General features: G+C 37.7%; 10 protein-coding genes across 23 annotated transcripts; 3 read left to right on the forward strand and 7 right to left on the reverse strand.

The window, feature by feature from the left end:
* Nucleotides 1–1,585: 1,585 nt before the first annotated feature.
* Nucleotides 1,586–19,319, reverse strand: LOC127622498 (cell division cycle-associated protein 4-like). 2 transcript variants are annotated; one of them, XM_052096598.1, is made up of 3 exons: nucleotides 18,853–18,978; nucleotides 8,154–8,290; nucleotides 1,586–6,125 (listed from the first exon to the last, which is right to left on the reverse strand). In XM_052096598.1, exons 2-3 carry the CDS (start codon nucleotides 8,201–8,203, stop codon nucleotides 5,429–5,431), a joined length of 747 nt encoding a protein of 248 aa, XP_051952558.1. In that variant the 5' UTR covers nucleotides 8,204–8,290; nucleotides 18,853–18,978; the 3' UTR covers nucleotides 1,586–5,428. The 2 variants fall into 2 exon arrangements, with proteins under 2 accessions (XP_051952558.1, XP_051952557.1); XM_052096597.1 differs by lacking the exon at nucleotides 8,154–8,290 and having other exon boundaries at nucleotides 18,853–19,319.
* Nucleotides 19,320–20,958: 1,639 nt separating this feature from the next.
* Nucleotides 20,959–38,225, reverse strand: LOC127622053 (cell division cycle-associated protein 4-like). Of its 4 annotated transcripts, none has more exons than XM_052095959.1 (3): nucleotides 38,084–38,205; nucleotides 37,511–37,597; nucleotides 20,959–23,159 (listed from the first exon to the last, which is right to left on the reverse strand). In XM_052095959.1, the coding sequence occupies exons 2-3, from the start codon at nucleotides 37,528–37,530 to the stop codon at nucleotides 22,286–22,288; spliced, it is 894 nt and encodes a 297-aa protein (XP_051951919.1). In that variant the 5' UTR covers nucleotides 37,531–37,597; nucleotides 38,084–38,205; the 3' UTR covers nucleotides 20,959–22,285. The 4 variants fall into 4 exon arrangements, with proteins under 4 accessions (XP_051951919.1, XP_051951922.1, XP_051951921.1 ...); XM_052095962.1 differs by lacking the exon at nucleotides 37,511–37,597 and adding an exon at nucleotides 27,137–27,161 and having other exon boundaries at nucleotides 38,084–38,161; XM_052095961.1 differs by lacking the exon at nucleotides 38,084–38,205 and adding an exon at nucleotides 27,137–27,161 and having other exon boundaries at nucleotides 37,511–37,595.
* Nucleotides 38,226–52,309: 14,084 nt separating this feature from the next.
* On the forward strand, nucleotides 52,310–64,266 carry LOC127622447 (E3 ubiquitin/ISG15 ligase TRIM25-like). Of its 5 annotated transcripts, none has more exons than XM_052096554.1 (12): nucleotides 52,310–52,771; nucleotides 52,925–53,578; nucleotides 55,170–55,265; nucleotides 56,186–56,419; nucleotides 57,439–57,598; nucleotides 57,701–57,835; nucleotides 57,937–58,038; nucleotides 59,404–59,499; nucleotides 60,434–60,550; nucleotides 60,725–60,820; nucleotides 61,048–61,152; nucleotides 61,761–64,266. In XM_052096554.1, exons 2-12 carry the CDS (start codon nucleotides 53,000–53,002, stop codon nucleotides 61,883–61,885), a joined length of 1,845 nt encoding a protein of 614 aa, XP_051952514.1. In that variant the 5' UTR covers nucleotides 52,310–52,771; nucleotides 52,925–52,999; the 3' UTR covers nucleotides 61,886–64,266. The 5 variants fall into 5 exon arrangements, with proteins under 5 accessions (XP_051952514.1, XP_051952513.1, XP_051952512.1 ...); XM_052096553.1 differs by having other exon boundaries at nucleotides 52,928–53,578; XM_052096552.1 differs by lacking the exon at nucleotides 52,310–52,771 and having other exon boundaries at nucleotides 52,894–53,578.
* Nucleotides 64,267–67,437: 3,171 nt separating this feature from the next.
* On the reverse strand, nucleotides 67,438–73,149 carry LOC127622151 (leukocyte elastase inhibitor-like). 2 transcript variants are annotated; one of them, XM_052096118.1, is made up of 7 exons: nucleotides 72,993–73,149; nucleotides 72,508–72,689; nucleotides 70,589–70,726; nucleotides 70,146–70,263; nucleotides 68,733–68,875; nucleotides 68,291–68,458; nucleotides 67,438–68,196 (listed from the first exon to the last, which is right to left on the reverse strand). In XM_052096118.1, the coding sequence occupies exons 2-7, from the start codon at nucleotides 72,673–72,675 to the stop codon at nucleotides 67,789–67,791; spliced, it is 1,143 nt and encodes a 380-aa protein (XP_051952078.1). In that variant the 5' UTR covers nucleotides 72,676–72,689; nucleotides 72,993–73,149; the 3' UTR covers nucleotides 67,438–67,788. The 2 variants fall into 2 exon arrangements, with proteins under 2 accessions (XP_051952078.1, XP_051952079.1); XM_052096119.1 differs by having other exon boundaries at nucleotides 72,508–72,692; nucleotides 72,993–73,119.
* A 19,013-nt stretch (nucleotides 73,150–92,162) lies between these two features.
* Nucleotides 92,163–123,478, forward strand: LOC127622150 (myosin light chain kinase family member 4-like). Of its 3 annotated transcripts, none has more exons than XM_052096117.1 (14): nucleotides 92,163–92,437; nucleotides 111,146–111,233; nucleotides 111,536–111,872; nucleotides 112,111–112,343; nucleotides 112,556–112,661; nucleotides 114,208–114,301; nucleotides 114,459–114,568; nucleotides 115,399–115,540; nucleotides 115,715–115,785; nucleotides 116,559–116,687; nucleotides 116,798–116,950; nucleotides 118,436–118,514; nucleotides 119,561–119,609; nucleotides 120,166–123,478. In XM_052096117.1, exons 1-13 carry the CDS (start codon nucleotides 92,291–92,293, stop codon nucleotides 119,603–119,605), a joined length of 1,734 nt encoding a protein of 577 aa, XP_051952077.1. In that variant the 5' UTR covers nucleotides 92,163–92,290; the 3' UTR covers nucleotides 119,606–119,609; nucleotides 120,166–123,478. The 3 variants fall into 3 exon arrangements, 2 of the variants coding, with proteins under 2 accessions (XP_051952077.1, XP_051952076.1); XR_007967950.1 differs by lacking the exon at nucleotides 92,163–92,437 and adding an exon at nucleotides 109,046–109,697 and having other exon boundaries at nucleotides 119,538–119,609; XM_052096116.1 differs by lacking the exon at nucleotides 92,163–92,437 and adding an exon at nucleotides 109,046–109,697.
* Nucleotides 123,479–131,719: 8,241 nt separating this feature from the next.
* Nucleotides 131,720–222,521, forward strand: LOC127622228 (GDP-mannose 4,6 dehydratase). Of its 2 annotated transcripts, XM_052096253.1 has the most exons (12): nucleotides 131,720–131,914; nucleotides 146,052–146,096; nucleotides 149,891–149,978; nucleotides 150,073–150,093; nucleotides 150,646–150,755; nucleotides 162,660–162,852; nucleotides 165,055–165,159; nucleotides 172,471–172,598; nucleotides 207,861–207,979; nucleotides 208,208–208,304; nucleotides 219,069–219,137; nucleotides 219,227–222,521. In XM_052096253.1, exons 1-12 carry the CDS (start codon nucleotides 131,819–131,821, stop codon nucleotides 219,287–219,289), a joined length of 1,134 nt encoding a protein of 377 aa, XP_051952213.1. In that variant the 5' UTR covers nucleotides 131,720–131,818; the 3' UTR covers nucleotides 219,290–222,521. The 2 variants fall into 2 exon arrangements, with proteins under 2 accessions (XP_051952213.1, XP_051952214.1); XM_052096254.1 differs by lacking the exon at nucleotides 150,073–150,093 and having other exon boundaries at nucleotides 219,227–222,519.
* Nucleotides 136,857–140,341, reverse strand: LOC127622229 (uncharacterized). The gene is made up of 9 exons (XM_052096255.1): nucleotides 139,746–140,341; nucleotides 139,069–139,211; nucleotides 138,667–138,883; nucleotides 138,427–138,553; nucleotides 137,808–138,106; nucleotides 137,551–137,641; nucleotides 137,211–137,326; nucleotides 137,004–137,079; nucleotides 136,857–136,928 (listed from the first exon to the last, which is right to left on the reverse strand). The coding sequence occupies exons 3-7, from the start codon at nucleotides 138,855–138,857 to the stop codon at nucleotides 137,240–137,242; spliced, it is 795 nt and encodes a 264-aa protein (XP_051952215.1). The 5' UTR covers nucleotides 138,858–138,883; nucleotides 139,069–139,211; nucleotides 139,746–140,341; the 3' UTR covers nucleotides 136,857–136,928; nucleotides 137,004–137,079; nucleotides 137,211–137,239.
* A 3,402-nt stretch (nucleotides 222,522–225,923) lies between the features above and the next one.
* On the reverse strand, nucleotides 225,924–227,892 carry LOC127622173 (forkhead box C1-B). Its single transcript, XM_052096152.1, has one exon. The coding sequence runs from the start codon at nucleotides 227,619–227,621 to the stop codon at nucleotides 226,326–226,328; it is 1,296 nt and encodes a 431-aa protein (XP_051952112.1). The 5' UTR covers nucleotides 227,622–227,892; the 3' UTR covers nucleotides 225,924–226,325.
* A 14,774-nt stretch (nucleotides 227,893–242,666) lies between these two features.
* Nucleotides 242,667–248,006, reverse strand: LOC127622177 (forkhead box protein F2-like). 2 transcript variants are annotated; one of them, XM_052096159.1, is made up of 3 exons: nucleotides 247,859–248,006; nucleotides 244,206–245,212; nucleotides 242,667–243,165 (listed from the first exon to the last, which is right to left on the reverse strand). In XM_052096159.1, the coding sequence occupies exons 1-3, from the start codon at nucleotides 247,879–247,881 to the stop codon at nucleotides 242,987–242,989; spliced, it is 1,209 nt and encodes a 402-aa protein (XP_051952119.1). In that variant the 5' UTR covers nucleotides 247,882–248,006; the 3' UTR covers nucleotides 242,667–242,986. The 2 variants fall into 2 exon arrangements, with proteins under 2 accessions (XP_051952119.1, XP_051952120.1); XM_052096160.1 differs by lacking the exon at nucleotides 247,859–248,006 and adding an exon at nucleotides 245,343–245,586.
* Nucleotides 248,007–252,596: 4,590 nt separating this feature from the next.
* On the reverse strand, nucleotides 252,597–255,080 carry LOC127622258 (forkhead box protein Q1-like). Its single transcript, XM_052096293.1, has one exon. The coding sequence runs from the start codon at nucleotides 254,779–254,781 to the stop codon at nucleotides 253,864–253,866; it is 918 nt and encodes a 305-aa protein (XP_051952253.1). The 5' UTR covers nucleotides 254,782–255,080; the 3' UTR covers nucleotides 252,597–253,863.
* Between the last annotated feature and the right edge of the window lie 33,278 nt (nucleotides 255,081–288,358).

Raw genomic sequence — 288,358 nt, forward strand, 5'->3', positions numbered from 1 at the left:
TACACGTTTATCAAATCAGCTTTAATGTAAAACTTTACAATAAAGTTGTATTCGTTTATATTAGATAGCTACATTAGTTAACATGAACTAACAATTAACAATACTTTTACAGCATTTATTAATCTTTGTTAATGTTGATTTCTTAGAATACTAATATACATTTTTCAAATTAAAAGTTGTATATGTTAACATTAGATAATGCATTATGAACTAACATGAACTGACAATGAAGAATTGCATTTTCATAAATTAACCTAGATGAATAAATACCGTACTAATGTGAACAAATACAACATTACTGTAAAGTATTACCACTTCATCTATCAGTTAAGGAAAGATACTAGTTCATGGTCAGTACTTTAAAGACAATAAGATTCCTGTAACCCTCAAGTGACTGTGTGAGGTGTAGAAAGTGTGAATGTAGAAAAGTGGCAAACGTTTTGTATATGTAGCATTAAAAATCTCAATGCCATAAATTCCAGCAAAATAGTTTTAATGTGAATAAGTGACAGGTGAGCATCACGCACTCGACCAGTCCAGCTGAATGGGAAGAAAGTGTGTAGTTCTGCTTCATAAATACTTGGGATTGTGCTGGTATGGGTAATAAGCTCATATTGTGTCTTGGCATATTGTTTAAATATCAATTATTTTGTTTTCAATAACTAAAACTAATATAGTGATTCAAACATTACAATTTCACACCTTTTTCGCAAATCAAATCAGACAAAAATTATTCTTATTTTAATTAATAATACTTTCTTTTGTGGAGCTAAATGCGTAAAAGAATCAATCCTGGATAAGCACCTTGCAATCCAGTAAAAAAATGACCATATGTACATGTTTCACTACGTTCTTGTGCCAGAAGTGCAGCTATACCTATCCAAACCAGACAGAGGGCAGTGTTGTGTATATGAGGGAGAAACTGCCTGGCATTTAAAATGCATAGCAACTTAATATTAGCCTGCTGAAAATCGGTTTGAGAGAGAGAAATTAATACATAGAATAGAAGATGAGTGAAACTCTCTATAGAGTTGACAGTAGCAGATTTATTCTTACCCACGGTTGCATTATTAATGCATGAGTTCGTTGTAAACAATTCGATCTGGGTTGCATCACCTTAGTGTGTTTGATTGTTTAGCAACCAGATACATGTAGTGCAAACATAATTCTGGAATTTATTCAATTTACCAGATAAATCCTGATATAAAGTACTTGTATGCTGCTTATCGTATGAGGTTATAGTGGTTGCATTTAGTATTTAACATCCTATTTATTTCTAAGGTTTTTCTGAATCTCATATTATAGGCAGAGCAGGAACATAATGTGAAAATGATTAAAACTCACATCCACTATCACACTGGCTCTTTATACAGCACTGAAAAATGACATGCTAAAGACGAAAGAAAATAAAGCAACACCATTTTACGTGCATTAATGGCTTTTGCCTATAGGAGGCAGTGCATATACATCTCTGTATTTTTAACTACCTTGTTTACATGTTCTCTGTATGTTTTACAGTTATTGCTGCGAAAGGTGTTTCTTGACTTTTGTAGTGTAGGATCCCGAATGAATACACACATTTCCATTTCCATTATTTTATTTGACATACTGACCTGCTACAATGTTTTGCATAGAATATGACTGCAAAAGAAAATGCTTTATTTACAGACAGACCTCACAAAAACTGTGGTCATAATAAATTAAGCAACAGATTAAGGACAGTTTCAAAAGGAAGAAAATGTAAGTCATCTGTTATCATTAGGAAAGCATCTAGCCATGTATTCATTCAAAGTTACATGGGCTAAACTAAATTTTGTTATTTGCAATTAGGTAAGACAGTGCTTTATGCTCATGTTTTCATATTGCACTTGGGACAGAGTTTTTAAAATCTTACAATTTCATTAGGATATTTAAAAAAAAAAAGTAATGGCCAAATCAACAAGATGAGGTGATATTTAAAGTGTGCTAAATTTGTGCCTAACAACCAAGCTATGTTAATACAAACTCTTGCTTTTGTATTCACTGTGCAACTGGTACATCAAATGTACCATTATGTTATTTAAGAGAGCAGTCGACAAAAAAATTTACAACAAAATGCATATTACTTTTCACAGCAGCTCTGTGCATTTCTGCAATATATGCTCAGACTAAACCATAATTAAAGGGATAGTTTCAATTTGCTCATCATTTACTCACCATCCCAGATGTGTATGACTTTCTTCCACCGAACACATATAAAGATTTTTAGAAGAATATTTCAGCTCTGTAGGTCCATATAAAATAAGTGAACGGGGGCCAGTACTTTGAAAGTCCAAAAAGCACATTAAAGCAGCATAAAAGTAATCCACAAGACTCCAGTGGTTAAATCCATATCTTGAGAAACAATATGAAAGGTGTGGTTGAGAAACAGATCAATATTTCAGTCCTTTTTTTTTTTTTTTAACAATAAAATATCATCAGTGCCCAGTAGCTGGCGATATGCACAAATAATGTGAATCAGCAAAAACAAAAGAATGTAAAAGCGGAGATTTATAGTGGAAAAAGGACTGAAATGTTGATGTTTCTCACCTACATCAATTATATTGCTTTTGATTTAACCACTGGAGTCGTTTGGATTATTTTTATGCTGCCTTTGTGCATTTTGGATCTTCAAAGTTCTAGCCACAATTCACTTCATTTATATGGACCTACAGAGCAGAGATATTTTTCTTAAAATCTTTTTTTGGTCAGCAGAAGAAAGTCATACACATCTTAGATAGCATGAGGGAGAGTAAATTATGAGAACATTTTCATTTTGCGGTGAAATATTCCTTTAACATGAACCTTGTTATTATAGTGAAATAACTCTTCTGATAATCATAGTGTCCTTTAAGAGTTTGAATTTGAAGCAGGACAAGACTGAAATGAGACCATTCATTTAATTTAAATGGCCATATAAATAAAGGCCAACAACTGAAAGTTCTCTTAAATGACGTTAACCACATAAGCATAAAAAAATAAATAAAAAGAAACATGATAAAAGCTGCCAAATTAACTACCTGGTCCAAGGGAAATGAACACACTGTAAAGAGGATCACATTGTCATTTAGTTACATTGTCAGCACAAATTGAATCCTTTACAAATGATTTCAATGATAAAAGTCTCTTGATTATTCTGCATCATCTATTTACACCTTTTTGTTAATTATTACTAAGAGAAGTACAAATCACACTTCAAAACAAATAAACCAAAGTCTACTGATCATATTTCACTCTTAAATAAAAGCAATATATTATCACCATCTCCAGTCAAGAATAAACATTAAAACACAAGAAAATGTATAAATACAAATACACACGCACACACAAAAGAAAAACAAACTGATCAAGCTTACAAAGCTACACACTCTAAACACAGATCACTGCTGATGCCGACAATGTCACCAAAGAGTCCCTCTGGTTTACTTTTCTTTGACTGCCATCTTTCTCATGCACAAGCATGTTTTCTAAAATCGGACCGTAAACTTTGTGAGTGTCTTGTTTTATCTGTGGCTATGCATGTCTTGTGAGGGAAAGGCAGGGTGGAACATTTGTTCTCTAGTTTAAAGAGTAAAGGAAAGTCAGTTTATACCGACAACTTCAGAAAGTGCAGGAAGCACAACATTTAAAATGTAACGATGCACAGCTTTACAATATATAATTAAATTTATTTGGAATGTCTAAATTTAACTCAAATTCAGACCATGATTTAATGGTTAATTTTGACCTTAAGTATAAGATCGCAGGGAAGACATTCCGCCTTGAGTGAAAAGACAAATTTGAGCTGCTTCATTTTATTATTCTATTCCACACAAACCAGACATGGAACAAAGCTCCTCCCTTAACTAAAAGTGATTGGTTAAGAGGAGAATGGGGCCTCTTGGGGCCTCACTGGAGGTGCAGCCTGCTCCCAGCACACCCATACACATACCAGCTGTTGTCAAACTCTCAATCGTAGCCTTTACCACTAGCAAGGATCTACACGTGACAGGAGCACTTCGCTTTAACTCCCCCTCCTTTTATCTCTCTCTCGTTCTTCCCTTCCCCCTGTCCCTGCCTGGTCTTAATGCAGACTGCAGCTTGTGGCTCAGAACTCTCTCTGCACTTATTTGATTTTCTGCAGCCACTTAGTCTCAGTCTTGATGTTCAATGAATGTTTAAAAATATATATTAGACATACAGCTCATATGGTCTACAAATTCCATTTTGCATATAACTAATAACTTAAGGGAAAGTAGATGAGACATCAATTTGGCTTAAATACCAATGCTAAGGGTTTACGATTGGACATTCAGAAATGGGTCTTTAAGACCACAGAACAAGAGGCAGTCACAGACATCCATGATCAACTTTTTGCAGTGTAGATCCCAATTATAAATGGACATTAGGGAGGAGATGTGGACCCACATTTGGGTAATGGCTTCTTTAGAGGACAGAGGATCATGCCAAACACTCAAAAAGTTGCAAACAATCTACACAGAAAGTATGCGGGTCCACATTGTGCAGTTTATCGTGGACAGTCTTCATTCTCCTTTGTAGGCACTAAGTTCATCTGAGGAATTTGATGGTGGCTGTCTGACAATCATGTACATTAAAAGTAGAAAGTGATTACAAAATATAGCTATATCACTTTTGTTGCAAGCCATATAGCTCATTCTTTCTGAAAGAAAAATATTCAGAAACATTTGAAAAGAAAAATGCCAGAAAAGTTCTAAATAGAAAGATAGACATTTTTGCCATTCACATCTTCTACAGCTATAGCATTGGACTGAATCCCACCATTCGAGAAGATGCTCTCCAATGAACAGAGTCATTGTATATAAACCAATTACCAGTTTTTGAAAGTCACTGGAGAGAAACCATTAAATTAAAACAACTGTAATAACGACCATCTTTGTATAGAGAAAAAAGCTATTGGTATCTTGAGAGGTAGTGCGATTGCTGCATGTGCATGACATAATCAGATAATCATAATTACTGACAATAAATGTAATTCTTCAGAATACAGTGGAGATCAGTTCACAAAAAATGTATGTCCTTTATCTGATCAAAAGATACAAAGCGCCAATCACGATTCAATCTCCTTTTTAATACAATTTTGGAGTCTCTTTCCAATATAAATAAGTCTCAATAGTAATACTTTGTTTCTGAAGTCCCTGCATATTCATATCTTAGTTTGCTTAAATATGAATGACGGCAGCATAAGCTTGACCATCTGAAAAGTCTTAAAAATTTGCATTTATCCTACAGTGAGCGTGTGTCAGGCAGTTTCCTTTTTATATAAATATATCAGTCCTTTGTATAAAAATAGATAAAACGATTGTTTAAAAAGAAAACACATTGTATAATTAATTCCTCACAGAAAACATTGGGATGGCTGCCTGAAAGATGACCCTGTTGGGCAAGAATTTCAGGAGCGCACCAGAATCTCCATAATGTGGTCCAGGTCATTGAGGTCTGAGAGACAGAGCTGTAGGCTGCTGTTGGAGGTGCAGCTGAAAAGGCTCTTGAGGCCATCATCCACTCCACCACTTCTTTGTGCAGGAAACGCCAGAACAGAAACATCAGAGTCGTACATTGATGTATCGATGTCTTCAAAGATGTCGTCTAGTGGCAAGTCGGTCAAGTAGCTGGTTGAATTTGTCATCTCAAACGAGCCAAAAAGCGAATCTGTCGACCTTGTGTTCTCCTCACCTGCGAGGGATGGAAAAAGGGAATAATTACCATTACCATCCAACTGGACCTCCTCATCCTCTGTTTTGAAGGTAAATAAAGGGGACAGTGCTCCAGTTAGAGATTGAGGACAGTCTAAGGGTACGGGCGGAAGGTTGGGAAAGTGGCGTGGGGTGGAGGCATGAAGCGAAGGGGCGGGTGGGACTGGTGGCAAACAGGTTTCCCCTTCCTGTCTCATCTCTTCCTGAATCTGGCGGAGGGTGTTGGCCAGCAGGACCGAACGGTGCAGGCTGGGTTCAGCCCGGCACTGGCAGCTTTGTAGCTTGTCCAGACACAAGTCCAGCACCAGCTGCCTCTGTTGAGGATATGGCAAGTCCTGGGCAGTGTCCTCACACGCACTTAGCTTTCGTTTCACCCCTCGGCCCAACACGTACCTATAAATGAGAATGTAAAGGTGAGTATAGAAAAGCAGTACAGAAATATTTTTTTGTTGACCTGCCTAATAAATGGTAGTGAATTTAAAGAATACATATATGTGCATGACAACAGCTACAGTGCAATTATCAGAGCTGTACAGCAGATCTCAAGCTTGCAAGAATACATCAGAGTGATGTTATGAAGAAACACTTCTTCCAAATCGCGCCAGCAGAAACACACTGATGCCTCCTACGGTTTCAGTTCAAACAATGCTAGCAAGTGCTAAGATGTTGCGTCTCTTGTGTCTGAGGTGAGTTCTACATTTACTTTAACAAGTGGTTAAAGAAAGACAAAGTGCTATTTTTTTCAATTATAATTTTTCAGGAAAATCTGCCACAGCGATTACTACGTTCTCCTCCCTGGTGTTTTTGACTATGTAAAAGCTACATGCCATTTAATTGATAGTGAAAAAAAAACCCTCATTTGGTCAATGGCAAGCGGCAGCCACGATAAGATACAATATTTTTATCTTGCACGGTGTGCACCGCAAGCAGTCGTGAGCGAGCTTGGAAAGTGGCGCCGCTTCGACTGCAGAGTCCATTTTGACGACTCTTATTAAAAATTCATAGGGAGCACATGGTGGCCGTGAAAAACGGTGTACGCAGTCGGAGATACATTGCACAAGTCTCTTTAGACTACAGACCACTGAGGTGACAACTGTACAAGTATGATGGATTGTACAAAAATATGTAAAATACTAAATCAGAGTTGTCAGAACTGGTGTTTTATTAGACTCTGAAAAATAAGCATTTAATTAGCCTAAAAATTCTCAAAATCCATTAGAACAAGGTATATTTAATAGAAGAGCTACACTGCATAATATATAAAAAAATATTTTAGAGAATGTTGAAAATAATCTTAAATACAAGTGTATTTTGTCTAAACATTTGTGAAAAACAAGTGAAAAAAATCTGTCACTGCAGTAAAACTAAATACACATCTTTTTAAGAGGCATTCTGTGAAAACAAATTTAAATATTCTTATGCAATGTTGCTTCACTGGTAAAATGTAGGCCTATCTTGTTTTAAGGATTTTTCAATATTTTAAAATGGAAAAGAGACAAAAATACCTAATAAGAATATTATATTTTGAATAAATGTAATAAAAACCCTAAACCTGTAATTCAATGACCTGTGATTCATTTAGAGGTATTTTTAAAAGATGCCCTCCTCCAATTTTCTTTACTGTTAGTATTATTAATCTTGTTTAATGCAACCTCTAAACAAATCACAAGCTAAATTGTTGGTTAAGGGCTGTTGATAATAATCATCCGAATAGTCGACTGGGCTAATTCTAAAAATAGTTAGGATAGTTGATAATCCAAATATTCGTTAGTTGCAGCATTTTTATACATTCATTTTTGCTATTGGATAAATTGAGCAGAATCCAATAAAATACTATTATTGTCAGCCGTAATTTCTTCTTGACAGGCACTGTCTTTGTATGCTTTTGACTGTTATCTGATACATTCCTGATAATGTGAAACTTTAACCTGACACAGCTTTTTCTTCTCCCCCTTGACCGAGGCATCTTGAGAGGTGGATGCATTAGCTGAAGCTCCTCCTGTCTGCAACTGCAGTATGCGTCTTACATCGGAGGAGAATATGCAGCTTAGGAGTGAAACGGATATTGCTATAGCTAATCAAATCAATCTTATCATGTGTTGCCACAAGCCCTGGAGCAGTGCTTACTTGCGTTGAACACTCCACGAGGTCTGATTCTGGGACCCCCCCAGTGAAACCTTAACAGTAGAAGGGGGCTGAATGGCAAAAGACTATTTAAGGCAAATATGCAATACCACATTTAACACCACCGTTCCAAACCATTTAGTTTATTTCATACCTCAATGCAAAAACAGAACTGGTGTGGCTTGTGGATACACAATATTAATCACGACATAACTGCTCTGTCAGCTAGCTGCATTACATGTAGATAGCTGGAGTTTGAGTGAAAAGGGCTGTAAATATGAGAGACTGCCTATCCACCTCCTCTGTGCTCTCCGTGGTGTAGGCGGCTCCCCTTCCCTTCCCTCCATCCATCCATCACTCTGCTGAACACAGGCAGATGTCCCCCGCAGGTCTGGTCAGTGACTGCTCTTCTTTACTGCAGGGTGCAGAGGAAGCTGCAGGTGCCAAGAAGAGCCTCGTGTTCAGAAGTGAGGTGGATGCATTAGATGGCGTGATCTCAATCATACCATGTAAAAAAATTTACAGTCTGAATCTCTGGATTCAGTAACCAGTTACGAACAAAGACTTGAATCTAAGTCAAAGCAAGCAGAAATGTTAGGGTTGCACAATTACACCTGCCACAATTAACTAAATGTGAAAAGAGTAAATTGCAGTATTCAATTTAGGTCTACTTAGTTATATAAAATGTCATTTTTTGCAGTGGTTGAGCATGGTAACATGAACTGTTTCTTAATTTCAGTGTACAATTTAACCATTTAAAAAAATATCAATAGGTTTCCATAGGTTGCTTTTTTATGATGCTAGGGTGTCAAAGTTGGAGTTGATCCTTTAGGCACGGTCATGATTAACTGGCGTTTAAAAAGCAGTTAAGTAATACAGACACATAGTTCTCAGCATGTTTTTGATATGTAGCCTAAAAATAATATGGCATTAAGATGCCCTAACCCAAATCAGAGACTATTTATCAGAGACTGGCCACTTCTATTAAAATGAATGGGAGAAATGTAAATGCCAGTCAGTCAACGGATTTAGATAGGAAGTCCTGCCTTACAGGTAAAAGAGCCAATCACCTTTTAGATACAGACATCACCAGTCAATCAACTTGAAAACGCGCATGTGTGTTAGTTATTCAAGCTGGGAAAATTGTGGGGGTTTTTTGTACAATCTGAGGCAAAGGAGCACAATTTATAATTCCAGTGTTGTCAGATTTTACGGCTGATTTGAAATATGTTCTTTGATCATAATCTTGACCAACGGTTTTTGGAGAATTCACTCTTTCAAGTAGATAGGAGCTGCTCTTGTATGCTGTTTGTTTACATGGAAAAATAGCTGCCTGAGAGTGTTCCAAAAGATGGCCACCAGTGGACTAACTTGCTAGAAATACTTTGCCCAAAATCGTTATTTTAATGTCAATTCCATTGATCGAAATTAATTGCATTTATACACCGATTAGCAACAACATTAAAACTACCTGCCTAATATTGCGTAGGTCTCCCTCGTTCAGTCAAAACAGCGCCAACCCACATCTCTGAATAGCATTCTGAGATTATATACTTCTCTCCACAATTGTACAGAGCGATATCTGAGTTACCGTACACTTTGTCAGTTCAAACAAGTCTGGCTATTCTCTGTTGACCTCTCACATCAACAAGGCGTTTCTGTCTACAGAACTGCTGCTCACTAGATGTTTTTTGCTTTTGGCACCATTCGGAGTAAATTCTAGAGACTGTTGTCCGTGAAATAACAATTATGATTTATTAAACTATTTAGAATACCTAACAATTTAGAATTATACACACCATTTGATGGCATTTAATGTCATCACACCTGTGATGTTCCATTAAACACTTTCAATGACAGAAGCCTTAACGCACCATTAAAGAGCATGAATACAACATTTACTGTCAATAGTAAAATCATTTAAATATCTCCAAAAAAATGACACGAAATTGAGCCTGTCACAATTTGCGCATATGTAGCTGTAACTGGCACTGTCCAGTGCTTTCACAACATGTTTGTATGTATGGATAATAAGGAGACAAACTGCGAGCACTTGTTGACGTTTTTTAAAATAATAGTCCCATGTTTAATGAACCAATTAAATTGAAATTAATACAAATATACATATTTTACAACAGATTATTTTAGGATATCCCAAAATATGGTGAAATTAACTTTACATTTATATGCTTTTTACAAAAAAAACACTTTGAAGTTCAGATGAATTTTAATATCTGCTACATAGCTAATGACTAAACTGTACATATTAAATGCAGTCTATATGCAATTTGGAACAAAAGAACAAAATGTTTATGATATATGGAAAATGCTCCCTTTTTCCCCCAATATACTTTATTTTATTTGGAAGGTGGGAGTTCTGATGTTCTGTGCGGTCTGATGATGTCATCAAAAGACTATCTTATCACATTTTTCCTTCACATCGTGCAGCCTAGTCTTAACATTAGCTTGTGTGCAAGCATGCACGCACGGTCTGCAACTCTCGTGTGTCACGCTGGGGCTAGTAGTTATATAACCATCCACACCAGCGGAGCACTCTGGGCTCATTCCTGCTCAGCCCTATAGGTGCCTTTCTCACAAAGCAGTCATAAGGCTTCAAAAGGGACATTTTGTATTCCTACAGATTTCACAGCTGTATTCCAGCAAGAGCACATGGAACACTTGGAAGAGGGTCTGCAGCTTGTCTCTGTCAGCAAGAGTAAGCTATAAATGGAATGTGAGCAAGCAAAGGACCAAGATTATGGAAAAAATTATATAATCAAGAAGAAAAAGAGCAGAGCACCAATCAAATTACAAATGGCTTATAACATCAAACAAGTGTGAAAAATAATTTAGGTCACAATGATTAAGACTCACACAAACTTTATGAACCATTAATAGAGAACGCACAAGCTGAACAACTTGGAATTTGAATTGGTCTCTATAAAGTCTCACAGCTTTAAAGCAGGGACTGTGAAACAGCAAGGCATGATTTGAATTGGGCCCCTCTTGTTATACTGGCCTCTTGCTTGCCATGGCAACAGTGTTGGATGAGAGGCTGGGGCTGAAGTGGTACACAGAGTCTGCAGCTAAAAGACAATAACCACAACTCCGGAGATGGTCATCAAAGTGGGAGAATACAAAGGGATGTGCAGAAAAGATTGCATTGCAGTAGAGTATGCCAAGTTGCATCAGTTTAGGTCTACATACATGACAGTGACTCATTGAGGAGACCTTTATAAAGACACTTCAGTGAAGTCCCACCATATCAATACACCACCATGAAAAATATACTCTGACAATTTTTATCTGGTCTTGCTGGCCATACTTGGTCCTCACAATCAATATAAATATCATGTAAAATGGGCTTTCATAAATGTTTTAAATAAAATGTTTTCATCAGCCAAACCTTAACTAATGTACTCACAGTAACACTTTGTTATACTTGTACATTGATAATGTCCAGTGTCCTAGTGTGATTATTAAAGCACAAAAGTCTGCAAATTAAAGACTACATCTAGACTATTTATTTATATACTGTAATTAAAACACAGATGTTTGCAATTTAATAAGTAGGTTACATTAAGCGAACTGCTATATATGTAGGTGAACTACCATGAAATACAGACATAAAACTATCAGTTTTCCACCCAAAAAAAAGAGAAAAAAAGAAAGAGCATGGTTTAAATGGAGGCATGATATTGAAGATATTAGTGTTGCACAATTAATCAAAATAATATTGAATCCACAATATACGACTTCAAGCGATTATAAAAACTCAAAGGGCTGAAATTTAATTAGATTAATAAATAGTCCTCTCACGCTGCTCTGTCCTGTCAGTATTGTGTTTAAGGCTGCACCTAACGTTTATTATTTTTATCGATTAATCTAACGATTATTATTTTTTTCGATTTGTTGATTAATCTAACGACTAATTTGTCGATTTTTCTAAAGATTTTTGATTATGATTTCTTGATTAATATAACAATTAATTAACCCCAAAAAAATATTTAAAAACTCATTAATATTTCAATATTTTAATAAATTATCTTTTCTTAAACAAATGTACAACAAACAAAGTGTGCACTGCAGGGCATTATTCTGCAACAAAAATAGCCCTGTTTTAACTGGTAAGCTCCATTTTACAGTCCAACATTTTGATTAATTTTATTTTGGAGAGATTTTATGTTGGACTGCTAAACTCGAGGTTGCACAATGTTTTGATATTCCTCCTCAAAGTGACTTGAATTTTACATTTATTTTGCTGTTGGATTGCAAAATGTAGATTACTTTAATTTTATTTTGGAGTGATTTTAAGAACTTGTTCATTTCGAGTAAAAGGAAAGTGCATTCTACATTTAGCAATCCAACAACAAAATAAATGAAACTAAATATAAAATTAAAGTCACTTTCAGGAGGAATATAAACACATTGTGCAACCTCGAGTTTAGCAGTCCAACATAAAATTATTTTACAGTAAAATTAGTGCAATTTGAGTAACACTTAAATGTTTTTCTAACAGGAATAACTAAAACTTGTGCATTCTTAATCAACTCTCAGTAAAATTTATATTTGTAATAAAACATTTCACAAGGTAGGAACCTAAGAATGAAAATTTGGGGTCACGATTGTGAAATTTGGCTGACAATTAATTTTCAAACAAATAATTGTGATTATGACTATGATTACTGTTTTAGGTCTATGATGATTAATTGTCTGTTTTAAGTGTTTCACAAATATGATGATTAATCACCATACAAACTCACTATGTGTGCTTCATGCACACAACAAATTAATTTATTCAAATTTAACTTGTGTCATATAATAAAGTAAGGGTATATGATTTCCTTTTCAGGATTCAAAAATGTATGAATGACAGTCAAATAGAATTTGTAAATAATTACAATAATATTTTAATTATCCAAATATGTCTAAATAACAAAAATATATCTCTCGTATTTGTCCAAATTACTTTTGATCCATTGGACTTTCAATGTTTTTTTTCTTTTGCATCTTTTGTAACCCAGCTTACCTGTATAGCGATTATATTATATTATGAAATAGTAAAATGTTTCTGCCAGAATTTCTTCAATTTCACACATTATTTTAAGGCTCTCTGGATAACTCACAAGCCCTTATTTCTCATGACTTTGAGTTTCTGTTTCTTGCATTTTATCATCTCCACAGAAATAGAGCATCTCCTCTGTCTCACTGCGTGTTAACACTGCTTGAATAAACCCACAATGACCACGGATATTTGACATTACATGGCCGTAAAGTGAAACTGGATCACTTTGAATCAGTTTATATTTTCGCGGGAGTTTTGCGCACGCCGTCTCAGAGCACTTGAAAAGTGATTCATCTTCACACACTCTCAAGAGAGCTGCTCGTGACGTCCGTGGTGTGGTTCCCTGAGATGTTTGGAGTTCAAGTGAATGAGACACAAGTGCGTTTACCTCCGCGCTCACTGGCGAGTTAAATGTTCAAATTTACTTGCCAGTGGCTAATAACAGACGTTTTTGGTTGCATAGTGCGAGATTTACTCGCAATGTAGAGGGCTGCTTGGCAGTTAAAGTAAACAGAAAATATAAAACGGCCAAATAACAAAATTAGACGACGCATGGTGTAAAGTTACGTTAGCAGTGGTGCAGAAATTACTTTTAACATGGGGGCGATGAGGAAACATTTAGAAAATATATTTGAAGTGACTACTACTAACAGAAACACGTGTAGGACTTACGGTGCTGCCGTCTTGACAAGCACTCCGGGATGCTTTCGTTGCAAGTGTTCGTTCATGAACACTTGCAGTTTTATGGCGGTGATAAGCCATTTCCAATTTGCATATCTTACACAGCACAACATCGTTTGTTCTCTGGCTAAAATACTCCCACGCTTTAGATCACCGTGGGCAATCTAAGCTGTAGCTGCAGTTTGTTCTTCGGGGAATCCATACTAAAACTGGGCGCTGCCATTTTAATTATTCCATTGCGACGCACTGACGAATGTTATGCAAATCGACGTATTTCTGTAATCGATGACGTCGATTACGTCAATGAATCGTCCCACCCTTAACTGTTTATTACAGTGTTTTCAGAGCGGTTCTGTTCTCCACAACTGTTTTGTGCTGAGCGCATTATTTTTAGAGCACTCTAGATTCACTTTAATTCCACTTTTGCTTAATTCCAAATATGTCTGGCCGCTACAAATTCTACACATAATACATGCCATGGCACCACGCATTTGTGGACAGAGAAGGATATATTAAAATGAGGAGCATGTTATACAGCTGTTGTGAATTCAGCTACAAACAGAAAGTCTTCATGCAGATGTCACCAAAATAAAAGCTTGACAGTTTAAAACTCCTTGGTTTAACTGAACTGCACAGCAATGTCATTGTAAAAATGTATATTACCTTTTTAGAAGATTTTATTACAATTGTATAATAATATAAATAATAAATATAGTATTATACACTCACTAAGCACTTTATTAGGAACACTGTGGCCCCAATAAAGTTCCCGACGTGGTCCTCAACTGTTGTAGCCCATCTGGCTCAATTTTCAATGTGTTGTACATTCTGAGATGCTATTCTGTTTACAACAATTATTCAGAGGTGTTATTGGAGTTACCATATACTTTCTGTCAGCTTGAACCAGTCTGGCCATTCTCTGTTGACCTCTCTAATCAACAAGGTGTTTCCATCAGCAGAACTGTCACTCACTGGATGTTTTTTTGGTTTTGGCACCATTCAGAGTAAACTCTAGAGACAGTTGTGCCTGAAAATTCTAGGAGGTCAGCAGATACAGAAATATTCAAACCAGCCTGTCTGGCACCAACAATCATACCATGGTCGAAATCACTGAGATCACATTTTTTCCTCATTCAGATGGTTGATGTGAACACTAACTGAAGCTCCTGACCCGTATCTGCGTGATTCTATGCATCGCAATGCTGCCACATGATTGGCTGATTAGATAATCGCATGAATAAATAGGTGCACAGGTGTTCCTTATAAAGTTCTCAGTGAGTGTACTATTACAGTAATATTATATTAAAGTTGACTGGTTTACAAAAATAATGATGATGAATAGTGTACAGAGATCACAATGTGGACAAAAACATGTTTTTTTTTCTTCTAGTTTCAATGTTTTGCTTATTTATATGTAGCTAAAGATAAAAAAATTAAAAAAAAATGTCCAAGCTTAGTTCTTTTGAAGAGGGCTTGAGTGGGAACCCTTAAAGAGTTGACCTTTTATTGGCAGTAGAACACTGGCAAAACATTACCATATTTTGGTCAACAGAAATCACTTACCAGTACTAGTTTTTGTTTGTCACAATAGCAATTCAAATCTCAATTTAAATAAATCTTTAAAAATAAACCGCAATTTTTTATTTTTTTTTCCAAATCGTGCAGTCCTAGAACAAATTATGACGATAAAATATATTGCTATATAGTAAATAGAAATATTCTACATATATACTCCATTAAAACTATTAATAATAATAACAAGAAAAACATATCAATAATAATAATACATTTAAGTAATCTCACAAGCAAGATTGCATACTGAAAATGTTCATAAATGTTTTAATTTACACTGATGCAGCAATTTATTTAAAAAAAAATAACTTCAATGTTGTGTTTTTAAATTATGTTGCAAGGACTTCATTTGATAAAATAATGCAATTTTAAGTTGAAAATTAATAATTTCATATCAATTAAAGTTTTTTAATAAATTAATTTGATTATACATCCTTTTTATGATAAAGCTGAATTAAACTTTAAAATATGGAATTCAGAATTGTAAAATTTTAACTGAATTAAAACTGATTTCATAGGTCCTAGTGTTACTGTACTTTATACTGTTGCTCTTATTTCTAACAGCCCAGTGACACAGAGTGAGTTTCACAAACAAAGAGATAAGGACTTACATTTCCATCACTGTGTACCTAGTACTTAAAATTAAAATATTAAACAAGACAACCTGAAAGTGACACACACAGCACTAAAATGGTATTTAAGCCACACAAACTCTCAGGTTGAGATAAGAGCTCATACGCTGGCCTAAGTTCCGATATTTCCTGCTTAAAAGCAAACCTAACTGCCGAGGTGGAGCCATCTTCCCATCTCTTTCTCCCTCTCTTCCGGTTTCCCTCCCTTACCCCTCCCCACTGCCCCAAAGGGCACAGTCTGTTCTCATCCTGAGACAAGAGAGAGGACAGGAGAAGAGAGTGGTTTTAAAAAAACAAAAACAAATAGCAAATAAGAAAGAGATCATACATAAGCCAGAGCGAGCATGAGTTGAAGGAAAGTTTAGAACATGTGAGAAAGTGGGAGGAGAAAGAGAGATTGAGTTGAGGTGTGCAGGGGATTGACAAGTAGGAGGGAGGGAGTAGGTGGCAAATGCCACTGACAAGCCGACTAAGTCCTGAAAAATGAACCACTGGGTAGAAAGGCCGGATGTCTTAGTTTGGGCAGCTTTGTAACTGGGCGGCTTCAATAGACTGACGAAGTGACTCATGGTGTTAGTCACACTGACAAACGTGAATGCATGCTCATACGCAGCTTGTCTTATCAATAGTGTACATCTTTGAGTCACAGATAAAATATCACTCTAGTAAGAGATTGAGATCAACTTTAAATTAATCAGAATGCTTGACTATTAATAACATGCATATTATTAAAGGAATATTTTGGGTTTAATACACAGCATGTGTAGTATAATGTTGATTACCACAAAGAAATCAATAATTAACAGAAGTCCATTATTGTGCGAGTTCAAAACAATAATCAAGTGTTCAAAACCCTGTCCTTGTCTTGGCCCGATTCACTACAGTATGCCTACAACAATAATTTATATTTTGAGCGGTAAGGTCGGATTTGCCGCAAAATAACAGGGCTACATTTTCCGGTGAATTTAATGTAACATGTTTACTAATATTCATGATTTTATAACAATGGTTTCTTTTCGAAGTTCCCTAAGTGTGCGTATTGCCATTTTCTCCTCTTACCTCAGTTGCAGAAATGCTGAAGCTTTTGTCACTTTACATTGCTCTTTTAGCAGATAGTCTAGTCTATCACCATTATAGGTAGGCTACATGGTACTAGAAAGTAGTCTCTCGTGATTGGTATACTAATCTTAAATTATTTATAATGAACGGATATCATAGCACAGTAATTTACATATTAATTTGCTTAGCGTCTTATAACAATCTCTCTATTATGACTTTACTGCCAGAGAAATTATTAATGAAAAGGATTATTTATGTAATAGACCTTTTTCACACTCTGGCCTTTGAAACGTGGAAGTAAACGTTTGCTGGGTAAACTTCGACAGTGGTGAATGGGAGATCAGAGCAAATATTATTTTCACACCTATTTACTTCAAAAGAAAAAAATCCACTATTACATTTGAATTACTTTCTAGAAGAGGGGGAAAAAAGAGAGCAGTGGATTAAGACAGTAAAATGGGAGAAGATGCCAAATTTATTGTCACTCTCTCAGCTGCTGAAAATCGAAACCCCCTCGCAGCTGTGAGAATTCACTTTTTAAAACTAATTCCAATGCTAAAGTTACACTGCTAAACACGGCGGAAACGCGTCACTGCAGTCTGTGAAAAAGGTATAGCCTATTGTTTCATTGCATATTTTTGCAAATGATTTTGAATAGGAGTATATTTCATTAACATCATTATTGAATATTCATTTTGTATTTTTAGCTTAGTTTTATTGTGTGCAGTATAATACTTACTATAATATTGTTACGGTTTACTTGCTTTGTCCACTGAGGTTGTAGTATATTGTGATATACCGGTAATGTAATATTGCATGTAGTACAATACAAACATTGGAATATGTGTAGTACAACACAAACATTAATGTGTGATTGATAAAACACTTGAATAATCATATTCAAATATTTAAATAAGAAATGTTGTTCATCTTCCTCAAAGCAAGTCGGTTAAAATGTTTAAACGAATAACATAATATCAATGTGAAAATACCAAATAAGGACTCCGACTCTGCATATGAATGTATCCGAGGGATGATCACAGACAGTGTCCAGGTTACATCAAACCATGAGATTCATCCGCGCAGTGAGTGGGGCAGAAACATAACTCGCGCAAAAAATGTTCCTCCGCAGTCCGCAAGTTACTTGCAATTTTAGGTTTCAGCCACAGATATCACTAGAGAGCCCAAAGATCCTTAACGCAACTTTATTAAAATAAAAACAAAAAAAATTGAAATTACAATAAGGCACTTACAACTGAAAAGAATGGGGGCAATTTTAGGAGGGTTTAAAGGCAGAATTGTGAAGCTTGGGAGATTTAATCATGCCAGTTTACATTCTCGTCGCTTTCAATGCAAACTATGGAATTCACTTCCGAGGGGTCGCTATAAAAATAAACTGAAGTTTAGGATTAGATCACTCCACTATTTCAGAATGCCACACAATCATTTCGATTCGTGTATCAGGACACATTTTATACGAAATTTAAAACTTTGGAAAAGCTCGTAAGCAGGGCTCTTGATCTCTCTACACTTTCGTTTCCTTTAAATTTCTTGGCTTAGAGAGCAAATGGGCACGGGAGATGGCAAGTATATATTTTTTAGGTTATTTAACAAGACTGGATGAAAAGTGTTGGTCACGTTTCGAGTGAACGTTAGTCGGGTCCAAACATCACAGTGTGGCTAAATCGAGTCCGTTACGCAACCTCGCACGACCTAAAGAGAGAATCACGGTATATCAAAGTTTGTGTTCTCGGCGCATAACGACCCAGAAATAAAAGAAGAATCAAATTAATTTCTACATAGGAGTCCTCCTGTTATAATTACACGAGAAACATCCACAGAAGCTCAAGTATCATCAACATGAAATCGGGAGTTCCGTAGAGCAGAACTAAACTGTTGAGCGCTGCAAATTTATAATAACAAATTCACGAGCAGCCTCTTGAAGTGTCAACTTCATCCAGAAATGTATGACTAAAAGTAACGTTACCTTGGCGAGGAAAAGGCATCGTCTCCTCCGCCAGCCTCAACTTCCTTCTTCACATCCAATCGACACATAGAGATAGAGGGAATCCCGTCTTTTCTTTTCATGGACGTCTCGAACGATGTGATATCCCTTTGACCCATAACATTATGTTTGGCTCAAACAACTATATTACAACCAGCAACTCGAAAGACATGAACGAGCGCGGCTAACCTCCGTGGCTACACTCTCACGGTTATGCGCAATGAATTAGCCAGTTAGCTTGTTCCTACTTGGCGAAGTCTGTATGAAACTAAGAAATGAATTTGCCCGCGATCTTAGAATGGTCGCTACATTCTCTGGACTGATACAAATCAGACATACGCGTGTTAAAAACGGTCGCCAAACTCCGTGTTGAGCTTCTGGTCCAAAGTCGTAACATTATTTTGCGCAAAACTACGCGACCGACCGAAGCTCTCACACAGGCACGAGAACAGAACTCTCGCTACAATGTAGAAACAACGGGAAAGAAGCTCAGTTGATTGACGTCGTCAGTTGGGATGGCTATGATTGGTCAAATGCGATCTCAGGCCCGCCTAGTAACGGCACCCGATTGGTGGAGCCAGTGTTCTGTCTACACCCCTTTAGTCTATAACGTTCATCCCTTGACATGCCCACAGACCGAAAACGTGACCGTTTAGAGCACTGGCCATTAGCGCTGCATAATCGCACTGGAATGGCATGTTTTTAAATTTGCCGTCTTTCAGTTGCTTTCTGTTTGGGCAATAAACTCATGTCTGTTTTAAGAAAACTAAAATGCTTACTGAAAACTATCATAGATGAACCATAATTTAAGGTAATTTTTTTTGTAAGGTTGCTTAGTAAAGCTGCCTTTTTAGTCGAGTCTGTTAGGTTAAGGAAATAAAATCTCCTCACAACTACGTGGGTTGATTGGAAAACACTTTCTGACACGCAACCTAATAATATCTGGTAGTTGGAGCAGAGGGATTTAAACGTTGACGCTCATTGAGCCACTTCTGCTGACGTCACTGCGAGATTTTGCTGTGCAAAATTGAATCATTGACGTAGTAGTTTACGCTCTGGCAGCGTTTTTTGGCTGTTTTATAATATATGTTTTGTCTTTTCTCGGCGTTATTAATACAAAATGTATTGTCTCACTGATTTGTAGACAAGCCGAATTATATCTTCATTACACGTAACTATTAGAATATGTTGACAGGGTTTGAAGGATAAATTGCACTTTAAAGAAATAATTCACCCATAAATGAAATCTCATCCTTTACTCACCCTCATGCCATCCCAGATGTTTATGACTTTTCCTCTTCTGCTGAACACAAACGAAGATTTTTAGAAGAATATTTCAGCACTGTATGTCCATGGTGGTCAGAAATTTGAAGCTCCAAAAAGCACATAAAGGCATCTTAAAAGTAATCCATAAAACTCCAGTGGTTTAATCAATGTCTACTGAAGCTAGAACAGATCAAAATATAACTCCTTTTTCAGCCCCATGGCACAATCATTATTTCAAGTTCAATTACACTTCCTAGTGCTTGACACTAGATAGTGCTAGGAAGTGAAATCAAGCTTAAAATCATGATAGCCAAGGGGACTGTTGAAGTCAAGATTTAAGGTGAAAAAGGGGTTATATTTTGGTCTGTTTTCACCCAAAATCGATTTGATTGCTTCAGAACACAGATTAAACAACCAGACTACAGCTTTATGGAATACTTTTATGCTGCCTTTATGATTTTTAAAGCTTCCAAGTTTTTATCACCATTCAGGTGCATTGAACGGACCTACAAAGCTGAGATATTCTTCTAAAAATCTTCGCTTGTGTTCTGCCGAAGAAAGAATGTCAAACACATCTGGGGTGGCATGAGGGTGAGTAAATTAGAGAATTTTCATTTTTGGGTGAACTATCCCTTTAAGCTCTTGTCCAAAACCATCTCTTTACTCTGAACTCTGTTATTAGGTAATCTTGCCACTGCATCCACACAGACCTTGATGAATATGTTTCATATAGTAATGCCATGGTTATTAGCTTGATACATACAAAAAAACATCACAATAAACAATTTAAATAAATGTACCTTTTATTAAAAAACATTAAAAAAAAAGCTACAATGCTCATATAAAATGTTTATACTCTATACTAGTTTAAGATCAAACAATAAAAACATTTCTTCTCTTGGAATTTAAGTGTGAGACAATGAAAATGAAAACATAATTATCCATGTGTAATAAGCAACGATTTGCACAAACATAGTTTATGCAAAATATACTTTTAGAAAAAAATAATAATTATGTAACATGGGGGAAACTGTGAGGTAAAATACAATCTCTTGTTGACTCATTCTGAAGTAATATATAAAAAATGAATAATGTACTAAATGCATCTTGAAACACCATGCATAGAAAGTGTTACAACACCCAATGCATAGAACTTGACAAATGCTTTCTCATTATGAGGGGTCCAAAGGACTAAGAGACAGATATACGCAAACTGTTTGCCTATATTAAAACAATTAACTCTTTCAAAACCAATAATTGGTGCAAATGAACTGACCAAACACTAATTCTGTGACGGCTTCCCATACAACCCAGGTTTTGTTTGAGCAAAAGGTTTTGGTGAATCAGGCCCATTAAGTCCTCAAAAGTTAAAAACCCACCCGCAGATTGACCACAGCCAACACTCACCATTTGCTGTAAATAAATTAAATAAATTAAGTCACAATATAGAATGGGCTGGCCCCATTATTCTTCATTTGTTGATAAGACAAACATTGACGTCAAACAACAAACAAAACCTATGGCCGAGCGGATTGACAACCAACTGCAATCAAACCATTAGCAAAAAAAACAAAAACACAAAAAAATACTTTGTGCAAATGAGCATGTTAATTTAAAACATGCATCATTATTTAAATACTTGATGCCTTTTTTAAATTCGACCATTGAATGAAGTTCCTTCAGTTTGTGGATTGTTAAAAATGGAAGACTGCTTAAGAATCTAAACTTTCCGGTTAAAATCAATTTGTAGAACATGTACAGAATGTACAGTAACATATTACAAGCAAAATCTATTGTAAAAATATATATTTATGTACATAATTTAGACAATCGTTTGTCTCCATATGAAAATATCCCACACTTTACAACTTTTGTATACATCTTGTTCTGCTCTCTGTAGTGTCATAAGTAAAACAAATAAATTAAACAAAACAGCATGTCTGGACAGACAAATATAGAGGAAAAACATTAAAACATACAAAGAGTATGCAAATAAGATGCCTATGGTCAGCTCATAAAATCAAGGCCATCCTTCACAAGACATCAATTCTTTTCTGTGAAAGGACTCCAGATATAACTTGCTTTCCATAGAGGGCAGACAAGCCTGTAAAATTAAGACAAGCGTGTAAGTCTCTGAAAAAGTTCTAACCTAAGAACCCACAATGATTTCCATGATGTGATCCAGTTCATTGAGATCAGAACGACAGTTTGGGGTGGACACTATGGATGGGGAACTGTGTGAAGGTGCCAAGCTGTCAAGGAGGTCATAAGGGCCCATCTTGGGTGCACCCTGGATGCCAGTAAGCATGGTGTCCAGGTCATAGTAGGAGGTATCAACATCGGAGAACAACTCCTCAAGAGCAGACTCTGGACCCGGGGAACCGTTTTTTATTTCAAATGTCCCAAAAACTTGTCCCCTGGTCTTTGGATCCTGCCTGGAAGTGTCTTCCACTTCTTCGATCTCCTCATCTTCTTCTGAACCTAGCCTAGAGTCTTCAAGGGCCTCTTCATCGCTCTCTACAACACTGAGCTCACCTTTCTCCCAGCACTGGTCCATACTTCCTGCCAGACACACGTTAGAGACAGTGTCGCTAACTGAAATGGAGCAAAGTGTCTCGTCAGCTACCACCTCCTCTTCACGGCAACCTTCGTAGGTGATGACAGAAAAGAGCTTTGGCTCTGCGTCTGGCTCCCGTGTCCTGCAAAGGACCTCGGTGGCCACTAAGCGTTCAGAGGGGCTTTGGCCTGCACCGCAGAAAGCTTCGGTGACCAATTGCCAGCTGCCATCGTGGGTCATCTCCTCCTGAATCTGCCTCACTGTGTTGGCAATTAGAACAGAGCGGCAGAGGTTGGGCTCCACCAGCATGTGGCACAACTGCAGCTTGATGAGGGACATGTCCAGTAGTGACTGCCGCTGCAAACTATATGAGGACGCCACCTTGGCTCCTACTAGGCTTTTTTCTGATATCACTTCACCACCATCCGAAAATTTACGCTTGGTGCCCTTGGAGAACATGTTCACCCTACAGAAAAGAAAAGGTAAATGGATCAGTTCACATTTATTCATTCCCATATAGGGAAACAAAATCAATCCTGTATCTGTTTCTCAGTTCAGCAAGTTTGTGTTGCATATAATCATTTTGTTAAAATATCAGAAATATAATCAAACAAAAAAATTATGCCATAGTATAAAATCAAGCCAGTTTTTCAACCTATAAGAGCACACAAACAACAAAAACAAATTGAAATCTTCTCTTGAAACGCTTAAATAGCATAAAAATGTCTGATGAGATTATATTATATATACAATTTATATAATTATAATGAAAAAGTTGATAACTAAATAATGTGTGATTAATAACATGCACATTAGAATTATATTAAATGGTGTACAATAGATTAGGGCTGGGCAATTTGTTCAATTCGATTTACTTTTTTTTTTTAATAGACGAATCAAGGTTTTGCATAAAAGTATTTGCAAACACTCCAGTAAAATACATTAGGTGCATCCAAAACCCCACACTTCTGCACTATTCTACGGCATTTTATAGTGCGTTGGTAATATTTCCAGAACGATTGTATCTCAACTTCATCCATCACGTATGTATACACACACTTAAAGACCATAACAGGCCATGGCATTGTGCGCATGTTGATGAACGGTATCCTTTCTTTTCTTTAAATGCGCATAATAAAGCGTTAGACAGTTACGGCCGCTTCATATCAAATCATATGTGAGAATAATTAGAGTATCAAACATCTACCACTCCTTTTACCATGATGATTCAGAGAGATTGCTAATTATTGCTTTGTTCTGTGATGCATTTCAAAAGTACTGCATTTATCGGCAACATTTGGCAAGCTATTATTTTGACAAAGTTTGCGAGTTGAACTGTAATGATAACGCTTATAAAAAAAAATCTAGAGTTCTGGTAAACTAGCCACAAACTTGCCACCAATTTGCCATTCATTTTCAAATGCAAATTGCTTTTGATTTGCTGCAAATATTTGCCGCTCTTCACCGGTAGTGAAGAAGCTGCAGCAAACCTTTGGCAAAAATTGACAATTTGCTGCATGTATGCTGCAAAGTTAATTTGCATGTGGAACTAATCAGTAGTAGATTTGCAGCATTTTTGCGGCAAATTTGCCATGGAATCATACATTTTTGTAAGGGAAATCATTTGATATTGGTGTGCTGCTCAGGGAGTACCGCTAGAGGTTACCGCATGCCCTGGAATCTATATACCATTTCAAGAATTTAAACAAAAACAAAAGGAATTAGAATGGTCCAAATGTATTTCAACACAATTTCAGAAAAACTACTATTAAGTCAGTCCACTTGGCAGCTATCTTTGAAATGCTCTTAGGCAGTTTGGTCAGCTATTTTTCTATGCAAACAAGCATCATGAAAGTGCAGCTCCTATATACTTGAATGGGAAGACACATACATATCCAAAATGGTTGGTCAAGATTACGATAAAAGAACCTGTTTCAAATAGGAAGTAAAATCTGACATCACTGTATGGCGGGGTGAGTAAGAGACAGACACAGTGGGTGTGGCATCAGGCCTCAGAAAAAAAAAATGCCTTTAAATGGCATTTATTTAAAATGTCCAAAACAATGGAAAATTTGCAGACCACCTTCGTGGTGGAAAGGGCTATGTGAAGGAAGAGTAGTGAAGACAAAGGAAGGTCCAGATGATAGTTCGCAGGATCCCAGTGACGCACTCCCCCTCCTTGGTCCGAGGTGCGGCTTCACTAGTGCTGCCCAGCTTCTCTGGGCCTCGACTTGTGGGAAAAAGTGGTCCTGCAACCAATGTGCTCCAATCCCTGGCGTCGCATCTAACTTGCGCTGGGGTTTCAGGGTGCGGGTCCGGCTATGCATCTAACTCGCACTGGACACTCCCCGCTCCATTCCTGGACCTGTGAAGACGGCAGCAGGTAAAGACCGGACTCTCAAGAAGAGGCGTGCTCGGTGTTTAAAGGCAACGGTGATGAGGCTCTTCACTGGATTCAGGTGAGCCCAGTCACGTGCCGCTAAACAGGAAAAAGTCACCGCGGTTGATGATGATCCACGGGAGTGGCGTTCCGTCACAACCGGTCTTATCAATTCTCCGTCTTAAACTCAATTATGCAAAAAAAAAAATCTTGTATAGCTAATGTGCATGCGTGTTCTCGCATTGATTGTCAGGTGACTATTTTACCTGTAAGGCGGAACTAGTTTTCTACATCGTTGGGCATTCTAATTTGTCCCATTCTTTTTAATAGAAGTGGCCCGTCTCTGCCAAATAGTCTATTTTGACACGCAGGAAACGTTCATGGAACAATGACATTACTTCACATCACCAACAGTCCTTGAAATGGGCTATAGGCAGTGGATTATGTTTACAAATTTTCATTCAAACTGTTTTATATACAATGAGTACTTTCAAGATAAACTTGATAATTTCTAGATATTGATTTCTGGATAACTTTCTAAATAGACTTATATTTAAATAGATAAAAATGAACTTGCATTGTTTAATAAGTATTTTGCAGATTTCTTATTTTATACTATTATTTCACAACATCTAGGTTTATTAGATTTTAATTTATTTTACATTTACACTGTTGACAATGTCTTGTGTGGTGCAGTTTTGCAGTCTAATAAAGAACATGTTATATGAATCATGATGCAGTTACTTTAGTTGAGTACATTTAAAAGTAGAAAAATCGAAACTGGAAACATCCTTAGGTTTGAAAAAAAATTATAAATTAAAATAGAGATTTAATTTTTTTTTTGTCAAATCACCCAGCCCTACAAAAATCTTGCAATTTCTTAAGGGACCTTGGTGATTAGATTCTACTATTATTATGAATAAAAATGCTCTAGTCTAACTGAATAACAATTTCTTTGTACATAATGGGGTTTTAAGGGTTTGTAAACCATCAATATCCATATTTCAGACACTACATCAAATGGTTTAGCTAACAATTTTTTTTTAATTGTGCTTTTAGCCTTTGAATATGAATACAAATTTTGTTGAAAGTTGATACCGCAAAAAGTCTAAAATGGAGAGCCACAGTACTGAAATGAGGACTCCCTGTCTCCGTGGCTGACCAACCAGGGTTACGGAAGCCTAAAAGTAACAAAATATATCCAGTATGGGGGACACATCAACAACAACCAGCATGACAAAGCACATCATCTATCATCACACCAGCTCTTGACCATGCGTGTGTATGAGTGAGTGTGTTGGGAGGATTGGGGAAGGGGCTCTGATCAGCTACTTTGGTAAATATACTGGTGGGTAGGTGAGAGGTGGCAAAGACATAGGACGATAGCTAAACAATGGTATTGAGTTACATTTTGCACACCAAACTCTATGCAAAACAACAAATCCATTGAGTGCAAGAACACAAAAACCACCACAAGTCATTTCATGTTAAGAAGGATCACTTAACATAATGGAGATGATTTGCTTGACAGTTACCAAGAACACACACAAAAAATAACATTGTTTTTTTTATTTATTATTAACTTTTATTTTTTTATCCCCCTTTCACTCAATTTGGAATGCCCAATTCCCACTAATTAGTAGTTCCTCGTGGTGGCACGGTTGCTCACCTCAAACTGGGTAGCAGAGTCTCAGTTGCCTCCTTTTCCGAGACGTCAATCCACGCATCTGATTTTGTGGCTCGTTGTGCATGACACCGCGGAGACTCCCAGCATGTGGAGGCTCATGCTACTCTCTGCGATCCATGCACATCTTACCACGCACCCCATTGAGAGCATGAACCACTAATTGCGACCACGAGGAAGTTACCCCATGTGACTCAACCCTCCCTAGCAACCAGGCCAATTTGGTTGCTTAGGAGACCAGGCTAGAGTCACTCAGCACACACTGGATTCAAACTCATGACTCCAGGAGTGGTAGTCAGCATCAGTACTCGCTGAGCTACCCAGGCCCCCCATAATCACATTGTTAACCAGATTATTAAGGGCATGGTGGTTTGCCTACCTGAAGGATGGGTGACATCCCAGCACTGTTGAAAAAGAGACCAGAGTGCAAGCTGACAAACATAAGCTGCAACTAAAACTACAACCAACATTTTGCATAACAGCACTGCATTCACTGATTTATTAAAAGGAATAGTTCACACAAAAATGATAATAAAATGAAAGTTCAACACAACCCACATAATTTAAACTTTCATAAAACAGTCTGATTACTCCGCTTAATCGGTGCTTAAACATCATAGTCGTTAAAAAGAACTTAACATTTTCAAAAAAGCATGTCGAGACACCTGCACTCAGCTTCATTCTTTGCGCTGCATTTAGATTGTACAGGTGAAAATCGAAAAATTAGAATATCGTGCAAAAGATAATTAATTTCAGTAATTCAACTTAAAAGGTGAAACTAATATATTATATAGACTCATTACAAGCAAAGTAAGATATTTCAAGCCTTTATTTGATATAATTTTGATGATTATGGCTTACAGCTTATGAAAACCCCAAATTCAGAATCTCAGAAAATTAGAATATTACATGAAATCAATTAAAAAAAAAGGATTTTAAATACAGAAATGTCGGCCCTCTGAAAAGTATAATCATGCATATGTACTCAGTACTTGGTTTGGGCCCCTTTTGCATTAATTACTGCCTCAATGCGGCGTGGCATGGATGCTATCAGCCTGTGGCACTGCTGAGGTGTTATGGAAGACCAAGATGCTTCAATAGCGGCCTTCAGCTCTTCTGCATTGTTTGGTCTCATGTCTCTCATCTTTCTCTTGGCAATGCCCCATAGATTCTCTATGGGGTTCAGGTCAGGCGAGTTTGCTGGCCAATCAAGCACAGTAATACCATGGTCATTGAACCAGGTTTTGGTACTTTTGGCAGTGTGGGCAGGTGCCAAGTCCTGCTGGAAAATGAAGTCAGCATCTCCATAAAGCTTGGCTGCTGAAGGAAGCATGAAGTGCTCTAAAATGTCCCGGTAGACGGCTGCGTTGACTCTGGACTTAATAAAGCACAGTGGACCAACACCAGCCGATGACATGGCTCCCCAAACAAACACAGACTGTGGAAACTTCACACTGGACTTCAAGCATCTTGGATTGTGTGTCTCTCCATTCTTCCTCCAGACTCTGGGACCTTGGTTTCCAAATGAGATGCAAAATTTGCTCTCATCAGAAAAGAGGACTTTGGACCACTGAGCAACAGACCAGTTCTTTTTTTCTTTAGCCCAGGTAAGACGTTTGACATTTGAAGCCCATGTCCAGGACCCGTCTGTGTGTGGTGGCTCTTGATGCAGTAACTCCAGCCTCAGTCCACTCCTTGTGAAGCTCCCCACACATTTGAATGGCCTTTTCCTGACAATCCTCTGCAGGCTACGGTCATCCCTGCTGCTTGTGCACCTTTTTCTTCCACACTTTTCCCTTCCACTTAACTTTCTATTAATGTGCTTTGATACAGCACTTTGAGAACATCCAACTTCTTTTGCAATTACCTTTTGAGGCTTTCCCTCCTTGTGGAGGGTGTCAATGATGGTTTTCTGCACAACTGTCAGGTCAGCAGTCTTCCCCATGATTGTGAATTCAACTGAACCAGACTGAGAGACCATTTAAAGGCTCAGGAACCCTTTGCAGGTGTTTAGCTGATTAGAGTGTGACACTTTGAGCCTACAATACTGAACCTTTTCACAATATTCTAATTTTCTGAGATTCTGAATTTGGGGTTTTCATAAGCTGTAAGCCATAATCATCAAAATTATATCAAATAAAGGCTTGAAATATCTTACTTTGCTTGTAATGAGTCTATATAATAAATTAGTTTCACCTTTTAAGTTGAATTACTGAAATTAATGAACTTTTGCACGATATTCAAATTTTTCGAGCTTCACCTGTATTTAGCACAGGTGTCACAAACAATTCAACGTTCTGAGCAAGGACAGGCTGTAAAGAGGAGATTGTTGCATTGTTTCATATTATTCCAGATTGTTCTGCCCCAAGCAAAGTTTCAGCGCATAAACGGGTCAGGTGCTATATTTTAATGCTATATTTCCGTTCTGCTCTAGTGTACTGAGGGGCTGCCGTGCCATGTTAAAACTGTATGTTTACCCTTTCAATACGGTTACGAACATTGCCTATATGCTTACATGGGCTATATTTTATTGCAACAGTACTTGCTAGTAGAAATTAGCGATAGATTGTGAGCTATTTCGGGTCGTGTTCGGGCTTATAACCTGATGGTATCGTTTGAGTAGAGTCGGGTTCAGGTTTCATTTTAAGGGCCGGGCAGACTTCTAATATATATAATTAATTACATGGTGTCCCGATTAATCGCATATACAAATATTTGCTGAGAAAGCCTCTCAAATATCAATAATTCAATATATAATGATGAAATAATTATACATAGTTATCTTTAAAATATATATATATATATATATATATATAAGATAACTAATATATATATAAAAAAAAACAATATTCAGATAATTAAAATGCATTACATTCTTGTGGCAGAAGAGTTAATCATTGATAAGACAATACAAAAAGCGGCATATTATTGATCATAAGTCAATCATTGGCATACAGTTCACAGCAATCCATTTCACAAGTGAATTTGTCAATCAGTTCTAGATTTATTATGAGGGCTTGTTTAAGGACCCGTCAATGTACACCTATGTCAGACATTTTTTTAATTTATTTTTTTAGAAACAAGCCACAAAACTACAGATATATTTTACAATAATGCCAAGACATTATATTCATTACATAGTGCAATGGTTCTCAATGCTGTAGTTGTTGGAGGTACAAACCGTATTTAAATAATATTTCAAGTCTTTACAAAAAAAGTGCAAATAGGGGCTTTATAGACATAAATTGACACTCATGTATAAAAAAAACTTTGCAAAAAAAATAAACAGATTAATCAGAAAATATTAACTTAAGTTATCAAAACTGTGAAAACCAAATAAAACGTCTTTATAAAGCAAAGAAAAACTAGTTAAAATAGAGGTACGTTCAAACAGGGAGCATGTTTCTTAAATAAAGATTGACTGGGTAAAAATGGTGTAACAGTTTAAAGGACACCTCCTTAACCTTGTTGGTAATTAAATATTTGTGAGGTAAAGACTATACGACCTGCGTAAGACATGCTTGTGTTGTGTCTCGGGTGTGTTGCATCATAAAAACATCACTGTGTCAAGTTAAATATAGTTTAATACACATCTTGAGATCCCTTGGTTCGCATTTACGCTCCAAGTGTATTCAACGCAAGAACGTAACGCAAGTTTGTGTTGCGTGTCCGCTGAAGGGTTGTTAATGTTTTGTTCACTTTATAAACTGTGCATTGCTCACACAGCTGAAATTTCACTTACTGCCCTCTGGAGTAAACTGGTGGTACTACAAGCTTGCATTCCTCAGGAAAGCATTGCGATTAAATGTGTAAAATTTTTAACGCGTTATTTTTTGTCAAATTAATCGCACGTTATTAATGCATTAAATCGACAGCCCTAATATACACATACATTATATATATATACACACTCACCTAAAGGATTATTAGGAACACCTGTTCAATTTCTCATTAATGCAATTATCTAATCAACCAATCACATGGCAGTTGCTTCAATGCATTTAGGGGTGTGGTCCTGGTCAAGACAATCTCCTGAACTCCAAACTGTATGTCAGAATGGGAAAGAAAGGTGATTTAAGCAATTTTGAGCATGGCATGGTTGTTGGTGCCAGACGGGCCGGTCTGAGTATTTCACAATCTGCTCAGTTACTGGGATTTTCACGCACAACCATTTCTAGGGTTTACAAAGTATGGTGTGAAAAGGGAAAAACATCCAGTATTCGGCAGTCCTGTGGGCGAAAATGCCTTGCTGATGCTAGAGGCCAGAGGAAAATGGGCCGACTGATTCAAGCTGATAGAAGAGCAACTTTGCCTGAAATATCCACTTGTTACAACCGAGGTATGCAGCAAAGCATTTGTGAAGCCACAACACGCACAACCTTGAGGCGGATGGGCTACAACAGAAGACCCCACCGGCTACCACTCATCTCCACTACAAATAGGAAAAAGAGGCTACAATTTGCAAGAGCTCACCAAAATTGGACAGTTGAAGACTGGAAAAATGTTGCCTGGTCTGATGAGTCTCGATTTCTGTTGAGACATTCACATGGTAGAGTCAGAATTTGGCGTAAACAGAATGAGAACATGGATCCATCATGCCTTGTTACCACTGTGCAGGCTGGTGGTGGTGGTGTAATGGTGTGGGGGATGTTTTCTTGGCACACTTTAGGCCCCTTAGTGCCAATTGGGCATCGTTTAAATGCCACGGCCTACCTGAGCATTGTTTCTGACCATGTCCATCCCTTTATGGCCACCATGTACCCATCCTCTGATGGCTACTTCCAGCAGGATAATGCACCATGTCACAAAGCTCGAATCATTTCAAATTGGTTTCTTGAACATGACAATGAGTTCACTGTACTAAAATGGCCCCCACAGTCACCAGATCTCAACCCAATAGAGCATCTTTGGGATGTGGTGGAACGGGAGCTTCGTGCCCTGGATGTGCATCCCACAAATCTCTATCAACTGCAAGATGTTATCCTATCAATATGGGCCAACATTTCTAAAGAATGCTTTCAGCACCTTCTTGAATCAATGCCACGTAGAATTAAGGCAGTTCTGAAGGCGAAAGGGGGTCAAACACAGTATTAGTATGGTGTTCCTAATAATCCTTTAGGTGAGTGTGTGTGTGTATATATATATATCTCTCTCACACACACACACTACCATTCAAAAGTTTGGGGTCACTTGCCTGATTTGTTTCTCATGATTTTAAAACCCTTTGATCTGTGAAGGCATATGCTTAAATGTTTTAAATTAGTTTTGTACACAAAAATATAATTGTGCCAAAAAATTAATTTATTTAATAACAAAAAAATAAATATTTACAAATAAATAAAAAGTTTTTTGAAATGGATGACTTGGACCAAATAATTAAGAAAAGCAGCCACTAAGTGCACAGCATATAGATGGGAACTCCTTCAATATGGTTTAAAAAGCATCCCAGGGTGATTCCTCAAGAAGTTGGTTCAGAAAATGTAAATTTTACATGTCTGCAAAATCTGGGCAAAGTGTGTACACATTGAAGATGCTAAAATATAACAGTTTTAATTGATTTTGGATTTTTTTTGTCAACATAATTCTCCATTTCTATTATTCCATAGTTTGATGACTTTACAATTATTCTAAAATGTGAAGAAAATATAAATAAATTAAAGAATGAGTAACTGACCCTAAACGTGTGTGTGTGTGTGTGTGTGTGTGTGTGAATAAATATGTGTGTGCGCGCGCGCATCTGTGAACCTGTATAGTTGCATTTACATTGCCTGTTAAGTGCAAACTGCTCTGTGGAAATAAAGCTAAATAAACTTAAGAGCGCCTCCTGAGATGGTCTGAGGTCATAGCATTCTCATAGACAACACCATTCTTGCAAACAGTTTTCAGACGACTGAAACAAAAAAGAAGAAAAGTGACACAAATCTCGTAATCAGCAGAGTGATTGAACACCAAACATGTACAGCCAAATTTTATAAATGAACGCACATGGGCCAGAAGTTATTTGCACTAATTACAAGGTGGCAACACTCACATTTGAGCAGTTGCTGTCAAAGAAGCGCTAGAAGACGATGTAATCACCGGTAAACAATAGGAGATGAATGTGGAAACAACAGCAGTGGATGTGCAAGTCAAGAGCACGTGTGTGAGGAGTTCTGGAGATACCTGCATTTGTATATATCATAATCCAGTGTCTCATAGCAGTCATAGTGTGCATGCACCAACCGCCTGTGTATGCGCTCACTATTTTTGGTGTTAGAAAGGCCGTATAGGATCACGCTCTTCTGCGTTAAATTCACAGCATGTCTTCTTCCAAAAATGATGATGAGCTCAAACGGGAAAGACTGTACCCCTTGTTGATTTCATACAGATTACACAATCAGAGAATATTTGTTTTCAATTTAAATTTGTTCATTAGACAATTCAAGCTTTCTATAGACATATTTCTCATGTCTGCGAGGCAAGTATACGCTGAGTTTCGGTTCATTTTCGTGACGTGCTCCAGACAGAAGTTCACGGAGACCGAGACGGCAGAAAGCACATCTTGTAGGATTTCTTTATTTTACAAGATTTTGCTGTTATTGTGTGTACACAAATAAAAGTAAACCCTTTATTCAAATGATTCTTATTCTTAATACTGTATGAGTATTGCTTTCTGCTGTTATCAGGGGAAAAGTCAGGAGATCGTGTCGGCGCCTCCGGTGACCACAGAGGATTGACTAAATAAAAAAACTCAAACAGGAGAAATTTAAATATAGAATTTTAGGGGCATTTTCGACCCTGCACAATGCTATTTTGAGCCAAAGCCTAATTAGCTTGCTTGTTGTTAAGCTTAATGAAATTCTGCTGGCTCTGTGGAGATATTTCTATAGTGGTTTAATTTCACAGCAATGGTAAATAATGTTGAAATTTAGGGCAAACATTATACTTGTGTGGAAGTGTTTCTTAAACTAAAATATAAGAAATGACTTGCAAAAGGGGCACTTATCTAGTGAAAGAGGGCGAGTGCTTGAGGGTACTTGGGGTCTATCTGTGCACGTGACTGCCTGCCTGAGTTTCGTGGACAGTCGGAGGCAGCATGAAATTTGACGGAGGTGGCTGCCTCATAATTCTCTATGCAGGAAAAACCCTGCATTAAAGTAATCCATATTAGTGGTCAACTGATATCAACTGATATCCAGAGAACAGGGTGGCCAATATATCACACAATATAATATAGTAGATAACAAATATAAAATTGCTAAAAAAAAAAAAATTTAAAAAAAAAATTCTAGTGCTTATTTAGCACTAGATTTACTTAATTTCACACAAAATAATATTGCATTTTAAATAGTTGCCAGTTTCTTCTTATTTCTGTTTTACACATGAAGAAATTGTTAATAAATTAGAAAGAAGGAAATAACAGTACACACAGAAGTCCAGCAAACATGGATGGCATGTCCACGTTAGCGATCGCATTTACACAAAAAAGTACCAAATCAAACTAATTGTACATACAGTACAAATAGCGAGTAACACATTTACTTATAGCACATGTGAAGCGCTTTTATCCCGAAGTTGCACCTGAGAATATTTTGCAGAGGCGGGCCACTTCTATTAAAATTAATGGAAGAAATTGGAATGCTCAATCAAGAAGCTCTAATGCTCAATTGTCGGGATTTAGAAAGGAAGTCCCACCTTACAGGTAAAAGAGCCAATCACCTTTTAGATACAGACATCACCTGTCAATCAACTTTAGAATGAGTATGCGCATGAGCTATAAAAGTTTGTGAATTACATATGTTTAAACAAGATATCTGCATATTTGCAAATGGTATATAATAGAAGTTTTATTGATATTTGACTTATCATTAGAAAAGAAAGTTACGTTACAGAGAAGTGTTGAGGAGAGAGAGGGAGAATGAAACAGGCGAGCACTTTAACATTATTAGCTCAAATGCTTCTGCCGCAGCTCTGATATGCGGTTTAAATGAGACTGTGCTGCACACCGGTCTATTATTGTAGTAACACGATGGCACGTAACAACAAAACGAACCGTGACTGGTCATTTACATGTCTCATTCGCTTCACTTGCAAGCCGGCAATTTTTGGCACCCTCAAAAAAATAAAAATATCGGCCAAACAGGAGAATTTATCAGCCGATGCCAATAATAAATAAAAAAAAAAGGTCAGAATATCAGACGATTTATTGGTCGACCACTAATCTTTATGACTACAGTGGTTTAATTCATGTCTTATGAAGAGATACAGTCAGTTTTGGGTGAGAACAGATCAAAATGAAACTCCTTTTTCACTATAAATCTTGACATCAGTCTCCTTGGCAATCATGATTTCAAGATTGGTGCTAGGAATGGTAATTGAGCTTGCGTCTTTAAGTCTGCTTTTATGTCCTTTTTGGGGCTTGAAACTTTGGTCACCATTCACTTACATTGTATGAACAAACAGACATATCTCCATTAAAATATCTTTATGTACTGCAGAAGAAAGTAATTTAAGTTTGAGACGGCACTAAGCACTGGGTATCCAGCTCATTTTTCAGCAGAACTAGGGCCCCGCCATTGTCAATCTTGAATGTGGACTACTTCCGGTATAAGCCACTTCCAGCTATTTTAGCGATACAAAAATACTACATTATGCTGCTTTATATTACAGGCTGGTAATATACGTAGTCATATTATAATCATAAATAATGATTTTCATAAACTCATTGGTTTTGAATGCATATCATTTTACTGTATATCGCATTTTGCCATCATTTTATCACAGGTGTTGACAGGACAGTCCTCTGCACGACCTGGCACACCTCCCAAACTATACACAACCAGCCGAGAGCAGAAAGCCACTGGGAAAATGCTGCTTTAACATTCTTTGCACCAAAACTGCATCTTGTTTCATCTTGGCCAATCAATAAAATGCATTTTACGCTCCGTTAGTTTTAGAGAGCATTCTCTCTTTGCACAGTAAACTGACACACAGATCTCACATTCATCATGGCTTCTGAAACATTGCCTTTGTAAATAAATAAAGGCATCATCGGAGGTAATGCAGGTACATACGAATGGAAGTTTACATAGAGACAAGAAAGACTGCATCATCACGATCTCTGTAAAGTAAGAAGCCGATTTTATTATAGTCTCTTCAATACAAAATCACAGCAACAAGTGAATTTACTTACACTTTTACTATAAATGCTGACGTTAGAAAATTATCCAACACTAGGCCATCATTCTGCTGTACATCCTGTGGTGTTGTGATAGTTTATAAACGTATAAAATAAATATTTTATAAACTATCACTAAATTCTGGTATTATTATCCTTCTATTTATTTACATTGCGGTCAATAACAGCAGAAATATTACACCTTCACTGGAAATGCAGCGATAGCGATTAATAAATGACTGTACTTGGGGTTTAAAACACACAAACAAAACACTGTAATGAACTTCAATAAGTCAATCGTTTTCATGATGCTGCTTACTTCCGTGATACAAACTAATGTGGATACTTCCATTTTGACACGAACACTCAGCATCTACGTAGAGTCGAACACAAGCCTGTCAAAATATACCCTATATTAGCGCACATTCAGAGGACACCAGACTTTTTTCTTCAACCGATTAGACCAATAAAGATGTCTTCAGACTCCAGTTTTTTGACCTCCTCACACATGCACTCTTGACTTGCACATCCACTGTTGTTGCCTTTACCTTCATCTCCTGATGTTTAGCAGCGATTACATCTTAATTCTTCTTTGTGACAGCAATGGCTCAAATATGCAGTTTAGCAGCGATTACATCTTAATTCTTCTTCGTGACAGCAATGGCTCAATTAGTGCAAATAACTCCAGTTGCATGCACATTCAAAGACACACGGTTAGAAATAACAAGCTGTGTGTGTTTAGCATCACACACTCTGCTGATGACAAAATTTGCATCACGCATCCTGTACGCGGATGCTCAAAGTTTGATTCTGACCGAAGCATACTTAGGGCTTAAGGGTGAGTAAATGATGAGAAATAGAATTTTTGGGTAAACTATTCCTTAAATATTCCCTTTTTTTTATTGATACCTCCATATGACCATTGGTATAACAGTTATACAATAATTTGAGAAAAGTCTATATGGTGATTCTCACAAAAACATCCTGGCCATATTGAAGCCCAAATCAATGAAGAATTTATGAAATTATATTTTGCATAAAGAACACAAAGACAAACATTTTTTTTGCATTGTTACATTATTTTCAGGACAAATGAGCACATTACCGTAACACGTCAGTGTTTTAGGTTTTAATATTTCTATTGTTTTCATGATGATTCTCATTATTACCGTAACAGTTCAAAACTCTTAAATATTTGTATTTATTAAAATCACCAGACATGAAAGTTAGTACCAAGAGAGTACTACTATGATATATAAATACTTTACCACAACTTGAAAACAATATTTAAATGGTAATAAGAAAATTATAAATGTACTTTTTCATGTTGCATTGGGAACATATTTATGACCATTGTTATGCTGCATTAATGAGAATTGGGGGGCAACTGTTATAAAAATTTTTAAAAATGAATAGGATTAATTTTCTATATGCAAAATATAATTTCTTGTTTATTTTGGAGTAAAATAGGACCAGGACATATTCTTAACGGGATTTGTGAGAATCACTCACATGGCAAGTGTGACACAAAACTATATAAGAAAAAAAAACCATACAATTATTCCAGTAGCTGGAGTCTAAACTAGTCAAACTTACAGCAAAGGCCAGTTACTCATACAAGCTCCACCCAGACAGATTCACTTCCCCTCCCCCACCGCACTGACGTGGTCAAAAAGTGCACTCCTGGGTAAGAAACAAAATAAATTTAAAAAACAGTCGAATAAACACCCCAATTCTTAATACGAGTGTTCGTTGGACAATAATCCACTGCATCAAGATAAAAGGGAAGTAACAATCTCCCTGACATGTAAGACGGAGAAACAAAAATGTATAAACCTCTCTGCTGAGGCGACAAAGATGGAAACCATTTTGAATTTTTTCAAACGGGTCCGCTGGCTAGCCAATTTCCCTTCAAACAGCCTCTTCCACTTTACCACACGTTAACCGTGTCTTCAAAATGTACGTGAAAGTGAAATATGCAACAAATGAAATATAAAAGGTAAATAACAGGGTCGGCTAAACATGGACCACGCGGTCACTTCCGCAAACATGCCGCTTTTCGAAATCGACCGCGCATTTAACCATCGCGGATCAAGATTGTCTTAAGCAGTGAAACTACATAATACCCAAGTGTATTGAAATTGCATATGCCAGTGCGCCCAAACTTACCTCGTGTTCTTTCTGTTATTTGGTGGCGATATTCATACGCGTTTCGAAGGCTGGGGTTAATACTGAAGGTGTCGCTCCTCCGGCCTCCAGCACAGATTGCAGTGAGCAGCGCGAGGCGGCCAGCTGCAGCAGTGAAAGGGCCGATGTGGGCGGACGCTTACATCTTGATCGACAGCAAGCCATCGCAGCAACGGGGAGACACGAACAAAAGTCTCTGTGATTCCACTCGGGGCCCCAACTTCAACAATGCACGTCTTGTTTTTGAAGAATTTGAAAAACCATAAGGATACACACGAAATTATGATTTCATAGTGCACAATAAGTTATTTATGGGTCCCAATCTTTCCAAAAGCCTAAAGAAGATTTTACTATATACGTTACATGAACCATGGATGGGATTTACCCTAACAAATAAAGTGTTGAATGTATAGAATTATTATGAATGGATTCGGCTGAATGTTAATGGAAAAATACCCCAATTCTAACATGAACGAACAGAAAGGACCTCGTGAGCAATGGTAGCTTCCCCATTTTCTAAGAAATGTTATTGGGGAATAATTAAATATCCCATTAGCTTCCATCTATTCTGTCTACTACTGTCTTTGGAAACCGTTAAAGGTTTCATCCAAAAAATTATCAGAATTGACTCACCCACATGCCATACCAGATATGTATGACTTTCTTCTGCAGAACACAAACTCTATTTCTCAGGTCTCAAGGTCCTTTCAATGCAAGTGAGTGGTAGCCAATCCTTTGAAGCATAAAATAATACAAGGTTAAATCCATATCTTCTGAAGCTTTAGTGTAGGTGTGGGTGAGAAACATCAATATTTAAGTCCATTTTTTCTTGTACTATAAATTCTCCTTTCTGCCCAGTAGGTGGCGATATGCATGAAGAATGCAAATAGCTAAAACAAGAGGAGAAGAAAGTGAAAGTGGAGATTTATTGTAAAAAAGGATTTAAATGCTGATCTGTGTCCCACCCACAACTATCATATCGCTTCAGATGATATGGATTAAACCAATAGAGTTGTATGGATTACTTTTATGTCCATAAAAAGCTGCCTTGTGCTTTTTAGCTTAAACATTTTGGTACCCATTTACGTCCATTGTGATGACCTACAGAGCTGAAATATTCTTCTAAAAATCTTTGTTTGTGTTCTGCAGAAGAAATAAAGTCATAGACATCTGGGATGGCATGAGGGTGAGTAAATGATGAGTGAATTTTGTTGGGTGAACAATTCCTTTAAAATCTAAGAATAAACATGCTTATTCTGCTGTTTCTCATAAACTCTGGAATAATCTTCCACTATAAATCCTCTTCTACAGATCAAACTTTAAACATTGCCGTATGACACACTGATGAGTCAGAGCAATGAAAATGTTGAAAATGCATATGTCTAATTGAATGTATGCGGTGTGTTAGAATGCTTTGTGTGCTGTAAACGATTTCAGCCATTTTTCTAATTTCAGCTACACTCCACTCACTCTTTACAAAAGTCCCTCCCTATCAGTAATGTGGAAAATTATTCACTGAAGATATGATTGTTTTTTTCCTTGACAATTTTTACCCCTTATTTTTTTCATAAAATATTTTATAGATTGGATCAGCATATTATAACTTATACATACCTCAGTACCTTTATATGATACAGTTTAAAGATGACTACAATTAATTTACTACTAAAGCTAATTATTAGAGGTCTAAAAAGACTAGTCTTTTTTAATAGGTTAAAGCTGCACCACTTTACACTGTGAAAACTGAAATAATGCTTCTTTTCACATAAAACATTAATACAGAATCCAGATTCTTTATAATCTATTAAGAGTCTCCATCTAGTGGTGTTACTGAAAAATGGTAATCGACACATCACTGTCTCTGCAAAACTTCCCTGCTTTCAAGTCACACATGCAATTAATAACTAGAGCAACATAACAAAAAGGTCAAGATTACTAATAAATAAGTGGGAAATTACGTTAAATGCTGAAAAATCTCGACCATTGTAGAACTGATTATTTATGTGTCCACCACCGATACAGATTTGTTAATGATGAAACGGTATCTATATATTAGGGTAGCTGATTGCTGATATAATGTATAATATAATATTATATAGATATAATCTATATATACCGATCAGCCACAACATTAAAGCCACCTGCCTAATATCATGTAGGACCCCCTCGTGCTGCCAACACAGCTCTGACCCGTCGAGGCATGGACTCCACAAGACCTCTGATGATGTCCTGTGGTTTCTGGCACCAAGAGGTTAGCAGCAAATCCTTTAAGTCCTGTAAGTTGCGACGTGGGGCCTCCATGGATCGGACTTGTTTGTCCAGCACATCCCATAGATGCTCAATCTGATTGAGATCTGGGGAATTTGGAAGTCAGGGCAACACCTTAAACATTTTGGCATGTTTCTCAAACCATTCCTGAAACATTTTTGCGGTGTGGCAGGGTGCGTTAACCTGCTGAAAGATGCCACTGCCATCAGGGAATACTGTTGCCATGAAGGGGTGTATGTGGTCTCCAACAATCTTTAGGTACGTGTCAAAGTAACATCCACATGAATGCCAGGACCCAATGTTTCCCAGCAGAACATTGCCCAGAGCATCACACTGCCTCTGCCATCCTGCCTTCTTCGCATAGCGCATCCTGCTGCCATCTCTTCCCCAGGTATACTATGTACACGCACCTGTCTGTCCACATGAACATTACTGAGCTGAAGAAGAGGGAAGATGTCCTAGAGACACTTCTACAGACCGATGACAACATCTAGCCTACTTTCTTCAGGTATAATGTCTGTGCTGCAGGCAAAATGACTACAAATTAAAGGAATATTCCGGTTTCAATACAAGTTAAGCTCAATCAACAGCATTTGTGGCATAACATTGATTACTAAAATTATTTTGTCCATTCTTTTCTTTAAAAAAACAAAACGCACAAATCTGTGTTTTTAGTAAGGCAATTACAATGGAAGTAAATGTGGCCAATCCGAAAACATTCAAGTACTCAATATTTCCAAAGTATAGCCACTAGTCATGAACAATATGCGTGTTAATATGATTTTAGTGTGATAAAATCCCTTTACCTTTTCAGTGTAAAGTTAGTAAATTTTTCAACTTCGTTGCCATGAGGTTGTAATGCCAACAAACACTCAAACCCTAAAATGGCTGTAAAAATGATTTAAACATCTTTACAGCTGAAATAATAAATGAGTTTTAACAGAAGTAATGTACGTGCTTTTATAAAATTATAAGCTTCACATTTCTGCCTTTAAACCCTCCAAAAATGGACCCTGTTCACTTTCATTGTAAGTGCCTCACTGTAACTTCTATTTATGCTCATTTTTTTAAAGAATTTGTGGTGATCAACATAATGCCACAAATGCTGTCAATTGAGCTTAACTTGTTTTGAACCCGGAATTTTCCTTTTATAAAAACATTAAAGGTGCGTACACACTGCCAGCGACATCGCGCGCGACAGCGACTCAATACGACGGGAGAGCTCACGTGATCTCTCTCTCTCTCTCTCTCTCTCTCTCTCTCTCTCTCTCTCTCTCTCTCTCTCTCTCTCTCTCTCTCTCTCTCTCTCTCTCAGCTCCTGCAGTAACGGAAAGGTGGATGAAAGGCTAATTCTTGCTGTTAGCAATTTTCCAGTGCTCTATATGTCTCTTCCCACGTACAAGGACATTTTTAAGAAAAATACTGCGTGGAAAGGTGTAGGCCTATCTGAGATCGCGGGGATTTTATGGACCCAGACAGACCGGCGTTTGCATTTTCGCCGCAGATAAAACAGATATGGCAAACAGCACGCCTTGTTTCTCATTCATCTTTAATATAAAGCATTTTATGTACTGATTCCATTTATATTTAGTCTTTTCCCCCCAAAATGTTTGTTTTTAGTGGCAAGTAAAGAGATTCGCTGTCAACAGCAATGGAGTGGCATCCGTGAATGTCATTTATAAACGTTACTAGGCGACCAGTAGTGGGAACACCCACTAGCGACTTCACCGCCAGCCACTGGCGACCTGCAGCGATAAAGTCGCTGGCAGTGTGTACGCACCTTTATGAGTCTGTGTCCATCCACTTCATCTGGCTCTGATGATTTCCCCAGTATCTCTTTAAGGCCATGCTGCTCTTTTGAGCATATGAGCAAACTTGTGTGTGAACTTACAGAGAGACTGAAGACTGTTTGCATGCGTGAAATGAACAAAACAGTTAGCAAAGGTACATTTCCAAACTGGTTGCATTGGATTGTATTTATGAGTGATGAATTGTTTCCTTGGATCTTTTACGTCTTTCAGATTTGTTGACAAAGAGCGCTCCAGTCTGCACCAAGGTTGGCGTCCTTCCAATGGAACCTTCCATTACTACCCCAAAATATAACTGGGGTGTAAAGGTCACTCACAAGAGTGCGGGTGTTGTAAAAGAAAATTTATTCTACTTCGATAAACCAATGAAGCTTGAAATGTTTGAAAAAAACACATTTTATATAATATATGAGAGCCTACCAATATATACAACTCTCCTCTCAGCTTTCCATGTGACACTAATTCTGTTTCAGGATCTTCAAGCCTGAATTGCAACATCAAGATAGGAGACAAAGTCTGTGTGAAACCATCTGTTGTTACTCCAAAACACAAATGGGGATCAGTCACTCACAAAAGCATTGGTGTTGTTAAAAGTAAGAACACTGACTGACATTTAATGTATTATTCCCATTTAAATCCATGGTATTGACCTTTTTTTTGTATTTATTTATGGTGATGGAATAAGGTATTGTAGGCTGCCTGAATTATATTAATGATTTGTTTTATTTCTGCAGAAATTCAGGGTGAGTCTTTGACTGTAGATTTCCCTGGGCAGAAAAATTGGACAGGTGTAGTTTCAGAAATGGAGATTGCAGCCAGTGCTGTTTCAGGTAAATTACTGGATATAAGGATATTATCACATAGTACATATCAAGAGATTCTGCTTATACAAGCCAGTTGTACAGTATGTGTAGAATCAAGCACAACGTGTTTCAAGCAGCCACATTTGATGTAAAAATAATAAAAAGAGTCTTTCATAAAACATTTTACCATAGTCCCCTCAGACCGTTATGATACACTCATTGTATTTCAGGATCTACAAGTCTGAATTGCAACATTAAAATAGGAGACAAAGTCTGTGTGAAACCATCTGTTGTTACTCCAAGAAACAAATGGGGATCAGTCACTCACAAAAGCATTGTTGTTAAAAGTAAGAACACTGAAATTGATTTAATCATTTATACTAGCATGCAAATTCCTTGCATTACCCATTTTTTGGATAACCAAAATAAATGAAATGATGATGACACAATTATAGTTGTTTATTAATTATTGTAGGTATTAATAATTGGTTGAATACCTAGAACCACCAGGGTGAGAAACAGGGGAAAAGTTTATATTAATGATCTGTTTTATTTGTCTTCTGCAGAAATTCAGTGTGAGTCTTTGACTGTAGATTTCCCTGAGCAGAAACATTGGTCTGGTGTAGTTTCAGAAATGGAGCTTGTGACCAGTGCTGGATCAGGTAATCTTTGCACTTTTATGCCTCGGATTGTTCTTATAAGTGAAAATGCTTCCTATTTGTTTTAGATTTGTCAACAAAGTGTTCCTTTCTGCATCAAAGTTGGAGACAAAGTTCGAGTGAAATCTTCAGTTACTACCCCAAAATATAACTGGGGCAAAGATGTTACACACACACACGAGTGTGGGTGTGGTACAAGGCAAGATCTTTGTATTTTTCTTGTAGACATAAGAAATTAAAAGTAAAATAACCATATTTCACAAATTACATTTTTAACATAACATTTAACATATGAGTCAGATATGAAAAAGATTTGAACAGGTTTGTCATCTCATCTGGCTATCTATTATATCTGAGGTTGTGATCGTGGATTTCCCAACACATAAAGGCTGGAAAGGCATTATTTCTGAGATGGAATTGAGAAATAACTCAGGTTAGCAACTTAAGAAATAGATTTTTTTTTCTTCTGCATTTTTCTTCTGCATTAGTCCTCCCAACACTTTAACATGCAGCCAAACTTTTAAGCCTGACTATTATACTTATTATTGTCTAAGAGGCTGACCAAGCGTATGTTTCAGGATCCTGCTAGATTGTGACGACGTGACTGTTGACTTTCCTGCTCATTCTGGTTGGAAGGGCGTCTACTCTTGGAGCTAGTAGTGACCTTTTGCCTTTGTGACTAAACTTTGACTTAAACGTGCCTTTTGTCTATTGTATGTTTGTAGTCTTGTTGGAACAAATTAACTGACTGAAAGATACACGTCAGTGTCACTGGGTTCATTCTGGTGTCTTTCAGAGCACAGGAGAGAAACCTGCCTTAAATCTGTCTCTAATTCAGGTGTTTGAAATTTAGAAAACACTTGTGGCAAATACTGTATGTTTTTGATTGTTACTTTGATGTGTGATTGCATATGGTTTATTTTTTTAATTACTTTAATTTGAATGCGTCTATTGTTTTATTTGTGATGAGAGATCAGCCACACTTTCTCATTTATACTGTAGGCCTATACTTTAACACCAAAATGTAATTGTTTTTTTTTTCCAACATAAAAATGACAAACAAATGTAAATTTGCAGATGACACTGCTTTATTTAATAAAATAGGGAGATGGTTCCAATAGTTATTGACAAAATATCTATATTTTCAAAGGCTTCACGGGAGAGGGTCTGTGTCCTTTCAGCGCTGTTTTGCAGCCCTCTCCAGCCTGCCATGGCCCATTCGGCAAAAAGCTGCGTTCACGAAGCAACAAAACATCTCATTAATTTACGACCTCATCTCATTCATTTTCAACGAGCAATGGCGACCATTGGCGACCGGATGTGGGCGTGTCCAGCGACACAAAGTTGAGAAATTTTTAACTTTATGCAAATGAAGAGCTATAGTGAATAAACGTACAATATGAATAACCTTACTAATATTTTAATAATAAAATTAATTGTAAAGAAACTGCTGTTTAGACCCTCCATACACACCACTACCGCCAGCCACTGGTGACATGCTGTGACAAAATAGCTGGCAGTGTGAGCGCTTAACGCGGAGACCCGTTTCAGCTTATCGCGGCCCGTTCGGCCCGCTGCCGTCCCACCGAGAAAAGTCCATGTTCTCCCCATGGCCTGTCCGCTCCTGAAGGTATAGAACGAGTCCACGAGAATGTAAGAACACAAAATAACGCACATTGAGAAACAGACAATATGTATTTATTTAACTGCTTTTTGTGGTTTAATAATCACTCTGGGCCATGTAGCAAAATGCTCATCTAGAGGTGAGAAATTAGTCATTATGTTAAATGTAATTAAAAAAACAATAATAATAAAAGCAATATCTCACATTGTAAAGTTCTATTGTGCAGCATTTAAAAATATCTCCAGTGTTGTTTTAGATTGTGCTGTGAGGACTTTTTTTTAAAAAGTACTTAATTGGATAAAAAAAAACAATGCAATGTTATGTAGAAAATGTTATTAGGCCTATATTTACATTTTATTACAGTTTTAAATAATTAAATTAATGAAACACCATTTTTATAATAAAATAAAAGTCAAATACGGAATTCAGAAAAAATAATCACAATATACATGACCTCTTGTGTGTTTTGCTTTACTCTGCTCCAAAGAACCCTTTATACCAAAAAGGTTCTATTTACAAAGATTTACAGAAAAAGGAACCCTTTTTGCACAAACGGGTTCTTTGGGTTGACAATTGCTTTGTGTGTGTGTGTGTGTGTGTGTGTGTGTGTGTGTGTGTGTGTGTGTGTGCGTGCGTGCGTATGCGTGTGCTTTGAGGTCATTTAACCAAATTTTTTAAAAACTCCACAGATTTAATATTAGCAAACTACAGTTTTGGCAAGTCTTTTGGGACTAAACTCTAGGACTGCCTCTTTTCTTTACATCATGAGAAAATCAAAAGTAATCAGCCAAGACCTCAGAAAACAAATGGTGGTCTGGTTCATTCTTGGGAGCAATTTTCATACGCCTGTAGGTTCACCTGTACAAACAACGCAGTCATAATAATGCTCAGGAAGGAAACACTTTGTCTCCTAGAGATGAACGTAATGTGGTACGAAAAGTGTAAATCAATTCAGAACAACAGTTCTGGAGGAATGGGCCAAAATTCCAGCTTGTGGAAGGCTAGCCAAAATGTTTGACCCAAGTTAAACAATTTATAGGCAATGCTACCAAATACTGACAAAGTAACTTCTGACCCACTAGGAATGTGATGAAAGAAATAAAAGCTAAAATAAATAATTCTCTACAATTATTCTGCCAATTAACATTCTTAAAATATTGATCCTAACAGACCTAAGACAGGGAATATTTTCTATTATTAAATGTCAGGAATTGTGAAAATGTTTAAATGTATGGCTAAGGTATATATATAAACTTCTGACTTCAACTGTATTGTTGAAGTCAGAAGTCTTGGCTGATTTCTTTTGATTTTCATGATGTCAAGCAAAGAAGCACTGAGTTTAAATGCTGCCTTCATGTGCTATCGGAATGATCACCAACAGGGTTTGAGGGTTACTTTTGTACTGTATTCCACCACAGATTATACAATTCATGCTGTAAAATGTAATTTGTAACGTATTCCATTAGATTACTCAGGGTCAGAATTGATGTTGTTTTTAGGATTTTTAGATATTTTCACAGGAAAACAATACAACAATTATTATCGAGAATATGATTTGTGCCCTAATATCAAAGATCTTACTAGAAAAAATGAATTATGATCTAACTTGAATTTTCTTGATAAAAAATTATGATCGTGTAATAGCATTTTAGCTTAGCGTAAAACTGATAAAGGTTTATTTCTATTTCTTCTGCTCCAAACTTACTTTAAATGTACTTCTTTGTCTGCTCGTATGAATGTAACGCATCATAAGAAAGTGTTTCACCACTGTTCAAATGCACTTTGGATCGCATATTATATGTAGGCCTATAAATGTTTTCCATCTGAAAGGACTAAATATTAAATGAAAAATAAAATGCAAAGTAATACAGTTTTTCTGTATTTTCGATATGTAATCCCGGTACATATTCCATTACTCCCCAACCCTGATCGTAGTTTCCCACTCGGAAGTTGCACATGAACGACAAATCACGCTGTAATTATGACTGGGGAAACTCTGAGATAATTTTGATACCTGAGTTTCCGAAATGGGAGGAGTCATAAACTTTCAACATAGCGGTAGAGAGAACAGTTTCTGTAGTGAATGACATGTTTTATAAATTGTTCGAAATACAGCTAATTGTAAGTGCTTACTGTTTTGGTCATATATATGCATGTATATCAGCAACTAATTGATTCATGTTTTAAATGTTTACACTGAAAAATGGCTTGTATTTGACCAAAAATCCATTATCCTCAGCAAGCAGAGTCATATTTCTTATGGTTTCAAAATAAAAGTTCAAATAAAAGCTCATGAAATATATATGAATTAACCCCCCCAACAAATCACTTGTAGGTGATGTACTTGTAGTTACCACTTCAGAAGTGGGAAGGATAATTCTGATAGCACATTAAGTCAGCTTTAAAATGCATCCACCTACATCTCCAATTTAGTGCACCTCCTATCAGAAGCTACTTGGCTAAAGGCTGGACATCATTTATTGGAATTTTTTAAGCTGCTCAAAGGCACAGTTAACTAAGTGTATGTAAACTTTGTAAAACATGTGATATTATACTGTGAGGCAAACGAAAGTGAAAGATCACAAAGCTTATTGGAAATAGGGAATGTGTCACTTAAAACTATAAACGAATAATGCTGCAAAACAAGTTGAAGTTTATAATGAACTGATAAAGTATTTAAAAATAACTGGTCTGATTAATATGATTTCGTTTTTTCCCCCTCCACAATGCTCCACACTCCAATCCAGTAGGTGGCGGAAATGGACTTTTAAGCTGGTTACCAACCGCCAATAAATGTAAAAGAAGAAAGTGAATGTAAACTTCTGAGGAACGTTTTCACTCGATCATCATGCGCTGCACGGACAGGTTTGGTAGTTGCGAACTTTCTATGTTTACATCAGCGTCTCCCTCAGAACGCGATTACATACGCCTTCTGAGAACATGGCTGTCTGTGATATAATCTTTTCTTGACTCAAAATTCAACAGAAGATGGAAGAAATGGTGCTAACAATTTAAGCGTGTAGCATTGTTCTCCCCTGCTATCTACATCAAGTTTCCAGAAGCACATCACAACATTGAACTGATATAAAGAGATGGATCGAGCTCTGTTAAAGAGTGTGAATGTCCAAAGTGTAAGAGAGGAAGTGATGCAAATGTTTCAATGTCTCAACTTGTGAGTGTTTGTAGTTTAATTTTAATAATTTAACATTGGTTTTAGGAAAGACCTTCACCTAACTCAAAGCACTTCTGAAGTTCTGTCCACCTATATAGTCAGAGCCATCTCTAAGGGAAACTATGTCATAAAAGTTACATATTTTTCTATTATTTCTCATGATTTTACATTGCATCAAGGTTTGTATCAAATAATGGTTGATTTCTGTTTGCAGTGTCTCAGGAGTGCAGCATTACTGGTTTGACCATCTTCATGTTTCAGTGCTGCTAATACAGTTCTACTCAGCTGTCATTGAGTCTGTCCTCTGCACTTCAGTAATTGTCTGGTTTGGTGCAGCTATGAAATCAGACAGCAGAAGACTACAAAGGACAGTTCGGTCTGCTGAGAGAATTATTGGTTGCCTCCTGCCCCCCCTTCAAGAACTATACACTTCCAGAGTGAGGAAAAAGGCTGGTTAAATCACTCTGGACCCCACTCACTCATCTGCATCAAACTGATGACATGGAGATGACTGAAGTTTTGATTAATTTGTTGTATCCAAAACCTCACTCAGTGTGTCAGTCCAGTGGCAACAAAATGATTCTGTATCTGCCCCAGTGCTAACTTCAACAACTTTTTTTATTGGTCATTTGTTTTAATTTATTTAACGTATGTTTTTTTACTTGTTTATTAATCTTACTTACGGTTATAATGTTAACATACAGTAAATGTTAAATGATTTAACGTTTATGATTTTTAGATAAATAATGACTACTTATTACAAGCCTGTGGATTTATAAGTTAATTCTCATAACTATTGCATTAAGAATAGTTAACTATTGCTTGTGTTACTGCAAATACAAATGATTAAATGTTTTACTAAACAATACTTTAATGTATTTTATATGGTTATCTCACTTTCAAAGTGATATAGTATATGAACTATTCAATTCGCTTACCCATTAAATCTGCTTATGGTGATAATAATAATATATTTTTTAAGTAAACAAAAACAACAACAACAAAAAAAATGCTATGGTTGCGTTTTGGGAACCCTAAAAAGTTCTAGGTTCTATAGGGGGGGCCTGGGTAGCTCAGCGTGTATAGAGGCTGACTACCACCCCTGGAATCATGAGTTCGAATCCAGGGTGTGTGACTCCAGCCAGGTTGCTAGGGAGGATGGGGTAACCTCGAGGTTGCGATTAGTGGTTCTTGCTCTCAATAGGGTGCGTGGATCATTGAGAGTAGCATGAGCATGGTTCGAATTACGTGGGAGCCAGTGGGAGCTGAGCTCCCATAGAGAGAGGATGAGCTCCCATGAAAGCAGTAAAATCATACACCTGTGGGGGTTTTTCCTTCAATATATTCCTTCAATGTTTATGTTAACCCTTTTGCACGTATGATCGATCAACACCGGTGTGATTAGAACGGTAAGTGCATCACGTGATCAACTGCTAAATTCAAACGCGCTTTCCCGCTTTGGCTGGCGCTGAGCCAGAGACAGACGCGCTCAGTGCTGCTGTCAAGTATCACAACCATAGACAGATGAACTGTTCTGTGTTTTGAACCACATAATGTTTATTTTAGGTTTCAGACATTTAAATACACATAAGTACTAGCAAAAAAATATTTTGAGTTTGTAAAATACACACTGATGTCTAGGGAAGCGGCAATAATAATCCTTTCCATTAACGTTACGTTACAATAAGACACGTTTTCATATCAGATACACATTGTGTAAGTAGCTTTACATTTTACTCTATTCTTCTCCCAGTTCACCGGCCACTTACTTTCATGTATTTCGTGAGAAGTTGAGGAATTGACGTGTTGTAAAATAACATGGCGCCGCCCATCGCACATACAGCTCAACTAACTTAACGCGATCGTTATAAAGGCGTTTAAACAACAAAACACATCCACTTGCACATATTTGACAATCGGAATATCAGTGTTTCATGTTATAGCTAATACATTTGTGAATATTTTGTATAAAAAAGGAAAAATGACATAAAAGCAGATCATCATTCATTCAGCGCTGTGTTGTGGTTGCTCTGTGTAACGTGACAAGCAATGATGCGTCACCATGGAAACATTAAAGTGACAGGTTCTAAATAACGGTCACCTAGAATAACTCACGCTGGGGGATCAGTTAGAATATTTTAGAAATAGTGTAAAGTTCAGAACCAGCAACCATGCCACCAAAAATAAAAAGACTGCTACCAACATCAGATACAACTTTGGCAAAATTCGGGTTTATTTAAAAAAAACAAAAAACATCATCAGAGGACAGTCTACTCGTTTCTCTACTCCTGTATTAATAAACATTGAAATCAAAAGAATCAAGTACAGTGTTAAGCAATTATTTATCACACACACCACGCCTGCTTATAGGCTACTTTTTTTTTTTTTTAAGAGACCCCCACAAAGATGAAATCATAATTCGAACCCTGATTGCATGAGCATGCACAGCGAGCCACATAACTGTCTCAGAAGCGGAGGCAACTGACAGACTTGTCCTCCGCCACCCAGATTGAATTAATTCCTTCTCTGAAACACTTAATTCCTTCTCTGAAACACCTTTTCATTGTGATTCTACTTTTACATTTTGGGTAGATATACATAACTGGCTGTCAGTAAAAATTTATAGAATTGCTTCTATTGTCCTACTAGATACACTTTTTATCAGAATAACTTGAATTCCCAAATTTCTGACATTGTAAACATGATACTTGTGTTGGGTAAATATCATATTCACGCATCTAAATGGAAAAAATGTCAGCCATCCTTTAATTTAATTCTCTGTTATTTTTGTGGAAATATTTCCGTTTCAAATAGTTTAAAACTAAATAGAAAGACTGCAATATGTTCTTCTCAAAATATGTATTATTCTAGTGGTCTTGTTTTGTGCCTTGTTCCTTGTCCTGGCTTCTTGTTGTTTTTGGTTATGTATATCATCTGTGTTCATTTTGTTATCTGTGTATTACGCGGTTAAATGTTTCCTCTCTTGTGATGTTTAATTGCAAAAGAAAAGAAAAAAAAGTGTTTTCTGGTGGAACTTATGGTAACTGAGTGCAGAGTGAATAAATTTTCACCCCACAATAATAATAAGATAGAATTATTTGATATATGATTGTTAGTATTACTAAAATTAAATGAACTAAACCGTCACTAAATGTGAATTAATATGTAATATTAATTAATGTAAAACTACATATTAACTCATTATCAAACCGTTGTAAAGTTAATAAATTGGTGCTATAGGGAAAATATCTTTGTCAATTTATTATGCTACTTGCCCTTATTATGCTCAAACCTGATGAACGATAGTAACATCTATATACTGAGCTACTTATTTATACATCTACTCTACCACTATGCATCTATAATTGATCACAACATCTTACCCTTGTCTTAAAACCAATTCAAATATAAAAATGACAACTTTAAACTGTTTCAAGCTCAGCTGAATCAGGTAAACAATGTTTGTGGGTCAGGTAAACATGTGGTGCCCTGTTGTTTGGTTAGATAACCCCAAGAGAAAGGAGAATGTGATAAAGATGCTGACAATCAGTTATGAAAGTGTGGCTTAATAATTTAAGGTGGAAATTCGAAAGTAATGGCATGTTAAGATCTAGTTCAACATTTTTGACAAGTTTCCAGTGCTGGACATTTGGATTAACCTGACGGTAGTACAGGAGTCAGACTCAGAACAACAGCACGATTCACCTTTTGTCATCCTTAAGTAGTAACTTCTTTACAATAGTTTACTGGAATCCAGCAGTGTATGTTTAAGAAATATACATTGCAGCATGTTTTACCGCAATTCAAAGGAGTGCAATTATAATCTTAGGGGCTGTTCACACCGTACCCGTACTTGCGTCAATGCTAGACCCAGCGCCACCAATTTGTCAGAACGCGTGTCCCAATCCTAATGCCCTGCTCACTCCAAAGGGGCAGAGCCCAGAATTTAGGATGAATTTACCCTTCGCTAACAGTCATGCTGAAGAATCCTTTGGGAAAAGATTAATTTTCGTACTTTCGTTTGACAGACTCTTCGAGTGGCGGGCCTTTCAAGGGAGCAAAAATGCCGTTTGGAAATCGCCATTTTACGTGACATGGCTTCTAAAAATGCGGCGCTCCTGAACGAGATGCTTTAAAAAGCGAGAGGCAACGGTCAAACACGCAAGTCTAGCGAATGTTTACAAAGGAAAACAACTGAAAAACAGCGCAGAAGGACTCGAAAACACCTTTGGTGTGAACGGCCCCTTAGACTGTACTCGGTGTGTCTGAAAAAGGGGAAATGTAAAGGTCCCTTCCACCTCACCATAAATATAAACGTATGTCGTGTTGTTTTCAGGTAAATACAAAGTGTTGTGTTTTTTAACCCCTTCTTAACCGTTTTGTTTTAGAATGTTAAATTTGATATTGACTATGACAAAGCAGTTTCCTGCTTTCACTTTCACTCTCGTGCAGCTTTCATAACTACACTTGTTCTCTTTTCTAACACAAGCAGGCCTTTTGATGAAGACATCGTCCGTGAAACAACACCTAGATAAACTTTTATTCTTCATTTTCGACTCGTGAAATGGCAGAGGCTGTTCTCGGAGATCACGAACGATACAGCTGTTCAATATGTTTGGATCTACTGAAGGATCCCGTGACAATTCCGTGCGGACACAGTTACTGTATGAGCTGTATCAGTGAGTACTGGAATATAGAAGACCAGAGAGGGCCCTACAGCTGTCCACAGTGCAGGCATGCTTTTTATTCAAGGCCTTCTCTCAACAGAAGTACAGTACTTGCTGAAATAATGGAGAAATTGAGGGACACAGCACTGCAAGGGTCAGAGTCTGCTCAAAATCTTGCTGGACCTGGAGATATTGGATGTGATTTTTGCACTGGAAGACAGTTAAAAGCTGTCAATTCTTGTCTGGAGTGTCTGGCATCTTACTGTGAAACACATGTACATCCGCATTATAATGTTCCTGCCCTGAAGAAACACAAGCTGGTAAAAGCTGCTATCATGCCAACATGCTCCAAACACGACAAGCTCTTGGAGGTTTACTGTCGTACAGATCATAAATGTGTCTGCATGCATTGTTTAATGGATGACCACAAAGGCCATGACACAGTGCCATGTATGATTGAACGGAATGAGAAACAGGTAAACATTTCTGTTTTTCTTTAATGACTACAACTTAACTAATGTTTGAGTCAGAAGTTTACATACACTTAGGTTGAAGTCATTAAAACTAATTTATAACCTCTCCACAGATTTCATATTAGCAAACTATAGTTTTGTCAAGTAATTTAGGATGTCTTCTTTGTGTATGACACAAGTCATTTTTCCAACAGTTGTTTACAGACAGGTTGTTTCCCTTTTTAATTGACTATATCACAATTCCAGTGGGTCAGAAGTTTACATACACTAAGTTAACTGTGCCTTTAAGCAGCTTGGAAAATCCATGAAAATTATGTCAAAGAGGTGTACCTGTGGATGTATTTTAAGGCCTACCTTCAAACTCTGTGCCACTTTGCTTGACATCATGGGACAATCAAAATAAATCAGCCAAGACCACAGAAAAAAAATTGTGGACCTCCACAAGTCTGGTTTATCCTTGGGAGCAAATTTCCAAACGTCTGAAGGTACCACGTTTATCTATACAACCAATAGTATGCAAGTATAAACACCATCATACCGCTCAGGAAGGAGACACATTCTGTTTCCTAGAGATGAACGTAATTTGGTGCGAAAAGTGTAAATCAATCCCAGAACAACAGCAAAGGACCTTGTGAAGATGCTGGAGGAAACAGGTAGACAAGTATCTATATCCACAGTGAAAATCTGCTCAGGAATGAAGAAGCCACTGCTCCAAATCCTCCATAAAAAAGCCATACTACAGTCTGCATGTGCACATGGGACAAAGATAATACTTTTTGTAGATATGTCCACTGGTCTAATGATACAAGAATTTAACTGTTTGGCCATAATGACCATCATTATGTTTGGAGGAAAAAGGGTGAGGCTTGCAAGCCGAAGAACACCATCCCAAAGCATGGGGGTGGCAGCATCATGTTGTGGAGGTGCTTTGCTGCAGGAGGGACTGGTGCATTTCACAAAATAGATGGCATCATGAGGAAGGAATATTATGTGGATATATTGAAACAACATCTCAAGACATCAGCCAGGAAGTTAAAGCTTGGTCGCAAATGTGTCTTCCAAATGGACAATGGCCACAATTATACCTCCAAATTTGTGGCAAAATGGCTTACAACAAAGTCAAGGTATTGAAGTGGCCATCACAAAGCCCTCACCTTAATCCGATAGAAAATGTGTGGGCAGAACTGAAAAAGCTTGTGCAAGCAAGAAGGCCTACAAACCTGACACAGTTACAACAGTTCTGTCTGGAGGAATGGGCCAAAATACAGCAACTTATTGTGGGAGGCTTGTGAAACGCTACCCAAAATGTTTGACCCAAGTAAAACAAATTAAAGGCAATGCTTCAAAATACTAACAAAGTGTATGTAAACTTCTGACCCACTGGGAATGTGATGACATAATTCTATTTACTATTATCCTGACATTTCACATTCTTAAAATCACTAGAACCTAACTGACCTAAGACAGGGAATGTTTTCTACAATTAAATGTCAAGAATTGTAAAAAATATTTGCAATAAAGAATTTCACATATTTTTTAAGTAAGAATAAAGATTCAATTTAAGTAAAGACGACTGTGACTGTTTTGTCCTTAGATTAAACTTGCAGACAAAAAGAAAAAACTCAAGCAAACAATCCAGAGAAAAGAGGAAGAGCTACTAAGGATGAAAACTGACATAAATACCCATTCAGTAAGTTATTGTTTTAAACAAACATAACTTGCATTTGTATTGTGTTAATTGGTGCTAACACATTTTGTGTTCCTGGTCCAAAAAAATGACCGGCTCACTAAGATTGATACTACATCTATCATATTGCATATATTTCCCCAAGATATTGCATTAGATCTTTTTAGTAATTATGACAGTTTAAAAAAAAAAAAAAAAAATATATATATATATATATATATATATATATATATATATATATATATATATATATATATATATATACATCGATCAGCCAAAACATTAAAACCACTTGCCTAATATTGTGTAGGTCCCCCTTGTGCTGCAAAAACAGCACCAACACACATCTCAGAATAACATTCTGAGATACTATTCTTCTCACCACAATTGTATAGAGCGATTATCTGAGTTACCGTAGGGTTGGTGCTGTTTTGACGGCATGAGGGGGACCTACACAATATTAGGCAGGAGGTGTTAATGTTGTGGCTGAATGGTGTGTGTGTGTGTGTGTGTGTGTGTGTGTGTGTGTGTGTGCAAACACGCATCCACATATGTGCTCTTGGGATACTCATGAACACTTAATTTTTCTGTATTTTGTAGTCTAATTAGATTCCAATGACCATCATTTTAGACCGGAAACACCACAGGTGTAACAAAGTGAAATAAAACCAATTACATTTTATGAAAATGATCTAAAGAAAATTGTGTTCAGATGCTGTGTGAACAAAGTCATGGAATTTTATTCTAACTGGATAAAATAAACTAGTTTTCAGAAGAAAAATAAAGTTAATTGGTCAGTTTTGACCAGAACACAAAATATGGGTTAAACAGAGATTAAGCAATTTGATCAGATCTCACAGATGTAAACATAATTCAAAAGCAAACTGTTTGTTTTGTTTCAATTCATCTTTGGTTGTCCTCAGTGTTCTGCAAAGAAGGCAGTTCAGAACAGTAAGAGAGCCTTCACTGAATTAGTCCGTTTAATTGATATGAGAAGCACGGAGATGATTGAGAAGATAAAAGCTCAAGAAAAGGCTGATCTGGATCAAGGTGCAAAACTACAAAAGAATCTGGAAGTGAACATTACTGAGCTGAAGAAGAGGGAAGATGTCCTAGAGACACTTCTACAGACCGATGACAACATCTACTTTCTTCAGGTATAATGACCGTGCAATATTACTACATATTTATATCATGGGTTATCTAATAAAAAAAGTACTGCTTGTATGTATGACATGATAGTTGATGTACACACACTTTATTATGAACACCTTTACACCTACTTAGTCATGCGATTATCTAATCAGCCAATCATGTGGCTGCAGTTGTATGCTTAAAATCAAGCAGATGTGGGTCAGGAGCTTCAGTTAATGATTACATCAACCAAATGTGATCTCAGTGATTTTGACCGTGGCATGATTATTGGTGCCAGATGGGCTGCTTTGAGTATTTCTGTAACTGCTGATCTCCTGTGATTTTCACATACAGCAGTCTCTAAAGTTTACTAAGAATGGTGCCAAAAAAAAAAAAAAAAGAAAGAACTGTGAGTGGCAGTTCTGTTGATGAGAGAGGTCAACAGAGAATGGCCAGACTGGTTTGAGCTGACTGAAAGGCTACGATAACTCAGATAACCACTCTGTACAAGAGACTACGTCGGCCAAGAATATTAAGCTGAGGCTGCAGTGGCCACAGGCTTACCAAAACTGGACAGTTGAAGTCAGGAAGAATGTAGCCTAGTCTGATGTATCTCAATTTCTGCTGAGGCACACAGATGATAGGGTTACATCCCTTCATGTCCTCAATTGAACCTTTTTTAATGGCTACTTCCAGCATGATTATGCACCATGTCTCAAAGCAAAAGTAATCTCAAACAGCTTTCATGAACATGACATTGTGTTCAGTGTTCTTCAGTAGCCTTTCCAGTCACCAGATCTTAATCCAATTGAACACCTTTGGGATGTGGTAGAATGGGAGATTCATAGCATGAATATGCAGCTGACAAATCTGCAGAAATTGCGTGATGCAATCATGTCAACATGGACCAGAATTGTTGGATCCATGCAATGAAGAATTTAAACTGTTTTGAGAGCAAAGGGAGGCCCTACCCAGTATTAGTATAGTGTTCCTAATAAAGTGTTCAGTGAGTGCATGTTGATTTATCTATTAATTTCCACAGAATTATGAGCCTCTGTCTTCTTCATCTGGCTCTGATGATTTCCCCAGTACCTCTTTTAAGCCATGCTGCTCTTATGTGGATATAAGCAAACTTGTTTATGAACTTAAAGAGCGACTGCAGATAGTTTTCAACCAGGAAATAAGTGAAACATCTAAAAAAGGTAAAATAACTCTTTAATTTAATTTAATTTAATTTACTCTTCATTTAAGCAACGGTTTGCATCTGATTGTGCAGTTGACTGATAAAATGTATCTTTTACCAGTTTCAGATCTGGTCCCAAAGAACACACAAGTCTGCATCAAGGTTGGAGAGAGAGTCCGAGTGAAACCTTCTGTTCACACCCCAAAATATGAGTGGGGCAGAAATGTCACACATGAGTCTGTGGGTTTGGTAAAAGGCAAGATCTGCATATTTCTCCTCAAAGATACAAATGGTATTTTATGGTGCAAGCCATCACAAATGTGAATAAGCATTTACATGTAAACGTTTTCTCTTTAGATATTAAAGGTGATGATGGCTTGGTCGTTGAGTTCCCTGGACATACAAACTGGAGAGGAATGCTGTCTGAAATGGAGCTAGTCACTGATGTTGATTATTGTGGTAAATATACAAGCAAGATTACAGATTGTCTTTTGTATCTGAGTAGGCCCGGTTTGTATAAATAGTTTTGCAATGTTTCAAGGATGCTGCTTGTCTTAACTACATGCAACTTTTAATTTCTCACATCTGAAGGAGAAATTAAAAGTTTGAAAATGTCACTTTTGGTAGCCCATCACAAGAGTGGAGTAACAATTAAATAGTCCCATGCTATGTGTAACCAGGACACACACACATAAGACGAGACAGTCACAATGGAAGTCAAAATACTGCTTTTTATTAGTTAAAAAGCAGGCGAAGGTACAGTAGGGAAAATCCAGAGGGAGAATGGTCGAGGAATGCGTAGGGTCTAAGCCGGGGAATACAGGATGTATACAAGAGGGGACTAGAGGGAGCAAAAGACAGGGGAACAAGAGGAATAGGGGGCTGGCAAGCTAAGAGGGAATCAAAGAGGAGTACAAAACTAGGCGAGACTAGCGAGGGGCAAAACACGGGAATCTAAATACAATAACCAACCCCCAACAAACGAAAGGATAGTGAGTTATATAGGGGCGAGTGCAGGTGTGAACAATGACAGGTGATGAGACGAGTGCAGGTGAAACTAATGTGTGGGGATTGGAAGTGCGTGAGTGCAGGTGGTCATAATGTTCAGGCTGATTGAGGCGAGTGCGCCAGAGGGAGGAGATAGTTTACGAGCTAGAGAGCTAGGGGAAGCATAGTGGGCGTGAGGGCTCGAGCGAGCAATGCGAGCGTCAGAACTCGAAGGGGGCGGAACGAGCGAGTAAGCACGAGGGAGTGCGCGTGTGTGAGAAGGGAGATAGTGTGCGTGTGTGAGGAAGCTCGAAGGGGCAGAGCGAGGGAGCGGGGTTCGTGACACTGAGATTTTTCAGTCAAATGTAACAACACTCATCCCAGACCTCAATGTGACACTCATTGTATTTCAGGATTCCTCAACTGCTATATTAAATCTGTTACACATTTATTCATCAAAGCATAGATTTATTAACTTAATGAAAGTATTTTGTTTTAACACAATTTAGTATGCTTGGCAAAAATATTTGTTACATGATTAAACTGTATTTATTTGTGATTTAGATCCCACAAACATTACAATTGGATCAAGAGTATGTGTGAAAGCCTCAACTGACACTCCACAATGTGACTGGGGAAATGTCACCAAGAATAGCGTTGGAATTTTTAAAGGCAAATGTTTAGATATTTCTGTAATTTTGCCATGCAATCAACATTTAACAGCGCTTAGTTTTAATGGAAATACAATTGATAATTTGGCCATAATAAATAAATAGTTGAACGAAAGTATTCTCTAGGTATGTAACATCTGCTGTCTCCACGTTTGCCCTTACACAGCTGTAGATGGTAATACAGTGATTGTAGATTTCCCAGAGAATTCTGACTGGACTGGTATGCTTTCAGAGTTGGAAGCTTCTCATAAAGATGAAACGGGTATTTCATAAACATTTATGTAAACACACAACACAGCAAATAATGAAATGACATTCAGGCATGAGATATCTTCATAGTTCCCTCCAGTTTTACCTTCTGGTAGGGCTGGATGTTATGGTAAATTATTATTATTTTATTTTTTTTACAAACTTATGGACATCTATTTTCAACTTTTTTAATATACTCCAACATGATTCAAATAACATGTTCTTTATTAGAATGCAAGGCCTGGTTAGAGAAATCAAAATGCTACATTATAGGAAATGTAGGTGTGAAGGAACATAAAATGTATCATTACAATTCAACTAGCAGAGTTTGTCAAAATATTAGCTTCCCAAACGTTGGCTATAGAATGCAGTACACATGAAACATGTGACAGAACAAAGCAATACATAGCGATTTATCTGAATAATCAAGGTAAAATGAGCGGTTGATGTTTGATTCTCCCATATATAGCCCATCCATATGATTTGATATGAAGTGCCCGTAACTGTCATGAAACTAAAACTTTATTATGGGTAAAAAAAAAAGAAAAGAAAGGAGACCGTTCATCAGCATGCACAGAACGCTGAGGCTAGTCATGACAATCATTCTATACAATCATTCTGGAAATACAACTGGTGTCTTTTATACCGGTCTCCATGTTATTAACCTGTTACATTCATTTGGAGCTCACACACATTTGCAGCTGATCAGCCAAGTGCTGTGAATTTATTCTCTCTTCCTTTTTCACCCTTTGGTGGATTGACTGCATATCTAACTATAGAGTTTGCCAATATTGTTTTTCAAAACCTTGATTCTTCAATTAAAAAAATATTTAAATCATGTCAAAACTTAAATTCGAATTAATTGAAAATAATAATAAAAAAATCCAGCCCTACCTTTGGAGAATACTAGCCTAAATCTAACTCAAACCCTTAACACTTTCTCATAGGGTCCCCCACTCTTGAGAGCCTCGATATCGGAAACAGAGTCTGTGTGAGATCTTCAGTGACAAATCCAAAACATGGATGGGGCGAGGTCACTCACAGCAGCATTGGTGTCATTAAAAGTAAATACACTAACTGACACAGTCTGTCACTGATTTTACAAAATGTAAATGTTTTATTCAAGACATCAGTCTGAAATGACACAATCTGTTATATATCAAATGCATAAAACATGCAAATCTGTTTGGTTGTCACATTATGTTTATCATATAAAAGACTTGTTCTACTTTCTGCAGAAATTCAGGGTGAGTATTTGACTGTAGATTTTCCGGAGCAGATAGATTGGATTGGCATAATTTCAGAAATGGAGCTTGTGACCAGTGCTTGTTCAGGTAATATACTGAATGTTAGAGATTACCAAATAAAAAACTAATAATGTAGCATCAACCTCTCTTTTTATCACATCATATGATATGTGGCATTTGAACAGATTTGTTGCAGACATAATACGTTGGCTGCAAGTGAAATATATATTATTTGTATAGTATAGGCACAATCTTAGGGTGAACATTTTAAGACTGTTGGACATTGACAAAGCAAATATTTCTCTTTAATTCAGAACTCCGTTTAAGCACTGGAGAAAGGGTCCGTGTTAAACCCTCCATCAGCACTCCAGCACATGGCTGGGGAAGTGTCACCAAGGACAGCATTGGAGTGGTTTTAGGCAAGTGTCATTAGTCTTAGTTCAAAATGTGTGAAAGGACTACAGAATTTAAAGGAATATACAGTGTTCAATGCAAGTTAAGCTCAACAGACAGCATTTGTGGCATAATATTGATAACCACAAAAAATAATTCCCTGCTTTAAAAAAATATCTATTTAATAGAAGTATCAGTATTGATATCGGTATCAACGATATTGGACTTGAAATGATTGGTATCAGATTGAAAAGAAGATAAGTGGTATCACCCATCCCTACTGCACCGAGGAATGATGGAGGGCCCTATCAAACATATTGTTTACACCTTGTGGCTATACTTTTGAAATGGTGATTAATCTAACTTTTACAGATTGGCTCCATTTACTTTCATTGTAAGTGCCTCGCTGTAACCCAGATTTATGCTTTTTTAAAAGAATGGACAAGTCAAAATACATTTTTGTGGTAAGCAACATTATTCCACAAATACTGCAGACTGAGTTTAACTTGTATTGAAAAGTCATAGATAGTGATTTTAAAAAAATCATAACTTCCTATGGCCCTTTCTTAAAATATTGATTATAATGACAACTGGAAAAACAAACATTTTGAAGGATAACAATGTCTTTCCACAGCTATAGATGGCACCAAAGTGACTGTTAACTTTCCTGAGCAGTCTAATTGGACAGGCATTGTCTCAGAGATGGAGGCTGCTCCTAATGATGACACACAGGACCAAGGAGCATGTCCTTTTAATTAAATACATTAAAGGGGTCATGACATATTTATACATACATATATATATATATATATATATATATATATATATATATATATATATATATATATATATATATATATATACATATATATATAATCTTCCTGGTGGTCCACTTAAAATGTTAGTAACGTTTTTTGCACCAAACATTCATAATTTATTCATATATAATAATTTTCCATCCTGTCTCTGGCCCTCTGTCTGAAATGCATGGTTTTAAGATGCCTAGCGCTTTAAGACTTCAATGTAAATGCCCACTGTTGTGATTGGCTAATATTGTGCAGCCCTTCCAATACAAGCATATTTGAAACGCAATCTGAAGAAAATAAATGAACTACACACAACAATATAAAGCTACATTTCAGGGTTAAACATAATGTACACCCAACACATTTCATCTGAATGTATCTAACTGTTCACTCAAGCAGAGACGCTAGTCTTCACATCTCACATTTTCCCAGTTTGTTTACACCCAGGACTGCATGTGTTTTTCCCAGTCAGTAGCAGCAGCAGGATGAGACGCCTTTTTGAAAGTTGTGCTCTTAAAGCGTGGCGAACATCGCCGGAAGCACTTCAAAATGATCAAAGATGTTTACAAAAGACCAACAATTAAAAAGAACACAGATGGGTGCAAAAACGGTCCAGGACACCTTCAAAACATCATAACAGCAAGACATCGCATCTTAATGAAACACAATGGGGGATCCTTTTTAGAGTTATAACTTGACATTGCATCTTTTAAAAGAGCTGCAATATGCATGATAAAGATCAAAGCTGTTCAAGTTGATGTAGAATTTTTTTAAATCCAGATAGGCATATGAATGTTCCCTGTATAAATCCACTTTGGATGAAGCTCCCATGACAGGCCCATCTCTCTCCTTTTCTCCTGTGTGACTGACTAAATTCCAGTGGGCGGGGCCAAGGGTGCAATGATGAAAAATTGCCGTTGCATATATAGATGTATTTTGTCCTTGTGACATCACAAGTTCCACGAATTCCAAACAAGCTGTTTTTGCAGCTTGATTTAAGTAAATGCTCTCTTCTATTAAGAAGGAATTTTCAGTTCTGAAAATTACAGTATGATTTTATAGTACAATTACCTCTTATATGTCAAAAGATCTAGGAAAATTGTATTTCTCATGTCATGACCCCTTTAACACATTGGTAAAAATACCAAATATGGATGATATATATATATATATATATATATATATATACACACACACACAGTACTGGGCAAAAGTCTTTACATTTAAAACATTAAATGTTTTTCAAAATATTTGTCTTAAGTTTGAGATTTCCAAACATTCCTTTTGCAAATAGAATAGAATAGAATTAGAACAAGGAATGCTGCAACAGATATCATGGCCCCCACAGAGACGAGGTCTCAACATCATTCTGTCTGGGATGAAGAGACAGAACCAGTTGTGAGAGCATAAATACACATACTGTGGCAAGTTCTCCAAGATGCTTGGAACAACCTATCTGCCAACAACCTTGAAAAACACTGTGCAAGGGCACAAAGGAGAATTTGTGCTGTTTTTAAGGCGTAGGGACTAGGGTGATAATACCAAATATTGAGTTTTTACTGCACTTTGTATGAAGTTAATTAATAAATAAAATTAATTCATGGCATCATTTTTGGAAGCATACTCACTATTCAACATTTTTCACAACTTATATATTGTATATATGTGTGTCTTCATTTGGTTTTGTCTGGCTGCTCAGGAGTTGAAATTTTGTTTAACTTTGAGGCATGGTTTCTTTTTGCCTGTTTTCATGAGTTGTTCATTGCCCCAGTATTGTTAATTATTTTATTTATTTTGGCATGTTTTTAAAGGGAGACTTTTTTTTTTTTTTGTGTCCTATGTCTGTCACATGGCCATCTCAATTACACAGATATTCACAATTTGCATATAAAAAGGCGAAAGCATTGTGAAAGACAAGAGGCATTTGTGAGGCATTTTGAAAACAGCTAACAGATCAGTCTACTCAGTAGCACTACCTGATCATCCTCTTGCCTCTGTCGTATTGAACATCTTGTGAGGTTACTTTTAGAGCTGTATTAAAGAAGTAATATAATACATTTTTATTAAAAGTTTCCCTGAGGTCCACTTAAATTTTCTGCCCTCTTTCTAACACCAATATTCTAAATATAGGCCTACACAGTGCAATGCAATGAGTTCAAGGACAGCAGGTGGCTGACCAAATGATTTATAAAAACAATAAGATAAATGTTGTCTAGGTTGGTCATAGATAATTTAAGCCAAATTTGGTAAGAACATTAAAAAAATGTTTTTTTAAAGGAGTGCTGAAAAATCACTTTACTAGGTGGTGCTTTCCTAGGACTGCTCTGGTAACTTGAGGACAAGGTGAGTTGAATTAGTATTCAATGGATTCTGTTGGACGGTTGGTTGACCTGTAGACTGTGGCTAGTGAGTTTTTGCCTTTGTCACAGTGTGCCAAACCAAATATTGTTGACTCTCTCGGTCTCAAAGAGTTCCTTTCACAAACAGAGATGCCCATCTGTTTCAGTGTGGCTGTGTTGAGTTGTAATACTGAATTCTAATTGGCTTGTTCTCACAACCATGATGTGAAAAGGTGTTGCTATTATTAGAAAGACTGCACACTTATGTTATCACAGTTATCAAAGAAAGTGTTTTATCTTAAAAATCTTAAAGGTGCACTTAGTTTCCTCATTTAAAAAGTTTTACTTCTAAATAAATAATTTTGAAACCTGTATAAAATCATGACCACTCATGTGAGATTAAGAGTTGTCACATCAGCAAAACTTAAAAAGCTCTTTTATTCTACATGGAGCAGGGGTGACGGGACAGCCATGCTATTGGACAATTTCATTCATGGATTTAGTTAATTCTGGCATAGGCCTACTGTGCAGTGTGTATAGTGAATTTCTACAACGGCATTGAATAATGCAGCATCCAGGCCGCTAGGTGCCAGTTTAAGCCATACTTCGACATACTTTAAAACATAGACTGTAAAAAAAGATGGACGACGCCCCTTCGCTCTTTTCCATTGGTGAGAACTGAAGCCGCCAGTGTCCCGATATGGTGCTGACATCTTGGGACTTGAGTCTGCGCAGTTGCGATTTCGGGACCAGACCTGCGCAGTAGTGAGCAGGAAGTAAAGCCGCGAAATCAAGGCCCCGCCCTCACTCTCGCTGAATCAATCGCAAGCACACGCCCCTGCACTTTTGACTTATGATGGTGTGAAATAATTAATTATAGAAATTTAGATGTTCAATTTAAAGGGCTTTAAAACATTACTGAGGGAACCTTTAAAATGTCTACTCTCAAACGTATTTATCATGGGGGTATAATGTATTGCTTTATTGAGAAAACACACATTTAATTTCATATCCACATGAGATATTGTATTTGTACCATTCAAAATGGATAATAAGATTCACTCAGTAATTTTTTTCCTCATTTAAAAAGTTTTACTTCAAAAGAAATTAATAGCAATTTTGAAACATATGTATACAACCATGACAACTCGTGAGATGAAGAGTCCAGTCATATCAGTAAACTTATAAAAGCCTCATGGGGGCAGCCATTTTAACATAGGCCGCTCTCGCCAGTATTGCCATGCCAATACTAGTTTTATTTTAAGTATTGCCCAGTGTTGAGTCTAATTCACACAGGCAATACTACTTTTTTCCGTTTGTACTGCTTTACTAACCTACATTTTTAACTCTGGTAAAACGGCGCCCTCTCTCTCATTTTTTTAAATTCAATTTAAAGTACTTTATTGGCATGATTGTGTTTACATAAATATTGCCAAAGGATTAATACACAAAAAAGATAATGACAAGACAAATAATAATAAATTAGTAACAAATAAAAATAGAATTAATATAAAGTTTCTCACATGAAAAGAATCTCACATGAGTGGTCATGCCAGGTAATGAATAAAATAAAAACTATATGTACAATATCAAATTAAATAATTTCTGAGGCCTTTTTCTATGGCCAGACTGTGATCACTGAGTCTGTATTTGGTGAGGATGAATCTCTTACAGTGTGCAGATATACTGCCAGATTATATGTTCTGATGGGGCCTGATAACATTCCAGTTTGCTTTGGTTTTTACTTTCATTTTCCCTATGGTCCAAATATGTATTTTTGCTTTCTTTTATGATTTGGTTTATTCTGATTTGGTTTAGTTCAGCAGTGCTGGTCTGAAACTGGTGTTTGTTAGTTGTTAGTGGGTTTGTGAGTTTCAGAGCAGCTGACAAATGGGACTGGTTTGAGGCTTCAGCTCTTGGGTTTTAAGGGCTTCATGTTGCAGTGTGTTAGGGGAACTTGAATTTAGGTGTGTCCAAAATTTTACGGATTGTTTTTCAATATGTATAATAAGGGGGTATCTGCCTTGTTCGGCCCAGTATGCATTAGGTGTTCTTCTCTGAACTCTTAGAATGTTTCTACAGAATTCTGCATGCAGGGATTCTATGGGGTGTTTGTCCCATCTAGAGTAATCTGCCAGACAGAGTGGACCCCAAACCTCAAATCCATACAGAGCAATAGGCATTATAATACTATCAAAGATCTTACACCAGATTGTTACAGGAATGTCAACTTGGGTAAATTTGCCCTTAATCTTAGCTTTCTCTTTTATTGCATTCACTGACAGACTGTCACAATCCCGTTGTCTGCCCCATGTCTCACTTGTCAATTGTCATGCACTACACTTCCCATGATTCCCGGCCCTCATCACTGCCAGCCCTGTGTCATTGTGCTCACCTGATTGTCGTTTGTCATCATCATGTCTCCTGTGTATTTAAACCCTGCTGTTTCTCCATTCCCCTGTCGATTGTTGATGTTTGAATGTGTATGTTGATATTATCCGTGCTCTCTGTAAATGTTAATCCTGCCTGTGTACCCATTGGATGTCTTTGGTGTTTTTGTTTTATTTTCCCATCGTGGATATTTCCTTTGTTCCTGTTTTGTCTGTTTTCACTTTGTTTAATAAAACCACCGCATTTAGATCCTCACCCCTCGTCTGCCTTCACCTACATTCGTAACACAGACCAAACCCCCCTGAAGCACTGATTTTTAGACTGAGGTAGTCGTAGTGTAGGGTGTGTTCTATTGCACGGTTTCCCAGAGTGAATATGTATCTGGTATCTTTTTCTGGAAGATCATAATTTTTGTTTTTTTCAAATCGATCGGTCATCACTTCACATTTTCACACTTGCAAACCTGTATGACTTAAATTTTTCTGTGGAACTCAAAGGAGATGTTAGGCAGAAAGATTGTATTTACATAATTGTGTGTGTATGTATGTGTGTGTATATATATATATATATATATATGCAGTGAATGGCGTCTTAGACTGACATTTTGCCTAACATCTTTTGTGCTACATGCAGTCAAACAGTTTCTGACATTTCCACTGGTCCCCATCCACTTATGTTGTTTGGAAAAGAGCAGCTAGGTTGCCAGACTTTACACTACTCTCCTTCTTACTCTCATTACTGTAGAATCTTCTCCTTTTGTGGTTTACAGAACTAAATCCAAGATGTTATTTATATGATTTAATGTAAATTTACATTTACATTTATGCATTTGGCAGATTTTGAAAAAAGCATTCAATGTATACATTTTATCAGTTTGTTATTAAGTTTTAATCATTATTGTTCTTCTGTACATTTGCTCACTCACACAGCAGGAGGCTGTAAAATTGCAATAATTCTATTTATGATAATATTGTACTCTTTACTCTCATTAATGTACATTATTCTCCTTTGCGTTTTACAGAATTTAATTAAACTAAATCCAAATCAAATTCATTACCATAGGCATTTTTTGAAAAACACATAATAAAATTCTTCATTTTGGTATAAGAGAGAAGACACAGCATCTTTAAGATGGGCCTCTGAATCTGCCGAGGAAGAGAATGCTGTTGGTGGGGTTGTGCCTGATAAAGAACAGGAAGGGGTGATCGGCCATGAAGTGCTCCTCACGTATCATACAGCAAGACACAAGGCATGCCGTAGCAGCTGCTGCCTCTGTGCCTTCTTCATTTACTTCCACAAAAGCCTTGTGGGCCACTGACGAAAGAAACAGACCACCCCGACTGCTCATTCCTGTCAGATCAGCCATTAGCTCCTGGAACACAGAGGTCATACCCATCCCCACCAATATTTCTGCTAAGGAGCTCTCAGCTTCCAGTTTGAACTTGGGCAAATGCACTACAATATCTGTCTGGGTGTCCATATTGTTTCTGGTGGTCCATTCGAGCAGCTTATCATTGGTCAGCTCACGCTCAAGCTGTCAAACAAACACACAATTACTTCAGGTTTCTGATCATGGAAAATACTAACATAGTCTAGGAAATCATCATACAGTAACAGGTTTTACTCACCTTCTGAAGAGGGTCAGAGCCATCCTGAGTTTCCTCAGGCAGAAGGACCAACATGCTGAGCTCCTCCTTTACGTATGGTAACTCCAGGACTTGCAAGCGGTGCTCATGGATGTAGTTGAAGGGGAACTTTTTCATCTGGTACATCATTTGCACTGGCCGGCTTTCCGTCTGATATCAGACAAATGCACAAAACTTACCAATGAGAAAGCGACAACACATAGAGTATGGCTTCTCATATTCATTATATGCACTTTTTTAAACAGGTACAGTATGTTTGAATGTAAGTGTACATCTCTCATCTATGTTAACTTGAGCATTTTTATCTGTGTTTAATGGGGAGAGGTGTGTAAGGATGTACCTCTGAAATGTGACAATAATCTGAAAACGGACTTATTTATTCGTTTCAGCACTGAAATGGCTTTGTGTGAAAAGTGGATCATACCTGGTTTATTTTGAATGGCATTTCTTTAGTGTCTTGAGCATTAAATCTCTGCAGCCAGTTCCCTTTGAAGTAGATGGCATTAACCAGAGCTAGTCGGGTCATTCCAGTGACCATACCAGTCTTGAGAAGATCTTTGATTTTATCTGAGAAACACAAATTTATGTCATATTTAATATAAAAGATAAAATGTTTAGAGTAGCAACAAGTCCAACTAGCACAGTTAAAATTTATTTTAATGTATTTATATATATATACACTGGGTGCCAAAAGTTTGGAATAATGTACAGATTTGGCTGTTTCGGAAAAGAAATGGGTACTTTAGTTCACCAAAGTGGCATTCAACTGATCACAAAGTATAGTCAGGACATTACTGATGTAAAAAACAGCACCAATGCTATATGAAAAAAGTTCAATCTAGACAGGTCCCATTTGCAGCACCCATCACTCCTTGAGTAATCGTGCTAAATTGCTAATTTGGTACTAGAAAATCACTTGCCATTATATCAAACACAGCTATTTGGTTAATTAAATTAAGCTTAACATTGTCTTTGTTTTGGTTTTTGAGTTGCCACAGTTTGCAATAGATAAGGTCAATATTAGGTCAAAATGGCAAAAAGAAACAGCTTTCTCAAGAAACTCGTCAGTCAATCATAGTTTTTCATACAAAGGTGTACACTACAGTCTTCAAAGGCAAAAGACAACTGGTTCTAACAAGGACAGAAAGAGATGGAGTCACAACTATAGAGGATAATTACATCAGAGTCTCTAGTTTGAGAAATAGATGCCTCATATGACCTCAGCTGACAGCTTCACTGAATTCTACCCGCTCAACACCAATTTAATGTACAACAGTAAAGAGAAGACTCAGGGGCGCAGGCCTTATGGGAAGAATTGCAAAGAAAAAGCCACTTTTGAAACAGAAAATCAAAAAGAAAATGTTTCATTGGGCAAAGCAACACAGACATTGGACAACAGATAACTGGAAAAGAGTGTTATGGATCTTAACCTCATTGAGCTTTTGTGGGATCAGCTAGACTGTAAGGTGCTTGAGAAGTACCCAAAAGACAGCCACATCTATAGCAAGTGCTACAGGAAGCGTGGGGTGAAATGTCACCTGAGTATGTGGACAAACAGACCGCTAGAATGCCAATGTAAGCAGAAGCTGTCATTGCTGCACGTGGAGGATTTTTTGATGAGAACTCTTTGAAGTAGTTAAGTTCTGAACATTTGTTTAAAATTGTAATAGTGTCATGTTATTAATGTCCTGACTATACATTGTGATCAGTTCAATGCCAATTTGGTGAATAAAAATACCAATTCTTTCTATAAGAGCGAAATCTGTACAGTATTCTAAACTTTTGGCCCCCAATGTATACATATATCTGAAATGAAACTATATGTAACTATTCTCACTCTCTGTCTGCTCTTCCACCCATTTGTTGATGAGCTGTCGTGACTCTTCAGATGCTCCAATGAAGTCCACTGTCTGAAGGTCAGCATGGTACAGCTTCTGAGTGGAGTCCAAATACTCCTGCAGCACAAAATAAACGAAAATCTCCTGTGGCCTCATGCATTTATTTATTTTAAATACATTTATTTTACTGGTGTAACTTCTACACAGATTTTGTTCTCTCAGATAAGTGCAATGTCACTTTGGGAACAATGCACAAATTATGAAAACAAATAAATATAGAATGATATTGAGCTATTATTTATTCACAGTTAAGATATGCAACTCAGCCTATCCATTTCTTTGACTTTCTCAAAAAGGGTATAAGAGGGACAAGTAAAATTCCTGGATTTGGCAAGGCACTTTGCAAAATGTCTTATTAACAATAAAGGCAGAATGGACTCACAGCTAAGAAGCTGAAGGTTTTCTCTCCATAGAGGCGGTTGGCTAATTTAAGGATGAAGGAGGCTGATGGACTATTGATAGCTGAGGTGAGGGTTGCAAAATGAGAGTGAACGTCAGAGACAGAACTGAAGGACAAAACCTGCAAAGAGATAGAAGAGTATTAAACAATTTTCCTTTTTCAGTAAACATTAAATGTATACTTAATGTACATTTTCATTTATGCATTTCGCAGATGCTTTTATTCAAAGTGACTTACAGTGCATTCAAGGTATACATTTTATCAGTTTGGTATTAAGTTTTAATCATTGCTCTTTTTCTGTACATTTGGTCACACTGCAGAAGGCTGCCATAATGTTTAACCATAATGTTATAATATTTTTAAAGATTCACAGAAAAAGTGAGCCATAAACCATCACACACTGTTTGGCAACTGAAATGTTTGGGTCTTCTGTGTCTAGAATATTAATAAAAATGCATTTCATTCTGTAATTTCATTCTAGGCATGCGCAATAAATATAATTTCAGCAGCACCTTAAAAATTAGATTGTGTGTTAAACAGATCTTTATTAATAAACACAAAATAAATGTAATATACCAAAAGCTTAAAGGGATAGTTCACGCCAAAATGAAAATTCTCTTATCATTTACTCACCCCCATGCCATTCCAGATGTGCATGATTTCATTTTTCTGCTGACCACAAACCAAGACTTCTAAAATAATATTTCAGCTCATGGATCCATATAATGGAAGTGAATGGTAGCGAGAACTTTGAAGGTCCCGAAAGCAGATAAAGGCATCATAAAAATAATCAACACTACATTTTGATCTATAAATTATCCTCTTCCCAGTAGGTGGCAATATGCACAAAGAATGCGAACTGCCAAACACAGCAGAAGAAGAATGTGAAAGTGGTGATTTTTAGTAAAGAAAAGGACTTAAATATCAATCTGTTTCTCACTCACACCTATCCTATATCTTCTGAAGACATGGATTAAACCACTGGAGTTTTATGGATTACTTTTGGTAAATGGTCTGCACTTTATACTATTTTTAACCTTAGAGGTTACCATAGCACTTTACACTGTGTCCCAATCACTCATTCACACACACATTCACACACCAATGATGGCAGAGCTGCCATACAAGGTGCTAGCCTGCCATTGGGAGCAACTTGGGGTATGTGGAGTCATGTGGGTCGGGAATCGAACGAACCCTGCGATTACCAGCCGACCCGCACTACCACCTGAGCCACAGCCTGTTTTGGACCTTCAAAGTTCTTGCCACCATTCACTTGCAAGGACCTACAAAAGGCCATATACATCTTGGATGGCATGAGGGTGAGTAAATGATGAGAGAATTTTCATTTTTGTGTGACATATCCCTTTAAAAGAATGTATAGTTCTAGTTTACATTTGGACACTGCTGTGCAATTAATATGTAACCCGCAATGTATTTACCAACACTGTAATTTATAGTTTTACTATTCTATTTTGTTACTGACTACACAAAGTATTATTTTTAGTATTGTCATATTGTGCATTTTGTAGCTAATATTGTAGTTGGGCCAGAGATCTCACTTAAACTGAATGACAAAATATTACCCTGAAATTGCTTTTTTGTTTATCACTAAATTTAACTGAATTGTCGACACTGACTAACTTAACAAACAATACAAAAAACCAGAGGCTTTATTCTCTGTGCTAAGCTCATACTATGAGCAAATATTTACTTTATGACAGATACAGGCCACACCCCATTCTTCCTTCACAGAGGGTAACATTTTCTCTTATTTCTGCATCGTGGCTTACTTTAAAGTATAACGTCTAAATCACACATTATAAGGCTAGTGAGTAAAATGTACATGTAGTCTCAGAAATAAAACAAATAAATACAAGTATGCCGAACAGCAAGGCGCTTACCTTTGCCATTTCTTTGGAAGTGTTTCCTCGGGCTCCCAAGTAGACCATGCTAAGCGCTGTGCTGATGCTCAGCGGGGAGAAGAACATGTTTCCCTCGGTGTTGGTCGCACTCAGAGCCCGATAGAGGTCCAGGGCGAATAAACTATTAGCACGAGCGAGGCTATCCATGATGAATGATATCACTGCTTAGAAACACAAGTTGTGAGTACCATAGTTTATGCAACCTTTTAAACAATAAATATTGGCAACGGTGCAACAATCAAATTCAAACATTTCCACCACAAGGTCACTGCAATGGGTCTTTAGAGAGATGCTTATAACTTGGGAATAACTGTAGTCCTTCTGTTATGCATTCTAATGATATAATCGTCTTTTGTTTTCTTATTCGCTATTAAAAATACGTATTGGTAACTGACAAAGGAACGCGGAAGTCGCAAACATCACTGTTATTCGGATATACTATTTTTGCGAAATGCCTTACTTACATTTTATGGAAGATGCTTGTTCCAGACGTAAACCTGTGTGATAGAGAAGTCTGCTCTAGGGGCATGCGTTATAAATGATCGAGAAACGCCCACAACAAGCCAGACAAGCAAACTGTAGAAGTGAAAAATCACAGGCGAGTCATTCTCACACACTCACTCGCCCTTTTTATTACCTTTTCTTTCATACGCTTGTCTTATTGTACTGCATGTGCGACTTCTCTATTTCCAACCAGCCAAGTCATAATTTCGTGAGATGAACATTAGGTAAACATTTCAGTGTGCTTTTTCAGTGTGTTTTAGCTAATGCTAAAGAGTGATGGACAATAGCAAATTCACTTTATGTTTTGTCAGCAACACAAGCCTTATGCAGTCAATGACTATGAATGTTCTGGACTAATCAGTTGGACTTTGTGCATAAAGGGTGAGTCACACTGTTGTATGGATCAGAGGTCCTATGCAATACATTTTTTTCAAAGGCCTTTCACAACAAGGGCTGTGTTTGTAGAGGAAGTGTGCTATCTTAGTTCTTCACAGCCCAGCTATTTTCTAGTTATTTGTCCTCACTGATATTTTGATCAACGGCCACATAATATCAATTTCTACAGGCTACCTGAGGCTGCTTAAAGGGGTAGTTCACCCTTAAATGAAAATTCTCTCATTATTTACTCACCCTCATGCCATACCATATGTGTATGACGTTCTTTCTTTAGCAGAACACGAACAAAGATTTGTTCTGTAGGTTCTGTAGGTCATCACAATGCAAGTGAACGGTGGCCAGAACGTTGAAGGTGTTTGAATAACCCTGCACACCACAGATACCAAATTAGCTTTATTGAGACCGACATCGTGCAGAAACGGTTGTTAAAAACAACAGGAGCAAAATAGTACCCTCAACTGACAACTGTTATGAATAACATGGCTTAAAAATGGCATTAAGTCTCAATAATTCGCTGCAACTACAACACTATGAGTACGTGCTAAATGATTGACAAAATCCAAAACGTGTATGACTTTCTTCTGCAGAGCAACAATGAAGATTTTTAGAGGAATATTTCAGCTCTGTAGATCCAATCTATGCAAGTGAATGGTGGCCAGAATTTAGAATCTCTAAAAATCACTTAAAGGCAGCATAAAAGTAATCCAAAAGACTCCAGTGTTTAAATCCTTGTCTTCAGGAGCAATATGATAGGTGTGGGTGAGAAACACATCAAATTTAAGTCCTATTTTTCTTTTAATCTCCTCATTTGACCAGCCTCAACCAGTAGGTGGTGATATGCATGAAGAATGTGAATTGCTAAAAAACAAAAGAAGAAGAATGTGAAAGTGGGCATTTATGGCAAAAAAAAAATCTTAAATATTTATCCGTTTCTTACGCGCACCTGAGATATCACTTCTGAATATATCGATTTTATCACTGTATTCTTATGGATTACTTTTATGCTGATTTATGTAATTTTTGGAGATTCAAAATTCTGGTCACCATTCACTTGCATAGGATGGATCTACAGCACAAAGCTGAAACATTCTTCTAATGGTGAGTAAATGATGAGCTAATTTATATTACAACTATTCCTTAAACAGCCTCATCTGTCAATAGCAGTATTTAAGTAAATAATAATGTGCCAGACTGAAGATGTGTTTTGTTGGGTGAGATCTGTGTGTTATTGCTTGCACTCTTGGAGCGCTTACATTTCGTTATGTTTAATTAGTAACATGCATGTTTTTTTAGCAAATATAACACAAGTACATGTAGATGGCAATAATATACAGTCAAACATTTGTTGTAAACTTTTGTTTTAACACTCATTATGAGTGTGCATTACACTGTGATTTTAAACAAATGCACTTAACACAAGTGTATACAGTATGCGTGACAGTTGCATATAATCAGTGTTGTTTCAATTAATGTTTTAATAAAGCAATATCACACGAGCAAGAGTGCGATATGGCCCTACATCAGTAAATCAGTGCTGATTTAGGGACATAACGTGATTGCGAGTGTGATATGCTTATATACAACAGTTCAATGAACAAGTAAATAAAAAAAAATTAAGAAAAACTGAATATGGTCATAAAAAACGCATTTGTGTTTGGAACTAATTTATTTCACGGTGGATCAGAATCTGCCGTTGCTGGTTCAAACCAAATGATGCGTTCAAGCCTTGGTTAGTAATTCAAACATGTCACTTCAGAAATAGTATCATATCTTGTGCTGTTTCTACCAAGTTATTGGATAAACAAGGATGAGTGTGTGTGTGTGTGTGAAAGAGTGAGTGAATGAGTGAGAGAGAGAGAGAGAGAGAGAGAGAGAGAGAGAGAGAGAGAGAGAGTGAGACACAGAGACAGAGATAGAGACACGGAGCGTGTGCGATCACCTGTTGCTACCTCCAAGCAGAGATGCTGTCAACTTTCTGATCTTCAGAAAGCTGACAGCATCTCAGCTTGGAGGTAGCAGCTTTCTCAGTGTAAAAATAGACATCCAAGCGGGGGTAATTCTCCCTAATTCGCGGTAGCAGTGCGCAAGGGTCTTTCACTATAGAAACCACAATGTCCTCCGCCATTTTGAACAGTACGTTTTCTCCAATGTGGAAACTCCAGTAAGAGGTAAGCACCTTGAGTTGTGTAATTATTCTGTCTGTTGTGTCTCTCAGCTGTGATGAGCCGTAATGCTGAAGTTGTTCATTTAAAGCCGTTTAAAGTTATTTTGTAGTTGTAGTCTTGTAGTAGTAATACCAGTGATCACAGAGCGCTGTTGTATGTAAACACTAACTGACGGATTCACTTCAAGTCACCAACTGCTCATATTACACACAAAAATTATCTTTTGCCACCACCTGCTGGCTAACATATGTAATGTCAAAACATTAAATAAAAAATACATGTAAGAGACACTTATACAGTAACTAATAACACATATGCACTACTGTTACACTTTAGTTTAGAACAGCACGAACACAAGTGGAGTGATACACACAGTGAAGCGTCGGAGTGCTGATAGTGTCAGACCATCAGTGCTCATGGAACGTCTCTCGTCCAATCAGACCAGGGCGGACCAGCTCAAAGGTGCATAAAGTAAAACAACATAAATGTTATCATATTGTAAAATTTATATTTTAAACCTTTTTATGTACATAATGTATAGAATACAATAATTTATGTTTTTTAATAAATATATTTTAATTAATAAAATACAGGAAATAAAATTAGGCTTTTTTTATCCGATTAATCAAAGTAATAATCAATATCAAAATAATCGTTAAATAACCTAGAATTTTCATTTATGGGTGAACTGTCCCTTTAATATTGTGACTTTATTTTTTAAGCAACATCAAGGAACAAAATGTGCCCATGAATTGGGGAACACCAATTCTAGTTTTCCTATTTGCTGCACTTAATGTAGATACACCATATGGCCAAAGGTTTACACCTGAACACCATCACTAATATGTGCTTGTTGAACATACAAACACAAAACTAAAGGGATTAATTGTTGTTTTAATTAATGAATTTTGTGTTTTGTACACATTGGCAGACAATCACACTCACCCACACGTTATTGTTGCTGTTGAATTACACTCAGACAGCAAAACTAACAGCTTAGATTGAGGTTGAAATAAAACTCATGTCAGCACCATGGTTTACTGTTTCCATATCTCACACTGCATGCTTACTTCCCCCAGTGTATGTATGTGTGTCTGTATGTGTGTTGGAGAGAGAGAAGGAAGAGAAATAGTCAGAAGAGATTGAAGAAAGGGAGTATGCCATACAAGGCATGCCCTTGTATGCCCCCCCCACATCACACCACCACACAGACAGACAGATAAAGATACTGACACATGCACTTTTCTTGACCTCATTCCAAAAGCAACCAAAGAGATGATGTTGCAAGTAGGCAAGAATGTGTGATGAAAATGAAAAATAATTAAACTAACATTTCAAAAGCATTTACAAAATCATATGAACAAAATAGGACCTTTTTAAATGTACATGTATTACATGCTCATATAGGTTTATGAAAAGACAACAACAGGTGCAGTTTGGCTTTGATCCTGCTATTTTCAATGAGCACTCTATCCATCATATACAACCGCAAACAGCATAGCTAACCTATATTCAAACACAATAAAGGAGCCTTTATAGATTTAACTACAGGGACAGTGAGTTACGGGGGGACAGCAAGTGACCCATTTTATCCCGTTTTAATCAATGTCATTCATCTAGAATGTGTATTCTCAAAGACATAAGTACAAAAATTGTTGCTTATATTCAGATGTGGATTTGCCTTTTAAACTCATTTTGATCTCAGGTTTAGTTGCATTATTGCAAAAATAATGCATACCTAAGATTATATAGAGTCTAAAGACTTTTCTCACTGCCACTTCAATCACAACTGAAGGCTATAAATAAAATGAGTGACCAGACAAAGGCATATTAGGCTTCAAAAGCCAGGGAGCAGGTCCTTCATGCTGCATTATCTCCTTATGGAAAAACCTTTTTCCTTTTTTTATGTAATTTTTATAGGTGTATATTTACTCAATAAATGTCTACAGTGCCTGTTTCTGGTGAGTAAATGTCTCCCCACTCATTTTAATACTGTGTGGTAAACAGGGTTGGTAGTGTTCCACTACAGATTATGCAATTCATGCTGTAAAATGTAATTTGTAATGTATTCCGTTAGATTACTCAAGGTCAGTAGCGTATTCTAAATTCTTTGGATTACGTCTTCAGCACTGGTAGATTTTCTTCACTTGTTTTGACTATAAAGAGTACCAGTACAGTAAGACAAAATACACATGTTAAAAATACATTCTCTGACAACCTAAATATCTTATTTATATCGTTTCTAAAACAAGATCAATCAAATTGATGTTGTTTTAATGATTTTTAGATATTTTTACAGGAAAACAATACAAAAATGATTATCAAGAATATGATTTTTGCCCTAATATCAAAGGTCTTACTAGAAAAAAAGAAATTACGATCCAATGTGAATTTTCTTGATAAAAAAATATGATCATGCGTGGTAACGTGCATGTGAAATGGCTTGAAATAGCATTTTAGCTTAGCATAAAACTGACAAATCTGACAAAAGGTTTATTTCTATTTCTTCTGCTACAAACTTTAAATGTACTTCTCTGTCTGCTCGTATGAATGTAACACATGTACACACAATGCACTTTGGATCGCATCATTTATATGTATAAATGTTTTCCATCTGAAAGGACTAAATATAAAATGAAACAAATGAAAATAAAATGCAAAGTGATCTCTTCAGTAATCAAAATACTTTTTGAATGTAACTATTCTAATTACCGATGATTTAAATGGTAACTGTCGTGGAATGAAGTTACTTATATTTTGTATTTTAAATATGTAATCCTTTTACATGTATTTCATCACTCCCCAACCCTGGTGGTAAATTAATATTAGAAAACATTGTTTTTTAATTAAGAGCTAAAAATGTATTCTACAATTGAGGTGTTTCTAAATTCAGCCCCCCAACCCAACCCACCCCAACATACACACAGAGCACTGGCACTGAAATTCCACACCTTCCACAATAACATGTTTAACCCACCCCCCTGTTGCCACTTGTCTTATCCCCCCCATCTCACACACACATTTACACTTGACTCGCCTCTAGCTGTGCTGACCTCTTTCTACAGGGACATCCAACTGACTTTCTCTCATTACTTATTTTACTGTGTGCCACCAATACAGTGTGTATTGCGAAGACAACATACGTCTGAGATTGATCAGAGAATTACGACACAACATTGTTGAGGCAAACATTGTTTTTTATCAAAGCCAAAAGGGAGAATCTCAACCAGAAGAAGAGAAGAAGACTTACCCAATCAAGTGTAAGTGGAAACCTTATGACTCTCTGTGTATCTTGTCCATGTTTGCATTGTCACATCTTTTGCAAATCACAGTATGGCATTAAGAATACATACTGCAATATACTGTAACCAATTACGCCAACAGCTGCTGTAATGTTGCATAAACAAGCCCTTACATGCAAACACACATATAACATGCCTAATAGATGGTCCTACTTTATATTAGGTGTCTTTAACTACTATGTACTAACATTACAATGCATGCAATACAATGTACTTATAGTGTAACTACATGTTGTTTGCAAAATTCTCACAAGATTCACATTTGCTGCTACTGAAGTTGAGATACGGGTAGGGTTGGGGTTAAGGGTTAGGATTGGGTTAGGTTTAGGGGTAAGGTTAACAGTTTAACTACATAAGTAATTAAATGCAGGTACTTTAAATGTAAGTACAATGCAACACATATGTACATAATAAGTAAATTTTATCAAATGCTTAAGTACATAGTAGTTAAAGACACCTAATATAAAATGGGTTCTAATAGATAAAACACTTGAAACTAAATCTGAATGTGAGTGTCTGTTTGGTTGTGGGTTAATGCTTGTGTTGAATATATTGGTGTAATTGGAATGTACTTTGAAGTGTGTGTAATTTTACACTGCACTGCTATTGAATTAGGCAGCTGCAAGAGTGATGGTGTTGAAATAAGTTCAGAGATTAAACGTTCCCTGGTGCTTGTGTGTATGTGTACAAAACAGCGGCACATGCTTTACAGTCATCATATTTATTTTAATTTGACAAGAGATTAGTCTTTATTCATTACAACATTCCCTCTGAATTTACCAACAGTTTTAATGTTTCCTGGCAACACAAATTTAAATAATATGTGCTATAGTACAACTTGCGTTAACTTCTGTTCATGGCTTCTGTAGATATGGTGTCTAGGAGCTATAGATAGTCAACATGATAAAATGGGAGTTAGCGTGTTTGTTTTGAATTTCTTTCCTCTGAAATTCAGACCCAATATGCCGAATTCTGGACAAGCACCACCATGCGGAGATTATTCGTGCCCCAAAAATTGCCCGCGCTGTGACAAAGAAGCAAGTGAAAGAATGCTGTTTTGGTCTCAGTACTGTTAGGGTTAGGAGTTTTTAATGTTGAGCAATTACCACTCAAATGTTTCTGAAAACAATATATGCATTGCCTTTCACGACACATTCATACAATGCAATTGTGAAGGTACGCAAGTGCAAAACTTTGGCTCCAGCTTTGGCCATTGGGTGGTGGTTCGGACATTCAGAAAGCATCAGATAAGCCTTGATGAAGTACACATTGAGTTTTCACAAGCGTTTTAAAATTACATGAGGAATCGGCGATAGGGGTGAACACATTACAAAACATTTCACTATTGACGAATCCCCGACGGCCTTGCCTGGACTCCAAATTATGTTTCACAACAGAGTACACGTGAGAAGTGATACGAGATAGGAAAACAAATGCATGATCATATGTTATGCATTTCAGAATATGATGTGTATGTTTTTAATAATATATTTTATTGGTTACAATATGAAAAAATACCTCCTACTGAAAAATCTACCTATTTGCTTACCTGACTGTCCAAGAGAATGGCCAATTTTTCTCCAACTCTTCTCTTTCTCCACCTTACATTTTCTGCACTGGTGCTCCTGCCAATGTTCCGCAAATTTTTCCTCAATTTCTTCGGTCCAATGAGACTTTCTTGATACCGCAGCCGTGCTAGTTGATGTTCTATTGCAGGTACATCAGGACTCCTCCCACTGAAACTTCCTGTGTCCCGTTTCTTGCTCTCTCATTGGCTGTAGGTCAATGCTGCAGTTGTATTCAGTCAAAACACATTTCACATTGTGCAATTTGGAGTCACAGACAGGTCCAGATATTTAACATCCTAGATATCTCGCTGACATCGGCTACGAAGAAAATAGTTGCTTGAGCTACAGTTATTACAAAATATTGGGTGATTAACGTGATAATATACTGTATTCTCTGGGCCTCCTACAAAGATTTAATTTGATTTGACAAAGAATTAACTTCCACTTAGATTTTTGGTTGATTCCACAAATACTAAATGTACATTATGTAAATATACATAGATTTGGTTGTCTCATATTACAAATTATTAGCTTGTTACAAACCCTCAATCTAAAATGGGCAGACACACGTTCATGAAAAAAACACAAAAAACACTTAATATACAATATTTTTTTAACTGTCATTGTGCGCATAAGTGTTACCATGTACATAACAATATAAATATTAGCACGGAGAACTCTATATTGATGGTTATTTTAGGTCAATGAGAGTATCTCGGAGTGTGCTGAAAGCGAGTCAGAGAGTTTGTCTTTCAATACTGTATATAAGCCTTTGAAAGCCCTTTAATTGAGACTCTGTAACACTGCATTGAAGAATATGAAAGCAAGGCCAAGATCACGACACACAGTCATGCACACATTGCACCATATAAGACAAAACACTAACTGCATGGGCCATAATGAACACACATTAGTTTATGTTAAATATCAAAAACAATAAAATAAAAATAAAAAATTGAAAAATCTAATTTTAGAAGTCTTCGGTAATGATTATGAATTGACATTGTTCTTAATTTATTTCAGAAAAACTTCTTCAAATCCTTTTATTAGTTTTCATAAAGTTTTCTTTGCCTCTATATCACAGTATATGTATCTGATATTATGTATAGAGACCTCAAAAGAAACTAAAAGTGAATCTAAAAATAAATGTTAGATAAGGGTCTCACAAATTAATAGAGAGAATGCAATCATTACTGACATTCTTATTTAATTCCAGGGAATTCCCCCACAGGCGCCAGATGAGATACAGAGTTGTGTCTGGTTTGAAAATAGAGCGTTGTTCTTGTTGTTGGGGTCTCCCAGCCCCACAAGGACCACTCCAGGCAAGGACACTCTGTTAGGTATGCAGATGGATCAACATGCTATGCAGAGAATGGCATCTAAACTGATCCCTTGGAAACAAAACAACATACCTGGTTCTTATCAAAGTACAGCAAGGTAGAGTTGACGACTAAATAGCCTGGATCATTGCTGACAGCGGAGGTGGGTAGAGTAGCCAAAAACTTTACGCAAGTAAAAGTATTAATGTTTTAATAATTACTTGAGGAAGACAGAATCCAATTAAAAGCATACTTAAGTAGTGAGTTGCTAGTTACTTCAGATCGGATTGTTATTATAAACATCTTGCGTGCATGGATCATGTGACTATGTCATCCTTTATGCCCTATGTTACAGAGATAGTTTTAAGATTAAAATTCTGTTATCATTTATTTACTCTCATGTCCTAAAACAATGTGACTTTCATTCATGGAACACAAATAGGGAGATGGACAGAATGTTAGCCTCAGTCACCATTCACTTTAATTGCATCTTTTTTCTCATATTTTAAAAGTTAAAGGTGATTGAGGCTATCAGTCCCAAATATTTTGCTTTTTTTGGGTTCTAGCGAAGGCAGAAAGTTACACGTGTTTGGAACAACGAGAGCAAGTATAAATCATGGCTGGATGCTTATTTATGGGTGAACTATTATTTTAAGGATGCTTGACAGATTTGGTCAAGTTTGTAAACATTTCTAGAAATTATTATAGTATAAAATGTAAACAAAGTCTCACTGGCCCAATTATATTATTATGTATTTTATTTTATGTTCTGAATTATAAACCGAAGCAAGATCATGCATTAACGCCTACTGTTGCAATTTCACAACTTTTTAAATAAAATCAAAATTAAAGTTTTGCTGCTTTTAGTCCATATCTATTAGCTTTAAGGTCATCTATATGCTAGTATACTTCTAAACATTGACACAATTTGTTTTCAAAAGATATAACCATTTAAAATCTGCAGTCTCTTTCATCCATGAAATCACATAGAGGTTAAGAAACCTTGTACAATCAAATGCTTTCTAAAACGCAAATGTACCCTCCCCCTACCTCTGTTCAGTGCATCTGGCTGTGTTCTAACTGGCACTGATCATGCCTCCACAGGGCATTTCGAAAGAGAGCACAATCAAAACTGTAGAGTCATTCTAAACAGTGAGTTCTGACTAACCGTTATCACATTTCAGCCATCTGAATCTCTAACAGTGGAGGGTAATTGTCTTTGATGTGAATAGGACATAGGGATGATCACTTCTGAATAGGATGTGCCAACATGGGAGTGTGGATGCAAGGAATTTGCTGGAATTTGTCATTTTTGTGCAGCCGGGGGTTTCTTGTGATGTTCAACTCAAATAGTATTCTTTATTCTTTATGCTTAGTGTATTGTGATTCAAAACATAGATATAGGAGTGATGGTGGTGTAGTCGGCTGAAGCACTGAACTGGTAAACAGAAGGTTGTTGGTTCAATCCCCACAGCCACTACCATTGTGTCCTTGAGCAAGGCACTTAACTCCAGGTTGCTCCGGGGAGATTGTCCCTGTAATAAGTGCAGTGTAAGTCGCTTTGTATAAAAGCGTCTGCCAAATGTGTAAATGTAGATATATTATCTTTTACTCGCTTGTTTCTCATTCATCTGCATTGGACTTGCATATCAGCTCCAGCCTTGCCATAAGCAAAGACCATGTGGTGGCGTAGTGTGTCTTTTTGTTTAAGTTCTTATTCAAATATTAGTTTGACTTTTCAGGTTACTGCCTCCTCCTTTCCCAATGTAACAAGGTAATTTATTTCTTAATAATGGAAGTATAACAAGAATAAGGTTGTCAGGGCCCATTTCAATCTTATGATTATATACAATGTTTATCTGTTTATTTATTTCAACAACATTGTTTAATATGGGAAATTAGTGTAAAATATAGGTATGATGGACCTTATGACCCCCCATCCCAAGTTCCCACCAATGACATCTCCCAGCCCAACCTAGGTCTTTATCCATAATATCTGGCAGGAGCCAGGCCTGAGTATACAGTATATAGTGAAAAAATTATTTAAATCATAAGTTTTGTACACAGAAAAGTTCAAATGCACCTTATATCTGTGTTTAGAAATGTGTTTAGGCTTATTTCAGTTCAGAGATTGTTCTCTTAGAGTCGATGCTCGCATTAATCAAACATGCGATCTGCAAAGCAAAGGAATTTGCACATAATGCAGAAGTTAATATGGATTTATATACACTGATCTATTGTAGTACTGATATAAGAAAATGCATATTTAAATCAGTAGAGCCTGTATTTACTCTCAGAGAGCGAGAGTGAGTCAAAGAGACCAAGAGCAGAGGAACAGTTCCAAATATTTATTTACAATAAATATCAGCTTCCACTGTGCTGGCGAAGACTGAGGATCCTGGCACCAGCTGCTGTTGCGGAGAGGACTTTGAGGATGCATGCGCACCATGGCCGTGCAATGGGAAAACGAGTATGTACTTTGTGGAAGTCAGGAGCAGATTCTTAGGAATCCTCCGTTGAAGCGTAGTGAGGTGCAGAGAACAAAGCCCAGCAGACTGGAAGGCAACCACTCTTCAGTTGTTCCTGTATACTCTTGTCTACCCAAATTTCCACTATACACTGCACTTATGCCATAGGCCAAACCGATACCTTTGCCCAGTCACATCATTGACGTCATGTTTCAAGTTTTTAGAGCCTGGGCGATACGAAAGAACAAAATTAAAACTAGTGACTTTTGTTGGTCCCCGCGGGCTGAGGCCACGATTTCTAAATTAAAGGAGCAGTATTCTACAGCACCCATCCTTTAGTCAGTATGTGGTGGAGTTGGAGCGGTCCTATCGCAGCGCTCTTCCTCAGATGGAAAGATGCATTTAAGGGTAAAGCTGTTAACAGCTGCTGAGCCCAACCATTTACCCACACAAAGACCTCAGCATAGCCCTGCACCTGCTCACTGACCCAATGCAAATAATCATGAGCTCAGACCCACACATTCAATCAACCTGTTCTTTTTGTATAATGAAGCCCAGCAATACCAACAGACATTTTACCTTTATATCTAGAGAAAGGGACTTGGTAAACGCAGACACACAGGAAAACACAGAGTCCTATATCAACATAACCTGAAAGGCTGCTCAGCAAGGAAGAAGCCAATGCTCCAAAACTGCCATAAAAAAAGCCAGACAACATTTTGTAGAAATTTCCACTGGTCTGATGAAATGAAAATTAAACTTTGTGGCCATAATGACCATCGTTATATTTGGAGGAAAATGGGTAAGGCTTGCAAGCCGAAGAACACCATTACAACTGTGAAGCATGGGGTGGGAACATCATGTTGTGGGGGTGCTTTGTTGCAGGTGGGACTGGTGCACTTCACAAAATAGATGGTATCATGAGGAAGGAAATGATGTGGATTTATTGATGCAACTTAAAGCTTAGTTGCAAATGGGTCTTCCAAATGGACAATGGCCACAAGCATACCTCCAAAGTTGTGGCAAAATGGCTTGAGGACAACAAAGTCAAGGTATTGGAGTGGCCATCACAAAGCCCTGACTTCAGTCTGATAGAAAATTTGTGGGCAGAACTGAAAAAGCGTGTGTTAGCAAGAAGGCCTACAAACCTGACACAGTTACAACAGTTCTGTCTGGAGAAATGGGCCAAAATTCCAGCAACTTATTGTGAGAAGCTTATGGAAGGCTACCCAAAATGTTTGACCCAAGTTAAACAAGTAAAAGGCAATGCTACCAAATACTAACAAAGTGTATGTAAACTTCTGACCCACTGGGAATGTGATGAAAGAAATAAAAGATGAAATAAATCTCTACGATTATTCTGACATTTCACATTCTTAAAATGGTGATCCTAACTGACCTAAGACAGAGAATGTTTTCTACGATTAAATATCAGGACTTGTGAAAAACTGAGTTTGAAAGTATTTGGCTAAGGTGTATGTAATCTTCTGACTTCACCTGAATGTATAAGGGTTGGATGTCTTCTTTGGCCAGTTGCACATGATTTGTCTGAAGGAAGTTCAGACATATTAATGGCAGTCAAATAAGTAATGTCTTTATTTGACTATCTAAAACTATTCAATTTGGTCTGTTACTGTTTTTTTTTTTTTACCTGAGTGACAAATAATTTAATCAAAGCAATTAGGGATATTTTTAGAAACTTTTGTTTACTCCAGGTTTATGGAATATCAAAAAATGCTTCAATCTTCTCTCTTTTCTCTCTTTTCTGCAAACAGCCCTGCAGACAGGAAGAGGGGGTGTGTCAAGTCCAATAAAGCAAACACTGCCCTTCCATGTCCTGCACTTCTTAACAACAGAACAATGGAGGGGCAGGAATCACAAGTCAAAGAGCTTGGCATGAGTCAACTGACATTTTATCACCACATTGAAAGAGTAGAGACAATGCGTTGCTACTGGGAGCTTAAACATGTCCAACTGAAGAGTCTGGAACAGGTAACACTCCAATAAAGTAAACACACACACACACACACACACACACACACACTCATTCACAGACCTTTGCACTTTAGAGGTAAATTAACATGTTACAAATGATTTGTACTCCATATGCCACACCAGTGCTGTGTGATGAGTATACGCACAAGGCTGTTACTCGACTATAATTTCAGCAATCTTTGTTGTACTGTTTAAAATATGCCAATAGAGGGGGTTGCAACACCATTATGGTTCACTCTTATTTACTCCAAGTGTTTTATTGTAAAGAGGAAGTTTGTAAAGTGAAGCTACCTGTTAATTTTACGTTTACAAATTGAGGACGATTCAATATTTTTGTCTGTGTTTTATCCATAGATCTTATGTTGAAAAGCTCCACTTTCAGTTGATTATTTTAGCATAAACTGTTAAGACTGTTCATCTAATACTTTCTTCACTTTCAAGCTACACACCAGCCTGGCAAACTTCTGGTTATTTTTAAGGACATTAATATGTGCACATAACACACAGTTGAACATGGAAACACACACACATGCCTGCACACCCAAATACATTTATCAACTTTCTAAATAGAAACAAAGTCATGCATACCAAGTGTGCTAAGGCCCCCTGATTGAGATCCACTGATGTACAGTATACCATAGCCATGCTGTTTGTCACTATGTAAGCTCACAGGCCATACAGGAGGGGGCACCAGTTCATGTAATAGTCATATTCTGCTGCATTGTTTGCTTGACCAATCAGGACATACAAATCTAACAATATGTAGTAATCACACCAATGACATTTCCCATGAAATATCAATGATAACATTTTAACTGAGACAAAAATGCTTAGAATTTGTCCTTTGGAGCAGGAATAGCTCTTTTAAATACATTTGATTTCTCTGCCAGCTGGTTATTTGAGATGTTTTGCTAGAATATAGCTACTACAATTTTATTAGTTTTGGTTGCTGTCAGTTATGTGGAGTCGGAGATTTCTGCTGCATGTTTAAGTTAGATTTTCATTATTAATTTCTTTATTTTCACACTATGGCCTCTAAACATTATATTGGCATAGCTGGCATACTGTTGTAAATGTGCTGGCTTTGATATTTTGTGCATTTAAGGCTCATTCATACTGCTCCAACAAACACGTTCCAACATTCTAAATCCAACAGTCAACTTAAGAATGTTTGAAATGTTGGTGTTTGTTGGGGCAGTGTGAAAATTAAAGTTATGTTTCCCAACTGTCACTTTTAGATAAAGAGAGATGAGGACCCAAAAGCAGATACCAATAACAGAGTCTTTATTAATCCACCAGTAGAGGAAGATAGGCAGATAGTTTGTACGCAGATCACTGCTATTTAGGTGAGATGAGGAAATACACACACAATGGACAGTGGAAATGTGAACCACTGGAGGACTGATGGAGATGAGATGTTCAGTGCAGGGAAAAGAGTAATGAGTGACATTCTGCCCAAAGAAATGAAGGAGAGGGAGAACGTCTGCCGATCTATGGGGTGTGAGGGAATACAGAGGAGGCACAAACTGGGCTAGCAACACAGGGAGGGAAAACAGTTAGCACTGGAAGGATCTGAGAGCTAGAGCAGATAAATGTCTAACAAGGAATCTGAGATCGGCGACAAGGAAACTGCAACAGCAATATTAGATATAATGGCCAAAACTAAAAGAGCTGTTTTCAAGTGAAAATGCAGCAACAGACTGAGCAAACAAAGCGTATAAATAGGCAGGAGAAAATGAGCCACAGTTATGACACGATAAGCGCAGACACAGGTGAACTGTCAAACACAAAAACAAATACACGCTGTGAGGGAAACTTATCCACATGCATCTCAGTGCATGGGGAGCTTAAAGCGAATGGACACCAGACTAAACCCCTTCTTGACTGAAAAAGGGGCCCATGAAGTATGCAGACGTGACTTTGAACGGGATGTCTTAAGCTGAGAGCCAGACTTTCTGGCTGACTGAGAACCTGGGAGGCCAATCCAGGGCTCCAGACTAAAACCAGAGATCCAGGCTGTTTTAGTTGCCACATCGCAGAATTGCTTGGTTTAGATTGTTGTTCAAAAAAATATAGAAAGCCAAAGAAAAGACAGCTGATAGCTCATTAATCAGGTGTTTAATATACAGTATATACTATATAGTTGTGCACAAATATGGATTCCCCTTTTGTCTCATAAGTTTTTGCACCCCTTTCAGAATTTATACAAATATAAGTGATAAAATATATATATTTTTTATTTAGAAGTGCCTTTCAAAATCTACATAACAGGTATTTACATAAAGAATAATATGCATATTGTTGTGTTTTGCCTTCTTGAGCATCAGTGAATGTTTGCACCTTGTGTAATAGATGTGTATGTGCCCCTCAATGGTCCTGTAATATATATATATATATATATATATATATATATATATATATATATATATATATATATATATATAAAATAAAAAACTTAGTGTTTCTTTACTGTGACTAGCTGGCCCAGACACAAAGACTACAAGAGTGCAAATGTAATGAAATCTCAGATGCAGTTTATTGTACTACTCCAATCCCAATCAGCCAGCAAGCTCATATCATCAACAGAAAGGGTGAAAAGTGGCATGAGGCACACTGGCGCTCTAAAGATGTATTCAATAACTCACAAGATGATATCTGATGAAACCGCATGTGGAAGGATATACTCCAAAGGACATACTCTTGCCAAAGGTGACTAGATTTTAAATTATTGTCGCAATCATTTATTTTGGTCGCATTTGTGACCAATTTAGTTGCAGTCTGGAGCCCTGCGAACCAGTCAGTCTTGTCTGTCTCCACGTACGATGGCAGCGTGAAATAAAGCCGTGGGCTGAGGGTACCGCATCATCGGGTTCAAGAATGGGGAACAATGGTGGTTGATACCCAAAGTAGCACTGAAATAGGGAGAGACCGGTAGACTACACTGGTTGAGAGTTAAACACATACTCCACCCATGTAAGTAGCCTGGTCCAGGAGGATGGATTCTGTAGGACCATGCAAACATGCATCCCCTCTAAACTTTGGTTGGCCCGCTCTGTCTGTCCATTGGTCTAAGGATGGAAACTAGAAGCCATGCTAACTGTAGCCCTCAGTAGCCTGCAAAACCCACTCTAGAAGTTAGAAACAAACTGGTGAGCCCTATCGGAGACCACATCCAATGGAACACCATAGATCCAAAAGACATGGTCCATGACAGTGACCGCCATATCACGGGCCAAAGGGAGCTTTGGGAGTGGGATAAAGTGGGCCACCTTCAAGAACTGATGTGCGACCAGTGTCTCAAAGGCACAGACAAGATCTGAGAAGTCTGGCCAGTGGACAGTTAGATGTCTTACATCGAGCACAGACAGAACAAGCCAAAACAAACCTTGATGTCTTCTAAATTCTTGTTAACAGTCCACACAAACAAAAGTACCTCTGCCCCTTCCAGCCCAAAGAATCTGTAATGGGAAGGGGAAAACCCCAGGGGTGTAACTTGTCATCCTAAGGTGAGCGCTGGAAGAGGACCGCACCCACCCACATCTAACCGGATCAGGAGTAATAAGGAATGGCATGGAGGAAAAACAGCTTTTGAGTGCCTCAAATGCACACTTGGCCTGGTCTGAGCAGGAACATTTTATCTAGGTGGAGGTCAGACTCATGAGAGGGGTGGATACTTGGCTATAATTGTAGATAAACCGCTGGCAGATATTGGCAAACCCCAGAAAACTTTGCAGGGTCTTGCCGGAAACTGGGGTTGGCCAATTGGTGATGGTCCTTACTTTGGAAAGGATCCACGCACACTCCCTCGGAGGACACGATGCACCACAGAAACAGAATCGACTGTGCATGGAATGCACATTTCTCCGCCTTGAACAACAGGTTGTTCTCAAGAAGCCACTGCAATACTCACTGGTCATGCTCTATTTGCACCTGGAGTGACTGGGAGAAGATCAGAATATCACAAACCTGTTAACCATGTCACGGAGCATGGAAGATGGCTGGTGCATTCATGTGCCCATAGGGCATCACCAAGTATTCAAAGTGCCCAGTGGGAGTAGTAAAAGCCATCTTCCACTCATCTTCCTCCCTAATCCTCATAAGATGGTATGCATTGTGGAGGTCCAACTTTGTGAAGACGATTGTTCCCTGCAGCAACTTGAAGGCTGAAGGCATCAAAGGCAAAGGATACTTGTTCTTAACAACGATTTCATTCAGCCCATGATAATAGATACAGGGGCAAAGAGAACTGTCCTTCCTCCCCACAAAGAAGAACCCCACACTGGCTGAGGAAGAGAAAGGGCAGATGAGGGACTTACGGATTTACTGGTCCATAGCCTCCTGCTCCAGAGCTGACAGGGAGTAAAGTCGCCCTCAAGTGCCAGGGAGGAGATAAATAGCACAGACGTACGGGCAGTGCAGAGGAAGAGACGTGGCTTAGGACCTACTAAAGTTTGAACTCAGGTCATGGTACATCACCGGGACACCAAACAAATCAACTGGATCCACCTGAAACATAGAAACAGAGGAATACACAGGATACAGAGCCAATCCCAGACAGTAGGAGGAGCAAAAGGAACTCCAGAATTGCCAGCCCATTTTATGTGCGTATTGTGTTTCATCACCTACAGATGTCCCAAATCCACAAGGTTGTAGGGAGTCCTAAGCAGATAAAACACAATCATCTCCTGATGGTTTCCAGAAATTATCAGATTCACTGGGACCACAGCATTGGAGATCTTGCCAAGAGGAGAGCTGCTGAGAGTGCAATTGGGAGGAACTACTAGTACACTCCATCTGGTTGCCAAATTCACATCCATGAAATTTACCCTGGCTTTGGAATAAATGAGGGGTGACACTTGGTAGGCAGCCGCATCCCGCTGGAAGAACGGTTTTACACATGCAATGGGACAAGCTTCATCATTCAGAATTCAGTTAATGTGAGTTAATAATGTGCTTTTGTTTCAGTGTTTTGTTTATATAAAAAAGACCAGTTACTCCGAAACATGAAAAACAGGAAGAAACAAAGAGAATAAAGTTGTTATTATAATATATATTATATTATTATATTATATAAGTTATTTCAAAGTTGTGTAATTAATTATCAGTGATTTGAAACAAGGTAGCATAAAAAAGGAACCACCAAACTATTAGTTCTAAATCCGATAACAGTATGGGCACACACATTTTGGATAGGTGCATCCCTACACAGTAGATTACTTCTTTTTCATTTGACTTTTAAAGTTAACTGTAATTCACTTCAATGGTAATGTGCAGAGTGAATCAATACAAATTCTTGTTGTTACTCTCTATTGTGACTGCGGGCCAGATGACCTATCCAGTGCAAAGCAATGCCAGAGAGGAGTAACCCAATAACTTCAGTCTATTTAAATCAGACTGCTACTTCTGCTATCTAACCCACCAAACACCCCCCCCCCCCCACCCCTCACTGTCACTTTATGATATGTGAGTGCACGTGCACATATATCCACTCTGATTAATGCGGATGCACACGTGAAGAATCTGTGATAAGTTGCCATTTCTCTTTCAGATATTCTGACCCTCTGATGCCTGATAATCTGCGCACTATAGATTTGCTGAGTATGGTGCTTGTTAGCACTGTGTATATGTACAGACCATGTGTCTTTTGCCCATTGTGTGTATATGCAAATGTGTGTTGTGAGTGAGTGAGCACTTTAAATGCTGTGTCTAACGTTAAAGGGTACACTGAGTTCTGCTATCTACTCTCGTTGCCGTGGAGCCAGAGTTCCACCTGTCCATCTCTCGTCTCGCTGACTGACAGATGTTTTGCTCCTTATATGGATGGGGGTGGGGGGTCTCTCACATCAGCCATGTCTCTCGCTCACTCTATCTGCCTACATTTCGTAATCTGTAACTCGCCTGCAGAGCTGATGTCAACAACCTGACTAGAGTTAAAGTCATAGATTGAGTTAGAAAGAGTGCCAAAAAGAGGTCCTGAGATTAAAAAGAAAAGGTGGATGTTGCACAGAGGTTTGAACAGGCCTGCTGGGTGTAAATGTAGTTGCCATGGAGAAGTTCTTCCAGGATAAGGACCTCTGGATTGTGGGCAGTGTTTGTTTAGTTGCATCCATCCTATGGAAACGATTTTGGAATTTATTTACATATAAGAGGAAAAGAGACATTTCACCAGAAAGTGCATCTATTGACATACAGGTAAACACATTTAAATGTAAATTTGTTCTTGCAACTCTGACTATATTAAAAACAATTGTAATTATCATTAGATCATAATTGACTACTCTACACTAAATTAAAATGAATGAAAATATGATTTGCATGGCAAAGCACTGTCTTTCAGTAATTTGTAAAGGTCTTTGAATAATCCATTACTGATGAAAATGTTAATCAGGATGCATATGTTTCATTTGCCAAAGCTTATGCCCTGGAAGACTGAAACTAGGTGATGCACAGCAGAAATAGATCTCACAGCTGAATCACATGATGTATCTGATTGATTAGCTAACATTGGATGCCGAGTATAGTGGTGTGATAACCTTATTTAAAATAAATTATTATAATCTGAAATGATTGACAGGTTAATTTGCAGAGAATTGTTTGGGCTATATAGAAGAAAATGTAAATCTATCAACTTCGTACTGTTTAAAAAGAAAAGTTTTTCTTTGATTAGATGTCACAGGTGACAAAAACTAGGCAATATATTGAATCCAAGAGCAGAACTTGTATTTAAAGTATATATAATTTAATTATTGTAATTTAAATATATATATATATATTTATTTATTTATTATTTGTTTTTATTTTATTTTTTTAACGACATGATGAGCAAATAATCCAAATCTTGAAGAACAAGTGACATGAAATAACCTGATTATCACATATTCTGAACATAAGACCAAAAGACTAAGAACACCTGAATATACCATTTAGTAGCACTTAATAAATCTTTAAATAATACTGGTAAATCACAAGTATGATAACAGTAAAGAAGCTCATATGAATTGACCAAACCATAAAATGCTTTCATGAATCCATGAAACTGTTTTGGCACTCTGTTAACACTGGTAATTTATCTTATTGACAAGTGAAGTTTAGTACTTGTACAGTGTAATATTATTAAATGCAATAGATGCATTTTCATGTAAATCTTCAGCAAGGATGTAGCCAAATGTTAAATATTGAGATGGACCAAATGTAAAAGTTTAAGAAATGGTCACTGATAAACCTACATTGATCGGCCACTATTCTGACATGTCTATGGTTGTTACGGCCTTGCAGCCAGTTGCAAAACATCCTTTAAGTTAAGTAAACTCTTAGTAAATGTTCCCTTATAATTATTTCAACCAAAAGTTTTGTTGGAACTGGGCATAGGTTTTCAGTAAGAGAGCGAATACAAAGAGCATAAATTAAATCAATCTCAAATTCTCAATTTAAATTAAAGTGAGAATTCACAAATTACAAGAAATTTGAATCGCTAACTTATTACATTTTTTCAGACTTTACAAAATCATGTTTGTTTTGGTAATGCCACTACTCTTTTGTGTTTCAGTATGACAGTTTCAGGATTAGGAAGGTATTACAGTACTCACAAATGACTTGGACCACTTTACAAGGTTTATATCAGATGTATTCTGTGCTGATTTGATTTTTTTTCAAATTTTAAAATAATAGTAAAGTCATCTAAACTATGTAATAACAGATCTGGAACTGGGAATTATGTTGTGACTATAAAAATGCAAACTAAATGTTATAAAAAACTATGTTATATTTTAGCATCTTCAATGTAGTCACACTTTGCCTAGAATTTGTAGAAATGTACTCTTGACATTTTCTCAACCAACATCTTGAGGAATCACCCTGGGATGCCTTTAAACAGTATTGAAGGAATTCTCATCTATGCCTGGCACTTATTGGCTGCTTTTCTTTATTATTCGGTCAAAGTCATCCATTTCAAAAAACATTTTTTATTTTATTTTTTTAATACAATTTTAGTTTTGTAATGAAATCAGTTAATATGTTGGCACAATTATATTTGTGTCTACAAAACTCACTTGAAACATTTAAGAATATGCCCCCGGAAACAAATTTTTTACATTTTAAAGTTAAATGCATCAATCTGGTGCAGTTTGAGAGCAAAATTAAGAGGCTAGATCTAGGCAGAACTTTGTGCTCTTGTAAACAAGTTTATACTCTAGTAGTAATTTAATCATAAACTCTGGTTGTACAGATATGTATGGTGATGACATGGCAAAAAAGTCACACCCACAAAGCATGGTAAACGAGATGGAGTTAAAACAATAGCGTTACTTCAATTTGATTAGTTAACATTACAAATAGCCTAACATTACATAATGACTTGCTCCGATGCAGAAAATAGTTACGTTTTCAGAGCCGCTGACAATAATGTTAACGTAAGATAATTAGCTAGCATTAGCGTTATACATTAGATACGTTATACATTGTTTTTCACAACAAGCAGCCAGATATGCCAGTCGACATAAGCGAGGAGACTGACCACTAATGTCGTTAGCTAACTTAGCTAACGTTATATTAACGTTAATTATCAATGATAACTTCTGCAGTAATGTTATCATACACTCAAAAACATATTTTAGCCTATTTTTAAGATGTACCCATTTCAGTTGAATAACAAATTGTCATCTAATTGAATTGAATAGTCTTGAAGAAAATGTAATTAATAAAACTTGCATTTTGTAAGATTTGCTCATTTTATTTTGTAAAAAATTAGGCAATTCAATTAGATGGAAATATGTTATTCAATTGAAATGGATACATCTGGAAAATAGGCTAAAATATTTTTTGAGTGTACATTGATAATTATAAAATTTATAAAATAGTGAATAACTGCAGTGGATACTGTAACTAGGGTTGCCACTTTTGAAGTTTTAAAATAAGGGACACTTAAATGAGGGTGGGGGGAGGATCACGGCCCCTAACCACATCCTTCACAGTTTTAGCAATAAATGCATTATGAGTTAATATGTGTTATTTATAAATATTGTATACCCTTTGTTATATGCTGAAATTAGAACTTTCCTGACCCCTGACTTATAAAAAAAATACATCGTCCTTCCATTCATCTTCAACCCCTTATCCGAAATCGGGTTGCGGGGGCAGCAGCTCCAGCAGAGGGCCCCAAACTTCCCTATCCCAAGCCACATTAACCAGCTCTGACTGGGGGACCCCAAGACGTTCCCAGGCCAGTGTGGAGATGTAATCTCTCCACCTAGTCCTGGAACTTCTCCGAGGCCTCCTCCCAGCTGGATGTGCCTGAAACACCTCCCTAGGGAGGCGTCCAGGGGGCATCCTTACCAGATGCCCAAACCACCTCAACTGGCTCCTTTCGACGCAAAGGAGCAGCGGCTGTACTCTGAGCTCCTCACGGATGACTGAGCTCCTCACCCTATCTCTAAGGGAGAAGCTCGCCACCCTTCTGAGAAAACCCATTTCGGCCGCTTGTAAACGCAACCTAGTTCTTTCGGTCATGATTCAGCTTTCATGACCATAGGTGAGGGTAGGAACGAAAATCGTAATCTACCGGTCAAATACATAGTTTATATGTTAAAAATATATTTATTTTTATCTTTTTGATTATTTGTCTCCTTTATCTTATTTATGTATACATGTTGGTTGGTTTATACCTATTTGTTTTCTTCCTTCACCTGTATTGTCTTTATGACTCTGTGATTGTATTCATACATCTTTGATCTTATTGAACATTTATAAAGAAAAAAATATGCATGGAAAACACAGGCAAAAATATATTTTTATCGCTTTATAGTTTTTATAGTAACAATATAGTTTTATTGCCCTTGTAGCAGTTGTGGGAGATACCTTTCTTATTGAGCTTTCTTAGATGATTATTCAATTCCACCATAAAGAGTGCAAGTGACACCCTCTAGACCACCCATAATTCACACCATGCCCTTAGTTTAGCACTGCGTGCTCTAATGTGAAAATGCCAGCTTAAATCAAGTCTTCTTGTTTCTCAGTCAGACAGATTTAGAGATGCCTGAAGAGGCGAGAAGCGAGAGAAAGAAATACAAATAGGAAAAGTTTCATTTTGACAGCTCTGCAGACTTGTTTGTTAAGTGTCAGGTTTAACCATGTGACCAGGTACGCATAGAGACAAGTATGGCATCTTGCTTTCTTTGTCTTGTGCTCTGTGATGTCAGCACAGCAGCATGAACTCTATTCATTGCCATCATGGATTTATTCTATACTGTATGTCAAACATCATTTATGTCCACTGCAAAACCCCTACTTTTTTTAACACACTATTTGAACTATCATAACCCATGTCATAATAATAATAATAATAATAACTTTTATTTATAGGGGCCTTTCAAGACGCTTAAGGACACCTTACAGACATAATCAATTTTACAATAAGAAAAGATAAAAACCTAAAATCACATATAAAAATGTGCATTATCATAGGAATATATACAGTCATAAATAAGAGTTATTTGTAGTAACCTAATTTAAAAAGGTGGGTTTTGAGGAGGGACTTGAACGTGGAAAGACGATCACAATTACGGATATCTGGCGGTAAAGATTTCCAGAGTTGTGGAGCAGCACTGCTAAAGGATCTGGACCCCATAGAAGTCAGACGAACAGAAGGTATCACAAGACAGAGAGAGGAACAGGATCTAAGAGTATGGGTAGGAGAATATATATGAATAAGATCTAGAAGATAGGAAGGTGCTAGGCTATGAAGAGCCTTGAATGTCAATAACAGAATCTTGTAATCAATACGAAGTTTAACAGGGAGCCAGTGAAGTTGTTGAAGAATAGGAGTTATATGGGCAGAGTTAGTAGTTTGTGAAATAATCTGTGCAGCCGAGTTTTGTACCAGCTGTAATTCATACTGAAGTTTTTGTGGTAGACCAAATAAAAGGGAATTACAATAATCCAAGCGGGACGTCCAGTCCAGATAATAATCCAGAGCATGTACGAGAGTGCTAGTGCTGTGAATTGAGAGGGAGGGGTGAAGACGATTTATGTTGCGCAAGTGGAAATAAGCAGACCGGGTAATATTATTTACATGTGCATCAAAAGAAAGAGAGCTATCCAGAATGACACCCAGACTCTTAACTTTCAGACAGGGAAGTACAGTGGAATTGTCAATGGTCAGAGCAAAACCTTTTGATTTGGCAAGATTCGACTTAGTACCAACAAGTAGAACCTCAGTTTTATTACTGTTGAGTTTGAGAGAGTTACAAGAAAACCATGATTGTATTTCAAGTAAACAGTTATGAAGGGAAGACAGTGGGAGAGAAGAATTTGGTTTGGTGGAAATATAGAGCTGGGTGTCATCAGCATAACAGTGAAAGTGAATTCCAAATTTCCTAAAAATATTGCCAAGATGTAGAAGATATATTATAAATAATAAAAGTCCCAAGACAGATCCCTGTGGAACACCAACTTTTTCAATTTAACGAACTGAGTGCGACCAGAGAGATAAGATTTAAACGAAGCAAGAGACGTGCCTCTAATACCAATGGATGCTAATCTCTCTAAAATTATGTTGTTTGAGATAGTGTCAAAGGCTGCGCTTAAATCAAGAAGAATGAGTATTGACAGAAGTCCAGCATCAGCTGAGATTAACAGATCATTAGTGATTTTGACCATAGCAGTTTCAGTGCTGTGATGTGAGCGGAAACCTGACTGGAACTGTTCATAAAGGTTATTAGTAAGAAGATGTGTGTGGACCTGAGAAGCAACTATCCTTTCTAAAATTTTTGAAAGAAATGGTAAATTGGAGATAGGTCGGTAATTTTCAAGTATTTTTGGGATCTCATGCACTGCAATATGAGACATCTGAGGAGTTAGTGTAATCGTGAAAGTATTTGTGGTTCTGTTGAAAGTGATTTGATAATGCATATTTTTATGCAACACATCATTTTAATAAAAAGTTTACCATAAAAGTGCATGTATTCTCTTGTTAAAGGTTCACTCAGCGATTCCTGAGAAACTGTTGATATTCAAACTCAATTGCCAAAACAAACACACCCCTCCCTTCCATGCTCCTTTGGAAGTCTTCAAGCCTTTTACCTCTCGGAGGTCTCTCCACCACGGAAAAGCCTCGCCTATGTTGACACGGCTCCTAGCCCTCGACTTATCATAATCCTTCTTTTTTTGTTTACATTTCTCAGCCATTTTTCCTTGGATTTTAAAAAGTTTGCATCAGCCAGATTTGCCGTTGCACTTTTAATTAATTTCCTTCTTTCTCTGCCCCCACCACCAATCCTGTGCACGTACAAGAACCACCCCCTGTTGCTGATTTGCTGGAGTAGTGTTGTGTGGATTGGTCTGATCAATTTAGTTTTTGTCCCATTTGTCCCTATTTGCCAAATAAATAAATAAATACACATTAAACATTGATTTGAGTTGAAATTATTTTATTAGCTTACTTGTAGAGATCGCACAGTGATCCGAGAAGCAGTACAGACAGCTCACACATGCAGTACTCAAATGAGCGGTCTAAAACAGAATGTGCGGTTGTTAAAGAGCAATAACAGTCAGCTATATGGTGCCATTGACCAATCAGAATCGAGCATTCCAGAAAGCTGCATAATAACTTAAGGTAACTACCCATTAACCAATTAATGTTTTTTACTGTAGCATTTTTACATTGTTTTACCGTTAAAATTCTGGATATTTTTAGAGTGTATTCATATTGTTTAGATAATAATACTGACTTAATCATCATGTTGATGTAAAACAGTACTTGGGAAACCCATGGGCAGTGCTGGGCGGATTACTTGTGAATTGTAATCAGGTACTTATTACAAATTACATGACAAAAATGCAATCAGTAATGTAATCTCATAGATAACATTTCGGATGAATCAAATCTGATTGCTTTTGGATTACTTTGAACCTCAATTTTTTATGTCACATGCATTTGAGTTGGATAATCATTTTAACATAAAAGTACAAAGAGGAAGAAAATGTATTCCATACTTTATTACTAACAAAAAGAGCTCATTATGACATTTTTAAAAAGCGCATTAAACATTACATGAATGAAATAAACATTATATCTAGCAGCAAGGACAATGCATGGCCAAAGATTATAATTCAAAACACTGAGACATCAAGTTAATTTGAAGTGCATTACAAAAATGAATGACCATAAAATCGACAGCAAAAACGTTGCTGCAACAGTAACAGTAAAATGAAGGGATTTGTTCCATATTGTCGAACATTTTGCAGTTGAACTATTGTACCCTGCGGGCAGGACCCTTAGAGATGGCATCCATTAGACACTGTGAAGCAAATAAGTTCAATGTGTGAGCTGCACACCATTGGTGAGGTAGTAAGAACTAATATATATATCCATCCATCCATCCATCGTCAACCGCTTATCCTGCGTACAGGGTCGCGGGGGGCTGGAGCCTATCCCAGCTAACATTGGGCAAAAGGCGGGGGACACCCTGGACAGGTCGCCAGTCCATCGCAGGGCCACACATAGACAGACATACACTCACACTCACACATCCACACCTAGGGCAATTTTTGGAGACACCAATTAACCTAGCCTGCATGTCTTTTGGATGGTGGGAGGAAGCCGGAGTACCCAGAGAGAACCCACGCAGACACGGGGAGAACATGCAAACTCCACACAGAAAGGCCGGGGCAACCAGGGTTTGAACCCACGACCTTCTTGCTGTGAGGCGACAGTGCTAACCGCTGCACCACTGTGCCGCCCCTAATATATATATATTTTTTAAAAACATATCTAGTTCATAATGTGCATAAAGCATTACATGAACAAACAGTAATGAATGTGAAATCAATAGCAATGACATTTGTAGGTCAAAGTTAACACCTCAAAACTCTGACACACTTACTTTTAGCCCTTATTATTTGTTCATCACCTATTCGTTAACTTAGGTGTATATCTGACTTTTGTAACATAAAATAAGCACATGCTCAAAATGTTCATTTGTGAGACTATTGCACTTCGGAGGAAGAATATGATGATATTGTTATGAAAATGATCAATAAATTATTAACAATTTACTGCCAATGCTTTGTTAATATGTAAGCATGTAATCTATAAAAAAGTAACTGTATTCCGATTATGAGTATTTTAAAATGTAATTTAATCCAACTATATGTACTTGATTTTACATTACATTTACATTTGCATTTATTCATTTGGCAGATGCTTTTATCCAAAGCAACTTACAAAAGAGGAAAACATAAGCGAATCATCTTAAGGAGACAGTGGTGCGAAAAGTGCCATATTACAAAGTTTCACTAGCATCAGAATAGTATTCAAAATAGATTAAAGTGCTACAAGAAATTATTATTTTTATAAAAAATTGTAGTGACTGATTAAGTGCTCAGGGAAAAAAAAATGTCTTAGTCGCTTTTTGAAGACAGAAAGTGAGTCAGCTTCATGGATGGAGTTCAGAAGGTCCTTCCACCAACAAGGTATGATGAAACTGAAAGTCCGGGAAAGTGTTTTGGTGCCTCTTTGTGTTTGTACAACAAGGCGACATTCATTAGCTGACTGCAGGCTTCTGGTGGGTGCGTAGTTCTGCAGAAATAATTTTAGGTATGCTGGAGCAGACCCAGTGACTGTTCTGTATGCCAGCATCAGAGCTTTGAATTTGATACATTCATCAACCAGCAGCCTGTGGAGAGAGACAAAGAGTGGTGTAACATGTACTCTCTTTGGTTCATTAAAGACCAGACGTGCTGCTGCATTCTGGATCATTTTCAGAGGTCTAAATGCGCATGCAGGAAGGCCTGCAAGGATAGCGTTACAGTAGTCCAGTCTAGTTATGACAAGTGACTGAACAAGTTTTGAGGCATGTTCAGAGAGAAAGGGTCTTATCTTCCTGATATTGTAGAGTGTAATCTACATGATCTTGTTGTCTTTGAGATATTGTTTGTGAAATTTAGTTTGGTATTGTTGGTTACCCCTAGATTTCTGACCATTTTGGAAGGCGTTACTGTAGTTGCACCCAGCTGCATGGCGATGTTGTGTTAAACAGCAGGGTTGGCTGGAAAGACAAGCAGTTCGGTCTTGGCTGGGTTAAGTTGCAGGTGATATTCCTTCATCCATGCCGAGATGTCTGCCAGGCAGGCAGAGATTCGAGCAGTCACTGTGGTGTCGTTGGGCTGGAAAGACAAGTAGAGTTGTGTGTCATTAGCGTAGCAGTGGTAAGAGAAACCATGTGCCTGAATGATGGGTCCCAGTGATGTTGTGTACATAGAGAAGAGAAATGGCCCAAGTACTGAACCCTGAGGTACCCCAGTAAGTATCTTATGTGGCTTGGATACCTCACCTCTCCAGGCTACCTATTTTTTGTAATCTTTTGTAATCTGATTACGTAATCCATATTACATGTAATCTGTTATTACACAGCACTCCCTATGGGGTCCTAGCAGCTTAATAAAGTTTTAAATTTAAACTATGTTGGTCTGGAAAGAGTTGTTTGGAATATTCTTGGAATATTATACAAACCTACATAAATTTTATTAAGTGTGTAAACAAGAGAAAGTGTTCTGGAGCAAAAGTGAGAAGTGTTAACAATAATTAAATTAGCCCCACTTTACCCCACATTTTAACCAGTAAATATATTTGATTATTTATGTGCCCCCAAATACATAAAAGCTTGAGTTTGCTGTTTTCAGGACTGAATGCTTGTATTTGACTGGTACTTTCTGGTAAGGACTGAAGCCTGCTAAATGTTTTTAACATGTGTTTAAGGCCCAGTTGCAGCAAATCCCTTCTGTAATTATGTTTCTACAATTATTACTAAGGTTTTTTATCTTAAGGGGCTTTTTGCATTATTATATTAAAGTAATCATTCACCCAAAAATGAAAATTCTTTCATCATTTAATCACCCTCATGCCATCCAAGATGTGTATGACATTCTTTCTTCTGCTGAACAGATTTGTTTTATTTTTTTTATGGTCTTTAGGCATTTTAATGGGATAGGGAAAGTAGAGAGTTGACAGGAAATTAGAGGGAGAAGAGTGAGAATGGGATCGGGAAAGGACATCACGAGCCGGGACTCGAATTCGTGCCATCTGCGATGCATCAGCACCACGTCATGAGCGCAGCTACGGCTCTGACCACAAACAAATTTTTTTCGAAGGATATCTCAGCTCTGTAGATCCTTTAATGAAAGTAAATTGGTACCTCCAAAAAATATGTAAAGGCAGCATAAATGTAATCCACAAGCCTCTATTGGTTAAATCCATATCATGAGAAGTGACATTGTGAGGGCCTACAGAGCTAAAATGTTCTTCTAAAAATATTTGTTTGTGTTCAGCAGATGAAAGAAAGTCTTACACTTCTGGGAAGGCATGAGGGTGAGTAAATGATGAGAGAATTTCCATTTTTGGGTGCTCTTTCCATTTAAGGTTCGTTGTGCACCTTGATGTCTGTTGTTATATCTGTGCATTTAATTTACCACTTTTGCGTGTTGATGCTTGCAGCTATATTATGTTATGTTAAAAAGTAGGTGATTCACATGATGTTTTAGTCTCAAGTTTTTCTGCACTTATTAGCACGCATACAATTGCATTCATAACATAAGAACTGTAAACAAAGTTTTACTTTAAAATAAAACACAGTCCAAGGGATATTTTTCAGCTGTTCATGTGCTGTTAATTCAGGCCATTGGTTCATTTGTGTAAAGTTAGCTTTGCAATCTCAATATTACAACCCTATTTTGTGGCAGAAATTATAAAAAACAGTAAAGAAATTATACATGACAGTGTTGTGTGCTTTGTTGATGCTTGTAGGCCAGCTGTTGTCGTCACCTGTAGTGTGAGTTCTTTAGTATTTCCCTGGGTCTCCCCCAAGTCAACATGTGTGCAGTCAGACACATGTCGCACACTCAGGCAGGGCCAACCGCACTCTCATCCAGATAGACAGAGAGAAGAGGGGGAGGAGGGACTGCTCAGCGATCTTCCATGGACAGCGAGTTCGAAGGAAAAGGGAGGAGAAAGAGGATAAGAGTCCATCAGAGGTCGGGAGGCATTTTGTTACCTCCCTCCCTGAAATAGCCTCCTGCGCATGCTCTTTCTATATATGAACACACTGACACAGAGACATTCACAGTCCACAAGTCGTAAGTCCACATTAGAAAATTTGGGTTTTAAATCTAATTTAAACCTGGAAATAAACAAAGCTTTAGGATTGAGAAAATAAACAAAGAAAAACAATATTTAAGATTTTGCAGTATTTCTAGATGATTAATTAAATGAGCAGATTTTCTTGCTTTCATTGAAGCACACAGTATGTTTTTTGTAACATTCTCAAATCATGTTGGGATTACATGGATCATAAGGTTTTTGATCACAAACTTTTGATGTCTGTTCCAGCTTCAGTGCATGATTTCGTTAAAGCAAAATGGGGACAATCTATTACTAAACACTATAATAAGTAAGTCATGGAATTAATGTTAGATTGTCAATTAATCTTTTCACTCAAAATTGTATTCAATTGTAATGAAAAACTGTATTAAATTATAAAAATGCAAAGTAGAAAAAAAAAATATTTTTACAAATAGACAGATTTTGAATCCCACTGTATATGCACATATGCTTGTGGCTATCCTTAAGAGGATTCTCCATAGAAATAATTATTTTTATACTGTTCGAACTATAAATTCTTTCCCCTAACCCTAACTCTACCCTTAAACCAAACCCTCACAAAAAAAAAAAAAATCTGCATTTTTACATAAAAAAACAAAAACATAATTTAGTATGCTTTTTTAAGCGAAATGATTAATGGGGACACTAGAAATGTTCTCATAAACCACATTTATAGCATTATTCCCTTGTAATTACTAGTTTGTAACCTAACCTGTCCTTGTAAACTAACCCAACCCGCCCACACTCACACTCATACACATGACTTATAAACTTCTCTGCTTACATAGTCTAGTTTAGTAAGGATTGCATTGTTGCTCTGGTGTTCAGTTACTGTTGGACCTGTATATTAGGTATCTCACACAAACATGCACTTTCGCTGGACATCTCAACACAAACACAAATTTTTTTTCCCATGCTTGTGCCAACAGAACACATTTATAAAGGGATTACTTTTGAGGTATTAAAGAGGATATTGACAGTCTGTCTGTACATGAATTTAAAGCGGTATTTAGCACTAGTCTGACTTTATGGGCTGTCAACACCTACAGAAAGGTTCGTTTGGGGGGCAGGGGTAGGCAATGGTAGAAAAACACTGTGTGCTTGCATGTGTGCCCATATTCAGTTAATTAAAAAACAAAACATGAATTAAATTTAGAATCAAATAATTTTTATTATTATTTATTTTTATGTGTGTCCCGTGAAAGCTTTTGCATTTGCAGAAGTAGATGTCTAGCACACAGTTTGTCATGTACCTGTATGTCTCTGCCCTCTTGTGGTGAAGCAGATCAGTCTTGTGGGTGTTACCTAACTGTCAAACTTTAGGAAATTTATTTTCATAGTTTACAATACATTTTTTCATATCTTTTTTATATTTATTTTCTTTTTATTTAACAAAAAACATAACAAACGGCAGCTGTAGTTGCCATTGAGACTTCATTGCAATAAACAAACCTGACAATAAATGTTAGTTGTTGGCTTTGAGATTTAGTACACACTGGTATTTTGTGCATTTTCAACTTTAACTTAAACCAGAGTCAGAATCAAATTAATGTAAATGTACTGTATATCATATATATATTTTTAAATATAATAATGAATATGATGCGCTTATAAGTCATATGATAATAAATAAACATGCAAGGATAGATTTTCAAAATTGCATAATATAAATAATAATTTTTTGTCTTTGTTTGCACTTTGTAGAGCTGAACATCAGTATGTACTTGGACTGACGTTTTAATTCACAAAAATGTCATGCCTTTACATAAAATTATATGCTACATTTTAATTATCTAATTTTGCATCTGACAGTTTTACGTAATAGCCTGCTGATATATACATAGTCTGTAAAGAGTAACTGAACCACAACTGATTGAAAGGAGGCTATAAACGTATTCATAAAACCTAAATTTATAGGTATTTGGAGGAAACAAAATGACTGTAATGTTGTAGTGTATATCATATGATAATATGTTTTTGAGAACTGGTTGTGTGTTTCTCTGATGTTATAACTCTTATAATATTTCTTGCTGAGATGTGTCATCTTCTGTCAGACAGTTTATTCAGTCTGCAGCTGCTGGAGTACAAATTATGTCTCTGAGTATCTCCTCTGTTTGGCATTCTACACATATTTGGCATACTATATAATCCCCAGCTCAATGTTCATCTGTGATCATCTCTTCAGGGCAGTCATATAATATTTCCCCATTATGTAATATAAGTAATGCCATTTCCTTGTATCCAGTCTAAATATTACTTAACGTCTTCTTCCTATGTTTCTTAATCACCCTCTTTCCAAAACATTGTTAATGGAACATGAGCAGTGTTGCCAGATCTAACTAGAAATACAAGAAACCTGGCCTGTAAAAACAAGCCCAAAATAAGTGACTTGTCTATCCAAAACAAGGCAAAATATAGTGCAATAATACCGCCCACTTATTGCTGTCTTGGTTCCCATTCATTTTTTTGATAGGAATTAAAGAGTTCAAAGCCTTGAACCAAACCAACCAGATCCAAGGTGAATCACAACATTACAAACTTTGATTTGAAGCAAAAAAGGATTTGAAGGATACGACTATAAAGAAAAAAGACTATGTACTTAAAGTCTTTCATGAGGGAATGGACTACAATTCTATGAATGATTGTGAATTAAGTAATTGAATTAAAAAGTTGATGTAAAATTGATGATTATAAGTATAGAATATACTAATTGACTGTGTAATTTGGTGTGCATCATGAAAGCCACTACTGAGCTGTTTTGCTGCAATTCTCTAATTGGTGGATTTCCCCCCTCAGAATCATGGGTAGTGTAGTTCTTCACCAAGAATTACGCAATTAAACATAATATTTTTTAATAAAGCTTAAATAACAGACTGATGGCATCAACAGATGCATATACCATCGATTAACAACTCAGAGCTTACTATAGGTCTGTCTTTAAAGGTTTATAACTTATTGTTAACAATCAGTTCCACTCTGGAAAAACAATGAATGGGGATTTATTTCTTAGATTTGTGGTATGCCACTGTCTATAACCAGACTGATGCGCTCTGTAAGCATAACCGTTTTTGTGTAGATTTGAGTGCTATTAGTGGTCTGTCATTCTTTGTTGTGCTATGGGAGCCAAGCACTAGCAAGCCCAAATACGCAACAGTATTCTGGAAATAAGTTCCCAAAACACAACATATAACTGCACAAATTTAGAAGCGACTTTTAAAAACAAGCCCAAATGGCTTATTATAAGTGAACATGGCAACATTGACTATTTGTTATGAATCAGTGGTGGTCCCTGTATCCTCACTAATTGAACCTTCCTATCAAACGCTGCTATTTATGGCAAGAAATATATATCTCTATTATGCAAATACCCATCGCAAACACATTCCGACATGAACATATGTTCACAAATGACTTATTATTCCATACAAATTACATTTCCATGTGAGGCTAGACAGTTTTGTAATCTGCAATTAAATCGCAAATGCACACACTAAGGCATTTACGTCCACAAACACACACAAAGGAATGTGAGCACTTAGTCCCTTTTTATAAGCTCTTGTTGTCAGTACGGGGGAGCTCTCTAAACATGATCAAGTTCCCATTCCAAAGGCACCACTAGTTCCCTAGAGATGACTAAATGTTCAGAGGCTGGCTATTAATACATCAGCCAATCAGAAAACAAATTATTACACCTCCAAGCAATCCAATGTAATGAGGCGGTCTGTTACATACAGTGTCCACACAGAAGATTATTGTGTGCTTATGTTATCGGGCCCCTCTGTTTTGTTAATAATTACAGGCTGTTAAGTTACAATGTTGCGTGAGAAAAGGGTGTTTAGGAGGACAAAATCTATAAGGACAACTCATCTCCCAGTTTGCAAAGTCTAAAAGAAAGGGTTGACAGTTACGCACTTGCAATGGAAGTTGATTGGACAAAGGTACAATGATTACCACATAGACTCCCATTGTACACTCAAAAAATATTTTAGCCTATTTTCAAGATGTATCCATTTCAATTGAATAACATATTTCCATCTAATTGAATTGCCTAATCTTTAACAAAATAAAACGAACAAATCTTACAAAATGTAAGTTTTATTAATTACATTTTCTGCAAGACTATTCAATTCAATTAGATGGAAATTTGTTATTCAGTTGAAATGGATACATCTTGAAAATAGGCTAAAATATATATTTTTGAGTATAAGTGCATTTCTGTCAGCACATCTTTAAATGTTTGTGGTTCTCAAATTGTTTGTTGCTACCAAAATATGGATAAAGTCTGTTCAAATAGGGTCAAGGACAGCAGTGAAAACAATGCTAAATGCAAATAATAAAATGCAACTAATTATATAACCATGCATACCATAGGTATCAAAATTCAGATTTTTATTAGAGAGTATTTAGCAGAGACGGGCCACTTCTATTAGAATGAATGAGAACAATTTAAATACCCAACAGTCAATGGATTTAGAAAGGAAGTCCTGCCTTTCAGGTAATAGAGACAATCACCTTTTAGATACAGACATCGGCAGTCAATCAACTCAAGAAAGGGCATGCGCATTAGCTATACAAGCTGGGAAAGTTAAATTTTTTTTAATCATTATCTGAGGTAAAGAACCACGATTTATGCTACCAGTGTTGTCAGAGCTTACAGCTGATTTGAATTTTTTCTTTGATCGTAATCATCCAAACGTTTTGGAGATTTCAGTCTTTCCCCGTTCAAGTAGAAAGGAGCTGTGCTTGTATGCCGCTTGTTTACATAGAAAAATAGCTGCCCGGTAGCGTTTTAAGGATGGCTGCCAGTGGACAAAATTGTGACTTTTTCTATTCAGATTATGCCAGTTTAATAATTTTGCATATTATGCATTGAGCCTGTGCATGGTAAAATCAATTAAATTTATGTTTGATATTAAAGACATTATAAAGCCTTTTATGTACAAAACAATGTATCTACTGTTTTGGGTCACTACTTGATGTCCAATGTAAAACTCCTTGATGCAAAACCAGCTCAGAACTAATGCTGTAAAAACATCGGTATTGTGCAATAAGGTGTGTGTTTAATCTTATCCTTGTTTGTGATGGTATTAGCATAGCATGGCATAGCCATTCATGGATAGTAGGTCAAATGCAAGCTCAAATGTAGCTTCTTAGCAAGAACAATTTATTGTACTGAAAAGCTCTGGGCCATTGACTGTTTCTCTCTACGGCTATTATTTTCCAGTTTTCTTTTCAATAGACTCTGCTGCACACACCTGCTCTCGTTCAATCACACTTGTCATGGCCCATGGTGTTCTCTAGCCGTGAACGAAGGAAAAAAGTTACAGTACACATGTATACAATAACATAAAGAAAAAAAAATCTACTTCAACTGTCAGTTCATACAGGTTGTAAAGGCAAAACAACATAAATTTGAAATAGAAATTTTCTGTCGATCTACAAATGCGTCACTCTTGCTCATTTTCCCGCACCAACTCTGGTTACAAAAGCTTTACACCTGGCTCTAAGATTCACACTCTAATCATACAGTATTATCGCCCCTCCTCTTGATGAAAACCATGACATTACAATAACCAATCACACACTGGCCAGTGGGAGGAACCCTATATAAAACATTGCTCTTTAAGCCAGAGATACCAGCGAGAGGAAGACTGAATAAGGAGAACAAATGAACTGTAGGTTGGGAAACAAGAAGCCATTTTTAAGTGGATGAAAAGAAAGCAAGCTAATCTTCTTCTTTTTCTCATAACCTGTTGTGTTAAAAAGTTTCTCATCATGAGCTCAGATCTTGTGAAATCTCTTGCTCGGGTGTATGACCCCAAACCACTACACACTTCAAAACGTACAAATGGTGGAAGAGCCAGGGCCAGAAGATCTCCCCTTTCTCCACCAAACAAACATCCATCTTCTTCCCTCTCTTCCCAGCTGTCTGCTTCTGATGAACCCTCCTCGAAATCTTCATCTTATGCTTTTGTACATATTGAAGGACGGGTCAATGCATTGAGTGGTAAGATGGACAAACTGCTTGCCCTCCAAGAGGCAGCTCTAAGACGACTGGATGCCATTGGTCAAGAGCAAGGCACATCCACAGGTGGACGGAGTGTGGAGCAGATGTTGTGTGATATGCATGTTGTCATAGTAGAAACTGTTAGAGAGAAAGCAGAACAACAAAATCAAAGACTTGATGCTTTGGAGCGACTGATCAACGGAATTCAACAGGCTGTCAGTTTCATTACGGAAGTGCAAAAACACTCGAAATTAGCAGATCTCTTGAAAAGCAAACACTCAAAATCCAACATCAGGGTGAGTTTAAATGCATGTTTTAAAGGACACATTCAATTTTATGAAGTACAGAATAAATAACTACACTGTAAAAGCCTTAACCCAAAAATGTATTTTATGTTGTTACATTTCAAATAACTGGTTTAATTCAAGCTAAAGATATTATTTAACACAACTATCAACCTGGCTATACATTTATAATGTAAGTTACTCCATTAAAAGTAATTTTAAGGGTTAGATAAAATAGAAATAGATCAGTAAAGTGACATTTTCAGTGTTTACTGTAACTGTTGTTATTCAAGTCAATAATGTTATAAGGTATGTAATTAAATCAAACTGATAGGTTACATCGACAAAAGTCATTTTTATGGGTTAGATAAAGTAGAAATAGATCCTTGAGGTGTATATTTCAGTTACTATTTTTTTGAACACCCATACACACACTCAGGTTAAAGAGTGAGCCAAAAGCATTAACACACTTATCTAAATAAAAGTTGTGAGTTTTTGTAGCCCTAGAAAAATCTGTGAAGCAGCTGACAGTGTGAGTGAATTCATAGTTACATCCACAATAGTTGACTTCTAACAGAAGAAATATTTGCATATCTTTTTTGTTTGTTAGTTAAAATTTGTTCCACATTTGCTTTTTATCTTGTATGACATTTGTTTGTCATAGGATCCCAACATAGGAGCATATTATTTTAATCATGACATTTACTTTGCATATGAGTTGAGCATTCTTGTGAAGATGCATTTCAAACAGGAGCTTTTTTGTAGAATTTAGAAGGGATTGCAAGGTTATTTATTACTGACCTTATCATTAGCTTGAGCCATTTATAAAACAGATTGAGTGATAACATGATGAGCATTTCTCAGTACCAGTCCAAGGACACAACTGTGCATTCAGCTCCATACCAAATTTGGCACATGATTGTGTGTGTGTGTGTGTGTGTGTGTGTGTGTGTGTGTGTGTGTGTGTGTGTGTGTGTGTGTGTGTGTGAGATCAGTGATATCATATTCATTACATGTTAGCATTTAGAACATATAGAACATTTGTGTGAATATACATGCCATTGACTGGAATGAAAGCAGGTGCTTTAATTTAAAGTGGTGTTAATAAATGATAATCTTGTTATATTAAATATTTGGGCTTTGTATTATAACCAAGTGAGGAATGCATAATTGAGTCAATTTGACTGACATTGTTATTGTTTGTGGTTCAAATAATGTAATTCCATAATACTACGAGCTTAAAATAATACTAAACTTTCACATGCTGAAATTTTCATATATAGAGATATCTTTGATCAAACTGACTAAAGATATGAAATTAAACATTATATCTAGTCTGTAAAAAAGTAAAGTTTGGAATACTTCACAATTTAAGCACATTTTTCTAATAAACTTTATAATTTTTTATTGTTTTTTTAGAAAACAAATTTCCCTCTCAACTTTTTTTCTTCTCTTTTTAGCTGAGAGATAAGGATGGAAAGGAGAAACCTAAACTGTACCCAAAAGGGTCAAAAACCCAGAAGAAAAAGAAAAAACTAGATGCAACAGGTGAGAAAAAATATTTGAACATTTACCAGTATATATAGTACTGTGAAATGTTTTAGGCACTTAAGATGTTTCACAAAAACATCTGTCTGAAGTGCCTAAAACTTTTGCACAGTACTGTGTATTGAAAAAAAAATCTGTACTAAGCTTGCCATTTTTTACTATTCAAGTAGAACATTTGTCATTATTGTTCATAGTTTTTAATTGTAATTTTTTAAATGGTTGTGACATGTTTAAATGGCTCTACTTTGTGTCTTAAGAAAAACATTTTTAACTTGCAAAAAAACAACAACTTCTTCCTGCAGAAATGGTCACGGCTGGTTTAGAAGAAGTGCAAAAGCTAAATGAACAGAACACTCAGCTTTCCCAATGCACAGCGGAGACAGCAGCTAGCACAGATGTTCCCCTGGATCTTATTGATGACGTGCAAGGAGGAGAGAGTTATAGAGAAAGGAAGGAAGTGGTGGAGGAAGAAGCAAGAAACGAAGAAACTGCAGCGGAATTGGTGCAGACAACAGAAGATAAAGAGGAAAAAGAGAGGACAGAGAAAGAGGTGGAATTATTATTATCAGAAAATATCCAACTAGATGCTCCAAATTCATCTGGCCAGACCGATGAAAGTATCGCAGTCATACAAGAAAGGTAGATCATGGATATTTTATATAGAAAATAAACCTATAAGCTTATAATCTATAATAAGGCCTTTATAAATCAATACTTTTTAGTGTAGTGCTGCAGAGATTGGTGAGCAAATTAGCACAAAAGTGAGCAATTAGGCTAATTAGCATATCATGTTGGTGGGTGTGGCAAAGATCAGATCTATTAAAGGGAAAAAAAACTTCAATACACTCTCCTTTTAATTTTATATATATGCATGTAGCCACGAGGACCATCTGGACGTAACTTGCAGCACAAAGCGGCATGCTACTGATGAGAATTTGGAGACAGATGACCATAAAATAAGTAGAGTGCAAGAGGCTTCAGAGGAGGAGGGATTAAAAGAGGAAGATAAGGCAAGACTTGAAGTGGCAGAGGCGGGACCAGAGACAAAAGAGGAGGGGACAGAAGAGGAGAGGAAAGATGGGGAGCCAGTACTTGAAGAATATGTCATTGGTAAGAGAAAGGAGATGCAATATTTGCACTGCAGAAAACTAATTTTCTTATTCAGTTTTACTGTTTTTTTTGTTTTGTCTTGTTTTTCAGTAGCACATCTTAACATTCACAAGACAAAAATGCAGACTAAGAAAATAGCTTTTTGCAGTGTGAGAATGATTGTAGTTAGACTTTTAATTTCCATCATCCTGCCCTCTTCCTCTTTTTATCAGATTCCTCCCCTCCTCCACCTGCACCATTTGAACATCGTTTAGTTACAACCAAAACCCACCAGATTGCTAGCTACTACACTATCAATAAAGAGGAAGTTCTTGGAGGGTGAGTTACAGAAAGAAGAAGACTATGGATGAATCGTGTATTTGACACATTACATCAGATTTGTTAAAGGAATAGTTCATCCAAAAATGACAATTCTCTCATCATTTACTCACCCTCTTGCCATCCCAGATATATATGAGTTTCTTTCTTCTACAGAACACAAATGAAGATTTTTCTCTGTAGTCCATACAATGCAAGTGATAGGTGGCTATATCTTTGAAGCTCCAAAAAACACAAAGGCAGCATAAAAGTAACCCATCAGGCTCCAGTGATTTAATCCATGTCTTCTGAAGCAATCCAATCGGTTTTGGGTGAGAACAGACTCAAATGTAATTCATATTTTACTGTGAATTTTGGCATTGCAGTCTCAAGGCACGGTCATGGTTTTCAAGCTCGGTTACACTTTCTAGCGCTTGACGCATCTCAGAGGGCTAGGTGGCGCTAGGAGGTGTAATCAAGTTTTAAATCATGATCGACAAGGAGACTGCTGATGTCAAAATTTATTGTGAAAAAGGAGTCATATTTTGGTCTGTTCTCACCAAAAACCAAATGGATCGCTTCAGAATACATAGATTTAGCCATTGAAGTCTTATGGATTATTTTTATGCTGCCTTTATGTGCTTTTTGTAGCTTTAAAGTTCTGGTCACCATTCACTTGCATTGAATGGAACTACAGAGCTGAGATATTCTTCTAAAATAATATTTTGCGTGTGTGTGTTTGTGTATGTTGTGTGTGTGTGTGTGTGTGTGTGTGTGTGTGTGTGGGCATGCTTATGTGGTTTACGAGTACAATTTCTTAGTTTACAAACTGGTAATTACAAGGGTATTATGCTATAAATGTGGTTTATGAGGACATTTCTAGTGTCCCCATAATTTAAATATCTTAAAAAACATATTAAACAATGTTTTATTGAAATTATTATTGAGTACAAATGCAGAACATTTTCTGTGAGGGTTAGGTTTAGGGGTTGTGTTAGGTTTAGGGGACAAAATCTATAGTTTGTACAGTATAAAAATCATTATGTCTGTGGAAAGTCCTCATAATGATAGGTATACCAACATGTGTGTGTGTTCTACATGAGAAAGAATGTCATACACACCTGGGATGGCATTAAGCTGAGTAAATTATGAGAGATTTTTTATTTGTGGGTGAACTATCCCTTTAAAATTAATGGAATTTTTAAAGTTAGTGTAACTGGGATGCCTGTGATATTAAACCCATAGTATTAGATTCCTAAGAATGTTGGATACAGGATACACAAGGGCATGAATTTGACAGACGTGTGTGTGTGTGTGTGTGTGTGTGTGTGTGTGTGTGTGTGTGTGTGTGTGTGTGTGTGTGTGTAGTGAGAGAGAGAGAGAGAGAGAGAGAGAGAGAGAGAGACATACAGAATATTTTTAGCCCTTAGCGAAAGTGAATACCTAGAGACTGCAGGAGATGTGAATTTCATGTGGTCATACATGTGGTGTGGGAATTTAGATTTTCAAAATGAGATGGGTTTGTGATTTGAATTGGGTTTTTATTGTGTTATTTTTATTTTAATAGCGGACGCTTTGGAATGGTGCACAAATGTGTGGAGAAATCTTCTGGGCTCATATTAGCAGTCAAGATAATTAAAGCCAAGAGTCAGAAAGAAAAGGTAAATGCCATTGAGTCCATTTTAAAATATCATAACCATGACTTTAAATGGATAGTTTTTAGTTGAACTATTCCTTCAATAGCATAACTTCAAAAACCCTCTGATAAATGTATACTAGTGGTTCAATGTTTCAACACATATATGTTTGTGTTGTCAGGAGGTAGTGAAGAGTGAGATTGAGGTAATGAACCAGTTGAACCACTCCAATTTGATCCAGCTCTATTCCGCCTTCGAATCTCGCCATGAAATCATTCTAGTGATGGAGTAGTGAGTTATATTTACAAACACATGAAAGTCTCACACACTCAGTTCCTTCCATGCACATACACACTTAAGCACTCACTAACTAATTCACATCAGTATTTTTTTTTATTAAGGGGCAATATTTGCCCCCTGGTGTTGATATTGCACAAAAATATTTACCTAATTTTTGTTACCTATTTTGTATCTCCTTTATCTCTACCACAAGTTTGTCATCCATTTATGCCAAACATTAAATTAATCAAATCAACATTAAAAATGAAATATCATAACACATTTTAAAAACTGGCCAGCCCCTATGTAAGATTATGAAGCTCTATACTGTCCAGTCACACAAAGTTACATGATTTGAATGTGACTGATTCAAGTTGTTGGTCATTTCATATTGGCTACAGATTCAGCAACATTTGTCTCAGAGTCAGTGAAAACAGATACCTGATGACTGGTTGCTGTTTTGCCCCAAGGCCTGGTTAATTATTTAACCTGATACATATACACATACAAACACACCCAGTCTACTATATTGTGTTGAATTTAATACTTAATAATAAAAGATCACTGTAAAGTGATCAATGGAAAGGAGGAGGCGAGAAACGGCTTTTCAATATAAATAATAGTTTAATGATAAACTTAAGACAACATAAACACACACATGACGGACATGTCCGTAAACGATCTTTATCCCGGAGGCATAATTAGCCTAACACGGGACCGGGTGTGTAGGATCACGACCCGGCCTCGCCCTCCGCCCTGCCACAAACATCTAACGTATCATAAGCTTGAATGCTGTCTCGTGCTATATATTGTGTATATTATGTACCTTGTGTATCCCCCAGTGTTGACGGAGGAGAGCTGTTTGACAGGATCATAGATGAGAACTACAAATTGACAGAGCTGGACACAGTGCTGTTCATCAGACAGATCAGTGAAGGGCTTCAGTATATGCACAAGATGTACATATTGCACCTTGACCTAAAGGTACAACACATTATTGTAAATGACATATATTTACAGTAGGAGTAGGTCTATACTGGCATATACAGTAGATGGCTTTTAAGCTAAAAGACATGAACTAAAAGCTAAAAAAAAAAAAAGAAGAAGCTGCATATGAAGAGCAAGAAGTATGAAATACCTTTTTTACTGTGTCTACAGCCTGAAAACATTCTGTGTGTCAGTCGACAGACGAACAAGGTCAAGATAATTGACTTTGGGCTTGCGAGGAGGTTAGTATCCGTACATGTTGTATGTATTGACTTGTTTCACGTGACGGCACTGTATGACTGCACCGCCATGTATTTTACCAAAATTCCATATTTCGTCAAAGCTGTGCTGTGGGATGCGGCAAAAGCCAGCTACATTTTTGTTTCTATTTATAAATCATGAAAAGGTGATACTGTTGCTTACTTACCATAGCCATAAATTTAATAACGTTTTATCTTCTAAGTGGCACGGCTTCATTTTACCAAAGTCAAGCAGCGATGAAGGTGGAGAGCATGGATAAAAACACTTTATTCAGACATATCAATTATCTCTACATGTGTCAATTATATTCATAACATCATAGAATCAGATACAATTAAGCTGGAAATGCACATAGGACATCATTATAAATAACACCCAGTATGTCATAATTGTAATAAATAAAAACGGTCCACACACAAACATTTGTAACTTCTGAATGAGAGATGTTTATGGTGATTTACCGGTAGGCGTGTGTACTGGCCAGTCACATAACAGACTCACTGGGGTATGGAGGTAAATCATGGATGAAGTATATTTCAATGTCAGCGAAAGTCAAATTTGGCAATATTTTTGCTTACTTCAGACCTGTATACATCTTTGCCTGAGACTTTTCCTGATGTTAAGGTCCAAAATAAATCACAAAAAATGTGACAAAAAAAAATAACATGAAATATTATATCAAATACCTGCATTTCTTTTTGCCTTTTTTAATGAATCTCACTGATTTGTGTTATCGTTGTGATTTTCCTTTCAGATACAAGCCCAGGGAAAAGCTAAGGGTGAACTTTGGTACACCTGAGTTCCTGGCTCCTGAAGTTATCAACTATGAGTTTGTCTCATTCCCAACTGATATGTGGAGTTTAGGTGTCATAACTTACATGCTGTGAGTCTGTACCATAGACATTAATGAACAATTAATTTGAGCAAACCTAAATCTCCTAAAAGAATACCTAAAATGACACACCTAGTTTTGTAACACTGACTTGTATGTAGGCTTAGTGGCCTGTCTCCGTTCCTGGGTGAGGATGATAATGAGACACTAAATAACATCCTGGCCTGTCAGTGGAGTTTTGAAGAGGCTGAGTTTGTCGACATCTCTGAGGAGGCCAAAGACTTCATATCACTCCTCCTTGTGAAAAGCAAGAGGTTTGTGTGTGTATGTTTCTAGCCATACTTTGTGGATACATTTGCTGGAACATATTCCAATAAATTAGCTAAATCTGAATTGAAAACAGCTGAAGTCCAGGTTAACTCAAGTTAAGTACCCTCAAAATCTGAACACATGGAGATGCATTTCAGACACGTTACTACAAGGTAGTGTTAGGTACAGTAGGTTACTCAAAAAATACAATTCAATATTCTGTCTCAATCATTGACTCATTAGGGGGCTTGTGCACTTCAGCTTTTCACTGAAATGCAAACAGATGTAAATATTTAAGTGGTCATGAAATGCTCTTTTTTTATTATCATCCCAGTAGATCAATACCTCAAATTATAATCAATGATGCTTTCTACCATGAAAGCATCCATTGGGTCGTGTCAACAGTAAACAGATGTCCGTTCCATATTGCACTGCATGTACTGGCACTTAAACCTTTTAGACAGTTCGTGTTGATGTGCATGGTGTAGAGAGCCTCAAACAGTCATGACATGAAACTGTTTACTCACGGTTTTTGTGATCGGGTCCAAGTGTTTTTAACTGCCCACTCCTTCAATAACAGTTCCTTTGTAAAGCTTGAATCTTATTATGACTAGTATGAAATTAACCGAACATACATTCCACGCTAAAATACGCTGAAGACACACCCACATTCAGTTTCCAGTATCATTCCATCATGTTTTACACCAACAACTAAAAATAGCACTGATGGGCGAAAGAACGGCAAGAGGCAGCAGCTGAATAACAGAGAGCTTCTACTCTTCAGAGTTGTAACTTGACACTGCGTCTTTTAAAATCGGCTTGAGATATCGTCTGTCTGTGCATGTTTAAATACAAAAATTATTTAAAATGGTCCAAATGGGTGAGTCCCTTTGGTGTTAAGGAATAGTTAAGCCACAATAGGCCTTGTTTGTCCTGATCTCACTCTAAACTAATGGAGCACAAGTGGGCGGGGCCAAGGGTGTGATGATGTTAAGTAGGCATTGATGTTTTTGATCTGTTGAGGCGGAAATTAATTAATGTACCCCTAGTGATGTAGGGTAACCACGGAAGTAGATAACGAGACGCTTTTGGAGCTTGGCTTCAATGTTTTTATGGCATTGGGGATTAAGTTTTGAGTTCTGAAATTTACAGTATGTTTTTATTGTTGAAAACCTCTAATATGTCAAAATATCAAGGAAAAATGTATTCCTCATGACATAACCCCTTTAACGTAATTCATTTTTAATGTATTTTACATCCGTAATATAATTTCAGAAACGTGACCCAAGTAAATTAATTCAAAGTAATTTACTTATTAGAAAGTCAGTAACTATAATCTGATTACAAGAATTGCAATGTTATTAGATTACATTAATCAAATAGTTTGTAATTACATTACATCCAACACTGCTACCAGGTGTAAATGTGGGTGGGGGTGGGGGTTTTTCGTATGCTTGTGTTTTAATGCACATTTCTGTTTTTTTGTGCAGTTGGAGAATGAGTGCGTCCCAGTCACTGAAACACCCATGGCTTTCCGACAGAGGGCTTCATTATCGTCTGCACCAGAAGGTTAGTAAAAGCTTCAAATTTGCAGCTAAATTACTGCACACCTTGTTGAAAAGGCTTATGTTGTGTTTTGCATGCTGGTCCCCAGCATATCATATACTTTTTTTGGTGCTGTTGGTGGGGTACTGGGGCTAAAACCCCGAAAGTTTTAGTGAAGGCCCAAATGTTTTTATCATCTTGTAGGGATGTCAAAGTACCAGTACTACAATATGTCGATACTAAAAGTATAAATATATTTTACTGTAATATGAAGTGTTATACTGTAGGAAAGTACTGATACAAGTCATTCTACAGTATTAGCAGTATGAAATACCATCTCAGTTCAGCACCCATATCCAGCACAATGCATGTTTGTGCACTTGTAAGAAGTACGTTCATGTGATAAGTATTTAGCAGCAGCATTTTCTCTGAGGAGTCAAGGGAGGCAGTGCCTCCTCAAACATTTTGAGTGAGAAAAATAATCGACTGTACATAAAAAAAAAAAAAAAATTATTATGAAAATTGAGCTCATATTTCCAAAGTAATTCTCTGTAACAGCGACACTAGCAGATACATTTTCAGATAGAGGCAGCATCTCACACGACTCCCTTGAGAGTATTGTGATCTCACTGAGCTCCTAAAGCGTATGTGAACTGAAAACCGTAGAATACAAGCGAAAAATCACGTGGGTGGATACATTGGCACAACTTTGCACTGATTTGTTCAATGCGCTGTCAATCAATCCTTTTTTGATTGGGGTGGAGAGATATTTACATAGTAAGCAACTAATCAACTTGGACAACTCCACTTTTAATCATGTCCAAATCAAATAAACTTGAAATTACTTAAAACATTGTCAGTGAGGTGGTTTTTAGTGAGCTCCGTGCCATCATGCCATCATTACAGAGAAGTAGATGACTAATCCAAAAATAAGGTGACTATATAAAATAAGAGAACAGATAAAAGATACCTGAAAATGCCTGTTGCTGTATTATTGTAGGTGTTATTTTTTATGGAGGACGAAAGATTTTTATTAAGATAATAAAGAAATAAATATTTTTGTCTCATAGAAAAACAAGTGTCACTCCTCACATGCCCCTCCTCCAGAGGGATAAACAGGTGAGACGCACACACGCATGCAGGCACCCACACACACACACAGGTGCACGTGCGGGTGTTTCCTCGGTTGTCTAAAATAATTGGGACACACAATAGACTTCTTACCGACACCCTAACTTCACCCTAACAGAAAACATTTTGCATTACTAGAATTTAAAAAAATCGTTATTTTATTTATGCATGGATTGTTTTTCCAAATGAGGACATCACAATTTTTTTTTAGATAGGGTTCACTTCTGGGAACAAATTTGTCCCCAAACTTACTACTACTAGTAAGTACACATAGAGGTGACACACACACACACACACACACATGGAACATGTCCTGCCATTATCATGTGAAGTCTTAGCCAACTATTTACAGGAAGTCAAGTACAGGATGTTGTCCACAGATGGTCATGGGTTGGGGGGTTACCACCCTTGTTCTTGTACTTCTGTAAAATATTGACATTTACAGTTATGATGAAACTCAACTGATTGCACTTTTATTGCCGGTCTCAATTGATAATCTTTCACTTTTCATTTGTGTATGCCTTTAATTTCATGTTTTCTGCAGAAGCGACCATTGGCTCTCCTGGTGCCGTGACAATCTGGACCAATACTGTGTGAACAGTTACATCTATTTAATATTACAGTTACATGCTGTACTTTACAAAGTCTGTTTTTTAAATACCTCAATACAACAGCTCAGAAGCTCTCCAACCTTGTATGCTGAAACAGTACTGCCCTCCACTTATGGTACAAGAATATTTCACTATTTTGTAATTCTAATCCATGGTAACCATTTATGGCTGTATGACAAACTATCCCTGTGGTTTAGTCCTTGTTTAATTTGGCTGTTTGGCAATTTGGACTGTTTGAGCTGTCTTACCATACTTTCATGATAATACTACAGTGATTTGGTCTTGTGCACTTTATTATTGGCCAGGATTGAAAGGAGGTAAACAATTGCAGCAGAGTAATCGTAATTCAAACTCTGTACAAGTTAGTTGTCAGTCAACCTTTGAGTCTTATCATGGTAATATTCTGTACTTTTTAATTTCAGGTAAAATTGTATTCACTTGATATTTATGAAGACATTAACATTTGAAGGTTTCCACAGAAATTCAAACAGGAATCTGTACTGTAATTTACACTTGAAATTCTAGCACACTTAATGTCAAAATCCTGCAAATAATGTATTTTTCTGCCAGTTGTTAAAAGGTCTAAGACCTAAGGACAAAAGATTTTGGAATTTGTCTTTGGCATGTACATCCTCATGTTATTTGTTTTTTAAAATTGTATTTATTCTGTAGATCAGGAGAATAAGGAGATGCTTAGCAGAATGTCTGTGCTGCTCTCTTTTATACATTGTAAGTGGATGAGAAGCAGCTGCTGTCATTTGAAGCCATATGATAGCTTTCTGCGAGGAACAGACTGAAATATTAGTTGTAATTCATTGAAAATATTAGCTTGAAAACTTTGACAGCCATGGTCCCCTTTCACTCTCATTGTATGGAAAAGAGCAGTTTGGACATAAAAATCTGCTAAAAATAACTTATTTTGTGTTCCACGGGAGAAAGAATGTCATATAAGTATTGAAAGACGAGGGTGAGTTTTTGTGTGAACTATCGCTTTTAAGTGCATTACTCAGTAAAGAAAGGCCCCAAATACAGCTCTTATGTCCCACTTTTTATCCTTTAGTATGCCATTATAGTTTCCTCTACACTGAATGTTTTTATAGTTTTTTTTTTTTTTACAAAATGTACTTAATTCAGTTGTGGACATTGTCACATATTCCCTGTTGTCTTTTGTTTTTGTGCTTTTATGTTGAAGTTCTTGTTTAGTTCATGTTTCCCGGTTTTTGTAGTTCTTTGTAGTTTAATTTTATGATTGGTTTTCCCCTGATTGTTTATCATTCCCTGATTGTTTCCCCAGGTGTCCCTTGTTTCCCCCAGTTAATTTGTCAGTTCTTGCATATTTTGTTATGCTCTGTGCTAGATTCCCTGTGTTTTTCTTTATTCTGAGTTTTCTTGTTTATTTTAATAAAGCTGCACTTAGATCCTCATTATTTGCCTGCTTCGTCACAGAAAACAATCAGGGGAAAACCAATCATAAAATGAAACTACAAAGAACTACAAAAACCTTACAGGAAACATGAACTAAACAAGAACTTCAACATAAAAACAAAAGACAACAGGGAATATGTGACAGACATGGGTTCAACACACTGAAAATGAGTCTCTTTGAAATTAAAATATAATACTTTGTGTAGCGAAAACATTTGAGTTAACCTAATATAAATTTTGCTGTTCAAATAACTTTGTTGAACCTTGCAGCTTGTTGATAGCTATAGCAACAAATACATTAGCATATTATATATACTGGATATTATTATGTGTGCGTGTGTGTGTGTATATATATATATATATATACACACACATACATGCATACATACATAAACACCATATACAGTACTGTGCAAAGGTTTTAGGCACTTAAGAGGTTTCACAAATGCATTTGTCTTAAGATGGTTATTTATATCTTCAGTTTTAGTGTCAATAGGAAATATAACTGTTAGACTCACAAACATTACTTTTGCAAATAGAAAAGATTAGAATAGAAGAACAGAGTGCTCTGCAAGAGATGTCATGGCCCCCACAAACCCCCCCACTGAATATTGAGTCAGTCTGGGATTACATGAAGAGACAGAAGCAATTGAGACAGCCGAAATAGTTATAAGAACTGTGGTGAATTCTCAAAGAAGCTTGAAAGATCCTATCTGCCAACAACCAAGTAAAAGTGTATCCAGGTGTACCTATGAGAATTGGTGTTGTTTTAAAGGTAAGGTGGTCACATCAAATATTGAGCTTTGTTTAAGTTTACTAGACTTTGTATGATTTGTATGTTAATTGATCAATTAAAACTATTTATCGCATTTGAAGACATCCTCACTATGCAACATTTTTCACAAGTGCCTAAAACTTTTACACAGTACTGTATATTTATATATATATATATATAACAAGTGTGGTGCTGCTGAGAGCTTACGTTGATTTTTCAGGAGTAATTTACTCAACCTTGACCTTCTCCACAATGCTAAACTCACAAAGAAATTCAGCATGACAGAAGCTCCTCTAAATCCCAACATAACAGAACATTAAACACTACTAATTGTTTCATTTTGCGTAAAAATACATTAAAATAACACTTAATTTGAAAATTTACTCTCCCAATCATGCAGGAACTGGAAATGCCCTGCCGTATTTCATTTTCAGTACATTATTGATGCAACAAATATTATTCACATACTCCAATCACAATTGGATTAAGTGAACATAGAAGGATTGTACACAATGAAATTAAGTTGAGACCAAATGCTAAATTATTGTGTTGCATTAGCTCATTTTAAATAAGTAAATTGAGCAAGAAGTGAAAATCACGTTGTGTGAACACCATCCGTTAGAAGTCTGAATCCATTTGAACATTTCATAATAATGTGATCATATCACTTTTTGATGACTGTTGAATATCACTTGGACTTCACGCAATATAATTATGTTCTCATCTCAAACCTAAATGTATTAAGTTGATTTCAAATGTACTGGCTTAGTATTTTCAATAGAGCTGCTTTCTCTTTTTTCAGTGTATGGTAAATGTGCAATCTGTGCCTTTAAAAAAAAAAAACATGGAACAATGACTCTAGCTGCTGATCAGATAATTCATTCAATTTTATTTTTAAGCTTGAAATTTGAGACTGGGAGACTGACACTAAGACCTCATTGACTCGAAGGATCTTTCAGGCAACAATATAGTCTTGCTCACTCCCTCTCTTTTTAGATCTCACCTTCCATGAAGGCAATCGAAAAAAAAAAAAACAAGAAACAGAACACTACCTACAATTTTATTGTTTGATTTTGTGTGGTTCTATTCTAAATATGAAGATAATGTTTTGCATTGATTACTTTAAGGTTTACTTGAAAAGCTTTCACGATAAAGTATAGGTGAATTTACAAACAATTGTTGACAAAAAAATTAGTGTTTTCAGATTACACAAGGGATTCTAAGTGAAAGAGAAAAACAAAGAGTATCACATTTTTTAGGTGTTTGCAACATTTTAAATAAATAAGACTTTATTTTATATGTGTTTGATTTTAATATCTCAAAGGATATTACTAAATATGTAAGGACTGATCTTTTATTCTGTAACTATATACTGTATGTGAGGACTGAATATAGAAATGATGAAACATAATGACTCATTACCAACTACTTTCATACTTCACTACTTGTACATCCAGTATGTGGTGTAAGTGCCTTGGAACTTTTAATAATATCAAATAAATGTGATCTTAATAAAAAGTTGTGATTTTTGATCATATTAATCATACTTTATTGTCTTGTTCATTGAATCCATGATCACATTGTGTCACACCCTGTTTCACAAGCTAGAAAGTGTCAATATGATGTAATTGATACAAAACCTTGATCTAGGGCTGTGACACACTCGATCAGAACAACTCATGTTAATTGATGCATTCATTGTGACATAAAAAGCACAAATCTGAAAGAGACTGAGTCAATTGGTTTAAAGGATGAATGGACAGATGATAAAATAGATGATAAAAATGGAGAGAAAGACATAAAAATAGATGATAAAAATAGATGGACAGACAGATAGATGATAAAAATAAGAACAGACAGACATGATACAAAAGATGGAGAGACAGATAGATACAAAATAGACAGACATATAGACAAACAGACAAAGATATAGATGATAAAAATAGATGAACTGACAGACAAAGATCTAGATGATAAAATCGACAGAAAGATAGACAGACAGAGATAGATGATAAAATAGACAGAAAGATAGACAGACAGAAAGATAGACGATAAAATCGACAGAAAGATAGACAGACAGAAAGATAGACGATAAAATAGACAGAAAGATAGACAGACAGACATAGATGATAAAATAGACAGAAAGATAGACAGACAGAGATATATTATAAAATAGACAGACAGGCAGACAGAGAGATAAATGATAAAATAGACAGACAGACAGAAAGATAGACAGACAGAGAGATAAATAGATAGCGCAGTTTGTCTAATAATTCATTAGCCTGGCCTGGTTTGGGAATAAGGGTTAGGCCTATAACGTATCGGTTACCTAACGTAACCTCGGTTCTCTCTAGATGAGGGAACGAGTATTGCGTAAGCTAGCTTACGCTACGGGAAAGATTCATCTTTTCTGAGATATTGAAGCCAAAAAATTATCCTTAATTTTTGTATCCATTGTCAACGCAGTGCGGCAGCTGCAGACCTTGAGCGGGCTAGCTAGCGAGCTCATAGGTTGCTCTGCGGCAACTGCTGCAGCCTATAGAGCGAGCTTGGGCGAACTCGCATCCAATGAGAGGCGTCTCGCGCTCACTGCAACAAAGCCCGCCAAAATGGGCGTGACTAGAGTGCATATAAGCGTAGTTCGTAGGCTGGAACCCTGGTTTTCATTGACTGAAGCGAAAAGTCAGCTAGTAGGCGCGAGCACGGCCGGCTACGCAATACTCGTTCCCTCATCTAGAGAGAACCGAGGTTACGTTAGGTAACCGATACGTTCTCTTACGAGAGGTTCTCTCGTATTGCGTAAGCTAACTACGCTCACGGGAACCCATTGTCAGCGCCGTGCGTGCCAAGCATCCACTGTATGAGCCCCAGGGATTTAAGGGGGACCCGTGGGAGCCCTTATGAGTGGGGAAATAATATTTGGCCGGCAAGAATGCGGGTCATTGATTGTGTAATACATAAGCACATAGTGGGAAGGGAACGACAGAGTGGCGGTGCCGGTCTGTGTGGAATGTGTCCCATCAGTGCAGCTCACCAGGGGAGCTGTAGCGTATTAAACCGCTAGTAGTTTTGCCTGCAGAGCGGGCACTTCCATATTGTAAAATCTGACAAAGGTGGAGGGAAGTCCATCCGCTGCCACACATATGTCGTGAATGGAAATCCCGCTGGACCATGCCCACGAGGATGCCATGCCTCTAGTGGAGTGAGCCCTAATGCCCAACGGGCATGGCAGATCTTTGTGCGCGTATGTAGCAGCAATAGCGTCCACTATCCATCTAGATAGTGTCTGTTTCGAGCGGCGAGACCTTTGGTGCGCCCTCGAGCGAAGCGAAAAGCTGCTCAGAGCGTCTGAAAGCGGCGAGCGCGCAGTATACAATCTCAGTGCTCTGACCGGGCAAAGGAGATTGGCGTCGCGTTCAGCTAACGGGTGCTGGCAGCGCCGATAGGAAATGACCTGTGCTCTGAAAGGAGTACCGATCACCTTGGGAACATAGCCGTGTCTAGGCTTTAAAATGACCTTGGAGTCACTTGGTCCAAACTCAAGACACGCAGCGCTGACAGACAGCGCGTGAAGGTCTCCACACGTTTGACTGATGACAGGGCAGTCAGAAAAGCGGTTTTGAGTGAAAGGTATTTCAAATCCACGGATTGAAGTGGTTCGAAAGGGGGCTTTCATAGTTTGAGAACTATAGAAAGATCCCAGATAGGAACCGATGGGAGCGCGGGGGTTCATCCTTCTAGCTCCCCTGAGGAAGCGGATGACCAGCTCGTTTTTACCCCATGACTGGCCGTGCAGGGGTTCAGCGAGCGCCACAGCGGCCGCCACATACACTTTGGCGTGGATGGGGATCTGCCCTTATCCAGCAGCTCTTGCAGAAATCACGAGCAGCGGCGACACCCCACATGTCCAGCGGGTCCAAGTCTCGGTCGGTGCACCATTTTGAGAACACAGACCATTTTGGCGCATAGAGTCTTCTCGTGGAAGGGGCTCTAGCGTGTATGATGGTGTTTATTACTCCTTCTGGCAGAGCGGCGGGTAGTCGTTGATCACCACGCATGCAGCCCAGCGCTCTGGGTGGGGATGCCAAATTGTGCCGTGAGCTTGAGAGGAAATCTGCTCTCACTGGGATGGGCCCGCGGCTGTCAGTGACAGCTGCGTAAGCTCCGGGAACCATGTCTGATTCTCCCAAGCGGGGCTATGAGGAGCACCGGTGGCGCGTTTCCTGATCCTCTGCATTACCTGTGGCAATAGCGAGGCGGGAGGGAAGGCGTAAAGCGGGCGTCTGGGCCAGTCCTGGGCCAGCGCGTCCTCGCTTTCGAGAAAAATATTGGGCAGTGAGAGTTCTCTTTGGGCGCTAAAGAGGTCTATCTCCGCTCTGCCGAATAGGTGCCATAGCGTCTGGACTGTTTGGCGTGCAGGGACCATTCCCTGGGGAATATTGTCTCTGGACAGTCTGTCGGGCCGTCGTTCAGGTGGCCTGGCGCGTCGCGTCGCCCTCAGCGGCGCAGGTGGCACTGGGACCAACTCAGTATGCGTTTAGATCAGATGGAAGAGGTTCCTGGATCTGACACCGCCCTGGCGGTTTAGGTAGGATACCACAGATCTGTTGTCGAGCGGACCAGGGCGTGGTGACCCTGAATGACCGGGAGAAAGCGCCGCGGCGTACTCGACCGCTATCATTTCCAGACAATTTATGTGAAGGAGCTTTTCCTGAACTGACCATAGGCGAAACCGGAGAGCCCTGCGCAGACCGCGCCCCAACCCGTGTTGGACGCGTCTGTCGAGATGACTTTCGGCGAGATACAGCTCCCATTGTCACTCCCGCTGATACCATTCGGCCACTGTCCAGGGCTGCAGAGCTGAAATACAGGTCTGAGTCACCTTGATGGGCTGGCGGCCTGTGGCCCAAGCCCGGCGAGGCGCGGTGTTTAGCCAATGCTGAAGCGGCGCATGTGCAGTAAACCCAGCTGAAGTACTGCTGCGGCTGAGGCCATGTAGCCTAGCACTCTCTGAAATTTCTTCAGAGGTGTGAGGCTGTTCATCTGAAATGACGCTGGCTAGTCGCTGCACACGGCGCAGCTGTGTAGATAAGCGAGCCGTCATTGCCACTGAGTCTAGTTCTATTCCAAGGAAGGAAATTGCCTGACTGGGCTGTAGTGAGCTCTTGGTCCAATTGACTGCAAGGCCCAAACTGTTCAGATGACTGAGGAGAACTGTCCTGTGAGACAGAAGCTCCGTATGTGATTGTGCCAAAATCAGCCAATCGTCCAAATAGTTCAGAATTCACAAACCCTGACTCTGCAGGGGTGCGGCGCCAGCGTCCATGCACTCGTGAAAGTACGAGGTGCTAAGGACAGGCCGAGCGGAAGGACGGTGTATTGATAAACCTGGCCGTCGAAGGCGAATCTCAAGAATGGCCTATGACGGGGATTTATCTGAATCTGAAAGTATGCATTTTTCAGATCGAGAGAAATAAACCAGTCCCCTGGCGCACATGCGCGAGGAGTTTGCTGGTTGTAAGCATTTTGAACGGTCTTTTGCAAGCGCTTTGTTCAAAACCCTGAGATCTAATATTGGTCTGAGGCCGCCGTCTTTCTTGGGGACAAGAAAATAACGGCTGTAAAACCCCGACTCGCTCAGGGAGGCGGCACTCTCTCTATGGCCCTTTTGCACAGAAGGTTTGCTATTTCTGAACGAAGCATGCACGCTGCTTCCGTGTTCAAAGTAGTTTCGAGCCGCGCTCTGAAGCAAGGAGGACGGCGATCGAACTGTAGCAAATAGCCCTGTTTTATTGCGCTTAACACCCATTCGGATATCCCTGGAATATCTTCCCACGCTTCGAAGCGTAATGTTAGAGGGTGAATGGCCAAATCGCTCTGATTGCCGCACACAGCGCGCTGAACAGAATGTGTGAGCGCGCTTACTGTGCTTATGCTGGACTGCTCGCAGACAGCATGGACGAGGCTGTTCTGTGAGTGACTTCCCGATTGAGGTGAATGGGGAAAGAGTCACGTCTGTTAAGTGATGCGCAAGCATAGCCACGGGCACGGGACTTACATACAGAGAAGTGTTTGCTGGCCGTGTGACAGAGCGGGCAGAGAATGGGCGCGCGCACGTATTCGTGAGCGCATTTATTGACTCTAACACTCGAGTGGTTCGTAACCGCTTTTGAGTGTGCTCTGATGGGGACACGGAAAGTGTAATGCTTGTGTGTAGAAGTGAACACTAGATCGTGGGCACATTTTCTACACATAAGGCTGGTCGTGTGACAGAGCGGCCAGAGAATGGGCGCGCGCACGGATTCGTGGGTGCGTTTATTAACCCTAACACTCGAGCGGGTCGTAACCGCTTTATGTGAGTGTGCTCTGATAGGGACACGGGACGTGTAATGCTTGTGTGTAGGGGTGAACACTGAATCGTGGGCACATTTTCTACACATAAGGCTTTATTTTGGGCCGCCGTGGAAACGGCGTTTGAGTGCAGGCAAGCGGGTAATATCACCGGCTTGTTGGCTGCTGAATCCACCACTGCAGTAGCCTGAGAGAAGGGGACTGACAAGGGGCGTACGGGACTTACATACAGCTGGCCGTGTGACAGAGCGGGCAGAGGAGGGCGCGCGCACGGGCTCGTGGGCGCGTTTATTAACTCTAACACTCGAGCGGGTCGTAACCGCTTATGTGAGTGTGCTCTGATAGGGACACGGGATGTGTAATGCTTGTGTGTAGGGGTGAGCACTGGATTGTGGGCACATTTTCTACACATAAGGCATGTTTACTCTTTACAAGATTTCTTTGGGTCGCCGTGAAAGCGGCGTTTGAGTCTGAGCAAGCGGGTAGTATCACCGGCTTGTTGGCTGCTGAATCCACCACTGCAGTAGCCTGAGAGAAGGGGACTGACAGGGGCGAAGCTTTGACGGTGGTCGGCCGTGGCGGGACTGAGCCGTCGTTTTCTCAACAACGCTAGGAGGACTTCGGTTGCTCAGGTTTCAGTACAATCTTAGGCCGAGGCCCGCAGGAGGCGGCTGTCTGAGCTTGATCGAGGCGGCCGCCCTGTCGGCGCTGAGAAGTCTGGCTTGTTGAGCTGGGCTGTGAAGAGGCTCGTGCAGGAGGCTGGTCACGTGGGTGGCCTGCAGAGGAGCTAAGCGCGACGAGGCAGAAAGAGATTCAGATCTGAAACAGCCTCTGTCTGTAAGACGGCCATGGAATGCAGAGCAGATGCGGCTTGGCCGGCGGCGGTATAGAGCGGCCAACACAGGCGGAAGTAGTTCTGCAGGCCTTAGGCGGGAGCACCAGCTTAGACCGCCATCTTGCGGAGGGTGGGCAAAGGTGCGGCGTGGAGTCTGTTGGGAGCCTGTTCAGGGGCGGTGACCACTCGAGCCCGAGGCGGTCGACGGCCTGTGTGAGGAGGCGTTAGTTCCCCTTCGACTCGGCGCGGGTCCTGCTGGATTCCTGGGCGAGGAGGAGCGTGTGAGCCTGACCACTCCTGGCTGTCCGAAGCCATGATGGAACAGCCCTTATCCTCCGCTTCGTCGTCCGAGATGGCAGCAGAGCAGCCGCTCGGCGGCAACTGCTGGCGTCCGAGTGGGCGGGGAGGGTGAAGGCGATGCTCGAGGAGGGGCTCCGGCGAGGCAATCGCTTCTACCACTGGTTCCGGCAGCCTTTGAGAGCGGCGCTTTTTACTGCGCGGCTGAATGGAAGGCGCGCTGCGGCTTCGGTCCTGGCGCTCGAGTCGAGCCCGCAGGGTCGACATCGAAGCTCCTCGCAGAGATCGCATCCGCCTTCAGCGAGGCGAGCTCTGCATGCCCCAGTCCCAGGCAGAGAGCGCCAGATGGCGTGGCGGTCTCCGGTGCTGAGAGGGCGCAGCATGAGGCGCAAGTGGAGCGAGACATCTTTAAAAAGACGCTTCGTACTCTTTTGTGAAGTTCATAAGAACTAGCTTGCTTTAAAAGGATACGTCGCCAGATGGCGTAGCTCACAGGGCGGCTGAAGGTGGCGAAGACGGCCGGCTTCTTCGGCGCTATCCACGCTTGCTTGATGCCCCTCAAGCGGCGACGCGGCTTCCAGTTCAGAGATGCGAAGAGCTTCGCTGAAGAGATGAAAATCAGGGTTCCAGCCTACTGAACTACGCTTATATGCACTCTAGTCACGCCCATTTTGGCGGGCTTTGTTGCAGTGAGTGCGCGGACGCCTCTCATTGGATCGCGAGTTCAGCCCAAGCTCGTCTATAGGCTGCAGCAGTTGCCGCAGAGCAACCTATGAGCTCGCTAGCTAGCCCGCTCAAGGTCTGCAGCTGCCGCACTGCGTTGACAATGGATACAAAAATTAAGGATAATTTTTTGGCTTCATTATCTCAGAAAAGATGAATCTTTCCCGTAGCGTAAGCTAGCTTACGCAATACGAGAGAACCTCTCGTAAGAGAACACCTTGTTTTATAGTGTGTAAGAGTGAAACATTTTCTGTTATTTCTGTCAAAGCATTAAAGAAAGGACTTCTTATGAAATCTCGCTCAAAATCTGTAGAAATTAGTTGTTAGTCCACCAGAACCGGGCGATTTGTCTAGGGATAAACACTTCACAGCCTGATCCAGTTCCTGCTGAATTATAAAGTTTACTATAGAAATTGAACATGTGCTTGGCAATGCCCAGTGGGATAGAATACTGTGTCATTAATGATTGAAGATCTTGTACTGTTTTTCTCCTGTCTGTTTCTTTCTAATCGACAAAAATAAGACGAATTAGATTTGCGACCAATCTAACATAATACCTCTTTGCCTTTCTCTTAGACGTTATCAACATGTGTTTGCAAATAAGAGCTTCTCTTTATCACTTTCTTTGCATGGATATTTAACACATCATGCATTAATCTCTTTAATCAGGCAGAGTTCCTTTAAATGCAAAGTCTGACTTTGCTGCTTCCCATAAGAGATGGCGAATTTACAAACTGTAAATTACAAATATTCCCATTTACTGACGTATGATTAAATCGAATTATCCTCAATAACATGTTTAAAATATACCTAATTCTTTGACAATAATCCTTAGAATTATAGTATAATATTCCTTAATACGTGGTTGAACATCACATTTAAAGAACATGAAAATGGTTAAACTTATCCTCTTTAGTTTAATTCAAGTTCTCCTGAGCGGCCTGTCCTTTAAGTGGCGCTGTGACCTATCTGCACTCCAAAAGCAACATGCTCGATTTACACCGTGGGCTGCGCGTCACAGGCGCTCTGCTCGCTGATTGGCTGCTGAACGCAGGTTCGTGACGTGTCGCTGATGCAGCTGGAGTTTCGGATACGTTTCTGTATCATCCGCTGACAAAATATCACACACGTCGGAACCAGAGCGCCTGAACTCATCTTAACTCAAAAACAGCTCCAGACAATGGCTCAGTGTACAGCAGCTTGTGGCAGTGGTGATGTGAACGGAGGCAACAAGACGAAGAGGAAAGTGGCCATCGTTACAGGCATAACCGGGCAGGTAACATGAAGTATCGCTTTCACATATGAGAGACAGCGATGTGCAGGTGTTCTGAAAGATTCGGTTTCTGACATTTTTATGAATACACACATGCATTAATAAATACATGAATAAGGCGACACTGAAAATATTAGTGCATTCACAATCTATAAATTGTTGTGGACAGTTCATCTTAACTTCGTTTGACGCGGAAACGTAATTTCCTTTCCGAAAACATCGTTTAGTATATTGCAATCCAAGCTGGTACTCATATTTTCCTGTTTACACGCTCATGGGTCATGTGGGTCTTGTCATTGGTTTATTTGGCATCCAGTTCAGCACACAACTGAATAAAACAGGCTGCATGACACTGATAAATGATTACTGCCAGAGCTTAGCAGCATCCCCGTAGATGCCCTGTATCGCAGGAATAGGTTAGATAAAAACTAGTATCAAGATTAGTATTTTGTTGGCGATTCACCGTCGTACATCTTTTAAAAAGTTAAATAACTTTTGGTTAATTAGAAATGTCCCTCTTGATGAGAGTAGACTTGATGAGAGGTTTATGTCCAGAGGCATTTATGTTAAATAAGACATTAATTACAAGGTCAACAAGTAACCTCTGCATTGAGTTTTGTTTTTCATGGGCCATAATGAGACACCTTTATCTTAAATAGTTATAAGCAGACCAACTTCAAGAAAATACCTTCATAATTTACATCCTTGTGCTATAACCTTTTAAAAATCACCATAGAATATACTTGGGTTAGTTTCCAAAATACTATTGTTGACCAACTGGAGGGCCATTTAATGTACACAATTACAACAGGTGTGTATGAGAGGGAGAGTAAGGGCCTTTTATTGCTGGGTTATTCTTTTCTCACACAACCCATGCTCTTTTTTTTTTTTTTTTTTTAAGTATCAGACTACATGAAGTAAATGGACTATGTACAGTAATCGGAGAACTGGGTCATAATGTATTTGATTAAAACAGTCACCAATGATAAAAGGTGGTGTGTTACACTGTGCGTTGACGTTCCTTGACTAGATAGCAGATGTAAAAAAAATTGCAAGTCATTCACAACAGGAAATAGATGTAGGAGTGTTTGCAGATCATTATAGTACGTTACATGAGTATTGGCCTGAGGTGTCTCTGAAAAATTGCTTGAGCTCATTTCAAACACACTTTAGTAAAATGAGAGTGAGTCTAGTCAGGGTACGGAGAGAGGTCAGCTTGCAAAACTATTAAAACTATACATGTGTATAAGGTGTCCATTTCATATAATGTGCGAACATTCTCTTCTTTAGTCTAATGGTCTGTGGAATTTGGGCATTTATATTATTGGTCATTATTACCGGTATGTATCAAAACCACATTTAATTGAGGAAACTTGAATCTTGGCAAACCTTGTCTTCATTCATTAGGTGAAAGGCTGACTGGGTTTGAAACACAAATGCACTTTAAATAGTCTCACAAAAGATTAAGTGTATTGCTGAGTGGTTTTGGGACAACTGCTGCTTTTACAATGGAAGTGAATGGGGCCAATTTTTGGAGGATTTAAAGGCAGAAATGTGAAGCTTATAATTTTATAAAAGCACTTACATTTATTTTTCTGTTTGAACTAATGTATTATTTGAGCTGTAAAGTTGTTTAAATCATAATTTTTTACAGTCGTTTTAGGGTTTGTTGACGTTACATCGTCATGGCAATGAAGTTGTAAAATTGGCTTTAACTTAAAGCCCATGGTGCAGGTTAAACACCACTGTCGATTAATGGGTAGATAAAGCAGTCAAGATATGTATATAAAGTTAGAAATGTCTCCAAAATGGTGTTAAAGTCCAGTTTTTGTAGTTTTTGGTTAGAAACGGTTATTTTTTACGCGATTCGGCGATGACGTCACATGAGGTAGACGCGGTGGAATGTAGCCTCAGCCGTTCTCAGCTACTTGAACTAATTCTAGCAGACTAGCACTGACTACTATGGCGTCTAACTGGGATGAGGAAGAGGTGGCAAGACCCACAGTTAACATTTATGATGGCCCACAGCCATACAATTTCGAACCGTTTAGACGTGAGAGGGCGAATGAGGAAATACCGAGAGCAGATGGCCATCAAAGACAAATAAATGCATGGTCAGAGGAGAATGAATGGAGAGTTGGTGTAGTGTCCTGGTGAGTTGCTATCATTTAGAATCACGGCAATGACCGCTGGAGCTAGTAGTCTATGAACAGCAGTGCATACAATAACTTTTATGCTTTATTTCTAAGCTTTTACCTCTTTCTCCGGTGAAAATGTTGTTTCGCCGTAGCCGACGCCGAGTAGGCGTCGTCAGTGTGATTATTGTTGATAGTGCCAACTAGTTTTCCTCGTGATTGATTGTCATTGACACCGTCAGGCTTACCGGGAGAGGGAGTGAGTGAGTAGTAAGCGTCTGTGTCGCTGTGTTTGGCAGGTGTCTGTGTGGGCGGTGTCGTCCCATGGAAACTGTGGTGGAGAGCTTGTGTTGTAGGGAGGTGAGCGTGTTTTAGTCGCTGGTCGAGGATCTCACCCCGGGGCCAGCAGATGTAACGTGCCTAACGCAGCATCCTGGATTTGAGGCATGCTGCCTGAATCCGTTTGTGCTACAAATAGCATATTCACACTTCAGACAGGATCATGGTCCCCTTCAAGCCAGCACGCACGAGTATGTTCATGGTTTATGTTTACTTTACCAATGTTTTTACACTGAGTCCTTTGAACAACAGCAATAGGTGACAGGAGATGTGTTGCATGCACAAACATGCATAAGAGACAGGCTTCAAATGACGTTTCCAACCTACTTACAGAGTTTAAAACTTAAGATTCTTTCCTACTTATTCCTAGGCAATACCGGTACACTGCGTACAGGCAGGCTATACGCTGGGCTTATGGAGTTCTAGGGAGGAGTATAAGGAAGCCTCTACCCTCTTGTGTGGTTTAAACCATCAGACAAAACTTCCAAAGTGGTGACCAAACCTATCAGGGCTTTCAATGGCCTCGTTTGGATGAGAATGAATAAAAATAATTGTTTATTCTGTTGTGATCGCCCAATTGCCCTTAAAATGTTATAAAGTACACAGAACACATGAATTTTAATAAGAAAAAACAGTTTATTGGCATTGCTTGTAAGGGTTACTAAACATTTACTGAACAAGGACAAGGATTACTGAACAAAGACACAGGTTGCAAGTAAACAAATCTATATAAAAAAAAGCCCACTGATGAAGGGCTAGACCTGAAACCTTTGCACATTGTTTCTTTTGCCTGCAAAAGTGTGGTCTTACCTGAGGGTCAACTGATGGTTCTCGCACTCACTCACACTCACTTACTCACACACAGTCACTCACACTCACACTCTTTCATGAATGCATATGCAGTGATACATGCAAAAGCATATCAAGCTGACACACAGTGAACCCAGACAACACCGCACACAGAGGTTGACAAGACACAGGTAAAATGATTGGTAAATTATTTTGAATTACATAAAACAAATTTCATGCAAATAAAAGACAGAGGAGCAGACATGCAGCATGCAGGACCCCTTGAATGGGGTACAGCGACAATTAATGCCACTTACAAAGACGAAAAAAGTAATGATTTAGTGCAAAGTAAAACCAAAGCAACAACACACAAAACATGCAGAATACAGGAAACCACCACCAAATGAGATGACAGGGACAGAAGGAAAGAAGATAAATAACAACTAAAATAAATACTTACAACTAAATCATTGGACTTGTCTGTGGAAAAAATAATAATAATAATAATGTGAATTTAGGTTCTCTTGTAGCGTGACTGCCGGGCTAGGAAGAGGCTGACGGCCTCCTCCTTAGGAACCTGTTCGAAGGATTTAGCGATGGGGGCGGGTGCATCGGAGGACAAATTAGCGCTAACCTCTCGAAGAGCTGCAGGTGAATGGGTGTAGCTTTCCTGAAGGGCCTTCATCAATGATGTTGCATAACCTGCAGATATAATAATAATAATACTGAATAAAGATCATTGCCACTGATCACAGATGTCTCGTGAGCCATCTCAAAATATGATAGAACTGCATGACACTGCTTACCGTATGAGGCTGCCTCTTTGATGGGACGCACCACATGGGCACCTTTTCTGAAGCGCGGATACCGCGACGCAGTACTTCTCCGTCCCATCACTTTTCCGTGCTGTCTCGCGGTTGGCATTGTGATTGTAATGCAGCGCCGCTAAGAGAAGCCTACAAAATAACACATTTCAGATTTTTTTTACTACAATAGGCATGATAATAGGTACTATTATTACTATAAAAGGCATAATAATTGGCTGTATTATTCCTTGGATAGCACTGACCTGCTATACATCCCAACGTATGAAAACCCTGTGTGCTTGGGTGCGAAGTGCAAGATGAGGGAGTGGTAAGCCTCAAGGGAGAATGTCTGATGCTGTGGAGACAGCTGTCGAACATCTTTCAGTAAGGCAGTCCTCGTGATTATGTTCTCCAACTTTACTGCTGCCAATGAGCCTGCAAAGACCAAGACAGGGAGGCAGACAGACACACAGATGGAAAACGTATAAATAGACAAGTTAGATTCAGACAAAAATTCTTTTTTTAATGGAAACACATATGAATTATAGCAAACATAAACAGTAAACAGAATGTTATGAGATTGCCAGGGAATGAAAAAATAATTTAATCATCATAGGTCACATGTCAAAGCACTCAGACAGCAAATACAACAAAACTGTAGAGCGTACATAATACCACATGCTGTGTGTACTGTACCTGGGTCCAGCCACTCTTTGTTGCGCTGATCCCCGTCTAGAGGGCCATGGGCACAACTGGAGAAAGCAGGGGTGTCATGGTCATGGATGTCCTGGATGTGGTTGACTAAACTTTTCCATTTAGCCTCCATGACTGCTGGGTTGCCGTCTGGGGTTGAGGCTGCAGTCCAATAGAGGTGATTCACTATAGCAGGCCTCCACAGCTGTAGTTGGTCACACTCTTTTGAAGCTGCATCCAATGCCTTCCCCAGACCTGTTTTAGAACAAATGGTATTAATTGATATGCACTAACAAAAACTGCTTCAAGGTTCCAACAATGGATACATACTTTTGGCAATGTGCCACACATCAAAATAATGCCGTGTCCCTTCAGGGCTCAGCTCCTCTCTCACCCATTTGGCAACCTAAAGAGAAATAAACAAACTTTTGTGGATGATTGACCTGTGTGGCCCTCCGTGTATCAGCAAACCACAAACATCCAGCTTCAGTGCAATTCAGATGTTTACATTCTATACTGCATTTTTATTGTAAATACCTGGCGATGACGGTCCGTGATCAGCGTTGCTAAATGCAGGTCCTTTCCCTCAGCAGGCCAACACTGCGCTTGAGCCCTTCAAGCTCACACCATGAGCTGTTGGGGACCTCTGAGCTCTGCAACATGACATAACAGTGTAAGTGTAAAATGCTGGTGTTGTTGAAGGAGGCGTGAATGAACCGACGCGTTGCTGGTCCAAGCATTACGATACGCTGTACTCTAGTTAGGCAATACACAAAGCTCTAAGCATCGTTGTACTAGTGGAAAGATGTTATATTAATATACAATCAGTTTACTAAATTGCAGAGTTCATTTCTTTGTCTAATAACATCAGGTTTACCTGAACAAGCTGAACATCCACCACCTTGTTCACTCTGTCCTCGATCAGAGAGTAGGATCCATACTTCGCGCAGTGCCCAGGAGAATCTGACCTGGAATTAATTACGAATTTGAATTAGGTTTCAAGTTTTTAATAACCAAGGTCTGTAAAGACAATCCACCATGTCATCTGCAAATGCCAACTAAAGCCACCCTACATGATAACAAATAAAAAAATCAAAATGTGCAACTAGTCTATGAGCTCTCACACTGGTTTACCTGCAGTCACCAGCAAGAACTAGCCCGCCATCCATTGCCCGTAGGTCACTAAAATTCTTCGCTTGATCGTTTTGCCAGGCCTGAACGATTACAGGGATGGTGTAGAGGCGATGATGGCGAAAGTAACTGCTTGCACTGATGCACTGCAGGCCAAACAGAGTCAACATTCTTAATGTCTGGGTGGCCAAACATCCAGTGAAATGAATGGCCCCGCTTAACAGGAGGTTGCAGGTCGGCATGTTCCTGTGGAGCATTGGCTGGTTTTGCCAGAAACGGTGGTAGCCACATGGTGCACAGACCTAGATATGTAAAAAAAAAAAAAAGAAAAAAAAAAAAAAAAAAGTGTAATCAACAGTATATCAGGATTCAGTATAGATTAGATAGATTATAGATTAGGTACTGTACATTACTGGTCAAAGGTTTCATGTTTTCAATGAAACACACATGACCAATACAGTATAACACTCAAATATGATGCCATCACAAACCAATAGACTAAAGCCAGCCTGGTACATACAGTGTAAATTAAATTAACTAGCAAGACAGTCAGAGCTATCAGATTGTAATTAGATATTCTGATTTTCTAATCAGATGGCCTGCTGCGTAAACAAAACCGTACCTGCTTGATCTTAAGAAAAGTTCCTTCCTGCTGCACGATGCTACTATCTGACCTCTCACAACAGGCCGAACAGATGACAAAAAGGCCCATCAGCTCCTCTTGGCAAACAATGAATTTGTCAATGCCACTACAAGAACAAAAAAATTGTTGTTGGGGGGGGGGGGGCATTCAAACTACCAAAGCTACAGTACACAAAAATGAGCATTCAAAATGGTCTATGTTGGTTTTAAACTATCTCACTTGTGATGGGGGTCACATGTGTAAGGTGGCTCCTCATCAAACAAGTCCTCCTCATGCATCGGCTCTTCGGGCACCCACGATAAGTCACTGATGACAGAGGCATTATCATCATCTTCATCTGTCTGTTCAGGACTAGCAAGGGGAGTGGAGGTTTGTGTGCCGAATGATGTCTGTGTGCCCGCGCTGACCATCTTGGGCTTCAGGTTAACCTGCACAGCTGTGGAGAGGCAGTAAACATACCCAAACATGAGACAATCATGGCAAATCTAAACTGGTATGTTTTTTGGTGTAGGCTATGTATTAATTTAATCAATGTGTATGGAAATGTTCTGATTGCATAGATACTGGCAATGTTTTAGAGACTATATCTAATAACGACCCCTTAAAATACTCAAGTTTTACCGTGAGACCATCGGGGGGGGCTTCAAAGAACACTGTGTCCCAGCGTCAGAAGTGGAGGAGGGCAAGGGCTGATCCCCAGTATCGACACTCTCCACAGTGTCTACACTGTCCACAGTCTCCTGCTGTGAGGCGTCTGTCAACATCTTGCGAAAACAAATATGAAAAAGGGTCGGCAAAATGCAAATGGGTGTAGTGGTGAAATAAGAGGTGGGTATACTATGAATACTTAGAACAGTGATTCGCAAGCACATTGGGTGTACAAGCACATTGCAGGAGTACATGGAAACATTTAATCATTTATTTTCAACTTGGAAGTACTGAGAATGATTTACTTTTCATCTTTGAAATTCCAAGAAGATAAGTAAATATTCCCAGTCATTTCATAAGTCCATCAATAAAATGGGACGTGTGTGCTACAACTAACGTTAGTTTCCCAGTGGAAACAATAACCTATGGCACAGCCATAAAGCTTTCATGATGATATGGACTTTTACTTCAGGGCAATTTTGTTATTATTCTAATTTTTATTCGTGAATCACGAAATATGCTCTTCTGATGTCAGAGTGATCGTGCTTGTAAGTTAGTGGAGGCTGTGTCAAAGGGAACACGGTATACAAAATACACACAGAGCTAGCTAACACGCAGCTTGTAAACATTAACGTTAGCATGATGCTTACCGTGGCAATTTCTCGCTTGCGGCAGACGGTGTCTCTCGACCTCGTGACGGGGCAAGCAGAGAGGTTTGCGTTCACAGATGGCACGGCGGTAGGAAGTAATTTAGCACTCCTCTCACTCTTTAAGCCAAGTGAGACCATTTTAGCATCCCCTGAGTGGTAATCCTCCTCTTTGAAATGTGCGCTGCATATTCTCGAGTAGGCGGTGACAGAGCTAGCTGAAAAATCTGCCCGCCTAATCTTCACAAACTGCCCCCAGCTTCGGAATATCCCTTTGTCCTTGGGGAAGGAATGGACCCTATGTCCAGTTTTGCTGGAGTTATTGCACCCGCCACAAACACAGTAATAAACCATTTTGACTAACGTTATTTATGATCTACTCTTTATCTATCTCTAAGCTATCTGTTATGCTATTCTATCTATCTATCTATCTATCTATCTATCTATCTATCTATCTATCTATCTATCTATCTATCTATCTACTTATAAATCTGTCACTGTCACTCTTTCACTAGTTAGCTACTCCTCGTCTCACTCTCCCTCAATTGTAAGGCGGGCCGCGGGCTTTCTTCTGTCGTCGAACAGTCAGCGAGTACCTCATGTGACGTCATGGAATGCATTGTGGGAGAAATAAGAATAATCGCTAAGCTGTAGCTAAAAGCTAACATATCACCTACTTTTCCGTATTATATTTCTTTTTTGTAGTACCCTACAACATCAAATACAATGGATAACTGTTTAAATGTTTATTACCAACTAGAAAATTGCCAAAAAAAAAAAAACCTGCACCATGGGCTTTAACACAGAAAAGGTTAGTAAGTGATTTTATCACCCTAAAATCCTGTTAACACACATTGTTTATATCTTGTAGCTATACTTTTGAAATAGTGTGCATTTTAATGTTTATGGTTTGGCCCACTTTTAAAAAAAAAATGTTATCCCCTTTTCTCCCAATTTGGAATGCCCAATTCCTACTACTTAGTAGGTCCTCGTGGTGCCACGGTTACTCACCTCAATCCGGGTGGCGGAGGACAAGTCTCAGTTGCCTCCTCTTCTGAGACGTCAATCATGTGGCTCATTGTGCATGACACCGCAGAGACTCACATTCATTGAAACATCACTGATTGTGGCTTAATTGTACACCAGAAAATGTATTGTGGCATGCAGAACAATATTGCTCATTTAACTGGTTTTATTGGAAAGACCTGCTTCAAGGAAACGTTTGCCTGAGTCTGGTTGTCAGGCCATTATTGCATAGCTTGAATGTATATGAGCATATCTCATAGATCGTTGGGGAAAGTTTCTGTTTTGTCTCATGATAACATCTTCAAAATAGGCAGATGATGTAAGTATATACATATACTGTATTTATAAAAGTATAACTTTTGTGATTGTCCTGGTGCAGTTTGTGTGGTAAACAGCAGAGGGCGTCATTAGACTGTCAAAGGTTAACAATCAAATCCAACGAGATTTTGATGTAAACGTTTTTGGCAGGCGCATTAATTCCGGAGCAATTTAGATGACAGACTATTGCTTAAGTGTTGAAAATAAGTACAATTCTATTTCTGATATGCCTTGAAATGTATAAATCTGGCCCAGTTATTATATATAGTTTTATACTTATACATTATTATACTCATACGTGTGTGTATTGTTTTTGCCAGGGTTTTTGGCCAATCACCAATAGAGTCAATTTGTAGCAGAACCAGAAGTCTAATTAGCCATGGGTTCCCTGGGAATATCTTCTGAGTTTTTATAAAGTGATTTTTTTACTTTATTAGCAAAATGAGACCTATAGTACACATCACTTTAAGATACAGTACTTGACACCTTTTGATCTACAACAGAAATTACACATGCCATACCTAAAATGTGAATTTTGAAGCTGCTGTGTTCTATATATAAAGTATGTTCCTAAGAAGTTGCTAGAGAAGGACTACAACTACCACAAGCCTGTGAAGGAAGCAAAAAACAAAAACAAAGTAGTAATGGTTCTAATCTAGTAACTTGTTAGCATCACATTTAAAAAAAAAATTTAAAACACGGTGGCTTCAAAATTCACGTTTACAGTATGAATGTGTGTAATTTATGCTGTAGAAAAAAAATGTCAACTATCTTAAAGTAATTTTTACCACCGACCTTATTTTACTCACAACTCCTAAACTGACATTTAAAAAACCTCATAGGAAAATCCTGAGGGAACCCATGACACAAAAATACCAGTTCTCTTCCAGGTTTTTGACTACAACCTGAACAGCTGTATTGACAATATTACTGCATTATAAATTGTGTATCGTGTCATAGCATGTACTGTATTTGATGAAGGATGCACTTCTTGGCTTGTAAAACTGTATGTTCTTGCATGCAAGTAGTATGAATAGATTCCGGACATATTCATCCGGGGTTGTGGGTATTGACCCGTGACCTAAATGTATGATGTTATAACAACCACCATGAAACTAATCTACTCTTGTTTTGTTAAACAAGCACAATTTAGGCACATAGAACAACTTTATTGGTATAAACTGTACTTACAATATATACAGTATACAAGTTCAACGTATAACCTTTTAAAGAAAATTACAGGTTCAGTACGTAATGCTCAATCAACAGCATTTGTGGCTTAATGTTGATTACCAAAAAATTAAGTGCGACTCATCTCTCATTTTCTTAAAAAAAAAAAAAAGGGCAAAAATCTGGGTTACAATGAGGCACTTACAAAAGTGCTTTCTGTGCTCCCACACATTTTGATAGACTCTTCTCAGTAGCTTCAATGCAAACTGTAAGTTAGCAGACATAACCTGAAAGACCGGCGCGCTGAAAAGGTCAATATGCTTTTACCCCTTATTGGACAAGTGGTTGCCTTAGCTGCACAAATAAAGAGTAAAAACACTATAATTGTGTGTTATTTTGTTGATGTGGACACTTAATTTCTTTTGCGCCTACTTGTGGTTCATAAAGGAACATGGAGCCAATTGTTTGTATTTGAACTTGGATGCGGTAATGAAAGCTTGTGTTTTACTGCGGTTGCAGTCAAAGTAAAGGACTTATTTTCACACACAGGCAAATCTACATGTACTATGTAAACAAACAGAGATTAAATGTTACAGACAGAGAGGCAGAGATGTATACACACACAGACTGTTTTGGTTGGAGAAGTTAAGTGCTTTTATTTGATTAGTTTTCATTCTTTCCTTTACGACAAAATCTTTCACAGTGTAAGTACATTCACAGTTTGCCCTCAGCAATCTGTGTGTGTGTGTGCGTCTCTAATGCAGAGATCTAAAGGGCAACAGATTAATCTTTATGTAGTTTACAAAGATGATGATGATTGCACTGGAAGGTGTTTCCAAATTTGCCTGCGTTGCTGAGATATTTTGCACATGTGGTTTGAGTTAAAGCAAGATTATTAATGGGATAGTTTACCCAAAAATTTTTATTCTGTTATTATTAACTCACCCTCATGTAGTTGCAAAATCATGCCATTTTGTTTCTTCTATTGAACACTAAAAGAAATGTTTAGCAGAATGTTAGCCTCAGTCACTATTCACTTTCATTGCATTTTTTCCCCACACAATGAAAGTGAATGGTGACTAAAACTAACATTGTGCTTAAAATCTCCACAGAGAAAATGCAGTTTTAGAACAACATGTGGGTGAATAAATATGGACAGAATTTTTATTATCTCTTTAAAAAGTGACATTTGTTTTATTTTTATTATTTTATAATTTATGTAGTTAAGCATAATGTGATTGATTTAGATGGTGGCTTACAAGGTAGACCGGTTATGTGTGTGTGTGTGTGTGTGTGTGTGTGTGTGTGTGTGTGTGTGTGTGTGTGTGTGTGTGTGTGTGTGTGTGTGTGTGTGTGTGTGTAAATGCACAGACTGATTGGAATGTTGTGTCCGTATAGGTTTCCGGTCTATGAGCATAATCTGCGGGAAACAGGCAACGTTTCCCAACAGTCTCTGTGAGACGATAAGCTCCTTTTTATCACAGAGGGTTATGAGTCCACCCTGCAGTTGCATTAGTCGAATCACACAAACATACACACATGGACTGACATGGAGAGCCACAGGTCAGAGGCATGTGGCACATTAAACGGTGTGTATGTAAATACTTGGTGAATGGTTTCAAATGGAAACGGAAATGTGTCTGAACACATCTTTTCCTCACAGAGCCATGGACATGTATCTGCATATGCATGCTTTATATACAGGCACACATCAGTGCTAGAGCTCTTTTTCTCATATTTTCCCAAAGGTCTTTGGGACTTTGCCTATATCACCCCAGCAGGAAGTGGGGGGCGGAATGCCATGGCCGGGGCGGAATGTTCCAAAGTTCTAGAATGTGCGGTCGGGAAGTCTGAGAGGGGGAAAAGGCAGAACGAGAAAAAGATGAGAATAAGATTGAGAGAGGTTCAGCAAACCTTGAAAGTTGTTGATATTTTAAAGTAGGGATGCACCGATACCACTTTCTCTTCCGATATCTGATATCTCAGTATAGGCCGATTCCGATCCCAAGCTAATACGTGTTGTTTAGCATAATCGGTTTAAAATATCTATACCACACTGAGTGATGCTAATTATATGTAAAGAAACACAAACCTTCAACTACACATTATTTCAATATAAATGTACAAATTACTTAGAAAAACTTTATTGTTAACTAGTATACTGGATAATGTGTTCAGTAGAAAAGAAGGCAGTTTTTTTTTTGTTTGTTTTTTGCAAAATACATTCAACTTGTATCTGGGTTTTAAATGATTCAGATCTCATTTAGTTGTAAGATATCAGTTCACAGTTATTTTATTGGAACCCATTCTACTTAAATATTGTTATAATTTGTAAAAATATTATATATTATTATTATTATTATTATTGACTTTTAGAATTTTAAATACAACAGTAATATATTTAAATCATGTACCTTTAACTTTAAAACCCACTGGCTTTTATTTTGAACTACTGGAAGTCCTCTATGTGTCTGTTTGTAAGCATGTTCACAGTAGCTTCTTATTCAAATTCTGGCTTATAATAAATTATTAGTGAACCGAACTATTGATCATCTTCATCTGAGATGTTGTTCGTGAGTAGCGCTCAAATATATTGCACACCGCGTGTAGACTAAAAATAGCCGTGAGAGTGTGTGCAAACAGAGCAGCGACTCGTTGCTACACGTGCATATTATATATTTACTTATTAAACACAACCTTTTGTGATTCACAGTGCTATTGCACATCTTCAAGGGGTTTGAATAAAATGCACAAATCATATGAATTACTTCAGTGGTTCCTTTTATGGTTCTTTTATGTCCTTTTTGGAGCTTGACAGTAACGAACATGACTAACACACCGCATCGGATTTGGATCGGGCTCGTCGGACCAATAACCGATCCATCTAAAAACATCAGTATCGGAGTCGATACCGATCCAGGTACCGGATCAGTGCATCCCTGTTTTAAATGGATAGTACACCCAAAAATGACAATTTGATACACAACCTGACAAGTTTAGCAAAACTCCACCTTTGAAATTGACACTGACCTCAATCCCTAGTTGGCCTTTTTTGGTCCCAAGGGTAATGGGTGGGCCAAAGGCCATTGGCTTCAAGAAAGCCCAGAGGAGGCACGATAATGTCCTGGAACTCACAGTGGGAACGCAACTGGCCCTGGCACGTATTAGCACGCCCTCATTTGGCCCGATAGTGGAAACGCAGCTACTGTTCTGGAACAACATGAAGATGAGTAAATGATGACCGAATTTTCATTTTTGGGTGGAATGTTCTTTTAAGTTATGTATTAAGGGCACGATCAGATTAATTTTGATAGTCAGGTGAATTCAGCAGTCAATACTGAGCTGTCAGGCTTTCGCCAATTGACACAATGGCCTTGATTGCTCGCTTAATACTCTTTTGTTTGTGTGTGATGCACCTAGATGATTCAGTAGGCTAACTGTTTGTAATGTAGACCATAAGCGCTCCTTACTGATTTGTCAGCTGTATTGTTTGCTGTTTTCATTGCATTCTTTGCAGACCATTTATGGAGCCTTCTTTGGTTAGGAGGGTATTTTGTTCCCTGCTGTAATATCCTCTGTTGGGTATTGACAGGAGTGTGTGTAGTGTGTACATATGCGAAAGTGTGTATTTGGATAATGTAGGCGTGTATTCGCTGTGGTCTGGCTCGCATGTGAAATTCAGAAAGAAATGGACATTGTGTTGCGTACTCTCTTGGGTAAGGCTTGCCGTAATTGTGTGTGTTTGTGTGTATCCCAAGTACAGCTCTGTATAATTCTTTCTCTATGTGGTTTCAGGATGGTTCCTACCTGGCTGAGTTTCTGCTGGCTAAAGGTTATGAGGTGAGTGAGTCAACGTAACTCTGAAAAACATCCTGCAAACTCATCAAAATTCATTCTCACTTTGACAGAAATGCAGTTTTTTAAATATTCTCCTTCTTCCATTGCAAATTGGTGTTGCTGCCTGTTAGTAGTAGTCATAGTAGGGGAAAAACAATAATGTACACTGTCAGCAAAAAGTTTGGAATAATGTACAGATTTTGCTCTTGTGGAAAGAAATTGGTACTTTTATTCACCAAAGTGGCATTCAACTGATCATAATGTATAGTCAGGACATTGGTATTGTAGCTGTCAGTTTGTCTAGATACTCAGGTGATATTTCACCCCATGCTTCCTGTAGCACTTGCCATAGATGTGGCCGTCGTGTTGGGCACTTCTCACGCACCTTACAGTCTAGCTGATCCCACAAAAGCTCAATGGGGTTAAGATCCATGGCACTCTTTTCTAATTATCTGTTGTCCAATGTCTGTGTTTCTTTGCCCACTCTGACCTATTTGTTTTTCTGTTTCAAAAGTGGCTTTTTCTTTACAATTCTTCACATAAGGCCTGCACCCCAGAGTCTTCTCTTTACTGTTGTACATGAAACTGGTGTTGAGCAGGTAGAATTCAATGAAGCTATCAGCTGAGGACGTGAGGCATCTATTTTTCAAAAAGTGAAAGTGTTTTTTTTACATTAGTAATGTCCTGACTATAATTTGTGATCAGTTGAATGGCACTTTAGTGAATTAAAGTAACATGGATACACGCCTAAATAGTCAAATATACAATGGTCAATTTCTCCCCTTTTTTTTCCTAATTTGGTCCATAATCTGGGTGGCAGAGGACACATCTCAGCTGCCTCCGCATCTGAGATCGTCACCCCACGCAACTCACCACGTGCCCCACCGAGAATGAACCACATTATAGCGATCACGAGGAGGTTACCCTATGTGACTCTACCCTCCCTAGCAACCGGGCCAATTTGGTTGCTTATGAGACCTGGCTGGAGTCACTCAGCACACCCTGGGATTCGAATTAGCGAACACCAGGGGTGGTAGCCAGCATCTTTAACACTGAGCTACCCAGGTCCCCTGGTTAAATACACTTTAAAATTCCATCAGAATGCCTGTCTTGTTGAGCCTGGTGAGGTATTCATGTAAACTCATTCAGTTGTGTTAAAACTGAATGTAAAGGGGGAAAAAAATGCAGATTTGAATCAATATATTGTTTATAGTCTAGTATGTCATTAATATGAATCAAACAACAATAACAAGAAAGAAAGAAAATCACTCTCTATTTGCTGAATAATGGAGCTGAAACGATTAGTCGACAAAAAATGTCATATTCGAATATGCAATTGATCTCATTTAACGTAACATGGGATCACGTTAAACTGTAATGATGACGCGAGAGCAGCACTGCAGTTCGCGCCTGACTGAGGAGAGGAAGAATCACACAGATCACAGTCCATTCACTATTAACTTTACAAACAGTTTCAGGTGATGTGGAACACAAAGTATGTGGGAATTATACAAAAAAAACAAATAAGTAAATTTAGAAGCACTCTCGTTGTGGAATAAGTGGAGTCGGAACTCTTTAAAGGAAACATCCCGACGTTACAGCTTAACTGCAGTTATATTTAATGCATTATAGCTTTATTAAAGTTAAAATAATACAGAAGCAGATCATGTAAATAACTAAAAACTCTGAAACTGGCATTTCTCTGTGCGGTCAGGACCTCTTCTATGAGTTGAATGAATGTCCCAATCAAAGGGGGAGAGATTGAAACTGCACCTGATGCACACTGTCGTGGGGATGCTCTTCCCTCGAGCACGCACGCTTGCTGCAGCTAGATTATAACATGATTGCTCGCGACATATTGAATCATAATATATATGTCACTGTGCATTTCTTATCGTGAAGAAAATTGGCGATACGCAGCTTTATTAATAAAAGATTGTTTTTTGTGAGTTAAAGATGGATTGAAGTGAACAGAAAGGTTAGGGAGGGAAGTCTTCGCCCCATTATACACTGCAGCAATATACGTTTGATTTGTTTTTGTTTTGGCTTGTTTTTCAATATAAATATCTAAAAACGTACATTTTCTTTAGCAGCTATACTGCAGAAGAATTTTTTTTTGGAGAATGCTGAAAATAATATAAAAAAATCTAAAAAATATCTAAAAATCCTTAAAAATAAAAAGATGCATTCACCTGAGAAGCATATGAGATATTTATACTTGCTTTTAGAGAATAGATCTTGAATATAAGTATATTTTGTCTTTTACTGCACTCGCAGAATTATAACCAAGTGAAAAAATACACTTGCTGTATATTTAAGAGACATTCTCATAAAGCAAGTCTAAATATCTTATATGTTGCTTCTCAAGTAAATGTGTCTTGTTTTAAGGATTTTTAGACTCTTTTAAATGGAATAGGAGTTTTTGTAGTGAATTAAACTTAATAAAAAGTATTTTTTCTCCTCACTTTAATTCAGTGAATGTCATTTAGAGGTATTTTTAAAAGATGATTTTGTCCTCTTTCTTGTTAGTAAGCAACCTTTTAAGTCGGGCCACAAGCTGAATGATCGGTTAAGAGCTAGTGATTCATCTTTGCAATAATCGTTCTAATAATCGTTAGATTAATTTAGAAGAATTTATCAAAATAATAGTTAGTTGCAGTCCTACTGGATAACTTTACTAACTTTAAAAAGTTGTAATGTTATTGTGGCAGGGCGGAGGGCAGGGCCGGGTCGTGATCATACACACCCGGTCCCTTATCCGGCTAATCAAGCCTCCGAGAGGGATAAAGGCTGACTGCGGATGATGGTGCAGGAGAGAGAGATCATTTACGACATGTCCATCGTGTATGTTGTTGTCGTCTTTTGTTTAAGTTTATTATTATTATTTATATCGTCAAGCCGGTTCTCTCCGCCTCCTTTCCATTGAACTACTTTACAGTTATATTTAATTATTATTTAGTGAAGACTATACCAGTAATTTAAAGGGATGGTTCTCCTAAAACTAAAAATTCTCTCAACATTTACTCACCCTCATGTCATCTCAGAAGTGTATGACTTTCTTCTGTTGAACACAAATAAAGCTTTTTAAAAGAATATCTCAGCTCAGCAGTGAAAGTGAATGGTGGCCAGAGCCTTTAAGCTCCAAAAATCACAAAGGCAGAATAAAAGTAATCCATTTGACTCCAGTGGTTTAATATATTTTTTCTGAAGTGATGCAATCACTTTGGATGAGAAACTGATTAATATAAAAAAAAAAAAATTTTTTATTTAAATGTATTGCTATAAATTTCCACTTTCATTTTCACACACCTGTCATACTGAATAGTTTTAGAGGACATGGAGTTAACCACTTGAGTCATATTGATTAATTTTATGCTGCCTTTATGTGATTTTTGGAGCTTTAATTGTCTGGTCACTTGCGTTAAAATTACCTACAGAGCTGAGATATTCTTTTAAAAATCTTAATTTTTGTTCTGCAGAATAAAGACAAACACATGGAATGGCATGAAAGTGAGTAAATGAGGAGAGAATTTTTGGGTGAAGTAATTTTATGAAACATTTTATTACTTATTCAGTTTATGAATGTTTACTTGAATGCTATTTAATTTGTATCTTGTTTACTTTTTTTACTGACTATTTTCTTGTCTTGAAAAATTACTTGAGAACTTGAAACAATGTTTACCTGATTAACAAATTATGAAATGATGCTATCAGGACAACCCCAGTAGTTTTTCCATTTATTTTTATACATCTGATTTAGGTCTGTTAATCTGTTTTTTCTGCTTGTGTTTGGACAGGTTCATGGGATCCTACGGAGGTCCAGTTCTTTTAACACAGGCCGGATTGAACACCTCTATCATAACCCTCAAACACACACCGAAGGAAGTGAGTTTTATATCCACACATGTGACCTTAATAACCATGTTTATTACATTTGTAAATGCATTATTGACCTCTTAACAATTTAAAATATCACTAGGCACTGGATCCTCTGTTGGTTGTAAGTTCTTCATTTAGTATTTTTCAATGAGTAAATTTGCTTTATAATTACAGCCTAATTCTTAGTCTGTGTCTGGTTTTGAAAGGTAAATAATGTAAGAATATAAGAAGTAAATAGAATTAAATTAAAAGCATTTTTGCAACAAAAAAAAAAATCCAGAAACAGACTCTGCTTGTTTTTTCCAGTTGAATTGGTTATGGGCGGCCACCATACTTATGTTGATCAATAGCTGTTGTGATTAGTTTCTGAACATTGTTATGAACATCATAGACTTTATTTTGATCTCTGTATTCTATTTCTTTGAGCAAAGCAGTGGGTCTGGTAGGTCTGGCTTAGATGGCATTTGTCTATAAACTTGAGTGCATGTGTTGGAGAGCGATTTGAGTTTGTGTGAAATTTGTCTTTTCAGGTCTGCATAATAAAAATCTCTACATCTATATATTTCCACTAGCCTTACAGTAGTAAATCCTAATCATATTGCTTTATGTGAAATTAAAATGGACCAAAATATATTATTTTGTTTGTGCCTGTTAATTTGTTTGTGTCTCATAGACATGAAGTTGCACTATGGGGACTTGACTGACAGCACATGCTTGGTGAAGATCATCAATGAAGTCAAGCCCACAGAAATATACAACCTGGGAGCACAGAGTCATGTCAAGGTAAAACACGCTCTCTCTCTTTTTGTATCTCCCTCTGTCACTCTTCCCTATTTAAAAGACCACCAGTAATATATGTCTCAAATGCATATTGCTGATAAAACACAAAAAGAAAGCACAGCTCTCACAATTCTACTTCTAATTTTAATCTATGCTCAAACTTGATGTTTCAAGCAGAATTTTCATATAATATGGTAAAGTGTCTGTATTAACTGTGCCTCGGATATGCATGCTTCACATGTTCAGTATCACTGTATGTTGAAATCAGGCAATCTGGTGAAGTTCTGTGCTTTATTTTATCATTTTTAATTGGACCGTTGTTTCATTTTAAAGTCGCATATAACTGCCAAAGTTTAAAACCGTTTTGTTATTGCATTGGTTGATTGACCGGTGAGCAGGAGGTCCGTTGCTACTGTTTAAACGTATTACAATGTGTTCAAAAGCATTCATGACCACCTTCGTATGTGGCTTAAGTGGACGAATCTCTAAATGTTTGGACCCCATTTATACCTGTATTTCAAACGAATCTCCCTAAAACGGTGACCATCTATGCTGGTCTTTTTCTCAAACACACTCTTTGTCCGTTGACCCTAAAACTCCCCTGCTAGACTGACGACACACACAGTTTCATAATGACTTTGGTTTCTTTCTCAGTTTCTGTGTGCGCTGAACAAATGATCCCATCCTGTAATACTTTGGAAAGGAATAAACTCTTAACCAAATATAACCAAACATAAGACTTTAAAGCTCTTTCACTCTCTGTTACTTTACCCACACCCATAATGTCTAGTCATCAGTGAGGTCAGTGGGATGTTAATCAGAGAGAGAGAGAGAGAGAGTACTTCTGTGAAACACAAAAGAAGATGTTAGGCAGAATTACAGCCTCAGTCACTTTCATTTCATGTAAAAAAAGATGACATGAAAGTCAGTGGTGATTGAGACTAGCATCCTGTCTAACATCTGTTGTTTCATGAAAAAAATGTAGTCATATGGGCTTTGAGCAATATAAGGGTAAGCAAATGATAAGAGTATTTAAATATTGAGTTTCCTTTAAATACTTAAAAGCCACTCCAAGAAAACTGTAATTTATTTGAAATAATAGTATGACTAACAGTTTAAGACATTAAATGGAATTCACAGCACATTTGTCTTGAAACAGAATATTCTGCATATTTTAACAGAAGTGAAACAAAATAATGGAAGGGGGAGGGCTTGATTTTTTTCCATCGGTATTTCATTGGACTGCAATGGATAGTATTTAAATTAGAGCTGTCAGAATTAACTCGTTAAGGCATGCAATTAATTATAACATATTTCTTTTTATCACAATTTACACATTTACTGTTTAATACAGCATAATCCATCATAAACACTTGTTGGAAGGGCCGAATCTTTGTAATGTGTCGCCCGGAGTCATTACACTGACTCCCACTTCACAACACACAACAGCGCTTCCCTATCAATGATAAAATGGAGACAGTACCTCTTAATGCTATTAGATGTGCAAAACAATCCTAGATGGGACTTTTCAACCTATGTAAGGTGCATTTTAATTACCACAGAAGCCTTAACCATCACCAAAACACAGAATGAGATGTTTTTGTATGCAAGCGCTTTTCATTTGGAGTTCAATGCGGTGGTGTTCTCTAGCTCTTGCTGTAGGAAAGTGGATAGCCACAGTTTACCGCCAGAATTATATTGTGGAGAATGAAAGTTTAAGAAATGTAATGCCCATTGTGATGAATATGCAACATATCTATGCACTATTTATTTCAGTTAGTCTAATCTAACTCCGACTTAGACTTTGGGAAGCATCTAATGTTACTAAAATTGGTGCTATTTTAGGGCATTTCTATCTTTATACTGTGGAAGGATTTGTTTGGAAAATGTTAATAAAACATTATAGGGGGGCTGGATAGCTCAGCAAGTATTGATGCTGACTACCACCCCTGGAGTCGTGAGTTCGAATCCAGGGCATGCTGAGTGACTCCAGCCAGGTCTCCTAAGCAACCAAATTGGCCCGGTTGCTAGGGAAGGTAGAGTCACATAGGGTAAACTCCTCATGGTCGCTATTAGTGGTTCTTGCTCTCAATGGGGTGGGTGTTAAGTTGTGCATGGATCGCAGAGAATAGCATGAGCCTCCACATGTGGAGTCTCCGTGGTGTCATACACAGCGAGCCACGTGATATGATTCATGGATTGACTATCTCAGAAGCGGAGGCAGCAGAGACTGGTCCTCCACCACCCGGATTGAGATGAGTAACCGCGCCACCACGAGGACCAACTAAGTAGTGGGAATTGGGCATTCCAAATTAGGGAGAAAAGGGTATAAAAAATATATAAATGAATAAATAAAACATTATATTGGAACATATTATTTTGTTTTCATTCCTAAGATGGAAATAAATGCATTCGATTTAAATACGATTTAATCACGATTAAGTTTCAATCGATTGACAGCGCTAATTTAATTATTTAGGATATCCATTGCAATTTAATATTGGGTAACTTTTTTTACACACAATATGGACTGTTATTTTGTCTTTTTTTTTGTTGCTCTGCTAACAAAAAGGGTTCTAAACGAATCCAAAGCAAGATCAACTATTGCATATCGGCAAAGACTGATAGTTTGTTTGGAACACCGGAAACAAAGACAAGTGGAGAAAAACATACAGTGAAGCATCCCTGGGCTGAATCAGCCCTTTTTATTCTTTGAAAAGCACTCTTTGAACACAGCTTGTCCAATCACATTAGGAGACCAGAACTAACAGTGATATAACACTGGTTAATATAACTTTTTACCCCACTTGCATGGACGTAGTTAAACTATAATAATTTCAGAGATGGTGAAAGTTGTTCGCTTTTGATGAAAGATTATGGAAACATTTTAAGAATAACATGCCGTGATTAATTGTCCATAATATGACCAGGGATATTAATTAAGAAAGTCAAGAGGGCATTTTTTCCCGTAGTATTTCTTCCCTACCCAGTTGCATGGAATTTTTTTTTGAAATGTGTGTTTTTTTTTTAACACATATACTGTGTTGTGTGATTTATGCCAATTATTTGCGTATTAATATAATTTACAGTAGAATATTAGAGTAATGTATCTAAAATGATTCATGAGTTCTAATTGTTAATATCGGTATAAGCCAGTACGATGGAAAGTAGACAGCACCCGCAAGCCCTACACTAAACATACAGTTTAATACAGCAGTTGTAGTTATATGGAACTAAATAATTCAGGTGGAAACTCACTGAGAAACACTGGAGAAAAGACATTCATTTAAATGGGAATGGGAGGTGTTCTGGGTGTCTCATCACGAAGCTCATCTTCTGTGATGACATTAACTGCCATGATGAAGCTTTAGTGTGGGTGTGCAGCCATGGATCTTCAAACAAGAAAAATCAAATGTGCTTTAAGCAAGACCAAGGAAGAGCTGTTCTCATATATATATGAGAACAGATATATATATATATATATATATATCTCTGTAAATATTGCAGTCATACTATGACAACCGCAATCAGGATTGCTATTTGGAAAAATAAACAAGCTCAATTTAATTATGTTGTAATTTCAGTTTAAACATAACTTGTAATGTGTATGTGTTTGTGTTAATGTGGAGTGTTCATTAAGGATAGGCATTTCAATCAGTGCCTGCTGTAATGAAGTGGTAGATCACTGCTACTTTCTGATTGTAGTTTACATTTTTTACTCACCACACTTTGTTTAGATATGGCGGAAATAGTGGCAGAGGAAAGTCATTCGCACACAAATGCTTGGTTTCCAGTTATTACACACAGGGGTCAGCAGAGGGCTGTTTTGATTGAGTGTAACACTTTACAATCTGACAGGTTTTTTAGGTTTTTAATTTGTACTCATAGAAATTGTTTGGGATGAAAATTATTTGCATTTTTCCCCAAGCCAATACTCTTTTTCTCTGTATTTATAGGCCAGTTTGAGCTATTCAAATAAATCTAAAAGATGCATGACAAAAGCAAGACAAACCTATAATCTGTTAAAATGATTAAAGATTAATCATCCCTGCTATTTAAATACATTGTAAAAATGTATTAATTTATTACAATTAATGCAGAAATATTTATAAATTTCATAATTTAAAAGTTGAAATAATATTTACATGTGATTGTTACTTATTCTGTGTGTCCTGTCAGGACCTCGCCTTCAGCATTTTTATTTTTTGGTGATGACAGGATTAGCTTACAAAAAGAGAATGGTGTACTTTTCATGCTGATGTTTAAACCTTGTGGTTATTATCAAATAACCACAAATGGAACATGTTGTGGAATAGTGAAACAATTAGTCATGTTAGACAACTTGAAACTTGGTTTGTAGGTTAAACTGAGTAGAAGACGGGGTACCTGTTAAGATTGAGATATGCAAGCAAATAACTTCCAGGCAGTTTGTTATTTTAAGAAAAAAGATCTAATGTGACTAGTATGAGAGGAACTTTCAAGTTCTCACCATCTTCTTTATTTAATTCCTCTTGACTTTTTTTCCTTCCATGTTAAAATAGTTCAAATGTAATTAATAAACTGAACACAAAATAAAGTCTGTGGTATTTGGTCTAGTATTGTTCTGTGTACATCTTTCCGTTACCTATGAGCAATTTGTCTGTTTCTTTTGATTGAGTCTGTTTGTGAATGTGATTTTGTGCATTTGCAGAAGGTAGAAGTGTATTTACTCAGGTCAGGTGTGCTGTTTGCACACGGTGTTAGTTTGTTGTGATTGGCACAAGATTTGGGTTTGCATTTGGATTAGTGCAAAGCTCTAGCTATTGTAAAGGTATTGGACTGGGAAAGTTGCAGTTTGTATCATGTTTTGTGTTCACTTGTGTTAAAAGTGTTATGTAAATGTTGTCTATGACATAGTATGTATGTTTGCAGATGGATATAACATGGCAAACACTGAAAAGAATGCAGCAGTGAATGACATTGAAAGATAATTTGTCTTTGGAAGTGTAGCTAAAGATTCCTTTTCACTAATGATGACTGCATTTTTTTTTAAATAAGGCAGTAGTTGCACTATAGGAGACTTTGTGTAAAATTGAGCCTGTTTCCTGTTTGCTAATTGGGTGTCTAGAGGACGCAAACAGTCTCACTTTCACAGACACACAGTTGATTGCTTGTGTAAATCATTCCAGTGTTGTCACCTGTAATGACTGACGTCACTACCAACAAACAGGGCTTTATTCAAAGACATTACGTTAAAAACATTATTTTGATTGATCTAAAAGACAGCACCTATGAAACTAGTGCACCGTTGAATTATGAAAGTCTGGAATACAATTGCATTTTAAAGAAGTTTGTGGCTACAGGTTTTTCTTCAAGCTTTTTCAGAGACTGCAGAGCTGTAGAAAATAACATAATTGTTTTTCAGATTTGCTCCCCAATACATGAAGCGTTAAGAATGAATGCAAGCAGCTCTTTGTCAGCATAACTGTTCATGCCGTTTTTAATGGAGATTCCAGAATCCACAACTATTAGTCTTTTAAAAGGGTTCATTTGACCATTATAATGATACAAAAATTAAAACCATTTTATTATGAATGCCCCTTCAAGAATAGTTTTAGCATGCACTGGGCTTTTGGGGTATGACACTTCGCATAGTCTATGAATGGAAACAATAGTGTTGTTGCTCTTTTTTGGGTATGATCTCATTTTAAAAAGAGATAACCCAACAAATACGTCATCCTTGGCAAGTGGATCAAGCGATGGCAGCTTTAAACCTGGGCTTAAGAGTATTAACCTTGTCAGAAAACAAAAACTGTTCTTGCATAGCTAGCCTCGCATAAGCCATGATCGTTTCACAATAAGGAAAGGCATCAAGAGAGGAGGTTTTGTCACACAATACATGTTTATTTTCTGTGATAGGATAAATGCAAAAAGCTGGATAACAACTATGTATGATTAATTTTATGTGGGTTAAGATGGTATATATCCTATCAACATTTGAGTTTCTTTTGAAATTTGGAAGGAATATGATGTCACTTGCACGGTATGTCTGAGAAATACGTCCGTGTTGGTGAAATAACGCACACAACACTTGATTGAGCGCTGGAAAATAGCCATTTTTAGCATAATAGCAGGTATTGCTTTGAACAATTATTTCTTTGTGTAGGGTAAACGGACACATTCCTGTCTCATGCCCTGCCCTAAGGGAGTTATCATTTGTCAAGAGAAGCAATTTGCATATACCTGTGCAAACGTAATTATTATCATTATTATGGCCATTACATCAGGTAATGACATTTGCAAATAAGTAAGGAAAGAAATAATAAAATGAAGGATGGTAGTTTGGATCATAGCATTAACAGAGATGTTGGCTCGAGTGACTGGAAGATTAGTATCGGGAAATATTCAGCGGCAGATTAGGAGCATAGTGTGTAATTCCAATGTAAACTCTAAAAAATGATTAATGACATTTTAAATGATGATTAATGTAAAGTGAACAGCTTAAATTCAAAAGCATCACATCAACAGAGAAATTGTATTCAGACTCAATCTTTGTTATTTTCATCTTTTGTTACTTGCATATTGGTGGAAAATCTCCACATTGCGCTTTCTCATTTATTGCAGAAGCCTCTTCAATACCCTTCAGCTGTGCAGATTTTTGCCACTTCTCTGCATGAAATTTAGAACTTTACTTTCCAACTATAAGATAAATATAAGGAGTTTATCTTAGTATGCTGTCAGTGTAGGCACAATACAGACAAATAGCACAGTTCAAAGAACATAAGAGTTTGTGTAAGGTCAGGGATGTATTTGCATATCGCATGAATTCCTATTCTATTAGAAGTACATAAATCACTCATAAATCAAATAAGTCAATATTATCATTAATACTATGTGGCTTAATTACATCTGTTCAGATTAACACACGCCAATGTCGGCACACTGTCGCTTCCAAATCAATTTAAGCTTACAAAACATGATGTTTCGAGCTACATGCTCTTCATCAGACTCCAGATTTGAATTCATGCATATGTGTCAGCCCGAGTAGTCTTGGTTCTTTCCAAGGTTTCTTCCTTATCTGCTTAAACATTTTAGGGAGTTTGTCTTTGCCATTGTCTTTGCCATTTTGGTAGCATATAGTGAACACACACAAACATTTGGCTAAAAAATTATATGGAAATGAATTGGTTTTTAGATAGAGATGTACTTAAAAGAGTATATAATTAAAGCTATTTAAAGCTTAGAAACATTGCCATGTTAAGCATTGGTAAGCATATAAGTAAGCATTCACATTTGACATTGTGGTGTTTTATTTATTGATTTTTTTTGTTAATCTGAAGCACATCATGCACCGCATTTTGAACTCGCAGCAGAATCCCGTCATTATTGAAGTGGATGGTCAGCGAAGCGGATCTTGGCACATCAGTTTGTGTGTTGTCAGTGTTTCGACACTATTTAGTATGTGTGTAGGCTACTTGATGCACAGACAAGTGCACACATATACCTCATTCTTTCAAGTTCCTAAATGACAGCATCTGTTAACTGAGATGACGTGTGTGCGTTAGACAGTTGGTTTAGTCAGAGCTTGCTCATATGTAGAAGTTGTTGGTTGTTTTCAGCACAAGGTTAACCGTCAGGGACTGAACAGAACCTTGTGTGTGAGGGTACTGTTGACAAGTAAATGAAATGGCATGATGAAAAACATGTGGCTCTATTATATGGACTGCACTATACTCAAATCCTCACTTCAAAAAGTGTTCATCTTGTCTTTTTTTTTTTTTTTTGCTGTATATGTGAGCTTTAGTAATGTGCTAAATGATGACAGTAAGAAGCAAAGATTTTGTGTTTGTTTGTGGTAAAATGTGCAAATTATACAATGACTTTCAGGATTGTCAACCTTTTTTTTTGACTTGCTGTTGGGAACCAAATGTTTTGTAAGCAATTTAAGATTTTTCTTGCACAACCCCAATTGTATTGTGGGGCCCCTAGCACAGGTAGCCAAAAGTGTAAATAATTTAAAAATGGAATTTGTAATATACTTTGAATAAAATAGTAACAATTATCAAGTAATTAATGACGGTAGTAATGTTTTGACTGTAATATTGAAAATACATACTCTAGCTAACTTGAATGCTAACTTTCAACCAGAGCATGACTGCTGTGTGCATTTTTCATTTCTCTTTTTGATTTGTAACTAGTAGCACCTAATAAACATGCAAAAATAAATAAATTCTAGAGCAAATCGTTTTCTTAAAAACTGATGTTCACATATGTGGACAGCGGGACTAAGTTGTTATATTTTAAATTTAAATAATACCAGCTATATTAAGTCAGATTGTTTTTAATCAAATTGTTTATTATTGTGTTGGTTATTCATGATTTAGTGGTGATACAGACATTACATCTCATTTTCTGTAAAGCTGCTTTTGAACAATGTGTACTGGGAAAAGCACAAATAAAAAAACTATACAAATAGAATTGATTTGACTTATTTATTTAAATGTTCTCGCTTCGCACTGTCAAACAAACAATTGATAGCAAGTGCTGAAGCATTTTACCAATCAGAAATTAGCCTAATTAGTTCTGATACAAGTAATTGCAAGCATTGTCCAATCACTGCCAACCATGTTAAAATAAAATTATACATTATAAATTCTGTATAAATTCATTATAAATGCACTGATTACCATTGTCCCATGTCTGCCAATCATGTTGAGTAGTCCAAATATCAAGAGCCTGAAACAAAAAATTTTGATAGGTAGTTTGGATTGAATGCACTCCATAGGAAAGATATAGGATGCTCCCTTTCTCTCTGTTTAGTAAATGACTTAACCTCCTGTGTGCTGTCTGTTCCACTGGTGTCAGAACAGTTTGAAATGCACAGTTTTTTCATCCTAAATCCATATAAATAAATGCACAGGAAATATAGGATTTGTAATGAAAACCTTTTGCTATTGTACACATTAGTGTACATAGTGTTTACCAGCGTGATGTTTTACAATAAATCGATCAAATTTAAAAAATGGCATACTAGAGACTCTAATCTTTTCACTCAAACTGGTTTCAATGTAAAAATGTAAATAGATTTCTTATGTGATTTTAGTTTTGATGGCGTTTCTCCCAAAGAAAAAACTCAGCTGTGATCGCCGCCATGTTGTTTTGCCACATGACTCCATTAGTTGAAAGTTTAACCCTTTACTGACAGCACAGAGTCTTCTGACCTGAGATCAGTCAGTTTAAATTAAATTATGCATTGCGTATAGCGAAGCCAAAATACAACGTCCATTCGTGTGTATGCGGGATCGCATGAGGTTAAACGTTGTTTGAAAATGTTGTTTACAAATTACTTGTGGAAAAGTAAAGGAGTGTTTCCGGGTTCAGAACAAGTTAAGCTTGGCATAATGTTGACTTTCAACAAAAAAGTATTTCAACTCATCCCTCCTTTATTAAAAAAAGCTAAAATTACAGTTACTCACAGGCATTTCATTTCAATTACATGACGTAAACATGTGTTGGCATGATTTTAGTGTGATTAAATTGCTTACTACCTATATCTGTTAGGTTAGACCTAACTAAATCTGTCTAATACAAACATAAGATTTCTATTTTGTGGTTTCTATTTGTGGCTAAAACAGAGCTTTATTTTTACAAGGATGGAGACCGTTTAAGGACGATCTGTGACAGGCTAAACGATTTCCTAATTATGCACACAGTCATGGTTTCTTCATCTCCCCACTCCCTCTTTCTGTTCTCTCACACTTAAGCTGTGTGCATTCTGCGATTACCACAGACAACTTATGCCTGGGATAACCCAAACTGCAGCCCATAATGGTCGAGGCTGTTGCCATGTTTACATGTGTGTTTATGTTTGAGGGAACGAGTGAAAGTCTGGTTGAGCAGGGAGTCGAGTGAGGGAAGTTGGTGTAATCTCAAGCATAGATTTAATTAGCTGATGAATTCCAATCCTGACGTGCTGAGTGTAGGAGTAGTATCGACGGGGGGGAGAAAGAAAGGGTGTTCGCTTGTGCACGCGTCGCCCTGGGCCATGGGGACTTTCCTGACTTTCCTGATGTCATACATAAATCCTGCTCCTGACAGTTCCAAGTTGCTGTGGAAACGTGAATAAATTGCTTTTGCAACATAATTTTCTGCAAGTTTCCCACTGACTTCAGATAAAGCACACAATGCGGCCGCACTTACATAAACAACAAAATCACTGTAATTTCCACGTCTTTTTTAGCCTACAAATGCAAACAAGGAGCAATTTGGAGTTCACAGCATGTACTGCATCAACGCAGTGGCTACTGCATCTAGAAACAGCTGGAATAATCAAATTATAGTATCTTTGTTCCTCTAATAGCTCTATTTTGGCATATTTACCCCATCAGTCAATTAGACAATTTAAAACCCGTGTCCTGGCTGTCTAAGTTTGGAGAAAACAATGCCCTAAAAAATGAAAATTGCTTGCGGCGTGCCGAGATCCCTTGAAACCTCTTCACAAAATCTGCAGACATAAATCTACTTGTACCTGACAGAAACATGTCTCTCTCAGTTCTAACTGGTATGATTGAATGTTTTGGCATGCATTAAGAGCATGTTTGCACAGTCCAAAAAAACATAATTATCCCAGCAACGGTAATGATAGCTACTGGATGACCGCCAAGCCATACATCTAATGTCAATCCATGCACAGTATTATACGGACTATTTGAAAATGATACAAATTTGCGTTGCGAAGACTTGTGAATATCGTTTCTGTCTCCCGATAATCAGCTGGCACTCTCTTTTGTTTTCACAATGAGGTGTGGTTACAGAATCGCACTGTTTTTTTGGGACTAATTCATATCATGCAACTTGGTTTGTCTTGATGGAAAAAGGTGTAGGTATGATTCTTAAGTGTGTCAAATTTAATGAACCAGTTATATGAACTTACTCTCTCCCTTGATTTCTTCTCTCTCTCTCTCTCTTTCACATCTCAGTTTCAGTCAGGGAAACCCTTAGTAATAATTCCCCTTACAGTTATTACTAAGGGGTTTCTTAATTTAAGGTATTTGTTGCAACTGGGCACAGATTTTCAGTTCATAGTCACTTTTGTTCATGTAATCAACAAACAATTCATACTAATTGCACACAGAACAATTGCAACATTATCAGATATAATTGAGCTGTTGTGCTTTTGATAGCTTTCAAATGATATGCTCTGAATGGAGCAATTCATTTAAAGCATTTGGTTGTTTGACAAAATTTTTACAAGCTGGATAAAATCTTTGATGCTCTGTGTTTTCCACTAACACCAGGGCATGCAACTGTGTGCAGACAAAGATACTTGATGTCAACCATCATCACAAAATTGATCTAAAAAAATCCTTTTCTCAGATTAGCGTTTTTTGCGCTTAATTTTACTATCTTTATTTTCTTGTTTTATTTATGCTAATGGTAACTGGTAGCTTTTAAACAGCAGGGCTCAACAACAAAGGTTCTACAACAAATAATTTAATAATTTGTTTTTATTTGCAATAAAGCTGGAAATGTTACAGCTTTAAATGAAGACATGCGGTCCAAGACGTTACTGATTTGTTTGTCATTAACGGCCCATTCTAAACTATGCTTTCAAAACGATCACATGTCTGCTAGCTAAATAATGTATTTACATTAGCCGAATTCAACAACCTTTCAATACATCCCAGAAAGTTATGTTTAAGAGTGCAAGATATGAAAACCCATATTCAAGATCAATGAATGTAAGATGTACAACTGAATATGCAGCACTGGCCTGATAGGGCAAGTGACACTTCACACTGACCTTTGGCCATCGTTATTGCTTATCTCTGAACATTTATGAAATGTTACTGAATGAAATCTCTCAATTTTTGAGGATTACTCCTTGTATGTCTGTCTCATACATATGCATTGCATTGTGCTTGTCAGATCTCCTTTGACCTTGCTGAGTACACTGCAGACGTTGATGGGGTGGGTACCCTCCGGTTGTTGGATGCGGTGAAGACCTGCGGTTTAACTGACAGCGTCCGCTTCTACCAGGCCTCCACCAGCGAACTCTTTGGGAAAGTGCAGGAGATTCCCCAGAAAGAGACCACCCCATTTTACCCACGATCCCCTTATGGTCAGCGCACATATACACGCATATGTAAACCCATATGTCTAAAGACAAACAGAGTCTTCATTCAATTTTACACAAAAAAATAATTGGTGTGCATTAGTTAGTGATGATTTTATGTTGGTAATGTGTTATTTTGTTATCATAACACAAGGTTAAAGGAATATTTTGGGTTCAATTCAAGTTAAACTCAATCACTGTTTTAAAAGTATAGACACAAGACATAAACAAAATCGTGTTAACATGATTTCAGTGTGATAAATTCGCTTAACCTTTTTTGTATAGTTATAGCATATTTTAGAACTTCATTGCAATGATGATGTAATGTCAACAAACCCTTAAACGGCTGAAAAATAACGGTTTAAACAACTTTACAGCTCAAATAATATATACGTTTTAACAGAAGAATTCATCTAAGTGCTTTTATACAATTATAAGCTTCAGATTTCTGACTTTAAACCCTCCAAAAATGTGACCCATTGAGGGATGCATTTAGGGATACCAATAACAGATATTTAAAAAACAAATTATAATAATTTGTAATCCTTTTACCTGGAACTGATAGCTAATTCTTTAAAAGCTTCTCATTTGAAAATATTGAGTTATTTAAAAGCTTGGAATTTGGACTTGCTACTATTTAAGGTTTTGCAGTTGTAACATGAACCAGAAATGTGCCTGTATTATAGATGTATGCTGATTTGAATGAAAAATATTTTTTTTTAAATACACTTGCATAAATTGTGTGGTGCCCATTTATGTGAGAGTTTACGCTAATCCTGATGACTCGCTAACAGAGAGAGAATAATGAACTTCAAACAGCTATAATAATCTATTAAACCAAAATGAGCTGATAAACCGCATGTAACAAACATTAAAACATCACAACACACAATACAAACCCTAATCTCTGTATGCATCGTGTTATAGTTATGATAGCAGCCAGACTGTGTGTGCAGCGGTGGTTTGTTTGTTTCACAGACGCTTACTACAGCGCTCATCCTTAACTGTTCCACTGTATAATTTATGAAAGTGAACACAACAATCATAATGTGAATAGGTAACATCATGCAGTTTGAATAGTCATGAATCATAACAAGCACATTCGTTTCATTCACAAACTAATGTTTTTAGCCATCACAAATCACTCTGTGAAACTTGTTTTCTGTGAACCGTGTTAGGTTGTTTTGGGGCTTGTTTTAATCGCAGTGCCGTGCTGCAAGTAACAATGTGCAATTTCCCACAGTCTGTTTATGTTTTTTTAAGTAATTGGCAAAAATTTACAAACAAGAACTGTACCAGTTTTTGTTGAATTTTTTGTTTATTGCCCCTGAAACATAAACAGAATATGGGAAATGGCCTGTCGTTACTCATAGCAGAGGATCCCGAATTAAAACCAGCCCCAAAACAATGTAACAAGGTGCAGAGATGTTGAAATAATCCACACTGGGCGACATCAGCTTGGATCTCACCTGCTCTCACTCACACAGAGATGTTGTGTGTGCACGCACACTGTCGCTTTAGGCTGCCCGAGTCCCTGCCTGAAGGAAAGACGCTGCAAGCAGTCAGAGTTTCTCAGCCGCAAGCAAATAACCGTTGCAAAATATCAGCGGTAATTCCATTATCGGCGTGATAATATCGAGATTTTCCCGGTTATGGGCCAATAATATATTGGCCACCGATATATTGTGCTTCCCTAGACCCATTCATTTCCATAGTAAGTGCCTCACTGTAACTCACTGTTTGTGCTTTTTTTTTTAAAGAAAAGTAAGGACGAATCAAAACATTTATGCTGTCGATTGAGTTTAATTTGTATTGAACCTGGAATATTCCTTTAATCTGGAAATATCAAGGATGTATAATCTATTTTATAAAATCTTAAACAGAATGGAAACTTCATTGGAATGTCTAATTGTGAATATATATTTTTTTAGATTTGCTTTTGTCTTATTGGAAGCATTTTCACACCAAATATATTTGTTTAAATTGTTTAAGTCCAACGACTGGTTACTGAAATACAAATGGAAATCCAGGCCAGCAATATGATTTCTGAAAATCCTTATTTACAGTAGTAGCAATAAACAACTGGCAAATGCATAGAAAACTCATAACAAAAAATGTAAACCCTGATAATGGAGCGTAATCTTGCATTTCTCATCTTCATTTCATCCCTACCTCTCTTCTTCTGTTTTGGTATTTTTTTCTCCCCAGGTGCTGCTAAGCTCTATGCATATTGGATAGTGGTAAACTTCAGGGAAGCCTATAACCTTTTTGCTGTGAATGGGATCTTGTTCAATCACGAGAGTCCTAGAAGAGGTCAGAGTTTAACACACACACACACACACACACACACACACACACACACACTACACAAAGTCACCCGACCTCCTAAGATACCTAATTTTGGCCTAAATTTGAGGCAACATCAAATGTATTATGCATTCTCATGATAAATTGCGATGAGCTTAGTAAGAAATATCCATCCAAAGATTCCATAAAGACAAATAATGATTATAAATATAACTTGATTTTATCAAAAGAGTATCAAAAGTGGAAAAAAAGTGAAAGTTGAAAAAAAGTTGTTTTTTGAAATGTATTGTTTTACTCAATAGACTTTAGTCAGGGTAAACACCATATTTTATTATTTGTGACTGAAAACATAACTTTAAGGGATAAGGATAGGATATTTATACATTACAACCCATTGAACAGTCTTTATGACTATCCCTTTTTGCTTCCTTTTAAAGAGTATTTCATTTCAATTTTAATTTGGTTGGAATTGGTAGACAGCTACTCATGTAGGCATTAGAGAGCAAGTCAGGACATCAAGACAGCTCACTGAAATTTTTAGTAAAGCCTGGGTTGCATTATACAATAGCCACACTGCAGACTACAGTAAAGGAAGTGATACAAGAGTCCAAGGAGAATATTTGGTGTGTGGCCTGCCAGTGATGTCTCATTGTGATTGGTTTATGGGGGAGTATCATGACACAACATGTGGTAAAGGGTGCAGCCATGACATCTTCTCAACAACAGTTTTGTTGTGTGCTGCCACCCTCCTCTCACCCCCACCACCCCAGAGCGCAAGAACAGCAGTGATATCATCTGCTAGCATTAGCAAGGTCTCAGTGGTGGATGTTAAGTATGGGTATGTGTCGAGTTTGTTAAACCAGTGAAAAAATTAAGTTATGCACACCTGCACTCAAAACAAATATTAAATTAATGAGAGAGGGAGAGAGAAAATTTGTTTTCTCATAGGGGTAGAGTTTGTGTTGCTCCATATAAAGACAATAAAAGTCTATTGTACATAGTCCATTAGATCAGTGGTTCTCGACCTTTTTAACTCCAAGGCCCCCACTGTCCAAGACCATAATTGATGGCCCCCTCACCCGAAACTAGATGTGTCTGATTAAAATAATTAATCATGGATAAGTATTTTTAGCATTTAAAGTTGGATTATTTTAATTCTTTTAATACTTCTTTTTTTTAAGTCATCTTGAGGACCCTTAGTGGGTCCCAGCCCCCTGGTTTAGAACCACTGCTTTAGATAGCCAAGTAAAGGTGGGTTTACTTGGTTATAATAGCTTTATATAACACTAATAGAAGTTTATGATTTGTCCTTATTTAGATAGCCAAGTAATTATGTGTGTCTGTGTGTGATGAAGTAAAATGAGGAGAGAGGGAGTACAGGGGTGGAGAAGAGTTAAAAATAGCTAGACGGGGGAGAGGTGGATGGGATAGTGTGAAAAAGAAAGTCAACATAATTTCCTGTCCGAAATGTGTGGTTACACAGCCTCCCATATTTGGGGTGGCCTGCCATGATGAGTTAGTCTGGTTTGGACTTTTCACCTCTTAGCTAGTATCCACTTCCACCAAAACAAACTGGCTCCAAAACAGAGTTTACGAAAGATGAGGAGAATAAAATAATCTGTTCAAAATCTGCCATGAGTGTACAAAATAAAACGGACCTCATGTAATTGTATTTGCAAGTTATGGAGGGAAATTGTAATTTTAAAGTAATTTAACAATCTTGCATCAGATTCCAGTTCCTTAACAATTTAGCATTTTGATGAAGAAATATTTTGAAATAAAAAATGCGATTCCTATTGCATTTACTGCCCTCATGGGACTTTTGCCAAATTATATTATTTCAAATTCCATTCATTAATTTTGGAAAAATTGCACTTAATACAAAAAAACATTATTTTAGGGTTGCCCCCGACCGAAGATTTTCCTAGTCGACTACTAGTCGTTAGTTTAAGCCATTAGTTGACTAGTTGTCTCACATTTATGATATTTAATTACTTTAATATCTGTATTGGGGGGGGGGTCAGAAAATGGTTCGAGTTCCAGGGCTGAGAAAGAACATTATATGTAACATTCCTAACACTGTTCTACATTACAGAGAAATACTAAACCATAATAATGAGCCTTTAAAATCTAAAGTTAACAAGCGCACGCACGAAGCAAGCCACAGTGACACCGGCAAAAGCGGTAATGATCCTGAAAGTGTCGGGAAAAACTGTCTGAACTTTGTGCTAATTTATAGAGAAAAATACACATTAAGATAAATATGCAGTAAGCGAGGTGCTAATTTAGCTTCCCCACTCTCCACGAACTCTTGGATAAGCCAACTGCGCACATTTATCTAGGTTATCTAACGTTAGAGCGAGGACCATGCTAAGTGGTTAACGTTAGGCTACTTGCCTGTTATGAATGATAGGTGAACGTTTGTCTGCAGGGTTTGGATGTCACCCTCTTGGGGTCATCCTTTACCCTTTCGAAATGATCCCACACTTTGGATTTCCTGCCCAACATAATTAATTTATTATTTTCAATAATAAAAAAATATTACGACATCAATTAATTCATATGCAAAAATATAAGCCCACCAGCACCACTGATCTGCATCTACACAGTTAACGCTGCGCTCACAATGCGCCAAAATGATTGTCGAGTTCCCAAAATAATCTTCTTTTGATATAAAGATTTCGAATTGGACCGTGTGAATATAAAAATATTTGCCAGATGCACATTTTCCAACGCAAAAATATCGGATACCACCACCACAACCTTGAATTTCATCAGACATTTCAAAAACCACAATGAAAGGTAAGAAAATCATTTCATTATCCATAAAGATTAATATTTAAAATTACTGTTCAAATGTTTGAGGTTGTCAGTAAATTACAATAATTCACAATTAATCTCATGTTTTTTAGCGCGACAAGTTTGAAATGGTCCGACATTGCCTCTAAATGTGTGTGTGCCTTTTCTAAACCTTCTCAACAGTCAATACATAACCATTTGTTGGCAATATAAAAACATAACATGCAGATTTGCAGTCAAAACTCAAGTAGTATAAAATACACAGAATGCTCTCATGGTGATTATGACTTCTGAAGACTTTAACTAAAGCCCTTGAATGTAATACCTTTATGACTATTTTATATAAACCTCTTAAGGGAACTGACTGTCTTCAGAAAAGTTTCGATGGCATTTTCTTTTCATCTTACCTCCGTATAATGCCTAATAATGTGTTGTTTATAAGAGCAGGGCTGCTTTGTGTACAGGTGTTACCAGGGTAACGGCTATATTTCTGCTGTATAAGCCCCACTTACTGTGAGAGAGATCGAATTTTCATTTTTATTCAGCTCATCTGCCGTTTTTGTTAGATCAATGTGAAAATCTGACCGCATTTTTTTCACCGCATACACGTAGTGTTATACATTTTAACCGGTTAATTCTAAAAATCTAAACAATTCGGATAATAAGGTATATAGAAGTATTCACAGTATTTAAGTGCCCAAGATAAAAATACTGTGCATGTTCATTAATGCAATTTACTAATATATATTAGTATAACACTTGACTTGACCTGCTTGATTGGTCTGCACTTGAGACTTGGCTTGATGGTTAACACTTGAGATTTGCTTGACTTGAAATTGTGTGACTTGCTCCCACCTCTGCAGCAATGTTAAACGATCATGTCTGTCCTTCGCTGACTGCGTGATTTCACCACTTCCTGTGGAGTTTTTTTTTTCTGCGACCAACCGACCAATCAAAACTTGGTTGACCAAGAGTCTTCTCATCGACTAACATTTGGTTGACTATTAGGGGGCAGCCCTAGTTTATTTTTAACTACACATTGTCAACCTGCCAGTCAGTTCAGTTCCATGTGCAGTAATGATCAAGCAGCATCAGTCTGTCCAAGTATACATGATGCAATGTGTAATCTGATATTTGAAGGTGAGCATTATGTTAAATATACAATGAAATATATACCTAAATAAATGTAAAGTTTTTAAAAAAAACCTCAAACTCTTATTTTAGTAATCGCAATATTAAAGTAAATGTACTACGTAAGTATACTAGGCCTTAAGTACACACAAAACAAACAATTCCTGGTTAGTTTTGAGTTGGACATGATTATATTAAGTACTTGCAGTTCAGTTAGTCGGAAATATTAAGTAACTGATCTGACTTATTCATTATTGTTTTTAATTTCACTAAAAAGAGCTGTAGTTGTAAGTTCAGGAAACAGACTACACTAATTGAATTGTAGATAGTTCCGAAAAACCGTCAGTAGTTTATTTTTATTTCAGTTGATAATTTTTGTACGATGTTCTGGAGGCATGTATAGAAGAATGCATGTTCCGGAACCATTAACGAAAATGAAGTCATTCATTTTGTTAATCATGATGACAAGGCATACATCCTTGAAAGCCAGTTTATTGTAAAAAAAAAATAATAATAATAATTTACCAAACGAATAAAGCATAAATTAAAGTTATTGTTAGGCCTGTATACTTGACATGTCTTTACAAAAACTTAAATTAGCCTTACCCTGTTCTGTACATGGAAAAAGTAGGCTGAATGACATTCTCAGAATGATCTAGACTTTTCAAGACCATAAACTATCAGAACTATTTTTCCAATGCTGAGTTTATTTCAGAAAACAAGCTTTTGAACTTTTGAAAACTTTTAAATATTTTACAATTAAATTACACACTCTCGTTTTTTTATGTTCTCATGTTTTCTCTCTCTCCTGATGAAAGAAGAATATTTTAAAAAGTTAAACCTTTCCAGGTGAGAAGGGCTGCACCTATATGTAGGTGTCGATAGATCTCTCAACTATCTCAAACACATGCTCATACCGTTGGATGAGATGGGTTGCCCTTTCACTCCTCTTCAACCCACCTCAAACGCCTGTTTGTGTTGTCATGGCAACAAAAGGAAAGTGACTGAGATGCTCCTATTAATGTCTCAAATTGAACACCACTCCTCACCTTGTATCTCTCGCTTTCTGTCTCTCTCTCTCTCTCTCACACACACACACACACACACACACACACACACACACACACACACACACACACACACACACACACGCACACTCCCACATGCATTCCAAAGTCAATCATTTTTCACAACTTGACCAGTTTTGTTCTGATAGCTGGTGTGTGTGTGTCTGCATGTTTTATTTTTTCATTTGTTACCCTCTGATGCAAGAATAATTAAATCACATAGTCCAAAAATATCTTAAAGGGATAGTTCACCCCTTTTGGAACACTAAAGGAGATGTTGGGCAGAATGTTAACCTTAGTGACGATTCACTTTTATTTTATGTAGAAAAAAAGTGCAATGAAGTAAATGGTTTTTGAGACTAACATTCTGCCTAACATTTCATTTTGTGTTACACAGAGGAATGAAAATCATACAGGTTTGGAACAACTTAAGGTTGAGTAAAATTTTTCTTAGTTTTTTTGTGGGTGAGCTGTCCATTTAATATTGCACAGAATCATTGCCATTCTTTTTTTCCCAAAATGTATTTTGCATCAGATGAATTAAACAATAATTTGGAGAATAAACAATATCCAATGGTAGTCTCTTAGCGTTTAACAGTGTGTGCATCTGCATGAGTTTGTGTTCAGATATGTGTCAGGAAATAGGAACAGGGCCATGAACTGACAGTAATTTTTTCACATGCTGGAAATATCTGCGTGTCAGTGACTGATAGACCAGACACCTTGACTGTACTTTATTTCCACCTGGTTTGGCAGGGCATCTTTCCATCCATGACAAACTTTGCATAGATACTCAACGTTACCCAGAAATCAGATCCTCGGGTCCCCCCCTGTGGTTTGTCTGTGAAGACAGACTGACCTGGCTGTTTACAGTGTGGTATTTTAAACCATTCCTCTTGTGCCAAGCTCAGGCACCTGGCCGTGAGCTGCGTTTAGCATGGCATAGAAAGAGCCCTTTGTGATGTCAGCAAGGCTTCACTCAGGGGTCCCGTGATGGACATCCCGTAAGTGGAAAGAGCCCTCCCCTTACGATTTTTTTTTTATTCAGAATTTTCATTTTAAGATTGAATCAAACTTCTAGTTCTGGAATGAGAGGAGAAATTGTTTCTATAAATTGGATTCAAACTTTTTTAAAAATTTTCCATAATTGTGATTATTGAAGATTGTTTTAACGTTAATGCTGATTCTCTCTGCAAAGCTTTTACATAAAAACACACACGCACACGCACATATACATATAGTGAGCACAGACTTCAAAAAGTTTAATAGTAGTCCTTAATTTATACACTTATACAGAGTGCTGATATTACAGGCCTGGCTGTGGCATGGAGTTTTTTTTTCTTCGGCTAGAACTCCCACCTCTTATTTAAGATATAGCACAACCCAGCAGGACATGATTCCATCCACATTTTCCCACAGATGAAGCATGTGTGTGTGTCTGGCAGCTCTGTTGGACTTTGGACTGGTTTACAGATTCTCCAGGGTGGTCTACTGACTAGACAAGAGTCTGATTTTATCCCTGTGTGTGAATGTTGTTGCACGGTTCTGTTTGTGACTTACTTATGTCCATTTCCTGACTTACTTATGGATTCACTTTGGCCTAAATGCATAGATTTCATGGTAAAAAAAAAAAGGCAGGAGAGAGAAACCGAAACACAACAATCAAAGATTATAAAGACACAATGGATGTCCTAAATGAATACCAAAGACTGTAAATTGTAGGGATGAGTCACGATAGTTTAGTCGTACAACAACTGACTAATCGATTAGTGAGACTGACAGGTTTATCTAAAAAAATATATATATATTTTAGAAAGTGTGCTTTAACTTGACAATGTGCTTTGCTTTAGCTGTTAGCTAAACAGTTAGTTAACAGTTTGCATCAGAAATGTTGATGTGCAAATGTATTCCCTTTAAAGCTCTGTCACTAAAGCTATGCACATTCAGACTGATGTCTTTAGCTGTTGTCGTGTCTTGCACATTTTATTTTCGCATCCCCCACTAGTGTTGCGTTTTGGAAGACGTTGTGACAAAAAAAAAAGAAATTGTGCAACCTTTAAAGATGCGTATCGAGAACCTTCATTTGGTTGCATTTTAATCCCCTCGGTCTAGCTGTAACTGAATGCGAGAGTGTGTCTTATGTAAATGCCACGTAAAAAACACCTTCAACTGGGGTTAAAACCTTCTGAATTGTATAGGGCCTTCTGTATGTTCATTGAGTCAACTAGTTGTTCAGACAACTTGCCAGTCGAATTTGAAAAATATGTTGTTTTGCACGTCACTAGTAATGTTACATATCTGTGTGTGCTTATTTTTTCAGGTGCAAATTTTGTAACTAGAAAGATCAGTCGCTCTGTGGCAAAGATCCACCTCGGGCAGTTGCAGTGCTTCAGCCTGGGCAATCTGGACTCCAAACGAGACTGGGGCCACGCCAGAGATTATGTGGAGGTACTCGCGCACACTATACATTGACTAATTTAGTCTTCATTTGTAATGAATATTTTACAGCATTTTCGCCAGTGTAGCACAAGGTCACTGAACCACTATTTTTAAACATGCCAAATCAGCTGAAGACCAACAGTTGCCACATTGTCTTTGTGAGTGTCTGTGTAATCTATTCAGATTTCAGCCTTTTATTTAGGTTTTGAAATGTCAAGCCCCTTTCTGGATCCAAATATCCACACCAAACTGCATTTCTGTAATAACACGTATGTTTTTTTTAAGCTAATATTGATGAACATACTCATCATTCAAATATCTATGTTATGAAGGGTCAAACAAGAAATGATTATATAAAATCTCACAATGTATATTTATATGGTTTTTTTATGTAGTTATAAATGCATATATACATCGATCAGCCACAACATTAAAACCACCTGCCTAATATTGTGTAGGTCCCCCTCGTCCAAACTCGCATCTCATAGCATTCTGAGATACTATTCTTCTCACCACAATTGTATAGAGCGATTATCTGAGTTACCGTAGACTTTGTCAGTTCGAACCATTCTGGCCATTCACTGTTGACCTCTCTCATCAATAAGGCGTTTCTGTCCACAGAACTGCCGCTCGCTGGCTGTTTTTTGTTTTTGGCACCATTCTGAGTTAATTCTAGAGACTAGTGCGTGAAAGTCCCGGGAGATCAGCAGATACAGAAATACTCAAACCAGCCCGTCTGGCACCAACAATCATCAATGCGATTATTTAAGCAGCCAATCATGTGGCAGCAGTGCATAAAATCATGCAGAAACAGGTAAGGAGCTTCAGTTAATGTTCACATCAACCTGAACATTAGGGGGAAAATGTCATCTCAGTGATTTGGAGTGTGGCATGATTGTTGGTGCCAGACAGGCTGGTTTGAGTATTTCTGTATCTGCTGATCTCCTGAGATTTTCACGCACAACAGTCTCTAGAATGGTGCCAAAAACAAAAAACATCCAGTGAGTGGCAGTTCTGTGGATGGAAATGCCTTGTTGATGAGAGATGTCAACAGAGAATGGCCAGACTTGTTTGAACTGACAAAGTCTACGGTAACTCAGATTACTACTCTTTTGTGGAGAGAAGAAAAGCAGCTCAGAATGCTTTGCTGGCATGAGGGGGACCTATACACTACTGGTTTTAATGTTGTGGCTGATCTCTCTCTGTGCGCGCGCACATATATATATATATATATTACTGCTGTCAGCCAAATAAAACGTGAAAACATTTTATAATTTTTCTTAGTTAGTCATGCATTTTTTTCTAGCAGCCATTGTGATGAAACGGGCCTAAGGGTAGTTTTAAATGTCATTGGTGCAATCACTGTTATAATGTAGTACAAGGAAAAACTTTTCTAGATTGAAAAATACTTCAAATACTATCAAATACTTAATTAACTGTAAAACTGCTCATGTTATCTATAGGTTGGAATGCCCACCTTGTAATTTTTTCTATATTGGTAGAACAAAAAAAACAATTGCAAGACTGACTTGCTGAACATGAATATGCCATTAGGAGGGGTAATAGAGTATCCTATGGCTAAACATTTTAAATTAATGCACAACTGTAATCCATCTACTCTGAAAATACAAGGGCTACTGGATTGCATAATTACTTGTGTTAAATGATGCTTTTACCATCGTTGATTTTGTTTTTACTGTTGATGGAATGTTTGTAATCGCAATTAAATAACAATTGAAAGCCATAATATATATTCGACTTCATTACTATATATTACAATTTTAAATATTTCCTGTTTGGCTCCCCATATTCTGTATATGTGTTTTGACGTTGCAGTTTCTTTTCAATTTGCTTGTAATCACGCCTTTGAGTGCACAGCCATGCTGTCGTATTTATCCTGGATTAGAGCGGCCAGATTTCCTTATAGGTTTTTGCCAGAGTGGGAGCTTTAGATTTGTATGTGTGTGCACATGCATGTGCGAGCTGCTCCAGGTTTCCTATGGGAATGCTGGTATTCAAGGCGGCTGAATCATGCAGCCAGGTTTATGTGGCTCAGGAGTGGGGCAGCTTTCGGGAAATCGGAGTGTGTGTGTGTTTTGTGTGTGTGTGTGTGTGTGTGTGGTTTAGATCTGTGTGGTTGGCTAAGGACACACCCCTTCAGACAAAAATAAAGACATGATCCGTAGGTTTACTTGCTTCCACTTTTCCAAACTGACTGAATGTCAATCATGCTTTATATATTCATATTGTTGATTTCTCTCCTGCACCTCACAAAAGCCTGGCTCCACATCATCATGACACGCCATTCAAGTCTGTGCGAGCCTTACAGTGTGAGATGTTTTTGAAAAGCAGGAGTTCTTAGTGGTACACATTGGAGACACAAACATTCCATTTAGCAATCAGTCACCATTGCAATTTAAATCTTATAGAGTCATATATGTGCGTGTACGTGATATAGAAGCCTTTTTTATGCGTCTGTGCGTGTCTGTGTGTTCAAATTTATGTGTATTTGTGACTCTTTTGTAGTCGAGGCAGTGGGAGATCAACATTGTATGTCGTAAACTCTTGAACTCGCTCATGTTTTTAACCGGTTCACTGTTTGTATGACTTATTAAGCTCTTTGAAACTCGAGGCTTTATAGTTTTATGGAATTCAGACTTTCAGGTGTCCACTTAAAACATACATAAATTGTGGACACAAATGAAGTGAAGTTCAAAGATTCCTGTGAAAACGCACAGATTGCGCTGATAGCTCAACTCTCGGCAGGGTCTGGGGTTGCTGATGTTTTTGTTATTTTAAATATGATTTCACCTCAAACCTCTTTGTTTCTCCAACAAAATTACTTGACCCTTGTTCTTTCTTACCACTCACGTTCATCCGCACCACCCACCAATAATGCACTAAAGAGAGCTCTGAGACGAAGCATTCTGTTTTTTATGAGAATTTGGCAGCCAATCAAATCACTCATTAGCTCGGTGACCAGTTGTACCCGCAATGAGGCGGCACTCCGAGAGACCCTATTTCATGGTTGTAAGGCTTTGAAAGACTGTTGAACAGGATATTCCAGCCAGATGAGTAGATTGTTTTCAGAGAAAACTGGGAAACCATCTGGAACTTTCTGATAAAAAAGGAGATCCCATATTTTGAAATTCAGTTTTAGGGAATATTTGTGTGCATATTAGCTTTTTGCTGACGCTGAATAGTTAACTGAAGTTCCTGTCCATTCAGATTAATATAGTTCAACTGTTAAAGAAGGATCTTTTGAAAAAAAAAAAATGATTTTGGAAAAAATTATTTTTTTTGAAACTTGAAAAGCATTAGATGGCAATTACACACCTGAAAACATTAATGTAAGTGAACAGAACAGCTCAAAACGTCTCATAACACTCACTTTAATGCTTTGAACTCACTATTTACTGTCAGCCTTTACCAAGACATTAATCAGTATATAAATGAATTAATGTGAAGTTATTAGCTTTAATTTACTTTTGGAGCAAATGTAGGCATCCTTGCTGATGTTATATGTGTACATTTGGGAATGAGGGCTCACGTAGTTTAATCCATAGCATGCTCTTCTCGAAATGTATTTAAAGTGTGTGTGCGTGTGCGTGTGTGTGTGCGTGTGCGTGTGCGTGTGCGTGTGCTTGTGATTTACGAGGACAATTTTGTAAGTTACAAATTAGTAATTACAAGGGTATTATGCTATAAATGTGATTTTATGAGGACATTTCTAGTGTCCCCATAATTCAAATCGCTTAAAAATCATACAAACAATGTTTTATTGAAAATGTAAAAATGCAGAAAGTTTTCTGTGATGATTAGGTTTAGGGGTTGTGTTAGGTTTAGAGGATAGAATCTATAGTTTGTACAGTATAAAAGTCATTATGTCTATGGAAAGTCCTCATAATGATAGGTAGACCAACGTGTGTGTGTGTGTGTGTGTGTGTGTGTGTGTGTGTGTGTGTGTGTGTGTGTGTGTGTGTGTGTGTGTGTGTGTGTGTGTGTGTGTGTGTGTGTGTGTGTGTGTGTGTGTGTGTTTTAAAGGTACCTCATGTCACTTACAAGTGACCCAGCAAGGTTCTTTGTTTGCTGTTGTTTTTTGGAAATTTCTATAAAATTCTGCTTACAACTACTCACACACATTACTACTGCAGAACCATAATTTTTACGTGTTCTTTTAAAAAAAATTATGTTGTACTTTTAAAGTTATGTTAAAAAACATAAATTATAAGGTTACTGAAACTTAAATCAGTCTTATTACTGACTGGTTGTCCGTATGACAATAGTAAAGATACATATGCACAAAAGTGTTGCGTTAGGGCTGAAACGATTAGTCGACATTATTGACAATTTTCGTTGTCTAATAGTCATTTAATCTCATTTAACGTAACATGAGATCACTTTAAACTCTAATGATGATGCACGAGAGCAGCACTGCAGTTCGTGCCTGACTGAGGAGAGGAAGAATTACACAGATCACAGTCCAGATGCACTCAAACCTTTTCAAACAGATCACAAAATATAATGGAATTTATAATGCAAAAATACAAAACAAGTAAATACAGAAGCATTCTCGTTGTGGAATAAGTGGAGTCGGAGCTCTTTAAAGGAAACGCCCCTGTTTGAAGAAGTTATATCTTTATTAAAGTTCAAATAATACGGAAGCAGATCATGTAATTAACTACAAACTCTGACTCTGGCATTTCTCTGTGCTGTCAGTGCCCGATCTAAGGGGGAGCGATTGAAACCGCACCCGGCTGAGGCACACTGTTGCGGGGACGCTCATCCCTCATGCGCACAATTGCTAAAGCTAGATTATAACCTGAGAAGCAGCATATAAGATATTTAGACTTGCTTTTAGAGAATAGTTCTTGAATATAAGCATATTTTGTCTTTTACTACCCACACGAAGTATAACCAACTGAAAAAATACATGTGTAAATGGATAATGGAAAGGAGGCGAGAACCGGCTTGACAATATAAACAACATTTAATTAAATAAAAAGACACACACACACACACACACACAAACACACATGGGGTAGTTGCCTGTAAACGCACTCTCTCTCTCTCGCACCACTGTGTCCGCAGTCTGCTTGAGATGGGACCGGTGTGTAGAATCACAACCCGGCCCCTTCCTCCGCCCTATCACAACACGTGTATACAAAATACACTTATATTTAAGATACATCCTCTTAAAGCAAGCCTATGTTGCTTCTCAAGTAAATGTATTTTGTTTTAAGTATTTTTAGATAATTTTAAATGGAAAACAAGACAAAAACACTTGATAACAAGAGGATATTTGTAGTGAATTTCTTTGCTGAATTATACTTAATAAAAAATAAAATGTCCCCTTTAATTCAGTGAATGTCATTTAGAGGTATTTTTAAAAGATGATTTTGTCCTCTTTCTTGTTAGTAAGCATGTTTAATACAACCTTTGAAGTCGGGACACAAGCTGAATAATCGGTTAAGAGCTAGTGATTCATCGCTGCAATAATCAACGAATAGTTGAACAATCTTTCTAACAAAATAATCGTTAGTTGCAGCCCTAGTAAGGTATAATTTTTACAATTATTATTTGGATTTAGTATTAATTTAAGTATTAGTAAAAACAAAATCCTGTAGGGGTTGGTAGGATTTGGGGTATTTTGGTATAAAGTGTGTGGTTTTGTGAGTGTTTTTTATTATTATTTTGGAGTGGGGTAGGAGGTGGGGGCCTTAAACTCCAGTGGCCAGCATCCAGCAGAATAAATAAACACAGCTGCAAGCTGAGACCACCTTTTGTGTGTGTGTGTGTGTGTGTATTCGTTCATTCCCTCATTTCATGTGGGAGGACTTGGACTACAGACTTGAAAACCGGCTAACACACAGATGCACACACGTATTAATACACACCCACAATATGTAAGGTGATCTAGGGAAAGGGATGATTTTAAGGTTGATTTAGCACAGGGCATTCCTGAGCTTATGTAAAGCTCTCTGTGCTGAGTGGAGGTCATACATGTTTTTGAGACACTAAGACTATTTAAGTGTGTGTACAGGTTTAACTATACATGTGAGGGCCAAATAGTAAAACTTAGAAAATCCACTTATGAGAACATTTGAAAATGTTCTCACAACTGGAAAAGCTTCCAAATCATATTTTTTTTTTCCCCCATCAAATTTAATAGTAAACAGGTTTATCTTAGGGTTAGATTTAGGTGTAGTGAATAGTACAATTAAAAGGATAGTTTTAATTTTAATTTAATTTAATTTATTTATTTATTTTTAATTTATTTAAGGTTTTTAGAAGAATATCTCTGCTCTGTTGGTTTGTACAGTACAATGGAAGTTAATGTTTTAAGAACTTTGAAGCTAAAGAAATCACATAAAGGCAGCATAAAAGTAATCCATAAAACTCCAGTTGTTAAATCCAAATATCAATATTTAAGTCTTTTTTATACCATAAATCTCCAATTTTACTTTCAATTTCAGAATGTGAAAGTGGAGATTCTCACCCACATCTATCATATCGCTTCTGAAGATATAGATTTAACCACTGGAGTCTTATGGATTACATTTAGGCTGCCTTTATGTGAGTTTTGGAGCTTCAAATGTTTGATCACCATTCACTTGCATTGAAAATACATACAGAGCTCAAATCTTTGTGTTCAGCATAAGAAAGAAAGTCTTACACACTTGGGATATCATGAGGGTGAGGAAATGATAAGAGACTTTTCATTTTTGGGTGAATTATGCCTTTAATTTCCTTAGTATGAAAACCATTGCATCTTTGAGAGATCCTCACTAGTGTGTGTGTGTGTGGAGAGGGCGTTGCATTGTGTGCTTTTTGTTGCATATGATGAATGTGGGTTTATTTCACCGTGAAATGTGTTGGTGTGTGTGTGGCAGCTGGCTATCTGTGTGATTGACATGACAGATCTCTTCCCTGCTGTGTTGAGGATGAAAGCAGATGCTCTCGTTTCGTTCTCTCCCTTTTTTCTCCCTTCTCTTCACATGCCCTCTGTAACCAGAATCCTCAACTTTCAGACTCTCACAGAGTTTAAGATATAAAAGAAAGAGACAGAGGCGATAAAGACAGGAAAAGAATTATTGAGTGGAGGATAGTCTAAGAAAGTGGATGAAAGGGATGAATTTTATCATGTTGTTCTTTTATCATTTCTTTGTGCTTTGCCAATACTGTACAGAAAGTGAACATGCCAGTAAAACCTCAGTGAGTTGAGTTAAAGGAATAGTTCCCCCAAAATGAAAATGCTGTAATAATTAACTTACCCTTATGTTGTTCCAAACCTGTGTGACTTTCTTTCTCATGCAGAATTCTTTATGAAAACCCTTAATGAAAATCTTGTCTTCTCAGTACAATGGCAATTGATAGTGACTCACTTTAAAGATTAAAAAAGGAAGTAAAAGTATCATAAAAGTAGTCTGTGTGCCATATTGCAAGTCTTCTGAAGGCATATGGTAGATATTTAAGTCATGAGAACGTCAGAAGCTTTTTCAAAGTTGTACGCCTTGAACACTTATGATAATTAGGGGCTTTTTTTTAAGGTTTAAACTGAGTCAGTATTGAGATTACAGATGGGTATATTCATTAAAAATAATTTGTGTTCTGCATAAGTCAGTCATACAGGTTTATAATGGCATGAGGGAGAGTAGCCTAAATTATTTAAAAAAATTAAAAGCTCTCTTTCTATATATCTTTTCTTATGTCTTTTTACTTTGTTTGTCTAAAGCATTTAATCTATTAGTGTGTCTTTCTCTGTGTGGCTCCAAGGGTGCATCCAGTCTAATGGTCTGTGGTCTGTTGATTCTCTGGAATAGATATGAGGACTCGCCACTGCCTGTAATAACGCTGTAATATCAAGCAGCTTCAGCTAAAGTCTGTTTTCTCTTAGTGCAGAGTCACGCCCACACGCCCTCGATCCCAAACCTGGCTGACCCCACCGTTACCTCTCACCTTGTCTTTTCTCACTGAGTTACAGACCTCCAAAGTTGCTCCATTTTCTGTCCATTTCATTCTTCTCCTGCATAGTCAGCAGCCAAAGTCTGTCATTACAGTGGAGACACTCACACACTTACACACACACACGCATATTTATTCACACTCCATCATTCAGTGCAGTCACATATTTCCCCTGACAGCTTCTATATTAAGCGGCTGTTTTTTGTTTTTTTTTGGTCTTTTGCAATATTCAGACCAAATAAGTAAATCTAAGCCTCTGTCCTCTCACCACAGAAAGCTCACAGTAATGTGTGTGTCTGTTGTGCCATTCATGGCTGTGTACGACGTTTGTGACAACCCACATTTTCCCTCTTTCCTTCATGCTAGCACACCAGTTTTCCAAATAGCCGGGTCTAACCGTGACACAACATTACCACAAAGTTAATTCTGCCTAAAAAGCTGTGTTAAAGTTTCTGTATTTGCTGTGTGTCCTGTGCTGGCATGATGTTACAGTTTTCACCAAAAAATAATAAACCCTGCTTTGTTTATTTTTTTATTTTTTAATGTTTTTACATTTTAAGTAAAGATTTAAATACATTTTTAATCTCTGAAATAGATAAAATTAATGATTACAAAAAAATAAATGATGATTGGTGTTGGACAAAGTACATTGAAATCAAACTCACATTTATAAGTCAAGCTTCTTGAGTTTAGTTGTTAGGTAGTTGTCCATAATTTTTTTCTCAACATCTAGATTTTAGGTAACTTTTACCTGTGCGCAGGTATAAGTAAACATATAATTTTAGACGCTATAACTGGTCATCATTTCTTTAAAATTTTACATTTTAGCTCTTTTGAAGTTCACTTACACACTGCTGTCTTGCAATGTGACGAATTCATTTTTAAAAGAACAAATATTTTAAGTAGTCTCAATTAATATGGCAGCATAAAAGCTGAACGTATAACAATTATTCAAGGATCAGAAAAGTCGTTTTAAATGTAGTATAGCATGTCACGCTGCAGGACACTGCTGTCACTCATAATGTCACCTTCCTTGTTAGTAAACAACAACCATGTCCATATTGTGCTTTGTGAGATTGTCAGGGAATTTCTGGAAAAATTTAATCCAAGTGTGTGTGAAAGAGATTTTAGGTGTGTGTGTGTGTGTGTGTGTGTGTGTGTGAGCGAGTGTGTGTGTGTGAGCGAGAGTGTGTGTGTGAGAGAGAGAGAGAGAGCGAGAGTGTGTGTGTGAGCAGAGAGAGAGAGAGAGAGAGAGTGTGTGTGTATGAGAGAGAGAGCGAGAGAGAGAGTGTGTGTGTATGAGAGAGAGAGAGAGCGAGAGAGAGAGCGAGAGAGAGAGCGAGAGAGCGAGAGAGCGAGCGAGCGAGTGTGTGTGTGTGTGAGCGAGTGTGTGTGTGTGTGTGTGTGTGTGTGTGTGAGAGGGAGAGAGTGAGCGTGTGTGTGTGAGAGAGAGAGTGTGTGAGAGAGAGAGTGTGTGAGAGAGAGAGAGTGTGTGTGTGTGTGTGAGAGAGGTGTGAGAGAGAGTGTGTGAGTGTGAGAGTGAGTGAGTGAAAGTCTGTCTGTCTGTCTGTCTGTCTGTCTGTGTCTTTGCGACAGGCCTTGTTTGTCCATTAAAAAGCGAGAGTAAGTCCAGACCGCACCGTTTGAAGTGATGCAGAATTATGGTGTGAAAGCGTGTGCGTTTGTGAGTTGAATTTACTTACTGGAAATGAAAATATCCCACATCTGTCACATTATTCCACTCATAAATAATTCATATTTGCTTTCTGGCTTTCTTACTTTGTGTTCGATTTTGTCCTGTAAAGCTGACAGATGTTGCAATATCTGTCACACCTGTTCCATCATTTATTTATCCAAACTCAAACACATTTTATATCTGTCATGAATTATTAATAAGCAGGAAAGACCATTTATGTTGTACATTATTGGATGGAAATACATAAGTGCACACTGACACGTTTCTTTGTAACATTGGGGATTGCCAGTGAAAACAACTGTTGTTAGGGCAGCATATGTCATATGGACACACACATTCACCCTTGATGAGTTTTGCTTTTAAAAGACCAGAGGAACAAGTGACACAGAAGAGAGGTTGTGTGTGTGTGTGTGTGTGTGTGAGTTTGTGTTCAAGAGAAAGAGACCATTAGCCGAACAGCATCTGTATGCAGAGAACAGAGCACCACTGTAACCCAGCATTATGGAAGTGGGAACATAGAGTGTGTCCTGTGTTCTTGACCTCACTGTGAGCTGTAAGTCTATGGCTATGTTTGGAATGGAAGACAAGCATACTGCTTACTGCGTATTATATACTGCATGCTGACTAGTGTCTAATTAAAAAAATTAAATAGTAGGTGATTCAGAATGCAGCCGTAAATGTTGTACATTTAGATTAGTGTGCTACACCGTTGTTACATAACTTCCCTGTGTTGCCTGTTTTATTCAGCCAATTTTATACACTTTTCACAGAAATATCTGTCTATTTTGTCATTTGAATCAAATGAGTAGAGTTTTCCCAGCTCAGAGGACATGGCCCATTAGTGAAAAAAGATACTGCCTTTACATCATGTCGGAGTTACTGTAATCGAGATTCTTCTTGGAAGCTTTTTGCATCATCTGATATTGTTATTTCAGCATTCATAATGGCAAAACGGACCATGTGTGGCTTTGTTGTTGATGACAGCATGATATATAAAAACTAAATTAATTAATTCACATTTATATGTTCTTGCAAGATGTATAAGAAGAAATAATGTGCACGAGGTTAGAGCAGCTATAATAACATGGCATATCAAACAGAAAAATGTCTAAACTAACTTAAAGTGGTGGTTCACCCAAAAATGAAAATTCTCTCATCATTTACTCATGCTCATGCCATCCCAGATATTTAAATGCACATTGTTTCAAAAGTATAGACACGAGATGCAAGCATTATACATTGTAAGATGATTTGAGTGTGACAAAATCAGAGATTTACTGGCGTTACAGAGTTTACCAGATTACAGGTTTTACCGGCATTGCGTCACAATGACAATGCAGATATAATTTTGTGTGTATGTATATATATATATATATATATATATATATATATATATATATGTATATATAGTGATATATATATATATATATATATATATATATATATATACACACATAAGATTAGTAAGCTAATTTTATTTTAGTGTACACTAACATTATGATTGGCCCATAATGTTTACTGCTTGAGGCTATACTGTACCTTTGAAATAGTGTGTATTTTTTATGTTTATGGACAGGCCCCATTCACTCCCATTGTAAGTGCCTTAATATAAAAAAAAAAAATTGTTGTTAACATTATCACACAAATGCTGTCAGTAGAGCTTAATTATGATAATTCCATAATTAATAATAAAAAATCTGATAATTTGATGTGAACGCACCAATACCAATTTTGTTTTTTTTGACATGACAACATGGTACTTCACTGATTTTATAGTAGTACCAAGCTATTCTTCAAAATACCTTGGAGTACCAAGTACCATCACTGTGCCAAGGTACTGCCAAATTCCTTTTTTTTGTATATACAAAGAGCTATGACAGACTTGACATAATGAACTGTAACCGTATGCATTTACATGTGTGTTTAAAATCTATGTATGCCACTTTCCTGCAATAAAGAGCATTTTGTTTTGTGTTACTTAGCCTGTGGGATGATGAAAAGACAGTGTGCGTGTTCTATAATCTGCTAAACAAATGTAAAATGTAATAAATCCCATTGTAGCTCCCCACCGATCAACCCACACTCACCTAAACAGCGGAGCTCAACTTTCCCCTTTGAGTGTGTTTGTGTGTGTGTGTTGTACATTTTTACATTGCCTGCTGTTGGCTCATCAGTCAGCCATGGTAGTCTGTATGATGACAGACTTTGGCTTTAGCAAAGAATAGAATTTCCATAGCGATATGCATCCACGTTCATTATTACCCAAATATCTGACCGTGTGATGGACCGAGATGACCATCAAACTATAGTGTTATGGAGGAGCATGGAGATTAGTGGAGCCCTGGCATGCTGTGTGTGCACGTGTGTTTAGACATGTGGGTAATATCATGACCTGCTATATGTCTGTCAGTGTGCCCGCCTTGAGATCTCCAAAGCATCCCTATGGTGACTACAGGCTAATGTAACTGGCCATCCTTTGAGTGCCCGTGTGTGTATGTAATGAGGTGATAAGTGACTTAATGAGTTTTTTTACTTCTCATCCACTGCATCTAATGGAGCATCACGCACTCCTAACTGACATGTTTTAAATGATGCTTTCAGGAGCCTGTCTTTTCACCTTTCGTTACCTTTTTGTCTGTCTTTGTGAGTCTAGATTGATAGGAGTTTGTTGTAGGTCTGGGTTCAGTAGTCTTCGTTGAGTTGCTTTGAAAGTGAACATGATGACCTTGCTATGCGGCATGCGCAGTTTGCACACACGCAATATCGTTATCCAGCCCAGTCTGACATGGCCTATCCAGTCACCTCCTCATCTGGTTCTGCTTTGCCCCTCCCTCAGGGCCAGGAAATTGTTGAAGAGTCATGTGTTTCCCTGGGGGCACATTTCACAGGTGCGCCACTGTTTGTCTCTTGCCTTTTACATTTGTCTTAAATAAGAGGAATAACAAATACGGCCCTATCCAGAGAACCCAATCTGAGCCATGCACAGACTCTTGAATTCCTGTGTTCAAACACAGATACACGTACATTCAAACATTTGCAACCTAATTTTGCACAATCTATATGAGATAAACAAAATAACACATTTTCAAAAGGGAGTAGTCAATGGGTAATGTTTTAAGGAAGCCTTGTATAACTAGGCTGGTATATCTAGTGTGTGCGCGTGCGTGCGTGCGTGCATCTATCTATCTGTCTGATCTGTCTCATCTAATCTAATCTGTCTGTCCATCTCATCAAATCTTATCTGTCTGTCTGTTTTGTCTAATCTTTGTCTGTCTAACTGTCTCATATAATCTACTGTCTGTTTGTCCATCTGTCTCATCTAATCTGTCCGCCTGTCTTTCATCTCATCTAATCTGTCCGCCTGTCTTTCATCTCATCTAATCTGTCCGCCTGTCTCTCTCATCTAATCTGTCCGCCTGTCTTTCATCTCATCTAATCTGTCCGCCTGTCTTTCATCTCATCTAATCTGTCCGCCTGTCTCTCTCATCTAATCTGTCCGCCTGTCTCTCTCATCTAATCTGTCCGCCTGTCTTTCATCTCATCTAATCTGTCCGCCTGTCTTTCATCTCATCTAATCTGTCCGCCTGTCTCTCTCATCTAATCTGTCCGCCTGTCTTTCATCTCATCTAATCTGTCCGCCTGTCTCTCTCATCTAATCTAATCTGTCTTTCATCTAATCTAGTCTGTCTGTCTGTCCGTCTGTCCGTCCGTCCGTCCGTCTGTCTCATCTAATCTGTCTTTCTGATCTAATCGGTCTGTCTGTCTCATTTTATCGGTGTCTGTATGATCTAACCTGTGTGTAGATCTCATCTAATCTGTCTGTCTGACTGTTTCTTCTAATCTGTCTGTCTGTCTGTTTGATCTAATCTGTCTTTCTTTCTCTACTTTTATTGCAACAAAAGCTACTGTAGTCCTCACAAAAAAGGGTTATGTATTATCTGTCTCTCTGTTTTTATTGTATTCTCTTTTGTGTAATTTTATTTCATAATCTCTTTTTGTATTTCACCTGTACACATGTGAACAAATGCAGAACACATGCTAAAGTAAAATAAAATGCTCATCCACACAGACTCGCCATGACACACAGTACAGTTGACAGTTTTTGAAGGGTCTGGTGGAGCCAGTGAAACTGGAGCACTTTTTCATGTCACTTTTAAACATCTTAATGGCACTGCAGTCTGCCCTGCACCCCCAGCATTAATCATCTCTGCACTCTTACGTTACATACACTTATGTAGCTTCCAGATGTGAGCACTGATGTGTTTGATTGGATAATAGGCTTGGAGGGACTGTTTAATGGTCAAAGTTACTACTTTAGAGGTGAGAGGTCAAACGCTGCTCTGCCCATTAAACCTGACCTGTGTGCGTGCGTGCTTGCTTCGGTGGGTGGCGGGATTCCTAAATACTTGTAAATTCACACAGTGCAGGTTAAAGAACCTATATTTTATTTAAGAATAAAAAAAACATGGTTTTGGTAACACACACATTTACACACACATTATTTCTCTTTCAATCATCTCTGCTGTACTAATTTAACATCTTATTAAATTTGAACTGCCAAAGCATGAATATTCTCTCTCATATAAACACGTAATCTGGACATTGTCAGGTATGGCATGAGGTATGTGTTCTGTAACATGCCCTTCTTTTGGATGCTGATTTTTAAGAAACACAAGAACTTATTGAATTGCTATTTGACAGCAGTGCTGTCACACCTATACACTTCATTATTGTGTGAAAGTGTGATTGAGTGCATTTTTTTTTTAACATTCGGTAAAATGGACTGAATGGTTCCTCTGTTTAAATCTCAGGAAATCAGTAGAGACTGGCTGCTTGACTGAGTGAGTGCTTCCTGTCTCTACAGGAAGTGCTGGCTTTTAAAAAAGAGGAGAGGTCATTTAGAACAAAAGTGTGAGTGTTTGTGTGAATATATTATCTAGAGATCTATGCAGCTATACAGTATATGGGTAGTTGAGGCAAAAGATGTTTTTTAAATCAAGATTTTAGGTTGAATGTATAAGGGAAAGTGTAAATGGTCACTTTTTCTTTTAAGATTTTGACCATTTTGAATCACTCTTACTTTCAGTAGTTTATTTTAAATAGTTTTGCAGTGTCACAAATTACTTTTTAAAAAGTACAAATGTTCAATGTATTTTCTTAATTAATATAAGATCATAAAAAATCTATGTGTTCTAAAAGAATGAGCAAAATGTTGTTTAAAAGCAGTTTAGATGGAGTATATCATTATTTGCAAATAAATAATCGTCATCTCTGTTTTCAAATATACTATTTTGGCTTTTTTGTCCAAACTTTTTGTGGATTTGTTACATCTTAACCTTGTGTTTTATTATCATTACCATCCGAATCATCATGATTTCTCCATCACTCCTTTGTTCTTTATGTTCTTGCCCTTTTTTTTTCTTTGTTTAATCAAAAAGTAATTTGCCTCATTTGAGCCTCATCCAGCCAAACGCAATCAAAACTTGATCACACAAACAATGTGGGGAATGCCAAAAGTCTGTACATACTACACGCACACAGCTGGGTCTTGTTATATTCTTTACAGTAGCTGACTCTCTCTCGGTTATTAGAATAGTGTTTTACTGCTGCCGTAGCTCAGAATTTATGCAGTACAGGTGTTGAAGAATCACACACACAACATCACGCTCGTGATCTATAGCCTCTTCCATGCATACAGTCTGGTATTTCTCCTACCCTCCACACACACACACACACACACACACACACACACACACACACACACACACACAGTGTCTGACTCCTGACTCACACACCTCCCTGCAGGTTCAACATATGATTCTAATTTAACGGCCTTCAAATCCAATATGAAAAATATGTGTTTCATTTTAACTTCATATATTTCTAACCAAAGTCTGTATGTCTGAGTATGTGTACATGAATGTAGCTGTGTGTTCGTGTGGTTGAATGTTTCAAAGAATATGTTTGTTTTATGTCTCTCTCTGTGAATAGAGAGCAGTGGGTTTGTATTTGAAATCATGTGTGTGTTTCTGTGTTTTTAGGTATGGTATTTCCTCTCTGTGTGTTCTGATTGTTAGGATGGATGTTTGTCAAGGCAGGAATGTGCATTTAAATGGCTCCATAGTATCTGAACATTTCAGCTCTGCTCCTGTTGGATTAACAGGCTTTCAACACTGGGGCAAACATTCGTCTCTTAAAGAATTTCAGTGGTTATTTGTCATTAACAATTATTTTTGTATTAATTTATGTTAGTTAAAGATTTAAAATAAGGCTAGAAATAGTTAATTCTTTTTTTTGGCAGCCTTTTTTTAAATGAACATTGTGGTGGTACCTGTGGACTTTAGAAATGTTTTCATTGCATGCAAAGATGAAATCAATTCTTATACATTGCTATTTAAAAAAAAAAAAGTAATATTTAATTTTGTGAGGCTTGCATTAGCTTGTGAGATACACATCCATAAATGCACACATAGGGGGTATAATATAACGGAATCCCAGCTTTTTTGACCAACATCTATATAAAAGCGGAGAGTCAAGTTTTATTCTGCATTCTTGCCACACAACCTAACATACATTTAATTTCACTCAAACTTTTCTTCACTATGGGTGGACAATGTATCGCTAACTCTTTAACCATATGAATTGGTCATACTGTAATTAGGAGATTTTATTTGTTAGTATTTATTATTGCATACAAGTCTGATTAGGTTGATATTGGAAGTTTATAATATTAGATCTTATTTAAAAAAAAAAATTACAAATTATTTAAAAAAAACACCACACATCCATCTTTTCTATTATATATTATATGGTTTTGATGCATGGGATTTCACTTAGTGTGAAATGTTTTTTTTTAAACTGACAAAACTTTGTAGAATTATAATGTCTGCCATCATTTTGGTAAATGGCCGTAACTCAAATAAATATCAGTTTTTGTATCGACCAAAATTTCTAGTTGATTGCATCCCTGGTTTTCATAGTTTTAAACTGCTATTCATTGGACGCAAACACACATACACACATTTTCTGTTATAACCTTGAGCAGTTTAGTAAAATGGTGTGTGTTTGACAGTGATGATTATCTGTTGTAATGGTTAACAGCCGATTCTCTTTGATTATGTCCGTTTGGTTTAAACAGTCAGATGCCATCAAACCCACACACACAAAACATCACACATTTTCATCAATGTCTTTGTCATAAATTTTGAAAAGGCCTTTTTAAAAACTGCTGAATATCACAGAATTATGAACTGAGTGAAATATGTTCCTTGTGGTCTGCAAACACACGCGTACATGAAGCCGCTACATTCACATAAACACCACAAAATTTCCTTGATGACTCACTTTCACTGTTGAACGTTTTAATATACACATGTGATGGATCTCAGAGGTGGTCTGGGTGACCCTGGGAATTGTCAGCATATTTTACAAAAACATCTCCAGAGAAGAGCGCTTTCTTATGGTTTGTTTTGTTTCTTTTTAGTTCTCCAATTTCATTGGAGTCTGCAGGAGTCCAGAGCAGCAACAGCAATATATGTGTGCGTGCATGCCTTATTTTACTCTAGCGGTTTTTACCTGGCTAATAAGGTTTTAATTGGGTTTTAAGCTGTGTATTTGAAATAGAATGACTAGAGGTTAAACCATCCTGGATCGGGTGTCTAACCCCACCCCTCCTTCTCGACTGCAATCAGATCTCTTTCCATCGCTATTTGAACCGCTGCAGATATTAAAGCTGAATTAAACAAACTGGTATCATTGGATCAGGCTTGTGGCTGCGGTGCTGATCTTAACAGTTATCAAAACAGCACATTCTGCACATACCTTCATCGCTGCCAGCACCTCAGGCCAAGCGCAAAACACTGACAAGTCTTTTGTCCTCCCTTCCTTATTCCTCTAACAAAACCATGGATGAAGAATTTGACAGTTTATTGGTTGGTGACGTGTTTTGGCCTCTTATGAGTCGCTTTCAAACGTTGGGCAGGAACTGGCTCCCTCTCTACCTGCATAACGCTGCTGTAAACACCTGAAAGCAACACCTTTCTTTCTTTCTCTCCTCCTCTCACTTCCTTTAGAGCGCTTCCTTTGTGTTGGGAATATCACTGCTAATCTGTAGATTAAACGTTTGATTGTGTGTGGTTGTGTGCTGGTGTTTGTGGAAGCCTGATTGTTGTTAAAGTGAGATGATTATACAGTCTGTGTATTTGGAGGGTGGAATTGTGTTCAGATGAACATTTGTAATGTGCTATTATTAAGGCTGCAGAGATTAATACCCGCACACACACTGCTGTACATTCATGTAATCCAAAATCAAGTAGACACGTGCCAACTTGCTATGATCCTTTTTGTAATTCAATGAAAAGCAACACCTTTGGTTTAAAAACCTGGACCTAAATGAGAATAAAACTGAAATTATTTTGTTTGGACCTAATGAGACTAAATATGTGAATAACTAGGTTATCTCGCTTCATATCTCTAACCTACGTCACTTATCAAAAACGAAACCTTATCTTTTGAGCAAACCATTTGATTCTTTGTGCCTAGACTACTTTAACTCCCTATATTCTGGTGCGCACCAATCCTCACTTTCTTGCCCACAAATGGTCCAAAATGCTGCGGCTCAACTCTTAACCTGTTGATGTGCAATTCACCAGCATGCGGCAGTGACGTCACTCTGCTTACATTTAATATATAATTTACTGTCCATAAATGTAATTACTGTTAACAAATGATACATCTTTTCAAAGGTCTAAGGGTTCAACATTGATATCCGATCTCTGTTTCATGATAGCAATGCTCCAGAAACAGTAATTTAGTTATTTGTGCCAGGAGTACAAATGAAAACATGCAATATCAAAAGGGACTTCATACCTTTGCTATGAAAACGCGATCACCAGATGAATCAAGTTCGCCACACTTGGGTCAATTGTCCATGGTAAGCGTTCATTGAAAAACATCCAATAGCACTTTTTGTCCATAAAAGAGAAAAATCTGAGAAATATATTATATAAATAGATATATTCTCCATTGTTTACATGAGATCTCACCTGAAAGAAATACCCTTCGTCATCGCTCTTCCACAAACTATGCAATCTGGGCAGCATTCATGTTGTAAAACTGTATATTATCTTGTATATTAGAGTCTCCTAAACAAAACCAGCCTGTCTTCAGAGTATATTTTTAAAAATGCGGCGTAGTTTTTTTCCTAATAGCCAGGAAGTGCCATCAGATTATGTGTCGTTTTGAAAGGTGGAGTCCTAATTTTACTCTGTATACCGGCAGCGATTTTACAGAGAAAAAAAGCTTGCAGGAACCAAATTTTTTGTTAAATTTGAAACATAACTTCTTTAGACTTCTGGCTTTGAGAACATTGTATTTTTGGGTTGTCTTGGCACTTTTATTATTGTTTATTTAGATTATAAAAACATGTTCAGCACAAAATATTCCCATTACTATAAAATTCAGCTTCTCTAACTTTAAAAAATAACAATATATATTAATTCTGTGAAACTTGGGAAATGAAGCCCAAAGTGTCTTCTTTCGAAAGATACTACAACTGTAAAAGGGTCCAGTAAATGCAACCATTTAAGTCATTTTCATGGTTTGTGCTCAAATAGGGGGTGCGTATCAACAGGTTAAAGGGCAGTCGTAAACATGAACATATTGCTCCCATCTTGATCTCTTTGCACTGGTTGCCTGTCAGATTCAGAATCGATGTTAAGATTTTATTATTTTTATATAAATCTCTGAACAACCAGGCACCTCAATATATCTCTGATTTGCTGCGCTTGCATAATCCAATCCTCCAGACCTTCTGTCTGTTCCTTGAACCAGGTTGAAGCACACAGGTGCTTTGGAACAGCCTGCCGGCACCTCTCAGAACTGCTGGTTCCCTGTCAGCTTTTAAATCATTGCTTAAAACATATTTATTTTCCACGGCCTATAATTTACTTTAATTCTGTGCCATGATGTGACTGTCTCCCTTTTCTCCCTTTTTATTTTTTTTATTTTTTTTTGTTTTTGCTTTTATGCTTTATTATTATATTCTTAAGATGCCATTGTACAGTACTTTGGTCAACCCTAGTTGTTTTTGAATGAACTTGACTTAATACACACCAAGGCACCCACACAACAATTTATAAGGTAATATTTAGTCTGTATGTCACGTTCTGGACTCTGTTTGATCTTTTTCAGGTTGGATTTAGTTTCAGAGTGGATCTAGTTTGACTGACAGCACTAGATCCCAATTTATGTTCAGTTCTTGTTCTTTCCCGGAAGCAATTTGATCCTATAAGGATAAAATGACCAAAATTTTAGCACTACTACTACTTGTACTGTACAAGGTTCATAAACGGTAGATTTGTCTCAACCTATAGTCATCCAATCGACGTGTGAATTTTCATGCAATACGTTGGTATTATAATCCATTTAAAATGTCTTAGAATACACATTAGAATCGGTTCTAATAATTGTTTTTATAATACGTAGTACTATCTGTTCATGGTTATACCTTTATTATAAATAGTATTATGCGTTATAACACATTTTACAGGACCAGATATTATTTGTTATAATTAGAGCTGTCAAAATGAACACGTTAAGACATGCGATTACTTAAAGTTTCATGTAAATTTTTCTTAATCCCAATTAACGCATTTACTGTTAATACAGAATAAACTAGCATAAACACTGGCTGGAAGGGTCAGAACCCTTGCAATATGTCTGCCCGTAGTCATTACACAAACAGACTCAAAATTGATACAGTCTGTTTTTTTTTGTTTTTTTTTCAGCCTAAGCCACATTTTAATTACCACAGAAGCATGCCAAGTCTTAACTATCACAAAAATATAGAATGAGATGGTTTTTATCTGCAAGCACTTTTCATGTAGTGTTCAAAGCAGTGCTTGACTCTGGTGCTGATACCCTGACACGAATCATGAACGTGGCTTCACGATTACTGGTGGAATGCAGATAGCCACAGTCTACAAACAGATTAATATTGAGGAGGATAAGAGTTTAAGTGATTTTATGCCCATTGCAATGAATATGCAACCTATGGAGAGACTAGTTCTTTCAATTAGTCAAACTCCCTCTTTTTGACAGGAAAAGAAGTGTGTTTAGGGTCAAATTTCAGCACTTTAAAAATCTGCGATTGATCAAGAATAACTACGGGAAATTATGCGATTAATCACGATTAAAAAGATTTAATCGACTGACAGCATTAGTTATAATGCAATATATTCTTTGAATGTGTAACCTTGAATTGGTAGGTACTATAATTTATTATAACTGTGGTTGGAAACCTTTATTAAATTATATAACTGGTTGCAATATGTAATTAGAAAACTTTAAGAAACTCTTTATAATGCATTAAACATACATGCGTCATATAATGTGTTAATCAGTATTGTGACTTTCTATGTCTTTTCTCTCTGTTTTTCATCATTCATCAGCACATCTGTGTTTACAACACAATCTTACACCAATTATGCTTAATAACCTGAGAAAGTGTAATCACCTATACTATGTTCTTTTACTGGGGAAATGTCATGAAATGTTGCAAAAATGGATCGGTGCGCACTGATTTTTGCCCATTAGCCCGATTTAGCTCTGCATGTAAACAACTTCATTGGCGTTCTGGTGGTTAATCCAATGTGCACATATGTTGAATGCATGCCTGTTAAACATTTTGACATCCAAAATGGAGAAAAATATGATAATTTTAAAATGCCATATAATTGTATGCGGTTTTCTTGCATGGTCTGGTTTTTATAATTAGCTGATTGTTGGTTGGTATCAGCATATTGTTGTGAATGTAAATGTGCTCAGTGAAATCTCTAAGTGAAAGCAGATTCTTTCAGCCTGTCTGTTTGTCTGTCTGTCTGTCTCTTTGTGAGTGTGTTAAAACAGGCAAAAAAAAAATAGACCGATACAGATGCCTCTCTTTGTTCATTGTACTCCAGGCAGAAAACTTTTACCTGGGGAAAAAAAAACAGCCGAAAGATTCTCATCACAATCATGCCTCCACAAATATAAGTGTCATCACTCCATCTCACACACAGGCAAAACTCTTGGCCACATAATTGCTCATTCTGTCTGTCTCACACTTACATAAATACAATTAAAAGAGTCTTAATATGTACGAAAATTCCCGTAATTGTTACAGCTTGACCTTTAACTTTTATATGGCCACACAAAATGAAGCCACCTGTGAAACAGTCAGCAGGAGAGAGAGAGTGTGTGTCCATGTGACGTTGCATCTGTATGTTTATTGTGAACATTTATATAAGGCACTGTTGAACTCTTCTTGTTTCCCTCTTGCAGAAATTCTGTGGTTGCAAAGTTGTGTGTGCTGTTAATGGATGTTTATGTGAGTGTGTTCCCGCTCACACACCTGTTCCTCATTTTCCAATTTGTAACCAATCTGCTCTCAACGAGGGGCTAAACGGCCCTGATAACCATCTTGACTGTGTTCCCTCTCTTTCTCTCTCTGTCTCACACACCCACACACACACACATTTTACTGTCTAGAGGTATACAAGTTAGTCAATAAACTTCAACAGTTTTTTATCTTCCATCAGATTAAAACATAGTTTCTTCCCTAATCCCGTCTCTACCGGTCAGTCGTTTCGCTGATCAACAGTGTCCTCTAACAAATTTAATTGCATTACTAGATACAAATGGTGCTAGACCTTTTCTTAGACCCAACTTCACCTTTCTGAGTAATTTTTTCACTGACTTTAAAGCAAGTGGTGTCAAGATGAAGTCATTTTCCCTCAGGTTCACATAGGTGCCCTAGACGTGTGACCACAAGTGTAGTTCATCAATAATAAATTATTAAAATGAGAAATTGTAAAAATTATTCCATTAAACTCATGATTGTGAGATTTGGTGAGAAACTAACCAAAATCGAATGTATTGAGTGGAACTGTGAACCGACCGTTGATCTCCTGTGCACGTTTATGATAGGGAACGAGAGCAACAGTTCACGCAGCCCCTAGCGACATTGAGTGTTCAAGCAAAACATTTATTTGTTTATCTAAATACAGGTCCGCTACAGCGATAGTGACAAAAGATCACAGCTGCACATAAAACAGAGAACAGAACTTACTAAATATGTCTGAAGAGTTTGCAGTTGAAGAATAGTGCCATTTCTATGCCCAGCTTTATTTTTTGGAGTCCTCAATCAAAGAGAGAGATGGAGTAGGCAGGAATGTCTGTCAACTTTTTTTCCATTTCTTACCGGTGAGCGCTTTTGACAGACCTGACAGTGAGACCTCCACAAAAACATTCGGTAGGTGTAACATTCTCTGCCAAAATCAAGAGGTTTTTCACTCTACTCATGAGATGCTAGCTTTACAGTTACCTGCCGTTACCCGGCTCAATGACAAAAATAGAAAGCAAGCGATTGATAGAATGTACCGTCGCTCATTACGGTACACAAAAACTCTGATAAAAATAGAAAAGATACTTTTTATCGCATGCCATTTGCTATTAGGATAGTACACAGTGGGACTGTGTGTTTGATTTCCGTGTACTAAAATAAAAATAAGGCTTGGCAGAGAAATGCATACATTCTTCTACTACAAACTCTTCAGACATGTTTAGTAAGGTCTATTCTCTTCATGGGATATCAACAGTTGGTCAACAGTTTCACTAAATAATACATTAGATTTTGGTTTGTTTCTCACCAAACCTTATCGTATGCTTTCATAACAATCATGAGTCTCATGGAATAATTCATTAGACTTCTGAATTATACTTTTGTGTTCTTTTGAAGCTTGAAGTCACCATAAACTGTATGACATCACTGAGCACAACATTGGTGCACAATTTCTTCCTTTGTGTTAAAAATAATATTGACTATATTGAAAGAATGACTATCAGAAAATCTCCAATCATTTTGAAAACTACCTATTGTAAAATGTTTTGCTTGAAAAGTGTGTTTTTGCTATATTTATTTAAAATAAATTCCACTTGCATTCTTATTTTATTTCTTGAATCTTTGGATTGACAGTGAATCATTCTGATGTGTTTTTTTTTTTTATTAGATACAAAAGCTATTTTAGCAGATTCAGGGCAATTCAGTTTGAATAGCAATTAATTACATTAAAAAAAAAATGTAATCCTTTATCGGTCAATGCAAATGATTTACAATATCAAGTTTAGCATACATGAATCAGCAGGATTTGTATTCAATACATCGTTATTATACAGTACAAATGTTTCACCCACTAAGTGCAATGACACTTATTGTGTGTCCAAATAGTTTTGAGTGCCACTGTATGTGTATATTACTCTAGAATACACTCCTTAGGTAGTGAGGACAGTGTGTCTTAAAGAAATTGATATTGCCCATTGAACAGATACTGTATTGGTAAACTTTCTGTATAGCTGCTGTGTCTATTGTGTTTTTTGTGGCAGTTGTAGTAACATGAACTCAATGGACAAGTCAATTTAAGAATAACAATAATAAAGTAACCATGTGATCCACAGTCAAAAACACTCTTTCGACTTCTCTCTCACGCAGTCATTTAGTCACCGATGCTTTCTCGCTCGCTCGCTCGCTCTCTCTCTCTCTCTCTCTCTCTCTCTCACTTTGTCTGCTGTCTCACTCTCTCTCTTTCTCTTTCCATGTATGTGTGTGTGAGCAAGTGTCACCATATGACAGCCCGTCTCAATGCCTAATTCAAACCACCTGCCTTAAACAGAGTACTTCTGTGCTCCTTGCAAAAAAAGACTCTGTCTCTGTGTGTTGTGGTGGGTAGAGGGGAGTATTTAAACTTTCAGCAGCTCCAAAAATAAAAATGGGCTTTTAAAAACAGGCACCCTTCTAAACCAATGACTCCTGGAGCTATAGAGTCCGTTCCAGGGTGTGTGTACATACGTGCGTGCGTGCGTGTGTGCGTGCGTTCGTACGTTGCGTGCGGTGGATAGTTATGAATAGTTTTATTATTACAGGGCAAAATCAAACCTGAAAGACATGGACGTTTTTTATGTAAGGATTTCTGGAGTGTGTTGCACATTTTTCTATAATTCTTTGTGTTGCAATTGTAAATGTGTTTTTTGTTGAATTGAAGCATGTGTTCAATGTTACAGAGGAAAAACTGCTAGTCGGTTTATAACAAACTAAACAAAATGTAAACAGCCAAAATATTACAGTCCAGCAAACCTCTGTCTGGTGTTAAAAAGAGAGATGATGACATTCTTAGCAACGTAAAATTTTATCAGTAATATAACAGGGAAAATGAGGCCAGTTCCAAAACTGGATTAGCAGGGTTTTTTTTTTAAAAAATGTTTGGTTTATTTAAAAAAAAAAAAATAATTCTTATAGTTGTCTTATTTCATTATTATTTTTATTGGTTTTATTATTTGTTTTTCTTCTGAACAGTCAGGTACCATTCCACATATATTAATAAATACACTTAGCTATTATAAGTTGAGTTGTCCATCTACATTAACATTTTTAAAAGTTTGTAAACATTGAACACTTACACATTCTTTATTACTATTTTCCAAAATGTTTAATAAATCAAAATGATGAAAATAAACACAAAGGTTAATAGCAATTATGTAGTGATCAAAAATTGAACAAATATTATTTAATCTTCTAATAATAGTCACCCTATGTCAATTTAGGTATTTGTCTACAAAATTTATCTCAAGCTTTTAAATATAAGGCTTTGGAGTATTTGTTTTTTAAGATCATAAGAAACATATTCTTTCAAGTGGGTCAAGACTTCTGACTGGTAGTGTGAATATAATGCTGAATTGAAAGATATGTCGTCCTCAAAAGCCTGCGAGGAAATACAGACACACACCCAGATGCATAAAAACAAAAGAGGCATTTAAGCAGAGAAGATGATGTCATCACAGTTAAACCTTTGTTTTCTTTTTTAGGGCCCTTCACACTTTCAGTGTGTAGGCCCTATTGTTCTTCTAAGGATGATTATTATTATTATTATTAGGGTCCATGCACTGAAAGTGTGAAGGGCCTATTGTTCTTCTAAGGAATATTATTATTAGGGGGGCCAAGCACCGAAGGTGCGGAACCCTTTTGTAATTGTACTGATTTTCTTTTTCTTATTCTTATATTTTTTTCCTGCTGTAAAAGTGCCTGGGCGTCAGAGTCTGTAAATCGTGGAGACACCAAACTTGGCAGGATGATCCCAAATCCTCTACACTACTCAGGAGCACAAACACACACATCCATCTGACCCTAGGTGGCGCTATAATAAACACTTTAACGTTTTGACTCATCTCTTTGCAAGCATAAGGGCTAGAATCACAATTATCTATTAAAATTACAAATTTTCCTTTGATTCCTTGAGTCAAGCGCTTCAAAATGTAGATTTCTGATTTCATTTCTGTCTATAATTGTTTTCCGCCATTTTGAAAAAACTACTTTTTCTAACTTCTCCTTGACCGTTAGTCCGATCGGGCTAATTTTAATACGTCAAAGTGTTACAAAGATATTTACTATAAAATTCCTTAAGTTCAACACGATTTCAGTAATTGATCAATATCTACTCAATGCAAACTCCAAGCATAACCAAACTCGATACACAAAATCAACAGGACATTTAGAAAATAGGGGTACTACAACTTAAAAACGTTGATTACTTTGCAGCAGTTTGAGCGACAAAGTTCAAACTAAATATGCATCATCTTTGGTTCAAATGCTGACATATTCTTAAAAAATATATTCAACAAAATAACAAAAATGGCCACCAACGGCTAATATAATTTCCACACCTTATAAATGGCAGAGGGTTATGGAAATTGCTATACACAAGCAGGGTATCTACACGAAGCCGCATATCACATTTTGTGACAATCGGCCACACAGTGGTGCTATAATTCCCTAATTCGTGTTTTTGCTAATATCTCCAGAACCGTATAGACTAGGATATAATTCTAAAGCTTTTTTGAATCCATCAGTGCCCCAAAATTATATGGTATTATAAATTTTAATTTCTGGAACACAATTTTTTTTCTACGACTTTCATTTATTTCAAAAACATACTTTTTAGATCTTGTCCCAGGCTGTTTGTCATATTTGTATGAAACTTGTTATACATAATTCTGATATGTCAAAATGTTCCAAAAATATAAGCAAATATGTTGTGGGGTGTTGTCTATAAAGAATAATTATCCTGTATCTTGTGAGCACAATTTTCAAACTTAACATAACTTTGTACACATGGACAAGAGAACACTCTGGAAAAACATGCAGAGTTTAATTCATTTTTTACATGTTTACTCCGCCCAACATGAATTCAGCCATTTTGGATTGTTTGAAGAATGCTTGCTCTGAAATTTGAAATACTCATCCTAGGGGATTCATGTTACAGGTGCCAAATGTGTGCAAAATCATGCCAATACATTGATGCTAAACTGCGAACAGATTTTTTATAAACCAAATGGTATATTAAAATATGCCATGGCTACGCAATAATGTAAAACAAATGGGAAACAGGAAGTGTCATGTCTTCTGCGTGCATCGTGTGATTTACATTAAAACTGAGCCGTGTTTTTGGCATTGCGGGCTGATCACATTGATGTGGCTATTGTGGGTCATGGTCGTAGCGACACCAACTGGTGGAAGGAATTGTGACACTTTAAAATATGCCTCTTATTGTTTACCTGATTTGCTTAAAAAAACAGTGCAGATTTTAAATTCTGAAGGAATTCTTAATATATTAAATAGTGTTGCCATGGCAACACATTAAATGTCATTATTCCTTTTTTATGTATATTCACATGTTTTTTAGGTACTTGGCATGCTTAATTTGTCGGCCATTAAGCACATGGGCATGGCTGGGGAGCTCTGTAGTGCCACCTTTTGACAAAAGGGGTGGGGTCAGTTTCTTCTACGATCACCAAACTTGCTACATATTTTGTTCTTATCAAGCAGGACAACTTCCAAAATTACAATCATTAGCTCTGCCCAATAGGAAGTTGGATATTTTGGAAATTGCAGGCCATGAACTTTTGAATATCCTCCTAGGGGATTCATGTGATTTTCACTAAATTTAGACCATATTATGCAAAGACATTGAAGATGTTAAATTGCAAACAGATTTTTGAAATTTTGAACGGTGTCACCATAGCGAGGTGAAAAATGAAAAACAGGAAGTGCCTTATATTTTCTGTGTGCATTGTGTAATTTAATGAAAATTCAGCTGTATGTTTGGTAATGAGGGCTGATCACATTTATGTGGCTATTATGGGTCATGGTCGTAGCACCACCAACTGGCAGCAGGCAGATTATCACTTTTAACAGTCTTTGAAATAGCCATCTTGTGTTTAACATTAATTGCTTCAAAATTCTTTAGAATAATGTCAAGACATTGCTGATGTAAATTTGTAAAGGGATATTTGATATCTTAAATACCACATACATTGTTACTATTCCTTTCTTCCTATATTTGGGAGTTTGAGGCACTTGGCATGCTTAAAATGTCATGAAAATTTGCACACACATCAGAGTTGTCAGACATTAGGGCTGGGCAAAGGTTTTAAGGGGTTCTGTAGCACCCCCTTGGATATTGCCACGTAAGACAGCCTCTGTAGCACCCCATTTTCACCTACCAAACTTGGTACATGTATAGTTCTCATCAAGGCGGACAACTTTCATAATTATAGTCATTTGGTCCACCCAACAGGTACACCTACAAGTGTACAGTGTGATACCATGCATTGATAACAGCACTTCGCTGCCACGGAGGTTTAAACTTTCCCGAAGCGGAGTCCTAATCCTCGGCTATCCCACACACTAACAATAGCAGCCTACATTATTCCCGTCTTGCATGCCCGCAGTGAAGCTTCTCACTTCATAATCGCATTAAAACCTTGCATTGTAGTCTTCTGGAGAGAAGGACACAAGGCTTATGGGAATCTCAATTGTAGAGAAACACTGGACATAATTGCGTTTTAGTTTAGTTTTGCCCCATTGTGGAATATTTTTTATTTTTTATTTTATTTATTTTTTAATTGGTTGCTAATTCGATGAGACTTTTTTTTTTTTTTTTTTAATTATGAAAGAGCAGTTATAGTGAACAAACTTTTATCATTAATTTGACTTGTGCCATAAATTAGCCTGTATCACATTATTATGAATAGCCCATTGTGTTTACAGTGCAAAATATACACCGAAATGAGATGATCAGATTTTTTCCATTTTATTCCTGGACACGTTGGCCAACACCAAAATTTCTTTGCAGAAACTCTGGTTTGCATGGATAGATGGCAGGGGGAACACTGAAACGGATTCAAGACAAACTACGTGTCGTTTTTGAAAAGCTCAGAGACGGCAACACACTCCCTCAATCACTGGAGGAGGGAACTGTCCTTGAACCACACATTTTGATCTACCTCTTTGACCCTTCCAGTGGGGTTTAACGTGATTGGCTAAACAGATGTATGTGTGTGTTTGTTGATCTACGTTAAGACCTCACTGTCTTCATTTGGATCAGAGAGTGATTTTGTGTAAGTTCGATGTTAAAGGAAGCTAAAACCTAGAGCTGGACCAAGTGAATCGGCAGAGCAGGCAGGCTAAAAAAAGGGTTTCTCTGAATTTTAGGGGGCCTTTAAATGAAGTCTCATTGTGTCGGTTATTTGTGTTTTTTATTATGTCGAAGCCAAATCGGTTGAATCTGCTTTGAAGTCACTTTTCTAGTAATGTCAAGTTACAATTTTTTGGAAAGCCGCAAAGTGATTTATAATGAGATCAAGAAGATCAGTCAAAGCTATGACACTGAGAGAGATACAGTGGGGTTCAAAAGTCTGAGTCTACATAGGAAATCTGGGATTTAAAATGAAATTTTAATCTGAAAAAAGTAGTAGGATTGTAACAAATTTCAAACATAGAAAAGTTATTACATACAACAAGAATTTCTTTTTTTTAAAGATAATGCACTATTTCTAGGTCGCTAATCAGATGTTAGCACAGTTTGACATTGACCATGTTAACTCCTTTGTACAAAAGATCAGATTTCCTTCCATTGAAGCACACAAGATGCTCTTTAGAACATTCTGGGATAACATGGATCAGATTCAACAGGTTTTGCACAAACCTGTGCCAGCTCAAGTGTATGCTGTCATTAAATCAAAAGGGTTACAAACCAAACACTAAGAAATGAGGAATTTCATGTTAATTTGTTCAGTTCACACTTAACACCTAAATTGTTAGCTAATTATATCATTTATAATGTAGAACTTTGTCAAAACAACAAAAACAAAAAAAGAAATGTCACTAGTAGAAAACAAATGCAAATGTTGCACTTACATGTGCAAGGGAAAAGATATGTTAAAAACATCAATAGTAGGAGAGGTTCTAATTTGGGGTGGCAGGCAATGAGGTGTGGGGCCGCAACACAGAAGGCACATTCATCTAGGAACAAGCTGTTTTAAGTGCTTTGAGGCCTAGGAGTATGATATTGTGGGTCAGTAATATAATGAGATGCCAAACCATGTAGTCCCTTAAAAACAAAGAAAAATCTTCTTACTTTTTTGAGAAACACAATGCCCAAAGAGTCCCAGAGTGTCCCAATCCCTCCCATTACGCCAGGAAAGTGTGTGTGAACAGGAAGGAAAGGGAAGGGAGTTGAGCTGCAGGCCTCTCAGTTGTCTCTCACAGCGCTAATGATCCTTGGAGAGAGGAGAGATGGAGGAATGGAGACTAGAGGATGGAAAGAAAGAAAGGGATTTTAAGACCGATACAGCAAGAGTTGAGTTTCAGTTCTGAAAATTTTTCCTGTTGCGATTTTACAGTGGCACTTATTCACATTGCAATTCAGAAATCTTTGCTGATGAATCTAGAAAGTTGCCAGATAGTAATGACTGTAAAAACAAGCATGGTAGTTTCAACAATGAATCTGTTGCAGTGATTTTCCCTAGTGTGTGTGTAGAGAGGGGAGAGGGTAACAAAGAGAAAACGAATGCTGAGTGACTAAAATAAGATCAGAGAATGTTGCATTTCCTCTCTTCACTTGACATCTGTCTTTTGCTATGTCTGTCTGTCTTGTTTTCTCTGTGTCTTTCTCACACACACCTCTGTCACCCATTGATTTCATCACTCAGAAACTGTGTTAGAGAAAGTTAGAAGCATTAGCTTAACCTTTGACCTTTCTCTGTTGATGCATTCATCACAACCGGCTCAGACAGCGTGGCATTTTGTTTGTTATATATCATATTCAGTTCCAAAAATGAACACTCACCGAGCACCAAATGTGGGTAAAAATTGTACTTTAAAATGTTATTTAGTTACTAATCAATTAGCTGGTTGTTTGATTAGGGATGGCAATTTTATATGGTTGAACTGCAACAGAAATAAAGAACAAAGATGGTCTGCACTTTGAAGTTGTCTTATTTTATTAAAAGCAACAGGGTAGTAATACAAAGGTTTTGCACTTATCTAGAACTGTTAGAATGATAGTCTGACTCTCGCTGGTGTCAGTTACATGTGACCGTATGCAACTTTTTGTGACAACAATTTTTACCTCAGGGGAACACTTACAGAGGTTTATCGTATGGCTGAAGTCCTTATTCAGAACTCCATGCATCGACACATACATGGAATATTTCTCATATTAAGGCATCAAAACAAAAATATGAGGAACAAAAACACAATGGGTCATCTTTGTGTTTTTGTTACTATGATGTTGCGAGTGACGCAATGACCTCAGCTGTTTGTCATAAATATGTAAGGAATTATAGTTTGCAAACTATAATATATATAGTTATATATATTATGCAAAATAACTTTTATGGTCATAAGAAGTATTTAGGGCTGGTCAGGGATCAGCAGTTTTTCTGCTGGCCCAGTGTTGACCTGCCAACACTGGCCGCATCACAAAAAATGATAATAAAAGCAATAATAATAATTAGAAATAAATTAATTATATATTTTTATATAATTTATTTTTAATTATTATTATAAAAATGTATTTTTATTAGGGCTGTCGGTTTAATGCGTTAATTCGGTGCGATTTAATTTTACAAAAAATAACGAATTGAAAAAATTTACGCAATTAATCGCAATGCCCACGGACCATAATAAGGAATATTCCTTAGAAATGCAAGCTTGTAGTATCACCTGTTTACTTTAGAGGGCAGTAAGTGAAATTTCAGCTGTATGAGTGATGTGCAGTTTATACAGTGAAGAAAAACACTTCAGTAGGCAGAACAACAAAACACTCTGAGCGCAAATGCGATCTAAGGTATCTCAAGATGCATTTAAAGATTGAGTATTAAATTATATTTAACTTGACACAGTGACCTAAACATTTTATGTTAATGATGCAACACACCCGAGATGTCTGACATAGGTGTAAATTGACGGGTCCTTAAACAAGCCCTCATAATAAATCTAGAACTGATTGACAAATTCACTTGTGAAATGGATTGCTGTGAACTGTATGCCAATGATTGACTTATGATCAATAATATAATAGTAAACAATACATTGTATTCTAAAGCTGCTTTCTGTATGGCCTTATCAATGATTAACTCTTCTGCCACAACAATGTAATGCATTTTAATTATCTGAATATTTTTATATATCATTTTTAAATATTTAAAGATAACGATGTATAATTATATATTTATATAAATATGTATAATCATTATATATTGAGTTATTGTTATATGAGAGGCTTTCTCAGCAAATATTTGTATATGTGATTACTTAATCGGGACACCATGTAATTCGATTAAAAATGTAATTGATTGACAGCCCTAATCTTTATGTATATGCATATTTGAAAAATTAAGAAAATTGTGTTTAATTTATATTTTTCTATTAAATATTAAGGGTTAAATAATAGTAAATAAATAAATCAAACTATGGTGGCAAACAATGCAAAACATTACTGATTGGTTTGTAATTTTCAACCCACTTTTAATTATGCTTAAAAGTAGGGCTGCACGATTATGATGAAAATCTTAATTGCTGTTTATATCCTGTGATATTGTAATTGTACTTATTCATTTCAAATTAAAATAATTTACATTTAAATACGTATTTTGTGTGGGGCAGTTGCATGCCATATACTTTATGTAGGCTATGCATCAAAACAACTTGAGAACTATGTTCCTGAATTGCTTTGATATTTTCATTGCATGTAAAACAAAAAGTGCTACTCACATTTAATATAAATAGAATACATTGTACACAAATAAAATTGCCTTAAGACTAATTTAAGCCTGTCAGATTTGCCTCTGCATTCATGTAAACAATGGCTCAAAACATTTTGTAAATAGAAAATTTGGATACAATCATAAGTGACCAGTTTAAATCAGAATACACAGCAATGTTCAATACATCACAGAAATCAATCCTAAATTTCAGTCCACAGAAATCAATCATAAGAGCTCTAAACACAATCTGTATCCTTCACAGTGGTTGTTTAGTGATGTATGATGTAGAACAGCCTCCTTTTAATAACCTACAGACATTCAAAATGCAGTTTGTTTGCTTTGTGTTATGAGGCTTTCATATGATGAAATCCATAGCCCAAAGTCACAGCACTATGAAGTTCTCTCAGTATTTTTCTTTTTTGGTTTTTACTCTGTCTGTCTGCCTGTTATCTCGTTTGAGTGAGTGAAGCAGGAGTGAAATATGAATGAGCTGGATGGCCAAATCATGTGTTCCCACTGCAGCATATAAAACGTGCTGATGGGGTTTTATCCCTCCATCAAGCAGAGGAGAAGAAAAGTGTGGAGTCCTATCAAGGGAATGAGGCGATTATCTGGCCAACTGGCTAAATGCTGAAGTGTGTGTGTGTGTGTGTGTGTGTGTGTGTGTGTGTGTGTGTGTCTCACACAGATAGACTGCTAAAACCAGGCATAGAAAGAAGACAAAAGAGTGTGACAATATTAACCTGTTGGCATGTGTTCTTGCTTTTAGTGTCTTGCCTTATATTTTTCAAATAGCTGTAGATATTTTCTCTTTTTCATCTAGATCACCCCATTGACCATGTTAATATAGTCTGTGTGTTTGTGTAGTGGTTGTATGGACTTGGGAACTATGTGCTTTATTCCCACAATTGATATCCCATGAGGGTTTGTGTTGACGTCAGAACAGGGATTGGTGTGTTGTGGTGTGTGTAAGATCATAACCACATAAAAGCACATATTACTGGGTGCAGATGAGTCTGGATTAAATCTGTGTCCTGTGTATGTGGTGGCGTCTGAATTCTTGACTCTGATATTAACTTGAAAAAATAAAGCTGTTTTAATGCTAAAATTGAGTTATGAGGAATGCAGTCTTGAATCACCTCAAACTGAGGATGTCATCATCTTATTTACATCTTGATATGATGTCATCATCGTATATGATGTAATTTGATCGACACTTTCCATGTTCAATTCAAGTTAAGCTAAATGACAGCATTTGTTTTATGTTGATAACCACAAAAAATTATTGGGGGACAATTTTTGGAGGGTTTAAAGGCAGAAATTTGAAGCTTATAATTTTATAAAAGCACTTGAATTCATTCTTCTGTTTAAACTTTATTTGATCTGTAAAGTTTTTTTAAATTGTCATTTTTACAGTCATTTTAGGGTTTGTTGACATTAAATCGTCATTGCAACCAAGTTGTAAAATTGGATATAACATTACACAGAAAAGGTTAGTAAGTGATTTTATCACACTAAAATCATATAAACACGCATATTGTTTACATGTTGTGTTGGTGCCATAGTGGGCTAAAGCACAGAACTGGTAAACAGAAGGTTGCCGGTTCGATCCCCACAGCCACCACCATTGTGTCCTTGAGCAAGACACTTAACTCCAGGTTGCTCTGGGGGGGATTGTCCCTGTAATAAGTGCACTGTAAGTCACTTTGTATAAAAGCATCTGCCAAATGCACAGATGTAAATGTATTATTTTTTTATAGTATTTTATCGTTTACGGATTGGCCCAATTCACTTCTAGATTTTTGCTTTTATTAAAGAAAAGGAGGGGTGAGTCGAAATAATTTTTTTGGGTTATCAATATAATGCCCCAAATGCTATCGGTTGAACTTTCCTTTTTATTTATTTTTTAGTTTTTTTTTTTAATTACCCAGAATAGTCCTTTTAAGTCACACTTTGTGTCATTGCATTACAAACTAAATATGAAGCCAAGTGGCATCTGCAAAAACTTAATGCTAGACCTTTCCTCAGAACTAACTTCTCTTTTCTTAGACAGTTTTACAATTGCATTTAACTAACTTGTCTAAATGGGATTTTCAGTAGTTCCCCTTAAGTTTCACATACAGTAGGTGCCCTATGAGAGTAACCACAAGTGTAGCTGGTCACATTAACTATAAAGTTTGACAACCAAAATGTGTCTAAAATATTGTCAAATTTATCATTTAAAACCTAAATAATCATTTGAAAACTAATAAAAACAAAATGTGAAATGTTTTGCCTGCAAAATGTGTTTTCACAATATTTCTTAAAATAAATATAAGTGCCAATTGGTTTAATATTTTGTTACATAATGTAGACTTGCTTGCATTTTTAAATGTGGCTTAAGCATCCAAATACTTTTTTGGCAACTGTATGTGATTTTGAAATGGAAAATAGTTAATAAATAATATAGTTATCTTTCTCTTTTTTTATAGGCTATGTGGCTGATGCTTCAACAGGAGGAGCCTGAAGATTTAGTCATAGCGACAGGAGAGGTGCACAGTGTACGGGAGTTTGTAGAGAAGGCCTTCAAACACGTCGGCAAAACCATTGTGTTAGTACTCGCACACGCACATATAAACTTCCAGCAGAGATTTAAACACATCTGGTTAATCTGGCCCATCTGGTCTTGATTTACAGAAAGCCTTTACAAGACCACAAAACAACACGCAAATACTCCATAAATACCATGAATATGTAGTAGATATGCAGACAGCTGGATTGGGCAACAGAGAAAAAAAATGAAGGAATGTGTTGAAAGCTTTTGTTCTCTCTCTCTCAGGTGGGAAGGGAAGGATGAGAAGGAGGTGGGCCGTTGTCAGGAGACAGGAGCCATCCATGTAAAGGTTGATCCGAAGTACTACCGGCCAACTGAAGTGGTGAGTTACTGTGTTTGTGTCATCCTGCGCAATCAAAATCAGAGTAAAAGATAAGTGTTTTGAGGTGGCCCAAAAAGACTGAAAGAGATTAGCATGTGTTTAAAAGGGCTTTTCACACTGTGCTTAACCCTTTTAAAACCCTGCTTTTAACCCAAGGTAAAGCAACATTTAATGATTGTAATTTTGAAAGGGGGTTAGCACCGCTTTTAACCCTGGGTTATAAAACCCTGCTCCGGAGCAATGTTAGGACCATCTTTGTGGGGTTAAACCTGCTCTGTGGTGCCAAAGTTATACAGTGTTAGAATGTTACAGAAAGTTGCTTAGCAACAGACAACCAGTCATATAATGCCATAAATCTTACCTAATTTAATATGTATTGCTTTGTACAGTAAAAGAGAAACCAGTAAAGTACAGAACAGTGATGGCAAACTCAATAACTGCCAAGATGAAGAGACAGAATTCTTTCGCATGGGTTTTCATAGTATGTTTCAGAAGACGAAAGATAAACAGAGCTGAATTTCCTTAGCAACATTTCCACAGATAAGCAGTTCCTTTGATAAGCAGTTAATAACACAGGTGGCATAGGTGTATTTGTCCAATAATTTTTAGCGACCTCATGAATGTGCATAAGACCGTAAACAGGGTGTATACAAAGGTACACTGTGCAACATCGAAACCTGAATACTAACCCAGGGTACAGTATGAACAGTGTGAAACATGAAACAAAATAATCCAGGATTTATTTTACTCTGGGGACATTTTTAGTGTCCCCATAATTCAAATAGCTTAAAAAACATACAAAATTATGTTTTTTTTAAAATGCAGAAAGTTTATTGTGAGGATTAGGTTTAGGGGTAGTGTTGGGGGATAGAATCTGTAGTTTGTACAGTATACGAGTACAAATTAATTATGTCTATGGAGAGTCCTCATATGGATAGCCGCACCAAAGTGTGGGTGTGTGGGTGGGTGTTTGGTCATTCAGGAATGAGAAAGGGCTAAGAAAACATGAGTACTAAATGATCGTTGACAGATCAGAGGTTTTTTCTAACACACACGTTTGCTGAGTGTGGGTCAGCATGATGCTTAGCACAAGCTCTTTCAGTGAGAAGAAAGGATCATGTAAAGGTTAGAAATTAGATGTTTGAGTGAGTCTGCAGATGAGTGAGATCAGAAGATTAAGGGAGAACTGGTGTGGATAGACTTGCAAAAACTTGTTGTTTGTGTACTGCACTACTAACTGGTTGTGGGACTAGGTTATTGATGATATCCCAATACATCATCAGAAAGTGTTATATGCTTTATATAGGATACTGTATATAGGCGCCAGTTCTCACACTTTTTACTATATATATGTATATATAGTTTCTCATATTAGGAATTATATATATATATATATAGGGGGCACATGTCTAAATCATTTCTAATAGAAATATGCACCAATGTATCTGCCAACTGTGCTTATTGGTCAGTTATTAACCAAATTAAAACTAATGGTTTATTTATCATTAATAACTTAAATGTATAAAATTTTATAAAAAAAATTCTGTGTGTAACAAAGAAACACCTACTAAAATAAATGAAATCTGAAAAATAAAACATGCTATATATGCATAATAATTTGTAAGGTTCTTTTAAAATATGTCAAATCAGAGTTCTTTTGTTTAAAACTACAAAAACAGAAGAACAAATGTTTTAGAAGTGCAAAAAAAAAGAAGAAAAAAATGCTCCCAGTTCCCACATAAATCATCATGGTTTTTATTTGTGGCTCTTGTAAAGTTATGGCCTGTCATGTATTCAATAGATCCAATCCAGGTTCAGTTTATGTTATTTAAAATTAGAACAGTAAAATAGCTTTTGTACCTTTTTTAAAAAAGTATAATTTCTAAGTAAAACAGTAATCTGATGACAAGTGGCAAAATATTGGGATCTTCTTTAAAAGATTTTTTTTTTTTTTAAATTTTATTGCTAACAGCCCTAATAATCAGTCAGCTTAATATAGACTTTCCAGCTAAATTAAAGAAGTAAATCAATTATGAGGTGTAATAAGGGACTTATCAGCATAAGATACTTAAACCACACTCTTTAAGGCACAAACTGAACACAGGTCATCCATCAACAGGGCAGGTCAAATGAGAATTTGACCTATAACCTCAGTGATAAGTAAATCACTGCATTACCTCAGGAGACATTTTGACTGGGAAGTGTCAGTGCAGATGCAGGTCACTTACGAGATGTACAAGGCTGAATGAGTGTATCTGTGAAGGAGAGAGATTAACAAATGTGTTGTCCACAGGCTTCATATGAACATGTTTATAACTAATCAAACCTGTTATCAAACCCAGTAATTAATCAAATCAGTTTTTCTGGCACAAACAGAATGAATATCAAAGAAAATTGATCTTGCTTCAATTTCACATATGTTCTTAGTCCTCTTTGCTAGTATATTTCCATTGCCAAAAGGGAGTAACTGGATGAGATGCATACACAAGTACACACCCATTTACAGTCCCTGAAAAAAAGGAGCAGGCTGATTATCTAGTATGCTCTACATTTTTATCCATTTTCAAATAAACTGGTGTGTTTTGGAGCAATCCTAATCTGTTTCCAGGTGGACAGCACCTGCATGATTTATGAATAAGTAATTACTGACAGATAAAAATCATCTGACAGAAGGATCCCACGACAATGCAAAAAATAACCGTCACACCCAAACTGCTATTAGATGAATGGGTCTGTGCCATATTATCGTTCCCAAAATCAACATTTGAAGGCTATGAGTGATGGCTATCATGCCAGACGTAACTTGCGGTTGCATGTGCGTAAATTGTGAGTAAATGATGAAACTCAAATCATCCATCTTTATTTGCATAACTTTAAGAGATCTCATAGCGAGCGTATCTGTGTGGAAGTGTGTGTAGGGGGGATTTCTTCTGTGGCTTCACTGCAAATATAACCGGTATCTAGCATTCATTGGATGTATTATTTCAGTCGACACACACTCACTCACATTCCTTCATGAGGTATGCATAGTTTAAGCTTCACAATGAGAAAAGCAGGTAATGCACTTGGCCTTGTCTGTCTATCACACGCCATCTACTCCCTTACAGACAAAGAGACATTGTGTGTGTGTGTGTGTGTGTGTGTGTGTGTGTGTGTGTAAATTAAGCTTAGATATTAGATGAATTTTGGTTACTTTTTATGATTTCCAGCATGAGAATTGGCTGTAAAGTAAATAGTGGACATTCTTCTGTTTCTCTCTCTATTTTATTCTCCCACTTTTGCACACAAGTACGCTGCGGATTGGGTGTAATAATGAACACATAAAAACCAAGTGATCTCTCTTTTAGCTGATTGAGTGGATTTAATAGTGAAGGCTTGAACTGATGAATGTGGTCCCGAGACAGCTGCTGAAGACTGCTGCATGAACTCTGTGGTCCCCACTAACTGCCTGTTAGTGAATGCTATTTTGCACATCCATTTTATTCTTTCAGATGCTGATTTAAACAATTTTTATGAGGCACTTTGGGAAAGGAGGACCAAAATTAGCCAAAGGGTTTTTTTCTTTTTCACTTTTTATTTTCCAGACAGTCCCCAGGAAACCCTCCTTTTTTTCTTTTATTTTTTTCATTTTAAAAGAGAAGGGAATAATGAAAGCAGACCTCTAAAAAAGGTTTGATTTATGCAAAAATACAAACACGTTTGCAGCAGTCACTCAGTTTAGTAGATGTGTGACTTGTTTATGAATATCGTCCCCTGTTGAACTTGTGTGCTCATCTTCTCAAAAAGCCAAACTAAGAATTATTATTTCATAAACAATGCCATTGTCATTTGTCTAAATTGCAGTTTAACTGGATTTTTACCAAATTTGTTAATGTTTTATTGAATATGGTTTGGCATATACAACAAGGATTATTGAGCAATGAAGCAATCAGTAGCAATGAAGTGTGTATGAACTACCTGCTGAAATGAAGTAGTCACTACACACTGTATGCACATTCTTTTAAAATTGCTTGGGTAAGAACTTGCCTGCCAAGAATATACATTTAATGTACAGTACAGAAGCGTAAGTGTGAGCATGCATGAGCGTGAGAGAATCATGAGAGACAAAGCACACACAGGCAGCAGACTACAGTTCACCATGTGTGTATTTCATCAGATCAACTTCTAGACTTGTCGACCCTGAGGTATTGCGACCACATAATGATGGAATTAACTGGATTATCAAAGATTAGGGTTTTATTGCACATACATATGTTAACATGCTTCCTCCAGCACCTCAAAGACATATTGCACACATCTCAGAAACTTGAATTTGTCACTAAGCATGTTTAGATGCATGTTCTTACTGTAATTATACTTGTTAAGCCAACAATGTGTAAGGTCATGTAAACACCTTAAACTGTTTTCCTGTATAGGGGAAAAGTTATAAACGGTTTAAGCATATACTGATCGGCACACGTAGGTTTTTGCCCACTATCCCGATTTCAGGTTACATGTAAACACCTTTAATGGTGTTCTTGCTGGCCTATCCAATGTGTACAAGTGCTGTATGCTTGACTGTTGTGACGTCAAAAGCAGAAAATAGCCTGATTTCAAATCTCATGTAAATGTGGATTTTTGGTTCAGTCAGAAATTTTATAAAGATGGTTTTCGGTATTTATCTATTTAAATGCATGTAAACTCATTCTTTTTTGTGGGCTATTGTGTATATTTAGAGTAGTACAACAAGAACAAGAATGTAACCACATACTCAAGACCAAATGTTTTTTATTTTGCAATCAACCAATAAAAGTCATATCGGTCGACCTAATAATTTGAATACTGGGGGGACATGTCTCTCATAATGTCTATGGTAGTTACAGCCCTGGAACATACACTACCGTTCAAAGGTTTTGAAACACTTATTTTTATTATAATTTTTTTCACATTTTATAATAATAGTAGTCATCAAAACTATGGAATAACATGAATGGAACTATGAGAATTATGTTGTGACTAAACAAAATCCACAAAACTGTGTTATATTTTAGCATCTTCAATGTAGACACCCTTTGCCTAGAAATATATTCTTGACATTTTCTCAACCAACTTCTTGAGGTATCACCCTGGGATGCATTTTAAACAGCACTGAAGGAGAGCCCATCTATTTTGGGCACTTAGTGGCTGCTTTTCTATATTATTTGGTCCAAGCCATCGATTTAAAAAACTTTTTTTTAAATACAATTTTAGTTTTATAATGAAATAAATTAATATGGTGGCACAATTATATTTTTGTCTACAAAACAAATTTCAAGCATTTTAGCATACACCTTCAGATCATGAGAAACATTTCAGGCAAGTGTTTCAAAACTTTTGACCGGTAGTGTACATGCTTCACAGAATCTAATACATTTTAAAATGCAATCCTTCCAAAATACAAATAGTAATGTATTTAATCTTTTCCACTTTTCCCTTGGATTTCATGAGAATGCAAAAAGCGGAGTTGAAACATTTATTCACACTTTGACAATTCAACACTAAAAAAACTGTCCAATGCTTAGATAATGGACAGATGGTGATTTCTTTTAATTTAGTTAGATGCCATTTACCCTTCGAGTTTCGATCTTAACACATTATTTGATTCACACATGAATCAGTACATTGTATAATTGACACATGCACATTATTAATAATTTTTAAATATAGCTCATCTGTGTGCTGTTTATGTAATGCATAAGTGCATGCTTGTTTTTTTAGTTTCATTTGGAATGAAAGATGGCTTTGACCTTTTACTCTAAGGATGAGAATGGGGTGATCTTATCTGCTTTGTGGCAGAGGTCAGGGGCAAGATAAAAAGCATCCTGTAGAGAACAACACACACACACACAAATGGAGGCCCTCACCCCGTGAATGCAGGAGTCTGTCTTATCTGACCCATGCTGAGCGTCATAGTACCAGCATGCAAAACACAGCTGCATCATCACTTACCTGCAGCTTTGATTTTAATTTGAATAGAAGATCCATTTTATTTCATGCTCAGGTTCAGTGGCTTTGGCCAACTGTGAACTCATTTACATGAACAACATGCTTTTGTTTTTTTGTCGTGTGTGTGCTTTTATGCACACATGCAGGCATGTGCATGTGTTTTTAGATTTATGTGGGTGTAGATGGCAGGTGTACCACCTTTTGCAGAGTTTTATCCTCTGTTGTCTGTCGTGATACACATGTCTGTTGATGTGTAGTGCAGTCTTTGGGGTTTTCTGGGTATTATAGTTGCTGTGGTTTAAGAGGCTGGCTCGATGTGACAGCTTTACTGTGATATGGTAGTGTAATAGGTCAGAGTTGTAAAGTTGAGTGTGAATGATGTTGTAAAGAGTTTGGCCCGGTGCCAGGTGCAGCTCAAACCTGCAATAATTCTATGCTCTTACCGATCAGCCTTTTCTCATGATGACCGTATATACATCCACTTTTATTTGCACTCTGCATTTCATAATGTTACATGGCACAATTTAACGTGGGGTCCTACCTTCCACCCCCAGAACATTTCTTTAACTATGCGACTCTGTCTCGCTGTGACTTTAGACCTAGCACTGTTTGCGTTGAGGGATCAGGGAAAGAGAGAGTGACAGAAAGAGTACTGCACTGAGAACAGAACTGAAAAAATAAAGAGGGAGAGAGGGGTGTACATTCTCCCCTGGCCTACTCTCTGGTATTTCCTGAAGGACTTTGACTGAGCGGAACCACCCTGGGCCCCACGGAGGGGAAAGAGAGAGAAAGAGCTTTTAAAAACGAAAGAGTTGAAAATGTAACTTTTAAAAACCAAGCCCATTTGTAAAGCTTTCCAGTAAACAGGTGAATTTTTTTATGTATATTGAAGTTCCATTAAAGCTTTAGGGGAGAAAGACTTTCTTTTGCGTAACTCCCTAAAAACAGTAGAGAATTAGTTTGTTTACATCCACACCAAGATGCTGTTAACTACAAAAAAAAGACACGTTTACATGAGACTCAAAAGCATCTTGTCATTTTTTGCTTTTAATTTTAAAGCCTAGTCGTGCACACATTGGATAAGCCGGTAAGAATGCTGTTAAAGGTCTTTTACATGTTTTATGTAATGCAAAATCGGGGTAATAGAAATGGTAAATCTGCATGTGTCAAATGGTTTGTTTAAACAGTTTATGATCTTAAGGGGTAGTCACTCTATATTTTAAGCATGCAAAATTAGTTCTGACACCGCAGCGGACATGATATGAAGTCACGCATTAGGGCTTCTGGTTTCAATAAATAAAAAAATTGCAAATGACAAATAATATTATATTCAAAATGTTACAATGTAGCAACCTACTCACTTTTCTACAAAAATAAAAATGCACAACTTTGTAATGGGTATTCTTTGCATTGAGCCAATAGGTCAGCATGTGATGTTTTGTTCTCCTTTTGGTCATACAAATTCTCAGGTCAGAATTCACCCAACTCAAACTTTTGTACGCAGCCGATTGCTAAATTTCTTCGCGTGAACTTGCGTTTCCGGTCTTCCGCATTTGGATGCATTTGAATAGAAATGAATGGAGCTCAAAATGTAGTGTGCCCACGGCCTTACAGATAAAGGAGCGCCATTTACATTGTTGGCTTATTTAGCAAAATCGTTTATGAACATGCATGTAAACACACTCATTGTTAAGATAATAAATTAGAAGTAGAGGTTTGTCAGTCTTTTACTGAACAAAAAGTTGCTAAATTATATTGGATCTAAAATGGTCACAACTAATTAAAGTAACAAAAAAATTTGAAATATATGCTTCAAGTTGATGATCAATTAGCAAAACAGCACTGGGTCATATTGTGACAGTAGATACGAAAAGTGTTCTTTTTAACCGCAGGTTTCCAACAGTGTACATGTGAATATGCGTGTTAACTTTTGTACCTGTAATGAGCTTTTTTTCTTTTTTTTCTCTCTATTTATCATACCGACCCCACTGAGTGTTTCACGGCTGTGAGTAGTGGGAGAGAGGAGGTTAATTGTGGGCTGCCCTCTGTAGATGGCATGTTCCATGCTCATTATTTTGATTGAGTAATTAACTCTGGTTCTCGGCACTCTTACTCACACTCTGTCAGGCTGCTGAACTCCTGACACCTCACATTCCTCACTCCCTCTCTCTCTCTCGCACTCTCTAACTTTCATACAACTCGTCTCGCCAGGCTTTCAATTTATCATCATTTTCCTTTCTCTACGTGTCAGTCTCGTCTCCGTCCTCACTTTCCTCCTCTTCTTGTACTCTCTATCATTCCAGACAAGACCATTTTCTTATTACACACAAGTTAGAAATGGAGCTCATGATAATAATTATCTCGCCCCTGTACGGTAGCATTAACTGTGCAAAATGTGTTGTGCATTTCTTTCGTTATAGCTCTTCTTTTTCTCCCCACCCATAGTGAAAGAATTGGAAAAGGGAGTGAGATAAAAAAAAAAAAAAAAAGCTATTTGGGTCATTTGAATGAGGTGAATCATGAATTTTGTACACCCAGGTGATGACCCTGCCAAAACATGTAGACTCTGCCCGGGGAGATACAGCGCTCTGTGGCTTGTAAATACACAAACATACTGCCAACATACCCTGAGTAATAAACACACTGTCAAGTGTGTTCAATTCATGCAGATGCTTTTCGTTCTGTGATCATGTCATTCAAGTGTGTTGCATAGCTTGGCTATTAACACAATGACTGTACTTTTGCACTCTTTTTGTTTTCTCTATACAGATTTCTTGTTCTGTGGCTGACTGACTGTTGTTTAAAAAGGGAAATCATTCGAGTCTTTGATCCCTTTTAAAGTTTACAACATCCTGAGGCAAATAACACACATACTCCCATAAACACAAAACTGCACAGCAACGCTTTCACGGGACCTACGTCTGTCAAACAGCCTCAAATTTCTTGCTTTTTCATTCTCCCATACACGCGTGCATTTAAAGTGTCGACACTTAGGGTCAGTGTCTCTTTGCTGGAGTGGGTTTACATGATCATATAAATATTTATTAAACTCTTGAAGCAAGAATCTCAAATAGAAACGTGCTCCTTTGTGTTGATACAGATCAGAGGTTTCTGCATCATCTTCCCTGTTTCTTTTACACATAAAAATGCTAAAAGAAATGTAAATTGGTAATTTGTAATTAAAACATTTGTCTTTATTCAGTAAATGATCAAACATACTGAAAATGGAATGATTTGATTTAGCTATCAAGAATTTATTAAGCATGATACATTAAAAAAATCCTTTTTAAAAGCTGAATGTTCGAACACAATGCACAAACACATTTCCAGGGATCTGTTTACCATGGAAGGATCGAGAGAGAGAAAAACTACTTTTGAGCATTTTGTAGATCTGAACATACTGCGTTTGTTCATTTGACCTCTGATAATTTCTCTGTGCGTGTGCAACAGAGAGAGATTCATTCTGTTTGAGCATGCCGCCGTGTTACCATGCTTGTCTTGGAAATATAAAAACTCTTAGCCCCATCGGAAACTCACTGAAATATGTATGCGTGCGTGTAGCGTGTTTACAGACTTTCAAATGTTGTGCATAGTCATGCTATGGTTTTCTGTGTAAAAGTGAGTTAACAAAGGTTGCTTGATGTTTGTCAAGGTCTGTCTCTCCAATAGTCCTAAATTCCTTTACGTTAAGTTCTCAGTCACACACAATAAAAATCTACCCAGATGATGATTATCGCTTTTATTTATTGTCTGTTTGCATTTTATTTACCATATAAGCAGACACTGCTCTGCTATTGCACCCTGATCAAACGTTTACCATTTGAACATGTATAGATAAATTATTTAAACAAATAAAAACACTATTTGAAACAAATATCTGCCAGTGAACTTCTACTGTGACTTTGATATGTCTTGACTTGCTTTCAATTTATCATCTGCTTTTGCACGATTGATGATTCACACGCACACGCTGAGTCGTCTTCATCAAATAAGTTCAATTCTAATTTTCTCTTCTTGTAAATGTTGTACATTGTCAGTACAAAGTTCTTTAGTAGTTTGCATGTTAAGATTTGGATGGATGACAGAAGCAGCTGAGATTAATTTAGCTTTCAAGAAAAATGATTACTAATTATGATTAATATGCTGCTTTAATTCAGCTCTTGATTATGATGGTTGCATGCTGTTTCATATGTTGATGAATGAATGCTATTTTGGTAATTCGTTTTTAAAATATGGTTATATAATTTAAATTATTTAATTGATACTAAAATGGAACCATGAGTAGTGACTCTACCTTCTCTGTGTTTAAAATATGGGCTTTAGGAACAACATTACTCATGATGTTTTACATGTGAGTCAAGGCACAAAAGTACTGTTGTGAATGTGTGTTCTGGTTCCTTGGAGCTCTGGTGTAATCAGATCAGCAGCAGGGACACCCTAAAACCCTTTACTGCCACCCTGAGAAGCACCCCTTAAAATCAACTTCTAAATGTGTGTGTGCTTTGCTGTCCCAGCAGGAGAACAGAAGGGGTTAGGCCACAAGAGTCACATAATCCATCATGCTCTGGCTCTGGCTCTGGGAGAGAGCTGGAAAGAGGGGGTGCTGGATGGATGGCCTGCCTCTGCCCTTGCCTTCCCCCAGAGACACAGAGCCTGACACCTGTGTTTGTGGTGTTGGCGATTATGTGTTAGGTGTATGAGAGTGAAGAAGAGTGGTTACTGTTAATAAAGTAGAACTAAATCACCCCTCTCCCTTTTTTCCTTTGTTCAAACTTTTTCTCCTCCTTTATGTTCTTCCAGGACTATCTGCAAGGAGACAGCTCCAAAGCCTTGAAGAAGCTGGGCTGGAAACCACTTGTGACGTTTGAGGTGAGCCTTCCTGTAAAAATCAAAGCAATTCCTTCAAGTGATCTCAAGATTTCCTGAATTAATCTGTGTGTGTTTGTGTATTGGAACAGGAGCTTGTTACAGAAATGGTGGCCGCAGACATCGAGCTCATGCGGAACAACCCAAATGCCTGAGCCCACATGCCTTAGTCTCCGCATGCCAAAGGAGCAGTTTTCATGTGTTTGAGTGTGTGTGTGTGTGTGTGAGATTCAACCACAGGAAGAAGCATTCAAATGCATTTATTTTCCGCTGTCTATCATTTTCCCCCAACTCCAGCCTTCTTACCCCACTTCCACAGTGTATTGAGGGCTCCCGGTGTTGCCTTCTTCCATTCCTTGAAGGAATATTCAGAGTTCAATTCAAGTTAAGCTCAATCGACAGCATTTGTGGTATAATGTTGATCATCACACAAAATTATTTCGACTTGTCCCTACTTTTCTTTAACAAAAAGCAAAAATATGGGTTAAAGTGAATCACTTACAATGGTAGTCAATGAGGCCAATCAGTAAATGTTCCAAAAGTATAGCCACAAGACATAAAGAATGTGCGTGTTAACATGATTTTAGTGTGGTAGAATTGCTTACTAACATTCTCTGTATAAATGTATTTCCAATTTTAAAACTTTGTTGCCATAATGATGTAACCAATTAACTTGATGTTAAGTTGATGCACCTAGAACTGTAGTCCACTGACAAATTATGATTTTACCAACTTTATTGCTTAAATAAAAAAAAGTTTTAACAGATGTGCTTTTATAAAATTCTAAGCTTCAAATGTCATCCTTTAAACCCTCCAGAAATGGGCCACCTTCACTTTATTGTAAGTGCCTCTCTGTAACTGATTTTTCTTTTTTTTTCTTTTTTTTTTTTTTTTTTAAAGAAAAGGCAGGACAAGTCTAAATGTGTTTTTGTGGTAATCAACATTATGCCACAAATACTGACAATTGTGCTTAGCTTGTATCAAACCTGGAATATTTCTTAAATACAGTCACATTTCTGGTTATGTGTACAGCTTTTAAGTTTGTTCTCTGTCTAAATTATTTCTATCCATATTAAACGTTGTTTTAATTCATAATTATGATGAGATGACCCCACATACACTGTGAGGTTCCTTGGGTGTTGCCTTTCTCCATTCCTTAGTACTGTCATTCTGGTTATATGTATGGATTTTTTGTTTTTTCGCTGTCTAAATGATTCAATTCATTTTTATAATGCTGTTTTCATTCATAATAATGATGAGATGTATACATAAGGGATTAAAGTTTTTGTAGAGCTTTTCAAATGTCCCTGTTGCTGTTTTATCAAGGTAAATTCTTGATCTGAAAATGACAGTAGTTTCAACATCTAAAATCGTTTTCAAATCATTTGTGAATTATAGAACTTTCATCTCAAACCAAACTGTCAAATTAAAACAGATGGGGGTTAAATGTTTGTTTCTCAGAATAGTTATATTAGTTTAATGTATTGGGAAGACATCTTAAAGTAAAATATTGCTCATTCAATAAGTAAAACCTCGAGAGTGCGTAATTACAGTTACGGCCAGTGCCGTTGAATTTTTAAAAAAAAAAATAACGGTTAACGTTTGTTTTTTGTTTTTTAAACCGTTTGATTCTCGCCTCAGAGGAAAGATATACGGTGAAATGCGTCAGAATACTTTTCGTGTCAGTTTTCGCGGGTTACCTAGCGGTCACCCCACACCTCAAACAACCTCTTTCTTGTGTTAAGAGTGAAACGGGCGTCCAGGAGGCCTCGCGGTCCTCCATTCCAGATGCTAGAGTACGGCCCACCGCGCGCAGCTCAGGGAGCAGTAACTCGGCCTTGTAAAGCAGCTCATGTTTAATCACCTCTGACGTCGGGCGCAGCTGGGCCACTGAACTATGACAGTGAAGACATTTCGCTGTGTGTAGCGCATCGTGCGAAAACCTTTCGCCATGTTTATTTGCAATGGTGAGACTTCTCATCGAAGTAACTACAGATTCATTCAAGAGACCTCTGTTAACTCAAATGTGTGAGAAAGAGAAGACTGGTAAAATCAGACCCTTAAAGGACTCAAGAGGCCACATATTCCACTCCTTTCGAAGTGCCAAAATCTTGGTAAGGTCATCTGACACCGACGTCTGAATAAATTGGGGTCTTTGAGTTGCCCTCAGAAGACAGGCGATAGAGAGGGAGGTTGATGTATGTGTATTTGTGTTTTTAAGACGGCATTTCGAGCCAGTAGATTGTCATTTAAGCGCCTTAAACAGCGTACCAGTGTGAGCGGGCCTGATTGGAACCAGACGGCGCCTCGCTGCTCCGCGAGCGAAAAAAGCACTTTTCCACTGGCCCGGGTCGCGAGCTCTACCACATACAGGTGCACAGGCCGCGAGCAACCACTAACTACGTTATAAAGCTGCCCCAGCGAATTTATTCCTACGTTTAAGCGAGGGAATTTTGTTTTTGTTCCCTAAAAGCAGTGGGAAAGCAATATTGGGTGTATTTGTGATTCACGTGAAATTAAATTAAATTCATACATTCAGGTGTATCAGAAATTCAAGAGGCATGACAACCTTGACATTGTTTATTCAATCTCTTAACAACTATTATCCTAACCCATTTACATTTTCTGTTGAAAGACTCCACAACATTTTAAGTTAAAAGTGGTGTAAATAAAATACCCCCCTGAAATGTATATTTTAGATATAAAAATATCTACCCCCTGAAATATTTTAATTAACGATTGCTTCTAAAAAAAAATAAAAAGTCTAATAACGGTGGCTAATCTACACTATTTATCATTTTATTATTATTTAATAATAGCATTTAATTAATTTGGAGGCAGTGGCGGCTCAGTGGTTGAGGCTCAGGGTTACTGACCAGAAGGTTGGGGGTTCAAGCCCCAGCACCACCAAGATGCCACTGTTGGGCCCTTGAGTAAGACACTTAACTCCAGGTTGCTCTGGGGGGATTGTCCCTGTAATAAGTGCACTGTAAGTCGCTTTGGATAAAAGCGTCTGCCAAATGCATAAATGTAAATGTAAATGTAATTTATTATTATATTCTGTCGTTATTCTATCTTGTATTCACATTTCGTCCATTTATCGATTATGCAGAACATCAATTATGTACAACTGTTATCTTTGTAAATTGTTTTGCCATTGTTGTGTAGCATATTTATTTGTTTCTGTATTATATTTCGGTGCAGCAAAAAACAGACCTTCTTGCTTTGTCATGGATGATAAACCTAATTTTGCCTTTGAACCCTGAAACTTCACCCTGTGAGAATTTTGCAACATTGAAGAATAGGTATTCCTCAAATCCACTCTGTGTAATCCATTGTATTTAGCTCGTGTCCATTTTTCATGTGTTTGTTTTTGTCTAGACAGTTTTCACAGTCCAAAGCAGTCGGCTATGTGTTAACTTGCTCGTTTTAGGCTATATCAAATTCCGATTTGGTCTGAGATAAATAATAATAGATATTGTTATTGGCCTAACACATATTATAATATTCTACAAGTTTGAGGGTCACCATTTACCTTTTAAAGAATTCGGGTTAATTTTTTGTATAATATTTATTATCACAAAAATTTATTTCGAGTCGTTCCTCATTTTCTTAAAAAATAAAATAAAATCTGGTTTACAGTGAGACACTTACAATGAAAGTGAATGGAGCCAATCCGCAAACGTTAAAATACCACAAAACATAAACATATTACGCTTGTTAATATGATTTTAATTTGATAAAATCAATTACTAATCTTTTCTGCGTAAAGTTATAGCCAATTTTACAACTTCGTTGCCATGACGATGTAATGTCAGCAAATAGGCTAAATGACTAAAATAATATGATTTAAACAACTTTACAGCTGAAATAATACATTTTTAACTGAAGAATTCATGTGATTTTATATGATTTCATAAAATTATAACCTTCACATTTCTGCCTTTAAACCCTCCAAAAATGTGCCCCATTCCCTTCCATTTGAAATGCCCCACTGTAATCTCATTTTTTATTTTTAAGAAAAAGTTTTTTGTAGTATTCAATCAATATTATGCCACATGCTGCTGAATTAGCTTAACTTGTATTGGACCCTAACTATTTCCTTAAGGGCAATTGTGTCTCCCATATTTCAGACACAATGGCCCTTATACTCGTGTGTTTACTAAATAGTTTTATATGAAATTTAGATTTTGTCCAAGATAAATAATGATAATTATTAATAGCCTATAACACAATTAAGTTTTAGGGTCACAAATAAAGAACAGTTGTGACTGACATATTATATCAACATTGTATTTTTGTTTAGAATTATTTCGTGTGAATCTCAATGAGCATTGGGAGCTGTTTTTAAATGTGGCATTTAAAGTAATGTGTTGTGCCGTATCAGAAAATTATTACATGTTTGTAGATTGAGCGCACAAAGCGTTCTCAGATGGCGCCTGGAGGTGTTTATCACCACTTTTATTTGGCTCACTCAAATGACCTGAATTGGAGTCATGCTGTGCCTGTGAGCTATAGAGAAGCTCAAGGGAGGTTAATTACCATAAAGTAACATTAAGCATCGACTACAATCTGTATCGACGGCATTGTATATGTGTGATTTAGGCCTGAGTGTAGGCCACAGATTTATATAGAAATGTATGTTATACGTTCCCATGTTCGTTATCAAACACATGTTGCATTAGTTTTAAACATATAAATAGATGCATTGGTTTATGAAATAATATAAAATCATGTTTACAATTATATAAAAAAAATGGATTGTTCATTTCTGCAGTTTATATTAATTATTATTATTTATCTATAAAGTTTATTTGCAATTTCAATAATTTCCATTAACTATTTTATCCTTTATAGGTTACTAGTAAATTAGCAGCACCTCAAAAAAGCACTTACTGCGCGAGTGTAAAGACTATTGAAAATTGAAAAGTTTTTCTTGCAGTTATAGCTAACTTAAATATTGCATAAGAGAGTGCATGTATCTTCCCTATGCACCTGACAAAGCTCATCCTTTTGAATAAAATGTATATTTGTGCACACAAAAAGACGGCGATTTAGATCACATGTAGGATACAAATCGATTTTAAATAAATAAATAAACTTATTGGGCATATTGGGAAATCTGCAGCTGGTTAAAATGTGTTCGGGACGTTAACTACGAGAAGGCTCTTTCTGCTGTATCATATTCCCTCTGCAAGCAAATCAAGCCTGAAACACGCAGTTGATCGCAACAAAGACACCTTTTCACTGGCACGAGCTCTAACAGCCTCTCGCACCTGCAATACATTTCCCACTTAAGCCCTTCAAAATCACCACGGGCTGACCTTGCTGCACACAGATACTTAGAGCTGTAAAATGTATTTAGTACTTAGTCTCTTAGTTCTATGTCCTTTTTCTTCTCTCTGTTCGTCTGATTTATTTTCATTGGTTTCCCTTGAATAACACTTGAGGCCTATTAAAACCGTGACTGTGAGTCGTTCACGCACAAATGCATTTATTCACTGTTATTTAATCAAAGTTTTCATATAATAACAAAAACCTCAATTACGGGGCCTATTATGCACCACATAAACAAGCGTGCACTGCAAGGATGCAAAAGTTGAGTTGTTTGCGTTATATTCAGGTGTTCGGATATTAAGTTGACAACAGTAAACGTTTGGCAAAACTTAAAACTAATTTACTATTTGTTTAATATTTATACTATTTAAAAAGGCAGTGTAAAAGTAAACAATACCCTGAGTGGCCTAGGCCTACTCAGCAGAATGCTGTTGTTTGAGGGAGTAACAATTAGACATTGATGGTTTAACATGTCTGGCCATTTTTTAATCTTCCGCTTATCTGCTTTTTAATCTATTATGTGTTTACAAGTAAAATATTTTAGCGAAATCAATTGTTGTCTACATTCCACAAGGTTGCAAAAGTGTGCCAACATTAGTTGTAACTGTATAAAATGAACGAAGCAAAAACGCTTCATGGCTTCTCACACAATATGACAAGAGAATTATATCTCCCCGAGAGCATTCTCTTAATAAAACATTTATTATAATAAAACTACAAACTTCTCTAAACCTTCAATAACTAGAAAGTGTTAGTCAATCTAAACGATTGTTGATAGATAAATCACATAGGAACGTTTAGGGTGGTTTATGCAAGATCAGGCTGATGAGTGAATACAAATTACAATAGGCCTACATTTGGTACAACATTTTTTTTTATTATTATTCTATAGGACGTTACGCTACACGTTTAAATAATATGCCATAAGACGTTTAATAAGTGCTCAATTAGTTATGAAACATTTGATTTCATTTGACATAAAATTATATAAAATAACCAATTTAATTGGTTATTAAATTGTTTGAATAAAATAGTAACAATAATATTTTTTTTATTTTGCTGTGCTGCTGCTATTTGTTGTTTGTAATAGCAATTTTTAATGTTAGGAATGCGTAAAAGATTCCTTTAAGTGAAAAAAAAAAATACGCGTAAGTAAAAAATAATAATTTCCAGATGTTTTTAAACCCAGGCCCCTTGAGTCACCCTGCCCCGCGTGTCAGCAGCGCGCCTTGTTAAGTTATGCTCCACAGCGCAAGTTATTTTTAAGAGGAAAATAAGACAATTGACAAACATTTGCTCATTACGTTTAAAATGCCTTTTCAAAAGATTGTGTAATGCTTTTTATGTCGTTAGGCTGTTTAATTGACGAATAATACGCTCTGCCAGTCATTTAACTAAATAATGATTTAAACATCCATCACAAACGATAAATCACTCCAGATTTAACTCCAACAAGACGGTAATTTATTTGGCAAATAGTCATTTTTAATATTTTCAAGAAATTATAAGAAAAAAAAAAAGGAACTCAGCTGTACACTCGTAACCTTTCTATACTGCATTGATTATAAATAATTAAGACATTTCCTTGCAAAGTTGGTCCACATGCTCTTACATGAAATAAATTAACACATTTTCTTTAAATCTATATTTGGACCAACTTCATGGACGAGCAGGATGAGAATGTTTATGTGCAGTCAGACGACCACAGCAGAATTATACTACTTACCAACAAAAACTAACATATTAGCCCGAGTTCTCTCACCTTAAATTAGGCTACAGACACATTTGGGGGGGTGGGAAACAACAAATATATATATATATATTAAACCATTTTTAAATTAATAAAACTTTTGGTCAGAACTTGCTGCAGTCGTATACAAAGGCTCCGGAAGCCCGGTAGAGTGGCTGACTGGACGGGAAAGCCATTTGACAGCTATTGCTTCCGGTCACCGGAGAGCTGTTCAGGGCTATCCGCTGTGTCTCGAACATCTCGCGCACTGCGTGAAAGTTCTGCTGCTGAGCTGGATAGCTCGCGCTCAGGTGCCCCAGCTCTGCGGACTGATTGAGGTACCAGGGCGCGAGTCTGTTCTGCTGCAAGTGCTGGCTCTCCAGGCTCGAGCTCTGGTGGGGATGTGAGATAGAGGAGGCGCTTGTTGTGTTTGTATATTCCGGAAAAGTGTCGTCCCCGTGGCCTCGGTCCCCAGTGTACAGGCTCGTTGCTTGCATATTGCAGTGATATGTGGCGGGCTGGCCGCACGGTGGACTGTAATGCGCTGGTTGCGGTGATGGCGAGTAGGTCATAGACACCGAGCCTGGAAGGGCAGCACGGGAGGCCGGGAGTTCTGCACCGTGCTGTGGGGACCCTCGATGTCCTGTCATGATTGTATCCATACCGAAGGCCTGTTGTGCCGTCTGCGTCTGCGGGCTCCCGCTACACGCACTCCCGCCGCTCCTGTCTGGACTCTCCGTTTTAGGCACGGTACTGATGGGTGGCGTACTATTATGCGGGGGCGTGCAGGCCCCGTTCTCCGTCTTTATATCCTGGAGCTTCACTGGCGGCTGGAGTTCTTGCTCGCATGCTTGTCCCGGGGTGTCCTTGCCCTGTCGATCCCGGTCTTCTCTATCCCTCTGCGCATCCTTCTTCTTGAAGCGGCGCCTTCGTCGCAAGAAACTGCCGTTTTCAAACATGTTATATGAGTCCGGGTCCAGGGTCCAGTAGCTGCCCTTACCTGGCTTCTTATCATCTCGTGGCACTTTGACAAAGCACTCATTAAGTGAAAGATTATGTCGTATGCTATTCTGCCAGCCTTGCTTATTGTCCCGGTAAAATGGGAAACGTTCCATGATGAATTGATAGATCCCATTCAGTGTGATCTTTTTATCGGCTGAGTTCTGGATAGCCATGGTAATTAGCGCGATGTAGCTATATGGCGGCTTCACCATGTCCTTGGGCTGTTGTGCTGGAGCGTATGGCCCATAGGCGCGTGCCATCCCACCGGAGTACTGCTCGTGCGCCGCATGAGAGTACATGCTCATAGGTGCAGGCATACCAGTATATCCTCCACCGGCCGCGGTTCTGTAAAAGCCCTGCTCTCCAGTGATATAAGGCACTAGAGGACTTGGACTAGACACGGGGTAGCGCGCCTGCATCGTACCCCTCTCTCCAATGCTCTCCTACCGCGAAAGGACAGAGAAAAAACTTACAAAAACTAGCCAGATGTCTTGGTTAACTACGAGGACAAAAGTCAAATGGATTCAAAGTATTCCAGTGTTCGCAACTTCCAAATTCCTTCAAACTCTTGTCTGGAAACTTTCATCCAATGCTAATTTCAAGCTGATTTTTTCTGGCTGTGAAGGCAAGAAGAAAAATGTCTTACGTGGAGAAGTCAGTAAATAGGGAAAACCTGGGAACTTCCCGCATCCGTCACTTCAGAGGGACTTTTTCACAGAATTACCAAATCTGCCTTTTGGTAGCTTGAGCGCTCCTCCCCAAACACATCTAGTGACCAATAAGCGCTCGAGAGCTGTTTGTGGAAAGGCTGTACCCAAAGACCTTTTCCCTGTGAGTGTAAGCATAGCCTACCCTTGAGTTAAGGATAACTAAAACATACGGAAAGACTAGAAATGCTGACAGGAAATGAGAAAATTTGCATATACTCAGGTAGCACTATAATTGAAATCTACTCGGTATCGTCGGTATATTGACTAATAAATGGCTGAAGATGGAGGATTTATTTATTTTTTTTTAACAGAAGTCATTGCAATGTGCCCAAATCAATATAGGTGAGACAAACAAATATATTTATGACATTCGTAACGTTGTATTTGTTTATAACAGTGTCAGTTGAACAGGAATAGCTCCCCGTCTCTCCTGCAGGTTTGACGCAATAGCCCATTCATTTAGCCTATATCATAGATGCGCTGTAGGGGTGAAGTAATGTGAGAGTTGTGTTTGTTTTTCGAGAACAGATGTACTACGTGGGAACAAGCATAAATTCTGTAGGTCAAAAGGTGCAAGTATAGCTAATTTAAATTAGGCAATGTTTGCTTTCGTGTGCATGTTAAATCGAAGAAAATCCACCTCAAATTTATTCTTTGTCAGTCCGCATTCTGCATTTCCTGTCTTCATCATGTGTGAGATGTTAATGAAGAGAAGTTGCTATAGATCAAAAAGGTGATCTTTTATTAGAAACATTTAATGACATGTAACAGCAAGTTGTTGCACGTATTGCACGTATGCATATAAAAAGAAAGAAAGAATGGACGACACGGCAAGAAAATAGAACAAGAAAGAAAAAGTTTTTGCCGAAAAAGTTAAATTATTCAATCAAATAACATCTACTATAAAAGTTACAAAATTAAAATATAATAAAACACCACCACCAACTCATCATTACTAATGAAATCAATTACAGCAATGTATAACACAGAATAAAAACGGCAATATAAAAATAACATTAACATTAAATCCACAAGCTCATTATAACATTATAAACAACGAGGAAGAATAACAACAAATTAAGCTGATAATTTGATAAATTTGCATTTGTTTGATATTCCAAGCTGTTGATTGACTTTTTCTGATTTGGGGTAGTTTTTTATTATTATCATTTTTATCAGCAAATGAGAGCCAAAGAATAGTGTATGTTTCAAATCATTATTCAGCTATTTCTTACAAATATATATATATATATATAATTGTACTTTTGTGGCTTTACATTTGTAAATTTGCTGGCTCGTCATTTTCACTTAGACGTTTCTTTCCTATCCTTGTTTTAATGTAGTATCTTTGATCCCCCTCAAGCCTGCGGAATTAGCCTCATTTGGCACGGTGCAGCGAGAAGCAACAGTAATCGCTTCTGTTGTAGGTTGGCCAAGTTCACCTGCTAAATGTGTGTTCCTGTCATTGGCCGCCCCCTTGTGGTCATTGTATATACAAACACCAATTTTGACATTTCCACAGAGAGGACGCATTTAAATCACTTTCACTTCTTTTTTAAATTATTCAGTTAGAGGCCCACCTATATAGGACTACTACTAATACTACTACTACTACACACACACAAACACACACACACACACACACACACACACACACACACACACACACACATATTGTGTTTCCATGTTTTATGGGGACTTTCCATAGACATAATGGTTTTTATACTGTACAAACTTTATATTCTATCCCCTAAACCTAACCCTACCCCTAAACCTAACCCTCACAGAAAACTTTCTGCATTTTTACATTTTCAAAAAACATAATTTAGTATGATTTATAAGCTGTTTTCCTCATGGGGACCGACAAAATGTCCCCACAAGGTCAAAAATTTCGGGTTTTACTATCCTTATGGGGACATTTGGTCCCCACAAAGTGATAAATACATGCTCACACATACACACACACACACAAGCTACACTCACTGAGCACTTAATTAAGAAGTTCCCCACATGGTCTTCTGCTGTTGTGGCCCATCCTGCTCAAGGTTCAATGTGTTGTGCATTCTGAGATACTATTCTGCTCAGTACAGTTATTCAGAGTGGTTATCTGAGTAACCATATATTTTCTGTCAGCTCAAACCAGTCTGGCCATTCTCCATTGACCTCTCTCATCAACAAGGCGTTTCCGTCTGTAGAACTGCTGCTCACTGGATTTTTTTTTTTTTTCGCCATTCTGAGTAAACTCTAGAGACTGTTGTGTGTTCAAATCCCAGCATATACAGAAATACTCAAACCGGCCCATCTGGCAACACCAATCATGCCATGCGCAAACTCACTGAGATCACTTTATCCCCATTCTGATGGTTGATGTGAACATGAACTGAAGGTCCTGACCCGTATCTACGTGATTTTATGAACTGCACTGCTGCCAATCGATTGGCTGATTAGATAATTGCATGAATAGGTGTGCAGGTGTACCTAGTGCTCTGTGAGTATATATGTGATTTGTGACATAAACATAGCATTTAACATTTTAACATAAAATGGCACAATTGTTGGGTTTTTATTGTGAATATTAATTTCAATGTCCCTTAATAAGATTAAACAATTTGCAGGGCTGTAGCAAGGTATTCTGGGGCCCCCTGAATGTATTTTGCTCAGGGCCTCGTTATATTACAAAAATACAGTTCAGAACTTGTTGTGGGTCCCCCTGGACCTGTGGGCCCCTAGAAACATTACCACCTTTCACCCACTTAGGCACTATTTTGATTTGATTTTTCCCAAAACACTAAACAACAACAAAAAACTACCACAGTACTTTCCTAAACACATGTTTGTCACTATACACTGCAAAATATTCCAGATAAATGAGATCATTGCTATCATCAGTTTGATTTTGATGTCATTTGATCTATAATATAAAAAAAATATTAATTTTGCAAATATATGCAGCTAGTGAAAATCCCTGAAATTATTATTTATTTATTTATTGGCAAGATATTTATCAGTTTGTTTCAATGTGAGTAAATCAAAAGTTTTTGACAACAGTTCCCCCAAAAAGCCCCACTGTTGCAGGGGATAAAGGTCCCCATAAAACACATTGTTTTTCTTAAGAGGGAGGAATAGATTTGTTATGAAAAATGTTCAAAGTGGGGTCATATTGACTGATCCAATAACAATGGAGATTAAGTTATTTACAGAATACTTGAGATGTTATGAAATGCCAGATGTGATTGAAATGAACAGAAAATGGTTAACCCTTTTCTAAAAATTATGGTAATTTGTTACTCAAACAAGAATCTTGCCGTCTCAAACATATTTGCTTGTTGATAAATTTGATTTAAAAAAAAGTTTAAAAATGTTGCTCTATTATTATTGTCCCCATGTATTTACACGATATCACTTTAACCCCCAAGTGTGGGGTAAAAGGCTCCCTTGTAATTTAAAAAAAAAAGTATAAATCAAAACGACCTTCCTTTAATATTTCTTTTCACAAAATGATGTTGCTCGATCAATATTAAATAAAAATAAATTGTTTTTTTCAATCCTGATACAAAAAAGCTAATTTCCCTTAAGGGGTGCCTTTTGCCCCTTTGTACACTAATTATTGATTTCTGGAGCCGGTGCGATCTTTAGCGTCTTTTAGGAGTAGCAGCATACACTGCACTGGTCCACAGATGTCAGGCTGCACGCGAACAGGCAGACCACACACTAGCTTCTTCAAATAATGTGGTTAACTACAGCGAATGGGTTAGGGATGCAATCAGCTAATGCACAAAAAGGAATGTTCCGTTGCCAGCTGCATAGAAGCAGAATTATTCATGAACATGATGTTGCCTGTATATAAAGCCCCTTGTGAACTGATGTCACATTTGTCATACACTTATCTTCGTAAAGTCTGTGCGCAAAGTTGAATGAAGTCAATGATTGAAAAGCGATACAATGTCAATTAACTGCACACGGCAGATTGTGCTTTTGAGAAAAGTTAACCAAATTACAATAAATCAGAGGGGTTACCAGGATATCATGTTTGGGGGGGCATTTGGCTTGTTTGGGGGGGGCAACATAAACAATTGATAAAATCGGCGCAAAATTAAGCTATATACTACACACAATCTGTTTTAGTGCATATCTTTTTCTAAGCCAGGAAGCCAGAGATAGGCACAGGGCCCCTATTAGACTATAGGGCTTAAACTGGATTTTTGTTGTGTCAGACCTCACTCATATGCTAGCGATGGAGAAATATGCACAAAACAATCCACTTTTAAATTGTAATTTATCATCAGATGCAGAGGCGTTTCCAGCATTGAAGGACATCCGGGGCTTAGCCCAGACAATTTTATTTTCACACTAGCAACCACTTCTCTGTAGTCCAAAGCTGGTGAGAGGGTATTCTTTGAGTTTTGCTCTGGCTGGGCCTGTTTCTACAGTTCCTAAATCTTCCACTCTTGTACTATACTCGACTAACTCATCCTCTCTCCTCCCTGAATCATCTGTGATGCAAAAGAACAGATACAGCACATAACTTATTGCAAATCAGCTTGAAACAACTAATTCATCAAGTGCTACATATGTCAAATTGTAGACCAATACCATTGAAGAAAATGTATTAGGAAGAGCAGATCAGTGGGATTTCCCTAATATCTATCATGATTCTTGAATTTTCATGTACATTAACATAAAGTCATCACAAAAGAGTTATATTATAGTGAGTAAAGTGAGGTAAAAAAAATATTGAATATAAATCATTTATATTTTTTGACTTATATAGTCAAAATTATGTATTAGATCCTAAGTTAAAGCAATACATGAATGACTTTAGTCTAAGTTCATTGACACACTATGGCATCGAACTGTATATAATTCTCATCATCTCTATGAGGATAATTCATCTGTCAAAATCCTTTCATTAGGATCATTGGGATAAACAATGTTTCACTTTTAACTTTCTCTAAAGTAAAGTGACTGATTAATTGTTACCAGTTTGCATGCCTGATTCTGGCACCGCTGCTGCTGCTCCTCAGTCTGTTGCTCATCTTTGCTACACTCTACAAAACCATTTAATCAAATCAAAGTGTATATTTCCTACAAACTAATATCACAAAACAAGTCACACATACATTTTATGTTAATGCTTATTGGTTATCCTTAGCGAAAACAACACCTGATAAACAAGAAAAGTACGCTCCGAACGGGGCTCGAACCGCGGTCTCCGGCGTGAGAGGCGACTGCGTTAACTCGGAGGTACCAAGCTACCATTAGCTTTCCTGCTAATTGCCGTTAACGCAACTAAGTAACGTTAGTTGATGTCAACGACTGTGCAAGCTCCTCCTCTACCTGCTGCATATTCAACAGAGAGGAAGAAACGGAGTCGCCCATAGGCTACCGACAGCAAAGGAACTTATTCTATAGGCTAGATTATGCCTATGTCTATTTTTACAGGCTGTATGCAGTATGTGCCAAGCCAAATCACAATGAAATAAGGCAACTTGTGATTTCGGGGGTTTACATAGGCTTTTGTCCGGTTTCATATTTGTCAGTCAACTATTCAAAATACATTCGGGGCTACACTCAAAACAACAGATGGACAGATTATTTCTCAAATTCTCAGGGGAGGCAGAGCTTATCCTAGGGGAGGCACTGCCTCCCCCAGCCTCCCCCTAGACACGCCCCTGCAATAAATACATAAAAAAATAAAAAATAATAATCCTTATTCTAAGGCTGACACATGCATTTTTACGTTTACGGATTGGCCCCATACACTTCCATTGTAAGTGCCTCACTGTTGCCCAGATTTATTTATTTGTTTATTTTTAAGAAAAGGAAGGATGAGTATGTTCATTTTTGTGGTAATTAAGATCATGCCTTACTGTTGATTAAACCCTGAATGTTCCTTTTATACGTTGTATAACTGTACTGTTATGGCACAAACATTATTTTTCATGTCAAACCTAAATGCATTCCTTGAGCTTGTATGAGCACAACTTAATGCTTCTTCAGTTCGCAATTGATTTGAGTTCTGAAGCCAACACTTTCAATACTGACACTATTTTATAGTCACATGAAATTAAATTACAGGCAGTCACTATTGTGAAATTCTGTTAAAATTGAAAACACTGCATAAAATATATATATATATATATATTTTTTTTTTTTTCAAAACAGAATAAATAACTTGTTGGTTTTTCAATTGAGTCATGTTCTGCTAAGCATTTAATATCACATTCACATGAGGCCTATAAACAAACGCCCTGACTCAAAATGCTGCATGTCAACTCTTTATTGTTATCCTGTTTGAATCAACACATTTTTATTATCTCAGTGGAAGGCCCCCCAGAATAGGATTTCTCTCTACCTTGGTTCTTTCTCAACAGAAAATGGGTACCGTCTTCAAAATCTCATGTGTACATAAAAATAAATCCTACATGCTTTGTTCATTCATGCAGCCCAACATTCAATTTTTCTGTCACACTAATTTTAGTGAAATAATATATATTTATGAAACAAAATCATCTTTTTATAAAAAGGCATTTTAAAATATCTTAAACATTTTTATTTAACTGTTTATAAAATATAAAGAACAATATGCAGTTAAAAGTGAAAGTACTGAAAAGAATTGGTACTGAAAATAATACCTCACAAAATGTACATCATATTTACCCCACCAAAAGCTGTGTCCTAGGATTTACATGTTGATTGTACCTTTGTAAAAGTTTAAGACTTGAAGAACTTATTTACAAAACCATGGAAATACTTTCTACTTTAAATGTGTCTCTGTTTAAGAGTCAATCAGCAATGAACTCTCTGCGCTACAGAAACATTGTGTACACATCTGGTGCACATGCCGTTTTCATGGCATAAGGGAAAGAGAGCTTGGAACAAAAGTCCACAATAAATGTATTCAGCAACCACAGGTCCAGTTTGATTTAGTTGAGCTGCATTGTTCTAAAAGAGTCACTTCAATTTGCTCTCTTTTAGAATCTTTTAGCAACTTTTCAGTTCAGCTCAAGAATTTCAAGAGGTCCAAGATCCTTTTGCTCATCAGTGAATTTCTCTGTTTTGGCAGTGATTGTACTACATTTTTTACTTTAACGGTACAGACAGTGATTACTAATGTTTCACATCCAGGCTTCCCCATACAGGGAGACATGGGATGCTTGTAACATGATTTAGTTGTAACAGTGCTTGTTCCACAAAACAGGGACAAGCTAGGCTCGTGTTGGTGTCAGTGTGCATACCCACTTTTTTACTGGCATCGCAAGTTATTTTTGAACCATGTTTATTTTTTTGATTAGCATTGATTTAAATGTTTTTTTTATGAAAAGTATGCTTTCAAGTAAATTTAGCATTGAATACATGATATTCTCATACCACCATTCAATAGGGGGTGATGCTGGGTCAGGTTTTCAGATGAAAAGTGGTGACCACAGATGCGTCCAACACAGGTTGGGGTGTGCTGTGCAATGGATGCCCGGCTTTTGACACTTGGACAAGAGCGGTTGGATGCAGGTCTTATTCCATCAACACTTAAGGTCTATGTAGCTATCATCATGGCATTTTATGCCCCAGTGATATACAGGTGCTGTCAGTTGACAGTTCATGTCTGGGATTCAGTCCAGAGCTTTCAAAAGCCACAATCAAACCCAAAATGTGCCTTCCATACCTTTTAGGGCTCATGTAGTGCACCTACAAGCTTTCTATTCTCCACCATCTAATTCGGATGAGGAGCAGTTAGCACATTTATTATGCCCTGTGCAGGCATTTCACACGTATGTGGAGCACATTTGCCAGTTTAGACTGTCAGATCAGCTCTTCGTTTGTTATGGAAGATGCACAAAAGGCATGTCCGTCTCCAAACAAACGCTCTCACTCGCTTATTTATCACAGGGCTTGAGATGCCCTATTGGCATAAAGGCGCCTTCAACTAGAGGCATGGCTTCCTCATGGGCATGGACAAATGGTATATCCCTACAGGATATATGCTTTGCAGCAGGATGGTCTTCACAGAACACGTTCACAAGGTTTTATAACCTAGACGTGGCCTCCACTGCTTCGTGAGTCCTCTCTGTCTAGAGAGCTACTATTCCATTACCCAGCGATTGAGCCTGAGCTCCTTATTATGGGTGGGCTACCTGTTGTAATTTTAATATAGCTGCCTGTGTAGGCCACTATCCAATTTACTCCCACTAGAAGTCACAAGCACTTCCAATAGAATACAACCTCATTCACTACCTCTGGTTATGAAGGGGTTATTCTGTGTGTATTATTTGACTCATATAGATCCTCAGATTAAAATGAACTTTTCACCATGTGGGATTATTCATTTTCATACACACTTTAAAGACGTATCATAATAAGTCACTGCCCGAAGGACCCATGAACTCATATACATATACTTCTAAGTGTTTCTACCCTAGTACATCTTAGGGTATGACGATACGTAGTGCAGCGTGATGGACTCCATTCCCCATAGCGCTCAAATGCAATGTTGAATGAACTGAATCAATAGAGAATGATGGGAATGAGACATCGCAAAACTTATCCTTCAGTCAGAAATTCTGAAGAAATGGTGTTTGAGTGCCCGCTTTTATAGGGCAAATGCACGCCTAAAAGTGCGGGGCTCAAACACCATTGCCAATCATAAGATTGGCATTATGATACAAGGGCTTCAACTAAGTCGTGGAAAAGGAATTTGTCTTGTTTCCTTCATCTCTGGGAATCTAGGTTACATGAGTAACTGGAGATGTTTTGCTTGACACGCTGCTTTAAAAAAATCTGTTAATTTTTTGTGCATCAGCATGCTGATAAACATGATGTCTACATACTTTTTGTGGACACTGGCACCGCATTTCCTCAAAAGTAGAAAAACCAACTCTGTGGGTCATTTAGCTTAATTTAAATCTACATTTTATGTTCTCTGTGCAATACGATTTTATTCATTAACATTAGCAAATGCATTCATATATATTTACTATGCATTTTGCACATTGTTACATGTGCAAGTGGTAATGTACTGTATGTGCAAATTAGGGGTATGTACAGTTATTTAAATAAATATGTGAATTTATATATGTACATGATGTATTTACATTATTGCACTATGGGGGAGTCCTGAGTTAGTTTAATTGTTCATGTGGAATATGAGGGTAAAAACTGTTATTGTGCCTGGATGTCCTGGCGTTCAGTGCTCTGTAGTGCTGGCCATAGGGCATCAGTTCAAAAATGGGCAGGGTGTGTGGGGTTCAGAGTGAGTCTATCTGCATGTTTCCTCACTCTGGAGAAGTACAGGTCTTGGTGGGTGGGCAGGGGGGCACCATTAATCCTCTTAGCAGTTCTGACTGTCTGTTGTAGTTTCCATCTTTCTGATTTGGTGGCTGAACCAAACCAGACAGTTATAGATCTACACAGGATAGACTCAATATTGGCCGAGTAGAACTATGCCAGCAGCTCCTGTGGCAGGTTGAACTTCCTCAGCTGGTGAAGGAAGTACAACCTCTGCTGAGCCTTCTTCACAATGGAGTCTATGCAGGTGTCCCACTTCAGGTCCTGAAATATGATAGAGCCCAGTAACCTGAATGACTCTACTGCTGCTACAGTGCTGTTTAGGATGGTGAGGGAGTGATGGGGGATTTCTACTGAAGTCCACTATCATCTCCACTGTTTTGAGCATGTTCAGCTCAAGATGTTTGTGACTGCACCAGACAGCTTGCTGTTCAACCTCCCGTCTGTATGCAGACTCGTCACCATCGCGGATGAGGCTGATGACCATGGTGTTGTCTACAAACTTGAGGAGTTTGACAGTGTCCTTTGCAGTGCAGACATTTGTGTACAGGGAAAAGAGCAGTGGAGAGAGAACGCATCCCTGAGGAGCACCAGTGCTAACAGTGAGGGTCCCAGATGTGAGTTTACCCAGTCTACTAGCTGCTGCCTATGTGCCAGAAAGCTGGTGATCCATCAACAGATTGGGGTGGGCACGGAGAGCTGGGTCAGTTTGGTTGAGAGAAGATCAGGCATGATGGTATTGAAGGCTGAACTGAAGTCCACAAAAAGTATCCTTGCAATAGTCCCAGGTCTGTCGAGGTGTTGCAGGATATAATGCAGTCCCATATTGACAGACCTGTTTGCTCGGTAAGCAAACTGAAGGGGGTCCAGTGATGTCCTTCAGGTAGGCCAAAACCAGTCTTTCAAATGACTTCATGACCACAGACGTGAGAACGTCAGGTATGTAGTCATTTAGTCCTGTAATTTTGGAGTTTTTAGGGACCAAAATGATGGTGGAGTGTTTGAAACAGCAGGGAACTTCACACTGCTCTAGTGATTTATTAAAAAACTGTGTGAAGGTGGGGGCCAGTTGGTCAGCACAGAATTTCAGACTGGCAGGTGAAACACCAGCTGGGCTTGAAGCTTTCCTCAAATTTTGTTTCTGAAAGACCCAGCACACATCCTCCTCACAGATCATAAGTGCAGATTGAGAACTTGGAGGGGGTAGAAAGTAGGTTCCAGAAGTTGTTGGTGTGTGTGTGAAGTGAAGATCAGAGATTAGGGAGGGGTGTGAGACTGGGCTTTTCAAACCTGCACTATAACACATTCAGTTCATCAGCCATTTGTTGACTCTACAGAGCGAGGGGAAGGTGTCTTGTACTTGATGATGCTTTTCAGGCCTTTCCACACAGATGCAGGATCATTGGCTGAAAACAGTTTTTTCAGCTTTTCAGAGTAGCTTCTTTTAGTCACTCTGGTCATTGTGTTTCTAGCCTGGTTGTACAGTATTTTAACCCCACTTCTGTACCCATCCTCTTTGGCATGAAGAAGCTGTCTGAGTTTTCCTGTAAACCATGATTTATTGTTACAGAATGATAAAAATGTCCTAGTAGGGATGCACATATCCTCACAGAAACTGATAGATGAGGTCACAGTATCTGTGAGCTTGTCCAGTCTGTGGCTGCAGCTTCAAAAACACTCCAATCTGTGCAAATCAAAGCAGAGTTGTAGGTACAGCTCTGCTTCATTAGTCCATTAGCTTAGCTGAGTTTAGTTTCTGCTTGTAGGCCAGGAGAAGATGAAACAGACAGTGATCAGAGAGTCCTAAAGCTGCACATGTTACAGAGCGATATACATCCTTTATAGTGGTGTAGCAGTGGTCCAGTATATTTCTGTCTCTGGTGGGGCATGTGATGTGTTGTTTGTATTTTGACAGTTCACAGATGAGGTTAGCTTTATTAAAATCTCCCAGAATAATAATAAGTGAGTCCGGGTGTTGTTGCTCCATGTCTGTGATGTGATCAGCCAGCTGTTGCAACGCTGCGTTCACGCATGCTTGTGGAAGGATATAAACACTCTCACAGAGTATAAAGTATTACAGTTGATGAAGAGTGCTTCTAAATCATCTCCAATGCTGTTACATCTGTATACCAACATTCGTTGATGTAAATGCATTTTCCACCTCCTCTCATTTTCTCAGATGATTCCGCAACACGATCCGCTTTGAACAGATGAAACACGCCGGGAATGGCTACATTCAGCCAGGTTTCCATGAATCACAGAGCAGTGGAGTTAGAAAAGTCCTTATTTGTTTGAGTGAGCAGAAGCAGTTAGTCCGTTTTGTTGGCGAGGGAGTGGACATTTACCAGATTAATACTTGGCAGCGGAGTCCTAAAGCTGCATTGACGAAGCTTCACAAGCGCACCGGTTCGCTTCCCTTGCGTGTGTCTTTTGGATCGCTTGTAGAGCACCGCTGTGCCTCCAAATAAGATTTCTAATAACATTTTTGAATAATCAAATACCGGCAAAAAGTTATCAGGTATGCTCTGCTGAATATTCAGCAGTTCATCCATGGTGAAACTGATCGGAAAAGAGTGATAAAAAACATGACAAACAAACAAAAGTACAAAAACGATATAAGCTCTGCACCGAAGCAGCCATTTGGGCGCCATCTTGAATGTATGAATATTATTAGGTGCTACTAGTTACAAATCAAAAAGGGAAATGGAAAAAGCACACAGCAGTCACGCTCAGGTCTCAGGAGGTTAACAAATTTTCAAGTGTCATATTTTGCCATGCAGAAATAAAAAATGTCTAATATCAACATAAACTTCTGGGGCACCACATTAAAACCTTTTAAATTGAAATTGAAAAATAGGGTTTCATTGCAGGATTTTCTTATATTGTTACAAATAACAGTACAGCTAACTTGTATTATAACTTACCCCATGTAATTTTCATGCTGGTCTAGGCTGGATTATGTTGGTTATTGCTGGTCTAGCCGGTGGACCAGCGTAGCCATGTTGTTCACCTGCATTACATCCAACTAAGATTTTCTGGTAATACTAGTTAACCAAGGAAGGCTTGCATTTATAATTTGATAGTCAAAAAAGCCTTGTTGTGGACCAGCATTCAAAACATAATATATTTGCATAATATATTTTTCCTTAAGCAGGGTGAAAGTTTGTTTTGTTCTCTGTTCAGTTCAGATTGAACAATGCCTCACTCCTGATTGGGCACATTATCATGATAACTTATTACTTTCTTCTACAAACCTGAACCTGTGCTCTGTGTTGACATTTACATTTACATTTACATTTATCCATTTGGCAGACGCTTTTATCCAAAGCGACTTACAGTGCAATTATTACAGGGACAATCCCCCCAGAGCAACCTGGAGTTAAGTGCCTTGCTCAAGGGCACAATGGTGGTGGCCGTGGGGTTAGAACCAGCTACCATCTGATTAACAGCCCTGTGCTTTAGCCACCACGCCACCACCACTCCATGACATTGTTGTTTCCAGATAAAAATGATCATTAGGCTACTGTCTACCAACATCCGGTATTTTTTTTCTTTCTGAGTAGATGAACATAACTCTAAGTATTGTGTGCTTTTTAGCAGCTATAAATGTCTCATTGTTTTCTTTCCAAGTATTCGCTCCAGGAATATGGCGCTTTGTTTATAAAACGAGGAACACTGGCAGTCGTCAAGTCTATTTACAAAGGCCGACGTGAATGTACAGTTAGTCACCGATAGATGGCTGTAGAGTACCGAATTTTCGACTGCCTGCATCACCTGAGATTTAAAGTGTCACACTGCTAATGGCTTATTAGAACAAGTTACATTGTTTTCGACATTCTTGTCATTAACAAATGTGCCCAAATTATAAAAAAAAAAAAAAATCAAGAATAGAAAATTCTTCTGTATTTTCTAGAATTTTGTATTCTAGAAAATACAGTTTTATCTGTCGCCTTTCACGTGTCAAAATGTATTGTTGGTGAAATGCTGCAGCACATGAAGCGATGTGTGACGCGAGATGTGATTCGTGTTACATGTCAACCAGTTCAAATAAAGCTAGTTTTTAAGGGCGTAGGCTAAAACCACTGCACATCAAGATGTAGCCTTGAAATATATTGAAAATAGCCTTACGTATTAATTGAAAACGGTATATCTGACTCAGGGTAGCCTATAGGCCTATGATTAAACCGCTAAAACTGTAATCCTAAATTGCAAAGCGCTACTAACGTAAATGTTTATTACAGTTTTTCCTCAATCGCTTTTGCTCAATTCTCGAATGATAATTATTATTTATATATTTATTTATTTCAAAATATTACGGTCAAATCTATGGAAAATTATTTTTTTTTTTCACACCAGATTTGGATTTCTTGTTCAGATATGAATTGCACGTGTTTTGGCACATGTGTGCAAAAGAGTAAGTACAATTGTCTAAGTGTTCGTGACTTGTTGATCCAAACTGATGAGTTGATTCTCAGTGAAATTGTCATACTGTTCACAAGTTCTAAATAGTCTTCCATTGTGTGAGCCATCACATGCCAACTGATCCATTCATTTATCAAAATCTGTCAGAAATATCTATCACATGGAGTGTTTTTTCATTGTTGTATTTTTTTCTTTTTTCTGTTCTGTTCTATATGACTTTACATGTAAAAATGTGTATTGACATGCAAATTTGAATTTTCTGTTTACATGTAGCACATTGCTACAAAAAATGAATTTACGGTATACATATAAATGTGCATATCCTTCTTTTGTGTGCTATAGTGTTGTACATTATTGACTTTTCCCAGTAAACTTTTACCTACTGTTGAAATCAGTAGCTAAAAAGCTCAGTGTGATACACAATAGCATTCAGCTGGACAAAATGTAGGCCTACATTCTATCTATATATAGTACAGTAAGCAGTCAGTGTCAAAAAAAAGAGAACAATAATTTTATTTGTATATAACAACCATTTCCAGAGTTGACTGACATGGTGAAAAAATATGTTAAGACTGTTTAAAAAAAATTGCCAAAGCGATTGAGAACAACTGTAGGCCTAACAGGTGGGCCTAATACGCCGTAAATGGGTTAGGCCTATGTAAAATAGGCTATTTCGAATAATCGCTGAAGTAAATTTCCTAATTTCATTTTTTGTTGAGCCTATATTTCCAATTGTAAAGTAAGATTTTATACCTCATAACTAACTACGCTTTGCTTTATTTCATTACAGCTTTTCTCTGGTACATTTTGACATTTCGTAACTAAATTTACCCACGTATCAATCTTATACAACTTTACGGTGTCCCCTGTCCGGGAAAAGATGGATGGATGGATGGATGGATGGATGGATGGATGGATAAAATGTGTATTAGGCTGTTATTGTTGTTGTTGTTGTTGTGTTGCTTTAGTCGCCAATAAGTGCTTGTAGTAGAGCAGGAGTTGCAGCAGAAGGTCTATCAGTCATTCAGGCAAAAGTACACACTGTTTTCCTTGAAATGTTTTATTATTAACTTCGAAATCACATTGCAATTAACATGTTAAGTGAAATATGTTCACATGTGCTTAATTCAAACTCTGTTGAAATATCAGAAAAATAGCTAGTCCAACAGTTTTAAGAACGGGCAGCCATTCGTGTATTTATTCAAATACGCTCAATGTTCTGTTGAATACTCATGTTGTCACTGATTTTTCGCTGATTTTGGAAAAACAATTCTGCAAACCTTTTGCGTGTGCATTAATCATTCTCTTAATTCTCTTTGCCTTACAGTTATAGTGCTTATCTTTGTGCAGCATGCTCCATAACATACTGCCTACATCACGCAAGGTTTGACATCTTGGTGCATACTTTGATGGTGATGATGATGGTGATGGTGGTGATGATAATATCCACCAGCTGACGGATGGAAGGACGAAATCCCGTTAAAATTCAACACGTAGTCCTTCCGTTCTCCGACGGTGGAAGAATGTGTCGGATACCGTGATATACCCACTGGGGATAGATATTGTGAGAATAAATAATCACATACTGGCTATATAACTAAAATCTAAAATGATGTAGAATTTATATTTAATTATATCAACACAACGTGAATACAAGAGCAACAAAAAAGTATTAACAGTATTAACTGTTAATTCCCACCAACTGTAGTGTTGAAGAATTAATCATTTGAATTTAATAAATGACCTCTTCCCAAATTGTTAAATAAATTAATACTTACCAAGATCTTATAACATTTTTAGGTGTTCATTAAATATACATTTAAATAAAATATCATGATCATTGAATCTCAAATAATAATAATATAAACATCAGTTATATTATATTATAGCTATTGTGCACATACTTGATGTTAAAAGAAACAAACATAACAATGTGGTTGGACGTATAAGTAGCTACTGTAAATTACAAGACTACTCAAAGCACCATCGCGGAAACCTTTGGAGAACCATAGGCACCCTTTCATTAAGTTCTCCGAGGAAGAATCCTAAAGACTGTCAACAGTTCCTATTATCCCATTCTAAAGGAAAAACTTTGAGGCACTTTAAATATAGGCCTAACAAGGTTCCTTGAAAACACAATAGGATGTTTGAGGTACCCAGAAAATGATATATTGAGGTTCTCCAGAGGGTTCAGCGTGGCAGTGTGAGGAACACCAAATTACCTTCAAGTAATCTTTACATTTGTTACACTATATAGGCAACCTAACAATTCTTCAACGGCGCGAGGTAGCAAAGCGTTTGAGCCATTCTGCACAGATCATAAGATGAACTAAACTGCTATCAAATAAAAACGTTCTTTATAATGTTAGTGAAGTAACCATAAATGTATAAGTTAACCTACTAAATTTACCTTTTGACTTTTTTAGATGACTTGTCGTTTAATCCACTACAAACGATTCGTTATAGAAAGGCATTATCCACTAAAATGTGATATAAAATGTTTGTAATTTTGGCGCCAATTATTTAGACCACCATTTGTATAACACATATGACATCACAAATTATTGTCCAGATGTTTACTGTCGTTACCTGACATATCAGTGTTGTCTCTCGCGCTTTGCTGTATGTAACCCTGCTCCAGAGAGTATGTGAAAATGCCGGGGTGCTGCCCTGTGGACGCTGAATTGCTCGAGTTGGTAGTCGACTGTTTGAGGTATGGGGAGCCTGAAGAAGCCCAGACTGCCGTGCCCTCTGAATATGGTGAGTGGCCCTCAAGCGCGCTCGCAATTGACGGGATTGGACTGGTGTCGCTATCCGCGCCATAGTCTCCGTTTCCCGGCACTGGACAGCTGGCGATATAGCCATGTCTGGAGCTGGGAGACATATGACTGTGGTGGCCGCTGCTTATTGACTCATAACCATTACTAGACAGATCCAGGTTATAGCCACTGCCATGGCACGCAAGACCGCCGGTGGGAGGTTGGTAGTCAAAGCTCTGAGGAAAAATGGCGGAGCCAAACCCTAGGCCGTTCATCATTCGGTACATCGGTTTCATAGCTTGACATTTTCTACGAAATCCTCGCGGTCTTCGTCGAAATGAGCCTTCTTCGAACATAAACTCACTGGTGGGGTCTATGGTCCAATAATGTCCCTTCCCTGGCCGCCCAAGACCCTTTGGTAGTTTAATAAAGCACTCGTTCAGAGACAAGTTGTGCCGAACAGAGTTTTTCCAGCCCTGGTAAGAGCCTCGGAAAAAGGGGAATCGCGTTTGTAAGAACTGGTATATCTCACTGAGTGTAAGACGCTTGGTCGGTGCACTCTGAATTGCCATCACAATGAGAGCGATGTAAGAGTAGGGCGGCTTCTCTGGGCGTCGCAACCCTGAGGCGGTCTTTTTGCTCTTGGCCACCGCGCCATGTTCCTCCAAGCTACCTGTCGAGTTCATCAGTACGGGATGCAGCGCGATGGCAGTGGGACTGGTCCTCATGGGGGGCGTCGACCCCAGTGCTGTGTAGGAGCTCTCAGTCGTCATCTGACATATAATGCAAGTCAGCTGTGCAATGACGTTGACAAAACCCCCCGAAAAGAAGTAAAACCTAAAAAGAGATATTCAACAACCGGTGACGATGAGATCAAGGAAAAGAAAACCAAAAAACAACCTCCACTCTCAATTTAATACATGTTTAATACACGAATTCCTATGCTAATTTAGTAAAGCGTCATCACCAAATTGGCTTAAAGGTTGCAGTGAAAATCCGACTACTTGTGAGATAAAAAAATATATCCAAGTGATGCGTTTTTGTTGTCCCAATAAAGTCACGCGTTTTCGTGGTCAATGTCTGCTTTTCTTGCTATTGTTCTTTCCAGCCACTCCGCGCTGATCCGCCGCAATCCCTTTTTGAGAAAGAGACGGAAAGACGGAAAGTTCGTGCAGCCCCTCAACTAAACAAAACTCGACAGCCAATCACTCAATAACTCTCTCTGGCTTTCTCTCTTCGATTCGCTCCTCCTTCCCCGCCTCAGACCACTGCAAACTCCACTCTATTTCCAGAGCCCTCTTGCACACTGTCCCCCAAATCAACCATCAATGTGTCCTACCACAAACATCTCTCTTTCGCTCTCACAGCCTGTCTCTCATCATCATCTTCTTTCTGGCTCAGGCCTACTCCTCTTTCTGGCTAATTTATTAAATATGTTTTGGTCTTTTTGCCTGAGTCATTCGCCACGTGAACAAAGAATTTTCACTGCTGTTGTTGAAGCGGGATTAACGCTTGTCAGTGTTGAACGCTTTATTATGAAGTATATCCTCTGAAAACTTTAATATGTTGACTGCACTAATTTGATTGAGTAAACTCAAACCCTCAATTGAATTGCGTATTGGCGTCTCCATAAATTGTAATTAAGTTAAAGTAACTAGCTGTTCATTATTAACTTAACCATTGCTATTAAAATATTGTTGTTTGTACTGTAATTAATAAATCAACTTTAGATCAAACAATAGCACATCTAAAAAAGAAATCATAGCTGAGTCTAGGTCAGTCTTTAAATGAACTTAATTCTCCAGAGTTGCATATATCAGCACTTGAACTGCTCACGGTCAAAGAGAATCTGTCAACAAGGTCCAACTTGACCAAATGGGACACTGATCACCCTTATGATGACATCACACGAAACAACACAAATAATATTACAAAAGAGATAAAAAATCTCTAGAAATTTTTAATTGCTACTTAAATGCCCACATAACTTCCCTTTGACAGAGGAAACATAATTAAATAATTCAAGCTCACAACATTATGGGTGTTCCACATAGAGTTATTAACACTTAAAATCCTAAGTCTAAGGATTTTTAAAGATAAATATAAATATATATATATATATATATATATATATATATATATACAATAATGTCAATCAGCCATCGAGTTGAAAAGGGATGGTTTCCTCTCATCACCTTGGAGAGTTGTCAGTCCGAACAAAACAATTGAATGGGCGCGAGAGAGCTCTAAATATAGTACCTGGACAGAAAACAAAAATCATAAAAACAAATGAGGGAGACAGTGGTCCGTGAGAGACATGTATTCAAGCGGGCGAAAGACAGAGAACTGCAACAAGGAAAATAGGTAGACAGAGAGAAATGGCTTTGACTTGAGTGGAAGCAGGCAGCCCCTGTGAAAGTGGTTTGGATACCACACACAGCGCGCTAGTATCAGCTTACTGACCCGGGGCTACAGCACATCCCTCGAGTCAAGCGTTCATTAAAAAAAGAAAAGCCCAATTAGCCATTTGGTCGTCGACAGCTTTGGCCAGCAAAGAAGGGTCACAGCAGAGTTATTCATAGCCCCGTATCAATGTTAATTTGTTCATTTCTACAATCCTGAACCCATGATATAGGCCTATAGGCCTACATATTTTCCTTTCTACGTATTAACAGAGCAACACAAATTTAAAACGTCAATAATAATAATAGCCTAAATAATAATAATAATAATAATAGTATGGAAATGTTGCTATTGCTTAATCGTGTTTAAATCTAGTGATGACGCCATAGAGCTGCTGAACGAGTTTATTCAGTTTTTCCATATATTAGAAAAAAGCTAGCATAGACTTATATTTGCTGACACGGTAGACTGATAACGCGCTCTGTCAGTTAAAAATACAGTTTTTGATGTCGACTAAAAACTATCATGGTTTAAAATCATAAATGCTTTGCGTAATTTGTTCAGTTCAGCGTAGTTGACACCCGCCTTTTGTTGTTTTCAATCAGACATTTTTATTTGCCTAGCTACATATAGGCTACATTTTAAATTTCACTAAATTGCATTTTCAAATGATTGCTTAATGTATTTATTATAATACAGGCAAAAACAAAATAATAAAACAATTCCATCAAATCAATCTTTAACAAAACATAATTAAACGATATTTTCAGTTTAATTAATTAATTTTGTTTAAAAAAATACACAATTCAATTTGATGGAACTTTGTTATGAAATTGAATGGCGTAATGGCTAAAACATCTTTAATAATTTTTAAGTGTACAGATTATTATTTATATGATTATAACACAAATATGCCAATAGAGACGACACAAACACAGCATTTTGGCTCCTGTTGGTCTTTCTGGCTCCAATGGCAATGGGAATATCTTATCTATCATTTTCCCCTCCCTTTTTAATCACCCAGCTCTTTTAAGTGTTCGTTTGAACAATGCAAATCAACAATCCCCAGTTTTAGCTTACCGTGAGGATGTGGATAAAAACATGTTCCCGTGCTACATAAGCAGTATTTCGCCGGGCTTCCCCCGCCCGCTGAGCGCCTGACCCCCGCCGAGTCCCGGATACCCGCGGCTGCTCTAGAGGAAACCGAGCTCTGAACGAGACTTTGAACACAAGCGATCGCTGTGACAATTCACGGACTGAAATGAAAATAGGCCAGTGACTGTGTGCCCAAAGAGAGCATCGTTCTCTCATACGCACACACACACTGGTCTATTTTCATTTCAGACCTAACTGAGCCACTGTAAACAAGATTTATAACGTATTCATTGTCAAGCATATATAGGAATCAAAGGACCTAAACCTATGATAAGGAGAAGCCTTGTACGTCTTGTGCAAAAATATAAATCATTTAAAGTGTTTACACCAGCCAAGATACTGAATTAAAATATTATCAAATGGTGTAAAGTGTACTCTAAAGCAACAGAAAAAGGGGTATTTTAGTATTTAGTGTAGGATAGCGAAAACAATTATTTTTTTTATGATACTGTTTACATGATGATTCACTTATCCATTAACAGTTATGCATATGAACTGCTTTGTTTTTGCTTCGTTCCTACAATGTTAAAGATTTTCCCATCAAAAAAACAGTAAAGAATTGGCAGCAGGGTTGCCAGCAAGTTACTGTAAAATTAATTGTGTCTTGCTTTTGTTGAAATTAACAGCTAAATACTGTTTTTACAGCTACAGTAAACAAATGTAATTTAGCAGCAACTGTTGTTGAAATTAACAGCTAAATACTGTTTTTACAGCTACAGTAAACAAATGTAATTTAGCAGCAACAATCTAATGTTGTTGAAATTAACATTTCAAAATGTTACTAGCTTTCACCAAGATGATATTATGATTTTAAATGTTAATTTTCCCCTAATGCCTTCCAAACAACAGCTATTTACCTTAAAACTTTAGTCACTTTACAGTGAGCCTGATCTCCCAGAATGCAACGTTTTAACAGTAAACTATTAAGAATCACAGTAGATTGCTGAAGGAAACTGGCCGTAAATTTACAGCAAGTTTTTACTGTGTAAATAAGAATCCTTGTATTTAATACAGGCTTTAATACGGTCTTGATGAAACTTGCACTGGACTGAGCAACACCAGGTCAAAAATAGGCTATGTTATGCTTGGGGACAAAGATGCGATGAGATACAGTTTGTTGTGTTTAGTATATTTTTATGTGTAATTATTTTTGTATTTCTTAATAGATGGCCGTATTGCCCTGATTTTTAATAGATAAGCCCGTCTTAGGACTTAGTATATAAAATGGTTACAAGCCCGTGTTTATATGAATGAGACATGCCTTTGCAGCCGAGTTATCCATTATGGATTTGAGTTCTCAGTTAATGTTTTTTTTAACAGGTGTGTCATTCTGCGAATTCACCTGCAGGTTGCAGCATCGCACTTAAATGGAAAATAAAGAAAAAAAAGAAAGTAAAAAAAAAAAAAAGCTGCCAATAAGACAACAACCATATTTTTCTGGTTATTTGTTCCATACAAAAATTACTTAAAATTATGTGTTTTTATCAACTTAAATGTACAGTAATAAAGTGGACTTAGTCCGGCTTATAGCCAACTCGAGCGCCTCAGTTTTTCAACATTTATAGGCCTATTAATGGTATGCACTAATTGTCTTGCCGCTTTGTAGGCCTAATTAATTAATTAATTTATTAATTAATTCATTGTTTGAGTAGCCTAAGTCAAAACGATATGAAGTGAAAAAAGACAAACCATTGCAGTTATAGGTTGTTGAAACAAACCATTACGAAAGATCTTGGTCTGGGCCTGTTTCCTGACCGATGTGAAAATAACAGTGCTGTCAGCCAAACTGAATAACGTGACGGAGCACTTAAATGATATAGGATACGATGGTCCTGTTTCAGTACCGCGGACAGCGCAAATATTTGACGTTTAAAGCAAACAAAATAAAGAAAATACGAAAGATGAAAAATACTCTAAATGCTGACGTTAATGACATAACACTGAAATTCAAGCTTCATTGAATGAAAAACAAAACAAAACAAAACGGCCTACATTGCCAAATACACTGACTGTAGTCTAAAATTTAATTTCAATAAATCATCTAGAACTAAATGTAATAATAATATTATATTTTAAATAAAATCGTTAAAAATGTAAAATAACGATATATATATAGGTATGTATATAACATATTTCACCATGAAGATTTCTTCGCATTTTCCTGATTCATAGTTTTGATTGATCCTGTTGGTTTGAGGTTTGAGCTGTTTCACCTAACATGTTTGAACGTTTATTCTTGTATGATTTCAGATAAAAGTAAATGAAAATCATTGGAGCATAATTTTTTTTGTCAGATCTAACGTTAATTAAATATTTAAATTATAACCGTTTGCTGGCGCAAGTAGGCCTACAGACAAGTACATTTCAAAGCATTTTATGTTACATTATAGGCCTACTCTGACTTAAGGCTGTGTTTGTAAGGGTTGGATTAGACCCATTTAAACTGTATAACCTATAATGTGGATCTTATTTTGTGTTTTATGGTCCAGTATTTGCTTTGAGTAGAGCTGCCTATTAGCGGTCACCAATTACCGGACCGCATTCCGACTCCTGACCCCGGTTTGGGTCATATCTTAACGTTTCTACAGTTTTAGTGAGCAGTGCGTCAAAATGACGGGACGATCAGCGCTAAATAATATTTTTCTCAATTTCGCTTCATTTCCTGCTCGTGCGTGTTGCCTCGTTTATTTTAACAACAGCAGTGGATACACGGTGAGCAGCAATGTAGATGTAGACTCTCATTTTTCGCTAAAACACACAGCAGAAAATGAGAATAAAGCAAAGTGACTCTATCTTCATCTGTGTGATAAATGACTCGGGCGGTTCAGCTAATGCAAGTTTGTGACAGGACAGTTCACGTGTCACCTTTTTAGACTAACGACTTTTTACGTCTAACTTTAGCTTTATTAATCAGCATGTTATATGCCTTTCATGATAAACAGTTTTTTTGTTTTAATTTTGTGAACATTAATCAGAGATGTCATCATATCTGATAATTAGTTATAATTAATAGAAATTAGTTAACCTAGAGTTCTCTGCTTCAGATAAGGATGTTCCCATTATTTCATCATCAGCCCATTTATACTTAACTTAAGCAAACAGTATTTTTAAGATGTCAATTGTTAGTTTATTGTTAATATTCTCACTTTAGGAAAATATAAAAATGGTCCTTTAAGACTTTACATTTTCAAAATTTTCCCCTGAACCCCCATACAGTAACCTATATTTTCTTAGTCAAAAATACTCCTATATCCCATACAAAGGTATCAGAATGTAAAAAAAATTGAACACAAAAACTGGACTGCTCTCACCCAGCTTGAAAACAAATATTGATCTTATCTTGTAATATTAATATACAAGTGCCCTCGACAAATGAACTCTTTGATATATATTAGCCTAAACATTTGGTAAGATCCCTCACACCCCACTGCTTTGGCTTTGTCTCTGGGCCAGTGTCCTCATCTATGCTTTGAAGAGACTATTTTGACTGTACACATTTTTTTTTTCTTTTACAAAGTAGTGCTGCCAATGTGGAAAGTTATAATAACTATTTAAAAAAAAAAAAAAAAAACTACATAATTTCAAAGCATAGGCCTACTGACTCCGTGCAAGTTATTATTATCGTATCTTTGCTGGGAAGGAAATGTAGAGACCGGACCTCTTGAAGCTTTAATTGAATAACCCTGGCCCATATGATCGCTTACTGCTCTGTCCCTTCATTTTATTATTAGAAGGAAATACACAGCCTGAGAGAACGAAATTAATGTAACTATTTGCCTAATATTTATTAATTCATTTAAAATAGGCCTATTACTTGTTTAAAATTATCACAACGCAACGTATCACTTAGGCCTATAAATATAGCAGAATAAAATATACATAATTTCTCGACAAAGAGACAGATTCCTTATTCTAGGCTCCGTATTGAATGCATTAAACAGAACTGATTTACAAATATTGATTTAATAAAAAAAGCATGTTTTGCGACATTCAGTTGTTATTTTGGAGTGCATGGCTAATGCTTCAGTGACTCACGTTCTGCGATTATTTAACGAGAACTTCACGATTTTTCCTGAAACGAAGTCTTTGTTCAGTGAATTGACCTTGTAATATTCACATTAAAAAAGGGTCATGTTTCGTTTCAAAATGTCCTTTGTATTTAAGCCTAAAATAAGGCATAAGAACACATAAGAAACAGCGCCAAAACAACAGACTGTTAGTAATGTAAATCTAAAGGGATTAATGTTAAGACATTTGCACATGCTATAATCTTTTACATTTACTCAGCACACTCAAAAAATAAAATCAGTACCTCTACTTCATTTAATTGTGGAAAGTTTTTACAAGGAATTTAATTTTCTTTCTTTCATTCAGATTAAGTCAGTTTCATTGAGCCGACATAATTTAGTAGGTCAAATTAATGTAGGCCTACTATATAATAGTTTTAACTCAACGTCATATATATATATATATATATATATATATATATATATATATATATATATATATATATATATATATATATATATATAGGCCTATATATATATATATATATATATATATATATATATATATAGGTTTATCACATTCAGTTATGTTTATTTAATAAATGTTCTTATGTTGGTCAAATTTAATACATTTTACTAACATGCCAGGTGAACAAGTGTAAGGACATCAATTCAATAGCAACTAGCGGCACTCAAATCAAATTCACCACAATGGTAACGCCCAAAACTCCAGCATAATATACATTAGACACTCTTTTTATATAGCAATATTATAGAACATTAAACATTAACAAAACCTATATTCCCATCTCGCTCAAAAATGCATAAAATAACACTTCATTTCAACACTTGTTCTTCCCATCCAGTCCCATGCAAACATAAATAAAATTAACATAAATACCCCCTGCCTAGTTTAATCAATGCTACAATAACTCCACAGAATGTATTAATGTAGTCCAAACTCAAATGGATTAAGTAAACTTCCATTTTACAAATTTAAATGGATATAATGGAATGAAATTAAATTGTGACATAGTGTTCTAAAATTGCGTTGTGCTAATTTATATTAATTAAGTAAACTGATCAAGCAGCCAAAATCTTTTTTTTAGAGTGCACGTGACACGGAGTAAGATAAACAAGTTTGTGACTGAACAGGTTGAAGAGTGACGTGTCTAATGACGAATTAGTTGAGTGACACGGTTACGCAACAAGAATGGAAAATGCTTTTGTTCTCACACATATTTTCCTTTATTGACAAATGTAGGCTACACCTGTAGGTAACTGGCATATTGTCAACCTGACTGAGCATAGTCTTATCATTGCAAATAAAACAGGAAACACACAGTTTCACAAATAACCAGTCTACATTTAAAAAACATATTCGGTAATTGCTGGCATGATTATGCCATCGTTTACAAGAAATGAACATGGAGTCAGTAAACACTGTACACTGGTGCGACATTGATTCATCTATGAAGACATCTAAAGAGCAAACATGCAGCACAGCAGTAGGTATGCATTCTTTGCGCATGCGCGTAAATCACGATAACAACACAAAAATAATTTCACACCATTTAAAAGAAGAAAGTGCACATAATTGGTGTGTTTGAGTGCATGTGACTGTCCGTACATTCTTATAAATAAAGGTTCTTTATCAGCACGTATACGGTTCCATATAGAACCGTTAACGTCTGTGGAATCTTCCCAATGAATGGAATCTTCCCAATGCACAAAATGTTCGTAATAATGGGAAAATGTTCATTAGATTTGAAAAAGGTTATTCAAAATGCTTCTTATGAGAACCTTTCACTGAAAGGTTGTTTGGGGAACCAAAAATGGATCTTCTATGGCATTGCTGGGGAACACCCCTTTTTGGAACCTTTATTTTTAAGAGTGGATAGGTTCACTTGTTCCCTTGTTATTTCACGACAGCAGAGAGTCAATTCTGAAGGGGTAGCCTTGTTCAGCAGAGTGAGAGTGTGCCAAACCCGGAAGGGAATTCGGAATGTCCGGCATGCCACCGATGTTAGTAATGTCTGTCGTATCACACCGGTAGACTGGAAAGGCATGCGACACCTCAGAACTGAGCTGAAATCCGGTCTGCGGCACATGAGTCACGGTGGATGACGGATAGCTCATGAAAACTGGCAGAAAGTGCGGCGCTGCGGACAACATTGTCCTGGTACCGAAACACGCGCCCTCCGTGCTTCGCTGCCTCTGCATAAACGGTTTATTGAGGATGCTTTCTATGGCGAAAGAGCTGGAAAATTTAGAACAAGTGCTTTCGTCGCGCGCTGGGAGCCGGCTGTCATCCGCAGGTGCGCGCCCCTGACATTCCGAGTGGTTCAGGATCTTCTTACTGATGCGCTTTCTCCTCCTGCGGAAAACACCGTCTGCGAATGTGTACTCGCTGTGCGGGTTCAACATCCAATAGTTGTCTTTTCCCCATGGACGCGAGGGGTCCCGTAGCACTTTTAAAAAACAGTCGTTTAATGACAGGTTATGTCGTACGGAGTTTCTCCAGCCGGTGTAGCTGCCCCGAAAAAAATTGAATTTTTTCATTAAGTAGTCGTTTATTTCAGCAAGTGTGAGGCGGCCGGTGGTGGAATCGCGTATGGCCATTGCAATGAGCGCGATGTATGAGTATGGTGGTTTGGGTCGACGCGTATATGGCTTTGCCTTCCCGTCAGAAATGGGGGCACTAGGTTGTGGGCTGTTAGCAGAGCAGTCTCCATCAGAGCCCAATTCCTCCTCGGTGGACAACGGTGAAGCCATGTCCACATCCATGTCATTGCACAGGTTCAGCGGCTTGCGACTCGCAGAGAAAACCTCCAACTTCATTGTCAGGTGCCTCTGTCCCTTTAAGATGAGCAGTTTTTTTTTTTTTCGTTAAAAGACTCTGTTGTTTGTTTTGAAAAAAAAAACACTTTCAGAAGAAAAGTGTTTAGTCTCAGTCAGCGGTATGAAAGAAACGAGACTTATCACTTCCAATAGGTTAAAAAGTCCTCATGGGAGAACAGAACGCACCGGCTGGCGTTAATATAATCGCTGCGAGGGGCTTGCCCACGAGGGCGGGGCTTACTTTTTCAACCTATAAATCACAAACGCATTCACGCGAGATAAGGATTTAGTTTAAAGAGGCTCACCTGCCCTCGTTGGTCGAGCCATGCGAACTTGTTTGTGGGCGTAAAAGCGAGACAAATCAGCAAGCTCTTCTAGTTTATATGTAAGCATGCAGAGAAGGCAAACTGGGTAGCCTATTACGTCTTTGTTTTGACATTTGTTGTAATTTTTTTTATTTCTAATTTATGTAGCTAATGAGAATCGCTAATATTACAATCCTGATTCTGCCCAAGCCAATCTGAAAAAAGCAATAGCTGGAATACGTTCACCGCATTTCACCATTTCTCCTCACACGGAGGTCTGCAGCAGACCTCAAATGACTGTTCAAACAAATCATCTAACACCGCAAATGACAGAAGGTTGAAGGAGACTAGTAAAGGCTGTCAGCACCAGTGCTCTTTGAAGGAAACAACTACAAACTTCAAACACCGCAATGCTCCATATGTGAGGGAGGAGAGAGAGGCCTGATGAACATATATCATCCCGTTTTTATTAAATGTATGTTTTATTCTCTCTTTTGTGTCATCTTTTCAATAAGTACACTTATGAGCCAAAACATTATGACCACAACCTGGTCCTCCGCATGCCGCTGATACAGCGCAGACCCGCCGAGGCATAGACTCTTCAAGACACCTGAAGGTGTCCTTTGGTATCTGGCACCAAGATATTATCAGCAGATCCTTCAAATCCTGTAAGTTGCAAGGTGGAGCCGGCATGGATCGGATTTGTTTGTCCATCACATCCAACAGATGCTCAGTCGGATTGTAATCTGGGGAATTTGGAGGCCAGGGCAACACCTTGAACTCTTTGTCATGTTCCTCAAACCATTCCCAAACAATGTGTGCAGGGTGCATTAACCTGCTGAAAGAGACCACTGTTTTAAGGGAATACTATTACCATGTAGGAGAGTACCTGGTCTGCAGTGATGTTTAGGTCAGTGGCATGTGTCAAATTGACATCCACATGAATGGCCAAACCCATGGTTTCCCAGCAGAACAGTGCCCAGATTGTCACACTCCCTCCACCATCTTGATGTCTTCCCACAGTGCATCCTGGTGTCATCACTTCCCCAGGTAAATTGCACACACGTACACTGTTGTCCACATAATGTAAAAGAAAACAGGACTCATCGGACCATGCAGCCTTCTTCACTTGCTCCAAGGCCCAGTTTCGACGCTGTCATTGTAGGTGCTTTCGACAGTGGACATGATGACCCCTCATCATGGGCACTCTGACCAGTCTCCAGCTACGCAGCCCCATATGCAGCAAGGTGCAAGGTGTTTGTTGGGACACATTCCTCCCATAACCATCATTAACATTTTCTTTGACTGGTGCCACAGTATTCCTTCTGTCGGTTCAGACCAGACGGGTTGGCCTTCGTTGCCCTCGCGCATCAATGAGTTTTGTGCACCCAACACCCTGTCACTGTTTGTGATTTGTCACTCCTGTTGTAGGTACTCACTGCTGCTGAACTGGAGCACCCCACAAGCCTTTCCATTTCAGTGATGCTCTGACCCAGTCGTCTGACCATAACAATTTGTCCCTTTTCAAAGTTGCTTAGGTCTTTATTCCTGCCCATTTCTCCTGCATTCAACACATTGGCTACGAGAACTGATTATCAAATCGCTTATCATCTAATCTACCCAGACCTTGACATGTGGCCTTGTTAAGAGATGATCAACGTTATTTGCTTCACCTGTGAGTGGTCATAATGTTTTGGCTGAATGGTGTATATCGCTATATGTTAAAATGTAAATTCATAAGTAGAAAAGATGCCAAAGACGTTGAGTTATAGCGTGTAGTGCCATTATATATTTTAGGGCCATTAATGTATTTATTAAATTTAATATTAAACTGCTTCATTCTGTGTTTTTTAAAGCCTGGCCAGAGTAAGAGAATAGCTATTGCTATTATAAATCAATCTATCTGGGACATTTAACCAAACTAAAATCATTTGCAATTGTTGCATGGTGGAATTTATTGTCAAAGCTCAACAGTTCTGTAATATCAATGAATGAAACACGTGTTAACAAGACAGCTAGAGTGCTGCAGGTATACAATCACTGAGCACTTTATTAGGAACACTATGATCCTTAAAAGTGCCTGACGTGGTCTTCTGCGGCCGCTTATAGCTAGAAACAGTCCTGATTTAATAGATTTAATAAACTCAAAATGGTTGCTTACCTCCCCAAACCTTCTACAAGTGAATCTATATAAAAAATGTCAGTCAATTTAATTTACTCATTCTAATTCTCCATTCGATAGAGACATAATCACACTACTATACATCACGAATGTGCCTGCTAATTCATTTGAACTCTCATATTGGCAAGGTGACCTTGTCATGGGATGTGGAATGTCACACCTAATCCTGACGCACCCAATACCTGACATCAACGTGTCACTCACGATCACTCTTTGTAAACTGAGTTTACGCGTTCAATGAAACAATTCGCTCATGGTAGTTGCTGACATTTGAAAGAATGCAGAAGTTTACCACACCTATGATGAGCTTGGACGAGGGCTATGTATACCTAAAACAGTAAAAGCAGGAATGAGAAGCACCAGAGGTCACACACAGGTCAGAGAAATTATGATGGGAGAGGGATAAAAAAAAAAAAGAGAAAGCAACAAACAACACCTGTCTCAAAATCCAACTGAGCCAGTCTTTTTTATTCTTTTACTTTCACATACATAAAACAGCGAAGGCACAGCGAAAGGTCATTAAGTTTCAAAAGTTCCTAATGTGCCCTGAGGTGAGTGATAATCATTTAACTGTCTTTTGCGCCACACCTACTTAAAGCCTTTGGGATATTTTTTCTTTGAGTGAATCCAATACATTTTCATGTGCACCAATGGTGTGTGTAATTACTGGGTTCATGGAGCAGGCAAACAAGCCTGTGCAACTTGTGGTGTTTCCCTATAAACGCACATGCACACAAATAAGAATACATAAACAAATTAATATATCGTTTTCCATGGAGACAAGTTGTCAGTAAACATAACTTTCCTTTCCTCAACAGGTTTGCGACTGTCCTTTCTATGGCTGTTTAACATATATTTTTGTACACACACTATTTTTGCAAAGCCCATGCCTCACATATCTAGACATAAGGGTGAAAATGGGTGTGTGATTGTGTGGTAGGGTCAGGGTTAGATACTTTCCCTGCTTGAACATAAGTGTATAAACAAAACATGCGTCTTGAATAAGCTTTCTAATACATCTACACAATTAGCTTGTACGCTCATTAAAGCGCTAAATGCATTGAAAATGTTTCAGCCAGCTACAACATAAAATGGATAGGCCTACTTTTGTTATGTGTAAACCATACTTTTGAAATACCATCCGTTTCAATGCTAAAAGGTCTTGCAATCCAACCGCTAAATCCACTCACAAAAACCACACACAAAACACAGCTCTGCTTCATTTATAAACAACAAGGTCTTGTACTTTGATGAATCTTCCTGAAATAAAATATGTCCCAATGTATGAAGTTGGCCACATATCTGTTCAGAGATTAAAATGGCTCTGAATATTCCTGGAAAATATATACAAAAGCCTTGACATGCTTTCCTAGTCATAAACTTAAATAAATATGAATTTGGCACCGTGTGCAGCTTCAAACCACTGCAGTCAGATAGAATTTCTGCCCTGTGCTTACTCATTTCCCTTCCCAGTCCAAGACAAAATGATTTCCAGCAGGCTAAACACTTGAGAAGGCCTAAAACTGACATTTAAAGGGCATGCCAACCCATCTTTCTCCTTCTCAGAAATGTTATTTAGCACTAATCAAAAACGACCAAATTAAATGATTGGCAATTCAATTTTGAGCTTATAATAGTTACCACCTCTCTGTGTGTGTGTGATACCTGAAATTATCATTCTCTTCATACCTTTTGTGCTTTACCTCGGTTGCCATCTGATAACTTTTTAAGTTCCGACCTTCTATCTGAGATGTGATGTGTATGTGTGCACAGGTGTGCGTGTGGTTTATCTTTTAAAAAAATGCAGGTGTCATGATCTTTCTCTCAACACAAAAAGTTCAAAGTAATCTATTGATCTTGTGTCTAGTGTTTTGATAGGATCCAGCACTTGATCAACACTGTGCTGGGCTTTTATCTCTTTAGTTATAAATACAGCAAGTCTACAGTATCTGTTTTTCTGCAGGTAGCCTCTGTTCAAATAGAAGAACTGGCAGATGAAGGGTTACAAACAAGCGTTTGTTTGGATTGTCTTTATTTAGTGACTGAAATATTTTATGATGAGTGTAACAGTTGGGTTCTGTAAGTATAAATCCCATTATTATTTTCTATAGCCAATTTTGTTATGATAACTTGTAAACCTTTAAAAACAGACCTATTGTGAGCTCCTTGGTTTTTAATCGATGGTAAATGCCTCTGCTCAATCCATCAGTCCGAGTTGGCCATTTCTAGTTGTAAACAGTATAAGCAGCCACTTATGGCCCCCTAGCCACCAGGGGGGCCCTCAAAGCATGGTCCTTTATTTTATTCGTTTATTTTTAAATATACTAAAAGTGAGTAGACTCAGGCAGCTGTTAAGGCTCAATTAGACAGTTATAGCGGGCCCCCTTGTGGCCAGAGAGGGAAGGGAGAATATAAATGCAAGGAGTGAGTTGTAGTTAGATGTGACACCTACAAGTTAGGAGCAGATAAAGAAAAAGATTAAAAAGGAAGTGGAGGAGAAATGTAGCTAAACCACTGGTAAGAAATGAATGTACGCCAGTTACCTGGCTAGATGGTGTTTTGTCATTGCCGTGCATTAAATTGCAACAATTTGTTAGAAAATGTTTTGCAGTTGTGTCCTGTTTTTCAAAGGTACATGTTTTCATACATTTCTGCTGGCTATATAACTAAAGTGTAGACAACAGACATAGCTAGCCAAGATTAGCTCACAGACTTTGCTATCTTTGTTTCAGTTAGTTAGCTAGCTGACGGAAGTTGCAGTACTGGAGATGATTCAATCATCAAAAAGCACATTTGTCTTGTCTGCATTATTTTCAGGTACTGAAATATTTAGGGGCACAAAAGGCAGCTGGGGATTCAGATACACAAATTCCTTGTAAATAGCCATTTTGTATGTAATCATTACAAGTAGGGTTTTGCTTAGGCCCCTATATGCTCAGAAATTGCCCTGTTTAACTTGCCCTGAAAAACTACACTATCCATGATCCTGAAGAGAAAAATCCACCAATTGGAGAATTGCTGCCAACAAAACGTGCCAATCACTGCCCACTTATACCAAACATGTCCCTCCTAGCGTTACAGTTGCCTTAGGTAAGACAGGTATTGTGCAAATATATAAATGTTTAGCTAAAGATTTGGTTATTTAGCAGTATCCAAAGCAATTTACGGTAAACTTACTACAAGGACAGTCTCCTGAGGGTATATGGGGCTGAGTGTCGATACCAGATACCACCCTCCAGCTATTCTATGATTTCGGTTACCAGCACCACCACCAGATGCTATGATTAGTGCATCATTCCAACTTAAGCACATCAAATGACAGTGAGTCAAGATATATGTTAGCGCACTGCTGAGCAAACAGCCGAGAGAAATAATATAGCAGCGAAGTCTACGCTTTCATCACAGAGGCTTTGGCTGCCTAGACTTATGAAGCAGCGTTTGTGTGTGCAATGTATTTAATATTTGATTACATCCTTTTCCCAAAAACACACCTGTACGGAGCTGTCATGAGAGAACACGCACCTGTTTTATGCCTTGTTTGGTTTATACTATATGCTAAACCCAACATTTTCCTCTAATTTCTCTTAATGAATTCCTTAAATTTTCCCCATCCACCCACTTGTTTTTTGTTTTTGTTATCTTTGTTCCAAGTGTGCAATTTGATACAATAGGTAGTTATGTGTTTGTTGTTAAGGTGGATTTGTGTTTACATCTGCAAGTGAGAGAGGCGTTTTATCACTATGAAGTGTGATACCTTATTCTCTTTGTGTGAGAGCAAGTGTATAACAGTTCAGTAAAATTTGGTGTGATAAATTGCAAGGATTGCAGGTGCTAAATGCTATTCTCTGAATATGTTTTGTTTTGGGTCTCTGCAGTTTAAGCAAAACAGTACATATATACTTTTGCCCACAACCCCAATCTACTTTGCATGTAATCACCTTTAACACTATTCTAGAGGCTTATCCAATTTGCACATGTGTTGTGTGCATGCCTGTTTATGTTTTGACATAAAAAAAAAATAAATAATTCCATTTAGTGGTTATAATACACTGATATTTTTACGTTTTCAATGAGCGCGTTCTTACATCGATTATATTTAGTAAACCAACAATGTGTAAGGTCATGTAAATGCTATAAATTCAGGGTAAGGTCATAAATGGTTTAAGTAAAAACTGATCAGCACACACAGATGTTTGCATCACTATGATTTCTCATTGAATGTTATTTAGGGTTTTAAAAGAATTGTTGGAAAGGTATTTACATGCACAGCAAGATCAGCGTAATGGCAAATCTACATGTGCCGATCGGTTTATGCTTAAACCATTTATGACCTCACTACGACAAAGGAAACCTATTTAAGGCATTTACATGACCTTACACATTGTTGTCTTAATAAGTGTTAGATCGTGCATGTAAACATGCTCATTAAAACATAAATTGAGGTTTCTTTGAGTTAATCAGAGAATCAAAAAGGGAGATTGTGAACCCCGTCTTGTTATCGAGTTTTGCTGCATAAAACAGTTTGTCAGCAGGTCTTATACAATTAAAAGTCTGTAAGGAAACTGTATGACATATTTAATCTATACAATAATGTAATGTTTGGACCTGCCTTTAGTGTACTCATGTGGAAGCACCCCGGCATGCTCATTAAGATGCATTGCTTACATTTTCTAGGATTTCCTTCTGAGAAAGCATGTTGATCTTATCTTGTAATATTAATATACAAGTGCCCTCGACTAATGAACTCTATGAAATATATTAGCCTAAACTTTTGATAGAAAAGATCCCTCACACCCCACTGCTGTGGCTTTGTCTCTGGGCCAGTGTCCTCATCTCTGCTTTGAAGAGACTATTTTGACTATTTAAAAATAAATTATTTTACAAAGTACTAGTGCTGCCAATGTGGAAAGTTATCATAACTATAAAAAACAAAACAATTTCAAAGCCATACTGACTCCATGCAAGTTATTATTTTCCGGACCTTTGCTGGGAAGGAAATGTAAAGAGCGGACCTCTTGAAGCTTTAATTTAATTCCCCTGTCTAGAATTTACTCCGAATGGTGCCTAAAAAAAACATCCAGTGAGATACAATTCTGCAGATGGAAACACCTTGTTGATGAGAGAGGTCAACGGAGAATGGACAGACTGTTTCGAGGTGATAGAAATGCTACGGTAACTCAAATAACCACTCTGTACAATTGCAGTGAGCAGAATAGCATCTCAGAATGCAAAACACGTCGAACCTTGAGAAGGATGGGCTACAAGAGCAAAAGAGACCACGTCGGGCACTTTATTAGGACCATAGTGTTTCGAATAAAGTGCTCAGTGAGTGTATGCAATCCTAGCTTTGGGTAGGATTTCTAACTTGTTCGAAATGGGTTGTGTGCAACTGTGTATGTGGGTGTGCATTCATGTGAGAGGAATTTGAAACACATAAACTCTGTGATTTCCCTGTGTCAGCTAAGAGTAGCCATGTGTTTAACAACAAAACAAATACCATGTCTACCCTCATTGTCTGTTCTCTGTGTGTGTGTGTCCTTTCCCTGCACTTTTTAAAGCTCACAAACACTCCAAGGGCTTTTACCTGAGGTAATGCTAACTTGCCAAACCAGTAAAAGAAAAATAAACAAACACACACAGGCAGGCAAGCACTGTTATTACAGAGAGTTTATGGAGACATGGTGTGTGTGTGTATGTGTGTGTGTGTGTGTGGTTTACAAGGACATACAGCATTTAGGTTACAAACTTGTAATGTACAAGGGTATTCTACTATAAATGTGGTTTATGTGGTTAAAAATGATTAGGATTTCTAATGTCCCCATAATTCAAATCACTTAAAAAATATACTAAACAATGTTTTGGGTTTTTTTTATGTAAAAATGCAGAAAGTTGTTTTGTGAGGGTTAGGGTTAGGGATAGGGGATATAATCTGTAGTTCTTTTAGTATAAAAATAATTATTTCTATGGAGAGTCCTCATGAGGATAGCTGCACCAATGTGTGTGTGTGTGTGTGTGTGTGTGTGTATGTGTGAGCGTGTATTTATCACTTTGTGGGGACCAAATGTCCCCATAAGGATAGTAAAACCCGAAATTTTTGACCTTGTGGGGACATTTTGTCGGTCCCCATGAGGAAAACAGCTTATAAATCATACTAAATTATGTTTTTTGAAAATGTAAAAATGCAGAAAGTTTTCTGTGAGGGTTAGGTTTAGGGGTAGGGTTAGGTTTAGGGGATAGAATATAAAGTTTGTACAGTATAAAAACCATTATGTCTATGGAAAGTCCCCATAAAACATGGAAACACAACATGTGTGTGTGTGTGTGTGTGTGTGTATGTGTGTGTTTGTGCGTGTGTGTGTGTGTGTGTGTGCTGTAAGTCTAGATCCACTTTTGTGTGTATTAACATGGTGGGATGACAAGTTTAGTATATACAGTGCCCTCTATGAGTATTTGGATAGTAAGACACTTTTTATCATTTTGGTTCTGTACGCCACCACAATGGATTTGAAACCCTATTGAAGCAATCAATATGTGATTGAAGGACAGACTGTAAGCTTTAATTTGCAGGGATTTACATCCAAATTGGGTGAATGGTAATTACAGCATTCTTTATACATAGAGCCCCCATTTTCAGGGGCTCAAAAGTAATTGGACAATCAACTGATAAGCTGTTTTATGACCAGGTGTGGGCTATTTCCAGGTTTATTTAATAAAAAAAATTAAGCATTTGCAAGGTCTGGAGCTGATTCCAAATGTGTAATTTACATTTGGAAGCTGTTGCTGTAAACTCTCATTATGAGGTCCAAAGAGCTGTCAATGCAAGTAAAGCTGGCCATCACTAGGCTGAACAAATTAAATCAAATCCATCAGAGAGATACCCAAAACCTTAGGAGTGGCCAAAACAACTATTTGGTACATTCCTAAACAGAAGGAGCATGCTGGGGAGCTCAGCAACACCAAAAGGTCTGCAAAATCACAGAGGACAACTGTGGTGGAGGATCACAAGATTCTTTCCTTGGTGAAGAAAAAACACTTCGCAACATCAACATGAACACTCTCATGAACATGAACACTCTCCAGGAGGTAGGCATATCATTGTCTAAAGTCTCAAATCAAGAGAAGATCTCATGAAAGTAAATACATAGGGTTTACCACAAGGTGCAAACCACTGGTAAGCTTCAAGAATAGGAAGGCCAGATTAGACTGACAGAAACCATGTAAAGCCTGCCAAATTCTGGTACACTTTTCTTGGGACAGATGAAACTAACTTTACCAGAATCATGGGAATAGAAGAGTATGGAGAAGGAGAGAAACGGCTCATGATCGAAGCATACCACATCACCTGTGAAACATGGTGGAGGCAGTGTTATGGCATGGTCATGTATGGCTGCCAATAGAACTCATCACTAGTGTTTGTTGATGATAGGACTGCTGACAGAAGCAGCAGGATGAATTCTGAAGTGTTTAGGGCAATATTATCTGTTCAGATTCTGACAAATGCTGCAAAATTGAAAGGAGGCCCCTTCACAGTACTGATAGTAATTGACCCAAAACATTCTGTAGAAGCAACCAAAGAGCTTTTTAAGGCAAAGATGTGGAATATACTTCAATGGCTGAGTCAGTCACTTGACCTCAGCCTAATTGAACATGCATTTCACTTGCTGAAGACAAAAAAAAAAAGGACCCACAAACAAGCAGCAACTTAAGACAAAGCATCACTAGGGAGGAACCCCAGAACTTGGTGATGTCCGTGGGTTCTAGTGATGTCCAGTTCATGAACAAATCATTCTTTTGAACCGGTTCTTTTCAGTGAACAAGTTGAACCAGTTCACCAAATCGAAATTAATCATTTGAAATAGTTTGTGTCTCGAATCAATACCGATCTACAAGTTACTATGAACGTGTCTCTCAGACGTGCCTGACACTCCGACTCGAAACCAGGATTAATATGATCCTAGAACTAACAATATCTGCTTTTCTGAACTCTTCTTTGCAATGCACCACTGCAATTAGTTCACAAATCGGACTGAATGCTCCAGTCATAACAGCTCTCGAGACAAGTACACTGAACTGAGAATCACCTCTTTTGGAGGTGTCCAATATTCTGAGAACTGATGAGTGAGCTGCTGCTGATGACCATGCATAAACCGAGGACTTGAATTAGGGGGCAAAATTTGGATATTTGGTGCTTTTGGTGCAAAACCTTAATGTCGAAAACGTATCCAAGATGTTAGTCACTGAATAAAACACTGATTACAATTCTAATATATAATGTCACAATATATGAATAGAACAAAATGTAATAATCAGCAATATGTGTCTACATTTAGCTTTATTGAATGTGTTTATTTGTGTATTTCACTACGCTGGGGTATTATCATTATGTACAGTGACGTCATTACGCAATGGCGTAAAAGAACAGGTGAATAATTTTTTAACCAGTTCATTGAAACAAACCATCTGACAGAACAGACTTTCCATCAATAGTGGGTTCCAGACTTCAGACAATCAGTCACGGCTAAGGATTTAAAACCAAGTATTAAGAATGATCATTTTATTTATGATTTTGTTAGTTTGTCCAGTTATTTTGGAGCTCCTGAAAATGGGGGATCTCTGTATAAAACATGTTGTAATTCCCAAACCGTTCACCCAATTTGGATGTAAATCCCTTCAGATTAAAGCTGACAGTCTGTCCTTCATTCACATATTCATTGCTTCTTTTCACATCCATTGTGGTGGCATACAGAGCCAAAATTATGAAAAGTATCTCACTGTCCATATACTTATGGAGGGCACTGTAGTAGAGAACATCATGTTTGAACCATCTTTATTGCATGCAGGTTTAGATGGTCCTCGGCTCTTTATCACAGCTCCTCACACGCTACAGCAGCTCTGCTTACATGCAGCCCGGAGAAAACATTACAAAAGGTATTTTCTTAAAAACAATCTGATAGTGGATTATCTGATATGAGTTGCAGTCTATTCCACGTGTTGACAAGTTTAACTACACTCTCTTCTGTGCTGGAAGCATTTTTTGAGAAAATGTAAGCAACAAATTTCCCCCTCCACCCTTATGGTCTGTCGTGGATCTGTGTTTACCTGGTGAGCGTAGCCGTTATGCTGTCTTTGTCTAAACTTGAAAGGTGATCCAAACATTTGCCCTCCTCACGCACAGTGCTTCGCACGACACACCCCGCCCACACTTTACTATAATTTACTAAAAAAGGATTGAGAGAAGGCATTTCATATTATGCTTATTATTAAGTTATATTGTTTAATCGAAATCTGTTTTGATAGCAGATAATAGCATATAAACCTGTGAGGCTTAAAATGTAGCTGTGTGTGATTTACTTGTGTACAAAATCAACTGAATTCAGCTGTCATGTTTTCACTCACTACTACAAAAATCACACATTTAAACACAGCTTTTCTTTAAAAACATGAACATACTTTATAAACTGTACAACTGAAAAGAAGCTGCAGTATTAAGTGCCATCAATAAAATAATGGCTGTTGGAGACATTGACTGAGTGGCAGATGCTATTGTTGGTCATTATAGCCCTGCATTGATTTGGTGTTACTCATTTATATTTGTCTAGGTTATTAATAAGAGGAAGTTACATGGGAGCAAACGGATCTACAGATAGAGAACAGAAAAAACTGCATCCTCACAGGGCAATTCAGCATCGATCCATTAACACACAAACATAAAGATACATTCTTTCCCTATTTAACTTATTGAGTAGGAAATAATTACTATGAATGACAGTAAATGGAAGATAACTGCTCATTTTGTAATAGTTTTCCATATTGTTTACTTTTGTTTTAGGAACAAATCCTGCCAGTGCTTGTACATTTTTATTGAATATGAAGACCATTGTAGTTTTATGCAAGGGTCTTTGTGGTCAAGAGAGAGTGAAGGATAAATTCTTGGCTCAGGTTAACACTTCATTACACAAAACAGTTCAGCTAGAAGTGAGATCATATTCTAATAAACTCAAAGGCCAATTGTTTTGAATATTTTCTCCCACACTGGGGGCTTTAGAGTCAAAAAGGTTGAGACCACTGCTCTAATATGACATATATTACATACAGACACACAGGGGCGTCGGACTGGGGGGGGGTAAAGGGTACCGAGTACCCAGGGCCCGAGGCAGGGGGGGCCCCTTAGAAGTCAGTTTTCTATACATACATATTTGGTACGGGGGCCCAGCAAGATGGTTTGTACCCAGGGCCCAAAATTTGGTGCTACGCCCCTGCAGACACATATGGCCCAAAGTTAGTGGACACCTAAGTACCAACATTCATATATGCTTGTTGAGCATTTCATTTCAAAACCATATTAATTAATCCTACTATTGGCAGCTATAAGACCTTCCACTCTTTTGAAAAGGCTTTCCACTTGATGTTGTAATATAGCTGCAAGGATTTGCTCCCATTCAGACACAAGAGCATCAGTGAGGTCAGACACTGATGTTGGGAGATTGACCCTGGCTCGCAGTCAGCTTACAGTTCATCCTAAAGGTTTTCAGTGGGGTTCAGGTCTTTACTGGCCAGTCACGATCTTCCACACCAAACTCAGTACAGTATTTCTCTATGGATCTCACTTTGTGCACTAGGAAATTGTAATACTTGAACAGAAAAGTGCCCTTCCCAAAGTGTTACCACAAAGCTGGAAGCACACAAATCTTTTTAATGCCACCATTTGTTGTAGAATTAAGATTTCTCTACTCTAATATTTTTTTTTTTCAACTAGCTTTGTGAAATAGGCCTTTTGTTGCAATATCCCATTGTATATACTTTGTACCTAATTTCTCTTATGGGAATAGTAGTTGTATAACTATCTTATTTATGAGAAAATGAAAAAACATTAATTACAACCCATTTGCTGTCCTTGTGCCATTAGGCCGTTAAGTCTGTTTAAAAGCAGTATTATGAGATGAGAGGACAGTAACCATGCATTTACACCTATTAGAACATCTCTCACTCTCCCTTTCTACCACTTTCCTACTCGTTTTCTCTTTCTTCCTGCCTTTCTCTCATTCTTTCTCTTTCAATCATACAGATACACAGCTAGGACAAGACAACCCTATATAATTGAACCCATACCTGTTATAACCACACACACAATGAACTATTAAAATTAGCTTGAGAACTAGGAGAAATAGTACTAGTGGTAAACATCTTTCTAGACACAGCTTGCCTTGCCAACGTGGGCTGGTTTACTAATCTTGGCAAGCTGATTTTTGAGGAGAAAAGCCATACAGCTCTCAGAAGGAGGAGCTCAGGAGAACCCTCACGCCAGGAGTGAGATTACAATCTCTGCGGTTGCGCGAGAACTATTTAAGTTGTTTTACAAACACACTTCACAGTGTACAGGGCTGAACAAAAGGGCATCGCACGAAACCTGCACACAAATCACAATGGTTTATAGTAACATTTTTGATTAAGCAATCAAACGATTCATATTTCGGAAGAATTTCCAAACATCTCCTTCCTTAAATATTCCAACGAACCCAGGAAATATCCAACATCATTAAATACAGAGAGTGACATTCGTTTGTCATGTGTTAAGTTTATTGACTTGAAATAGTCTTATCTGCACAACTTTTCCATTTACTTGTACTGGCACACTGTGTCAGCGAGTTATGTTTTCAATTTAATGCTCTTACTCTCAGACCCCTCTTACAAGGCCCTCCATTCCCTCTTCATCTAAACAAACTCAAACAGTGCTCGTGCTGAGTTCCGGCAGCCCTGGCGCGTGCTACCATAAACAAAACTCCTAGGTGGCCTGTAGGTTCTGAAGAGAGAACAACATTTGCACATATACAAAAGGCTCAGATATAGGCCAGATATATTCATAAACACAAAGTACTCCTCTATTTAGGTCTAAAGTATAGTGGTGTAATGTGTTCACTTATAAACACAGACTGGACCTAAAGTAAATAAATCAGCGCTCCCTGACTAAATTCTATTTCTTTCGGATTAAAACTTGATGTAGTTTTCAGTTTTCAAAAACATATAGCTTTTTGGCAGAGTTTTTTGTATAGATCGGGGTAGATATAGCAAACTGTGTTGGGCTAAGTTACTCAAAAAAGTAATCCACTACTGATTACTTATTACTTCTTTTAAAATTTTAATTAGATTTCTTAACTGATTATGTCATATGAAAAGTAATCACATTACTAATTACTTTTAAGTTACTTTTAAAAAATTAAAAAAATCCCATTCATTTCTTCCACAGACTAAAGGATTTTCAGTGCTAACTTATACATTTTAAAGACAGACCTACCATTACCTCTGAGGTTGTTTATCTATGGTATATGCTTCCGTTGAGGCCATCTGTCTCCATTATTTCAACCTCATTGTTTAAAACTCATTACATTACATATGGTCCAGCAAAGAAAGCTTATCCGATCAGAGAACCACAGCCAACAAAGCCCACGAAATAAGACCGAAAGCGACCGCCCACTCCACCAACGCCTCTCTGAATGATGCAAACGAGTCAATCTCCTTGCACTCTTAACGTACTTATATATTTATGTTTATTGGAATGTTTCACAATAACGTAAACTATATTGTTTTTATGCTTATAATCAGCAACCTACAATCAATAGTTTTATATATTTACATTATAAAATGATTACGTTTTATATTCGGTTACGTCATTTGCAATACTTCATGGGATTGTAGTCCGTGCCCTCATGAAAGACAGTAAGTGCACAATCTTGTACCTTTATCTTTTTTTCAGATGTTAAAATACTTTTTTGCCTTAAAACAAAGTCTGTAATGTTGCAATTCACATTGGAGCTGGTTGGTTTGGTTCATGATTTACAAATCTTTAATGGAGGATTTTTTAAAAGTCTATGGAACAAATGAATGGGAAAAATACTTCCGGAACCCAGACTGCTGAAAAAGTGTTTGGACACTGTTGCGCTGTACTCAAAACAATGTATACATTTCCTCCTCGTTCATTGTGGCGCAGAATTCATATACTCATTCATATGCTCCTCAGGTTTCTCCCTTACTTTGACTCGCTGGTCACTCTTCAGCTGTCACAGAAACACAAACATAAGCAATTTTCACTGTATTCAACATAAATATTGGAGAAGTAGTGTGTAACCAACGTACTGAAAAGTAACTAACTCAATTGAACTGAGTAACTGTATTACCAAGTTTTTAAATGTGGAGTAATTCAATATAAAAGGATTTCCCACTCTTGAGATCAACAACATTTCTGAGGCATAAGAAAGCTCCTTTAATCTTAGAATGATGGAAACACATTTCTAGGGCCAAACCAGCACACAGGTTTCTGATGTTTCTATAATAATCTAATCATTTATGCCTGTTTTGGTGCACCTGAGAGAAATTAAAAATGTAAAAGAAAAATAATTTTATGGGCTACTTAGTTTTTCTAAGTTGTACCATTGTAGTTGTTTACTTTGATTTTCTTCCATATGAAATAAAAACAGGCTCTCGACTGAAGATCAGTGAATAAATATGATTGGATAAAATATCTCTGAATGTTAAAAAAACAAAATTATAATCTAAATCCCCATTTGAAAATCAGAAATACTTTAAGGAATCAAAGGACTTCAAATGCATGCTTTTTTCCTCTCAAAATGTTTACAGATAAATGTCATAATTGACTATCACACTCAGAAAAGTAGTTTGTGTGTGTGTGCATTAGGTTGTTATTGCTGAGTGAGAATAGGGATAGAGAAAATTGAGTCATATCAAAAAGACTCCAAGGAGACTGCACAACATTTATCTGCATGAAACCCCACAGAATGTGGTGGGGAAAGTTGGAAGGACAGATAAGGAAGTCCTCATAAATTCCTTAACGAGAGTGAGCAATGTCTTTTTAAATTCAACGTAGGCTATTGTCCGCATTTCTGATTTGGTCTCGTTGAACATGTGATTTGTATTGTTTTAAATCACCTGTATCCTCCATTTATCAATATTGTTGAAATGAAGATGAAATAGCTATTCATTTCAAATTATGATTTGTTCTTTTTAGATTTGATAAAAAATGGCATAACACAGCTTGAGTCATTTTGTATTGCCTGATAAGCCACGTCGGTGTCATACAAGAACACATAGTGCAAAGATCAAGGGATGATAACTGATCTGGACCAGATCCAGTGTAGCTACTTGAAGGAATATTCTGGGTTCAATACAAGTGAATATCAATCAACAGCATCTGTTGCATAATGTTGATTATCACAAAAAAATTATTTTGACTAATTTCTCCTTCTCATTATTTAAAAGAGCTAAATCTAAATAATCATAAAAATATTAATAACTACAGAGTTGACCAACACAAAATAGGTATCGTTTGAAAGCTAAGAAGCTCTACTTTCCATTGCATGCAGGCATAATGACCAAAACTGAATAGGTGTTTTAAAATTAGCAGACAAATCAGAAGTGTTTCATTTTTATAATTTATTTAAAAAATATTTGCACTGTACATATTACTGCAATCAGTGAAAACATCAAACTGATCAAATAGCCATGTGTCATATGTTGTTGGAAAGCTTACAAAGTAGAATACAACCAGCTTATTTGTTTTACTCACAGACAAAAATATAGCGAGTAATGGCTAAGAATATGTATTTGACCATTATGTTGGTGTTGCTCGTATGACGCGTTTTCGCTTATAACTGCTGTCCAACAACTTTGTGTGTTTGTCTTTTTGTTTAGTTCTTCATTAAAGCTATTATTTATATCGTCAAGCTGGTTTTTACTTCCTCCTTTCCCTTTAATCCCTTTACAGATACATAGATCATTAGAAAGCCCACACAAAGCACAATGTTACATATGGCCACCAGGAAATGGCAAAAGGCAACAATTCTGTGAAATTTCATTACTAAAATCATGTCTGCATGCTATGCATACCTTTAGTCAGAGTTGTGTTTGCATGTGTTATTAGTTCTTAAAGTGCATCCGGAAAGTATTCACAGTGCTTCGCTTTTTCCACATTTTGTTATGTTACAACCTTATTCCAAAATGGATTAAATTCATTATTTTCCTCAAAATTCTGCAAACAATACCCCATAATGACAATGTGAAAGAAGTTTGTTTGAAATCTTTGCAAATTTAATAAAAATAAAAAAATGAAAAAAAAAAATCACATACATAAGTATTCACAGCCTTTGCCATGACACTCAAAATTGAGCACAGGTGCATCCTGTTTCCACTGATCATGCTTGAGATGTGGTAAATTCAGCTGATTGGACATGATTTGGAAAGGCACACACCTGTCCATATAAGGTCCCACAGTTAACAGTGCATGTCAGAACACAAACCAAGCCATGAAGTCCAAGGAATTGTCTGTAGACCTCCGAGACAGGATTTTATGGAGGCACTGATCTGGGTAAGGGTACAGATACATTTCTGCAGCATTGAAGGTCCCAATGAGCACAGTGGCCTCCATCATCCGTAAAAGAAAGACGTTTGGAACCACCAGGACTCTTCCTAGAGCTGGCCACCCGGCCAAACTGAGTGATCGGGGGAGAAGGGCCTTAGTCACGGAGGTAACCAAGAACCCGATGGTCACTGACAGAGCTCCAGCGGTTCTCTGTGGAGAGAGGAGAACCTTCCAGAAGAACAACCATCTCTGCAGCACTCCACCAATCAGGCCTGTATGGTAGAGTGGCCAGACAGAAGCCACTCCTCAGTAAAAGGCACATGACAGCCCACCTTGAGTTTGGCAAAAAGCACCTGAAGTACTCTCAGACCATGAGAAACTAAATTCTCTGGTCTGATGAAACAAAGTTTTAACCCTTTGTCCTGAATGGCAAGCGTCATGTCTGGAGAAAACAGGCACCGCTCATCACCTGGCCAATACCATCCCTACAGTGAAGCATGGTGGTGGCAGCATCATGCTGTGTGGATGTTTTTCAGCAGCAGGAACTGGGAAACTAGTCAGGATCAAGGGAAAGATGAATGCAACAATGTACAGAGACATCCTTGATCCAGAGCGCTCTGGACCTCAGGCTGGGGCGAAGGTTCATCTTCCAACAGGACAACGACCCTGTAACGGGTGATCCGGGCGTTAGTATCTTTCATGCGGTGGAGCCACTGCAGTGGGGCGTGATCCGAGCAGAGGGTGAAGGCCGGCCCCAGCAGGTAGTATCGGAGGGTGAGGACCGCCCACTTGATGGCCAGACACTCCTTCTCTACGGTGCTGTACTTAGTCTCCCTCAAGGAGAGCTTCCGGCTAATGTACAGCACCGGGCGTTCCTCTCCCTCCACCACCTGCGAGAGTACGGCCCCCAGCCCTCTGTCTGAAGCGTCCGTCTGCAAAACAAAAGGGAGAGAGAAGTCAGGTGCATGCAAAAGCGGCCCCCCACAAAGTGCAGCTTTAATCTGTATAAACGCCTGTTGGCACTGCTCCGACCATTGGACCGGATCTGGAGCCCCCTTTTTAGTGAAGTCAGTCAGCGGGCTGGTGACATCCGAATAATTAGGCACAAATCTTCTGTAATAGCCAGCCAGCCCCAGGAACTGCCTCACCCCCTTTTTGGTCTTGGGTCTAGGGCAAGTCGCAATCGCCGCGGTCTTGTCAATTTGGGGACGCACCTGGCCATGACCCAAGTGGAACCCCAGATACCGTACCTCCACACGCCCAACCGCGCACTTTTTTGTGTTTGCCGTGAGCCCCGCTTGCCGCAGCGATCTCAGGACGGCCCTCAGATGTTGCATGTGCCGCTGCCAATCATTGCTATAAATGATGATATCTTCTAGATAGGCAGCGGCGTAAGCAGTGTGCGGTCTGAGGATCCTATCCATGAGGCGCTGAAACGTGGCTGGTGCCCCGAACAAACCGAAAGGAAGCGTCACGAATTGGTGTAATCCGAACGGCGTGGTGAAGGCGGTTTTTCACGGGAAATTGGTGTCAAGGGGATCTGCCAATAACCCTTCGTTAGATCCAAGGTTGAATAAAATCGAGCCGTACCTAACCGATCGAGCAGTTCATCAACACGGGGCATTGGGTACGCGTCAAATTTATACACCGCGTTGACTTTCCTATAATCCACACAGAAACGTACAGACCCATCGCTCTTGGGAACAAGGACGACCGGGCTGGACCAATCGCTGTGGGATTCTTCTATTACTCCCATCTCAAGCATCGCGTCCAATTCTTCTCGAACTACTTTCTTTTTATGTTCGGGCAAGCGATAATGGCGGCAACGTACCACCACGCCCGGCTCGGTCTCGATATGGTGATGTATGATGTTTGTGCGGCCCGGTAGAGGAGAAAACACGTCTGCAAACTCCTTTTGTAATTCGGAAACCTCTGCGAGTTGGCGCGGTGAGAGGTGGTCTACCGTTGCCAACGTCACAGAGGCCGCCTCTTCTCTCCACAATTTCAGGAGGTTGAGGTGATATATTTGACGCGCGCCTCCTCTATCGGTACGTTTAACCTCATAATCGAGATCACCTACTCGTCGTGTGACCTCAAAGGGTCCTTGCCACTTGGCGAGTAATTTCGAGCTCGATGTTGGGAGTAATACAAGCACTTTATCTCCCGGTGTGAATTCCCGTAGCTGGGCACCCCTGTCATACAGCCGGCGTTGGCGTTCTTGAGCCTGGAGCAAATTCTCCTGTGTTAATTTCCCCAGTGTGTGGAGTTTTGCTCTAAGATCAAGAACGTATTGAATTTCGTTTTTACTATTAGAAGGTCCCTCCTCCCAAGCTTCGCGGATGACGTCGAGGACCCCGCGTGGGCGTCGCCCGTACAGCAGCTCGAACGGTGAGAACCCCGTGGAGGCTTGTGGGACCTCCCGTACTGCGAATAACAGGGGGTCGAGCCACCTATCCCAATTCCTAGCGTCTTCGTGTACGAACTTACGAATCATATTTTTTAGTGTTTTATTAAATCGCTCCACTAGGCCATCAGTCTGCGGATGGTAAACGCTAGTGCGAATCGACTTAATGCCCAATAGTTCGTAAAGCTCGCGAAGTGTACGTGACATAAACGTTGTGCCCTGATCGGTGAGGATTTCTTTCGGAATCCCCACCCGGGAGATTATTTTGAAGAGTGCCCCTGCAACACTACGTGCGGAGATGTTGCTCAGGGGCACTGCTTCCGGATATCGCGTTGCGTAATCCACTAGGACTAACACAAAGCGATGTCCGCGTGCTGTCCGTTCTAATGGCCCGACGAGGTCCATTCCAATTCTTTCGAAGGGGACCTCGATCAATGGAAGGGGGTGCAATGGCGCTTTTGGGTTGGCCGGTGTGTTTGCCAACTGACATTCACGGCACGCCGCACACCACCTGCGGACGTCACCGCCAATGCTCGGCCAATAGAAACGGGCTATTAGACGGAGAAGTGTCTTTCTTTCCCCTAGGTGACCGGCCATAGGATTATAGTGAGCCGCCTGGAAAACCATTTCCCGGCGGCTCCGTGGAATCAATAATTGTGTCACTTCCTCCTTTGTTTGAGCGTCCTGCGTCACTCTGTACAACCGATCTTTAATAAGTGAAAAATATGGGTATGCAATGGCGATGCCCGGCCGGAGCTGTTGACCATCAATTACTCTCACTTGGCCAAGAGCATGTTTAAGGGTTTCGTCCCGCGACTGCTCTAGAGGGAAGTCCCCCTCAGGGAATTCCCTAGGAGGAGGGGCGGCCACCTCGCCCCTTCCCTCGTCATTCCGAGCAGCCGAGGACGGCCCCGGCTCCGCCTCCCCTGCCAAAGCATCGCACACCTCACACCTCTTAATGCAAGACCCATCCGCACAAATACCCTCTAAAATATCTTTGAAATTCGGCCAATCAGTACCCAAGATTAGCGGATGGGTGAGGCAGGAACTAACCGCTGCCTCCACACTATGTTTTTTTCCCTTGAATTTAATCGCCAAACTCACCATGGGATACTTGTGAACATCCCCATGCACACACCTCACCCTCACCAGTTTAGCTAATCCCAAAGCCCCGGGTTGAACCAAGCGTTGGTGGATGGTGGTCTGGTTACAGCCGGTATCCAACAATGCTTGGTATGTACCCCCCCTGGATCCTTACCGGAATACGGTACGCTCCAGCCCGATCGGGGGCAGCCTGCGGGAAGTCGGAGACCCGCACCACCGTCCCTATTTCCATCAGCGGACACTGATCCCGGAAGTGGTCCGGGTCTCCGCACCTCCAGCAGACCGGCCCAGGCGCCACGGCCGCACCCGTGCTGGCGGGCGCCCCCACCTGAGGAGGAGAGCGGCTGAAGGACGGGGAAGGGGTAGGCGGGTTCTCCCACGGCCGGGAAGTTGGTCTCATGAATCCTCCGCGCCTGCGGGGGGCAGGAACGGACCCTGGGGAGAGGGCAGAGCGAGAGGGAAGAGGGGAGGGGAGAAAAACAGGGGAAGACACAGGGGAAGGGGAGAGAGAGAGAGAGGGCTCATCCGCCCTTGGAATCGCCGCCATGTGGTCCTCCGCGAGTCGTACGGCTTCCTCCAGCGACGCCGGGCGGTGGCACTGGACCCACTCCGCCGTTTTCCGGGGCAAGCGCTGGACAAACTGCTCCAGTACCACTTGATCGACGAGCTCCTCGACGTCGCGGTCCCCCGCAAGCAGCCACCTCCGACAGGCATCACGGAGCCGCTGGGCGAACGCAAACGGGCGGTCGGATTTATCCAGTTTCATGGCCCGGAAGAGCTGGCGACTTTCTTCCGGGGTCCGACCAACCCGTTGCAGGATGGCTCTCCTCAAGTCGGTATAAGCCAGGAGGCTTGTTGCCGGAAGTTGTTGTGCCGCGAGTTGTGCTTCCCCGGACAAGAGAGGGACGAGGCGGGCTGCCCACTGGTCGCGTGGCCAACCCCAAATTTCCGCCGTGTGCTCAAAGAGGTCCAGGAACGCCTCTGGATCATCTGCTGGCCCCATCTTCTGTAGCGCGGGTGGGGGCAGTGTGGCGCGGGTGTCCGGGGTCGCGGCTGCGTCTGGAGCGGCCTCCTGGCTGAGGAGGCTCCGGATGGCAAGCCGGTCCTCTGCTTGAGCCCGCATGATCTCAAAGAACCGACGATCCTGGTCCTGTCGGAGCTCAAGCAGAGACTGTTGGTGGCCCTGATGGAGCGTAGCGAGGGACTGGAGGACTTCCGCCAGCTGGGAGGACTCTATGGGGCGACTCTGTTCCATAGCTTTGGACCACTGTTCCTGCAAATCCCGGGTTTCGGCACCAGTGTAACGAGTTTCCAAGGTAAGGTTGTTTTTAATTCTCACACACTAATTCACACGCTAATTCACTCACTAATACAACACACTAATACAACACACTAGCTTCTTGGCCTTCGTGTCGGGCTCTCCTCTGGGCTCTGTTGCTGCTGCTTTTTACGCCGCTCTCCTCAAGCTACTGCAATTAGAGACAGGTGTTAGACATAATTTAGCTCAGGTGTGAGCGCCCTTACCGCTTTTCTCTCCCGGACGGGCGCTTGACCACGCCCCCGCTGCCACAGACCCTAAGCACACAGCACAAAGGAGTGGTTACGGGACAACTCTGTGAATGTCCTTGAGTGGCCCAGCAAGAGCCCAGACTTGAACCCGATTGAACATCTCTGGAGAGATCTGAAAATGGCTGTGCACTGATGCTCCCCATCCAACCTGATGGAGCTTGAGAGGTCCTGCAAAGAAGAATGGGAGAAACTGCCCAAAACTAGGTGTGCCAAACTTGTAACATCATACACAAGAAGACTTGAGGCTGTAATTGGTGCCAAAGGTGCATCAACAAAGTTTTTCAAAGATTTCAAACAAACTTCTTTCACGTTGTCATCATGGGGTATTGTTTGTAGAATTTTGAGGAAAATAATGAATTTAATAAATTTTGGAATAAGGTTGTAACAGAAAAAAATATGGAAAAAGTGAAACACTTTGAATACTTTCCGGATGCACTGTATGTACAATTATTATGTTTCATTCGTTGGGAGAGGCGTTTGGACATGCTTTTGGACACTGATATATAATTTTTGTAATGCTATAACTTTTGATTGCTTTGTCGTATCAACACAAAACATTTCCCAGAGACAATTGACATGATTGGGAGCAAGGGTGGTTTTCTGAGCCACCTTATTTACACCCAGAGGTACTGTATGTAATGTCAAAATAGAAATATAAGTAAAAACATATTTTTTGGCTCTTTTCTATTTTCTGAGAATCTCAGAATATATCACAATCTATATATAATTTAAAAAAGAAAAATTTAAGTTACCTTTACAATGATACCAAACATTTGACCTTCCTTGTTTTGTTTTTTTTGTATTTTTATATATATTTTTTTATAAGCCTTTAATTTTGGGAAGGCCACTGAAACCTTCAGAGCTCAAAGGGTTAAATTGATTTACATGAATTCTCCTGTTAATACTTGAGTTATTTCAGCAGTAAAGTTGTTTAAATCATCATATTTATGGTGGTTATATTATTTACTGCGTTACATCGTCATATCATCATGGCAACGAAGTTGTAAAACTGGATATAACTTTACAAAATAAAGGTTAGTAAGCAATTTTATCCCACTAAAAGTATGCAACATGCATGTTGTTAATGTCTTGTGGCTATAATACATGGTTTTCCACCTCAAATATTTTGAAACTATACTGTATTTTTTGATAACTACCTATTTTGAAGCTTTTAACGTTTGCAAAATGCCCCATTCACTTCCATTGTAAGTGCCTTACTGTAACCATGATGATTGCTTTTTTTTTTTAAGAAAAATTGTGACAAGTTGAAATACAGTTTTGTGATCATCAACATTATGCCACAAATACTGTGATGAGATTAACTTGAACCCAGAATATTGCCTTAAATTACAGGAAACTGTGTCAAAGTTTCTTTCAAGGCAAGTCAGTCCACTCAGCAGCCATCTTGGGAACAAAATTTAAGATTTGTATTATGAATACAAGTAGCTTGAAATTACAGCTCCTATCTACTTGAATGTGGGAAGACTGAAATCTTCAAAGGTTAAATTTGGCATCTCTGGTATCAGAAATTATGCTTTGTTGGCTCAAAGCACAATATTTTAGCTAATGTGCATGTACATTATCGTGATTGCTGACAGGTGATATCTGTTTCTAAATGGTTATTGGCTTTATTACCTGAAAGGCGGGACATCTTTTCTACATCCGCCATATTTTGTGTTCCGATTTCTCCATCTCATGCTGAACATTCTCTGGTTTTACTCTGTCCAGAATAATATAACACATTGCATTTACAGCACACATCAAATTTGATGTCCTTAATGTCCTGGATGGTTTTATTTTTTTTTGTTTTGTTTTTTTATTTGATAACATGTTAAAGGAGGAATCTACTTTTTCTTGATCTTTTGAGGTTGCATTATAAAAACATACTGCAACTTTCAAAACACAAAACATTCTCCCCAATCCCAAAAACAACAATGTATTATACACTATTTTCTGCAACTTTTTGATCTCAAACAGATGAATACATCTAAGCACATGCACATATGGTCGCCCACATTTTCAACAATCAACAGTGCCTATTTGATTCAGAAAATTGGGCTTCCCACAGCAAGTAATGTAGGAGGCAACAACCCTAAAAAAAGAGTGGACCTTAGAGATGATAAATGTATGACAATGACCACTTTAAGTACAATATGAAAACCACTGTACAGAACATTATCTTTCTAAAAAATTACCATTGTACAGTGATGTTATTCTATGGTAATACAATGGGTAATGACTGATCACCATAGTTATGTTTGTGCTTTGAAAAACCACCTCTCCAAACGATTCAGTGCATGAGTTAGTCCTCCAAATCATTCATATAGCTTCTGAAGTCAAGGATTAAACCACTGGTCATGTGGAGTATTGTGGATTACTTTTATGCTGCCTTTATGTGATTTTTGGAGCTTCAAATTTCTGGTAGTCAATCACTTTTATTGTTTGGACCTACAGAGCTGAGATATTCTTCTGAAAATCTTAATTTGTGCTCTGCAGATAAAGAAAGTCATATACATCTGGAATGGCATGAGGGTGAGTAAATAAGAGAATTTTCAACTGTCATTAAATGTTTTGCAGAATTGCATCAAAGTTGCTATGTCACATTTATTTATTTCTGTATTTATAGCTGCATGAATATTAGAGGAATTAAGGACATTTGAAAAGTCAAGTGGAGCATTTTTCTTATTTTTCTGCAGAGACAATTTTTTAAGTTATGTTGCCAAGTTGATGTTTGGTGTTTGTTTTGTGAAGCGTGTTCTTATTGCTATTTGATGCTGCAGTGACTTTTCTAAATATGTTCTGGGGAAATACAGGCTTATTCTCCATATAACGTAAACCTCAACACATCCACATCCACACATGCACGCCTTTCTTTCTTGTTAAATTTGTACATTTATGATGCTCCTGGATCAAATACTTTTGCAGAATAAAGTACAATAGACCTTGACTGTTTTATGAACATCCTTTGAACCTCACTGATGTTTTACCACATACACCGGCCACACACACGCACATACACATTTTGGTTGTAATGCAGTGATAGTATTCTGAATGGCAGATTAGCCATTCTGTTGGGCTTTTTGACTTGGGCGGTGTCTGACTTCTCTGTTTTTAAGTAAACTAATCTTTGGGCAAATACCCTGACTGCGTCTGAGGTCTTAATGTATTTAAATAGCAAAACCTTATGCAGGCAAGTTTGAAGAGATCAAAGCCAGAAACACAATGTGGCAGATTTAGAGTGAGGCCCGCTCTGAGTCTCGCTCTTGCCGGGGCTGCCATTGTCTTGTTCTTTCTCTGCCAAAAGTTCTTTGAATTCCTCGGCAGTGTAAACCTCTCTTTGTTTAGTACAGGCAGATGATATGTGCCCTTGAACATAGTCCTGCACCTCTCTTTGCTCTATTTGGCTCCCTCTCTTTCATTTGGTCTCTTTTCTTTCGGTCGCTCCACTCTATTCAAAAAGACTTACACACTATACATCAAACAGCATGAAGCCCCAAATGAATGCTGTTTTTAGATTGTATTCTGACTAAGGCAATCCACCTGCAAACACCTATTTATCTCATTCCCTCAATCCTGTACTCATCTCTTCTTTATTTAAGTATTTGTTAGGCCTTGTTGACATTTGTGTTTGGGCGTGGCCCAGGTGTGTTTGCTCAGATACATATGGCAAAAACATATAAACTGGTGGCCAAAAGTTTAAAATAATGTACAGATTTTGCTGTTTTGGAGGGAAACTGGTACTTTAATTCACCAAAGTGGCATTCAACTGATCACAACGTATAGTCTGGACATTACTGATGTAAAAATCAGCACCACTATTTACAAAAAAGGCCTTTTTGGATCAAATCTAGACAGGCCCCATTTCTGCAGCCATCACTCCAACACCCATGGGCGGAAATCGCGCATGGGTGTTGGAAACCCTATCTGAGGGTTGCCCCCTAAAATATCATTAAAATATGTGTATTGTAAATAATATAATGATATATTCTTAAAATAATTGTTTAAGAAATAAAATAATGCAAATGCAAATGGGGCAACAACAAAAAACCCCTTGGTGTCCCCTTCAAAAATTGCTCTTGAGAATTGCTATGTTTATTGCCCCCCCAACATTTTGATGAAAATTGCCAACACCTTATCCTTGAGTAATCATCCTAAATATGGATCTTGTGGAGTGTTGGAGTGTTATGGATCTTAACCCCACTGAGCTTTTGTGGGATCAGATAGACTGTATGGTGCATGAGAAGTACCCAGCAAGACACATCTATAGCAAGTGCTACAGGAAGTGTGGGGTGAAATGTCACCTGAGTATCTGGACAAACTGACAACTAGAATGCCAAGGATCTGCAAAGCTGTCATTGCTGCACTTGGCGGATTTTTTATGAGAACTCTTTGAAGTTCTGAATATGTTTTTCAAATTGTAATTGTAATTTTTCACGTTATTAATGTCCTGACTATAGACTGTGATCAGTTGAATGCCACTTTTGGTGAATTAAAGTACCAGTTTCCCTCTGAAACAGCAAAATCTTTACATTATTTTAAACTTTTGGCAGCCTGTGTATGCACACTGGTATAAACCAAGAGTGCTGTGGAATGTGGCTAAATGAAACTTGATAACATACAATTTCAACTCTGCCGTAATGTTTAATGCAACATTACTGTGTATCGCCATGACAACATTCTGTTTATTACCCATGAAGGAAAGCTTTGACTGCCTAATGTGATTTTAAATAGATCATGTGCTCACATGAGTGAATCTGTAAGTCTGTGAGGCAGTCAATTTGATTAACTGTGATAAATTAGAGGGAAATAACCTATAACAATTGAAACTGTTGAAAAAACATCTGATAATAAGGCTGTTAATATGTGTATAAACGCAGTTCTCATCAGCCTTTCAAGATCTGTTCGTTTCATCACTGTATCAGTGAGTGTGAGAGGATGATGAAAGGATAGCATTTGTTTAATAGCACACCTGTGGAAAGTTATTCAGATAATCTGATAACAGTCTCATGATCCTTCCATCCCAGTTACAGGGGCACTTCAAACTAAGACCCATTGCTATAGCATAGGTCTCCTTGTGCTGTTGCAGTAATGTCTGAATGGTACTTCCTGCTTCTCACCATTGGTTCCTTTCTGCAGATGTTATAAAAAACTGGTTTAAGGACATTCACTTCAGGCAAAACATTCAGTTGTGCCTGCTCAATGACACAAGTAGTTCCTCGGATAAACCTGCAACCGATTAGTGTTGAAACTAACACTCTCATACTGTAGAGAATACATTATGATATTTGTCACTTGGAGATGATTTTCAGGGTATTTTTCTGTTTTATTTTTTTAACATTACAAGGGTGTATTTTTCTGACCACAAAGAACACATGTGCCATTTTTTTATGTCACATATTTCATTTTAATCCGTTCATTCAAATGAATTCTCCATCTGAAAGTGCAGAATACTTGGCATAGGATACAAGGAATACTTCAGGTATTTCAAATATAAAAGGGGGTAATTCATTATGGGGCATATAATGAATTACCAAATGTTTTGGTGCCATTTTTTCCCCAAGCCATAGTTCATTTCTGACCCTGTTCTTACAACCAATATGCTTTTTACACAGTAGTCTGTATTTATATGTATGGGTCTTCATAGAAATATTATATAGTTTTTCATCAACTTGCCCTTTGAAGGGATAATCAACAATCTCTCATCATTAACTCACCCTCATGCCATCCCAAATGCGTATGACTTTCTTTCTTCTGCAGAACACATTTTTTTCCATACAAAGCAAGTGAATTGTGTCCTGAAATTTGAAGCTCCAAAATCAAATACATTCAGCATAAAAGTAATCCATTTGTCTCCAGTGGTTTAATCTATATCTTCAGAAGTGATATGATAGGTCTGAATGAGAAATAGATACATTTTTACCACATTAACTTTCACATTCTTCTTCTTTTGTTTTGGCCATTTATATTCTTTGAGCATATTGCATTTACTGGGCAGGGAGGAGAATTTATTTAAAAAAAAAAAAAAATTGTTTGATTTGTTTCTCACACACACCTTTCATATCACTTCTGAAGACATGGATTTAACCACTGGAGTCATACAGATTACTTTTAGGCTGCCTTTTATGTGCTTTTTGGAGATTCAAAATTTTGGTACCCATCCACTTGTATTTTATGGATCTTCAGAGTTGATATATTCTTCTAAAAATCTTTGATTGTGTTCAGCAAAAGAAATAAAGTCATAAACATCTTGAATGGCATGAGGGTGAGTAAATGATAAGAGAATTTTCATTTTTGGGTAAACTATTCCTATTCCTAACTATACATTATTTGACCCACATTTTTACATTTCAGCTCATTATTTGCCTGAGAATCACTGAAGTTAAGTTTATTGCCTCCAAATTAATTATTAATTAACCTTAAAGTCTTGTACTTGTTAAGCACCATCCCTTAGTCTTCACTTTGATTTAAGTGCTTTTCTCATTATTATAATCGCTATTTGTGTAAATTTGCTGGCAGCACTTGAAACGATTTTTATTCCATAAAGCTATCGTTTTATCCTGCTTGTTGTCTCTTAAAGGATTACAGGAGGGTATTAAAGAGAAAAGTTTTCAATCACTTCTCTCTTCTCTTCTTTAAGCTCCTCAAGCAGGAATTATCGATTAAATCCATGTTTAAAGGGACGTTGACACATCTTTGAAATTACACAGTTCATCCGCTGTTGCATGAAAGTTATTTTTAATGTTGAAGAACATTTATACTCAGTTCAGCTCTTCGGTGTTCATTAGTTAATGTCAGAAAAATCTATTTGGAAATGATGTTTCAGTCATGAATTATGGAATGGTATTTTAAATTAAACAGTAAATTTGTTACAAAAATAAATATATTTCAACATATGCTCTTGGACACATGTAGTGATGAAATAGTTTATTTAAAAATTAAAGTGTTATACCACATCATACATTTTGTTGAATCAATTAAATACACATAAAAAAAATTTCATAATAAATATGCGGTGCAAAAAAGCATATGTGTGTGTGTGTGTGTGTGTGTATATATATATACTGTATATAAATATAAAGGTTTATATATATAAACCTTTAAAATATAGCCAGCACATTGCATTCCACCCTCCTACCCAACTTCTAAGCATTATTGGCATTGGATTTGTTCAGTTGCTTCTCCATGTGTATATATTATGTAATTTGTTGACATTTTTGTTAATTTGCATAACTTTATATTGATATGGTCTATATGGGAGTGACAAAGTACAAAAAGAATGGCAAACACATCTTTAGTTCCTCACAGATTATTATTTAATAAAAGATTGATTTAGAAAAAGTCAGTGAAAATTTGTGGTGAAATTTGTGTCAGAAATATTTTTTAATAATATCCATTCAAACCAGCATCAAAAATCAAATAAAAATAGTTGGTTAAATAACATGTGACTAGATCAAGACTAAACCAGACTTGAACAGTTAGTTCAGGCTTTGCCTTTAATAGAAAAACCTTTCCAGAAATATGCACATTTGCCATTGCACATATCACTGAGCAAACATCTCCTGACAAACACAAGCCCTAACTGGTTTTATTATCAGTCAGCTGGCCATTAACTGTCATTCAGTGATTTCCAGTGCTTAAAGCTTCAACAAGAAGTCAGTCCTTATTAGTCAAAGTCCTGAATAAATGCAGCTAATCAGAGGGAAAGATAAACACACAAAGTATAGCAGTGTGCTCATAAAATTATGTAAACATATTGATTACGGTAATGAGAGATAAGGATATGGGTGTTGAATTGATTTTGATTCCTTTGTATGATTTACAAATTTATTACTAACAGTGGACAAATAAAACAATCATACAAAAAAGCAGAACCCACGTCCTTTAAAGAAAACATTCTTAAAGGTAATTTAAAAGATCTGTACTGAAGCAGGTCTAGATACTTAAGCAGGTCTTCTAGGGAACACGTTACTTCAGTAAGTATTTTAGTAATGATATGGCTTACAATTCATCTCTGGAAGTTTACATGACCCTAAAGGCACAAAATGATGTGTTCGTGTCAATATAACAAAATGGGCGTGTTTGTGACTCAGTTTCTTCTCTTCTCTGCTCTTTTTGTCACTTTGATTATTTTATTAGCTGATTAATTGCACCCTTAATATTTTCACTGCTGTAAACACAATCCCATTAACCTGTTCTATATTCTAAAGGTCTCACGTCTATCTAAACCCAAAGGTTATGAATTTCCTGCTCATGATTTCTATTCAAGATTGCATGTTGGTACATCAGGATCATCATCATGATTTATACCATCTTTATACCAACAACATCATGTTTACCATTTCAAATATCTAATAAATGTATCATCAACTTACCAATGTCTGTACACAAAATCATCAAACACAGCATAAAAGTGATGATTTTGGGGCTCTTCAAGAAATTTTTGTCACCTCATCTATGCTTTTTGTGTCTCTTTCTGTTAAAGTTATAGGTTCCTGTTTCGGTAATAACATAACTGTGTAATCCTGAAGGCATTTTATTGTTGGAGCAGCCACACTCACATGCACACATGTAAGCTATACGCACCCAGACTCCCTTTCTCAAACTCTCTCTGATACACATAAACACACATGCACACGTTCACTCTCACTGCAGTCTCTTTCCCTCTCTTTCTCATTCCTTTTCTCGAACACTCATACACGCACTTTCACTGGAGGATTAGAATGAACTGCTGCATAATCCACTACTTTTCTTGTATTTGGGGCTGACTTTATCAGAAACACAAAAGGAATGATAGACTACATGCAAATGCCATGTGTTTGTCTCTCATTTTTATAAGGAAATGCATTACTGTATTTATAGATAAGGTAATATTCGAATATGAAATTAAGGTACAGTGCCGTGTAAAAGCATTTACCCCCATAGCTGATTTCTTCCGTTTTTGTGTATTTTTCATACTATATATTTTTTAGATATTAAAATGAAATATAACATAAAAAGGCAACCTGACTAAATAAAAAATACAGTTTTCAAATATTTTTTTTTATTGAAGCAAAAAAGTTATCCAACACCTGTGTCACCCATGTGAAAAAGTAACTGCCCCCTTAACATTTACAGCTGGTTGTGCCACCTTTAGCAGCAGCAACTGCAACCAAAGGCTTCCGATAACTGGAGATCAGTATTTCACAACACTGTGGTGGAATTTTGGCCCACTCTACTTTGCAGAAGTGCTTTAGTTCAACCACATTGGAGGGTTTTCAAGCAGGAACTGCCTGTTTAAGGTCCTGCCACAGCATCTCAATCGGGTTCAAGTCAGGACTTTGACTAGGCCACTCCAAAACTTTAATTTTGCTTCTTTTGAGCCATTCAGAGATTGACTGACTCCTATGCTTTGGATCATTGTCTTGCTGCATAATCCAGTTGCTCTTGAGCTTCAACTCATGGACTGATGACCGGACGTTCTCCTGTAGGACTTTTTGGTAGAGAGCAGAATTCATGTTTTACTCAATTATTGGAAATCACCCTGTCCCTGAAGCAGCAAAGCATCCCTGCACCATCACACTACCACCACCATGCTTGATCGCTGACATGATGTTTTTATTTTGTTGTTGAATTCTGTGTTTGATTTATACCAGATGTAAAGGGACCCCTGTCTTCCAAACAGTTCCTCTTTTGACTCATCAGTCCACAGAACATTCTCCCAAAAGGTTTGAGGATCATCAATGTGAGTTTAGGCAAAATTCAGTCAAGCCTTAATGTTCTTCTGGGTTAGCAGTGTTTTTTGCCTCGACACTCTTCCATGGATGTCATTTTTGCCCAGTGTCTTTCTGATATTGAGTCATGAATAATGACCTTTCTTGATTTGAGAGATCCTGCAGTTCCTAGGATGTTGTACTTGGCTTTTTTGTGACTTCCTACAAGAGTCGTCACTGTGCTCTTGGAGAAATTTTGGAAGGTTGGACACTTCTGGGAAGGTTCACTACTGTGCCAGGTTTTCTCCATTTGGAGATAATGGCTCTCACTGTGGTTCTTTGGAGTCCCAGGGACTTTGAAATAGCTTTGTAACCCTTCACAGTCTGATGTATTTCAATCACCTTTTTCCTCATAATTTCTGGAATTCCTTTTCGACTTTGGAATAGTGTGCTACTGGGTGAGACCACTTGGCCAGCTTAGCTAAAAATGTTCTATTTAGGTGTTGATTTGATTGAACAGGGCTGGCAGTGATCAGGTCTGGGTTTGTCTAGTCCAGATGAACCCCATTATGAAAGCAGTTTCATAGATTTGGGGATTTAGTAACTAAGGGGGCAAATACTTTTTCACACAGGCCCAGTTGGTACTGGATAACTGTTTTGCTTCAATAAATAACTTTATCATTTAAAAACTGTATTTTGTGTTTACTCCGATTGTTTTATGTTAGGTTTTGTTTGTGGCTCAGTGGTTGAGGCTCAGGGTTACTGACCAGAAGGTTGGGGGTTCAAGCCCCAGCACCACCAAGATGCCACTGTTGGGTCCTTGAGCAAGGCACTTAACTCCAGGTTGGAGTAACAAGTGCACTGTAAGTCGCTTTGGATAAAAGTGTCTGCCAAATGTAAATATTTGAATTTTTGAAACACTTTAGGATGAGATATACAGTTTACAAAAACAGA

This window comes from Xyrauchen texanus, chromosome 28 (assembly GCF_025860055.1).
Source record: "Xyrauchen texanus isolate HMW12.3.18 chromosome 28, RBS_HiC_50CHRs, whole genome shotgun sequence".
Classification (NCBI taxonomy): domain Eukaryota; kingdom Metazoa; phylum Chordata; class Actinopteri; order Cypriniformes; family Catostomidae; genus Xyrauchen; species Xyrauchen texanus.

What these genes read in the sequence shown, in the direction of transcription:
- LOC127622177 (XM_052096159.1), bottom strand. Translation starts at nt 247,881, where the DNA reads ATGTTTTTATCCACATCCTCACG. An exon ending in TTTTTATCCACATCCTCACG is followed by an intron (nt 245,213 to 247,858) that starts GTAAGCTAAAAC and finishes ATCTCTTTTTAG; the next exon opens with GTTTTACTTCTTTTCGGGGG. An exon ending in AGACAACACTGATATGTCAG is followed by an intron (nt 243,166 to 244,205) that starts GTAACGACAGTA and finishes ATCTATCCCCAG; the next exon opens with TGGGTATATCACGGTATCCG.
- LOC127622229 (XM_052096255.1), bottom strand. Translation starts at nt 138,857, where the DNA reads ATGGTCAGCGCGGGCACACAGACATCATTCGGCACACAAACCTCCACT. An exon ending in ACATGTGACCCCCATCACAA is followed by an intron (nt 138,554 to 138,666) that starts GTGAGATAGTTT and finishes TTGTTCTTGTAG; the next exon opens with TGGCATTGACAAATTCATTG. An exon ending in CTTTTCTTAAGATCAAGCAG is followed by an intron (nt 138,107 to 138,426) that starts GTACGGTTTTGT and finishes TTACATATCTAG; the next exon opens with GTCTGTGCACCATGTGGCTA.
- LOC127622498 (XM_052096597.1), bottom strand. Translation starts at nt 18,989, where the DNA reads ATGGGTCAAAGGGATATCACATCGTTCGAGACGTCCATGAAAAGAAAA. An exon ending in GATGCCTTTTCCTCGCCAAG is followed by an intron (nt 6,126 to 18,852) that starts GTAACGTTACTT and finishes TCTCATTTATAG; the next exon opens with GTACGTGTTGGGCCGAGGGG.
- LOC127622258 (XM_052096293.1), bottom strand. Translation starts at nt 254,781, where the DNA reads ATGAAGTTGGAGGTTTTCTCTGCGAGTCGCAAGCCGCTGAACCTGTGC.
- LOC127622150 (XM_052096116.1), top strand. Translation starts at nt 109,104, where the DNA reads ATGAAAAGAAAGCAAGCTAATCTTCTTCTTTTTCTCATAACCTGTTGT. An exon ending in TATTGCACCTTGACCTAAAG is followed by an intron (nt 115,541 to 115,714) that starts GTACAACACATT and finishes CTGTGTCTACAG; the next exon opens with CCTGAAAACATTCTGTGTGT. An exon ending in ATTATCGTCTGCACCAGAAG is followed by an intron (nt 118,515 to 119,560) that starts GTTAGTAAAAGC and finishes TTTGTCTCATAG; the next exon opens with AAAAACAAGTGTCACTCCTC.
- LOC127622173 (XM_052096152.1), bottom strand. Translation starts at nt 227,621, where the DNA reads ATGCAGGCGCGCTACCCCGTGTCTAGTCCAAGTCCTCTAGTGCCTTAT.
- LOC127622151 (XM_052096118.1), bottom strand. Translation starts at nt 72,675, where the DNA reads ATGGATAGCCTCGCTCGTGCTAATAGTTTATTCGCCCTGGACCTCTAT. An exon ending in AAACCTTCAGCTTCTTAGCT is followed by an intron (nt 70,264 to 70,588) that starts GTGAGTCCATTC and finishes TTTGTGCTGCAG; the next exon opens with GAGTATTTGGACTCCACTCA. An exon ending in GGTGGAAGAGCAGACAGAGA is followed by an intron (nt 68,876 to 70,145) that starts GTGAGAATAGTT and finishes TGTGTTTCTCAG; the next exon opens with ATAAAATCAAAGATCTTCTC.
- LOC127622447 (XM_052096554.1), top strand. Translation starts at nt 53,000, where the DNA reads ATGGCAGAGGCTGTTCTCGGAGATCACGAACGATACAGCTGTTCAATA. An exon ending in GTCTGTGGGTTTGGTAAAAG is followed by an intron (nt 57,836 to 57,936) that starts GCAAGATCTGCA and finishes TTTTCTCTTTAG; the next exon opens with ATATTAAAGGTGATGATGGC. An exon ending in CACTGATGTTGATTATTGTG is followed by an intron (nt 58,039 to 59,403) that starts GTAAATATACAA and finishes GCCCTTACACAG; the next exon opens with CTGTAGATGGTAATACAGTG.
- LOC127622228 (XM_052096253.1), top strand. Translation starts at nt 131,819, where the DNA reads ATGGCTCAGTGTACAGCAGCTTGTGGCAGTGGTGATGTGAACGGAGGC. An exon ending in TGCTGGCTAAAGGTTATGAG is followed by an intron (nt 146,097 to 149,890) that starts GTGAGTGAGTCA and finishes GTGTTTGGACAG; the next exon opens with GTTCATGGGATCCTACGGAG. An exon ending in ACGCCAGAGATTATGTGGAG is followed by an intron (nt 172,599 to 207,860) that starts GTACTCGCGCAC and finishes CTTTTTTTATAG; the next exon opens with GCTATGTGGCTGATGCTTCA.
- LOC127622053 (XM_052095959.1), bottom strand. Translation starts at nt 37,530, where the DNA reads ATGAGTAACTGGCCTTTGCT. An exon ending in ATGAGTAACTGGCCTTTGCT is followed by an intron (nt 23,160 to 37,510) that starts GTAAGTTTGACT and finishes TCTTTTCTGTAG; the next exon opens with GGTGAACATGTTCTCCAAGG.